Below are 243,793 nucleotides of genomic sequence, written 5' to 3'. Positions count from 1 at the left end.
GGAACATAGGAACATACTGACAAGAAAATTTTCTAAAAAATATGAAGAGAAAAAAAGTTCAAAAGTGAAATTAGAAAAAAAAATATTTTTTAAGATAGAGAAGATGAGAAAAAGATGAGTTTTTCCAGTGCTGATGGGAAGCAGTGTGGCTGCCAATGTCACAGGCGTTCAGGTGCCACACGCCCCAGATAGGATTGTCTTTCCAGGCACCCGTTGTTCATGCTCTGAACCAGCTTCAAAGCAGAGCTCTGCTCTTCCCTCTGCTCCCGGTGGAGAAGGTGCCAGCCCGAGGCAGGAGTGAACCATGTAAAGTGTGAGAAGGGTTTCTGTGGCATAGCACTCAGCATTTTGCTCCCCACATTCCCCATCAATTGTCTGTTTCCCAGTTTCTCTGCTTGGCTACCAGCTCCAGAGCTTTCCTCTCTTCAATCACTCTCCCCGCCTCCAGGAAATCATGGCTGCCCTTTTCTTTGCAAAGTTAAACAGTTTAGCAGGTCTCAGTTTCCTTAAGCCCAGCCACCAGTGGCCCAGGCTTACAGAAGACTCGGTAGAGCACATCACCAAAGCCGGCCACTTGCAGAGGGATGTAACTCTAAGGGTCCTGGGAGAACAGATGGAGCGCTCCACTGGTGTAAGTCGAGAAGAATTTAACTGAGGGACCGTTTACAAAGGCATAGGGAGGGTTTCAGGGAAATCTTTTAATTATACACTTAAAATGCGTGAATTGTTTATGTAAATTATATCTCAATAAAGTTGTTAAAAAGAAATCTTCCATTGTACATAAGGTAAACATCATACCATTTTACCATTTATAGGATATTTTTTAACAGCATGTTACACATACCACAGCCTGCAAAGTGAAAACAAAACAAAACACAAGGTCTAGGACAGCATGTATGCGCTTGTATGTTCATAGAAATTTTTCTGCAAGGTAACATAAGAAATTGGTAATAGAGATTTTCTCTGGGGAGTGGGAATGGTGTGGAGACTTCCCCTGTAAACCCTTTTGTATCTTTAGAATTTAGTGTCATATGTAAACTTTCAAAAGCATGAGTTATTAAACATTAACATTTTTAAGTATCAGTACACCACAAACCAAAATATACACTTAATATCAGAGATGACCTTTCAGAAAATAAAAATTGTGGAATTTTTTCCCTGTGGACAAGACTGTCAATAAGTGATCCTTTCAGGTCTGATATTTGGCCCTTTGCGCTAAGAACAATTTATTCACCTCCACTCGTGAGCTGTTTTTCACAGGGGGCTAAGTTTTAATTACATGGTTAAGTTCAAGATCAGAGATTCACGTCTTTCTGGTCTGTCCTGCCTACTTTATCTGCGCAAAGCGGGAAATAATCTTCCATGCAAAGTGTTCCAGGGAAAGCTACTACATAAACATTAAATCATTGAGATAATAAATGAGATTGGGAGATGGGATGGGGAGGCCTGATTTATATATCTGCACTAGTACTTGCAGGACTATAGTTAAAAGGGAAAATAATACATTACACTATTCTTTTTAACAACGTTGGCTGCTGTGGAGGACACTTATATAACTATTGATCTCTCTTTACTCCCTCTTTGTTGTTGTTCTAAGGGTGTCATGCAAATTGAGAATAAGGTGTTTTTCTAAGTGCAGTAAGATGTCATCATAAAAGAGAGTTGTATAATGAAGCAGTTGGTTTTTTTAGGAAAAAAAAAACCCCAAAACCAAAAGAGATTTAACTGATCATTCTTAGAATACTTTAAAGACCCAAAACACATCAGTCATTAATTCTGTCCCATCCTTTCTGCTGGGCTGTGTGGTCCTGGCTGCTGTAAACTCTGCACAGAATGTGTTTTTTGCAGCCAGACCCCTCCACTGAAATAATATTCTATAATTGCTCAGTCCTTATGGCCTGAGAAAGCTCACCAGCATCACATTTGGGAAACTGTCTCACCATATCCAGCTACTCACAGTATCTGGCCAGTCAGCCAAGCAACAACCAAAAAGCGTCTGGGTCTTTGCACAGAGTCACTGCGGTGCACTATAGAGATCTTTGGGGCTGGCTTGGGAGTGGGGTAGGAGAAGAGGATTATTATTTTCTGAAAAATGTGTTTCTTTAAATCCAGTGCTTTTAAAAGTGAGCTTTTTATTTAAATGAGTTGTAGCCAAAAGAAAGAAAGTACAGAGAAGCATTCATTAATGACAAAGCCTCCTGCTGGTCCCAAGCTAGTCTATTTCTAAAGCAGGAGGCAGAAGAATTGATTCAGACTCGATATGCCCCAGTTACATTTACTAGGACATTATTAATTTGCTTAATGATGTGCTGTCACACAATTCTTACATGCAGTCGCCAGAAAGTGAAGATGCTACAACTTCTAGTCTGCAACTGTGATTTCTACTTCATTTCGGGGGAAGCATGGAAAAAATAGAATAGGTAAGGACATTTAATCAAGTCGGAGCCTCACAATTCCTATTTAAAGCAGCTTTCAACCTCTTTGAATTTACGTTAAAATTAAATGTTTCTCTGAATGAACTGATGTATCTTAATACATAAGTGTATGTGTGTGAACTTAATCATCTCCTTTCCTATAAAACAAAACATATTGGTAGCTCACATTACCTACTGAGGTAACCTGGCAAAATTGTTTACTGTCCTCCCCAAGTTTTTTCTCCTAATACTTTTTGCTCTAAGTACATTTGATCATGGATGTCTACTCCTCATCCCAACAATGGATAACTGTTAGCAGCACCAACGAAGAGGAATGGGGGAAGGAGAGTGCCAGCTAGTCAAAGGTGTAAGTAGACGCACAGCCATGCTTTTCTCGCTCTCAATCTCCAAACCCAAAGTCACATGGCAGATACAGGTGGGAGCTGAGATTCCAACCAGCTGTCTCACACTTGACCCAGCATTTGACCACTGTGCTCTAATGATCAGGTGTGACTCCTCGACACCCTTACTCACTCTGGATATTATTATTTTGCCGAAATTTTGCCAAGCTGTGGTGTGAGATGGCAAAAGAACGGTGCATGATGAGTTTTAAAAGCATTTTCTCTATATCCAACTTCCAGGGGAGACACACTGACTGGTAACTGGTGACTAGGAAAGCTCTATGTCCCCCAAAGGTGCCAAGGATGATAAAGGCTCACGTTGCCTTCTACTGGGGACAGAGGTATAAGGAACAAACTAGCAAAATATTGAGGGACAGAAGTCCTTGTCAAAAGGTTAAACCAGGAAATAATTTCCCAGTTCCAGTGCCCTCATTGGAAAAGGATCACTTAAAAAATTTTTTTTTGCCATATTTCGTGAACATATTTTGTGCTTTGTATATTCTAAATAAGACCTCAAAATCATAACACATTGCAGTTTGGAGAAAGCCTTCTTATACTCTTTGAATTTAAGAAGACAAAGAGAAAAACAGTTATATGAATAACATGTGGTAAAATTCTGAATACAAAATGAGTATTTACTCATTAATGGATTAATGGAACTAATATTTATTCCACAGCTATACACAAACTAACAAAAGGTATTCAGAAAGGGCATCTGAATTTGTGTGGTCAATAGAATGTTATTAGTTGTGAAAGTTAATCTTCTAATAAAAGTTAGTATGCGTTCAGTGAAAGAGAGAAAGAGAGAGAGGCATGGTCACTATAATCAATATAAAAGGAATTGAGTTTAGTGTTTGCAAAGCCAGCATGAAGTGAGGGAGGGAGCCTTGTCGGTCCGCTAGGGGAAGAGCCCAGACAGGGGACAGCACAGCTGTGCACAGGGCCAGGGGCGGAGCCTGTTTGATGGCTTCAAGGGACAGTCAAGAGAGCTGTGTGGCTGGGGCAGAATGAGTTAGCAAGAGGGCAGGATGTTTAGAGGGGAGCTAGAGAGGCCGCCAGGATCATGTGTCACCTGGAAGACTGAGATGAGGATTTTGGAGCGAGCCTACCTCCCAGGAATCCTGCAAGAGTGAAGTGAGGTACCCAGCAGAAGGGTAAGCTCTGTCCCACCCTGCTCTCCTTGCTGTCCCCACTCTCAGACAGCACATTAAGAAATTTCTTGACTGACTCCTCCAACTGAGAAGTTCTTTTCTACTTAAGTAGTCATCTGATAAGGGATCTGACATTTTTCCATTGCTGAAGGGATGGCATTTAAGGGGTTGTATCAGATAAACTCCATCAAAGTAACTTTTCATAAGGAGAATACCTGCTAGACCAGGATGCCGCAGAACAAGGTTATACCTGCAAAACCTGCAGAACAAGGATACCTACTTGGGTTGGAAATAAACCTCTTGTCCTATAGTCTCTCCTCCCCAGTTAGTCATCTCTGAAGACTCTCCTGGACACTGGAGAGGGGCATGGCCAGATTCTAGAAAACTCTCATGTCTTTCATTTCCAAAGTGGCCCTATGACTGATCGAAGTCAATGGACCTCGAATGTACTCTTTGTTTGAAAAACATTTTATTGACTGAAAGGAACATAAAATGATGCTATGTATGAATATATTGCCCGCAGATGAATTCTCATTCTATCCCTAGGACTGTCTATCAAACATCATAAATATTTGCAAATTTCTAATTAATCTGCATCAATTTTATCATTCCCTCATTTGTGTTCAAAATATATATTTTGGAATGATGTTTCAGCTAGTCACTGCTTTCTAGAAGTTCCTATGATCTGTTCGGGAAAATAGGCATGTAACAGTGGTTATTATGAGGCATTCTAGTGCTGCACTCCAGAAACTCTGACCCTGGGAACTCAGGAAAACTTGCTCTCTGTACCCCACCACCCCTAAGACTGTTCATTTGGTTGACACCTCAAGGAGGAAACTGCTATATGTACTGGCTCAAAAATGTCTGCTAACCAGACTGTTTGGGGTGTCATTAATGACCTTGGCTGAGCTTTTCTGAATTCCAAATTAAAACCATTCTTCTAAAAAAAAAAAATGTAAGACCAGAAGAAAAAAAAATACACACATACATTCTTCTAACCATTTGTCCCTCTGATATGTCTGAGATGGTAATGTCTGGAAGGCAGCAATAAGTGACAAAAACAAATGCGAAAACTCAGCAGGGAAGCGTCCATGGCGGGCTTTTGAGAAACTCAGAACTAGACCTTCAGTTGTCTTGCATCTGTTTGGAGGGTGTGGAAGTGTGTAGTGCAATCCCCACTAGAAAGAGGAAATCATCTGTGGAGCCGTTAGGGAACATTTGCTACCAATTATGCTTTCGCCCTGAAGCCAAGCCCTGAATTCGACTCAGCAAAATGAAATCGTGAACTCTTCCACCAAGTTTGCTTTCATCTCAGGATGAGATTCAATGTAACATGTGGTATTTAGAGTGTAGCCTTTGACACGCCCGCAAGGAAAAGCAGCTCCGTTTTGTTAGTTTCCTTGTGCTTCCATCTTGTTCGGGGTGTCAATAACACCACAGCCCGGGGCCGGCAGCTGGTCACCCGGGGAGCGCAGCCAGAAGTAAGAGCCCCGCCAAGCCATGAACTTCAGTTCAAATGCTCATCTCTGACACAGACAATGCCATCCCTTGTGGTGGGAAACAAAACAGGAGCAGGGCTTTGTATGGCACTTATAATGACAATATGCCCTAAGATTCACTTTCTTATTAATGCAGGGTTTGTGTGACTGTGGCATGAAAGACAACTGTGTACTCACTGAAAACAGGGTCACAGTCATTGTGTGGTGTCCTGGAAAAATACAAGATCCTTCCAAAACCCAAAACCCTTTTTTAATTTAAGGCTCATTAAAGGGTGTGAACATAATCCTCAGATTAGAACACCCTCTTTAGAAAATTTTCCTTGTTTATTCTAATGGTGTGGGCCTCTTTGACCCCCTGAGCACTTGACCTTGATCACACCCTCTTCCCCCTTATTGAAACTCCTACTTTCCTTGATTTTCTTGGCTGCTTTTTTAATGGAGTCCCTTTCTCCACTGATACCCTAAATGGAATTTATAAAATGTTTGTCTTCAAGGCCTCTTTTTCCTCAGCACCCTTTCTCCTATAGAGCTAATTCTCTTCCAGTCTAAATAATTACAAAATCTGCTCCAAACCTCCTCTCGCCTCCTGAGCTCCGATCTCTTATTATTTCTGATCACCTGAGTATCTTGCTTCTACTGCAAAATCAAGCAAAACTTGAGTTTAAATCCAACCTATTTCCCCTTTTCCCTCTCTCCAGCAAAATATATGACCCTTCTGATTTTTTAATTTTAATTTTTGTTTTCATCAATGTTATACATAGTGAGTCAAAGAGTTTTACCTTCATAATCTGGCAGCTCCCTGCTCCCCATTTCCTTCTCCCTAAAGGCAAATGCTTTCAATCCTTTTAGCTTTTTTTTTTTTTTTTTTTTTTTGGTATTTCCTCCTTGTCACAAATAACCAGTCTGTGTTGCTGATTCTTGCATTTTTCCAGTTTAGGCATGATCTGTCTTACCATCACCACCACCACCACCACATGCTTGTACACTCTAGTCACACATCCTCCTGACCCCAAATACTTAAAGCACAATTTTGGTTCAATCAATTTTCAACAATTCTTTTGACTTTGTACCTGCATTACTGCTGAGTAATGTATTTTTAAGACAATTTTCCTTTCTTCTAAAACTAAACTGTCTTGGTTTTTCATTCGCTTGATTGACTCATTTAATTACATGAATTAAACCCCAAACTCTTCACTGGAAGAGTAAATATCTTCTGCTTGTGTTGGGAGCCACTGGGCATATTACCAGCTTCATCTTCTGAGGAGCCTTCTGACCTGCTCTGTCCCAGACCTTAGAGTCTCCCTTTACCATCAACCTTCTTCTCTCTTGAATTGGGGTCTGTGCTTTCTGGATCCCCTAACTTCCTATTTATTGGCATATTTCTTCATTTCTCTGCAGCAAATTCTTCAGTCGGCTCCTGAGAAGAAAGTGACAGGTAAAGTTTGTGGGACTTTGCACATCTGAGAAGCATCTTTGTTCTTCCCTAGCTCTTTTTAGTTCTCCTTCTTTAGTTCTTCCTTCCTTCCTCCTTTCTTCCTCCCTTCCTCTTTTCTTTGCTTTCCTCTCTTCTCCTTGCCTTTCCTTCTTACCCTAACTTATAATTAGCTGTTTGACCAAGTACTGAATTCTAAGTTGAGTCATTTCCTTTCAGAGATGTGAAGGTATCATTACTCCATTGTCTGCTATTTTGCTTCTGAGAAGTTGAAGCAATTCTAATTCCTCAGGCTTTTAATATAACTTGTCCCCGCTGTCCCTGGAAAACTTCAGGTTTTTTCTTTGTTCTTAATGTTCTGAAGTTTCATGTAATGTGCTTTAATCTAGATCTTTTTTTAATCTACTGTGTTGGGTACTGAATGGGCCACGGCAATTTAGAAACTTACATTCTTTAATTCTAGGAAAATGAAACTTTATGACTTCTATCTCCTACTACTTGGATATTAACCCTCTCAAATTTTCTTCACTGTTTGTCTCCTATTTCCTCAACTTTTCCTCCAAATTTCCTATTGAGATCTTCATTTTTCTCTTTTAACTTCAAAAAGCTTGTTCTGTTTCTTCTTTATATTCTCTTGTTCTTGTTTCATGCAGGCATTAATCTCTTTTCTGAAGACACCGAGGAGTTCTAAAAAGTTGCCTTTTTCAGCTTACTTCCACTGTGTTGTGAAAGGTCTTCCTCACATTTGATTCTCGGGGGGCTGCTCCTCATTAGGGGTGAAGCTGTGTGCCCGTAGTCCCTCAGCTGTGGGCTTTGCTGCTGAGTAACACAGCCGGGCCCTCGATGGGTGTCAGATATCCCTGAGAAAGATCTTTTATGAAGACTAAGTTGGCGGCCAGTGCCCAGGTGGGACAACTGCAAGTCCATGCCAGGTTTTGTGAGAATTATTAAAAGGTGCCTTTTCTGGGAGGCAGTTGTGCAGGAGCAGGGCTTGGTGATCAGATGGTACCTTATGGAAAAGGAGAAAAAAGTGCCCCTTCCTCTGGGCAGAGCCTGCACCAGGGCCTGAGGCTGGTGAGGGAGCAGGAGCTGGATTATGGGCCCACTCAGCCCTCAGCCAGGTCCCCTAAATGTGTTCAAACTCTCTATTTTATCTGCTTTTCCCAGCAATAAACTCTGAAGGGCAATCAGTCTCAAGGAAGGTGGTTACCGGAGATCTAGGGATATCTTTGCTTCCTAAATAGATCAGCAGCCTCCTCCTTTTAAGTGCCACCTTTATCCTTTCCAGAAGAGCCTGTTGTCACTGTTCCTGTGTCTTTAGGAAGTTCTGCATTGCAGAGGGGGCTTCCTCTCAGCTAACCCACCCTGCTGCCTCAGAATTCTCTTTCTTGGTTCTGCAAACTCAGTTACCGATCCTTCAGGTCTTCAGCTTCAAAAATTTTATTATCATGGTTCTTTGTTCGTTCTTTCTTTCTTTCTTTTCTTTCTTTCTTTCTCTATCTATCTATCTATCTATCTATCTATCTATCTATCTATCTATCAATTGTCTATCATTTTCTAAAGTCTACAACCATTTTTGTGGGATTTCCTGAGAGATCAGAGTTAAATGAGTATCTCAGTCTGCTTTCTTTAGTTAGAAATTGGTCTTATAATTAATAGGCATTGTATATAAGATGATTTTATGACTTTTTTCTCAAAAGTTTCTTTGTTATATTTGTCCTTTACCATTTCTCCTTGGCCTTTCCTGGTCTTTGCCCAGGTTTGGCATGGTGATAAGCAGTTCCTGGGGTAATTGTACACAGGGACTATTGTACTGTTAGACAGTTGTACTGTTCTGCTGAATTGTGCAGCACACATTCAGTGTGGATGACAAGTTTTTCTAGTACATCTGGACTACCTGGCCAGTTTAATGACTTTTGTCCTATTCTTGAGTGACTGGGCCTTCATCATTCTTTAAGATGGGCACTGAACAAATATTGCACTTCTGTGTTAGCAAATTGGAAAGAGAAGACATAAAGACATAATCTTCCTACAAATGGGTAAAAGTGCATAAAAATGCCTTTTATGTTTTTTGCTGGATGAGAAACCACAAGGGGACTGAACTTTATGTTGAACTTATGCGGCCTATATGTTGGCTACAAGCAGGACAATTTCTGACTTTTTATGGGTGCTCTTGGTCACCCAACATGAAAAACAGAGTCAAGGGATCACAGACTTTTCTAGATGAGAGAGTGAAATCCAGAGACGTAAACATCATACAGTAGGTTAGCCATATGCTCTGCCAGGACCCCTTTTCCTTGACATGACTAATTTCTCCTTGCCCTCCACGACCTACCTCAGCATCACCTCTTCTAGGAAGTCTTCCTTCACTGCCAGTCCTCCCTTCTAAGTTGACTTGGGGATCTTTACCAGATGCTTCCAGAACAATGTGTGCTTACCTCCATTATTGAGGAGAACATCTTTTTCCTAGACCATGTGGGTCAATCCTTCTGCTTTGGCTCCCTTCAGATTATAACAGTCCTTCTAAAACATTCTTTTTCAGACAGTTACATTACTACACAGTTGGCAAGGCTGCAGTACACTGAATTCACTTCGACTGAACTTGAATAGTTTCCAGGTCTCTGGAGCAATATATTTACATCTTAGTATGACCTATTTCTACAAATGTATACTTTCAATAATTCTGTCCTTCTGGAGACTTTATTCTCAAACTGTGTGACTGGGAGCACTTAATCAGAACTGCCTATATCCTGCTGATGCTTGTCATTTACCTACCTCCTACGCTTGCTGGGAGAATCGAATGAGGTGATGTAGATGAAAAATGCTTTGTCAACAGGAATGTGCTATAAAGACACAAGGTATTATATTTACAACATATGCTATTCCTTGTTTATAGTCCAACCTGAAAAAATGTTTAGTGGATTAGAAAATAATCTTTAATATGGGGAAAAAATCAATAATTTAATAGACCTTCAGATATAAATTTAATGCAAGCTGTCTTGTTATATATATAAAAGATCACCAGCTAGAAGTTTTTATTAGTTTTTCTTTCCTTCTTTTATTTTCCGTCTGCAGTTTTTTCATTTGAAAGTATGTTCCCCGCGCCCTCATATAAATAAATATATAAAACTTGTTTGTGCTCAGTTCTATATAAAAATTAAGATCATTTTGCAACTATAATTAACTTAAAATAGAACTGAAGTAGATTACAGATACTATAAAATACTATAAGTGAATTAATATTTACTCTAGCAATTCTGTGTAGTTCCCTGCATCTTTCAGTCTTGGATTTTGAATCTCCAACCTGTAAAAAATTTTAAATACATTAACTAAAGCTTGTTTTTTCTCCCTGTGTTTTGGTATCACTATTCATTATAAATCTTATCAATCAACTTTGACTATAATAGTATTTAAATACTTACATGTGAGTAGGGAAAATTATAGATATGAGCTTTCCCACACTATTATCCTTCAGTGCCCTTTGCCTGATTTAAATCTAACATGCATTGATTTCACAATTAAGTTTTTATATTTTTAAGCACCAGAAGCCAGGTAGGTCATAATTCTAGAAAATTTATGTTAATATTAAAGTGTCAACCTTCAGAATACAGAAAAGGTATAATGAGGAAATGTTCATTCTTCACAATATTCTGGGGGAAAAAAAAACAAACCTCTATTGTCACTATTCAACATAGAATTGGAAGTCCTAGCCCTAGCAATCAGGTAAGAAAAAGAAATAAAAAGGGCCCAAATTGAAAAAAATACTTAGGAATAAACCTGACCAAGGAGGTGAAACAGGAACCCTCCTACACTGCTGTTGGGAATGTATTTTGGTGTAGCCATTATGGAAAACAGTATAGAGATTCCTCAAAAAACTAAGAATAGACTTACCATATGATCCAGTAATCCCACTCCTGGGCATAAATCTGGAGGGAATGCTAATTCAAAAAGACACACGCTACCCCAATGTTCATAGCAGCACTATATACAATAGCCAAGACATGGAAACAACCTAAATGCCCATCAACAGATGACTGGGTAAGGAAGTTGTGATATATTTATACAATGACATACTACTAAGCCATAAAAAGGAATAAAATAATGCCATTTGCAGAAACATGGATGGACCTTAGAAGATGGTCATTCTAAGTGAAGTCAGCCAGAAAGAAAAAGAAAAATACCATAGGCTATCATTCATATGTGGAGTTTAAGGAGGAAAAAAGGACACAAATGAACTTATTTACAAAATAAAAACAGACTCACAAACATAGAAAATAAATTTATGGTTACCAGGGGAGGAAGGGGTGGGAAGGGATAAGTTGGGAGTTCGAGATTTGCAGATACTAACTATTATATATAAAATAGATACACAACAAGTTTCTACTGTATATAGCACAGGGAACTACATTCAGTATCTTGTAGTAATCTATAATGGAAAAGCGTATGAAAATGAACATATGTACGTATATGTATGCCTGAAACATTATGCTGTACACCAGAAATTGACACAACATTGGAAACTGACTACACTGCAATTAAAAAAAAAGAAAAGATTGACAAACAAAGTTGCAAAGTGAATGTCATTCTACTTCCTCTTCCAGATTTTGCTGCCAATTTTGGAATTGTCTCCACACATTCACCCCAGCTTTGTCCTTCCCTGGGCCTGCCCATCCTACCAAGCTCTCCCTTGTCTCCTATCTCACATGACCAGAGCCCAGGGTTTTATGTAATGAGTGTGTTAAATAAATCCAATGTTCTTGTGTCTTAAACAAACAAAAAAAGACAAAACCTTTTATTAAAGGATTATGCGTAAAGGACTATGAACTTACACACCCTCAAGCCACAATTCAGAGACAGAAACAGAATATTTATCAGCAGCCCAGAAGCCTCCTCCAGTCACTGCACCAGGCCAAAATGAACTTCTATTCTGATTTCTGTCAGATTAGTTTTGTTTACTCTTTTTTAAAAAAATTGTGTTAAAATGTCCATAACATAAAATTTACTATCTTACTCTTTTTAGGTGTTAAATACATTCACAATGCTGTGCAACCAATCTCTAGAACTCTTTCTATCTTGCAAAACTCAAAACTCTGTACCCATTAAATAACAACTCCCCATTCTTTCCCCCTCCCCCCCCCCCCCGATCTTGGCAACCACCGTTCATTTGTAGTCCCAATTTTGGTGTCAGAAAGCTTGGCTTTCTATCCTTGCTTTGCCCCTTCCTAGCTGTGTGATCTTGGAAAAGATACTGAATCTTTCTGAGCTCTTCTTTACAATGGGAATCATCTATAACTCTTAAAGGGGTCAAAGGGATTAAATTAGAAAATATAGGTGCCAAGCCTTGCAGTGCCTCTGGCATAGGGCTACCAGATAAAATATAAATTCAAATCTCAGATAAACAACAATTTTTTTTCATGATAAGTATGTCCAAATATTTCAGTTACTGGGAGTCCTGTATGTTATTTGCTAAATCTGGCCATCTCACCCTGGCATCTGATAGGCACTTGGTAAATGTTTCCTCATTTCCACTTCCTTACAAACTCATCTAAAAAGGACTTCAGACACTGCCTGATTCAAATGTTATTAAATTATAGTTGAAGGATGGGGAGATAAGGAAAGATGACGGTAGCAAAATCAGCTGTAACCATATTCTTATTTCCACAAGAAGAACAGCACCACAAATAGGATAAAATATCAAAAATAGCATTAAAATACACCAGCATAGCATCCTACCTGATCATTAATTCAGTATGGTGTGCTGAAATAAATCACAGTCCTCCAAAATGATGCGTTTTTACCTATAAATTTAAATTTTGTGTATGGTGAGTTTTTTCATGTTTATAGTAAAGTTTTGAGTGAGAAAAGCAATATAGAAACTTGTAACTACATTATGATCTCTACTACATTGAAATGCACAGAAAAAATCTAGGAGGAAATAAATAAAAATAAGTCTGGGTCACTGGATTTTTTTTGCTTATCCTTGCATCTTCATAGTTTTCAATATTGCTCAAACTTTCTATATGGAACTTGTTATTCTTAGAATAAGTAACGTTTAAAGTTCTCTCTTAAATTACATTAGATTTATAATTTATTGATTGTTTTAAATTACAAATAAAAATTAAAAAAAAATTTTTCCCCTTAATGGAGGCACTGGGGATTGAACCCAGGACCTTGTGCACACACTCTACCACTGAGCTATATGCCCACCCCGCTATAAATAAAATTTTTAGCAAAATTAAACAAGTGGTGGGAAACTTAACATAAATTTAAACTTTTAATTATGGAAAAAATGTAGAAATTCAGATTCTAACAAAACCATAAAGTTGATCTTTAAAAAAAACCTTTGTTCTGAAGGATAACATAAACAAGAAAGAGTATAAAACACAAATGTACAGCTGAACACATTTTTTTAAAAACAGAGACCCAGCTACCCACCTAGGTTAATACACAGAACACTGTCAGTGTCTCAGATGCCCCACCTCCCACCCTATGTACGCTATTCCTGTCACAGCTCACTCCCTTCCACCTAGCTAGTTTGTTATTCACTTCCTTTTCCTTTCATTTCAGTTTTATCACCTAAATTGTATCCATAAAAAAAATACAGATTAGTTTGGCTTGTTCATGAACTTGATACAAATGGAATCACATGGTAAATATTCTGCTGTGTCTGGCTTCTTTCTTTCAGCATGCTTTTATGATTCATTCATATTGCCTAGCATTGTAATAATGTATTCATTGTAGTTGTGTTGGTATTTTAACGTAGGGCTACGCTACCACTTATTTATCTGCTTTGCTATAGATGGACATTTGGGCTGATTCCAGGTTTTGGCATTGTGATCTGTGGCTGCTGTCAACATCCTTGTCTATGGCTCCTGGTGCACATGTGCTCGCTGGCGGACGTTCTAGCTTCTGCGAGCTGAACTTACTTTGTGCTAATGAGATTTCTATCCACCTGTGACCATAAAAGGGAAAATGATAAAGACCCTGGAGTTTGGAAATCTGAAGCTGTGGGTCTTATTGTCATGGATTGGCTCCTATTCATGACAAATTCATATTTCAAAAGGACTGAAAACCCAGCAGTTTTCTTAAATGTCAGAATAAACCTGCTGTTATTTTAAATGCATTAAAAATTCTTTTAAATGGCAAGAATCAACTTTAACAGCCTTTTTATTTCAAATTAATGTCATCTAAATGTGAAGGCCTCTGCTTTGTGACTAACAAAAGCATTTGCCAATATTCCAAATTAGACAATTTTGCTTTCAGTTAAAAATCAGAAAAAAATGTTTGAGCCAGAAGAGATTTTAGAGACACTATCTAGTTCAACTCCTTCATGTCATAAATCAGTAACTGAAACCTCCTTGAAGTGAAATGTCTTCCGAAGGCCATAGTTAACTAGTTGGTATAGAACCAGGACTACAATAATGACTTCTGACTTCCAATCTTGTATATTATTAAACTCCCCCAAATATTACATAGAGTCACCTTTCAAACTATGGAATTGGTAGAAGACTGAGACTGTTATTCTGTCATTGTTACCATCATTATGTCTGACTATTAATACACCTACCTGAGCATCATCCCCTCTGTCTGATTTTCCTGGCATCCCATTTCTACGACAGAGGTATGGTAAGATTATATATATTCTATGGCACTGGTGCAGTGGTTTTTTTATAATGTTTTGATCCATCTGGCAACATATGGTGGTAAATTGTTAAATTCCTGAGAGTCACAGCTCTGTACTTACCATAACACTGGCTACGAAACAGAAGAGAACTAGAGACAGCAACTCTTTGTAAACTCCAGTGCTGTGATTCCCAAATGCCAGAGTGAGATATGGTACTGGTTTGGGATAGTGTTTTTCTTTATCTGCAGTAACATGAGAGAAAAAAAAAAAAAAGAGGGAGAGAGATGATAAGGAGTTTTTCATAAAATTAATTGTTCAATTTAAAAAGACTACCTTTTATGCTAAGATTTTTGTTTCCTACTTTTTTGGTGTTAAATGTATTTCTTTAATAGTATTTTAATGGTATTTATTGTTTAAAAATTTTTTTGAGGCCAATGCTTATAAATGTTTTATTCACTGTCATATACTCAGTTTCAAGCACCTGCATGTAACAGACTCAAAGAACATTTAAGTGAGTGTATAAAAAGTTAATAATCCTAGTTTGGTCACCAATTTGTGGTGGTGGGGGAGTAGGGGTGATATTTTACTAATCCCTGAAATCTCCAAGTCTGATTTCCAATTGCCACTCCAGAGTAGCCATACAAAAGACCCTAGCGTACTGGAGTGTTTCCCCCAAACTGGCATCTACCTGAAACCTCAGAATGTGACCTTATTTGGAAACAGGGTCTTTGCAGATGCAATCAAGATGAGATCATAATTTGGGATTACAGGGGCCCTGATCCAGATACTGGTTATTATTGTAAGAGGGGTATTTGGACACAGACATGGGGGAAGGCTACACAATGACAGACATCAGAGGGAAGAAATTAGCATGATGTAGCTCCAAGATAAGGAATGCTGGCAACTGCCAGAAGTTGGACCAAGGCAAGGAAGGACCCTCCCCTCAACTTCAATCCCCAGCTTTCAGAATGAGCATGGTCCGGCTAATACCTTGATTTTGGACTTCCAGCCTCCAGACTGTGAGACAATAAATTTCTGTTATTTGAGCCATCCAGTTCATGGTACTTTGTTATGGTGGCCCTAAGAAACAAATATATCTAAAAGTCCAGGCCAGTGGATTTGGTGGGAAATAGAGGGGGAAACAGCAAGATTTCTAGGAATTGATTGTGTCTACTGTAATCTATTTTGGGGCAAAAAAGAGAACACCCACATTGATTCTTCAGGGTATAATTAATGACTGTAAGTATAGGGGAATCACCTGGAGGGTACTTTCCTATTTTCAGTCATGTTAGATTCAGAGGGAAATGCTTTGGGATAATGTAGAAAAGATTTTTGTTAGGTATCAATCTTTATGGAAAGAGGTATTAGGCACATGTTAGAATCCAAAATGAGTTTCTAAAAGTGGGACATAAATCAATTTTTAAAATTAATATATTTAAAGTATATTAATATTATAGGAGCCCAGCATTTAGGACAATTGTATGATGAATTCATTTAAGAGAAAGAATAAAGAATACTTTGGGAAGAAATATTTATACCCTAAAATATAATTTATATATCTAGATTTTCATATACCTCATTCCTCAAATAAGAACCGTCTATACAAAAGAAGAAATTTGGTCAATTTTTACTAAAGATTAAAAAAAATGACAATGCCCACGTGTAGACTTCCTTAGAGTGGGTATTTTTGTTTAAACTATTTACTGGTGGTAAATGGTGCCTACATATAAAAGTTTAATAAATACTTGTGGAATGAATGTCCCAGGTAATTTATACTGTTATCAGAAGAGGTGGGATGACATGATCTCTATTTCTTGGTCTAATACTTCATTGATGTGACTTGTAACAGATCTGTTTATTTCTGTGAGGCAGGATGTCAAGAATAAGAAAAAGACAGAATTATGGGATTAAAAAGGGTACACTAAAATTTGAAAGGTTATCAAGTGACTTATATGACTTTATAAGTGGACTACCTAAGATGACAGTGACAATCTAAGCCCCTGATAGAATTCAAATGATAAATTTTGTGAGGGAGGGGTGAGGCTTTAGAGAGCCCAGAAGGTCTCATCCTGCCAGTGAGCACGGAACATATGAATCCAGTTTAGCCACCTGGGGCCCATTTAGCGCACTAGAGCAGTAATTTGCTAAATGGGTCCCTCGTAGTAAAAAAGAATGAGTAAATAGTGAGCAATTCAGGGATGGTAAACCACTAGTAGCTCAAGGGATGTAAAAATGTGAAACTATAATTAGATTCCTTGTTCATAATGCACTAACTAAATTTATTACATTGTATATTGCATCGTTCTGAGTTTATTTCTGGACACAGCTGAGCCCTTAACATTCAGACTGAAACCATCCCTGCTATCAATTCATGCCTCCATTAAAATTCCAACTGCTTATATTAGAAAAAAATTCCAAAGATGGTTTCTTTTATCTTGGATCTAAGGATGCAAACAGGATTAACCTAGATACAAAACACAGCAAGTCGGTTATAAATCACACAGCATAAAATAAACTGTGGTAGTAAATTGAAAATTATGTTCTCTTTTTCTATACTTAGCTGTGAAAATATTTTAACAAGTTGGCATCAGGGTTCGCAACTTTTACATCTGTTGCTTCTTTTGGGGATTATCTTTCAGCATTTGAACATGTGATTCTTTGAAAAGTGTGGCTAGTCAGAAATGTGGTATTAGATTTTACATTTGAAACACTTTAAAGGGTTCAGGGGCATTCGTGAGTTACATGGTTTCAAGACACTGGCCTATTCCCCACTCTACTCTTAAGTGGAAGAAGGTGCTACTACATGGGTGTCTGGAAAACATTTGTCCTTAACCGAAATCCTTTTCTTTCTCAGAGAAACTATATGGTGTGAGATGGCTTGGATAGTTTGGATGATGATCCACGATATCAGCAAACTCTAAGTACCAGGTTCGTTGCCCTTATCATGGTCTATTTTATCAACTATGAGGTATCAGTTTATCTGGTGTTTAGGGGACTGGTTATACTTTAAGAACTCTCATTTCTTTCTCTTTCCTCTCACCCCCACGTTTAGTAACTTTATAGAAGGTTTGGAGGTAGAACAAAGGCTGGATCACGCTGTGGACTCTTGTGCTTCTACTCTCCGCTCAACTCTGATTTTTATTATTTTGGATACAAAGGAATATGATATGATGCCTTTTAGATTATAGATACTACACATGAAATAATTTCTCTATGTAGAAATTATATTCTGCGTTCTCCCCCAACTCAAAAAAACCCCTCCGTTTTTTGAGGCTGGCATGTATTTCTTTTCTCTTCATATTGAGACACTTTGACATTATTCATTATTCCCTTCTTCCTTCCAATTTACTAATCCTTCATACCAAGTCTGGCAGGTGAATATAATGACCCTCCAGCCCCTCTCCCCTCCAACACTTTGGGTACTAAATTCTCTGAGCAATGCTTTTTCTTTTTTTCACCCTTGAAGAAGGTGTTTTGGTTATAAATACCTTCAAAGAGTAAACAAAATCCATAGAGGATAAAAAGACACAATCATGGTGACCATGTAAAGCTAAACTAGAGGACCCAGAGCTAGTTTGAGAACGGTGCTATAGTTACTCAGAGAGGATGGAAGTGGACATTGGGTCAAAGGTGACAATATTTACGATCAGAACAAACTTCCCTTGAATTTGTTACATGAGCTAAATAAATATAACTCTAGAAAGCAGACATGTGGGAGTTAGTATATATTTCTTAATATAGAAAAAATTAGAGAGGTTTATAGGAAATCAACTAAGGAACTAACAAATATAAAGAAATCAACAGTCCATGTTTTAGTACTGAAATTTAACATGTTCTTTGTTTTTTAATCTTATTAAAGGAAGGCTAAAATACTGTTCTTTTCATTTCTAGAATAATTCGTGTTAGGTGCTACTCAAGGTAATGTGAATTAGTGTAGTTGAAATTCATCTTCAATATTATTACCTTTTTCTCTGCCTCTTTACTGTCTTTCAGAGACTGAGCCTTCAGCAAGTACTCAGTTTCATTCATTACAGAAAATTTCATCCAAAATGAGGTCTCTATTGTTGGACTTCCTAGACTAGGTCAGTTCCCCTTGCTTTATTTTTGCTTCTTCGCATGGCAACTGGTATTTTCCCCTCCTCTACATCCTCCTCACTTGTTGAATGTTTTTCTTTCTAATCTATAAGCTCTATGAAGGCAAGGACAGTGTCTAATTTATTCAATTGCTGCAACAGAGTGCCTGGTATACGTTTATAATAATTTATTTAATTAATTAACTTGACTATCTTATCTCTCTTGGGAGAATTTGCATTCTCCCTAATCAAAAATGTAACTCTGCTGTTCATTGAATTCAAAAGGAATAAAAATTAGTTTCATGAGGCCAACATATAATACTTCAAAAGTAAAATATAGAAAAATCATTTTCAGGAATTTCAAGAATCAATAGAAATATATATATGTGTATTTTGTCCTGTAATTTCCTCCATTCCTCTTCAGTGAAACTGTGTAGATAATCTAAGTACAACTTTCCCTGCCCTGATTAATTTCTTTTATTTCAGCTCCCAAGTTCCAGTTTATCTTTCTCCCTTTCTTTCCTTTCCTCTGTTTCTCTCTCCTTCCCTTTCTCTTTCCTCAAACCTCGCACCCCTCAACTCACCCCCAAGTTTAGAAACTTCACTGAAGTTAAGGCAGGTCCTGGATAGGATGCAGTTGAAAAAGTCTCACATGTGAAAATTCAGGTTTATAAAACAATATGGGGGAATGGTAATTCAATTAAAAAAGTTTACTAAATTCTTTTAAACAGTAAGCTACTCTAGGCTAGTCCACAGTATTGCTTTAACTGACAAGAATGTGCAACTTTTCAGACCACAACGAAACACTGTAGCCGTAGAAAATAATTTTTTTCTGAATGTTGAAACAAAAAACACGGGAAGACATTAAGAGAGAACATACGGGACCAGCCCACCTCGTGTCCTACCTTGTCTCCATTCCAACGTTTCCTGTACTTTCCTTTGCCTTCTGTGTCATTAAGGGACTTCAAACTCTATCAGTGAGGAAAAATGAGATCTCAGCTCTTTGCCTTTTTCCTTCTCGGAGGCAGGAATGGGAGAGGACCGGCTCGACTCGGGCTTGCAGGATTTCCACCAAGCATGTTCAACATCGTCCCAGTTAGAGTTTCCAGACACTGTCTTCCCTGGCCTTGGGAAAGTGGGGGGAAAGTGAGGTTGGCTCTGACGGCCAATTATCCTGTGGTGCTGTGGGTATGTATTTGTACCTCATACAACGTGTGATGGAGGTGAAGACCATGGCCTGGGGACCTTTGTGCCGTGGAAAATGCTTCAAAGCCCTCTCTTTCAAACAGCAGGAAAAACGAAAGTCTTCTGGGGAGCAGGAATGGGCCGGTTAGGTACAAGTTAATGAACAAGAACATTCCCGAGCACCGAGTTCGACAGCAGAGGGCACAATATCCACCGTCCAAGGCCAGCCGCCGGCGGCCAAAAGAGGCAAAACTTAAGGATCTCTGGGGCTTGTAGTTCACCACGTTCCCCTAGGGCGTGCCCGTCCGTGCACTAGGACCACAACTCCCAAAGTGCACCGCGCGCCCCCGATTTCTCTGTCGCCCCCTCTCAGAGGCCCGCATACGATCCTCCTGGGAAACTGTCCCCCGCCCCGCCCTCGTACGCACGCGTCACGTTTGTTTACCCTTAAGCCCCGCCTCGTCGCCGTCCTCCTGCTCTCTCCTCTCCTCCCTGGAATGCCGTCATGCGGGTGATGCATATTCATAAGGCCCCCGTGGAGCTCCCGCCCTGCCCGCCTCCTGTCTTCCCGCTCCGGGCGCTTGATTAATATTCAATGAGCCCTGCTTCGCGGCTGGCTCTCCGGGTAGAGGTTGGGGAGCGGGCGGGGCCTGCTCTTGGGAGCCTGCGACCCGGGCGGGGAGGGCGTGTGGAGGGGGGGGCGGTGGCGGCGAGGCGGGCGGGCGCGCGGGATGGAACACCGAGACACCGACGGAATGCTCCGAATTGCCACATAATCCCCTGGAACGGCCGTGCCGAACGCCATTGCCTTCTCCCTTCTCCCCGCGCCGCCGCCGCCGTCTCCCACCTTCGCCTCCCCGCCTCGATCTCCGCCCGCTGCCTCCGGAGCTGGGGGGTAAGCGCGAAGCCCCACTGCAATGGAGCCCGCCGCCGCGGCTACGGCGCAGCGACTCCCAGAGACCAGCAGGGAGGACCGAGCTTCTGCTCCCGCGGCGGCCGCCGCGGAGGCGGCGGCGGCGGCGGCGGCGGCTCTGGCCGCTGCGGCCGGGGGCGGCCGGAGTCCCGAGCCCGCGCTGACCCCGGCGGCCCCGAACGGCGGCGCGCGGGAAGAGGCCCCCGGTGAGATAGCGCCGGGGCCGCTGCCGGGCCGGGCGGGAGGCACGGGTCGCAGGAGGCGGCGTGGCGCGCCCCAGCCCACCGCCAGCGGGGCTGCCCCGGTGCCCGGGGCCGGCGGCGGCGCCAACTCCCTGCTGCTAAGGAGAGGGCGGCTGAAGAGGAATCTGTCCGCGGCCGCCGCCGCCGCCGCCTCGTCGTCCTCGTCCTCGTCGTCGTCGTCCGCGGCTGCCGCCTCGCACTCCCCCGGCGCCGCCGGTCTGTCCGCCTCTTGCTCGGCCTCGGCGTCCCTGTGCACCCGGAGTCTGGACAGGAAGACGCTGCTCCTGAAGCACCGGCAGATGCTGCAGCTGCAGCCGTCGGACCGAGACTGGGTGCGGCACCAGCTCCAGCGGGGCTGTGTGCACGTCTTCGACCGCCACTTGGCCTCGACCTACTTGCGCCCGGTGCTCTGCACGCTGGACACCACGGCCGGCGAGGTGGCCGCCCGCCTGCTCCAGGTGGGCCACAAAGGCGGCGGCGTGGTGAAGGTGCTGGGTAAGGGGGCGCCCGGCGAGCCACGGGACTTGGGGCCACCGCCTGGGAGGAGCGGGCTGACCACCGTCGGGGATCCGCCGCACGCGCCTCCCGCTGACTTGCCGCTGCCCGGTGGCCCGGACAGGTGGGCGCGCCGTGCCAGCCCCGCGCCCTCGGACTCCAGCCCCAGCGAACCAGGAGCCCCGCGTGCCCTGGACGGCGCGGCCGCGGGCCCGGCCTCCGACACCGAGAGCTTCAGCCTGAGCCCCAGCGCTGAGAGTGTGTCCGACCGGCTGGACCCCTACAGCAGCGGCGGCGGCTCCTCGTCGTCGTCCGAGGAGCTCGAGGCCGACTCAGCCCCTGCCTCGACAGGGGCTCCGAGCCAGCCCCGCCTGCCCGGCCGCTGCACGCAGCCCCGGCCCGGAGCGGGCTCCCGGCCGCCTTCCCCGACGGCCTCCCCGCCAGCGCTGCAGCCGAAAGCCTCGAGAGGCGTCGACGGCCTGGGCGGTGCAGCCCGCGATCGGCCTCGGGAGGAGAAAACGTCGACCCCGGGGGGGAACGGGGCGACCACGGAGAAGACGCCTCCAACGCCCACCCTGTATGTGCAGCTCCACGGAGAGACCACCCGGCGCCTGGAGGCGGACGAGAAGCCATTGCAGATCCAAAATGACTACCTCTTCCAACTGGGATTTGGGGAGTTGTGGAGGGTGCAGGAGGAAGGCATGGACTCGGAGATCGGCTGTCTCATCCGCTTCTATGCAGGTAAGGAAACCACCTGCTCTTTGACGTGTGGGAAGTAAGCACTTTCAGGTGCCGAGAGTCAGTGCGGGTCCTTGGGAGTCTGTACTTCTTTACAGCTTTCACGTACAACTTGTATAATACTACATGGGGCAATTTTGAAATCCGGGAGCAATCTTGAGGACTCTGAGGTCGAGAGGTGGCAGAGCCACCGCGAAGTACAGAGAGCAGACCCTCCTGAGAGAGGCAGTAGTACATCTAACAATGAAGGTGCTTCCTTGGGGCCTCTGCCCGTGGGCTTGTCGGGTTTGAGGCAGTTTGGGATTTCAGGTGAACTATCCCGTGCACATGATACCTGCAGAGGGAGATGACTATGAGAAACTCTCTCCCTCCACTTGATTGTTTGCAGCTTGCCATTCTAGCCCCGGAGCTGGTCCCCCGTCAGCCGGTGCCCTCCAGCTTGCTGTCAGCTCCTTTGCCCCTTAGTCTTCAATAGAACCTAACAGATGAGATCCTTTTCAGTGATACTTTTCTTCAGCGCTTTTTCAGTTTCCTCTGTAAGTTTGCTTCTTGCATCAAAAGTGGTTTTGGCTGTTTCTTTCCCTCATTTCTTACTTTTAGCCTTTATAGCAAGAACTGACCATTGCGGTGTGATTTGCATTAGGAATATAGGGATCACAATACGACTTTAAGTGATTACTCTCTCTTGAAATGGGATCTAAAATCCTCCTCATTATTTCTTTATTTCTAGATGAAAAGTCTTTAAATTTTTTTCTATTTATTGCAGCTTTATTGAGATATAAGTGATATATTAGATCGAATTCTTGACCAGGAGTGACTAATGTTTGTTCTTTTGGTTAAAGAGTTGGCTGGTACTTAATTAGAGAGCTCTAGATCCTGGTTATATTTGAGCTTAATAAGTTGTTTCGTATTCTTCCTCCTCTGGTTTGAAGAATCATGTTCTTAGTGATAAAGAATTTTGTTTAAAATAAAGTTAGCATAACAAAATTAAGTTAGGAGAGAGAAGTCTTTCCAAATTTACTATTCTAGGTTGTAGGTAGTGGTGGAAAAAATAATCACACTTGTGATTTCATTAATCTGTAGCCATTTTTTTCTAATTTAATATATTTTTGATCCAATTTGTGTCCTAGCAGGAGTTTAGTAAATTTAAATAAAGAAATCTTAATTCCCACATTGAAATATGCAAGACTGAAATATGCATCTCTGGTGAGATGTTCCTTTGTGTTTAATTGAGGTGTTTCTCAGACGAGTGAATTTCTGATGGATTTTTGCCTCATAAAGAAAACCATATCATAATATAGTAGCATTTGCAGTATCTGAAGATAATGTCCCAGTCTGACGACATGCCTTTAAAAGTTTATGGCCTAGAAAATAGGTGATTTCTCTTTTCATGTAGGAGTAACAACTATATCCTTTTTTCCTGTGGCTCATGTAATTTGTAAAATGCAGATGCATTAAATGGTAATCATACATGTAACGAGAATATTTTGTTAGTATGAGGATGATAAATATCCTTGTAACCAACCAGTTACATTGAAGGGAATATATATAAAGCGAGGGATATATTAAATAAGCAGTATTGGACATATTTTGTGTGGAAAGAGCTCTGCATTCTTTCTTTTCCTCATGAATGAATTGTTGATCATGATACATGTCCATGCGGAGGAGGGTTTTAGGTGTTAGTCATGACATTTAAATATTTGACTCACCTTGATTGTCTCTTCAAGTGTGTCTAAAATATTTTAAGTGGATGATTTTTTTTTTAACTTACCTCAATATAAAGGTAACAAATTATCTGTCTGGTTAAATCTTACATTTCTGGTGTGCTCATTTTAATCTTTTTGTTCTTTATGAAAAGCAGTAATTGTCATAAATGCATATATACATCTGTGTTTATGCTCATAAAAAGAGCTAATAAAATGTGGAAGCCACCACACAGCATCCTGCCTATTCTTGAATGTGAAGCCAGTGTGCAGGTGTCCTAGAAGGAAGATGCTTGATTGTTATAAACATGTCTCATTGCTTATTTTATACGAAGTTGAGCTTATTTTAAGCCTAAATTGATATACCAAACATCTCTGTGTTGATATTCATTTGCCATAGAACAAAATTAAACATATAGTGAGTCCACTTGAACTTTTGCAAGGAAGTTTAGCTATTGATGAACAAAAGGGCCTAGTTATAAGGTGTTCTTAACTTATCATGGGAACATTGTCAGGACTTCACATGTAGCGGAGGTTTGCACCGAGCTGGAGGAGATTCCTGGAAATTACCCTTCTGCTGCAGTGGAATGTAGGACACCCAACAGGGAAGCATCACATTTTGGTAGTAATTCTTTTCCTTAATAATAAGAGAATTAACATTTGTTTTAGATGAAACCCTCTAAGAGGATGTTATGTATCACATTCATGTTTATAATTTTACAAATAAATTTATTGCTGCCTATGTTTTTGTTTATATGTGTAGTTGGAGTAAAGGCCTTTGAAGGCTTTTGAGTATTTACCTCTATTTAAATTGAGCTCATTACCTGCTATCTATCTAGCTTATCTAGTTTGTCAGCTGCTTTTTTTTTTTTCTTCAGAAGTTCTTGTCCAGCAGAGAACTTCATTCTCCTAAAGGTCACCTTTCAATTAAATTTTAGTATTTATGACCAGCTCAAGTTATTCTTAAAAGGTTTTGAAAGCCATTTGTGGTTGCTTTGAATATTTAAATATTTATTTACGAAAAGTAAAATGAAAGTCTTTAATGAGGTAGAAGGCATTGGACAAAAGGTACTATCTAATTACAGAGCTGTTGATGAAAACTTAGTTTGAAAATTGTTACTGCACCTCTCAAGTAACCATTCTCTTAGCTGATTTAAAATATGAAAAGAGTTAATCTGAAGTAACTTGTCTGAAGTGTTAAGTATTTTAGGTATATTAACATTTAATTTCCCTTTAAGAAAAACCATCTTAAATTTTATCTGAAAGAGAGTGATTTTAGGTTAAAAAATTTAAGAATTTAGGTTGCTGGATATAAGTTATGGATTTCAAAACATTAATGAGGTTTTGGACTCCCTGGAAGGTCTGAATCGCTGATCAAGGGCAGTATTAAACTATTTTGTTTAATATTTTTGACTCTCTTCTACTGCCTTTTAGATTTAGTTGTCTAGCTATTTCAGTTTACATGGTAACAGTGGGAAAGGATGTTGACAGAATGGAGAGCACACCCACTGTGCCTGGTGAACCTTGGACGAGATATTTATGTGTGTGACTTCTTGGGATTGCTCAGGAGAACAGACTTCTTCCCCTCTCATGTTTCTTCTCTTTTTCTCTTCTGGGAATGGTCAAACCTTACATAGTTTCCTACACGGAAACCAAGAAGGGGTGGTTCAGCATTAAGCTGTAATATTGACAAGCAGTCTCTTATTACTATAATTACAGCAGTATTGAGTAACGTGGTATGAACATGTGACACCAGTGTATGCTTAAGCAGTCCTTTTAAGAACAAAGGGTTTAACTTTAATTTTGGTTTTTTTTTTAATATTTAAATAGTGTATTTGTTGTTTTTCATGTAAAGTGCATGCTATCTTGTCCTTCATACTGTGGTTTGATAAAGTCTATTAACATGTTGGGTTTATTGTCTTCAAAAATCTTAAAGGGCTTTCACATAAATTATCTCATTTGTCCTTTCAAAAACATTATTAGGGAGGAGTTGGTGTCAATCCTCTTTTCAGATGGAGAAACTGGTGCCTAAGAGTTTTGATTCTTGTGGTTTTTCAGTCCTTGGCAGAGCTGAAAAGAGAGTATGGATGTTCTGTTTTACAATTCATATCGCTTCCCTTGAATCGATGCTGAATTTCATTTACGGTTGAATTTTTCATTTGGTTCAAAGCATTCAGAAAATACGCTGCTTTTGTTGGTAATGAGGTGATATTATCCTCAAGTCCAAAGTGGAATTCTTTGTGAAATGTGGATGGTTCTGTTTTTATCATGCTGCCTTTAAAGACATAAAGAAGTAGGACTGGCAAATAAGTAGACAATACAGAAGGAGTACTGAAACGTGCTAAATATTCTCATTGCAAATAGCCATTTAAGTTGATATGGAACAAAGTTGATGTAACGATTCTTCTCATTATTCTCTTACTCAAACTGACTTCATTTGTTGACTCTTCACTGGGTCTAGAGCATTAACACTTTAGACAACTTTTGGGGGTGAAGGTATGGCATTTCAGTTCCCTTAAAACATAGGCTTACTTGTAAAGTATCAGAAATATTCCCCATAAAAGGTTTGTGGAAACTTTTCACTTTAAAGTAAATTTATTTGTACTTTAGTGATTAATACTGCTTTATTGCTGTTACTATGCTGTTCAGTTTTTATAATGCATATATCATAGAGCTAGAGAGTAAGCTATTCTCCCCAAATTTCATAGTTATTCCTAAAATGGTGTATTTTTTTTTAATGTTCATTGGCTCCTAAAATGGTGTATTTTTTTTTAATGTTCATTGGCATAATTGTAGGGAGAAGGGATGAATAAATGAGTTTGTAAAGTTTCTGGTTGAAAGTTTTATTTTTGTGTTGCTATAAGATTGTTAAATTAAGCAGCTTAAGTTAGATTGATTATCCAAAGATTCTTATTTTTTTTAAAGTATAAGATGTTTCTGTTGTTTTTTAATTCTCTTTCTTTTTAGAATGTTGAATTTGATTTATTGGTAACATAACATTCATTGATGTTGTGTATGATCCAGCTAGTATAATAGTTGGCATTTTAGCTTTAACATTTGTTAAACTGAATTTGTGGAATTTTGTTAAGCAGCTGGTGGTGTGTGCCCTGAATCTCCAGCCTTCCTTCCTCTTTGGGTCCCCAGGGGATGTGTTAAACACACATATGCACAGAAGCATTTCTCCCATGGCAGGAGATTTTAGATGTGCCACACACTATTAATATCTTCTATTTCACGTGAGTGAAACTCTGTGGATTTTGAGAGAGTTGGCTCTCAAAGTTTTCTTAGAGTTAATAGGAGTTTTTTCCCCCTTTTCAAAGGCATCTCTTACCTCAACTTTGAGATGAATTTAATGAGACATCTGTCAAATGAGGCATCTTAGATTTAATGATTTTGTTATGTGCCAGGGTTGAACACGGTTCAGTCTATCTGGACAGAGAAGGGTTTAATTGTTCTACTGGGAAAGTCGAGAGATCCTGAAGCCACTCAATAGAAAAGCTTCTCCTTTAAAGACGCCTGACATTTTGAAAAATAGAAAGAGATGTTATCAAAATGTCCAAAATTGTCTGGGGATAATGAAGCCCTTTTGTAAAAAAGTCCCACCTTCTAAAACCCACTCCACCCCTTTAATCCCAGGCATCTGGTACAGCGCTGGTAATGAAGGGTTTTGAATCTGGCCTCATGTCCCTCTGCTTCTGGGGCAAACTCTTTTTTGTACTTACCTTTGGTTTTCTAAAGATTGTGTAATTAAAACAAAACAAAACAAAATTGACCATATAGATTCCTTAGATACGTTAGTTATCTATAACATATATCTATGTGACTGTGTTTAGATTTGTTATGAAACGTCAACTCTGGGCTTTGGAAATTTTTAATAAATTGAAACTCAAAAATCTGAGGGAAAAAAGATTTTAATGATACTTCAATTAAAGAACATTAGGCTATTTGGTTAACTATGAAACTAGCTGTTTCAAGTGGTGTAATAATTGTACTTAAGAATCAAGAAAAATAAGTTACTGGATTGCTGAAGTGTTACTACATGTTGATTTAGAGGTGGAATGGTTTTGTTATATAAATAATATATATGTCTGATATACTTTTTTCTACATTAAATGAAACAAAGCAGAACCATGCCATAATGCCATATTCATGCTGGAATAATTCCTTGTTGTATTTTTACACTTGAGATTGCTTTAATACATTGTAAAATGTATTTACTGATAGCGTCTTAATTAAGGTACAATTCCAGTGGCCTTTGAGTTGGGAACCTAGAAGTCCTATTGGAAACGGAGTAAAACACTCCTATTTGTAGGTTGTACATATTTTGAGTTTATTAGTATCAATACTGTAGCAAAACCCAAAAAGATCCAGAATTTTTGACATATATTTTCTCAAATGAAGCTTTCTAGAAGTAAATTAGTCTCATTTCCAGCTACGTGACAGCATTCAGTTGAAGACGGAATAGCATTTGAAATAATTTGGTTTTGGACCATTTCAGCAATGAATGAAAACATTTAAATAGAGATTTGAAATTTGAGATGATTGGCTGATTTTATTTTTAGTTTCCTCCCTGCATTCTTTTCAAGCAGGAAGAGTTTTGTATTTGTTGTCAATTTCTACTGACTCCTGTCTGATGAAGAGCAGCCGGAGAGTGAATCTTTTCATGTATCTGCACCTGTTAGTAATATGTTAGAATGTTTGGGCTCTCTTTTCAAATATGAGGCATGTTTTTTAATACAGTGAAAGTGAGTGTGAACTGTACTTGTTTTCATTGCCCATTTAATAATTATCTGGATTTTAACAATCAGTTCACTCCTGACACATGGTCCAAAGAGCAAAATTTTATGCACAGAATCAGTTTTGAACTTTATTGTCATTTACAAGATACACATTCCTGAGGAATTCTTTGTTCCTATCCATATTTTGAGAGCTTTTTGGCTATATACTAGCGCTTGAATGGCTGCTACATCTTATAGTTCTTGAGTTTGGCTGATGTGTCCTGGGGCCAGTTGAAAGTAACTTTCTTCTTTTCAAAAACAACTTTGGGAAAGAATTTGTACCATTTTAATCTTACACTCTGATTGAGAGAAAATGGTCAGTCATTTAAAGAAACTAGTCTGAGAGTTGGGAAACTTGGTATGACTTTGGACATTCATTTTAACCTATCCTGGACTTTGGTATCCTCATCAGTAAAATGATGAGCTTCGAGTAGAATAAGTCCAAGATCTCTTTCAACTCTTAACATTCTGGGGCTCCATTAGAGGGCCTGTTCTTCAAATTAGAAGGACTAGATGTTGTAGTTGTTTTAAGTTCTGTAAGACTTGTCCGTGGGTTTAACAACAGCCAAATCCCCTGCCTTTTGTCATGGAGAAAGGGGCCGGCTTGGACCTAACATACACAAGTCAGCCTGGGGTTGCCAATGGAAGCTGAATACTTTTCCGGAGTAGATTAGGACTAATTGACAGGCTAGATGATGTTTGATTCACCCTCTCCTTACCAGCCCTACTCTTCAAAGTAGAATTCAGTACACTAGAGATGAATTTAAAGAAACCCTAGAGATGAATTTAAAGAAACCCTAGAGATGAATTTAAAGAAATACATCCTTTTAAAAGTTAAAGTAAGATTCTTTTCTTAAGTTGACTTATAAAGCAAGATACTTTCATAATCCAGTTTATAAAGTTTATTGTAGCAGTAACTGTATTTGAGAGGTCCAAATCTTACTGGTTCATTAGCTTTAATTCGTGGTGAGCTGTGTGCCTGTCTACTTGTGCCTAGAGTCAGTAAGAGCAAAAACCCTTAAAGAAAATGAAATTTTTGTGTTATTTTGATTAGGTTGTAGAATTTAGGATCCTGTAGAGATCCCAACATCTGTATTTTTATAGGTGAGGAAAGCAAGCCCTATAGGGGTTAAGTGTCTGGTCCAAGGTCTTATCAAGTCAGTCTTAGAATTAAGGAATGGCACCCAGGATTTTTATCATTGGAACCTCCTTTATTTAGTATTCAAAATGAAAGTTTAAAAAATTGAGTGTGCTTCACACATTTGATGCTTTCTCTATTCAAGGTGTTTCTAGTTAATTTTCTTTCTCATCACTGCTTTTGAGAGATTATATATATATCACTTTGACAGATTATGAGAGGTGGCTTCTAATGGAACAATTGGATATTTTAATTGCATAATGGGAAATTAGATTTCATTAGTGATGTTACCTTTTGGGAGATTTATGACAGAACTTTAAATTAGACAGACAATTGGCTGAAAAGAGTTACAGTGCTAGAAAATCAGAAAATCAGTGGTGATTTCTTCAGTACTTTAAAGTTGAAATTGTTAGAAGAATGGAAATGTTGGAATAAGAAATCATTGAATTTTTAAAAAATATTTGGGAGAAAATTTTAAGAATAGATTTTGAAAAAAAAATTCCCATTCAGACATGTGTTCATTAAATAGATTCAGTATTCATTATATTCTTTTATCAATTTTTTTTTTAAGAAAAATGGTATCGTCTCACAATTAAATGCAGTTGCCCTATTTGGGTACACATACACAGTCCTATTTTTATGTGATGTAAAAAACTGAAACAACTTGTAATCTTTGGGCTTTTGCTGTTTGCTAGTTTTGGAAGTCTTTATCACGAAATCTGGTACTGCTCTGAATATCTCTTTCTCTCAAAGAGAAACAGAAATATCTTGCTCCTGTTAGAAGTAAAACAGCTTGCGAATATTTGTAGGGGTGAGAGAGATTCCCTTTTATATTAGGTTCCATTTTAATATAATCATTTAACTTAAGCAAAAGTTTTATGTGGAAACTAATCTGTGGAGTCAGTTAATTCCTCAAAGATGACTGTTCATTTTTACTATGAGGAAGGGAACTTTTTAAAGTGCAGAAGTACAGAGGAGTAAAAATAAATTGCATCTGGCATATGGAATATGTATTTGAGATGCTGAAGCAGAGAAGAAATTTCTCTTGGCCGTCTCTGAGAGGTGGTATGGCTGGAGGTAGTAGAGGCGCAGGTCTGTGTACTAAATTGAATCTTCCCCTGTGGGAGGAAGTAAACACTACTTTCATTGGCAGAGGGGCATTCTTTCTCCTCCTTACGTACATCCCATGCATGCTTACATGATACATGCACACGTGTTCTCCATCGATTGTTGAGGTGGTAGTTGTATTTATGGATGGAAGGGGATGGGTGGGGCAAATAATCTTGGGAAAGATCTTGATTTAAAAGAAAATTGCAGTTCTTAATTATATAGAGCATTTTTTTTTCACATTTTAATTGGTAACATTTCTTTTGTGACTGGCCTGTTTGTATCTCTAGCCCATTTTTTTTTTGTATGATATTTGTCTTTTTCCTACTGGCTTATAGATTTGTTTTGGGGGGTATGTTTAGGGAACCTAGCTTTGTTTTTCTAAGTCACTTTTTTCTTTATCTGTTCACGCTTCTTTCTGTGTCAGTCCTTTCCTCTAGGTATTCAGGTTTCTGTGTGAGGCTTCAGAAGACCTCCCCACCCCAAGGTTAAAAAGAAATACCCCATATTTTCCTGTGTTGTCTCATAGTTTTACTTGTAGGCTACAAAATTATAATCTATCGTTTGTTTAAGAAAGATAGGAAGTAGGAAAGAACAAATTGTCCCCATACTTTTTATTGGATAATTGAGTATTTCTTTAGTGATTTAAAGCTGTCACTTTTCCTTAGTTTATCTTTTTTTCCTTAACTGATTGGCATTTGTATCATCCTTACTATGTGCTAGGCACTGTTTTAAGTGTTTTGTAAGTATTAGCTCATTTAATTCTCATAACAACCCTATGAGGTAGATAATGTTGCCCCTGCAGCAGATGGAGAAACTGAGTTACAGAGCAGTTTAGTACCTTGTGTGGGTTTGTCCAGTGAGCAAGGCACAGGCAGAATGCAAGTCCAAGCATTTGAAGCCAGAGTTAACTAGTTAACTCATGTGTAATAGCTTGATTTGCTGAATGTGAAAAACTTATCCTTAACAACCTTCTGGGGCCGGTTTGGGCATATCAGCATTTGGGAAGCATGGACTTTGAAGTAATTGAGGCTTGGACTTGCTTTCTGGCTGTGCCCCTGACCTCAGAGCTCCACTTCCCTCTTTCCTTCTCTGTAGGAAGAGGTGATACCTACCTGCCACACAGGGCTGTTGAGAAGATCAAATGAAATGAGGGGAACTGCCCAGGACAGCAGGACTCAGTATAAGCCAGGCCCTGGTCTTCGGATGGAATGTGCTCTGATGCAGGAACTGGGACCTAGATCTGACTGTGGGCTTCCTCTCTACTTGATGTGAGACCTGTGATGAACCCCCAAGTCTCCTTAAGCCTCATTTATTAGAGAAAAAAGGCGATAAAAAAAATCTGTCTCAGAGAACTTTGTGAGGTTCAGATTTGATGATATATGTGGAAGTGCTTTGTAAACTGTGAGATGTTATACAAATGTAGTGTGGTGTGTTATTTTTAGTACTAGTAAATTGCCACAAATGTTAATTAGAGGTAATTAGGGCTCATTAAGGAAGATGGGATATGCTGTTGCTTGGTGACACTGGCAAACTATACACTTTCACTCTTTCATCTATTCATTCTATCCAGTAATTACTATGAATACCTAGTATGTCAAAGGTGCTTTTGATTCAAAGATGACTGATTTGAATTGTCGATGATCCGTTGAAATACTTGCAGATCTGAGGGCATGTTTGTGGAAACAAGCAAGCCAGCACTTAGAATACAGCGGTGGGAAGTGTTCTGATAGAGGCGTGGGGTTCACAGACGCCTGTAGCAACCATAGAGGAGAGACTCCTGACTGCACCGTGTGACTCCCCAGAAGGCCCCTGAGCCACCCTGAAGGACCAGAGGGCGTAGCCTCTCACCATAGCTCCGGGATGCTGAATTGTTTGAGGGGCAGACATACATTACTAGTAGCTCAGAGTCCAGTCAGGCTAGTTTAGGGTTGGTAATTCCAGCCTAATCCTTTAAGACTTACCAACCCTTTCTGTCTAGCCCTTCTCATCCACTTGAATCATTTGGGCTTCATTTGGTATCATAGTTTGTGAGGATCTAAGTTCTGGGTTAAGGAAATATTAATTTTGCTTTCTTGAAAAGAAAACGCAAATGTGCACATGCCCAAGGCTGCCCCGAAGCCTGGCAGTGGGCCTCCAATGTACTTGAAAGACCTTTTCTTATTCTTTTCTGCAAGGCCTGTGAGAGTTTTGCTTTCCTTGGGTTTATGAGATTTATGGGAAATGCTGTGTTTATCTTCCAGAGGCAGGTACTTTCTTTTAGTTTAATGTCATGTAGCCCACATTCATGTAAAATTTGGAAGATGATGAATTGGTCATACCCTGGGGGTATTAATTTTGACTTTGCCCGTGTACTGTCTGGATCTTCATTCGTGAAGGAATTTTTTTTTTACTCTCTTGTGTGGACTAGGAGGATACACAACTCTTAAGTGTTCATATAAGCAAAAGCAACTCTTTTATCCGTGGCTGTAAATCCGTACTACACTCATGGCAAGTTAAGTCTTTGCTAATGGCCTGTTAGGAGTTTCTTTTAAGAGGAGGGCAAACGTCTCTGTGAAATATTGTCTCATGTAGTAACGTGAATGACAACACTGGAAAAGATCTTTATTTTGCTTTTTATGTTTTAAAATTATGATAAATATCCTGGTTAAAAATTATGCAGATCCTGTCTGATTAAATTAAGTCGTACTTATAATGATTCACATGAAAATACTTCTAACTCAAACTCGTTAACAGTCAGGTTAATTACCTGCCAGTGTGTATTTTCCACTGTCATTTGTACCTTTCTGCCCCCTGTGACAAATTTCTACAGAAACCTCACTTAACTCATTAGAGCAAAATCAACACCTGACAAGCTGATTTTCATGGGGGAATATTAACAGAAATGTTAGCATCATAAGGAGACTAATTACTGGCCCTTGTGATTATGACGTGGATGCTAAAAATCCCTTGCGACTAAGTCGTAAGAGGGGCTTGGTGTTTTTAACCAAAATCTGAATAGTATTGTCTCATTGATAAATACACAATGAGAAAAGTTCTATAAACAAGTATCATGGAACTGCTAAAAAAGTGTCACTGTGACGATGCCATACAGAAGTCCATTTCTGAGAGTAGGGATCGTCTTGGTTGGGGGGGTGGAATGCTTGTTTTGTATCTCAGATTGGCTTGCAGCTGCTGATAGAGTTGGGAGTTGTCATTGCTTCTTGCTTCTGTAGATGTGCATAAGGTCCCCCATTCCACCCCCCCAACCAAACAACAAAATGGTGACAGCCTCTTGGTTCTAAGAAGCTGATAGATTAACCCAAGTGGTGTTAACCTCCAGATAATGCTGATACATAAAGAGAAGTAGTGGTGTTCATTTATCTTCAAGGTACTGTCATAAGCACAAGTATATATACCCCTTGCACAGTATCTTCTTTAGCTTTTACAAACATTTGTAATATTAGAGTAGATTAAACCAGAGTTGTCTGTAGATAGTTACTAATTCAGAACCAGGTGAATGCAATCATTGAAGTAATACCTGCCAGGGTATAGCTTTGCCAAGCTTCACAGGTGAAAAATGGGTGACAACATCATGGATATCCTACGGAGAGCACAGAATGTGAGCACTGGGAGGGACCAGGGGACATTTAGTCCAGTTTCTTACCTCGCATAGACATCTGTGCTTATCCTCTTCTGGCTGATGGCCATCTGGCTTCTGCTTGTTGACTGCTTGCTAGGTACTTTATTCTAGGACAGCACTGAGTGGAGATCATGCTTCTTGAAATGTGGTCTGTGGATCAGCATCTCCTGAGAATGGGTTAGGAATGCAGAATCTATGCTGGAGAGGGTGTGAAGAAAAGGGAACCCTCCTCCACCATTGGTAGGAAGGTAGTTTTGTTCAGCCGTCATGGAAAACAGTATGGAGATTCCTTAAAAAACTGAAAATAGACTTACCCTATGATCCAGCAATCCCACTCCTAGGGCATATATCCAGAGGAAATTCTCATTTGAAAATAAACATGCATCCAAATGTTCATAGCAGCGCTACTTACAGTAGCCAAGACATGGAAGCAACATAAAGGTCCATCAACAGATGACTAGATGAAGAAGTTGTGGTGTATATACAGTGGAATACTACTCAGCCATTAAAAGGAATAAAATAATGCCATTTTCAGCAACATGGATGGACCTGGAGATCATCATTCTAAGTGAAGTAAGCCAGAAACAGAAAGGAGAATACCATATGATAGTACTTGTATGTGGCATCTTGAAAAAAAAAAAAAGGACACAAATGAACTTATTTACAGACCAGAGATAGACACACAGACATAGAAAACAAACTTGTGGTTACCAGGGGAAAAAAGGGGCAGGGAGGGATAAATTGGGAGTTTGGGATTTTGTAGATCCTAACTACTATATATAAAATAGATACAAGGTCCTACTGTATAGCACAGGAACTCTATTTAATACCTTGTAATGGGTTATAATGAAAAAGAATATAAAAAGGAATATGTGTTGTGTGTATGTTGTATGTATAAATGAACCACTATGCTGTACACCAGAAATTAACACAACATTGTAAATCAACTATATACTTCAATTAAAAAAAAAGAAATACAGAATTTCAGGCCCAACCTCAGACTTACTGAATAATTGTCATTTTGACAAGATTCCTAGGCAATTGCTTTGCATAATTCAGTTTAAGAATTGCTAGTGTTGGATGAATCAGGAGTGGGATAGATTAGAACTGGAGGAGGGAAACCATTAGGAGCTTGCCTGGTTCAGTAAGATACTGAGAGCTTTAACCAGAGCAGTGGAGAGAGAAAAGGAGACAGATATAGACGTTATCCTAGGACTTAGTAGTTATTATAGAAGCTCGAAGATGACAAGTTTGCACTTGGAGTAATGGAAGAATTGTGGGTCAGAAAGTAGGAAGCAAGAGGTTGTGTGGAGGGTATTGTTAATTCAGTCAAGCTTGAGGACCAGACGCTCTGCTTAGGAGCTGGTGATATGAATGAACGAAGGCCTGTCTCCTGCCCTTGATATTTATGAATATTTTGCAGTTGAGGGTAGATTTTGCTGAGGATGAGTTTGAAATGGTAATGCATGTTAGGCTGACAATAATTATTTGTTTAGCTGGCGAATGGACCTGGCTCACCACCGAGCTTCCAGATCTCAGTGGGTCCTATTATGATATATGCAGTAACTGTCAGGAAGGTGATATAAACCTTTATTTACTTGAGCCCCCCCCCCCTTTTTTTTCACATTCGGAATGGGATTATGGCCATGGACAGAAGTGATGAGGTCTAAAAAGAATGTTTATATTAAATTTTTGCAGCTCTCAGGATGAATGCCTTTTGAATCTCCAGGCTTTCCTATCTGGTGTGTGTGTGTGTGTGTGGGGGGAATCTGCATAAACAATTACAGTAAAACTGGAAATGCCTTAAGGGATTTACAAAATGCCTAGGGAACCCAAAAGCCTGACAAATCAGCTCTCCCTGGAGGTGGAATGCTCTGAAAGGCTTCCTGAGAAGGACTCCCTGTGTGAATGGGGGACTAGCATTGTGTGAAAAGGGCATGTCAGGAACTAAAGCGTGATAAAAGGGCACGGTGTGTGCAGGGAATGGGGAGTAGCTGGAGCGGCAAGGTGTTAGGTGATGAGATTAGAAGAGGTAGGAGATGAGACGAGAAAGGACAATTGGGGCCAGTTGATGAAAGGCCTCACATGCTTAAGGACTTGATTTGATAAGCAGTGGGAGCTACTGAGCATTTTAAAGTGGGGAGTTTCATGATTAGATTTCTATTATAGGGCATTAACTGACAGCCAGCTGGAGGGTGGATTGGAGAGGGACTGGAGACTTGGAGACTGCCTTGGTGGGGCATATAGTAACAGAGCACTCTGTTAGGAGCTGGAGATACAAAAAGACAGAATGGCCTTGCCTCAGGGAGTTCAGCCTAGTAGGAGACAAAGAAATCACTGCAGTATAGATTATGCTCCTTTTGAGGTTTGTACAATGTGGAGGTTTTACCCAGTACAGAATTAATCAATTCTGCTGCAGGTGAGTTAGGTGGGAGATCGTTTTGAATTTTAGAAAGAGTAGACCAGGAGTAGGAGTAGATGGGATGGACATGCCTGCCAAGGGGACTGAGGGGCCACCTAGGAGCTAGATGAGGAAGAGCTAGACTAGGTCAGTGCAGATGAAGAACTGTAGACATGGGAACTGTTTAGAATGTAGAATTCTTGGACCTGATCAAATGATTGTATGTTGGAGGAGAAGGAATAGTTCAGGATTTATTATTCATTTGTGAAGTAATTTGAGTATATCTTCCACATTGGCAAGTGTGCCACTATCTTCCGTGTCAGGGATGTAGTGTGAACAAGACCAACAGGATTCTGTGTCTCAGGACCACTTGAAGGTTTCCAGTTTGGTTGACTAATCCCATCAACCAACAGGGAGAATGTAGGAGCAAGGTGAGGGGGAGAGAGAGTGAATTAGATTCTGGATGTGTTCTATTTAAGGTGCCTAAAGACATCCAGGTAGTCTGAGAGCTCAGGGGTTACCTGTGTTTAGGTAGGTGTTACAGCGTTTGGATTGAATGAAATTGCTAGATCATATAGGTGGGGTGAGGAGAGGGCTGAGGAGGCAACTCTGAGGAATGCCTATATATAAAAGTGCTGGTAGTGGATTATGTTGAGTGAAAGAATTCAGATATAAAAGACGCACTTATGACAGAAGAAGGTCAATTAATAGGCAAAACTAATTTTTGATTAAAGGTCATGATAGTTGTACCTTTCAGGGGGATATTGAGGGATAAGGGCTTGAGCCATCTGCTGTTGATAATGTTCTTTGTATCTTTCTGGGTTTTATTTTCCTGGGTATGTGCATATAAAAAAATTTACTGACTGTACCCTTATGGTTTGTGTACCCTGCTAGATGTAAGTTGTACTTCAGTAGAAAGAAGGGAAGTGGTACTGAAGGAAGAAATTTGAACATTGTTTCTTGTATCCTGAAGGGAAAGAGAGAGGGGGGAGGCTAAGGATAATGGATGAATGGAGAGGGCAACATAAACAAAGGAAAGTTCTGGAAGAAATAAGACACGCAGAATCATGAACATGCGATGGAGTTAACCATGGGCGGGAAGAGGGCCACCTGTTTCTTTGAGACTGTTGGGAAGAACCTGTAAATACAAAGATTCATTTAAGTAATATTCAAGATGTTGGGCCTCAGTTTTCTTAGCGAAGAAATAAGGAGAAACCAAGTCTCAAGATTTACTGAAATGTTTTTTCTTGAGTGAATCAATCAGCTAATTGTGGTTTATACCCCCCTTTGGGAATCTGTGACTGTGATTTCAGTCTACGCTGAATTTCCTGTAGGGTGATCCTTTTTTAATTATCCTAACGCATCTTACTACACGGGAAGGGGAGGGTGGATAGTAAACTAGAGGTGGAGGAGATGATTGCCAACTCTGTTTTACAGGTTTGACTGTGCTTGCGTTGGGCAAGTTTGTTTTGATAGCACAGTTTTGGTTCCATCCTAATCTCAAATGTGTGCTTGGGTGTGGGGTGTGTAGGTGTGGAGACATGATGGTCAAAAACCTTCAGAAAGTTTATACCTTTGACAAAGTTGGGAATCATATTTTCTATTGTCCTATTTCCTTTCTGTTTAAAAATCACTTATGGAGTAATAAAACTTCTGAGATAGTTTTATTTTTTTCTCATGACCTACTGATGATACTTGCAGATATAAGAGCTGGTTCTGAAGAATGTGTTTTCCATTCCTAGATAGTCAAAGTGACTTGGCTTGAATCTGTTTATAAAGTGAACATGAAGATGTGATCAATTATAGGTTTAGAAAGATAAAAATCAGATTGTATAGAGGACAATTATTAAATAATAAATACTGTTAAGATGCCATGTTAAACCTATCATTTTTCCTCTTGTTAATTGTAATAAGCGTTCAATTTCTGTTCTGCACTCAGTTCTGGGCTAGATGCTGAGATTTCAAATTGTCCTTATTAAAACAAAGGAAAAGCTAGTGGTTAGGTTGTTCTTAAGAATATAATTGCCCAAATATTTACTGAAGTATCTAGGTCTTTTGCTTATGTTATATTCCAGGTGCATAGTTGGTTTCTGTAAATTTTTAATAATGATGTTTTGGAGAATAGGATAGAAACTCTTGAGAAAGAAATGTAATTATTAATTCTTCGTATCGAACATGATGAATTGCCAAATAGCAGCAATATTGCAGACTGGAAAAAAAAGACTTGTTTTTTGATTTTGGAGAGCCTGGTGGAATGGCAGTAGAGTTGCTTTCTGTGTTGTTGTTGTTGTTATTTACTTAGCGTCATATTTATTGAACTGGCAGTTGTTGGCCCCCAATTTTGTTTATGTTCAAAAGTCACTGATCATTGTGACAGAAACTTTTCACATGGGATACTGTCTTTTTTTCTCATCTACTTAGTCCATTCAAACAGTTATTGAATGCTTCACTCCTGAGGCATAAGGTGCTTTGAAGGTTGGGTGGAAAGATGAGTCAGATAGATTGTCCACCTTTTCAGAAGCTTTAGGCAGATTGTACAAGGACACAGGTGATCATAGAACAGGGCAGAGTGAGCTGGTACAGGGAGAGTTCTCCTTCCTTCTTTTCTTACAAATAGCTCTTGAACCTTGTGCCTATTACATGCCAGTCATTGGTAAGACAGAAATAGTCCCTGCCCTTGTGACTTCACAGCAAGGAGGAGACTTGTCAAACACATATAAATAATCTCTTAATTATATTGTGTGCCACTAAGGAAAAATCACAGTGTATTTTATAGCAATGAATCCTTGTCATTTAAGCTGAGACCTGAGGGATGAATAGTGGTTTGGGGGATTGGAGTACATGGAAGAGCATTCCAAAATGGGGGACACTGTGCATGAAGGCTCTAAGACAGGGAGCCCAGCATGTTTAAGAACCTAGAGGAAGGACCCTTGTGAGTATCATGTAGTGAGTGAGGGTGAGAGTGTCGTGAGGCCAGGCTGGAGAAATAGTCAGGGCTGGATTGTGGGTGGGAGGTGTGGTCTGGGGCCAAGTTCTGCCAGGTTCAGGTCATCATAGTTCCTCCTCTACCCCCTTAAATCAAATACAAGATAGGTAGGCATGCACTCTTGGTTGTATCTGGCTATAAGGGCCTTATAGGTCACAGTGTTTGGGAATTGATTTTAAGAATAATAGGAAACCATTCCATTGAGTTATCAAACATCATTTAGATTTGTCTTTTTCAAGGACAGGTGCCATGACTATCATTTTATAACTTCCTTTCATCTTACCAGTAAGAAGGATAAAGGGAGGATGAAAGTAACCCCATCTTTTCTGTTTCTATTTGCTAAGCCTTCTGTTCTGGACACCTAAGAATAGCCACCTGTCTATCTTCTGATACACTCCCTGCGTGTGTTTTCATCTCTCTAGCTTTCCCTGGCCAACGAGGGCTACACTGGCTGCACTGGAAACCCTGGATACTCCCAAATTACATGGGGCAATGATCTGATAACAAAGGCATAGCCTTTTTTTTTTTTTTAAATAATGACTTCACATTATTTTTTTTTACAGAAAATTTTATTTTACCCTCTTTTGATCCCACCCCAGCTCCCTTTTTGTCCCCTTTCTTAGAAAAGAAAAATTAGTGCCTCTCACTGAATGAGTATATAAACATTCCCTGTTGTATATTCCAACTTCCCCAACTCACCCCCAGCAATTAAGCTGTGCTGAACAGCAAGCATGTTTGACTGAGAAAATTAAAAAACACCAATTCAGTGTGTTCTCTTGGCACTGTAGCAATGACTTTCGTTTTAATGAAGTTGGGATATAGTGTTACAATTTTTATGTCCTGTTAGGGAGACGTTCACTGAGCGAATATCTGCTTAGGATTTCTTTTTTTACACTTTTTGTCCATAAAAGAGAGAGGTCCTCAGGTCATTTGTGCACAAAATCAATTATTTTTCAATTAAGGACAGGTTAATTAGTTTTTTAATAGTGTTGAAGCTGTTATTCTCTGTTCTCCCTTTCCCCTCTCTTGTTCGTAATCTTTTGAATCGTTTTCCTTTTGATGAGATCAGGTGATAGTACACAGGAAAGAGGTAAAAACAATTCTTTATTTTAGGATTTTGCTGTTGTTTTCATGGAAAGTGTAAAAACATTTTGAAAAGTAGGCGGAAGAGTGTCATGAACTCCTCCTCCTGTGTGCTCATCGCCCAGCGTCAACAGTCACCTGCTCGTGGCCAGTCTTGCTTTACCTTGAGCCTCTGCTTCTGCCTAGATTACTTTGAAACAAATCCTAGATCTATCATTTCATCTATAAATTCTCTAAATTTAAGTATCTCTAAAACGTAAGTACTCTTCTTTAAAAACAACCGTAAACACCATTTTGTTTTGAAAAATTAATACTAATTGCTGTTTTTCAATGAGGTCAGTGTTCAGATTTCCAGTTGTCTTAAGTTTTTAGTTTGAATTATGATGCCGATATGGTCCATACCTTGTGATTGTCTTTCCTTGTCTTTTAGATGTCTTTTAATTTTAGGTTTCCCTTCTCTCCCTCCCTCTCTTTCTCTAGTAGTTTACTTCTTGAAAAAACCAGGTTATTTATTTTGTGATTTCCCGTAGTCTGGATTTTTGTAACATCCTTGTGATGTTAACAGGAGTACATTGAAAGTTTGGGTGTATACTTTTTTTTTCTTTTGAGTTTTGCTTAACTTTTTTTTTTTTTTTGAGTTTTGCTTAACTTTTATGATCTTGATCAAGAGAGTTAAGTTGGATCATCTTTTGGAAGACTCAGAAAAAGAGGTCCAAAACCAGTGCCCTGTGCCATGTATGGCCCACAGACCTGTTGTGTTTGGGAGACACAGTTTGAAATATTTCCAAATTAATTGTCATCAGTTCAACACTGTAAAGTTTCCCATAAAAATCAAGATTTTTCTTCTTCTTTTTTTTTAAATCAGAAGATCTGGGCACCCTGGCTTCTGTGGCGATGCCCACAGGTGTAGCTAACTGGTAGGGGCAGCTCCTCTTGGAAGATGCCTGTCCTCTCCAAGGTCCCTGGAGCACTTCACTTGTGTAGGTTTCCTGCCTGGTCCCCAAGGGCTGGTAGGATTTGTGAACCCTGACTTAGAGCAACAGGAATTACTCTTACCTGCATGGTCTTGCTTAAGTTCTATGCATGGTAGTTTACTTGTAATTTTTGCTACATGTGTGACTCCAAGCTGGTGTTGGGGCTATTTTATCTCCTAACAATCGATGTTTATTCAGATAAAGATCAGAGTACCAACTGATGTTCTCGTATATCTGTCATAAGACACATTCAGTGCATTGTATGAGTTTATTCTCATGCCCTGTGGGAGTTGGTGTTTATAGTTTTAGAACCTAACAGAATGCTTGGCACATAGTAGGTACTCAATAAATTCTTGTTAAATGAGTGAAGGCAGAAAGGAACCGGTAAATAAGCTACAAGATGAAACAAAGGGAGAGAAAAGAACTCATGTAATGCATATCCGAGTTGGAATTTCAATGATGTTCATACCTCTACTTCTTTCATTCGCATGTAGTATCAGAAAGTGGCTGTAATCATGGTGTATTATACCACGCTATACAGTGTTAGAAATAACTTCTGGGTTTTTCTTCTCAAATGTTTATCTCATACATTAATAACATGTAAGTTAGGGATAGATTTTCTAATAAGAGATTTCAGTTTATTTGTGGTTTGGAGAACACGCTAGCTGGGCTTTTGTGTTTTGCCCTAAGAACTTGGAGTGTAATTTCTCATTTGGTTTGTGTCTTATGTTAACAAAGGCTTGTAGCAAGTGTGAGAGAGGAAAGGACTTCAGCATGGACAGAGCTCTCAGACTTGAGGATATAGGAGTATCTGGCATGATTTGGTAAGGTTTTTAAACCTGGCATATGAGTATTACTGAAAATAATAATTAAGAATACTGTTTTTACGGTTTAATAATCTTATGTTATACTAATAAATACTTTACAAATTATAATTGAGGTTTTTTTTTGTCTCTGTTTTGGTATGTCGTAAAGCTGCCTGAACATTTTTTTGCTTACTGACACACCTTTTATAAAGAGTGTGGGTGTGTCAGGTTCTGTATACTTTGACTCCAGGAGGATATTTAATTTATCAAGAGTAGCAGAACAAGGAAAATAAATACATGTTACCAGTAGCATGCTCTAGCACAGTCTGAATTCTTAGTACTTGGTGATAATGTATGAGAATGTAGTTTGGATGAACCTAAGCCTTCAATAAACTGACATTTCTTTAAGAAGTCTAGCTCATTTTGCACATCTTTAATTGTGAACTGAAAAGAACAAGTGATACTATTAAAAGTAAGGAGTTTCGATTTTAAAGAGTCTTTCAGTGGCGTTTGTGGGTGGTGAGAAATGATAAACTCCTATTGAAAGTGTGTAGTATCCTCACATAATGAGGTGGAGTATTATAGGGAAGTGTAATGCTGAAAGAAATTAGAGGGTTTTTTTATGTTGATGATTTTAATAATGTTAACACCCTGTATGTACAAAATGCTTTACAGTTTTCAAAGCCCTTTCAGTACTGAAATGATAATCACTGGACCAACTCTTGGAGACATTCCTGATTAAAAGAAAAATTCTTGATGTTACTGTTGCCCATTTAATTCCTGTTTTTTTTTTTTTTAAATTGGTTACTGGTGATAAATGCTAGCCAATATTTCTGTTTTACATAAAGATAAAAGGAAAACTATGAAAAGAGTCTTTATAGTTTGGAGGAAAACTATGGTTTAAATGAAAGATTTGAAACTGAAATATTATACTAATTTCAAATGAATTGAGCCCCAGAGACAGACTGTGCCAGAGGTGTTAAATCTAGATAACTGACCACTGGGTTTATTTTCAGCCCGTCTAGGGGAAGACTATAATCTTGCCTAATGCACTGCTTTATTGTATTAATAATTGGAGGTGTGGGTAGTTGGAAGAAAAACTAAAATTTTTATAGTGAGGTTTCCTCAGATTTTAGCACTTTCCTGCTCTTGTTAGTTATATTTTATTTTTGCAATTTGATTTTCTTCCATTTCTACATATAGCCTGTAAAAGCCTTTGAAAATTATAAGGGGAACACTATTTGGATGATGTGCTTAAATAACAATTAATTTAGTTTGCTTTTGCCCAAGTAGTTTTATCTTTGCAGTATTTTTTTTCTTTAAAAGAATTTCTTTTATTTTTTATTTTTTTTTTAACATTTTTTATTGATTCATAATCATTTTACAGTGTTGTGTCAAATTCCAGTGTTCAGCACAATTTTTCAGTCGTTCATGGACATATACACACTCATTGTCACATTTTTTTCTCTGTGATTTATCATAACATTTTGTGTATATTTCCCTGTGCTATACAGTGTAATTAAAAGAATTTCTTGTGAGCGATTTCGAACCTGAAGTTGAGAGCAGTATAAAGAACACCTGTGTACCCATCGCTCAGCCTTGTTGGATCTAACATTTTGCTTTATTTACTTTACATGTGATTTTTTTTTTAAAGAAGCAAACCTGTGTGCACCTCAGTGTCAGGAATCTGGCACATGCTTTGTGAGAGCCATTCCTATATATTGTAGGTTTTTAAAAATTATTATTTATTACTATTTTAAAAATTATTATAAGCGGTACATTCAAATTTTAAAAAACTGTTTGGTGATACATTGCAGTGCAGTTTATTTTTGCATTTTGATCTTCATCTAGCAACCTTGCTGAGATTTTGTTAGTCTTAGGAGTTTGTGTATTCTTATGAGTTATTTTGTGTAGTCACCCCATATCCCTTGCAAATTGTGGTGGTTTTATTTTGGGTCTTAAAATTTCTTTCTCTTGTCACACTGGTGAGGACTTAGAAAAATACAGTGAGTGGTGATAGGAAACTTTTTTGAATTTTTCCCTTACTTTAAAGGAAATTCATTTTGCCATTTAAAGTCTCTAGTTGATAAACTTTCTAAGTTGTTAAGAATGGCATAAGAAGTTTGTTTTTAAAATTATGAAAGGAGTATTGATTTTATTGATTACTTTTCTATACCTAGAGATGAAATGGTGGTGTTTTTTTCCTCTCTTTAATCTGTGGAATGTGATAAATTATATGTTTAGATTTTTCTGATGTTAAGTTATTCATGCATTTTTAAAATTAAAAAAAATTACTTTGCTGAATTCAATGAGCTAATATTTTATTTAGTACTGTTTTATTTATGTTATACAGGTGGAATTGGCATAAACATTCTTTCTTGAACTATTCTTCCCTTTTTTGGTTTCAAAGTTAAACTGCCTCAGAAGGTGAACTGGGGAGTGTTCCAGAGGGAGCAGCTTGTGTAAGATCGGAGTTATCTGTTTGTTGCTCTACTGTAAGGTAGAACTTGCTTAAACTTTCTGGGCCTGGTAGCTTCTTTACTGGTATTTCGATGTATCTAATGATTCTAGCTATATTCAGGTTTTCTAATTCTTCTGGAGTCAGTGTTGGGAAGGTACATTTTTCTGAAAAACATTTGACGTCTGCTTTTCAGCCTTGTTGAAATCTCTATTACATTTAGCAGTGTGCCTGCTTACTATTGTTGCTGTGTCTTCTGAACAGTGACTATGATGTTGCCCTTCTAAACAGCATGTAGCAGGCTTAAAATGTTATCTGAGTCTAAAAATTCAGTCTGTTTATCTACATTTTGATCTATTTATTTACTTTTAATTTTGTGCTCCCCCCATCTTTTTAGGTTTTGATTTTCTCTTTTCTTTTCATTTTACTGCTTTTTTTTTTTGCGGGGGGGGGGGGTACTTGGGTTTATTTATCTATTTCTTTACTTATTTTAATGGAGATACTGGGATTGAACCCAGGACCTTATGCATGCTAAGTGCCACACTACCACTGAGCTATACCCTCCCCCAATTTTCTCTTTTCTTGATAGAGTTTTCTTTAGCTCTCATTTCACTTTTTTTTTTAAATCTGGAAATTTTATAATCTGCTTTATTATTTTAGTGTTTACCTTAAAATACTTAACTTGAATATGTGACTTAAAGTCTATAGTTGCCATTTTTTTCAGCATCCTCTCCTTAAGAACAAACGGTTAAAAAAAAAAAAGACCACCCTTCTCTTGTCGTAGGGGAAATTTCTGACTAATGTTTTTGTTTTTACTTTTTGCCCCTGAAATTAGATACTACTACTTATATTTAATGTCAGCACATGTTTAGATTTATCCATAGGCTTAGGAGTACTTTGAATATATAAATACATAAGGCGAATTTCTTTTTAAGAATTCGAGTTTTACAGCCTCATATTGTCAAAGTCCAAGCCTCTTGGGGTTTGGAAGAAAAGGACAGATTCCCCTTCTCCCTGGGAATCTATAATGGAATAAAATTTGAAGGTACCCTAGAATTTGACCTCTAGGTGGGAAAGAATTTGTACTTGTTAAGGGTGGATTAAATTATTATATCCAGCCAACTTCCTCGTGAAATGTTTGTGTAAGAGTAAGAACAACATCAACTCAAGGGGAGAAATGGGGAGCCGGTAAGGGAGAATCATCTGGCCTGGTTAGTGCAGTCCTTGGGAAAGGCTTTCATTTGTATGCTGCCTAATTATACTGAAAAATAAAAGACTGAATCCATTAAATAGTCAGCCCCTTTGTGTAGCTCCTGAATTCCTTTAATTTAGTGGCTGCATAGAAGCTTTATTCAGAGCATTCATAGTCCTGTACTATCTTTCCTGTCTAGATGCCAGGTCCTATTCATGGTGTTCTCACTGCAGGAAGTTCTCACATTCATTGAGGGGTGGATGAGGGGGGAGAGGGAAAAGATGGGGAGGAGGCAAAGGACTGTGTGGATCTTTTTCCCCCCTCCATTTCCTGCTCTGCTTCTTAAAAGCAAAACAAAACAAAACTCCAGACAAAAGGCAAACCCAAGAAGATAGCTATAAAGGAAATTCTCAAGTGACTCAATGGATTGATAACTCCTGGTAAATCACAGAAAAGTTGTGTCTGCTCCTGGCATCTATTTACAAATAGTACTAGAACACCCAGAAAAAGCATTTCAGGTCAGCTGAGGGTAGGAGGCGTTGAAAGAATAGATGGCAGTGTGTTCCAAAGGATTTATTTCCTTCAACTGAATGTATTTTTAAAGACTTTTTTTTGAGGAGGGGTGGGTAAAGAATAACTCTAAGGTTGTAGTCAAGTTGGGAGCTGACACATTTAAGCAAGAGAGGAGTTCAAATGAACATCTGAAAATCTAAACAGGGGAATATAAAGAGGCCAAGGAATGCTTTTTATTCCTTCTGCAGATGTTTAAAAAATAGATATGATTTTAGATTTGGTTTTGAATATGTGACCTTTGATTAATGGATGCTGAATTGTTGCTTGTTTCCAATTTTTTAAAATAGATATCACTTAGGGAAGAGAACTGGAATGATCTGAGTTTTGTTTTGTTTTGAGGCTGGTGGTAGTGGAAAATAAATAAAGGAATGATGAGTGTAGATGGGCTCTTGAGAGTAAATAAATAGTGCACCAGTTTTGAATTGCCAGGATATTATCTTGGTTAATGGGTACTTCTGTAAACCAAGGGAAGTTCAAGCTTACTGAGTTTTGTTTGCCTAGATATCTTGACAAATGAAATGGAGAAGTTATCAGAGAGTGGTCTATGATAAATTCTTTTCTTGTTACATATTTAGTATCTTTTTTGAGGACTTTTGGGTATGTGGTATCATTTCAATTTTCTGATTTCCTGTTTGTTTTAGTAGATCCTTATTGTAGTTGATCATGCAATTAAAAAACAAAACAAAATCAAACAACCTCTCATCTTTGTAAAATCTTTAGTGGAAAACAGGAGTGAATAATTAGATAAAAACTAAAGGAAAGTGCAGAATGTAGTTGTTTGTTGTCCTGTATTTTGTACTGTGAAATATTTTAAAAAATTACAAACACAGAAAACATAGCTATTTAAGAGATATGGTTGGAAGAATTCCTGACATGTGGAGTCCTTGACTGGATGAGTAGGGATCCAAGTAATAGGATGTAATCAGGGCAAATAATTGACTGTTACGTAGTTTTCATTGAGAGAAATAATGGAGATTTGTGTGTGTGTGTGTGGTGGGAATGATAATGTGTAGCAATATTTTATTATGTTTAAGTATATAGTTAAAGTTATCTTTTCTACTATGGGAAGCTGATAGGAAAAATGTTCCTAGTTAAATTTGAAATAAATGTTGCATCAGAGATTGTCCCTGTTTACTAGTGAATAGGTATTAATTTACAAAAGAGAAATAGGTAACATTTTTATGTGATATTCCCAAGTGTTTTTGTTTCCATGCCTTGGGAAAATAATTCCTGAGGTAAAACTGTAATGTTTAAATTAGTTTCTGTCCTTTTTGCATTTCCTTTTTCTTTATCATTAATCATATTGGCTAATGAGTGTTGTAATTACTGAGAAACTAGATCTCAGGTACTATGTGTGTCCTTTATAGCTATTCATGGTGTGATGTTTTTCTTTTAGGATATGTGCTTGTATGAATGACAGTGCTTATTATGTCTTAGATAAGTAGACATCAGGGATGGTGCTAAACATCCTATAAAGCACAGACCAGCCCCCACAACAAAGAATTATGTGGCTCTATATGTCAGTAATGTTGAAGTTCAAAAGCCTTGATCTAGAAATTGCCTGCGTAGAGAAAATGAAGGTCTTTGATTTAATCCCATAGAATATGCCTGCCTACCAAGAACTTTAAAGGAAGGGGCTCTTATGGGAAGAACACAAGGTTCCCAAGACTAAAAAAACCCACCAGTCAAACAGACAAACCAATAATTGGAAAAATAATGCCATGTGAGGCATTTATCTTACACTGAAACAACCTGCAGTGTTGGAGCCTGATTTTGTTTCTCATACATGTATGTACCTTCTGTTATGTTCCAGGCATTGTAGGCACTGGGGAGAGAATAGAAACATGTGAAAGACTGGGCCCCTGCGGCTCAGAACCCCACACTGGCAATACCTTGTACAGCTCCTCTAATAAGTGTTGAGTACCAGATGTTGTGGGAGCACAGAGAAGGCAGGAATAACTCAGCCTGGGGAGGCAGAGAAGCCATCTTCATAGAAGACATGAAATTAAACAAGGGAAGGATATCAAATGAAACTCATAGAGGATGTCTAGAAGATGCTGGGGTTTTGCCAGATGAAGAAAGTTGGGATACCAGCATCTCTTCTGGTGGGGTGGGAAACTTGTACAGAGGCATTGAGAGTGTGCAGAGTTTGGGGAAGTGGTTAATTTTATGTGGCTAGAATGAAGACTGCCTTGGAGCGGATGGAGGGAGACGAGGTTGGAGTCGGTTTGGTAGAATCACTATGTGAAGGACCCTGTCTAATGTGTTATATAAGTAGAGTGTGGACTTTATTTTGTAGATACGGGCTTTATCTTGTAGGTGAGTGACAGGGTATTCATTTCAGGAAGATTACTTTAGGGGAGAATAAGAGGGGCAGAAGCAAGGAGACCGATTAGAAGTTTGGCTGTTTAAGTTAATTTGAGAGAGAGTGAGGCAGTGAGAAGAAAAGGGAATAAAGGAGGTCAAGTTCAGAGCTGTTGAGAAAGAGCTGATGAAGGTAGGGTGGAGGACTTCAGCAAGAAGAAAAAAATTGAGACTGGATTCTAACTCCAGTGGAAATGAAGAACAAAAAAGGGCTTGAAGGGGAGCGAGGGGAGTGCCTGGTTAAGGTACTCTGTTTTCACTTCCTGCTGAGGCCCAGATATTTAAGTTCATGTAGGTAGGTTTATGGTAGGGTGGGGATGCAACAGAATCCGCCGTGGAATATGGCTTTATGGGCTGTGCTCTGCACAGCTTCAGGGGTACTGCTTATAGAGATGAGGATGTAAATTCTGGAGGTGGACTACCCCCCCAGTACTTCCTCCTTATGAACCGAAGAGGCATAGGCGCTTTCAATAACATGTCAATAAAATGCACTTGTATTTAAGCCTTATAATAGCATGTTTAGATGGATATAATTATTTTAAAGAACCTGAGATGTTGGGAAGTCAGTGCATTTTATTTTGGATATGTTGAGCTTGTTGACCACAATAGTATATTTAAAGTCAATCTCTTACTGAAGAGGAGAGAAAATACATTGTTAGGGACTAGGCTACATATTTTATCATTGTGATTGGTCCAGATAAGTATTGTTTGAGGATTAAGAAGGTACCACTTAGCACATTTATTCTCAGGTGAAGCAGGGTTTGCTTTATGGTGAGCTCTCTTAGTTGACCTCACTGTCCACCTCTGTAACATTGTCTCAGGAAAGCTGGGAGGCTATTTTCTGGTATGCCTGTGTGTTCTTTTCTGCCAGTTGAGTATCATATTAACTCCATCTTTGAAATATGTACAAGATTTGACTTATCTCCACTGCCAGCTCCTCAGTTCAAGTCCTATTGTCCCTCTGTTGGATTTATTATAATAGCCTCTTAATATCCTGTCTCCCTGCTTCCCAACCAAATGAACCTGAAAGAATTAAAGTCAGATCACATCACTCTTCTCAAAACTCTCTAATGGGTTCTGTCTCAGAGTAAAGGCCAAAGTCCTTATTAATTCCTAGAATAGTGTTGGCTTGAGCTGGGCACTCAACGTTTGTTGAACAAATCCATGGCTCCTACTTAAAGAAACAGGAACAATGTTTCAGATAATGCATTGTGAGTTTATACTTGATTGTGTCAAAAGACTGATAACTGAATATGTTTATGTTTTATGTTAAAATGTAGCTGTTGAAGGTATTTATGTTCACATTATTCTAAATATGTTATCATTTTAAAACATTTCATCTCTTAAAACAAAAAAGACTCTTTTTTGTTTATTAATCAACTAGGTCTATGTAAGTCATACAAGACTTACAATATATGTGGAGAATTTGATTAGAGGGAAATAACTGAGGACTTGTTCTGGTAATAATTTTTATGATAACTATCATGTATTGAGTCTGTACAGTGTCCCAAAGGCTGTATATGGACGCTTTGCAAGTGTTCTTGGCATCTGGTCCTGATCCCTGACAGTTGTCTGAATCCTCTGTTCACTTCCTCTAAGAATTTGATCAGTTCCATGTCAGGAAATATGTGTAGACGCATTCAGGTACCCCGCTAAGTAGTGGTGCTTTCGAAGTTCATTAGTTACTGATTGCAGCCTAAACACTGACACAGGACACGCCACTCTACCCGTGTCCCTGACTCTCAGGATGAACTTCACCTTACTAAGGGTATGACGTGGTGTGGCTGCTGTTTATGTACCTTCCAGACAATCAGGTTAATAAAAGAGTAGTTTCCTCAAGATAATGATTTTAAAAGTTTGGCCTTTTTTCTCTAAGCAAATCTGACCATTTTGTAAAATTTCTTAGCATGGGCCAAAGAAAAAGACACCACAATGATTTGTGATCCTCTGGCACTGAGACTTTTGGTTTTTCTTGAAATTAGTTGTTTTGGAGTCGGGTTGATTTCCTTGAGCTGCTCCCTATTTCTGATTCCTGATGAGGGCTGTGGGATAAAAGGTTTCTGTAACAGTGGTGTCACCGGCCTTCAGCTTGCCCGCCCGGCCCGCCTGTCCCGACCGCTGCAGCTGTTCTGAGCTGCCCTCCCGTCTCACCTGCTCTGGGGGGCAGCCCGTTGTGCTCTGTCGCAGATACGGGCCTCTTGCTGGGCCTGAGCTGCTTGCTCAGCTGTCCCTGTTCTGCCTTGGAATTCCTTTCATCCTTGTGCAACAGGCATTCCCTGTCACCTGTCCTGTCACTCCGGCAGACTGTGCTTGGGGCCAGGGCCAGGAGGTTGTGCGTAAATGTTGGGGAGCAGCAGGGTGTGTCCGTGCACACAGAAATGTGTGCGGGGTCTTGCCTGCAAGTTTGGTCCCTCCTATAGTTGTGGAGGCTGCTGCCTTCATACTCTTCTGAGCTGTTCCGCTACCAGGTGTCTGTGTAATAAAATGTATTTGCCTGTCAAAGAAGGCTTTCTGGTCAGAGGGATGAGTTTTAGTTATGCTCAGAGAGGGGCGGGTGCTTTGAGGTGTGTGGCGGAGTAGATTTAAAGGTGTCTGAGAAACATTAGCGTACTTTGGGTTGTATCAAAAGGAGGGCCCTTCTGACAGAAACATCGGAAAGCAGGGCTGCTCAGCTATTCCATCAAAGGCTGATGGAAGTTGTTGTTTCTCCTCTAACTTTACTGTAAGAAGAGCTAATGACATACTCAGTATGCCAAATTCCATGTGCAAACTAAGAGAGGAAAAATGCAAGCTGAAGTTGTGATTTTTGTAATGTGTGATAGAAAGCATCCCATTTTCCATAGTCCCTAATGTGTGTCTCGAGGACCAAAATAGGCTTCTTGAAATTAACAGCTGACAGATTCTTGTTTTTGTGTTACCCAGGTAGCACTTTGAAATAACTGATGTAGTCAAATGAGTTAATAATTATTTTTTGTAGGCTATTAAGGTTTAGACATTTTGTATTCCTTTCTTTTTTGTCCTCTGCATAAATGATCATTATAAGCCTTTCATTCTGTGTAGATATGGAAAAGTTGAAAAGCACTTTACTTTTTTAATTGTCCGGAACATCCAAAATCTGAGCCTGTCATGGTCTGTCAGCCCGTTGGCCAATCTTTTCCTTTCTTTGGGTTCTTACTTAGACTGGTCTTTTCCATATGTAACCCCTTTTCTTGCAATGAAGAGGGAGGAGTTTAGATAGAAAATTGCTTTAATATTGTACTGGTAAGATAGTTTGTAACTACTTTTGTTTTATTGAACCAGGCATTTACTGCTGGGTTTCTTAGAAGGTAGTTTTTCTCTTCAAGTGCATTCTCTCTCATTTTCCCTTAGCCAACTCTTTTTGCCATGTCTTGACGTGTGGGTAGGGCAAACAGAAACATGATTTCTGAGAATCTTTTGTTTTTTCCTTTTTCTTTGTGCTAACTTGGAACTCAGGTTAATGTTTCTTTCATTTGTTTTTATTTTTACTTTAAAATAAAATGTATTAGATTAGCTTATGTTACACTAAAAATTCCCAAATGATTTTAGCGACTTAAAATAATAAAAGTTTGATTCCTGCTCATGTTATGTATATTCACTGTGGATTGCCAGCGGGTGGGGGTGAGAGGGGATTTCACGATATTCCTCAGAGTTCCAGGCTGATAGAGCAGGTGCTGTCTTGAACATTATGAGTTGCCCTGCAAAGGGAAACGAGAGAGTTCCAGAGGGCTTCAGCTCACATGGCTTTAGTGACATGGTTCCACCCAACCACATGGAGCCAAGAAGGGTAATCCTACCAAGTGCCCAGAAGAGGATGCTGACACCATGGTGTGGGTCATTTAGGATGCCTCTGGCTGCAAGTAACAGGCAGCCTGAACCAAGTAAGCTTAAATCATAAGGGGATTTAGTATTTCACAACACTGAGAATCTGGAAGTTGGTGGGGTCCAGACAATACGTAGTATGATCAGGAAGTCACTGAGCCATCAAGGGCTTGAGCCCTTTCTGTCTCTCAGTGCCACCATCCTTGATCTGGAGTCTTGCTGTCATGTAGGCTTCGCTCTTGGTCAGAAATTACTTCAGCAGTTCCGTTTAGCACTTCCAGAAAAGGTTATGGCTATAGAAGAAGAGCGCGCAGGGAGAAACATATTTTTCTTAGGAGCTCTTTCCCAGAAGCCCCCAATTAGATTTCTCGTGTTTCATTGGGAAGAACTATTGTCACATGTCCATTCTAAACCAGTTACCATGATTGGTTTAGAAATCACAGTCTACTTCCTGCAAATTAAAATAGGGTTGACCTTTCCCTGAAGCACATGGCTGTAGGCAGGAGAGGTGGGTACTTAAACAGAAGTGGGGTTCAGTCAAGAAAGGGGATGTAGGATGAACCACCAACAGTGTCTGCTACACTCTGGACAGCATGGGTACATATGGCTGAGACTTTCCTCTCTAGAGATGATAAGAGATACTCCTTTTTTTAGTGGGTGTAAGATGGTCCATAGAAGGGAGATTCTAGTGGACAAGAGGTAACCTTAACTTTAAAACCTTTTTCTCAGATAGTTCAGCAGATACAGAATAAGACTGTTATTACAAAAGTCAACATTGTATACATAGGACCGCAGTAGGTGCCGGGTCATGCATTACAGAAAAGACACGATGGCAGTTGCATAATCCGTCATCAGTTTATAGAACTCCTACCTGATCAGACACCAACATGAAACAACTCAGAAATGGGCCATTGCTTCTAGTATCTCCGGAACAGTCCAGTTTTTGCTCGGATGAGATAAAGCTGTAGTGTGAGGTTAATTAGTTTTTATTTCATTTCTTGCTCTCTCTAGAGATGTACCAGTAATGTTGTAGTGATTTTTCCTGCTGTGTTTCAGATAAGACTTGATGTTTCTTTGAGGTTTTGAAAAAGATGTGTTCCAATTTCTCCTTATCTTCCAAGTACAGGCTAGGCTGGCAACACTGCGACCCATTTGTGTGGCGTGGCTGCGTTTTAACTTCTGAAAACTTTGTTTCTTTTCTGTTCTCATGGAGTTGAGCTTCGCTCTTCTACCTAGCATCTGAGACACCCGGAAAGGGTGCCAATCCCTAAAATAGGCAATGTGCTGGTGGGGGTGTGTGTTATCTCTTTATAGCTTTGTGTTTGTTGTTTTTCTTTCTAATTCTTAGCAGGGCTCCAGGGCCCAGCCCCGCAGTTCCTCTGCTGGCAGAGAGCGTCTCCTTGCCTTGGTGCTTGCTCTGGGCCACCCCGTGCTTTTGTCCAGCTTTGCCTTTTAGCTTTCCGCCCTCCTTCCGGGCGCTTGCTCTGTCACCTGCTTACAGACCTGTACCAACAGGTCAACCTCTGAGCAGTACTTCCTGCAAATACCTTTTCGTCTTGCCTGTTTGGCTCTGGACGCCTAAGGTATTTGTTTTTGCGAGTAAGGCCTTTTTCACTTGTGTGTTTAGGGTTTGAAAGAAATGTGTTCAGTTAGTGTTCATCTTTGGAAAGCTCCAGATTATGGACACTTCTAAATAAATCCTCATAGATTATTAGAATGTGGAAAGAGCTTGCATTTTGACCCAATAAACTGGTTTTCACAGGTATAAAAATGCCTTTTTCCTCCAGGTACTTGAAAAATATTATGAAAATGCAAAGTCCATTATCAGAAAGCTGTTATCTTTTTCCACATTCTAAGAAAATATATTATGCTTTGGTTGGTAAAATTACTTGATTATAGTAGTAAACTTTTTATTATTATTATTTTAAACATTTTAGGGTATGTTTTACCAAAGTAAATCATACCTTTGTCATCTAGTGACTAATAATAGAGCTTTAAAAGGAAAAAAAGACAAAATGGAACAGCTCCTTCAGGGCCAGTAAAATGACATTTCCAAGATGAGAAGATGGGTGAGAAGCTAAGTAACTTGATATAGATTATGCAGCCAGTAAATGGGCTGCTTTCTGTTCTTGTTCATGCTGTCATGCCTTCATCTTTTCCCTTAGCTTTTTTTTTCTTTTTCTTTTCTTTTGGTATAGCTCGTATCTTGCTTAGAAAAAGTGAGAGGAAGGTGAGGAGTACACATTTCTTTCACGTTTTTATTCTTTTACGCTGATGACCATTAGAACTTCTTTTTTTTTTAAAGGGGAAAAAAACCAGATAAAAGCAAAACCTTTATTCCTCAGTGCATTTTTGAGTAGTTATATAGAAACCCATAATTACCACACAAAGGAAGCAATCTAGTTTCTTTTTGCTGAGGTGTCCTTAACTTTCCAAGTATTGTTCAGTGAATTGATGTGAGGCAGAGATGAAATATCTTATTAAGTTTATTACTTTTTTCAGTAAACCCATGGCAGAAAAGAAAATTTCAGTTAATGTCCACACTTGCATTTTGCGCCTTTGCAGTTGGAATTTGTCTATTCCCTTAAGAGTTGTGTTTTTTTTTAAAATAAGATCTTTCCCTTCGAAGGATGATGAATGCAAATTAGCTTCTTTTCATATGGTGATTTCAGTGATGGGAGGGTTATAAGGTTAAATCTCTATAGAGAATGGAGACTCTTGTTGAATCCACATCTTTCTAAACCAAGAAAAAAGGGAAATTTTGTGTCTGATACCTATGGAATGTTTATAGAACTGACTGTGATGTTTGTGAGTCAAAATAGGATTTATATGGGAATGTTTATTGGTTGAATTTTTGAGTCTACTTTGTGGGAAATATAGAGCGTGGAGAGAAAAGTCCTTAGGATAACTTAGAATTACTTTTTAAAAATCACCTAAATATAATGACGGAGTAAGTGTTCCAGTTGACATGGTAGGAGCCACACCGAGGGTCTGGGTGCTTGGGGTGTGGAGTGTATCAGATGGACATGACGTTTCACCGTTGCTTTGAGGAAATGTAGGTAAAAAGACTCATCTTGAGGTCTCTGTAAAACTTGGGAAAATATTTTCTTTGCAAGTTTTAAAAAATTGCCATTTACCTGTCAAAGGAAAACATCTTTTTACTTTAAGGCTGCTTTTCTACTTCATGAAATTGTGTTACGTTTGCATCTAAAATGTTTTGAATTTATTCACAAATATGCTTCTTTGAAAATGCAGCAGATTGGGAATGCATTGAGCGATGGGAAGAGTTAGCTGTACTGGCTATGTTCTCATTTGTATTTTTGGCTCTAATAATATTTGTTAAAATCTCTTGACCATACGAAACATTTCTGTTTTAATTTCAAGATCTTAACTTACAGTGTAACACACTGATATATTTCCTTACCCTTGGCTATGCTTTGCTGGCTAAGATCAAGGAATAATCAAAAATGACTAAGTATATACTTGATTGACAAACCTACAATGTACCATATTGGTTTTGGAGATCAGTTTCTTTCACCTTTATATGTGGACCCCACTGATATTTGTTGGTTCCTGAGTCTATGTCTTACCTCATTTATTTGTTTTCAAACCCTAGACTAATTTCCTTTTCAGATCTGCGGGAAGGATGGGTTGAACTAGTGATCTTCTCATTTTGGCTTAAAAAAAAAGAACCACTTTGGGTACACATGTTCGCAGTGAACAGCCTTCGAAATCCTGAAATAAGTGGGGAAAACATAAATTGAATTGTTTAAAATTTTCTCTCACGTTTTTACCCTGCCTGGTAATTAGATTTTTAGGCTGTTAACATCGGAGCATCCCAAATCGAAATGTAAATTACAAAACAAAATTATTTTTCACGTATTGGAAATTTCAGCTTTATCTTCTTGTTTAATTATATTTTTTGATGTTGCTTCAGAACTTCTTGTTTAATTACATTTTTGATGTTGTATGTATCTTTTTAGGAATATCAGTGTATTTCTGAAACATATTAGGAGTTTATTGAGATGGTGGTATGAGCCTGGGACTGCCCACACTACCCAAACAGACATTAACTGCTTCAGAATTAGTGATATTACAGTTTCTGTAACTGGTGGCTTAACTGACTCATCTGCGAGTTGATTTTGCCTGGGCATTCAAATCATTACTATATAGTTTGTCTGTCCTCCTTTCCTCTTTCTCTTTTCCACTTTCTTTCTGTAACTTTAGGAAATTCAAAAATCAAAAAATTGAGAGTATATTATATTAATATAATTTCCAGTAACTCATTTCAGCCTCGATTAAACAGACACGGTGATTCGACTGACTTTAGAGTCTTCCAGCTGTTCTCAGACCTGAGCCTCATTGCCTTTTGGGTTCCATTCTTGTCTGTTTTTGTTTCTGTCAGAGACGATAGTAGTGCCTCCAGATGGTAGTTTCAAGGGCTGGATGCTAGTGGTCCACAGGTTTATATTGTTTGAACAGGACACATTTAATTTTTAAAAACTAGTTGGCAGTATTTTTTTTTAAATGAGTTTATTTCCAGTGTCTCTTGAAAAGAGACAGAAAGCCTGGCAATATCAGACCCACATTTGTGCGTGAATTTAAGCATCGCTGTCTTCTTCGGATGATGTACATGGTCTCCTGTTCCCCAGTTCCGCTGAGTGCCCTTCGTTTTCTGTTACTTGCCTGGCCCCTCGTGGGCATTTCGGCCTTGCAGTCCTGCTCTGGAAGAATTCTTACTGCAAGTGCTTCCCCGTTTTTGTGCCAGTAGATTTTTCTACTTTTTTCGCTGCTGATCCTGTGCTTGCCATGGCATGTGAACTGGTGAAAACAATGAATGATTTGGGAAGCAGGTATACTTGATTTTGAATCCTAGTTTTACCATTTTATTAGCTGGGCATTCTTCGGACAAGTTTTACATCACATACCAGGTTCCTCGTGTGAATGTGTGTAGTCACCACCTCACCGAGTGGCTGTCATACTCAGTGTAATGTTCTTCCTGTCACCCTCCTCTGTTTTTCTTCCTCCACTTCCACTCTCCCCAAACAATATGTTTTGTATTATTTTTGTTTGTTATTAGCGGCCTGCAAAGCTTAATGAAATTTGCACAGTGATACCCTTGGAATGGATGTCCCTCTGGTGTTTTTAATGAGGATGTATGTGTAGATTCTCCGGAGATGAATAAATCTTAAGTTAAAATGTAAAAGCAATACACTGTGTCTTTTAATATTCTAGGAAGTATGTGATTGTTAAATAGTGCAATTTCCTAATCAAGGTGCTAAAAGAATATGGGCTACATGATGTTACATGATTTTCACATTGATTTAATGCTTTGAAATGCTTTGAAATTAAATGTTAGGCATTAGAACAGTTCTTTAATTTTATGACGGGGCTTTATGGTTGATCCAAATAGGATATAAGTTGTTCAAAGGAAATACCTATATTGCATATCTATAATCTGTTTTAAAATATTGACTCCCTTTCTAACTTTGCCATAATGGTTGTGGTAGAGGTGTCTGTGGGAAACAGTTTTCATTCTGGAAATATTAATATAAAATTAGATAATACAAAGCATAGTTGTTACTTTAAAGCATCCTTTAATACTGCTTTGCAGCTAAATCCACAAAACATAGCAGCCTAGGGTTCCACCTACCCAATTAGACTTTCCATCCAGAAATGTTCCCAGTGTGACTCAGTTACATCTTTTTTGTTCTCTAACAGTGGAGTCTGCATGAGCTCCCAGCCACTTAGGGGACTGCTGACCCCTGTAGCCAAACTGCTGCATTGAAGTGGCTGTGGTAGCTTGTCTGCCACCCTCCTCCACTGCTCCCTGAGCATCTTTTCTCTCTCTGACTCTAACTGCTTCTGAAATATAATGTGATGGCCTTTAACCATGCTATCTCAACTCTTTTGGAATTCAGGACGAAGCAGGGTACCAGCAAGAAGAGGAGGAAGATCATGAGTGATTTCTGCATAGGTTATAATGGGACCCTGACCACCTCACCTCGGTCTCGGTCTTTTGGTCTGGTCCACGCATCCCGCCTACAGGAAAGCATGAGCATGCCTTATTCAGCCTCCTGCGGTCTATACTGAACCAGCGCTACCCACCTCACCACAGGGCTGGGGCAGACAGGAGACTGAGACTGCTGCACATCTGTCATTCGTGTCCCATCCCCCTGGCATCTTACTCTTTCTCTGTCCCTTCTTTTGGGCTTCTCTGTTGGCAGAGTCAGTCAGTCCATGGCACCATGACCCTGTTGTTTGGAAGTGCTGTACCAGTCTCCCCATGTGTCCTTCCTCACCTGCTCCCCAAACTCTTAGTAGCCTGCTTCTGTCCTCTCTAAATGTGACTTTTCCCAGTGACCTAGGATATTTTTCCTATTGGGCAGACCTAGATTCTGTCACTTCAGTTGATGAACACTTAAAGGTTCAAATAGCCTCCATCTTAAAAACAAAACAAACACAAAACAAAACCCCTTTCACCACCAACTACTGCTCTATCTTCTATCCTTTGATCTTTTACAGGCAAAACTTTTTAAACTCTTCTTTCTCTCATTTGTTCTCAACCCCATCCAATCTGGGCTCGCCTTTTATTGTGGAAGTAATTTTCTTAACGGGGATAGTAATAATACTTAACCTCATTGGGTTCTTGGGAGAACTAAATGAGTTAATACTTGTAAAACTCTTGGAACAATGTGGTTGGCACATGGTGAACACTCAGTAGATGCTAGGTTTCATGATTATTAATTATTTGCCACATCCACTAATGTCCTTTGTCTCCTTTGATTATTGACAGTATTTGACACAGAAGATCATCTCATTCTTTTAAAATGCTTTTCCCTTGGCTGCTGTGACACTTTACTGTCCTGGTTCTTTTCCAGTGTCATATTGACCATTTTCAGTTCCCTCATAGTTTCTGTTCCACTTGTCCTTTAAATATAAATATTTCTCAAGGATCTCTCCAAGTGTCCTGCCCTCAAATTGCTGTTTGTGCATTTTTCTTTTTGGTTAATGCTGTTACATTCTCTGAGTCATTCAGGGTTCTTACCTTGAAATCATCCAAAATTCTGTCTTCTCCTTCACTTCTTCTCCAAACCAGCCCCAAATCTAACCTTTTCCCAAATCCTGTTGATTGCACCTTTGTCATTGCATACATAGCTTTGTCATGTTCATTGCCACCATCCTGTTTTGGGTTTCAGGTCTCTTCTGTCTCCACATTGCTGCCAGAGTTATCTTTCTTAAATCTCAGCTGTGATATCACTCCCCATTGCTTGAAGTGGTGGTCTACAAAGAGGGGTGCTTGCATTATAGGGAGGAGGCAAATAGATACATTTGGATATGGAAAGAAAATGTTAAAAACACCTTGTGTTTGTGCTTAAATGAAGCTTTACTAATATTTGATGTGCATTGACATCAGTACCTTCATTGGATCTGTAAGTCATTTGGTCATGTGTCTTGAAATATCCCAAGGGAAGAATGCAGATGGGTTAAGAGCCCTCCATTGTTGCTTTTCAGCATATTGCAACCTATTATGGATTATATGTGTAACTGGATTTATGGAGTATGTCACTTAGTTTTTAGTAAGTAAATGTTCTCAAAATGGAAAGTGACTTGTAAAAATCCTACCAAAAAAAGAGGATTGAAAATAATATTAACAATGCACAATGAATAGTGCGTTGCTAGTATTATCTTAGATGGGGGAGAGGAAGTGTTTCAGTTAGAGAGAACGGTGTGGGGAAACTTGGGAATGTCATGCTGGACTTGAAGACATGGTCCCTTTAGTGCTGCATGCTGGATGAGAACCTCTTTTCTTCTGGTTCTGTGATTGCTTGTGTGGGGTGGACCTTCATTAGAGTAATACTCCAGGCCTCACTCGGACCCTCACTTACTCTTCCCTAGGCTAGGAGAAGTGACTTATCTTTCTGGAGTTTAGAAAAAGGAATGGGGCCTGTCTCGTGGAGCTCATCATTTTCTGCAGCTTTACAGGGCAGGCCTCTGCAGGCAGGCCTGTGGCTGTCAAAGTCACTGGGATGGTGACTGGGTAGATAAGTTGGCCTAATTCTGTGCTGAACTAGGAGCAAGACCCCTTGGCTCACTGACCTTAGCTATCTTGTCCAACCAAGGCTTTATTAGTAGTAAAGCTGATATTTTTATCTCTAGCTGTCTGACTTCCCTGTCTGTTTCTCACGGGTTGCAAACTTTGCTGGAGAGGAGGGGGAACAGGAGTGGTAAGAACCGAATCTGTTTCACCGCAACACCAAAGTCTGCACCTCGAAATCAAGTCACTACTAACTTTGAGGGTTGCTTCATGAGAGTAAAAGAAGTTTTGAAAACTTAACTATCTACAAATGTAGAGACATAAATATTCTTGGGAGTGGAAAGTAAAAACAAGCTAGGACCTGTTACCTTTTCTAATTAACTGCCATCCACTGATTAAATCCTAGCTCCTGCAGCCACCCCCTGCCAAATTCCTGGATTACTGGAAGTGACGGTGGTAGTGATGGAGGGGGGCAGATGAGTGGAAATAGCGAATGAAAAAGATCTCACTTTGAGTATAACCTAGGTATCAGGCTCTAAATTATAGTGTTATGATATCTCAATATTAGAATGAGGCAATATCAGATCACGAAAATGAATTTTCCAGTAGGAACAGGGAAAGTTAAAATTAAAATAATTTCAAAGGGAAAGACTAAAGCATAATTTGCTTCAGCTTTTCAAAAGTACCACAATGTTATTTGACTCTCTCTCACAGTGGGAAATGTGCTTGCATTGGATTATGGGAGCAAGACCACAATTCTTACTTACACTTGAAAAAGTCCTAGAATTTGAGCGAATACACCTAGTAATATAGAAGGTTGGAAAGAAGATCTTCTGCAGTTTTCTGTTGGATTTGATCCTTTCCTTATACAGGAAAAGGTACAGCCCATACATGGCAAAACCCAGTTCGGTTTTTGAAAGTTTCAAAAGTTTTAAATGAAGTGATTTAATGGTTTGGAACATGACTCACTTGTGCCATAGGCATGAAATCCTAAATAATGACTCATGAGAATTCCTGCTGCCACAGAGTTTTAGAACATAGGGAGTGAACTCCCTCTCTGAAAATACTTATATTTAATTGCATTTCTGTGTAGGTCAATATGTAACAGCTGTTTGAATCTGGTGGTTGTGTGTATTTGGGGACAGAGAGGAGACGACAGAGTGTATGCTTTTATGTTAGAGAAGTTGTCCCCCCTCCCCCAAGTCTGGTTTGATGGAGTACAATAGCAAAACACTACTCAGTTCAAAGGGTGGCCCATTTAAATCTGACACCTTTATCCATGAAGTGGTTTGGAACAAAAGATGCTAAGATGCAGTATTTGGCTGGCGCTAATTAACCACGTAGAATGTAGAAAAGAGGGTTGATGTGAGAGGCTCAAGGTGTCTTAGGGCTCCTAAGAGAGGGATGAGAACCCATTAGTACCTCTGTATCTGGGAAAAGGGTTGTTGCCAAGAAGCCTTGTTTTGTAAATTCGTTTAATGTCTATTTTAGAAAGAAACTACCCAGAGAAGCCTAAAGTTAATAGTTTGAGAACTGCAGTGTAGTAGTCAAAGAAGCCACAGCTTGGATGAAATATTTCAGCTGCTTTGATGAAGGAAAAGCAGAAATGAAAAAAAATTGCAAAGACAACATTCTCCCCGTTTCCTCAAGCCCCAAATCGGTGAGTAGGCACCTTGAAAACCAGAGATTGAATACAATGGAGAAGATCCAAAAACGGAATCAGACCTGACCTGTAAGGCAGGAAGTGCAGCCTTATTGAGCCTCTGTTGAAAACAAGTCAACAATGATATCATTGCTGGGGCCTGAGGAGGCTATTTTGTAACTCTGAAATACAAATTTAAAAATTATATTACTCTGTAAACAGCAGGAAAAACCACAACAAAAGACTCTGTAACAACCTCACTCACATATCTGGAATATAGGCAAAACCAGGAAAATAGGCAGAAAAAAATTCTCTGAATATCCCAAACTAATGTCAGTAAACCTTATTGAGATCAGATTTCATTATCTTTAAATATAATTCTGCTAAGCTGGCTGTGTGGTTATATTAGAAATATGCAGTTGGGAAAGAGGCAGCTATAGGCTTTTGCAATGACAGTATCAAGCAAGTATGTGGGTAGGAATGGAAAATTATATGATTACCTAATAATGAGAAAGGACATGGTAAAACAAAACAAAACAAAACAAAACAACGTAGAAGCACATACAGGGATTTAAAGTTTCCAAAGCTTGTTCTGTAAGAATAAAACAGTTTACACCTTAGTAAGCCTTTAACTATCAGAACTACATTTCAGTTATTCCGTAGACATTAGGACAATGGTTTATGTGCTGTGTTCTCTAGGGGGTGGTATGGGTGGGGAGGGCATTCCATTTGTTAAGTCCGCTACACTCGTTGATCATCATGGCTGAATAGGAGATAAACTCTTGGAAGTTTAATACATCATGTAAAAGGAGTGCTAATATAAGGATAATGATAAAGATTGAGTCCTTAAAAGGATAACTCTGATGTTTAGAAAACCATTAGGAACTGTGCATTCACTTAGTATTCTATGTACAAAGTTTCAGAAATGATTTTTTAGTCAGAAGAAGCGAAGTAGTCAAGTGTGATTTGAAGTTGTAGAAATACACTTGAATTTTAATGGACTGTTGGATGTAAATCTTGACTAAAATTTTCAGTATTATGCAATCAGAAGTCTGGAATAGGAAGTGTCTTTAAAAAGATTTCATGTAATCCCTGGTTTCTACCAGGCTGTTTCACAGAGTTTTGAAGGTAAAAATTGACCAGTTGAAAAAAATTGGTTACTGGTTTTGAAATGAGTAGCTGTGATTGCAATGGGGAGGGAAGATAAGCAACCATAATTTTCAACAAACTTGTTTAATTATGCTAGGATTCAAAAGTATATATTCTGTCTTTCCAAAAGACATCTTTTAAATTTTCACAGAACTGACTCAAAGCTGCCTTGTCTGTATATCAGGCAGAAATAATCCATTGCCATTTACTGTCTGGGTTCACCGGCTCCTTAAAATTATTTTTGGCTTTTTAAGTCATTTTACAAATAATTTACAGAACAATAAAAGGATAGTGAGAAACAGGGTTTTTAGGGCTTTTTAATAAGAATTTAAGCATAGCAAACCAAATTCTTACTCTGTATGGTCTAGGTTTTGAAGATATGTATATCCAAAGGGGGTAACATTCTCTGAATACAGCTGACTGCTCACCATCTGTTACCCGTGAATCTAGAAATACTCATCTTGTGAATAGAGATTCCATATTTCAGATGTCTCCAATGCCTTATCATTTCTTCTTATTCTTGTACTCGTATCATCAAAGGCCATGCTTGAGGAATTACTTGAAATCCTAGACAACTCATAGTTCTGTTGAAGAGAAGGCGGCAATCATCTTCGCTCCATAATTGCAAAAAATTTGTATTCCTACGTTGTAAATGCCAATTAGCACTGGTCAATCTAATGAATATTCTTCATTTCCAAATACATATCATGTATATCCTTTCAGTCCCCTGTCTTCAGCATGCCAGCCTGCAATCTACTAGTGAACCATATGAAGTAAATTTTGACATATAAATATCGTAATACATGAATGAATACTGTCACAGACCCTTTTAGCAAAATGGTGTGGTCAAGTTCTTGTTGCAGAGTATTACATGATGTAGTCTTTCCTGTTGAATGACTTACTAGGGGTGAATACTGTACTTTTTTTTTTTCCTCTTTATGTTTATGTCCTTATTTCCAAAAGGAGTATTTTCACTTGCAATATCAGGTTATACTTTCTTGTACTTAGAAATACATTGTTCAGGCATCACCTCTTGAATTTAAGAAAAATCCTTCTAGGCCACTTCATTTGAAGACTCGTAGTTTGGGATTTTGCTTATATGATTAATTTATCATCATCATTAGAGTCCAGAGTGCTGACAACTCTCTCTTTGCATTAACCTTCTGATTTGTCTAGTTGAGACATAACTTCTTTTGTCAGTTTTCTTTTCCATTATGGGCAGAAAATGAAAAGTTCTGAATTCTCAATTGTGTTTAATGAAAAGTAAAAGCAGATGACAAAGTGTCTTTAGTCTAAAACTTTTTTGAAAAATCTTGCAATGCTTTGTACAGTGCAATAAAAAAACTGAAGGATGGTGCAATGGTAACAGTTTGTTGCATTATTATATCATCCTTCTCTAGGCAATTCCACTATTGTTCTGTTTTGCTCGTCTTTCTGTTTTTAAAAAAGCATAGTTGGGAATAATTAATTAGTAATAATGAAGTAACCGTGGGATGATTTGTAAGCATGAAACACCTTGCAAAAAGCAAAGTGTTTCAAGACACAGGAAGGATAAGATCACCAAGATTCCATTGTATCTTAGATTTATAAAAAGGTCCATTGGACCCATCTGGTAATTTCAAGATACACTGAATATCATTCTGTTTTTTAAAATAATTAGTTTGTTCTTTGGAAGACCTCTAAGAAACAATGAGTCATGAAATACAGTCTTACGAATAGAACTGCTCAAAAAAGAAACTCAAAAGCTAAAATTGGGTACAGTGAACTTTCTTGGTATGACAAAGGCCAGTCGAGGTGGTAGGCAGTATGTGATGGATGGATGCCAGGAACAGTATGAGTAAAGAAGTTCTGGATTGGTCACACTGGGACTTTTAGGCTGTTCGGGTTTAGAGAGTATCCTTTCAGCTTTAGTTTCTGTGGTACTGCTGAATTGGACCTACTCTAAGATGACTTACCCCATCTTCTAATTAAAAAATTTTTTTTGATATTTTATAGGTTTTAGCAGCTGCAAAACTTTAAGAAATATAATGGGACATTTGTGTGAGCTAGTCCAAGTATCAGAGCCCTTCAAGCCCTGCAGTGCAGTTTGGAGCTTTGTACATCAGCAGATTATTTTTTCAGTTCTTCCTTGATTCCTTTTGCCTTCAGTCTCTCTGTGGTAAAGTAGTAAATTCCAGAGATGGTGTTGGTAAGGACTTTGGCTATGTGTAGTGTTTCCTTATTTATACTTCTTTGTCACCACTAGGTGCCAGATTTTGGGGAAAGACTATTAAAATACTTTTCAGTAGGGGAAGGGAGGTGAGTATTCTATTGGTTTGTTCTTAGCCAAAATTTGGAGTATTTTAACCTTGAGGAAGCTCACAGAAATGAAAAACTGTTCCTGATGCTGCTGTGAATTTGGTAGAAAACAACACAACCATCTTGTGACATAAGTGTTAGTTCATTGGTTCATTCTGCCCATTGTCCAAAATCGTTTCAGCTGGGCTAGATTCAAGGCCATGTAAGATGTCGTCCGAGCCAGTCTGTTTTCTCTTCCCACACATTACTCACTGCAGCTAAATTAAACCTGTCTTGCTTTCCTAAGATACTCCACACTGCTGAGCACATAGCATGGCATGGGGATTGGAGTCAGACCAACTTCGTTTTGAGCCTTACTCTGCTGCCAACTGGATTTTTGACCTTAGAAAAGTTATTTAATTTCTCTGAGCCTCTCATTCTTCATCTCCAAGTGAATTGCAAAGTTGTAATGTTTAATGTGATGATGAATGTGAAAGCCCTTGACATAGAGGTCACTTAGTAAATTGTCTCTTCCCTTACCCTTAACTGAGCTACCATCATGATGATCCCTACCTCTTTTTTGAGGGGGAGAGGTGGGGGGCAGAGAGGTAATTAGTTTTACTTAAATATTTTAATTTTTTTTGATGGAGGTACTGAGGATTGAACCCAGGACCTTGTACATCCTAAGCACACACTACCAATGAGCCATACCCTCCCCCTCACCTCTTCTTTTAAAAGAAGCGTCACACACACACACACTTAAAATTGTAGTAAATTTGAAAGTTGTCTTGAGAATTTGTAGTACTTGAGATAATTATTTAAGGTAACAATTGCCAATTGTGTTCTTAATCTCCTATTTAGAAACCTTGTTCTCTTTTGTATGACCAATCTATTTACCTTGTGGGCTAATTCTCTTAGGCTATAAAAGCATTCACTTTTTTTCTATGTAAAAATCAAACGAAATAATATGTCAGATCAAATGAATGGCAGAAGCAAAATTCAGGCAAACAAATACCTCCTCAAAAAACAAGAACAAAAACCCTTCTTAGTTCTCATTTCTATTTATCAACCTCTTTTAGTCTTCCTGTTATAAGTAGCTTCTTCACAAAGAACCCATAACACTACTGTCACTTTTAAAAAGTTTCCTTTCCTTGGTAAAACTGACTCCAGTGCAACTTGCAGCCCTACTACTATACTGAAATTGTTTTCCATACAGTCACGAAAGACCCACTGGTATGATCCATGGGACACCATGAGGCATTCTTTTCTTGCTGTCTTGGGCTCATTCAGTCCATCCCTGGCCGTTTTTATTGTTTCTGTGCATACAACTCCCAGAGCTGCATTCAGCTCAGATTTATCTTTGGAAACCTAGTCTCATTTTCATTGGCTTTCTTGGCATTACCACAGGACGTCCCAAAAGACCCTTAACTTAATGTGATTAAAACTAAATCCACTCACATGTCCCTCGTCTTATAATCTTGATCTCAGCTAATGGGACTGTCATTTACTCAGTTGCCAGACTTAGGTATAGGTTATTGAGGTGTGATTTATGTGCAGTGAAATATACCCTTTTAAAGTATATAATCTGATCAGTTGTGACATACATACACTTGTGAAACTGCCAGCGTAGTCAAGATGCAAACTATTTCCATCACCCTGAAAAGTCTTCTCCTGCCACTTTGCAACCAGTTCACCCTTTCTCTCATGTTGGCCCTGGGGAATCACTCATCTACTTTCAGTCACTATAGATTAGTTTACATTTTCTATAATTTTGTGTAAACGGACTCATATACTGTATTAGTCAGGGTTCTCCAGAGACAGAGAACTAGTAGAATGGAGATATAGATATATAAAGATTTATTTTAAGGAATCGGCTCACATGGTTTTAGGGGCTCCACGTCCAGAATGTTCAGGGCAGGCTAGAAACTCACGGAAGAGTCGATGTTGCAGTCTTGAGTCTGAAGTCTACAGGGAGCCGGGAGGCTGGAAACTCAGACAGGAGGTAATATTACAGTCTTGAGTCTAATATTTGTAGGGCAGGCTGAAGATTCAGACAGGGCTTCTGTATTGTGTTAAGGCAGAATTCCTTCTTTGGGACACCTCAGTTTTTGCTCTGAGGGCCTCAACTTCCCATAATTGATATCATGTGTTATAAATTTCTTCTTCAGAAAGGGCTCTCTCTTTCTCTCTCTCTTTTTTGATTCTTCTGGAGTTAAGGACTCTTTTTTTTTAAACTTTTGTCTGTGTTCAAGCCTTCATTGTCTTTGACCTTCACATTAAAAAAAAATCCTTCTTATTGATACCCTGTGTATGGTGTCTTCCTTCTTCAATCTGTTTCTATAATGCCACAGACTATTACCTAAACCTCAATCTGTTTATGATATTCCCTGCTGAAAAATCGTCAGTAACTGTCCATTTCCCCCAGATTGCCTAGGTCTAGGTGGTGTCTCCTGATGGAATTTCCGTGTGACAGAATATGGCCCGGGGAGACAGTGATCAGTCAGTTTTCTGCATAGAGGAATAACCCCAAGCACAGAGGACTCGGCGTATTTATCACGTTCTGTTGTCATTATCTTTTATTAGCCTGAGCTCTTTTTTTTTTTTTTAACATATTGCCTTTGATATTCTCCCCAGCTCCTAGCAGACCATTATGACACAGGAGGCTTTCATACCTATTTTTTTTGAGAGAATAATCAGAGAACCTTTAGGAATTAAAACACCAGTGGTGGAAATCATTGAATTGAAGAAAAGACTAGGCGGCCAGTAATTTTTGGATGCTGTATCATTTTTTAAAATCTTGTAGTTTTATATTTAGAGGTCCTGATTTAAAGAGAACAATCTGGAAGAGTAAATATAGTCTTCAGTTTAATTAGGAAGTAACTTGTTGAACTAGCAGTGAAAGATGTGTTGAAAAAAATGATGAGTATCGTTGACTGATTATTCTGATTTTGTTTTTTTGGCATGTGTACTGTGGCTGTTCTATTAGAGCCTTGTTGTCTGGGTTTGAGACATAGCAATATTACATATTTTTAGAAAGTAGAAGCATGTGTTCAAATTGAGTTTGTTCTTTGAGGTATTTTTTTAATGGAGGTAGCATTAGAGTTCTATCAGGCATCTCACAGAACTGTTTCATGACTGCTATTCCAGGCCAAGCAATCAGGAGATAGAATAATTTAGCCTGTAGAGTAAACATGTGCTAATGTATTGATTTGATGTTTATAGCTTCATGATATGATGTAGATTTTAAGTCATTCCTTGGTATGTCTGCTCAGACAAGGCTGTGTGAATATTTGAAATTAAAGCTTCAGACTCCGTGGTCCTATGAGATTGGGTGTGGACCTGTTCATCTTTAGCTGAGGGAATGAGAGTTGCTCTGGGTGGTAAACTCAAAGGTGTGTTTAGAATTTGTAATGATTCTATTGTATTCATAAGTAATCCGATCCTGTTGTGCTCCTATTAAAGACCTTCTGGGGGTTTCCCATTGCACTTAGCATGAAATCCAAACACCCTGCCATGCCTGCAAGCTCCTGCCTGCCTCGTCTCCTATTCCTCTTCCCCTCATTAGCCTGGCTTCAGCTACCCTGCCCTGAGCCCACAAGATCGTTCCCTCCTTCGGCCTTTGTCCTTGCTGTCACCTCTGCCTGTAATTCTCTTCCTTCAGACCTTCAAATGCCTTTTCCAGGTCTCAGATCAAATGTCACCTCCTCAGAGAGGTCTTTATGGTGTCTCCTCCTCCCCAGTCACCCTGCTCGATTACACTATTTACATTGTCCCCACAGTACTCGTCACTGTCCCTCTCAGTGGTCAGAAGTCCTCAGGAGAGCCTGACCTTGCTGATGGTCACTGCATTACCGGCCGTGTCCCTGTGTGTGGAGATACCTAGTGGGTGCTTTGTAGTTGCTCAGAGAGGAATGTGATCCCTGTTGTTACCTTCACTGAATCAAAATGATGAGTTGAAAACAACATGTATCTAAACAGGTACTAATCATACAGTTGTCTGTTTAAATTACTCAATAATTGATTCATCTTTTCATTACATAGTACAGAATTCAATTATGGTAGAAACAGATACTGTCTCTTGTGGCTGGAGCTGGTATGCAGATACAAGAATCTTATTTAATCTGTCAGGTCATGATTTCCGTCAGTTCTTTGAGAGAGAGCTGAATAACATTTTTAAAGTTTTGAGTGTATATTAATTTTAGAGGCTTTTTGGGAAAGAGTGAAATGTCATTAGAGCATATGTTGGTTTTTTATTATGTTAAATCATGACTGAGGCAGGGTGGTAGACGGAGAGCATTCTGGACTGGAGGTCAGGAGGCCCAGGCTCTGGTTTTAGTTCTACCAGTAGCCAACTCTCCATATGAATCTTTTGGCCCTCAGTTCCGTAATTTATAAAATAATAGGGTTGAATGAAATGGTCTTAAATGTCTGTTCTCTTTTAATAGTGTATAATTATGTCATTCCAATCATGAACCAGTCATTTTTTTTCACTTTTGGGAATTTTTATAGGTTGGATGGATATGTGATAGTTGTTTAGATATCATTAAGCTTTTGCAAGAATGGAAGTTCAGATTTGTTAAATTTACTGGAACATTAAAACATCTGAAAGATTCAAAAGTGGTTTGGTTTGTTTTACTTGCTTTTTTTTTTTCCTCCTTTTTCTTTTTGGCCCCTGTGGTAAGAAATACTATACATGATTTTTTGGAGGTATTGATTTTAAAATTGACAGTATTATTTAAGAGGATTATAAAGGTTTATCTTTAGGCTGCGAATTTTGGCCTTATTACTCTTTCGAATACCCCAGTTTTTTTCTTCTTTGGAAATCATTTAAGAGTTTTGTAATTGACTAGGCCTAGTGTGTCCTGCTTTAGCATATTGATTTTACTTAACGTTCATATAATTCTTCATTGGCATTAGATACATATGAATTTTAAGAAATTCTATAGTCTACTATGTGTCATTCTATATTCTGTAGTTGACTGGTCCTCAGACCTCAGCAAGGGCATCAAAACTGCCTCGGGGATTTGTTAAAAAACTGATTGCTGCCCCATCCTGAGTTTCTGACTTAGTAGGTATGGGATGGGGCCCAAGAACTTGTATTTCTAACAAGTTCCCAGGTGATGCCAGTGCTGCTGATCTGAGACCAACTACTGCTAGAGTTGGTGAAGTTCTTTATTTGCACTTGCTGCCAACATCTTGATCCAGAGGAGTCTAGATCCCTCCATGTTGTGTAGTGATGCATCTCTACAGCACCGACCCCCTTTCCCACTTTCTTTTGTGATCATTGGATTCCCAGTATTATATCTCAAATCCTTTCCAGTCTCCTGGTAAGTGTGATACATAACAAATGGTTAAACGCAGCTGGAACCCTTAATGACAACATACTGTCATTAAATACATAAACGGGAAGAACATGCATTTAGAGGTGATAAGCAATTCTTCTCAGTTAGACAATGCTGGCTTTAGAATCAGAAGTACTTTGGTTTAGGGGTTAGCTCTACCGCCCATTGGCTATTTGAGTTTGGGAAAATTATATAACTTTCCTGAATCTTAAGTTTCCTTCTTTCTAAAATGGATTGATAACATCTGCCTTATAGGACTTTTGTGAGGACTTAAATAAGGTATATAAAGTACTTCATAGGTACTCAGTAGCTAGTGGTTTTATAAAAGGTCATATGTCTGTCTGCATGGTCATAACTTCCGTGTAGTTTTCTATCTGAGCGCCATTCCTGTCTTGCCTGAATGTAGGTTGCTCACCCAAGCTGCTTGCAGGAGCCTGGCCGTGGGCAGTGGACAGATAGCTGGCTACTGTGTTTGCACAGATCCCACTTCTCTTACTGGTTTGGAAACGCTGTGTCTTGCTCCTGTCTAACCTGGCTCTATACCTGTGGGCACTTAGCTCCTGCTTCTGGTGCCCGGATCAGGCCCTTTCTGTTCTGAGGACGTGTTGCGGCCTGTTTTTCTGACTCTGATCCTTACTGTGTTCCAAGGTGATTTTATGCTCCTGTTTTTGGCTCCACATGAAAACCAATGTATTTAGAGGTATGTAGCTCCACCCCTACCTGGGATGGGATAATTTCTTTTGGTCACAAAATTAACCATTCTCATCTTTAAGTATGTCTTTCAAAATGTGTATGATTTTAATTTTACTGGATTCACAAGTTTTTCTTGTACACTTTAAGCTCCAATTTTCATACTGGATGTTCAGTAGACATACAGCCCAATGAAAAGAACTTTGATTTGCTGTGTATCCTCTTAAAAAGTATCTACGTTCACTAGATTTTAGTTAGCTTGGTGTATGCATTGGGGTAATTTTCAGCTGTGAACTCTGTTGATTGGATGGAGATCCCCTAAGAAACTCTTTTGGCCTCTCACAAATGTTTTATGAGAAAGTACCAGTTGCTCCCATCACAGATTACACTTGGTGGCAGTTGTTAGGGGTTCAATGGCTTCTCATTGTTGTTTTACATTCTTTTTTTTTTTTTGGATATGACCATGAATTCTCTGTTGTCCTAAGGCCTATTGTGATGATGTATTTTCAGCCGTATTTATGACTTCATGCTTTTCAGAAATAGAAGAGGTTTGTCTTTGCTACATATTTACACAAACACGTTGCTTCCTATTTCCTTTTCAATGTATGGATGCTCATCTTGTTTACTGGGGGCTGGGGACATCTCTGCAAACATATGTGACTCTGAGCAACTGTCTCCTAAGCATGATTTTTGCTTCCATTTGCAAGTATGTGGTGAGACTTATGGAGAGAGAGTAGAAGCATCAGATTTAGACTACCATTTATTTACAGAATTATAAAAAATGTCTATTATAGATATAAGGAACAAGATATAGTAGTTTTGCTTGATTGAAATGGGGATATTTGAATATTGGTAGAATAATTCAGGATTGGGACACAATATTATTGCCTAAAAAGATACCACTTTTTATAGTCATATCTATATGGTACTAAAAGATGCGACTTCATAGTATGGATTGAGTAATATGTAATGGCGCTTTCCCTGCCATTTTTGAGTTCTTGCTTCAGACTTACAGTGCAGGAATATCATATACAAATTTAATTGACATGAATTGAGCTGTTTGTGCACTCCATATGTTTTGTTATAAACTATAAATGTTTTGTATATCAAAGAATTTACAAATAAAGGAACTTCCAAGGATAATTTCAATAATGTGATTTTTATTCTATTCTTCATTGACTTTAATATCTGACCCTGAGTAAGATACAACCAAGAGTAGGAAAAGTAACCAGGATAATGATTTTCAGTGCTGAAGACTATATAGCAAAGAGCAGTATAGTGATAATTTTCAACTGATTAAAATCAGATGTTTCTGGAGGAAAGTGCTATTTATTTTTCGACTTCTAGTCTGCTTTTTGGCATCTTTTTGTGCTGGAGTAAAATTAATTTATTTGCTTTATAACGTTTTGGACACTTACCGTGGTTTGGGTTGATTTCAGCTCTCACAAGCAAATAGCTTCAGTGAAAGTTTATGAGAATCTCTTAAATAGTTTAGGGACCAGTAAAACATCTTTATTGCCAGAAGATGCAAATGGTATGGAAATGGTATTTATAAATAGTACTCATGCTAAATAAAACTTGAGGAGTTAGAATATTTGTTTTTGGAGTTCAAAGAAATTAGAGGTAAGATGAGTTACACGTGTAGTTACTAGATCTTGATCGTGCTCCCCACAAGTCTTTATAGAAATGCTGTATTGTGATGGTTATTGCAACAAGAAGCTGTTGTGCTGCACTCCAGAAATGAGTATCTTTTCTGCTTCATGAATACCACCATTATCAAGGGGACACTTGAAGCCTTGAAGAAAAGCTTTTCTTTTTGACCTTTCTTCTTGACATGTATATATTTTTTCCTTTAGAGCAGCTACTGATTTGTATTTTGGAACCCAGCCTAATAATTTGTGTCTTAATCTAATTAAATTTTCTTTTATAAAGGGTGAAATGTGTGACTGTGGACATGACCATTCCCGTAATGAAAAGAAAAGGGGAATATTTATACTTGTCTTTTAGGAAACTCATACTTCTCAAAATTTAGATCTGGTCTCTCATTCAAGGGCCTGAGAATGAGAAAAAGTTGGCCATAGGGAGGAGGGGGCTCCTGTCTGCAACCTAGCTAGTCAGAGTCTAAGCAGCTGGGTGCTCTTGGAACTCCAGAGTCGGGCTCATGGTCTTCCAGGTTTTTAATCTTTAGAATCTGAGGCAATGGGAAGACTCTTGAAGATATTCTTTGATCACATTTTCCTCACCCTAGACTTTATATAGAAGCAGATAGACAGTAGGATGTCTCTAAAGTAGTGGTCCTCACTAGGGGCAGTTTTTCCTCCCAGGAGACAGTTTTGGTTGTCACACTAGGGGGCTTGCTCCTGGCCTCTCCTTTCATTGGATAGCTAAATGCCCTGTAATGCACACAGTAGCACCTCAGGAAAGAATTACCTAGCTCCAAATGTCAGTAGTTCTGTGGTTGAGAAACCTGCTGCTAAAGCATCATCTCAAAGAGAGAACAAAAATTTCTAGTGTAATATTCTCACCCTGAAGGGTAGTTCTCGGAGAAAAAGCAGGAACAGAATTCTGGTTTTAGTCCCTGCCTTAGAATGATGGAAGAGGAATTGGTGAAGGGTGGTGAGTCATGGCATAGGTCTGTGGCCTCATCCACAAGTCTTTATCTTTAGCGGGAAAAAAAGTTTACAGTCTAAGTTCCACCCCTTGCCACCTTGCATTTGAGTGAGTGATGTGTATTCAGAGACTGCTAAAGCCACAAATTTGTCCGTGTGCTGAAGAAATGAGGGAATCATCACCAAAAAACTCTCACTTGGCTTGCAAAATGGGATATAGTCTGCTTCAGTGTGTGGTTCATCGTTGCATCTGCATTTTCCTGTCATTTCATTCAGTCTTAATTTGACTTTTTCAGAGTGAATTGAAACAGAGCACAAATCTACTTTTCACTGACACTTAAATCAACAGGCGCTTATAGGGCTCTCTTTTTGGAATTCAGTAATTGTGGATTCTTTTTCGATGTAGCTGCCATAATCAAGAAATTGAAGCATGGCCTGCTCAGGGCAAAATGAGTCATGAAGTCAGGAAATATATAGATATTTGTGGAAAAAAATTAATATGACATAAGTGCTAGAGGAGGGGAGAATAATTTGAAAATTCATTACTTATAACTTGAGGCAAATAAATCATAGTTCCAAAATTGTGTTGTTATAAAACATGGAAAACCAGATAATTGGTATGTTTTTCTGTTTGACTCTCAATTTTAAAAGACTCTAATTGATGTATTGTTTATATTGTTCACTAAATACAGTGTTTGGATGATGGGGAGGGAGTGGAGAATGCATGTGATAGCAGCTCAGAGATGTGCAGTGCTTCTCCCTCGAAACAATTACAGTGCAGCGGCTGCCAATGGTGATGTCACAGTCAGTAGATAAAGAGCCGTTTAAGACTTTTTATAACCACCATTAGAAGGACAGAGAGAATTTGTGCAAAATCTGAAGCAGTGTCCAGATTCCTACTGTGTTCCTCTGTTTTGTTGCCTTAAATGATAATGTTCTCAACATTTAATTACTTATATAATTTACAAATTATATTTAACATCATCCAGGAAAAGAGAGAGTACTGTTCATAGGAGGCAAAGCTGTTGCACTCTGTTAGAGCAGAAGCAGAAGCTCAGAGCAGTGCTCTGGGACTCAGGTAGAGAAAATAATGCCGGTTTCTAACTCAGTAGTGTGACTATTAGAGGTGGCATTGGGCAAGGCTGACCCACCTAGATTGTAAACTGTTAACACAGTTTATAGATATGTAACATCCCTTTGGGGAGAGAAAAATGACATTAACGTAGACGTAACTGGTGTGTGAGGCGAGAAAAAGCTTCCTTAGAGGCTGGAAGAGCTTAGCTTTCAACCCATTTTCTGAGTGCCGAAAGGCCTTCGCCATCAGCTGTTCACTGTGCTTTTTCACCAGTGTCTTTTTCCTGGATCGTTACCTGCCCTTCATGCTGAATTTGGAGCTTAAGTGAGAACGGAGTTTGCTGTCTAACATCTCTGTCTTAGGAGTGAGGAAACCAGGCCTTCACCTGGCGTGGCGGGAGCAGGAGGTGCAGGGGAAGAGCGGGGAGGGGGGAGTCTGGACAACTAGGTAAGTTAGTCCTCCAGTTGAATTTTATCTCAATATTTTCAGTCCATAGCTTAGTATCTGACCTGAAATAAGTCCGTGCTTAGTAACTATAATCATTTGTAGGTAGTGATAGGCAAATACTTACAGGGACGTTACTACTTCCTCAGTGTATCTTTTATTACCCTCTTTCAGCTTTCTGCCTCTGCTTTATTTAGACTATCAGTTTGAGGAGGACAGGCAAAAAGAGAAAGACAGTGAGTTCCAACACAGCAGGAAGGAAAGTTCAGCACCTTGGATTGGGCTTCACCCACTTAATTTCACTTCATCCGTTTAAATAGTATTCACGTTTAATGGATAAGAAAACTAGGGTTCAGAGAAGCTACTCAGTTTATAGTAAATAACAGAGCTGGCATTTGCTCCTAAATCTGGAGGATTCCAAAACAGGCCTTTCTTTTTTACAGCGTTCCGTATTTTGTGGTACTTAGGAGTTGTACTAAGGACAAGGACTGTTACTCATCTCTGCATCTCCATAACTTAGCAGGTTTAGTTATAGAGAAGTGCCAAAAAAAAGCGTTTGTTAAATGATTTGTTTCAATCTAGAAACTTGAATTTTCTTTGGAAGAATAGATGAAAAACGGGAAGAGTTAGGGCCAGACTGAGATAGAAGATGAAAGCAGAGAGAAGTTAGCACTTGTGGTACATACAGTGCGTGCCTGGCAGTGGCATAAATAGAAGACTCAGCCCCGAGTGATGAAAACAGATGTGTCAGCCCTGCTCCATACACAGTACAGTAGGGTCTTCAGTAGGGTCCCCTGAGTTGTGCAGGGTGTGGCTGGATGCGCTGGCTTGCATGGTGAGCATCTAGGTATGCGCCGTGAGGGGAGGAGCAAGCACTTGCTGCAGGCGCAGTTGTCTCTTTCTGGAAAAAGAAAGAGAAGTACTTGGAAGCTTAGAAGTCAGAATTACTAAACAAAAACAAAAACAAAAATACACCAGCTCAATTAAACAGGAGCAAAGGACTCGAATTGACATTTCTCCAAAGAAGATATACAAATGGCCAGTAAACACATGAAAAAATGCTCTACATCACCAATTATTGGGGAAATGCAAATCAAAGCATAGTGAGATACCACTTCACCCTCATTTGTATGGCTACTATATAAAAATAGTGTTGACAAGGATGTGGAGGAATTGGAACCCATGTGCACTGTTGATGAGAATGTAAAATGGTGCAGTTGCTATGGAAAACAATATGGTTGTTATTAAAAAAAATTAAAAATAAAATTAACATATTATACAGCAGTTCTACTTCTGGATTATATATGTACCCTGGAGAATTGAAAGCAGAGGAGTCTGGAAGAGATATTTGTATACCTATGTTCATAGCAGCATTATTCTTAACAGCCAAAAGGTAGGAAGCAACCCAGTTGTCTACTGCCAGATGAATGGGTAAACAAATGTATTCCAGCCTTAAAAAGGAAGGAAATTCAGACACATGCAACAACGTGGATGAGCCTTGAGGACATTATGCCGAGTGACATGAGCCAGTTACAAAAGGACAAGTACTGTATCATTCCGTCTATGTGAGGTACCTAAACTTGTCAAATTCATAGATACAGAAAGTAGAGTGGTGGTTCCCAGGGGCTGGTGGGGAGGGGAGGAGAGAGGGATAGTGTTTAATGGATACAGGGTTTTAGTTTGAGATGAGAAAGTTCTGCAGATGAATGGTGGTGATTGTTGCACAGTGTAAATGTGCTCAATGCCACAGAACTGTGCACTTAAAAATGGCTAAGATGGTAAAATTTTTCTCTGTTTTTTTAACTGAAGTGTAGTTGATTTACAATGTTGTGTTAATTTCTAGTGTACAGCATAGTGGTTCATTTATACTTATATTCCTTTTCATATACTTTTTCATTATAGATTATTACAAGCTGTTGAATATAGTTCTCTGTGCTACACAGATAAACATAGTTATTTATCTATTAAAGAGGAACTGCTCCCATGAGCTTTATTGTCATCTTCCCTTCTTGCCATAGACTTTTTATTTAAACATATAATTCTCTTGATCAATATTAAGGAGAAAAACAGTTATCTATAATTTAAGAATGCAGCTTACAAAGCAGAGGAGTAAAATGTTGACTTTCCCCACATCCACACTTGAAGAATGTCTGAAGCTTTTGCCCTTAATAGCAGCTGCCTTTGGTAGAATTACTTTGGGAAAATGGTGCTGACAGCCTTCCCATTCACAGTCTGCTCTGACCTCTCCTACTCAGCGGCCCCCTGTGAAAGTTGCACAGCCGCCAGTTGTGTCAAACACGTGATGACATTTGTCTGTGTGCTTTTGAATAGTTCGTGTCAAGTTTACTTAATACGATTGGGACTGGCATTTGGTCCATAATTGAAAAAGTTGATCACAACAGAACATGAAATTCTTTAAGGTAATGTTTTATACTTCCCTCTTCCTAGACTTAGTGTGGAGTAGGGTGCTGCTAAAGCATTATTTTGAAGAAAGGATCTGAGAGGAGCAGAGAGCAACAATTTCTAGGGCAGTACTCCTAGACTGACCGGTAGTTCCCAGAACTAAATCAGGAACAGAACTGTTGTTTTAGTTCTTGCCTCAGAACCAGGAGACTGTATTTTCATTAGTGCCCCTTGCCCGCCCATTTACAGTTTCTCCACAGATGTATTTTAACATTACTTTGTTCATTGATTCGCTTTATTGAATTTCTCCAAAGCATTCAGTTTAGTTTTTATAGAAATGACTTTTCCTTTTACATTCATATTTCCCTGTTTATATAAAAATTAATATAATTACAAATACAATTAGCATTACAGGTTTGGTCTGAACCTGTTACTCAGCAGGTGCAGGTAGAAATGCGCTGTGATGCTGTGGGGGCCTCCGAGTGCCATGGGCGTCACTGGTGTGTTTACAGAAGGAATGGAGACGTGGTTCATCTGGTGTGTTGGTTAATAGGAGACTGGTTAAGAGTGTTTTCTCTGTTCAGAGTCTGTCAAGTCTCTTGCCTTTGGGAGAATGTTTCTAGTTCTATTAGACCTCATTGGCATCGTATTCATTTAGTACCCTCCTATCATAGACATTTCATGTCTGTTTTATGTTATTTGCTATTTTCTAATAATCTGTTAATGAAGACGTGATGCCAGTAGCATTTTCTCTCTAAGGCTGTGGTCTTCTGAGCTCAGCTGAGAGGGCCTTTTATGTTTGTTTTCTTTAAATTCCTTTGAATCAGTTGTTACAGAGAACTCTGGGCGGTATCTCTGGGAGATAGATTGTCTTCCATTGCCTGGATATTGTGTAGTTTGGCACGCTTGTATTTTTCCTGTGTGAGCTGGATACTGGGGGTGCCGAAAGTCAAGGTAGTAAAGCAGGAACTGAAACAGTGGGAAGAGGGAGGGATGGCTATTGTCAGAGACGGCCAGGGCCAGGCAGGACCTGCAGTGGGTGTGTGATCTCACCGTAACCACCATGGGATGAGCCTAACATGCAATCAGTGCCCCCTCCACCCCCGTTTATATTGGAATTGTGCCTTCTGGCAAAAGGTAAAAGCTTTTTCCTTTTGTATGCTACTTATAATGGAATATCGTTTTATGTGGTTCAAGTGAGCCTTCAAAATAGATGGATAGTGAGAGATGTTGTATTTTTGAACCCAGGGGCTGTTCTTATTCAGCTACTGTAGCGTGTCACTATAAATTGTAGTTAAAACTCGTTACATCTTATGTGTTTAAAAACACTGATCTTGAGTTTAAAATAACCATACCAAACCGTTGATAAGACACAGCTTCTGTTTTTGATACTGGATGGGTAAACCTAAAATAGACAGATTTATGTGAAAAGACATTCTGGATTCCTGAGAAAAGATGGTTTACTTAGGCTGCCTGTTTTTTTCTTTCTTCTTCTTTCCTTTCTTTCCTTCCCTTCCCTCCCTCCTTCCCTCCCTCCCTCTCCCTTTCTTTCTTAGCAAATTTCTCTTGATTTTTGAAATACAACCAACCTCAATTATGTTTATATGAACTGTAGGCAAGTAAGAACTTCAGGAATATCTTGGGCACTCCCATGCATTCTTTCCTTACTGTCTGTCCTCTTGCAGCCATTGGTTATTATATATGATCACAGAATGCAAACTAATATTAATTTTGGCCTAAGCTTCAGAAAAATCACAGTGCACTGAAGAATGATTTTTTTAGAGCATCCAAAAATTAACATACCATTCTTTCCTTCTGCTAGCATATATATATATATATATATATATATATATATATATATATATATATATTTAAAAACATTCCTTTTTCTATTTGTATTCTTATGTCTATTTCTGTATTGTGCAAAGGGAACCAATTCTTTCAGGCCCTTCTACATTGGTGTTAGCAGATAAGGAGAGAGTAAAAACCCAGCTTTAACCTGCTATTGAGGTGGCTGGCTTTATTTCCCGTCACTAGAGATGTTGACATTGTGGCAAGAAAGCCCATAAAACTAAATTAAACAAAGCCACATCAAGGCTGTGTCAAGGCAGTAAGCCAGACAGGGAGGGCAGCTCTGATACCATGCCAGGTGAACACATGTGGGGATGTGGGAGAGGAAGATTGACTGATAATACTTTAGGAGTCTGAACTGCCCTGTGTAATTTCTTTCCTCGAGCGTTAGTGAATATACGTAAGAGTTTTGTTTATCTTCACAGGAACAAACATTAGTAGTGAACCTTTCCATATTAACAGGAAGCATTGCTGTCCTGAGAGAGTCATTGCTTGAAAAATCTGAGATGTTATTGTGTGTGTGTGTGTGTGTGTCTCTACATATCAATCAAATAATAAATTTAGTTGTTTTTGAGTAAAAGCAAAACAGTGCTCTTGTTTTTGAAGAGACTAACATACAAGCATATCTCAGATTGTGTACAATCCTGAATTTTTACCAGACTTTCCTAGGCTGTTTTCCAGGCTGGAATGGTTTTGCGCAGAGGTGGATACCGGTCCTGCTCCCTGCTGTGGGGGTTGTAGTTGCAGTGGGAAGCCCAGTGGCAGGTGGGGCCCACACCCTCCGCTTTTTATCAGTGTCTCCTTACTCAGCAGCACACCTTCTGCAGCTTTGATGTCTAGTCTCTCGGTACCATGGTCCTGCTGTCTGGCTTGTTTCTTCACGCTGCAGTTCCCGGATGCCCATTTGGAGCATAGCTTTTATCTGTAGCTGCGGATATTCTGACTCATGAAAGTGAATAGTTCCAGGTTGCACTTGAGGCCAGTTATATTTGTATATAACGCATGTTGGACATATATGAAAACTAAACATTACAATCCTTTAATGCTTTCATAGCACCAACTTAAATTCTCTAGCTTTTTCTCTTCTTTAGCACACTCTGTATGTCATTTACTGTGGTTGTAGCCCTATGTGTAAGTTCACTTATTTCCCAGCTAATTTTTTAAATAAGTTCTGTGTGAGGCTACCAATTTGATGAGCTATAAGACGGTAAAACAGCAGATAGGAATAATAGGAAACAGATTGCATACAGAGTCACTGCCTTCACAGTTTTTCTAAGAAATTGGAAAGGCGGCATTTTATAAATAAGTAAAATACAGGTATACTTCACCTGTTTGGTTATCAGGCAGTGTTGCCAACTGAGAACACAACCTTAAGCCAGGAGGCTAGTAAAAAGTCCTCTAAGTTTCCAAAATAGACACGAGAGAATTTAAGTGTAAGCGCTAGGGTTATATCAGGAGTCGCAGTCATAAAGTGGGAGCCAGCCAGCCTGGGACCTCAGTACTCCCTGAGGACATTTTAGGAATGTCATTTACTACACTCTTATATATCCCTTAATGGTGATGACTCAAGGCAATCAAGAAAAAGTATTCACCATTTATTTGATTTCTTACAAGGCAGGACAAGTTATGGTATATTCAAGAGTGTTGGAATAAAACTTATTGTTCAAAGAATACATTCTTGAACATCTATAAAGCTTGATAATCTAGCACATGGTCCCCAGGCTTAGGAAAGATGAAAATTTAAAATGTTCCAGAGAAAGCTGCAAGTTTTAAGTGGGACAGGAAAGGGATCCCACAGTAACTCCTGGTGGTAGAGTGTATGCTGGAGTGTGCAGTGGGGAGGAACTGGGGGCAGGAAAAGGAGCTGGGTGGCTGTTGCCATAGTGGAGGCTAAGTGAGGAGTTAAGGTCAAGAACTTGAACCTGGGTGGTAACATGGGGGAGGGAGAGGAAGGAAGGATCCAAGAGATACTGGGTGCAGGGTGCAGGGTGCAGGGTGAAGTGATTAAGTGGATGTGTATGACAAGAGGAAGGGAGCTTTTGCAGCTCTTGAGTCCGGGAGCATGTTGTTTGCTGCTGCAGAAGCGGGGCAGGCAGCCCATTCTGCAGTGAGGGAGACTGCTTTGCTTCGGATGGTGAGTTGAGGAGCTGGCCAGAGACCTGGCAGGCCTTCGGACTGGAGGTCCTGGAGCTCTGAGAGGCTCTTTTCAGCCGTTCCCAAGACAAACGAAGACAGGCATGCTTTCATTGTTGCCTTGGTAAGTACCTAGTAATTATTGGTTGGTTTCTAGTTCTTTTGAGTTTTGTGGGATGATTGGATTTGCTTGAAAACAAATTTTGTTCAGTAACATAGTTTTTACTTGCAAGTAAAATGTCAGTAATTAGGCCTGCTCACACACTAGGAGAGTGGGAACAGAAGCTGAGGCAGGATGCTAGCCTGACTTCGCTGTAAAGTCTCAAGTTTTCTCTTGAAATGTTATGCAAAATCTCCATCCTACTCTCTGATGTTTATATTATATAACTTTTTAAGATATAAAAATATTCATAATTGCCATCAGTCCAAAATGAAGTTTCCTATCATCTTTCTCTGTGGTTTCGCTTGGTTCTTCCTGGTTCTGCGTAGGTATGCTTTATTTGAGCTGCGAAGGGAAATGTAATTTCCTGTCAGCAGTATGACAGCTCTTTTGGTATATCATTGAACGTTCTTGCTGTGTTATTTCCATGGTCTTTGGACAAATATCCTGAATTAGCAGAGCAGCATGAAATTGTGTTAGGAAAGCAAGAGAGTACAGCTCACATTATTGAAACTTTTTTTGTGGGTGGATTTATAATAGGGTAATAGGGAATGACTATTAACTGAAGTGACTAGTTAAGACTTTTGTCTTTATTGAAAATGGTGCTTTTTGTTGAAATGGCTAATTAGTGATTGCAGAGACTGTCACTTAAAGCTTAAGAATCCAAGCAGATAAATAAGTGGATGTGAGGGAAGTCAGACCTTAGGTGACTTGAAATAATACCTTCTCAAAAAATCATTACCCTGCAAATTAATGAGCACACTACTTTTTCTTGGAGTGAGACACTCTCTCTTTATGAATAAAGAAATTATAAAAATAACCTTTTTTTTTTTCAGTCTGGATGTAATCAGCTTGGATTCCTGTAGCCAAGGGGAAGATTTTTGAGTATAAGCTTCAACACACGTTTTTCCTAATCAGGGTGATTAAATCAAACCCATCTTTCCATGCTATAACATTATTTCAAATGAACACTACAGAAATAGGAAACCAGACTCAAAGGGAGTATACAATACTGGCTGAGCTTTACTTCCAGACTTGGGGAGTTTCCCATCTTTCAAAGTGCTGGGCCTAAAGGCAGTTTAGAAAAGAAGTATTTCTCAGGCATAGATTATTGAATCTCTAATGATTATTTTTCACTGTTGGAGTAAAACTGTAATTTGCTGTCACATTTGTGCTCCATGCACATTGATGTGAAACAGTTGATTTTATTGCTGATGTCCTTTTAGTATAAATGATTTTTCACAATTTTTTCAAATGGCATCACTTTTTCTTTAGGAAAATAAATTCTGATTTTCTTCCCCCTTCTGACTAAAAGACTGCTTTTGCTCTCTTCCCACTTTCTTCTAACCTACCCTTCACCTCTTTTTATCAGTGCATTCTGATGACTTCTCTGAATACGGGCTTCCCCAAATCTAATGCAAAGGAGCATCCATTGATAAATAAGTTTGCTAAAATGTCTTCGCTTTTATTATCAAGCTCTGAGTTAGAATTTCATACTTCAACAATCCAATAAGGGTTTTCTTTTTAAATTCCCCTTTCTTACCTCTCTTTTGAAAGTGTGGGTTTTCCCCTAAATTTGATGCTTTATAGGTATCACACAAAGAAATTCCCTTGCAGTTAAGAATAAAATTTCCCTATTGAAATAAGAGATAATCATATGATTCCATTAGAAAAGCTGTATAAGGTTTATTCAGTGACGGTAGATTATAAGGGGATACTTGTCATGAGCTGCAAGTCACCTAGACATTTGCATAGAAAAATCAGTTTTGAAAAATGATTTAATAACAAATTAACTGGGTGAGATTTTAGGTACTAAGAAATACGACTTTCACATACTTTGAAGGGACTTTTTAACAGTGATCAGTATGTATAAGGAACTAGAAGCACTTTAAAATTTTTCCTCTTTGACACGGAGATACTAACATCTGCTTGCGGTAGAGGGTTGACAGCAAACCACATTCATTCATTAAGCACTGTGGTGCGGAGAAGCCAGATGAGCCCTGTCCTGGAGAGCATTCTCCAGCAGGTGTCTCGGCTGAGTTTTGTAAAATGAGAAGCGTAGTTAACCTGATGAAGGAGATAAGGAGGAACATTGCAAGCAGAGGGACATGAGTGAGACATGGGAGCATATTGTGGTGTTTGGGGTACTGCTGGTGGTCTAGTGTGACTTGAAGGATGGAGGTTAAAACAGAACGTCCAGACAGAGGGATGAGTTTGCAAAGGTCAGCAGGGATAGGGTCCAGAAGAACTTCCTTTTTTTTTTTTGAGGAACTTCCTTTGCCATGATAGGGGTTTACGTGAGGCAGTATTGTCCAGTGGTTAAAAACGTGTCTCTGGGCTGGATCCTGGTTCTGCCTAGTCCTAACCTGCTCTGTGACCTGGGACAACTCCTTTGGTCTCTGTTGCCGTCTCAGTACGTTGGTGCTGATAATCATATGCACCTCATAGGAATGTTGTGATGAAAGTAAGTGCTCAGTGTCCATTTCTCTTGTTGTTGTTGGTGGTGATGTAATTATTGTTACTGTCGTCTAAAGGCTGTGGACGAATCATTAAAGGATATTTCACTGGAGAGTAATTGATGATATTAGCATTTTAGAAAACCCTTCCTGGCAAGCAGGGTGGGAGGTTGAGGTATATTGAATTAAGTAAGATGGATAAGGCCCATTATTGCAGTAGTCATCTGGGTAAGACAGAATGAGGGCCTGAACTGAAGTGGTTGCAGGGGCAGTGGAGGAAGGAAAGGATGGATTAGAGAGATGGAGAATGGAGATTTGGCCGGGGATACATTTGATACGAAGGGAGAAAAACGCAGTGTGTCTAGGATAACTAGCAGGCCTTGAATTTGTATAACCAATGAGGAAGCCAGAGTGAAAATCTATGAGGAGGAGAAGTTCTTCTCAGATAGTGAGTTTAACTTGGATTTGGATTTTATGTATTTGTGGGTCTTCTTGGAAGAGAGATCCAGCAGCCAGCTGGATACCAGTATATAGTTCAAGAGAGAGATCTGGGCTGATCTTGAGAGGCTTGAGTTAAGTGTGAAGTCATGGGAGTAAGTGGAGGCGAGGAGCCTGAGAAGCCAGAACTGAAAACCACCCACTTTTCTAGAAACCTCCTGTTTTTGAAGAACTTGCTGGGGGCATCCCAAGAAGGGGTCCCATGAAAAAGATTAAAAAGAATTTGGAGAAGTAGAAGAAAACTGGAGAATAGGAATGTTACAGAAGTCGGGATGAGATCGGGGGTGGGAGGGCAGTTCAAGAGTAAGCGTGTTATGGGATAGGGGGGACCAGTACATGGGAGGTACAGGTTGGCGTCAGGTGCTTTCCAGAGAAACTTGGTTCTGGAGGGAAAGAGAGACTCCTCTATATCAACAGAGTTCCCTGTGTCAGTAGCCTGCTGCTCTGTGGCTGAGGCTCTTAACAGTCCTTTCCTACCAAAGCCTCCCAGTAGTTTCAGCTCCACTTGGTATTTTGGGACCGAGCTTGCCCAAGATCAAGCCAACATGGCTACTGGGTCCCAGCCGTGTCCTTGTTCCTTCTTTCTGGGAACTAAAAGCAAGCAAGCCTTTGCCTTGCTTTTAGGGCCCTTTTTCTCCCCTTCAAACTCAGCTCCCTCCCTCCCACCTCCCTCCCTTCTTTCCCTCCTCCCCCTCCCATGTAGAACTCCCTTCTCTGGTTTCCAGCCCAGCACTGCAGTTGCTTGGAGACTGAGGTTCCACCTTTCCTTCTCAGTTCTCTAACTCTTATGACTAACTCTTCAAAGCTGGGTTTTTTACCACTTACTGCTGATTCACCCTCATGTCAGCTTGCCTACTGTCATACCATGTTGGCAGTTCCCTGCTCTCCCTGCTTTTCTTTGGACTAAATGTTTCTCAAACTGGGGTCCATTGGCCTATTGCTTGGGTGTTGATTTGCATTGTGTTCAATCCTACATCAAACCTAAGTTCTACAAGTTTGGTTTCCTAATACGGATGGGTCTCTTGTTGCTACCCACGTGTACAGTGACTTTTGTGATAACTAACTAATTTGCTTTCCTGAAAGGTAAGTTTTGTTAAAGAAATTTCAAATCAGCATTTTTATTCTGGGGTTGAGTGGCTCTCTGCAAGATTGCGTTAAGCCTTTTTTAAAAACTTAAGTAGAAATGTCATAAATATACACATATACACATAGATTTGATGTACATTTGGAGTGATTGTTTTTGGGGTGGGGAGGAAACTTAAAATTCTTGCCTGGAACCTTTTATAAGTCAGTATACTAGTTTGATTTTGGAGATGGGAGTGACTTTTCATTCCACAAGCATATATTTTTGTGGATAGTTTAATTATTACTGTTTTAATCTACATTTCACAATTTAAACTACTAGTTTTTTTTTTTAACACAAATCACTTGGATTTTATTTGTAGATTTATTCTTGATGACAAAAAAGGATGGACTGAAAACTGACCCTTATTTATATATTCAGTGAACTCGCTTAGGGTTTGCAGTGCTGGGAAGGATGAGTTTTTAGTGAGTATCAATAGTTTTACTTTTATAATCACATTGAGGATTATTAAGTAAATGGAGCAGAAAACAAAAGTCTTTTCTTGAGGCAACAGAGTAAGGAGTAGAGAAAATGGATATCACGGGCCTTACACTGTGCAGCCCCTGGCCTCTTCATTATTTATCATTTCCAGCTTACTTTGGAATCTGCCTTAATATTGCTTTAGGGCCAGAATTGGCAAACTTTTTCTGTAAAGGGACAGATAGGAAACATCTTAGGCGTTGCAGATCATATAGGTCTCTTGCATGTTCTTAGTTGCTTTGTTTCTGTTTGTTTATAACCCATTTAAATTTTACTTTAAAAATCTAAGCATCATTCTTAGCTCACTGGCCATATAGAAACAAGCTCCAGGCTGGGCTTGGTCCCTGGGCAGTCGTTTGCTGACCCTTGCTCTAACGGAGCCTTTTCAGTTGAGACCTATGATAACCGGAAATTAATGTAAGCTCATCTTCCATTCCATCCTCCAGAAAGTATAGAGTCCCTTTCCTCCCCCAGTGTGCTTTTGCTCCTCTGACTCTCAGACTTTTTGTATGGCCTGTCTACCCCTTCCTTTGCAGGTTCACCCTATAATCTAACCCCCTGTTGCCCTGTTGCCTAGATTATTATAGCAGTTGCGTATTGCTCAGGTTTCTCTGCTTTCAGTCTTCTGCCTCTTAAACTGTCCTGTACACAGCTCTTAAAGTAATGTTCTGGAAACATGGTGATGCTATGTGAACTTTTTTTTTAAATTGAAGTGTAGTTGATTTACAGTGTTGTGTTAGTTTCTAGTGTACAGCTTACTGATTCAGTTATACATATATATATATATATACACACACATATATATTTTCTTTTTATTCAAAGTACATTAATTTCTTACTGTATGACATTGAAATTTTTCCTTCTCATCTTTCTTTGAAAGATTACCGAACTTCCCATACACAGAACATATTTCTGATGTGTTTCCTATGTGAGCCCACAATTTATAAAGTAGATTATATCTTGTGATTACTTTCTAGACATATCTGAAATTTTTGGTCGTAATGAATTTTGTTGAAGTATGTTGTTAAAAATAAATTCCAGGTTTGTAAGCCTTAGAGGTAGTATTCAGAGGCTTAATAATCATGGTAAGTGGAAGTGTCAGTCACTGTGCTTCGCAGATACATTGTCCTCTTTAGCTGGAAAGCAGGCTAATGAGGGAAGGTACTGCTGCTTTCAGCGTTTTATAGGGAGGGCGCTAAGATGTGGAGTGAATGGCAGCATAAGGATTCAGACCTAGGCTCTCTGGCGCCAGAATCCATGTTTTTGAACCACTGTGCTATATTGCTTCCACAATGAATTAATAGTTAAAAGAAAGACTTTGAACCTAGTAGAGGAAAGGAAGGAATCGTTCAAACATAGCTTTAACCTTCATCCCTTTCCCTGCCAAGGTCCCAGGCCTCTTTGTATTTTGTTGTTTTGCCAGATAGTTTGTGAACTTGGCTGAACTTCATAGATGGAAGTATTTGAATGTTTGAAATGGGGAAGAGTTGAAGGTTATCAAACAGAAAAAATACATCTCTTTTCCTGGAGCATAATCAGGTACATTTAGATAGAATGTACTAGAGAGTCTATCCATAGGCAAAGAGAAGAGAAAGCATTTGAACATAATTATTCATTGTGGAAATTTGTCAAAAATGTCAACAAAGCACTGTTTTGGTCAGCCATCTGCTGGTAGATAGAAATGAACTTGTTAAGAATTTGCAGTTATTTCAGAAAAATGTTGATTAGTGTCTTGTTTGTGGATTGCATATTGTCATCTGTATTGTTAATTGCTTGGGGAAAGAAATTCTATTTTTTGTTTCTTTTGCAATCTAAACCTAAATTTCTTAGGATTCTGTATATAGGCTGGTGTTCTGTGAATGCTGACCAAGTGAGATACAGATACTTGTCTTACTGGACAATAACTTTTGATCTTTACCCATTTGTTTCAGTTGAATCCTCAGATACTTAAAGACAGCTGATAAATAAAATTCTTTCTTTCAAACCTGTTTGGCTGAGAATAGATTAGTCTTTTGTAACTGAAACACTTGTATCATAAGAAAACGTATCTTAAGTACGTTTAAATATTAGCCAGCCATTTATCGTATGACTTTTTATTGAGGTCTTTGTGTGTCAGGCATTGAAAGACTTCTCTGCTGTAGGCACTGTGGTAGGTGCTCAGGATACAGCCAAGAAGTAAAACAAAGGCTGATGTCCCCATAAACTTATATTCTAGTGGAGGGAGGAGATCATAAGCATAATACAGAAGTAAATTATATATTAAGTAATAGATACTATGGAGAAAAGAAAAAGTAGGGCAGGTTAAGGGGTACCAGCCAGAAGGAGGCAGGCTGTGATGTTTATAAGCAGGGTGGTCAGAGCAGCCTCTTTGTGATTTGAGCAAAGAGAAATGCAGGAATAAGCTAAGTGGCTAATTACCCATAATGCTTGTCACTTCCTCGTATTTTATTACCACTTTTCAGCTTGTTGTAGATTGACCATGATTAATTTGATCCCTATTTTAATCTACCGGTATAATTTCTGTTGGCTTTTTAGCATACATTGTGGAACCCTTTGCCACCATATCTGAGCAAAGTAAGGCTTTAGTTTGTGTTGTGTAAGTGTAATTTATTTGGGCTAACTCTGTAGTTTTTGTGGTTTCATTGTTTTTAGCAAGCGCAGTCTTCATCTTCTGGAACTGCTTTAAAGTTATTAATATTAGACAACAATGTACAGTGGTGGTCTCAACTTTTTTTGTCTCTAGATTGATCATGTGTAGTACATACAAACTTTCGCTTACAGCAGCTTTCATTATACTCAGTTAAAATTATTCTCGTAGGGGAGGGGACGTGAGGGTAGCTCAAGAAGGGAGCATTCTTTCCGGGGAACATGTAAAAAGAGGGAATTTTGATATTTGTCTTGTTTCCAATTATTCGTTTTGTTGTTTAGCTTGTCTTACCTGTTTAGGATCCTGAGCATAACTTACTGGCCTTGTTTTCTAGAGAGCCTAGAAGGTGTTGGGTACTGAGCTAGCTTCTCTAGATGTCTGCAGTCTCTGCCTTGGTAGTGAGTCTTTGTCAACCCTGATAACATTAATCCTCAGGAGAAAGGATCTCTTGTCACTGCTGGTAGGAGATGTGCCAACAGAGATATTCAGCGGAAGTTTATTTTATGGAGTCTTTTTACTGTCTACTTTCACTTAACCCGAAATTTCCCTTCTTGACATTTGTGCGCCTTGAGAGTTGAATGAAAACTAATTTCAAATATAATTATCCAGAACAGTTAATTCTTAGCTGTAGGTTTGCCCAGGTGACATATTTTACGTGGTAGGTTTAGTTGGCACTGAAGTGCTGCATCAAACAGAAACTGTTTTTATAAAACAGATGGTTTCACTACCAAAATTATTCATTTGGACAAGTGAGAATAATGTGTCAAAAAGTAACTATAAAGTACCTGGATAATTTAGTATTTGGGATGAGCTACTTGGGTAAGTGTGCCAACGTTTATCTTAAAAATGGGATCCTGGGTCTCGAGTTAACTGATTTGTGCAGTCTCTTGTAAAACTGCTGAATGAGCCTAAGGATTATGCTTTAGTCCTCATTTGCCTGAAACAGTGAAATAAAGTACTGCTGTTTATGTCAATGGTTAGTGTATTTACTAAGCATATGACCTGATTAGTAAATTTCAAAATATTTATGTTAAGTTTTATACCCAAATCAAAAAATTGTCAGCACTATACCTTATAAAATAAATTATTAAAAATTATCATATTGCTAATTTTGCTTAATATAGCTCACTGGTGGGTGGAGTACTCTTCTGTAGGTGTGCTTAGATTTCTTTAGTTATTACACCTGCCATCTGATGAAAAGCTCACTTTATTGAATGCTTTCTGTGAGGCGTGACATTGTTCGAAGTGCTTTATATGTGTCTTATTTCACCCTCACAACAATCTGGACAATTGTATTTCCTTTTTTTTTTTTTTCGTAATTACAATTAATGGCTGCCATGAACATTCTTGTGCATCTTTCAGTGCACTTCCGCATGAATTTTTGTTGGGTAAATCTCTGTGAATGGAATGGATGAGTCCTAGGGTATTCATGTTTTAACGTTCATAGATCCTGCCAGCAGTTCCAAAGGGGTTGTACCTGTTTATATTTCTGCCAGAACAGTGTGATAGTTCATATTGCTGCACATCCTTGTCAACACTTAGTATTATTGGTCTTAAGTTCATCTGTTCTGATTGGTGTATAGCGATTTCACTATGATTTTAATTTGCATTTCCTAGTAACTAAGGCTGAGCACTTTTCATATGTTTATTGGCTCTGTAACTTATGTGTAAGAGAGAGAAAGGTGGGTGGGGGTCTAGTTTTTTTAATAGGTTGTCTTTTTTTAAAAACTTGAAAAAATAATATGTAGAGGTTGTTTTTATGTATTCTAAATTTGAGCCTTTAGCTAGTTATATATGTTGCACATATATGTGTATATATTTTCCATTCTGTGGCTTGCTTTTTTCACTCTTTTAATGGTGTCTTTGGATGACAGACATCCTTAATTTTAATGTATCCTAACATGTCCATCTGTTCCTTATGATGATTTCTTTTTGAGTCCTATTTAAGAAATAATTGCTTGTGTTAATAACATCATATAAATGTTCTCTTATGTTAATGTCTACTTATGATGTAAGGTAGAGGTCAATATTCTTCTTTTTTTCCCTTTATCCATATGGATAGCCAGGAATGAATTTTTTGTTTGTTTGTTTTAAATCATAGGGAAGAAAATATTTCAAAATGTTTTATCTAATTCAGTCTCCTCTACAAGTAATTTTAAATGACTTAAAATGTGCTCTTACTTGAAATAATGGTTGTTTTGTTTCTGCTATAGTATCAGAAATTGCAAGCAAACTGGTTTTTCTTCCTGCTCATCCACTTCTCTTCATCTGTCTATAGAGAACAAAACAGAAACTCCAGCTCAAAAGTTTTATATAGTATCTTTCCCCCAGAAGTCATGTCTTTTTGTTGGACACAAGAAATATCCTCAGGGGGAGAGTATAGCTCAGTGGTAGAGTGCATAAGCATGCATGAGGTCCTGGGTTCAATTATCAGTCAGTCAGTCAATCAATCAATCAATCAATGAATAGCCCCCCCCAAAACACCAAAAATAAATTATATTAAAAAAAAGAAATTTACTCTAACTTTTCAGGTCATCATTGGGGGTGTGTATGCGTACATAGACAAATGGAGAATTGGTAGATAAAATTTTAGGTTAAGTCTCAGGAAAATTGATGATTTCTGTTACTTGACTCCCTTTTATTTCATGCTTCTAGACTGATTTATTGTGGTTCCAAAAAGGATTTATTGATAGATTCAGAAGGAAAGAAAACCTTATATGTTATTCTTCCTAGTATTTATTGTTTATACTTTTTCATTTCTCCAACTGTCCTCATTTTTAGGCATAAGGCATAAAAATGGTTATAGCAGTGGGACTAGTGAGCAAGTATATTACCCTTTCATATTATTGGTTAGTTACTTCTTTTTTTGTTGTTGTTATTTGTATTAGTCCTAAGATTTTGAGAAAACCTTTTTCTTCCAAAGGGTAGATAATATTCACTTCCAAGGCAAATCTTTTGTAGGGAAATAAAAAGATTGTAAATAATAATTTCGTAGTGTATTGTATATAGTATGTGTACACTACTTCTCTCAGTAATTGGACTATCTCAACATTTCAAAATTGCAAACAGTATTATCTTTGAGGATCAGTTTAACATCTGTTTTGAAATCCATAATTTCCTATTTATCTAAACAGAACTTTGCACTCAGATCTTAGTATGTAATTATGTTCTTGAACTCTAAAGCTCTTAAGTATGGTTTTATTTTTACTACAAATTTGTTTGGAATTATATGAGCTGAAGTCTTGTCTAAAGAAGATACGATAGAGTCAGAAGCTGTTTGGGGAACGTCTAGGAAAGAAAAATCTTGAGGTGAATACTCAGTTCATTAGGAATTAGTTTAAATCAGTACGTTATTTATCCAAAAGTTGTCAGCTTTTAGTTTAAAATTCTTTTTATGAATAAAGTTACTTTTACTCTGATAATAAAATTTTCTGGTTTAGTGTAAGATAAATATATTATGTTTTCTCTTTTCAAGTTAATCATTAGGGATTATTGTAGTATGCAGCCACAAAACTTTCTTCTTTATCATATGAAAAGGAAACTCTCACATCTTTATAACATAGTTATTGATAAAATGTGGAGACTGAATTAGATAAGTTATTGATAAGATAGTGGTGATGAAAGGGAGTTCTTATTAAACATAGTCAATCTTAGTTTGTCTACGAAATTCCGTTTTCCATTAATTGTGTTTACTTTAAGATCCAAGGACATAAAATTAAGAGACTCGGTTAAAATTCTAAGTAAATTTTAATGATATGTATTGAGCACTTATTCTAAGGCTTATGATTTGGTGTGTAGGAGCATAAACAAGAAGGTACCATTGTTGTACTCATATAGTTCGTAAACTAAAGGAGAACTAAGACATTTGTAAGTGTGGGTTATTCTGAGGTGAGCATTTGGGAATGACTGATTCAGTGGTGTATTCCAGAGTTCTCCTTCTGCTGTGTGGGAGGAAGGGAGTGGGTGAGCCCAGTGGGGTGAAGAGAGAGTCCAGTGGGTAGGATTACACACTGGGCTGACTCCAGCATGCATTCGCTTTCAGAGGTGAGCAACACTTTGTCCATTTTGTCCATTTGTTGCTTTTTATTTTTGAAGTATAGTTCTTCAAAAATTTCAGTTAAAAAAACCGTCTTTCGTGGCACAGATGAATTCACTCTTCTGCTTCCTGATCCTAGGTTTCTGTCCTCATGTCAGGACTGGAGAAGTTTCCTCTCCAGTTTAGCCTGCAAGCTGAATGGCTCAAGTGAAAATGGAGATGCAGATAAGCAGAGACTGATAAACAAGAACTGAGTGAATGAAACATTCACTCTCCTAATCTTGGTGTGAAAAAGCTAGTCATATCACGATAAAGTTAATAATGCTACCCTAAATGAGTTTGTCACTGTTAACAACGATAAATGTGGGAAATAAAGGGTTTTGGCTTTTTTTTTTTTTTTTTGGATTTAGTATGAGAAATGGAGGGATTTTGTCATATTCATAGTCTCTTAGAAAGTTTTATGCTTGGTTGTCTTTGATCACTGTAGTATATAATTTTGTATCCTAACTCGTAATTAGTTTTTATTTGCTCCTAAAGATGCGAAAGTTTTAAATTTAATATTTTATGTGTATGAAAGACAAGTTTTATAATAGACTTGATTGGTTGTAAATCCACACTTTTTTCTGAATAGTGTGTTAGCTAAATTGTTCTTTTTCAGCTTATATTGTCTTTATATCTGAGGTAATTGAGGCAGTTTGTTTTATATCTGGTTTATTATTTAAAAATACCATATACAAATTTTTCTCATCACTAGAAGTGGTTTCGTGTTTTCTTATCTCCAGTTATTTTAGTTAATTTGTTTAGACTTTTATTGAATGCTTCCTGTGTGTTTGTCAGTGGTCTAGGTCATCGGAGAAGAGAAAGGTGAATGGCGTGATTCTTGCTCCTGAGCCAACAGAAAATAGAAAGGTGAATAGTTTTAACATTATATCAATCATGCTTTAAGTATGAAGTATATGTAAGTGTTGTGGGAAGACAGGCGCAGTACAGCCATTTTGAGCTTCTCTCAAATTAATGATCAGGTGACCTTTAAAAAGTTACATGGTTTTGACTTAATATCCATTGTGATACCACATAGGCCTTGTCTCCCCCAAGATAATCCCTATAGGGAGAAAAGAATGTAAACAAAATCCAATTATTACAATTTTTTTTGTTTGTGGCAACAAAGTTTTGTGTAAAAATGGTGGTTTCTAGCTTTCCTTATTCTTAAAAATTCAAATTTAGTATTTAACATTTGGTTTTCCAGTCCTCACAAATTAATTTGAATTCTGTATGATCTACATGAGCATTTTCTACACCTGGAACCTACAAGGAGGTTCCAATCCTTAAAAACCTTACAGTCTAGTATGATAATCAGGCACTTATGGTATAATTTAGTAGAAACTATGATAGAAAAAGTACAGTGTGCTAGGGAATCACATTAGATACTGATTCCAAACGAAAGTGATTGCTTTAGACAAGTACTTAACATAAGAGAACTATTAACGAGTACCTGTTTGCATTTAAAGTGTGATAATTACATGATTACATGCATGAATGGAATCCAAAGTATGGATTCATTACATCAGACTTTTCAGCTTCCCAAATTTGTATCTGCAGCCTCTTGCTGTTGGGCCAGGTCCTGGTGAAAGCATGACCTCGTCTCTCTCTCTCTTAAAAGAGCTGCATGATGTGCTGACTTTGCAGATTTATCTTATGAAGGCACATGGTATTGATGGGAACTCAAGGGATTTCCACGATTTGCAGAATCCAACTAGAATCCCTTTTTTGCTTTTTCTTAGCTATAGTGTTGAAGTTGACAGAAGTTTCCACTATTTCTACTGGTAATTTTTAAAGCTTTGTTTCCTTTCATTACATGAGATAACTATGTGAAACAGTAGCTGAATAAATGTTAGCTTTATTTCTATTCTTGTCACATACCATGCCAGTTACTAAGCTTGAAAGATAAGCAAGACATAGCTGCTGCCTTCAGGGAGTTTGTAGTCATAGAAATTGGCGGGGAGGGTAAGCTGGGAGGATTAGGATAAAGGTGTGACTACAGTGGTAAGGGACAAGGAAGCACTTCTGGGAGGTGGGGACTGGGGAGAGCTTTGCAGGAGTCATCACTTGAATTGGGCCTTGAAAGGAGAGGTAGGACCTCACCTGGTAGAGATACTGCCACAGGGGAAGTGGTTCATAACACACAGTTCCCTCTCACCTCCCCTCATTTCTTCAGTCCTCTTCCCTCGCCATTTCCCCCTCACTCGCCTTTTTAACAAAGGTATAGTCACTTGCTTGGCACGTTCATGAGTTTCCTAGGACTCTGCCTTGTATGGATAGGGTGGTAGTGACTCCCAAAGACCTGTCCACATCCTAGTACCCAGACATGTAAATGTTCCCTTATTTAGCTTTGCCTATGTGATTGAGCTAAGGATCTTGAGAGGGGATGATTATCCTGGATTGTCCAGGAGGACCCTAATTGCGATCCACAAAAGTTCTGGTAAGGGAGAGCAAAGGGAGATTTGAGAGACACACAATAGGAGATGTGAAGACAGAGACAGAAACTGGAGTAATGGGGCTTACACGCCAAGGAATACTGACAGCCTCCGGAATCTAAAAGAGGCAAGGAACAAATTCTCCCCCAGCCTCTGGAGGGAGCACAGTTCTGCCAACACCTGCTTCCTGGGGCTGTTGTAACAAGTTACCACAAACTCAGTGACTTAAAACAACAGAAATTTGTTTTCCAAAGGCTATCCATGCTCCATCTGAAGGCTCTGACGGAGGATTCTTCCTTGGCTTTCCCGGCTTCTGGTGGTTTCTGGCACTCCTTGGAGTTTCTTGGCTTTGCAGCTGTGTCACTCCTGTCTCTACCTGTCTTGTCACGTGGCCATTTTCCCTCTGTGTGACTGTGTCCAAATTTCTCTCTTACAAGGACACTAGTCACTGGATTGGGGCATGACCTTATCTTAACTTGATAGCATCTGCAAAGCCGCTATTTCCGTATCAGGTTGCATTCGCAGGTACCAGGGGTTAGGTCTTAAACATAAAATGCAATTCAGCCCACAGCAGGGGATGTGGATGGCTGCCACAGTGACAGAGTGGAAGCAAGGGAATTAATTGGGAGTTTGTTGCTCTATCGGCAAAAGATGACAGCTGTTAGACTCAGGCTGCATTGTGGGGTTAGAAGTGATAAGATTTGCTCAAGATAATGGGGGAAGAGAAGGAAATTGAGAATGACTTTTCTACTCTCATGTATATACAGCTGCTGATCTAAGGTAGTGAGAATGTTAGATTTATAGTGATGACCTTGAATACATTTAAGTGATACAATTTTTATTGGAATTTCTCAGTACATCTTACAACGAATTGAATGTTGGATACTATTTTTAGTGATTTTTTTTTTACCCTGGATGTTGGTTAAATGAGTGTGTATGCTAAATAAGTATGTTCTATTCAGTGTTTTACAACTAATGTGCACATCATTTGTACCTGTGTTGGCATTTTAGTTCACCCTCCAGTTGGTTTATTTAGTTGATGCATGCCAGCTTTATTTGGACTTGTGAGTAGGTAGCAAAAATATGTAAAATTGTTGAAAAAATATATAAGACTGTGATAGTCTGCAGAGTTAATCTTTGTGGTTTTAAAGTCCTCTTTGAGTGCTAAGAGCTTCTCTTGAAGACAGTTAAATAAACAATGAGATTTGTTTAACTTAGAGGGAAGTGAAGTGCTCACACTGGCAGCCTACTAATGTACTGATTATTGGACTTGAGCCAAGGCATTGCCCGACTAGAGACAAAAATTGCAGAATGCTTCATGTATCTTTAGGAGTTTGAATTTGCAGATACAATGCTTAGAGACAGGATACTTTTGTTTGCTGCGGCATTTGCCTTTCACATTTTAAAGTCCAAGTGCTGTATTGTGTCTAGGAATGTTTTGGACCTCTGCTAGCAAGAATTGCTTGATCTTAGATGATACTTCATGATTAAGTGAGTTTTATATGTGAACTTAATACATTGAAAATACGTGCTAACCCATGTGACCCAGGGACCTGGGCTCCTTCCATCCTTTGGTTCACCATCCCCTTGAGCCTCCTCAGAGTTCTCCTGGACTGTGTTCATCCAGCTGCTCAGTGGGTGAGGAGCCTGTGAAAGAACACGGGTGGTATAGGCCGTATTTTGTTGGCCAGAACCAGTTGCATGGCTCTAGCTGAATTCCAAGAGAGGCTGAGAAATGCCGTTATTGTGTGTATCCAGGAAGATGAAATGAGATTGTTGAACACGCTGCCAGTCTCTACCAAAATAGCACATGTAATATATGCTGGTATATGCAAAATAGCATTTTGATACGTTCATATAAAGAATTGTTTCAATATGTTTTGTAGCCATGAAGATTTTATTTTGTTTTCTTGTTTTGGATGTGTGATTTAGGTTTTCTGATGTATGTTCTAAGTCATTCCTCTCAAACCTCCCTGTGTGTTTTGAGTCATGACATTTTCTGATTTGTTGCCCTGCTAAAATTAAAACTTCTCTGTGATAATCTAGGATTGAAAAGTATGATCTGGAATTACAATATAATTATAGATAAATCCATTACAACAATATATTGCTCCTATAAATCATGATGAAAATGAAGAGCTGACTTTGAAATTCCTGATATAAGATTCCCTAGTACCTGGGAATTCATGTTCCTCAAAAGTTTTTGTTCTTCTGGCCACTTTATTTATAGTCTGAAGACTGAGCTAGCACATAGTTCTTTCCTATTGTCAGCAAGTTTTGGAGACGGATTTGGCTCTGATTTCCGGGGACACTAAAAATGATAAATGGACATTATTCCTGCTGTAAGCACAAGCCTCTCGTTTATTCTGCTTCCTCATTCTTCCTGGTGTGATCTCTGCGGCTCATCCTTTTGTCACACCCGCTTTGTTTGAATGTTTGTATATGTATTTGTTTGTTATCATACTCATAATGAACTTTCTGATGAAAATAAAGACAAGCTATTTTTTCAAAACTGTGTATATACTGTAACTAATTCAGCTGAATGGCTTTCATTTGCTCATTGATAGCACCCCTTTCCCTTTAAAGAAAAAATTCCCTTCTAGAGAAGAAGCTTGAAATCATTGGCTAATAATTCCAGGCAAATGTTTTCCTCTATAACATAAACTAAAGATTCTTAGAGGCTAGGAATTTGTTTTGAGCCACCTATTTTCTCTCCTGTTCTTTCTTTTTTCTAAATGTAGTTTCAGATTGTGTAGTTTTTGTAATTTGCTGTGTATGCTGAGAAGTGGCTGTTTTCTTTGGCCTAAACGTAGGAGTGGTCTCATTCATGTGGCAGGGAGCTTGTTGAGCACTTTGGCTGTTCCACACATTCCAGATACTGTGCTAGGCTTTGGTTCTGCACGTCTGGGAAGAGTCATACCTACTAGACTGTGTGTATATCTTACTCTGGAATCCACAAGCCAAGGGATGCAGCTAATTAGAGGAACTCTAAAGCCCAGGGAAAAGTTCTAGGGTTCTCAGCCTCTTTAAAAATCAAGACTTGCTTGTGAATAAATTATTGGGTTACCAAGGAATTAAATCAGTCTTAGATCTGAAAGACTTAATAAATAGCTTTTATCATAGCAAGCACTGCAGAATCCATGTGAGTCAATTACAGCTATTTCCTTTTCATCATAGTTGTTTGGAAATGCTTTTTTATCCCTTGCTAAGTGTTTTGCTGCTCCTTATAGTGACAATCAGATAGTGATTTATGGCAGAGTAACCTCTCCCTCTAACTTTTCCCTTTTGGTGAAAAGCTGTTCTTTTTGGGGTTGGGAACAGAAAGGAAAGACAGTGTGGAGTGCTAGATAGAATTAGAATACTATTTGTCTGTGTACAAATACAAAAGTTTTCACCTGAAAAATTGTATGTTTTTTTCCTTTCATGTTTTAAATGTTTTCTTTTAATCATTCTTTAAAAAGTAGTGACTTCACATGTCTTATTCAAACATAACTACTTATCATGCGAAACCTATTTCCATTGTGGGGAGTGGATGTGGGTTCACTTTTGCTAATAATATGGCTTATGTGCTGTTTTTTTCTTTCACACGTTCTTAGGATGTCTAGAAAGGCTTCTCATTCCTCTAGGGAAAATATTCAGTAGTGGAAGCTTGCTTATTTTTGCTCATTTGGATTTATAGCTGACTTAGAATTGCTGGCTGGGAAGAACTGAAGAGGAATCAGGAGTCATAAAAAAAAAGTCATGCATTTTTTGATTTAGCAGAATGAAAATGCAGAAACAGTCATCAATAATGAAAAAATGGGTAAATAAATGATAGTTATGGAGTATCTTGCAAGTCTTTTAGGTAGAAAGGCTGAGAACCTCAGAAAGTGTATGATACAATTTGAGGAGGCTAAAGCAGAATATAAAATGGTGTGCATGTTATGATTATAAGTATGTGATTCACACATTTTTAAAAAAACTAAAAAGAAAACCCAGAGTGTTTATAGTACTACCAAGAAAGTAGGATTATGTTTATTTTGTTGTTTTTTAAACTCCTATTTTTCTTTTAAAATTTTGATGATACAACTGTATTTAAAATAATAATTGGAAATAATTTAAGTGGAAACATAGTGAATTTTGTGTGTGGTTCTGAGAAGCTTAAAGTAAAGATCTTGAAGTTTTCTATACGTAAATCATAGGAATGAGATAACTGTGGGAGGTTTTGTATTTTTTTTTGAGATTTCTTATAAGTTAAGGGATAGTGATCTGTTTGGAGTGGGTGAGTTTTAGACATTTGTACAAAATACTTTAAGGCTAGTTTTAAAATGTCTGAATCTAGACTCAACATCTTTGATGTAATCAACCTTGTAGGGGAAAGGGTTGGTCAACTGAATGTTATCTACTTTGATAGAGGGGAGTGGAAGACAAGGTTTTTAGGAAATTGTTTTGCTCGTGAAATCTTTTTGTTTATAGAGGTCAAATTATACATTATCAATATGTATTATAAAGTGGAAAGTGAACTCTAACCCCGCCTCTGAGAGAGAATCACTATGGGAAAGAATTTTGAATCACATTGCATTTTACATGATTGAGTAGATACTGTTCTTTGTTACCTCGTCAAATCGTCTTGCCTGAAGTCTGTTGTTCGCAGCAAAGGAAACTGAAGTGTAGATTTTTTTTTTTTTTGGAGGGGTGGTGCTTTTTTGTCTTTTGTTTTACTGTGTCTTCGGAGAGAGGAACAGTGGTGTGGGTTATCCAAAAATTATTCATGCTTGATTTAAGATTTTTATTTTAGTATTTGCTTGTGTGTGTGTGCCTGGCTAGAACATCCCAGCACTCTTAATACACTGCATCTCCCAGTGGAAACTTGACTCAGCCAGAGCCGGAGCTGGAGCTGGAGCTGTCCGGCCCCGTCATCCTGATTCCCACCCCCACAGCAGTATGTGTCACCTCCAACACAGGTCGCAGTTTGTATCTGCAGGAGGTAGCAAGTATGTTGTTTATTCTTTTGAGAGCAGTTGGAGTGAGTGGGGGTGTACTGGACCGTAGGCATTCTGAGATTCAAGATTTAGTCATTCCTGAGTCCTCCGAAGCCTCATGATATATAGGAATTTGTGACTTTTCTGAGGCCCAAATTTGAATCAAGCCTGCCCTGAGGCGTGCTGCCCAGCTCTGTCATTTCAGCGAAGCTCAGCTGTTCTCCTAACAAATGGTGTTTCACGCTTTCAAGCTTGTGTCTTACCACACTGTTCTTTGCGGAGAAATGCCACAGAAATAAAGTCAGCCAGGAAAGCCGGTGATGAGAATTCGAAAGTCCACCAAAGTGAGGGGTTTTAGCCAGAAAATAGAAGTTGTAGGTAATTTAAGAATGTTGTATGTGAAGGGGGAGGGTATAGCTCAAGTGGTAGAGTGCATGCTTAGCATGCATGAGGTCCTGGGTTCAATCCCCAGTATCTCCTCCAAAAATAAATAAACCTACCACCCCCCCCCCCCAAAAAAAGAAGATCTACCTCTCTAAATCTGAAATAAAATTTATTTAAAAAAAAAAAGAATGTTGCATGTGGCAGAAGCTTAACCAATCTATGGACCTGAACAAATCTGCCATCCATTATAGTGGAAATGACAACAAAAAGTTAGTGAAGCTGTTTCAGTGATTGTTCTAGCCAAGGGGAAAAAAATTCTCATCAAATGAGAAAAAGAAAACTCAGAGAATGTTGGAAGGACTCTTAAGGTCTGGTCTGGTTGTAAGATGAGACTGCTGTTTCTGGGAAGTAACAGATGGTGAAGACATTGAACTGACAGGTGCAGGTTGATTTGATGAAATTTTTCAAATGTGACTTTTTGCCAGATATGAGGTTAATAAGGGAAGGCCACACCAGCTAGCCATATATTACTCCTAGAACTGAGCAGAAGCAGCTCATGGAGCGGGGGGGGGGGGGGTTATAGCCTCTCTGAATACAAAATTATAATGAAACCCACATTTGAAGAAAGTACTTTATCTAGATACATGTCCCAAGAAGAGACATGAGCATCAGATATTCAGACAACTAAGGAATAGTGGGTCTCAAATTGTGGTCCTCAGAACTGCAGCATCAACAAAATCGTGGGTCCCCACCCAGAGTAATTCTGGGTCCAGCTCCTGCAGTCTGTTTATAGCAAGGTCTTCCCAGTGATTCTGGGGGCATGCTGAAATTTGAGGCCCTCCACTGTAACTTGTCTTCATGTAGCATTTCCTTTCACTATTTTAATTTAATATCATTTTCTGTGTATTACATACAATGTATAGTCATCTTTATTGCTTTGATTTTTCAGATTTTTAAAATTCATGGCTAATGTTACTATAGAGTTTGCTTTGTGAATTTTTTACAGAATTATTTTCACCCTGTGTTTACAGAACCTGAAAAGAGTGTGAAGGGGTAGCTCACATTTTCCAAGCACTATTTTAATGAATATTATAGTGGGAATTACAAGCGCTAGAGGTATTCAAGGGTTTAGAGATTAGAGAAGTGTTCAGGGCATGGCATTTCTCAGGGGAAAGGATCTACACTAATTTGGGAGATATAAATAAACCTAATCAAATTGAGTAGCTGTCAATAAGAAGCAAGATTTACTGGGCAGTTGACTTTATATCTTTTGATCTGATGCATAAATTAACCCTGAATCTTTTTAGCAGTTGTCATTTTCATTAGCTAAAAGCAACTAGCCTTCAGTCGTTTCAGAGCTCCTGCCAGCGCACCTTGCTAGGCTTACTTAGCCTTTCAGCTCTGAGATGAAGTTCCCAGGTGCCAATTCAGTGATCTGGTCTCTAGACCTTGTAATGGAGTCATCTAAATCCTTCTGCCAGCTCTTGAAATGAGCCTAGGCAGGTAATTCAATTCAGTCTTTGTCCCTGCAGGTAGTCAAGAGGGATTTAAGGATTTATATGCAATAAGAAACATGCTTTAGAGTTTTATCAGCCTAAGCTCTAAAGGCAGAGAAGGTGAGGTGAGAATTGAATGTTTTCACTCATTGCTGACCATTTTCAGCTCCAGGGACGTGGTAAATTCTTCCATTGACTTTTATGTAGTGATCAAGCTTTCTCAGTTTTTGGTGCCGTATTATCATGAATACTTTCATTCTCTAAGGTTTTGAAAACTGTGATTGCCTAATGGGCTGTTCTTACTCCTTTTTCACTATTTTTTCACTATTTTATTTTGGACCTGCACTAGGTTATATAAAGTCTTGTAAATATTTTTGTAGATTATTTTAGTGAAATGTAGGTTATTAATGTTTCACTATGTTCAGGTAAATAGAATTAAGTGAACATAGTAAAGTTGTATTAATTACTGCCCCAAAACTTAGTGGCTTAAAACACCACACATTTATGATCTCATAATTTCCCTGAGTCAGGAATTCTAGAATGGCTTAGCTGGGTAGTTCTGGCTGGAGATTGTTGTATAGTTTGCAGCCAAGATGTCCTAGAGGTGCAGTTCTCTGGGCTTGACAGGGCCTGGAGGATCTGTTTCCAACATGGCTCAGTCACGTGGCTGCTGAAAAGAAGCCTCAGTTCCTTAATGGGTGTTGGCACGAAGTTTGTCCCTCACCTTGTGGGCCTTTTCATGGGGTTCCTAGAGTGTCCTCCTGACATGGCCACTGGCTTCCCCAGAGGAAGTGATCCTAGACAGAGTAAGGTGGAAGCTACTTGCCTTTTTTGACCTGGTTTCAGAAGTCACAAGCAGCTGTCGAGTCAGCCACATTCTATTTGTTAGAAGTGAGTCACTAAGTATAGTCCAAAGCAGAGGGAGTGCCATTAAGCTCCACCTGTGAAGGGAAGAATTTTTAAAAATTTATGGACTAACTTTTAACTACCATAGTGATAGACACTAGAACACATGTAGCAGACATGTAATTGGCATTAACCAAATTTGTACTTATTTCTATGTTGTTCAGTAGTTTTCTAGTTAAAACAGGTGTTTCTGCTGCTGTATATGTTCCTGAAAATTCTCACGTTCTCCAAAACTGTAGATTAAAAATAAAAGTGTTCATGGGAAAACAGAGTTGGGGAGGGGCAGAACTCCAAGTCCAAGCATCCTTATAATCAAAATACTAACGAAAATAATAATGGATACCTCAGGAGATAACCTGGACAGCCTGGGCAGGTAGCTTTTTGTGGCTGGAAGTTGTTCACCTCTTAGGGAATATTAAAAATGCACAATAACAGAAGAGGAGAAATGCTGGCTTGTGGGCATTGAGACAGTGCATTTACTGTGGGCTTTTCCCTTTGCTTTAGAAAATTATAATTCCAGTCCCAGTGTTCTGGCTCCCCTTGACTAGAGTAAGTCCTTATGGACCAATACTCTGCATAGTATACTGTCTTCATTTCCCTATTTATGATCGTGTGTGATATTGGTATTAATGAAACATATATCGAAGCAGAGCAGACTGTAGTTAGTTTTCCTTAAATAAATACTTCTCTTCTAATCATGTTTATTTAGTAAAATTCCCTGCTGGTAGGTAAAACTGAAGTAGACTTCAGTTTCAAAAGTTCCTGGTCAAAATGCTAAGTTAGTGAGATCCAAAGCAGTGATATTTAACGGTATTCTTCCCTTCCACCCAGAAGTTGAACTTTTCTCATCTTGAGGAATAACATTTAAGTGTAGGCTTTAAACTACAGAAGAAAAGAGAAGTAGAAAAAGAAAAGAAATGAGCAAAAACTCAGACTCTTTTTTTTTTAATGAAGGGATTTGTCTGATCATCAAAATAATCTCTGTTCTTTGATCCAAACTGCTGTTTATACAGGGTTTTTGTTAACGCAGTTTACTGGGTTTCATCCCCAGAGACGCCAATTCTCTAGTTCTAGCGTGGGGCCTGAGAATTTGCATTTCTAATAAGTTTCCAGGTGATTCTGGTACTACTGGGACCATACTTTTAAAGCCACTGTGTCTGAAGCAGTTGTTAACAATAATCTGTCCTCCTCCCACCTGAGTCAACAAAGAAGTCTGTTTTAGAAATCTCAGCCAGGACTTTTCTATTACAGTAGCTCCATCCATTTATCTTAGTTAGATCTGTTGGGGTGGGAGTTCTAATATTTGTGACAGAATAGAGAGATTAATGAACTATGCATTATTCTACTTACATTTGTTTTTGAATGTAGGTAGAATAGTGCTTAACCAGCAGTGAATCATTCAGAAGCCAGAACGTCTTAGACTAATGCTTATGGATGTGGAAGTCAAGAGGGACCTCTGAGTGGAGGAGAAGACTTGCCACAAAGTTCAGTCCTTTACTTTGAAAAAGGGTAGAGAGCAAGCTTTAAGCCTGTTGTTCTAGGATTGAATGTAAAATAAGGAAGTAAAGTAGAAGTTGCTCATAAACTCATTACTGTCAATAATTGGAAAAGAACTGCTATGTTAATACTGAAGTTTGGAGCCATTTTTTGGTCCAGGGCAGATAGCTCTTCCAGTCTACTGGCCCCACAGAGCTTCTCTGAATTTCTGAATAAAGTAAAATATTGATAACCCACTCTTTAAAGAGAACCTGTAATTATGTTAAACATACTTGTATAATCTATAACAATGAACAGTAGGTATTAGAAAGAGTTAAATTAAAATATATGGCACTTTGTTCCAAACAAGACGGAGTAACAGAGACTGTATTTACTCTTTAAAGAAGAAACGTTTGAAAATTAGATAAACTTCCTGAAACAGCCTTCAGACATTGCACATCAGGCAGCATAGGACACAAGGCTCCACAACAAATGCGCTCCCTGAGAGAGGGAAAGCAAGTTAAAACAGCCCTACGAATGTACCACTTTCCTGATGGCGGGGAAGAGTTCTGGGAAGAGGAACCCAGGCAGGGTCCAGTGTTGACCCTGAATTCAAGAGACAGAGCTGGCAGTCCATTGAGGCTAAGCCGCTTGAGTGTACAGAGTAGAGCGCTGGAGAGAAAAGAGCCGCTCAGAGAGTCCTGGAGATGGATGTGCACAGTCATCACGGAGCCTTCATCTGCGTGCTGATCAGCACATGTATATGTGAAGAAACTATCCAAGTCTGGGGTTTAAAAAAAAAAACACTGAAAAGGAGCAAAGGGAACAAACCTTGAAGCTCACCATGTTCCTATTAGCCAGAGTGGAAAATCTTACCATTTAAAGGGTATCAGTTAAAGTATTGCTTGCTAACATCACTATTATAGCTCTAGACTTAAGGCCTCTCTGGTCTTACATGACAAATCTTAGAAAACAAGCCTTGTAGAACTGAACTGTTTCCACCTAACTTAACTATGTCCTAGAACAAAATTCCATAGTATTCAGAGAAATCCTGTAACATCCAGCACTCAAGAAGATGCAATGCATAATGACTAGCATCTAAACAAAAACTACCAGGTGTGCAAAGAAACAGGAAAATGTGACCCGTAAAGAGGAGAAAGCAAATAAAATTGACCCAGAAATGATATAGATGACAGAATTAATTGACAAAGACATTTAAGCAGCAATTATAATTATGTTCCATATATTCATGAAGGTAAAAGAAAGCGTAAGAATGTTAAGGAGTGACATGGAAGATATGTACATATGTATGGATGTATATATGTATGTGTGTGTGTACCTAGATTGAATTTATAGAGGTGAAAAGTGTTCTAGATGGAATTAACAGTAAGTTAAACACTGCAGAAGAAAAGATTAATGAACCTATAACCACAATATACCTGAATTTGTGTAATGCAGCTAAAGCAGCGCATAGAAGGAAATTTATAGCACTTAAATGTAATGTCTGTATTATGAAAAAAGCCTCAAATCAATGACCTCAGTTTCCATGTTAAGAAAATAAAAAAACAAAGTATAAATTAATCCCTACATTAGTAAGAGGAACAAGAATGGTAAGAACAGAAATAGATGGAACCAAAAACAGGAAAAGTACAGAATGAACCCAAAAGCTGGTTCTTTGAGATGTTTAATAAAGTTGATAATCTTCTAACCAGACTGATCAAGAAAAGATGGAAGAGTCAAGTTACCAATATCAGGAAGGAAAGAGGTGACATCATTACAAATTTTGTAGATATGTAAAATGATAATAAGGAAATACTGTGAACAACTTTATGCCACCTGTATGACAATTTAAATGAAATAGATGAACTTCTTAAATGTCAAATTACCAAAGCTTAACCAAGAAGAACTAGATAATGGAATAGCATAGCCCTAACTCTAGTAAAGAAATTGAAATGATAGTTAATCCCCCCTTCACCCTCACACATGCACACCCCAAAAAACAAACAGAAAAAACAAAACTTCAGGTCTAGAAGGCCTCACTGGAGAATTTGACCAAATGTTTAAGAATGAAATAATACCAGTTCCACCTAAAGTCTTCCAGAAAAATAAAAAAGAAAGATTACTTCAACTCAGTCTATGATGCCAGCATTACCCTAACACCGAAGCCAGAAAAAAGACATTATGAAAAAAAGAAAAGATTAATCCAAAATCCCTCATGAACATAAATGTAACAATTATTAACAAAGTTTTAGCAAATTGAATCCAACAATGTGTAATATTGATAATATATCATGACCAAGTGCAGTTTATCCTGGGAATGTAAGATTAGTTCAGCATTTAAGTAATTAGATTTATCATGATCATCTCAATAGATGGCAGAAGAAGCATTTGATTAATTCTAACATCCCTTTCTTATTAAAAAAATTTAGCAAGTTAGAAATAGAAGGGAACTTACTCAACTTGATAAAATGCATCTATGAAAAGCATATATTTAGTATTATTTTTAATGGTGAAAAACTGAATGTTCCCCCCACTCCAAGATTAGGAAAAAAGAAAGGATGTCTGCTTTCACTAGTTATATTCAATATTGTATGGAATATTCCAGCTAGTGCAGCGAGGCAAGAAAAAGAAATAAGAGGTACCAGATTGCAGTGGAAGAAGTAAAACTGTCGTTCTTCGGAGAGGAGGACTCATGCTCCCTGATTTCGAGACTAATCAGAAAGATTCAGCAATCAAGACAGTGTGACATTGGTTGAAGACAGACAAACAGATGAGTGGAGCAGGAATAACCAAGAAACGGACCCACCCAACTGTGGTCAAAAGAGTTTTGATACATATGGTAAAGCACTTCAGTAGAAATGGATGGTCTTTTTAACAAATGGTCCTGGAATAATTTACATAGCCATTTGTCGAAAAACAAAAACAAAAAACCCCTGAACCTCTACTTATTTCTTGCTGTGAACAAAAATTAACTTGAAATTAATAATGGACCTAAATGTAAAAATGTAAAGTATAAAACTTCTAGAAGAAAACATGGGAGAAAAAACTTAGTGACATTGAGTTTGTCAAAAAGTTCTTAAATACAACATAAAAAGCACTGATTACAAAAGATAAGTCAAATAATTGGACCTCAATAAAATAGAATCTTTTGCTTTCCCAAAGTACTGTCAAGAAAATGGAAAAGCCAGCCAGACTGGGAGAAGATATTTGCAAGTTAAACATCTGACAAAGGACCAGTATTCAGAATATATAAGGAACTCAATCCAATTAAAATTGCACAAAAGATTTAAATTAGTCACCTCAGCAGAGAAGGTATGTGAAATGCAGATAAGCTCTTGAGAAGATGATCAGCATCATTAGTTATTAGGGGAATGCAAATTTAATCTATAATGAGGTGTTACTGTATATGTACCAGGACAGCTAAAAGTGTTGTCAAGGAGGTAGAGTAACTGGAACTCCCCTCCACTGATGCTGGGCATCTGAAATGGCACAGCCCAGCCATTCCAGTCCTAGGGGTTTATCCAAGATAAATAAAAACATATATCCACACAAGAACATGTATACCAATGTTTTCAAAGTAGGCAAAAAAATTGGCAACAATCCAAATGTCCCTCAGCAGATGAATCGTTTAACAAAATGTGGTATATTCACACAACAGAATACTAGTCAGCAATGAAAAATGAAGAACTCTTGACACACTCAACAAATAGACAAAAAGTGACAAAAAGCAGACCAGTAGTTGGCTGAGCATGGGAGGCCATGGGTGGGGGTGGGAGGGAGAGGGAGAGATCACAATGGGGACAAGGAAACTGTTGGCGATGATCAGTGTGCTCCTTTTCTAGCGATGGTTTTGCGGGTGTCTATGTGTCAAATTTGACCAAATTGCTATGTGTCAAATGAGGAAGAGAGAGAAAGTGTGTTTTAAATCACTTTCTATTGTGGTTTCTATCTCAGTTGGAAATACTTGCTTTTGCTGTCCATCTTTCCTCTTAGGTAACATAAGAAATGCCTTAAACCTGTAGGAAATTAGAGTAACATTTCTAAAATAAAAGTTATAACAATGGCTCCAACATTAAACTGGCAGGTGTCGGTTCCTTGTGTGATGTTAATGTTTATTAGAGCATAGGACAATTGGAATGCCTCTGAATTGAGAAGTTTCAGAATCAGCAGAGAGAGCTAAAATAATTCCTTATCTCATAGAATAAATCTGACACAAAGGAGTGTGCACTGGGGTGACTGCCCAGGTGTGGATCACTTACTCATCTCGATACTCCCCAGAGCTGAGTCCTGAGGGTGCGTCTGATCTGGAACACACAGGGCACCTAGGGACGGCGCAGACAACAGGATATTTTAATTCACTCAGAACAAGGCAAGAGGGATTTTATTCAGACCGGGATGTTTAGGGCTTTCCAAGGACAGACTGATTTTTATCATTGGGTTCCAGGACTATTCAGGCCCCCTGAGAAGTTTTCTAACTAGGGAGTAAAAAGCCAGTCTCTGTTGATGTCTTCACACTCTTCTCATTTATATCCCTAAATAAATCTCAGCCTTAGTCCTCTCTGTCTGGTGATGTGCTCTGGGGCTTCTCTAGGATTTTTGTGGAGTTGGAGAATTGAAGGACTATTCTTTTGTACCCCTGTTGTCTTTTTCGTCAGTCTCTAATTACTCACAGATCTACATAAATGTGACAGATTAACAAGCATCCTTGAAGCCACTCTCTGATGTGGCTGAATAAAATGCCTGCTTTGCATTCATTTTGTACGTGTGTGTATGTGTTTAAGTAGCTCAGATTCCTTGTTAGAGAATGGTAGTGTATTAAAGTCATGGAAATTGGATTTTGGAAATCCACGTGCCTGCTGTTCCTAATTTTTATTCTTGTACTTACCTTTCAGTTTTCTTCTGAATCTCCTCTTCCTCCCTACAGGAAGAGTCTCTAATGTAGGAAGGAGCTCTTAGACTGGGAGCCTGGGCATCTTTCTCTCTGGGTGTACATGAATTTGTGCAGAATGGGACAAGTGAATGACTGTGGTCTAATCCATCACTGGCAGCCTTTGACAAGTCACATCTATTGTGAAGTCTTCTGGGCTTCCTACCCCACTGTGGGAGTGTTAGCACTTGGTGGACAAACAGTTCAGCGGAGTTCTTCACCGAGAGTGCTAGCCGTGTAGTTGTCTGCTAGGCCCAAGTTCAAACAGCTGAACCACTATTACACTTCATTCTGGCCCAGCCCCAGCAAATGTATGTAGTGTGCAGTATTTATTTTATAAAATGTTCTGATATACTGGGAGAAAGAGGAAGTGAAATTCAAACCTGCTGGTTTTGTTATTTGCAAACATTTCTGCCCTAAACTATGTATTGGGAGGGTTCAGTCTTTGGATCTTCTTAAGACCTATTTTTGGTGCCGCTGCTCTTCCTGCTTCCTTCTTCAATAGGTAATTGACATCTACCAAAGCTATTTGGCACTTACGTTAATTTTTAATATTCATAAGAATATAATTTCTCTTGAGTCTGTTTCTTCTGTTAGCCCTTGGCAGCTAGACAAACTTCCAAATAAGTATAACACATCTGGCTTGGGACCTATTTGAGGGCATGTGTCCCTCATTAATTTATTTCTGAGCATGGACGTCAGTTCTCTTTGATAAATATTCAGTGTGTGGAACTGGGAAGTCTTTTCCTTTTTGTGTGTACAACTCCATCACATGTGGACCACAGTAGTTCTCCCATTCAGTTAATGGGAACTTGTCTGAATGTCATTCTGTCAAATTCAATTTCCAACAGGGAAATGAGGACTTGTCAGATCTTTCTCCTCTCTCTGAGCCCTTAGTGCATCTTTCTCTGTTTCTGTGTTCCTTCTGCGAGTTACAAGCATTACATCCTTCATAGATTGATGTCAAGTTTATCTTTGAGGACTTAGCCTATCTTGGTAGAGTAGTATTTTCTTACTAAAAAAGTCATTCATTTTTAATTGCCCCCTTAATAGTAAATGTATAGTGAATATCTGTAAGAGGAAGTATATTAGCAGCTAATTCCATTAAAACTGGTTAGGTTCATTAAATATTAGATCTTGAATGTTATCTTCCTATCTGTCTGTATTTTCTTAGTATACTGAAATTAATTCTAGCATTTATGAAAATCTTGAAGTCATCTCTTTTTTAAATGTAAAATTAAATCATGAAGGATGTAACAGAAAATAAAACTTGGATTTTTAACAGAGGAGTTAAAAATGGCTTTTCCCTAGGGTTTTAAGGAAAACGCTCTTCTTAATATTAAAAGGTACAAATGGAGTAGATGTGGTAGTTCTGATAATAATTGCATTACTGAATGTTTCGGATTCTCTCAATTATAAATTAGACTGTTTGCCTATAATTATTCTCTTTTGTGTAAGTAATTTATCTGGTAGGCTGGTGAGTAGCAAAAAGCTCATTTCTTTTAGACTAAAATGTTTACTTGTGTTTGTTGCAGGAAAACCTCACAGCACCGGTAGCTCTGAACGGATTCAGCTCTCAGGAATGTATAATGTCCGTAAAGGCAAAATGCAGTTGCCAGTGAGCCGATGGACCAGACGCCAAGTCATCCTGTGTGGGACCTGCCTAATAGTCTCGTCTGTGAAAGACAGCTTGGCCGGAAAGATGCATGTCCTGCCACTGATTGGTGGGAAAGTAAGTTTAACACAAACCAAAGATTGAAAGATTTTCTGGGGTCTTTAAGGAGCTGACTTCGAGCCATTTCTGTAGTAAGGGGTGGATGGTTTTTGACTCGTCTGAGGCCTTACTCGGTTCCTGTTGTGCCTCCGCCTGTGGGGCATTTTTGGTTGGTAGAGTTTTGGAAAATAACAGTGCCATTGGATCATGTGAGGCCCTGGTTATATTCACTTCATTAGCACGTGCATCTTACCTATGGGACTGAAAATAGAGCAGCTATAACGTCACTGTTGTATTTCAGACTGGAGATGATAAATTATTATTTATGAGAAGACGTATTTTGGTATCATGAGCATGTGTTTTGTAGTGTAGTAGCATGATCCCCAAGTCCATGACTTTAGGATCATTCAGGCATGCTTATCAAAGGTTGGACTCTCTGGCAGGAGCCTCTGATCCCACTTTGCCTTACCTCTCTGTTTATTTGTGTTTAGTGACCAGTGGGTTTAGCACTTTCAGTCTATCACTACGACTAGTCATGAGTTTTGAACCTGAAATGCTACTCATTTCGGAGAAAACACTGGCTGCTTTCTTTTGGGCATGTTAACTGTTTTATTCCTGTCATTTATAAGGTAGAAACAAATTGCTTAGGAAAATATTACATTCTTTCCTTTGCCAGATTTACTTATAAACTCCAAGCATTGGTAGGGATATCATTACCATAATTATATGCCAGTATTCCCTGATTTTTAAATGATAGGATAATCTGTTAATAATGGAGAAGGCAGTTTTGGATGAAGAAATGGATTTATGGAAATCAGGGACATATTAAAAATGTTTTTGTTTATCATTTTTCCACCTGAATAGGCGAGGGAAAGGAGACAAAGCATGGAAAACAGAGAGAGAGGAAAAATAAGAAACCTACTTTTGTTAAAATGAACTTTTTGTTTTTAGTCATTTCTTTTTTTGTCCCTTTTAATCTGAAACAGTTCTCAGCTTTTTTTTTTTTTCATTCATGACCTTGACATTTTGAAGCGTTTAGACCAGTTGTTTGGTGATTGTCCCTCAATTTGCATTTATTTGTCTGAGGAATCTGTATTTTTAACATCTGCCTCCACCTTGAGCCCTTTAAGAGGATTGGGCAGCCCTAAGATGCAAATACACGGAACTCTGACGTCTCAGTAATGCTGATGCTCAAAGGACTTTTTAAAAAAAAGCTTCGTGGGATACCAGATTTAGCTCCTCAGTGGGTTTTAGAGTTTGGGACTTTTTTTTCAACCTTTTTTATTGAGTTATATTCATTTTACAATGTTGTGTCAAATTCCAGTGTACAGCACAATTTTTCAGTTATACATGAACTTACGTATATTCATTGTCACATTTTTTTTTTTTTTGGCTGTGAGCTACCACAAGATTTTGTATATATTTCCCTGTGCTATACAGTATACTGTACTATGCAGTATACTGGCAAATATTTGATCTGTTGGTTCTAGGGATTAGAAATGAAAGAGTTAAGAAAGACCAGATGTGTACAGCAATAAATGGTTTTGTTGTTCACCTGCTATGTAGCAAGTTCATTCTTTATTCATAAAATAAAGTTTAAATTAGTCCTTCCTTATGAGTAAACAGCCCATGTCAGTTTTTTGCCTTCTACTATTATATATTCTAGTTTTAAGACTACTACTTCAGTGTTTAAGAAAACAGATTTTGGCTAGTCTGCAAAGTGTCTTTAGATCTATTTCAGTCATTCATTTTGAAACTGTGGCTTCTTAACTTTTATCTAAGCATTGAAAAATTAATGATAGTTTATTACTGAAGATCTTGTCCTTTGGATGGATTACTGAAAACTTAGTCATCATTATTACTGCCAAAGTCATCATTAAAAATGTGCATTTAATATCTGATGCCCTGTTAGACCAACAGTCTGTTTCTTCTCTATGATGTTGGGCATTTGCATAGGCAAATTTAATATTTCTATTAAATATTAATATTTAATTAATATTTCTTCCCTCTGTGGGGAAGCCACCTTGCTTGACGATTCAGAAATACCAGGATGGGTAAGTCACCATCCCTGCATTTGAATAGCTTGTAATTTACTGTCTGGAGGTGAAGGATGGACACAGTAGTATCTGCTCTATGAGAGGTGTAGAAAGCAGTGTGGGAGATAAGTGCAAGGGCAGATTACATTTTGTTGGGGGGAATCAGGGTTTTGTGATGAAGCATGGAAGAACTTGAAGGGTGAAAATTCTCTTGACATATGAAGGAGATGGTTGGAAAGATTATTGTGCTCAGAGAAGCAGAGGCAGGAAAGCAGTGGAATGTTCAGATCAGGTCAGGAGATCCAGTTGTAATTAGCATTTTCATTCAGTGCTGGAGATTTGTTCTGTTTCCCAGGCCTATTATTGGATGTACTTCTACCATTGAGTGCACTGAAAGTTAATAGCTTCCTTTTCTCACAGATAAACCTTGTAAAACCTGTTCTGTGCTACGCCTTTAAAAATAACTGAGTATGTGGAAAAATCGAGTCTTTTAAAATCTGTTAAAAATCAGGAAAACATAATTCACTCTTTGCAATCTGAGTTTTCATTAATGTTTGTTTCTTTTCTTTCTGAGTTTTCATTAACGTTTGTTTCTTTTCTTACTCAGTTCTGTTGTTAAAGGAAAAATGGAGAGTAAATGGAAGAGGGTTTTTTTTTTCCAATTTATATTAAAAAAGAGCTAAATATGAAGTGTGAGATAGATGGGTCATGACTTGCTGTAATTACTGTGATAATCAAATTTAACACACTACTTGAGCATGATCATTAGTTTATATTTTCAAATGTAGAATTCCAAATGTGAAGTTAAGTAAAGCTTTATTAAAGTTTAATTGCTGAAAAAATCTAATAAATAAGTTTTCATTCATTGTGCAATTATTATATTTAATTTGTTCTTTCAAATATAGCATAAAATTTTAGATAACTTTATTTTACTTTATATAATATTTTACTTACTATTAGATAACTTATATTTTACTTTATATAATATTTTACTTACTATTAAGTTACAAAGTGTAATAATTTGAGTAACTGTTTACTTACTACTCAATTTAGGAATCACAGCTATGTCAGTATCAGTGTTTCTGCCTGAGTTCTCTTCACATCTGTCCCATTGCCTCCTCCTGTCCCAGAGGGATCCACTGTCCCAGCATATGTATTCATCATTTTCTTACTTTTTTGAAATAAATTTTATCATATAACTATGTTTTGCTTGTTTTTGATCTGAATAAAAGTAATAATGCCCAGTGTGTGGTTTTCTGTGACAGAATTTTTCCACTCAGTATTATGTTTTGTAATAAGATTTTGTTACTTGCTATATGTGGTTTTCATATTTGTACACTGTTCCACTCTGGAAATGTTCCACATCTCCATAATTTCTTAAGTAATCTTCTTGTTGATGGACATTTGGGTTGTTTGTAGGTTTTTGTTGTAAGTGATGCTGCTGAAATAGTCTTATTTTGATACGCTTCCTGGTATACAAGTGGTTTTTCTAGAGCAGGATTTCTCAACTTTTGTTGCTGTGTCTGAAGGGGACATTTGCTAATATTAGCAAATGTTTTGATTGTCAAGTGATTGGATAGTCAGTTGATGTAAGCTAAGTTATGTTGTGGTAACAAAACCCCCCACATCTCAGTGACTTATGAGAACAATGTATTTCTCACTCACACTGTTTGTCCAGTATGGGTTTGTGGAGATTTCTTTTTTCAAGTAATTATGTGGGGACCCAGCCTGATGGAGGTTCTGCTCTCTTAAATAATTATAGTATTTGTAACATGTGGCTTCCTTGGCTGCATAGGCAGGGGAAGAGGTAACTGGAGGGTCATTAACTGGCTTTTGTGTATTTGATTGTAGAAGTGACACACTCCTCTTCTGCCTGTTGCTCCTTGGCCAGAATTAGTCACGACTCCACCTTAACTGCAAAGGTTCTAGATAGTGTGTTTGGTTAATACTAATATCTTTTACTGCAAGGGGACACTGTTGACATTTATAGGGCTGGGGCTCAGAGAGTAAAATGTCATGCAGAGTATCAGTCCTGCACAATGTACACAAAGAACTATTCAATCTAAAATTTCTATAATGACCTCCTTGAGAAGTACTGCTCTTAGGGACATACTCAAGAGTGCAGTCACTGGGCTGTAGGGCATATGTGCACCTTGACTTTTACAAGATGATGTCAAACTGTTATCTAAGGTTGTTGCACCATTTCATAGTCACGTCAGTGTACAAGTATGCCCATTTCTCTGCATCTTAACCAAACTTTTCTGAGGCATAATAGATATACAACAAACTGCACATTTTGATAACAATTTGATGGCTGTATTATATTCCCACGAATACAGTTTGATAGATATATACACCTGTGAACATCCATCACCACACTCAAGGTAGTGATCATATCATCACCAAAAGTTCCCTTGTGCTCCTTTGTTTCCTTTCTGTTCCTGCTTTTCCACTCCCTCCTTCCCATTCCCAAAAAACACTGCCTGATTTCTGTCAATATAGATTAAATAGCATTTTAAAAAAAATCATGTTTTCTCTTTGGTGTATAGAAATGTGGTTGATTTTTGAGTGTTGATCTTATGTCTGGCCATCTTGCTAAATTTTCTTATGCATTCTAATATAATGTCTAGATTTTTTGGAGTTTGCTGTGTAGCTAATCATCTCATATTCAAATAATGACAACTTCTTTTCTTTCTTAATACATTTCTTTGTCTTATGGTAATGGCCAGGATTCTGGTACAGTATTGAACAGGAAAAGTAGATACTTGTCTTATCAGTGATCTTAAAGAGAGTGGTATCATTAACATTGACACTTGCCTTAGATGTTCAATAAATATCCTTTGTTGGTTTAAGTGAGTTATTTGTGTTCTTAGTTTGCTAAAGAGGTTTGTTTTTGTTTTTGTTTTTGTTTTATCATGAATGGATGGTGAATATTATCAAATGCTTTTTCTGCCACTGTGGGGAAGATCATATGGTTTTCTTTAATCTGTTAATGTGTGTGTTCATGACTAAGGTTGGCCTGTAGATTCCTTTCTCTTAGTGTTCTGATCTGTTTTTGGTTATAGTATCCTCATAGAATAGGTTGGGGTGTTTTTCTTCTTTTTTACTTTGGTGGATGAGTTTGCACAAGTTTGGAATGATCTATTTCTTAGAATTGGTAAAACTCATCTATAAAATGATATGGGCCTGATATTTTCTTGATAATTAAAAAAAATTCATTCAACTTTTTAAACGGTAATAGGACTACTTAGGCCTTCTTTTTTTTTTTTCCCTTGTTTGGGTGTTGGTAAAATATATTTTTCTAAAAATTTACCACAAATTGTTTATAACAATCTTTTTAAAATCCTGCTTAATCTATGGTATCTCCCTTCTCATTGTTAATATTATTTATATCTTCTATGTTATTTATACCTTATATCAACTGTATCTTCAGCTGATATCATTGATCAATATCATTTGATACTCAGTTTTGTTAGCCTTTTCAAAGAATCAGTGTTTTGCTTTGTTAATGTTTTCTGTTGTGTATTTGGTTTTCATGTCATTAGTTTCTGCTTTTTATTATCACCTTCATTTTACTTTTTCACTCAGTTTTTGTTTTTAATATTTCTTTCCCTAAGTTCTTGAGATACATGCCAATCAAATTAATTTTCTGCCTTTTCTGAGTACTTAAAATCATAAATTTCCCTCTATGTACCTGTCTTTGTTGCATTCCATACATTTCAATATGTAGTATTTTTTAGTGGTTTAGTTCCAAGAATTTCTAAATTTTGATTACAATTTATTTTTTTATCTGTGAGTTGTTTAGAAGTGTATTATTAACTTTCTAAACATATGCAGATTTTTAATTGATTTACTTATTATGGTTTTTTTTAACATTGAATTTTTTATTCTTTGTCTTATTATCCAAACTATTCATCTGGGATTAAAAAGTTCTAGTCTTTTTTAATGAAATTTGATATTTTTCTCTAAACTCTTTTCTACAGGGTATCCCATATTTTCTTTCTTTCTTTCTTTTTTTAATTATTGATTTTTAACTTAATTTTATTTTGATCCCAGAACGTAGTTTGTGTGATACTGATTTTTTGAAGTTTTTTACACTTTCTTTGTGAAGTGGGCGTTTTTGTAAATGAAATACAGGAAACATTCAGCCTATGAAACATGTGAGTTTGTGTAATGTCATGTTGCTTTATTGTTTGGACTTTTTCTCCTTCTGAAGAATTTACTAGGAGTGGAAATTTAATTTGACTATATCACTGCATTACTAGGACTTGAAATTTCTCATGGTGGGGTTTTATTTCAGGTTAATCTCAATTTTACAAGAAAATTTTTAAAAAACTTATTTTACATGCTTGAAGTCCTCTTTTTAAAAAAAGACTGTAATTCAGAGTAATACAAAAGTCCCCTAAGTAAAAATTCACCTAAAGTAGAATTCTTAAGTAAAATGTTAAGTAAAAAAAAGACTCCTACAGGAAAGTAAAAACCCCAGCACCCTATCAGGAGGGTACAGAAGGATAAGAAACGGAGTCTGTTCCCATTTTAAACAGGAAAAAGATAATTTCACTATTATGGGGAAATCTGATGAGGGTAAAACGCCCCCCATTTTGGTTCCTTGTAATTCACATCGGTTGGTCAGACTCAGGAACTTACATGTTTTAAGTCATAAGAGGAACACATGCAGGGATAGATGCAAATCTGAGCAGACTCACTGATCTAAGGTAAAGCTAACGAGCTATGCAAATGTTCTGCTTTCTGACTTGTTTTTGTCGCTCCTTGTTTATTTTTATAGGTAGAAGAAGTGAAAAAGCACCAGCACTGTTTAGCATTTAGCTCCTCTGGACCCCAAAGCCAGACTTACTACATTTGTTTTGATACGTTCACAGAGTATTTAAGATGGCTTCGACAAGTCTCCAAGGTAAGCACTTAACAAGAATTCTGTTTAGCTTCTGGCTGGCTGAAGAGTTGCTTTCTGCTTTACAAAATATAGTTATACACTCAATTTTTTTTTTTCAGATGCTGCCAGTAGCTAGCAACTTTTAGTTTTTTAAAAGCTCATTTTGGTGGAAAGTAGCTTTTTTAAAATTGTATTTTATTTGCCAGTTTTGTTTGTACTTAAAAAATTCAGTGTGTAGACTGGCATTATTGTCTTAATATTATAGGGAAGGAACATAAGACTGAGGATATCTAAGGGACTGGCCCAGGGCAGGACAATTACAAAACCACAAAATACCTAGAGAATTGTTAGAAATTTCCCCTTTTCCTCTGACCATTTTTTCTTATAAACAGTCTAGTATATCATCTCTTTTTTCACCTTTTCAAATTCTGCCTCTTGAATTATTTAATTTTTTTTATCTCAGTTATTTTTACCATTTTATAGACCTCTGATTAAATAAGATTACCATGACCAAAGAAACAAAATACCTCTGTGTGTGTGTGTGTGTGTGTGTGTGTGTGTGTGTGTACTGGAAACCAGGATAATGTGATAAATAAGATAAAGAAATGCTGGTATTTTAAGTGTTGTGTGTGAGGATGTTTCTGCATCACATTTGTGGAATTACGTACAGTGGGTTGGATGGCAGTATACTTTGTGCCTTGCTTTTGGGTGTGTTTATGTAATGATGAAACCTCTCTGGGGTGCAGAAGCCTTACAGTTGAATTTGCTTTCATATTTTTGAATTTATAATCCAGTTTGTTGTCCAAGTTCAGTGTGAATCAGACTACTGCATGATGTAATTATTTGTCAAGTGAGTGAAAAGGAATGACTCTGTTAAACAGTTAACAAAAAATTAGAGAATAACGTCTAGAAAGTCTTTTTGAAATACTGATCACATTTGAATTATCAGGGAAAAACTGCGTTCTCTGATGATTTTAGGAACACTTAGGAACGTTAGTTTCTCTTTTGAGAGAAGAAGCAATGGACAGAGTTTCGGTTAATAAGACTAACCTAGCAGGCAAATGGAAGTTCTAAATCTATAGGCCAGTACCCCTACTAGGGAAAGTGGGAAGGATGACACTTGTCCTTCAGACTTGCACGTAGAATTAACATGATATTGGAGGCAACAAGTACGTCTGCCTAGTTTTCAAATTACATTGTGGTTGCAAATGTGAGGAAACAAATATTAAATAAAAATAATATTGTGCTTTTACCATTAAGTGGTTGTATGAGTTCAAAGCAATAAGTCAATGGCCCACACTCTGTTCAGAATAAAATGCCAAACTATGGTCAAAGTGCATTTTAAATTTCTTTCTATATGGAGATGTTGGGTTTTTTTTAAGTAAATTTTTTGTTTTGGAGTAATCTTCTATTTATAGAAAAATTGCAAAGACAATGTGGATTGTTTCCATATACCTCTCACCTGACTTCCCAATCATCTTATATTACCATGGTACCTTTGTCAAAATGAGAAACCAACGTTAGTACATTACTCTGACCAAACTCCATAATTTATTTGGGTTTCACCAGTTTTTCCATTAATGTCCTCTTTCTGTCCCAGGGTCTTAATACAGGGTAGCACAGTGTATTTGGTTTTTCATTTTTCTCCCCTGATCTGTGATGGCGTTTTAGTCTTTCCTTTCATAGCCTTGACAGTTGAGGGGAAGTACTGGTCAGGTGTTTTATACTATGTCCTACATGGAGATGTTTTGATCTTTTATGCCAAATGCAGTGTAATAGCTGCTTTATATTCCTTTTGGAACTAGTCAGAGTTATAAATTCTTAGACAAACATGGATAAAGATGTAAATAAAAATATATATAACTTATCAGGTGTACCAATGACAGGTTATTTTGATTGAAACAATAACAAAAAGATTAATAGGGATTGACTTTAACAGTCTTGTATATTAAACAGCCACACAATTGATAAGTCACTGTTCTAAAGCCGGCAAGCATTTATTAAGTACCGTTTGGGTGTCAGGTGCATGTTTTATGCACTGGGATACAGCAGAGAAGAAGTCCAGTTTTCCTCTCTGAGTGGGGCTTACACTGGGGATGATAAGTAAACAGGGAAGAAAGAAAATACCCGATCATCATGCTATGATACAGAAGTGAAATGACACAGAATGATGGGGAGGGCTGACTCTGAGGAGGAGAACTTTAAACGGATACTTCAGTAAAAGAAGTATTTGATTATTTGAGGATCTGGTGGGAGGAGCTTTCCAGATAGTGGGAGAAGGGAATATGAGAGCCTAAGACTGGAATGAGGGGTGTGGAGTCAGAGAAGACAGGGGTCTTATGTTATAGAATAGGATAAGGAGTCTGGATTTTGTTATTGGCATAATGGCGAGGCATTAAAGAATTCTCTTCCAGAAAGTTGCGTGATCTCACATTGGCTGTTGTGTAGAGAATGGATTGTAAGTGGGGGAGGGTTTAGCTCAGCGGTAAAGCACATGCTTAGCATGCATGAAGTCCTGGGTTCAATCTCCAACACCTCTAATTAAACAAACAAACAAACATATAAATAAATAAGAGGGAAAGAGAATGAATGGACTGTGGAGGGCAAGAATGGAAGCAGAGGGGGCCTGTCAAGAGGCTCTCGTAGTATATTGGCGGCAAGAGGTGAAGGTGGAAATGGAGAGAAGTGAATAGATGTGTTTTGGGACGTGTTTTGGAAGTCGAGTGATAGGTTTACTGTTAAATCACATATACAGCGTGAGAAAAGGGGAGAAGTAAAGAATGGCTTCTAGGTTCTTTGAATTACTGGGTAGATTGTAGCCTCAGTCAGAAACCATAGCATGAATTAGACTCTTTATATTTGTGCCTTTAAAACTATGGCAAGATACAGTTCTTAACTTCAAAGAGCTTCTGTTCCAAGAGAGACAGAAGAGAGAGAAAGTGCAAGAGGAAGATTATAAAATACCTCTTGTGTGATATTGTGTAAAAAATGTTGATTTCTGACTTGTTGCAGGTGATTATAAATGTCAAGTGCTCTTTCCTGTTGCTGGTTGGTTAGCTAATATGCCGTGTCTGTGGTCTAATAGGAAGCTGTATCTGTAAGAAGACTCTCATTCTGATTATCCAAACTGAGCTGATTCAGACATCAGACCTCTCAAAAGGAGAAGGTGAAGATGCGGGAAGAATTGTGACACAGGAGCACATGGTGGTGGCAGGATGAGGGAGAGGAATGCTGGTGCGAGTTTTCCTTTTCCCTAATTATTGTATCACCATTAGGAACCATTTGATGTGTATGTGTTGACGTGTAATGTAACTGCAGAAGAGAGTGATCTACACACATGTGCATGCACAAGGTTGCAGCTTATATTTCACACTTACAGGTAGGTGTAGGGGAGTGTTTCCAAGAGGGAGGAAGGACTTTGCGTTAATTACCTTAGATTACTAGCATTAACAAGCACTCAACTAGTAGTTAAGTGATAATAACTGAATGAATTTGAATTAGAACCTTAACAACCCTTTTCCCTTCAGAAAGGATCTGGATGTTTGGAGAAGCCAAATGGTGTGGGAGTAGAGTTTGAGCTTTCAAGTGAGGCATACATGGCTTCTGCCATTCACTGGTCGAACGGCTGTTATCTAAGTTTCTAAATTTTAAGCTTTTTAGTTAGATAAAGGGAACAAAAATAGTACTTACGTCTTAGCGCTTATATGAAATACGCGTATGTAACAGACATACACTAGCACGTAGCGTGTGTGTGTGTGTGTGTACATGAGACTAACTAAATAAATACATAAATAAAAAAAATAATTTTATGACCACATCCCTGCCATCATCATTGATTGGCCAGACAATATTTTTTAAAAAGTATTATCTGTTGTTATGTTTATTTTAAGTATAAGACACACATATACTTAGTTTGTCTAAACAAGGAAACTTCTGCTGCTCTTAGCAACAGCAGGAACTTTTTGGGCTGAAGTATTTAAAAATGGCAGACATAGGGGAGAAAGAAGACTTCTTTCTGACAAATCAGGGGTAGGAAACAGAGGGCAAATATTTTAGTAAGTGCAGATTTTAGATACAGTGTCTTCCCTTTCTCCAACTTTTTAAGAACCAGATACACATTTTAAAATTTTTTAGCAGTTGGTCTGGTAGTGAATGAAGGGGGAATGAGTTGTAAGGGACTGATTAAAGAGGTGCGTGTTATAGAAGGAGTAAGTGCTAGAACTCCCTATTTGGGTGTGAAACCCACATAAAGTGTGACCACACTTTTTAAACTTTGTATGTTGAGGATAATTCTGTGATAGTGTCTTTTCCTTTAACCAAGCATCCTGGGAGAGCAGGGTGGAGATGCTGGAAAGAGGATGAGAACCTCAGTCCATTTGGGATAATGTGTGTGTGGGAAACTCAGAGAGGTAAAGGCTGACGGTCACAAGTCACTTCTTCCAGCTTCTCCTTTCCGTTGTCTATTCTTGCGCATATGTAAGTCTTAGGAAGTTGTACAGTTTAGTCACACTCAGGGTTACTATGGAAACGGTTTCTTTTTCTTTTCTTCTTACTGAGAAACAAAACATTCACAGAATGGATTGTCTACATCCTGATGTTTAAATGAGGATTCATTTTAATAAGTATCTGAAGAAAGACAAACCAACAACAGAAAGAAGTATCTGAGTTCGTGATTTTTAATGACCACCCCTGCTCCAGTCAGGGTAGGAGGACCAAAAAAAAAAAAATTCCAATGATTTTTAAATTAAAATGAATTAGATAATGAATTAAAAATGAAGATTCATTATTTTCAGTTTGTGCTTCTGGATCTTAGCTACAAGAAAAAGATTAATCTTTGTTCTAATCTGTTTTCTTTGATTTTGTGAAAATTTATAACAGGTTATTAATTAGCTGTGTTCTACCTAGATAGTCTCTTACAAACGTATTATTTTTTAAACTTAATCTTAGCACTTAGTATTGCTTGCCAAGATAATACCCAAGGCAGTCCCTTTAGAGTTTTTAATTTTGGGCGGGTGTTAGTGGTAGATACTGTGGAGGAAATAGCTCCTTTGGGAGGATTACAATATTGATTGTAAAGTCATCCCTAAAATATTAATGTGCGGCATGCTTTAAAAATTCAGTAAACATCCTATTGTATGCAGTGCAGAAGAGGGCTCTGTTTGTTCAACATGGGTGCATGGATCCAGCATGTTTTCAGAGTGGTTGGAGGGGCAGCGATGTCAGGCTGAGTGTGGTGGCTGAGGAAGAACTGGACCCGCAGAAGGGCCTCGGGGATATAGACGAGCAACATGATGGAAATGCTGACTCGGCTGGCCGTCCCTGTGGCCCAGTTTTTGGAGTGCATTAGTTTCAGACATGTTGATTGGTCCTGCGAATGCTTTTCAAAGTTAGTCTTTTATGTGAATCTAATAGCCTAAGTCGTACTTATTTTTAAAGTCTTAGTCACTTCTACAACACTATATTGTCCCACTTTAAAGTCTGTTTCTTTATTTCAAGGAGAGTTAAAAGGGGATTCAGATCACTGATTTGGTGTTGTGCATGAATGTGTTTTTAATTTTTCATCTTGGAAAATGTCTAATATTCAGAAGTAGAGATAATAATGTAGTAATAACCACAAGCCTATGACCCAGCTTCCACAGTTATCGCTGTGGCCAGCTGTGTTCCGTGTGTGTGTTTTATGGCCCAGCAGCGTAAATCCACGCCTCATACAGCCGCGTAGCCTGTCCACGTCTCTCTCCTTGTTGATCGGTGCTTAACACACTGGCAGTGTCCAGTGACTGTGGCTATCACAATGTTTATCTGTCCAGCTAGCTTTCTTTCAGTATTAACCAGAGTACTTTAATTCCAAGCCATCTTTTTTTTTTTCTAAGTGAAAAAAGTCACTGCGTTGAAGTTTTGGTTGCAATGACTTTGGGTTCACCGTTAATATGCATAGTGGTGTAGGCAAGTCAGGGCCACATCTCACGCTGAATTAAAGATCACGTGAAATAATGAGTAAACATCACCCTTTAAATAAGTATAAGATATATGGTGAATCACAGTTGAACTTTTTCCTTTCCCGTGCTTAAAAGGGTGTTTTATAGTCCAGATTTTACTCAAAGAGTACTTCACTAACCACAGTCAAATCATTCACATGTAATAGGATTGTTTCCAGCATATAGATTGGTGTCATTTAATGCCGTTGCAAGAACCCTTTAAGATCACTTAGTCATTATTTACTCATATTTTGCTTCTTAATTGGAAGTGTAATTTAAGGCGTGTGTTGCTTCTTGTCAGCATGGTTGGTCACTTGTCTTTTTGGGACTGTGCTGTAGTTGGTTACATTGGGGTTATAAGGGTAAGAAGCTTTGCCCACAGTACCATTCTGCTAAGGAGTCCAGGGCTTAAAATTAGGGCTTTTTGGGGAAACCTTCCCTTCACATTTTATACCCATTCTTTAGATAAAGAATCAAGGGCTATTTGACCATGACAGGCTAGCAAGTCTATGGTAGAATCTGAAGTAGAATTGAGGGTCTGAGTGACATGGATTTTAGTTTATAAAATGTCACCCCTACTCTGAGAAAATTGCTCTTGTGCCAATTCCGTAGTTAAGATATGAGAAAAATTTGGAAATTGAGTTTATGAAACATTTAGGTACAGGAAGCTTCAAGGAGGTAGTGGGCAAACTGAGTCTTGCAGGATGAATAAGAGTTCACAAAGACAAGAGGCCAAAGGACATTTCAAACAGAGGTAAGATATCTACAAAGTACAGCTGTATAAAGTGTAAAAATGTAGTTTTATCACAGGTGTGTGGGCAGTGTGAAAAGGAAAAATAGAAGTTAGATGAAGTAAAGAAATGCTGTGCATCTCAGTTGTTTCCAGCTAGGTCCATTTTATTTTCTTAGAGAAATTCAGCTATAAGTTACCAAATATTGTAACTAACTTTCCAGTATAGTAATGGATTTGTTGTTATCATTAATAAAATACATTTTAGGTTTTAAGCAAGGAACTTGCAGCTTTGTTTTAAAGTTAACACGTTTTTCTATGATTGGGAAGGACCCTTGTAAAGTAGTCACCAAAAAGGTAGTATTACTTGTCGTTTTCTGGAATAATTGCCTTAGCAGTTATTTGGCGTTTTCTTTAAAAGTATTCTTTAACCTTAAATTCTAGTCATCATCAAGTGGCTGTTAGTTGAGGGACGTAGAATTTGAGATTTGAAAAGAACCTTGTGGACTCCCAGACTTACTTAAAGGTCTGTAGGTTTTCAGGTACCTGCAGTGTCTGACTTGACAATTGTTCCTTAGAAGTGAGCTGAAGTCTTTACCCCCATAGCTTTGCTCGCTGGCGCTAGTTTTGCTCTCTGGTGTAACACAAGATGCTGCTGCTCCTTCTCCTATTTGGTAACTTCTAACTCTTGAATTTTCTGTGATTTCCATGCCCTCCCCCACCCCCGTAGCAGTCTGTTTTGGGGAGAAGGCTCTCTTATAATTCCAGCAATTTCCTCATCACTTGATTCCCAGATCCCTTCTGTAGCTTTTCTGTGGGGTGCTCTGCAGTTTCATGATGTACTTGAAGATACCAGATGATGAGCACAGAGTATGTGACCATTGTTTTCCTTGCTTTAGACATTATGTCCCAAGTGAATTAGTTATTCACTGATGAGGTCAACACTGAAATAAAAAGACTCTTTGTTTTGTTTAGCCCCTCAAATTGTTGATAGATATATTTTGTTAATAGTGAAGTCATTTGGCGTACTGAACTGATGCAGTAGTGACAATAGTAATAACATTTCGGTAACTTTTCTACGTGCCAAGCCCTGTTCTAGATGCTTTGTAGTGTCCCTGTGAGGTAGGTGCTCGTAACATTCTGCAAGGCCAGTCCCCACAACAGAAGGTAATAACTCTTAAGTAGATGTTATCATCTCCATTTTGCAGATGAGGAAACTGAGGTATTAAGTATATGGCACTGCAGGAAGTTCTGCTCCCTTGCTGTTTTTCTTTCATTGTATTTCCAATGTTTTAGAGTGGCCTGAAGGGGCAAAAATACCAAGATTCATATAACAACTGAGATTTACTGAAAATATCAATGGGGGGTACTTCATGTGCACAGTTGTCAGCAGAATCCAGGCAGCTCAGTAGGACAGTAAATAGTGATTTACTAAGCGGTCTATTGAATGGGATGTGCTGTGAAGGACACTTGCCCATAGCCGCTACACTGATCATTGATCTTAAGTGATGACCGAGGGGTATTTAGAAAGTCTGATATGCCTTCTGAGTGACCCACGGCAGATTAAAGTGGTTTCAGTGTTGGAGGAACTGCTGTTGTCTGATTCTTCAAAAACTGGCCAAGTATTGCTATGTCAGGAACTTAGCATGTATGACAAACCAGATCCCTACATCTGGCCCTATTGTATTTTGAAGTTAAATCATTTTCATCTGAGTGTGTAGACCAGCATATAAATATGTAGTATCTTTGAGAGTTTAGTTTCCATGATATATTTACTTACCTTGGAAGACCCCGGTATTTTTAAGAGTATTGAATTATCGACAACTACTCTGAAAAGTTAAATTCTTCTACCTGATTATACCCGTATATAATTTTAGAAAGCAAAAAATAGTGGAATAATTGAAAAAATACCAGTGAGCTCTCTATGTTACACATATCAGGCCTCGTATGTTAGACTGGAACTTAAACGTTGAAATATTCCTAGCGTTTGTATTTTAAATAGAAGACTGGGAGTTTGCTTGCTTGCTTGCTTGCTTGCTTGCTTTTTTCTTTCTTTCTTTCTTTCTCCTCTCTGAGGAGCTTGTTTCTAATAGAGAATCATTTAAGTGTGTGTTTATATAATTTATTTCAGTAGAAAGTTACAATGTAGGTTTCTTGTGGGTAGCGGTTTTTCCCTTCTCCTTGTCCGGGAGATGCCCCTTTGGGGGAGTACTACTGGGATGGGTCTCAGAGACTCTCTCAGGTTCTAACGAGGTTGTTTACACATATTTTGCCAATAAGGAAATGAGGAAGGAACTCTGAGTTCAGATTTGATCTCCACCCAAGATGAGTTCTATTTTTCTGTTGTCACTGAGAAACACAATGGGGTTTATGTGTGTGGAAGGGAGATAACTGTCCGAGTGACACAGTTAGTGAGGTTGGTGATTCAGGAAGGCCATTGGTACCATCTTCTCCAAGTCTCTCCCAGTTGCTTGTGACTCAGGGAGAGCGAGGCGCCAGGTCTTCATGTCTCGTTTAGGCTGTGCGGTGAGCTTGCTGGGCAAATCCTGCAGCCCTGCCTGCGCTGGGCAGTGGTGTGCACGTCTCTGCTCGAGTGCCTGGGAGTACCTGCCCGTCCTGTCCTGGGAGGGGCCGTGGGTGCTGGAGTGGCTTGGGCGACTCTGCCCTGTGGGCTCTCACTGCACGTACATTCTTGAATCACAGTTGTTTGGGTTCTTGAATCACAGTTGTTTGGGTGTCTGTGGCCTCAAGGGACTAGTTTTTTGAAGACAAAGTGTGCCTCTCTCCAGTACTGAGTACAGTGCTGCTTTTATAAAGGCAAATGTTAAACATATGTTGAAGGATTCACTCATCCCTTGCAGTCACCTGGCAAAGAGAGGTCTGGGTGCTTCGGAGGAACTCTCATTCTAACTTTTTTAATATTGTTCTTCTTTATGGTTGTGGCCTGGTGCTGCTACAGTGAGCCAGGTGTTTTATTTATTTTTTCTGTTTATCTGTCGATCTGTCTAACCCTCCTCTTTTCTTCTGTCTCTTTCTCTCTCTCTCCCTCCCCCTGTTCCTCTTTTCTTTTCCAGGCTGCAACTCTCCCTGTACTCTTATTCTTGGATCCCTTAACTGTATTTTAAGTGGCTCCTGATAGTCTTAATAGGCCTAATTTTAAAATCATAGTCCCCTCCCTTCCCCAAATACTTTTGCCTTCAGAAAGTGCCATCTTATTTTTACCTATTAATGATAGCCCCTCCAGGTCTTCTTGTTGTTTGTCTTTGTTGCTTTGATCACCTTTAGTGATTTAGTCTGGTGTATACATTTGAATATTTTATTCCATGTGTGTGTGTTTTTTTAATATTATTTCCTCATTTAAGGCAAGGAAATAATAAGATACCAGCATTCCAAGTAGAATTTAGTAAGTCCAAAATTGGCAGTTTGATATGCCCCAATTAAGACATAATTAATGTATATATTATAGTTAATTATATAGGAAAGTTTTCTGCTTCTGCTATTAAACAGATTTTATAAAATGATAATTAGTACAGGATCAAGAAATGAGATACTGTGAAAAGGTCTGGAGTCAAGTTAAGGCATTTCTTAAATTTGTTGAATTTTTTCAAAATAAATGATTGCATGTTGTGGAGCAGTGAGAATTTAAATTTTATTTGAATTGGAAAATGTTTGATTATAAGTATTATAAAACTTTACTGACGAGGATGAAGGTGAAAATAAGTAAGGTTGTTAGAATGCTTAGCTGATAAAGATGAATAAACTCTATTCTAAATTTATGTTCTTCTACTTCATGCCTTCCCAAAGTATTTTTGAGGGTGAGAATTAAAACTAAGTCAGTTGAGGTTAAGAATTTTTTTTTTACAGAAGTTTTGTAAACTCCTCAAAGACTATCCCTGTAGCCAGGACATAATTTCCCAAGCCACTAAAGGCTGGGCCAAAGCAATTAATGACTCACAATGCCGGTTTACAGCACTTTTTTTCTTTACACAAGCGAAATTATTTGTGCTATTTCAGCTGCTTTGACCAAGCCTTTCAGAGTCACTTTGTTTAATTTTGAGTCTGCTTTGCACATAATAAGGATAAATACCACTTCACTAAAGTATAGTGGGGACAAAAAAAATCACATGAATGTTTCTCTGAACTTTCCCTTGCTTATAAAAGACGATTGTCCACTAAGGGAACACCAGGAATAATGTGGGTAATGTAGTACAGTCCTCTCGCAAGGGAAGGTGATAATTCCTAAAGCATGGAGAGGATGGGTCAGGCATAGGATAGATACATTAGTTTGGAAATGGAACCCAGCTAGACCCAGCGCAGAGGCATATTTGACCTGTGTCTTAAAGGTTGGTAGAGAAACAACTTAAAGTGTCAAGCTGAGTAGAATGTTAGAAAAGCGTGAGAGCCCACTAGGTAATCTGGAGAGTTTGTTGTTCATATTATCATTTTTATGGTTAATCTGCACTGTTCTTTGGGGAAAATATTTTGAGGGCCAGATGAGCTTTTTGTTCGTACGTGTTTACAAGTCATTTGGAAAAGAAGACAAACCAAGCCAGTCGCTGCGATTCATGCTCGCTTTACTGTATCTCCCGGAGTATGTCGATCCGTGAGGGGAAAATCCCATTTGATTTACTAACTGTAAATTATTAGCCTTAGAGTTGTTGTTGTTGTTGTTGTTGTTAATACAGATTAGCATGGATTTCCCAAGCCACCATTACTGGAACTGATCTTCTGAACCTTGAATCCATTCACACACAGTTCATTGACGGTCTGTAAATTGCATAACCAGCATCACATTCTGTCTTTGCCTGAACTTTGTGCGACTGCTCAAGACAGGAGGAGCAGTGGCCCGCACTCTGGTCCTTTTCTTGTCTTATAGGTTTGTCTTGCTTGTAGCTGTGGATGCTGGTTCTCGGCATTCTTGGTGTGTAGAGCCTCCTGGTCTCTTTCAGTGAGAAAAGCTTTTTTTATAGCAGTAGAAGCACAGTAGGTTTTGCGAAAAGAATTTTACATCCTAATTGTGAGGACTTTAAGCAGTCCCTGTTTCTAACAAAGATTTGAGGCAGTTTCCGCTTGTGCATGTGTCTCTTTTGTTTTCTTTCCAATTTCTGTAACCTTTTAAATGTTTCCTGTAACCTTTTAAAATTGGGTTCGGTGCTCACCAGGCAGCATCACTGCTATGCAGGTGGACAAGCTGTGTGAGGTCGGAGTGGGCAGAGCCCGTGATGGGGGGGCACGGTGCCCCGAGGGATCTCACCCCTTCTCTGAGGTCTGCATGTGGTCAGCAGATGGTCTCCTCTGTGTCTCTCCAGGATGACTCCCACCTGTCACTGCCCTGTCTTCATTCCTGAGACTTAAGCTTATCCTCAGGATAACATCGCATCACCTTTGCTCTGGGCTAAGGGGTTATGTTACTATTTGATCCTGGCGGTTAGAGCCCCCCTTTCAAACTTGGGCTCTGCTGCTGCCTTCCCTGTGTGACCCTGGGCACACTCTGTGACTCAGTTTAACCTTCATCTTTGAAATGGAGAGAAGTCCTTAACTGCACTGAGTTGGGAGGATTGAGTGTCCTGTCTAAAGAAGAGTGCCTGTCACAAGCAAAGCGCCCCCTAAATGTTAGCTGCCATTATTGTTGTTACGACTAGGGGAAAAAAAGCTAGAGTAATAAAAGGCTTCTTGCTTTGAGGTATGTACAGGTGGCTTTCTGATTTATTTTTATTTCTTATTTTGAGAAAGATTGTAATTGTAATGGGCACCTGCAGGTGAGTCACAGCCTCTTTGGGTAGCCCCATCGGTAGTTTTTCGTTTGGGAGTCAAGCAAAACCTCTTTGTGGTAGGTCCTTACGTGCCCAGGCTGATCTGGCTGGAAGCACTGAAATCTCCCCTTTGTTGCAGGGCCCGGACCGGGCAGAGGTGAGCTCACGGTAGCTCTCGTGGTCACCTTGGCCGCTTGCTGCCCCACTACCATCGTGACAGGGTTAACTTCCGTTCTCGCGGTCCGTGTTCCCAGTTCTGCCACGACCCCCACAGGCTGCGCTTGCTTGTTGTAGCTTCTTTACTGTGGTTTCCTCCCCCTTGTTTCCAGCAGGAACAGCTTGTGGTCCAGAACGAGGAAAGGAATCAAATACGACTTGACATTTAATCATTATCTTTTAGTTGTCCAACGAGAGTATTTAGTGTGATGCTTCAGTTGAAATGGAATTTGTTCTCTACAGAGTCGCCTGCACGTGGAGGAACACGCCAGATGGGTCAGATGCAGACTGGCGAGAGGGAAGGGGTGTAAAGTGGTCCGGTGGTCGTTCTTCTGGCAAATGCTTCTTGAGAGCTGTGCCAAGTGCTGAGCGCAGGCTACACTGGGAGGAAAATGGGCACGAATCCCTTCCTTTTTGAGCTTACAGTCAGAGACGGAGACCTTTCTTGGAACCTTTCCGCGCTGCCCACTTTGCTCATGTGAAAAGCCAGAGTCTTTACAGTGATCTCCACGGATGGGCAGGACGTGCCGCCCGCCCCGCCCCTCACCTTGCTGATCTCTGCGCAGGTCACTCCCCTTGTCTTACTGGTCTCCCTGCGGAACGTACGAAGCATCTTCCCCTTGCAGGGCCTTTACGCTGGCTGCTTCCTCTGCCAGGACTGTTGCTGTAGATAAATCCTTTCAGCCAGCTTCCTCATGTTCTGTATATATAAATGCCACCTTTTCAGTGAGGCCCATCCTGACCAACCTGTTTACATTACCACCTACAGCCTTCCCAACAGTCCTCATCAACTTTTCCTTGCTCTTTTTTTCCCCATGGTAGTTGCCAGTTTTTAACATAAAACTTACTTATTTGTGAGGAAAGTTTAATGAGAGCAGGGGTCTTATTGTTCACTGAAGCACACTAAGTACTTAACTAGATCAGTAATAGGCACATAGTAGGTATTCCATAAACATGTTGAATAAATGAAAATGAAAAGTGCTATGGAAAAAATAAGAAGGACATATTACTTTTCTGTGGCTGTTGTAACAAATTAACAAAACCTTGGTGGCTTAAGACAGCAGAAGTGTATTCTCTCACAGTGCTGGAGGCCAGAAGTGCAAAATCAAGGTGTCAGCAGGACCGTGCTCCTTTTGAAAGCTCGAGGGGAGAATCTGTTCCTTGCCTCTTTCAGCTCTGGTGGCTCCAAGCATTTTTTAGCTTGGGCCGGTTGTTGGGGTGTTTTATAAAGTTGGGTTACCAAGTGTCTGATCGGCTTGTGCACACGTCTCTGATTGGTTGCAGGTGACGTAAGAGGTTTAGGGTCCATGAAGGGCTGTGGGGTTTGACTCTGAGAAGGCAGGCGTGACCTGGGCTGTTGGTCTGTTAGGGGAAACACGCCCAGTAGAGAATGTACTTTATCTGTTGAGGGATCACAGGCAGACATCTGAGAGCCCAGAAGTGGGGTCATTGGACTTTGAAGGACGCCAGCTGGCCCAACAGTATCTCAGTTGCCCTCTCCTTCTCTTGAGATGTACTCATTCAGGACAGAGAGTATATCTGTCTTGTTTTACGGCCTTATCTTAGGAAATGGAAAGTCTGACGCACCATTAACATGCTCACCACGTATTTTTGAATGAATGATTCCACCAAGTACAACTTTCAGCCTCACTTCCCCTGAATGAGTTCCTGCCATGGAATCCTGTGGGGCTGTGGCCTGTTGGCACGTGACTTTCAGGTCCATTAAATTCTGACTTTTTTCACATCCTTTGGTTTGTGTGCGTAATTTGGCCCTGTTTGGGATTTTCTTATTTAATAGTGACAAGTCAAGGGAAGATGAAGTTGCTAAAATGCAAAGTCACAGTTCCTTTGTAAAATCTTTTAGTTGAGCCCCTCCAGGCCTCTTTCACCCCACTGTCCTCTTATCTTTCGTGTGTGCACAGCGCTTTCTCTCTGTCCTCAGATATGCCATCAGCAGAATGTGTTTTATGCAGATCTACTCCTGAATACATCAGGAGAATGTGGCTTCCCTTGGGTGCCAGATGTGAATCATTCTATTTGTAAGTAGTGGTAGCAGTCATGGTGGTGGTGGCAGTCGTCACTTACTGAGGGTTTTTTCTGAGCCAGGCATGTGCAGGCAGGGTCAGGTGTGCCTGTTGCATAGGTGAGGACGTGGGAGCTGCAGAGCCCAGGGATCCACTCCAGTGCTCTCAGCTCCTGAGTGGTGGAGCTGGGGTGCGAGTTCGCACTTTGACACCAGAGCCACACTCCTCAGGACCATGTTCTGCTGCCTTTCGTAATCGCAAAAGATAGCTGGGGTTTGGTAATAGAAAAGGATATCAGATTGATCACAGATGTGGCATGGTGTTTGTGCCATAAAACTTGGGTAAAGATAAAGAAGAACATGAGGAGGGATCAGCCCAGCTCTTAGAGCAGTAACCCCAGAGCCCCTGTGAGGGGAGAAGGAGCCACGGTCTGTGTCAGTGGGGCTGGAGCCACGTGCCGTGGTGTAAACTGACACCACATTCCCCAGAATGTGGTAGAGAGACACACTGCCCAGTGCTTTTTCTGCCTCCAGCATGCTTGTGGGTGTGTAGCCCTGGGACTCTGGCCATTGTAGGAGTTATTAATTTAAGCTAGGAAAGCTTTGAGAATGTGGATAAACATTTAGACATAAAATTAATTTCTCTTAGAATATCTTCATGAAGCAAAACTGAAACTTTGTGAAACCCAAGAAGCTTACAGCAGGCAGTTAGGGGATTCTGATTATATGCTACAAGTATTATTTGTGCTGTTTTAAATCAGTATATACAATGGCTTTTCATGGGTTCAGTCTGGATCTTAGTGTCTATCACCCAACCCTGTATTTACTCTAAAGTCTTGTATTTAGCTCTGATTTCTCTTACCATGGGTGTTTTCAGGAACATACCCCTACAGTTGAGGAGATTACTGATATCACTAAACTTGATAGAATAATCTGTGTCTCCTATACTAGGTTTCTGTAAGTACCTTCCAGGAAGGGACACTGTTTCCTGCCTTTGTAATGCTTGACTCAGTTCAATCCTAAGTAAATGGTCTTGGTTTATATTTAAGCAGTGATGCTAATTGCATAGTGTGTCTGTGTTCCCAGTGGGGTTATCTTATATCTATCCGTGGAAAGCAGCTATAGGATAAAGGATGACATTAAAATTGAGTTGTGTTTCTCTCCCCCTCTAGGTTGCATCACAGCGTATTAGCTCAGTGGACCTCTCATGTTGTAGCCTGGAGCATCTGCCTGCCAACCTTTTCTACAGCCAAGACCTCACTCATCTCAATTTAAAACAAAACTTCCTAAGGCAGAATCCCAGTCTGCCAACTGCCAGGGGGCTCAATGAACTGCAGAGGTGAGCATGCAGTGGGTGGTTAGGAAGGGGAAGAGTTTCTGGTTGTTTCTTGAATACTCCGACTTAAAAAGCTACAGTGGGTAACTTTTCCCTTTCAGAAGGCAGGGTAATAGGACTTTATTAGTGAGGACATTATTAATTCTCATTCTGAAAAAAACTTTTAAGTTCCCTTCCTTTGAAGTGAATGATTTATGATATTCATTAACTGGATAGTTTTGTATAAGAAAAACACGTCACTTTAAATCACTCTTGTTTCTTAACTTGTCTACAAATGGTTCTGTGAAAAGTTAATGATATTTGGTGTGTTAGTTTTGAACTACAGAGGTCTGGTCATATTAAATTACTTCTCTCAAAATTTACGGAAGGTCAGTCTTTTTCCATGAAACGATATTTCCTTAGAAATTTAAGACCTAGGGTTTAAATCTATCAATACCACATCACCTGGGTGATTAGTGTATAAGTTTCAAGAGTCACATGTTAAATGAAAAAGATCTGCTTCTTTATAACTAGAGGGAAGGGACTTTATTTGCATCTGTATAAAACAGATTTACCATATTCATTTCCTTTTTTTTTTTTTTTGGAGCAATGATCAGTTTTGATTCTGTGGTAAATGAAGCCTCTGGTACTTAAATATTTGTTGCAAATATCTGAGACTGTAACTACAGAAGGATGTAACTTTTAAATAAATAATGAATTGTTCATTTGCTGTGAAATGACTGATAACGGCAGAGATTAAACTGTGGTAATTAACTCTTACGGTTATATGTTTATAGTTTTTAACATCTGGAAAGAATAATCCAATAAGTGTTTATTATAAGGTTTGTTCAGATATGTAGGAAAAGGGAAGAGTATTTTAATTGTCTTTTCAGATAATTGTGAATATTCTTCTTTGATACTGTATCAAAATTTGACAGGGGATATTTTCTTAAATGTTGGTTCCAATGTGTAATGTAAAACCCTAACAGTGAGCTTTCAAAAGTTTTTCGCATTAGGATCCATTAGTCTTTCTTGTACTTTGAGTCTTTGCCCATATGTGATTTTACTGCATAAAGTCATTTGGAAAATACTGTTTTGTTGGGTAATACAGATATTCCAAATATTAACATATTTCATTTTGCAACTTGAAGAAATGGCAGTATCACAACTGATCTCATCAGAAAAAAGCTTTAGGTATTGGAAAGTTGTCAAGCTCACTGTGAAAATAAGTTATACAAAATTTAAATTTTCCATTGGAAGCTTGAAGGCTATCCTTGGCAACAGGTACTGTTAGGGTTTTTCCTGAAGTGACCTGTTCACTTCATTATAGAGAAAACATCTGCCATGAACCCAAGTCTGAAGTAATGAGCTTGTAAGTTGATCTTTCAAGTATCTATTCCGTGAACACTGGGACTAGTTTGGCTCACAGCTCAAATAATTCTAAGTGTCTTCCTTGAGAACTTCACATACAGCAAAAGTGCTTTATGTGTACTTCCCATTTATCACCCAGAAAATTAAAAAAACAAAAGATATGTATTCAAGTGTTGAGATGTAATACCAATGACTGTCTTGCATCCTCAAGGGCATTTTTAAGTAAAACTGGCATTGTGCATTTTTAAAGTGTATTTTTGCTGTGATTTCCTGGCAGAGAAGAATACGGTGACCACGGGGACAGTTTGGTGCTGTGCTGAATCAGCTCCGTAGGCAGTACAAACTCCAGTGCGGATATTGTGCCCAACTCTTTCTTATTGTTCCCTGGAGCTGATGGGGACAATGGAAGGAAGCCACAGCGAAATTCTTCAGCTTAGGTTTTTATGTGCCCTCTGCAGTGATAACATGGTTTTTACTCACACTGCTGTAGTAAAGATACTATGCTTTTTTGCTAAAGGGTTATATCGTGATTCTGTCTGTTTTTGAGCTTTGAAATATTCTTGTGTATTTCACAGCACTGAACGATAGGCTTCTGCACTTCCGTTACAGAGCATGGAGAACTTTGTGTCATGGTATTGCATCCTGATGTCTCACTCAGAACAGCAAGGGCATTAGCATTTATCCAAACCGATGCTCTGGTTTTAGAGATGAGGTAGTGGGAGATGCTAAATGTCGAATCAGATTAACAGTTACTTTCTGGGGAGGCGGTTGGGGGATGGGATTGGGAAATGATTTGAAGATGGTTTCAACTAGATGCATAATGTTTATATCTTAAAAAAAAAGATTAGAGGCAAGTGGACAATGTTAATATTTGAAAAAGCTAAATTATAGCTACTTGGATGATCATTATTTTCTGTGGTTTCTAAATAGTCTAAAAATTAAAACTTAAACCAAAAGAAAAGCAAAATACTTCTCATTACGTGGGGGAATATGGTGCTTCCAAAGAGTCCGCATTTATGGACTAAATAAATACCCAGATGGAAGGGTATCTGGGGCATTGCCTTTCCTGCTGGGGCTTTCAGAATCCCCTGATTGGTTCCCCATATCTATTGATTCTAAATTTATAAATATCTTTTCAACCCATTTGCTTTTCTCCTCTGTTTCCCATCTCTCAACACACACCATCTCTGCCCATCTGTCGGAGGAAGCCCCTCCAGCTCTCACCTGGACTCTTGTAAGAGCTTTAGAGTACTGCTCGTCTTCCTGTCATTTGCCCACTGCAGTTCTTCCTCTCTAGTTTTCTTGTCTATTATTTCGTACGTTTTTTGGTTTTATTTAGTATCTTTTTAAAATTTAAACTTTTCACCCATCAAAGTAATATTGTATATAGAAAATCTTAATAAGCAATAAGACATAAGAAATAAGTGCTTTAAACTCCTTGTACCCAAGTCCTGATTTCTAGGCAACCACTTTGGAGTCTTTAGGCTCTTTTTGCTGCTTTCTTGCTTATTGCTATAGAAGATGAGGATTTAACTCTTCTCCATCGTCTCACACCCCCTTGGCACCATGCCACGTGCACAGACCGCCGCTTCTCCCATCCTCTTGATGTCCAGGTGTCCATTTTTGGTTAAGTCGGTGTTGAGGGTTGACATTATTTTGAGCATGGAGCTCTGATTCATCTCTAAGGCACTTAAACACAGCGATTCCATGGCCTTTCTTGTGCTGGCTGGACAGGAGCCTCTCTTGTTCATTTGTGTACTCTTTTTCTCATATATTGTTGAGCTTTCTGACAAAACTTTACTCTCTTCTCAGCACCTTCTTCTTGGAGACACCCTCGTTTCTGGGGCCGGCATGGGTCCCTGCTGGGTGGGTCTGCCACACAGCCGCTGTCCTGAGGTTACCTTGTGTCGTTTTCCTGGTAACTCCCTTTTCATCTCTCCTCAGTTTTCCATGTTTTCCTGTGTCTAGCGACTCCTTTCTTGCTTTACTCCCACTTTTTGATGGAATGTCTTCCAATATCTTCCTGAGAAAGAGGATACGGGAGACAGATCTATTAAACACTTCACATATCTAAAAATATTTTTCTCTCATACTTGATTGAATATTTGGCTGGCTTCTAGACGGGAAAACGTGTGTCTCAGAATTTCAAAGCAAGTGCATCATTGTCTTCTAGCTTCGGCAGTTGCTATCGTAGTCTGATTCCTGTCTTCAGAGACCCTTTTTCCTCAATTTTTTTTTAAACAACCCCAGAAAAGATTTTAGCAATTTCTCTGTATGGAGCTCTTTATTCATTTTAGCCACTATGGTGAACACTTGATCTGAGAAAATTATGTCCTTCAGTTCTAGAAAGCTGTCTCATTACATTTTTTGATACTCTCTTCCCCCATCTTGGTTTTCTCTTTTCTTCCTCTGTTTCCTTCTGTTTTTTTTTTTAGGCAGGACCTCCTTGTTTACCCTCTGATTGTCTAATTTTCCTATCTGTCTGTCTTAATGCCCTATTTCTTGACAGGTTTTCTTCATCTTCTGAATTTCTGTTGTCTTTTTTTCAATAGTTCTTCCTTATTTGTTTGTTTGTTTAATTTGTGTGCATTTTAATAGCATTCTGTGCCCCCGCCATGGATGTATTTCTTCTATTTCTGAGGACATTTAATTCATTCGTTCATTCATTTCCTTCTTGCGATGTCTTGATTTCTTTTTTCCTGTTTGTATAGGCATCTGATTTTTATGTTAGAAACTTGCCTTTTAACTGGTGATCCTTTGCTGTCTGCTCCTATTTAATGGTGTGCCACTGAGAAGTGAATTGGGTGCCGTGGGCAGGCTTTCTCCTTCGTACAGCTTCACTGCAAGGGCTGTCAGGGGTGAGCCTTGTGGTTTCGTTGGGGAACTTCCAGAGACAGTATCTCTGGATCTCCTCCCCAGGGTGTGTCAGTTGTACTTGAGAGGAATCCTCTGGTCTTTTGTGTGGGCAGTGCATGCCAAGATTCAGGGAGTGGAGTAGGGAAGAGAGCTGGAATCGCAAGGTTTAGTGTGTGGACTTTCATTTGACCCACTGTCTTCAGGACAGCTTTCCTGCTATGCCTGATGTCTATGAGCCAGCGACTTGGGTTCAGTTTCTTCCAGGGTATAAACTGTCTCCTACTGGAACTGGGGAGAGGATCTGAGGTCTAACTCTTCCTTACATAACCTTATGAAAGTCTTTTTGTAGAAGTATAGCAAAACCATAGAAAAGGCACAACTATGAGTGTACAGTTAGATGGGTTTCCAGAAAGTGAGCACATCCATGTGATCGGTGCTCATAGTGAGAAATAGAAAATTGCTGGCACCCAGAAGCCCTCCCTGTGCCCCTCCTCTTAGGACCCTAAAGATAGTCGCTGTCCCCACTTCTAACACCATAAATTAGTTTTGCCTGTTTTTGTACATAAGAATCATAACATATGCACTTGTGTGCAGCTTCTTTCATTTACAGTGTTTAGAAGCAAAACAAAGCATATCAAGTTACGTGTTATCAACTTGCACTGTATAGTTTGTAGTATAAAGTGTGACTTTGATTCCTTTAAGGCAGAAGACTTTTCACTTTTGCGCTGCCACTATGTTTCTGTTTTGTTTCTGCTGCTTTAAGCACAGGAGAGAGAGGCCGAGGGGACTTGGTAGGTAGCGTCTGAGCTACTGGTGAAGCTGATGTTGGGAAAAATTAAGCTTTAGACCAATTTCTTTTTCACTGTGCACTAGTATGAGATTTGTACCCTCACCCCCATTATGCAAGAAAGATTTTATTGCTCAGTTTTCAAAGTAGTAAGTTTGTAAGTGTAGGCACATGCATGTTTAATGCTAGGAATTGAAATTATATATTTTTAAAACTTATTTATACTTCAAAAAGCACTCATGTAGCTTATTTAGGGTCCTACAGTTAGTATGGTATTTTTGACATATGCCATGTATTTCTTATTTTTAGTTATATGTTTAGGGAATTTGTGCTAATCTCTAATGTATGTTTCACAGGGAATATGTTAGGGAGGTACCAAAAGGTAATTTATTTTTATGTTTTAACCAAAGTCTCCAGGGATGAATTTTTAGTTACAGTGTTAGGGCAAATATCCAGGGAGAAACTTTAAGTACAGTGCATTTACAACAGATAGGGGTTCTGAGAATTTCTCTTAACCACATATCCCCCTAATTTTTCTTTCTGTTGCAACTTCTCACCTTAAACAAATGAGCCACTTTAGATGGAACATTTAAAATGCTATTTGCAGCAGCATTCTAATTCTGGAAAGATGGCATGCTGATGTACACACACAGGCCAGCAGTTTCAGAGGGAAAACATTGTTCTTGGAACTACCAGTGTTTGTTTTTCCTTTATTGGCATTGGAAACTCTTCACGTTAATTTTCAAAAATAGAGGAAAGGCAAAATCAGAGTAACTGTTGGTAGTTTTAGTGAGTTCTTTTCTGATTCTATATGTCACAATAATTACAATGTAGTGTTTGCCTCTGTTTTATTGATAGTATTTCACTTATGTTAATTGTATCTCCATTTAGATGACCCAGATGGTATTAATGCTAAGATTGTTATTATTTACCATGAAGAACTGTTTTTAAAAAAAATATAGTAAATTTCTTTGTAAAGGCAATGAAGAGGACAACTTTTTGCTGGTTAGATTCAAGGGACATAATTTTCCTTCCCATGTCTTAATTTTATTGTTTTTAATCCTGTATCAGAGCAGTGTGAACTTATTTGTATTAAGTTATATTGGTGTTCAAACATTTTAAATGTAACTTTTACATTTAAATGAGCTAAAAATCCAGGAGGGAGGACATAGCTCAGTGGTAGAGAGTGTGTTTAGCACGCACAAGATCCAGGGTTCAATCCTGGTACCTCCGTTAAAATAAATATGTACATACATATGAACATAAATAAAATAAACCTAATTACCCCCCCAAAAACAAAAAAGATGTAAAAGAGCTAAAGCTATTATTTATTAAAATTTCATGAGTAGTAATATTGCACTGACAGATCTAGAGTTTGTAAGGGATGATAGTTCACAGAGTTCTTTTATGGTGATAATCCAGTGCAGTGTTTACAAAGAGCAATGTCAAGACCAAAGTCAAAAGCAAAGTTTGATAGTAATGATTTGTATGTGTATGTTTCTGGTAGCTTTGTCCATGATACTTGGAAAGTTATCTGATTAGATGTGAAATTTCTTTCAGATGAAAAAATAAGAGAGATGGGAGAGGCAGGGGTTTTTCAAACAGAGAGAAGGAATGAAGTTGAGTTGGGTGTGTAAGTACGTGGGTGTAGCAGAATGAAAGTTATGAAGCGTTGAGAAACTCATAATTATGCGTGGTATTTATCAAGTACCTTTTTTCTTAGCTCAATTTTCTGCATGTTTAGTCTCCATGAAATGGAAAACAAATAACCTTATTTCCTACTGTCTTCTTTTGGGGATCTTGGTATTCCAGAGCTACAGAGTTATTTGTTTTAATTACTTGTTCTTACCAAAAGCTCACACTTCCAGGTTTTTTATAGAAAGATTTTAGTTTTTGTTTTTATCAGTAATTCCTGGAAACTCACTTTTGATGGAAATAGTGATGGTTCATTATCATAGTGGGATCAGGAGTGGCATGCTAACATATGTTTGCAGCTCACTTGCCAGACATAGACTGCAGTCCTTAGGACACTTTGAGCATCTCGGAAGATGCTGTGTCATATAAAAAAGTATCACAAGCAAACAAGAGCCACTCACTGCTGAAGGAAGGGTACAGCCGATGCATTAAAGAAAAAACACTTGGCACAAGCGCTGCTCAGGAAGAGGGAACCTTGGGAAGGAATTCCCACTGCTGGCTTTTGGCGAGGCTTGCCAAATGTTTAAGGAATTTCGTAGACTGTATGGAATGTCCCCAACACTGGGAGTCCTTTTCTTACACAGCTCTGCATTTCAGATGGAATTTTCATCCTCTTGGGAAGCTGTCCATCTCACAGGATTCCCATTTTCCTTCGCTAAGCATTTGATCAAAGGAAAGCCTTCGCCTGTTGCTCGGGGCACTGGCATTGGGTAGCATCTGGTGCTCTCCTAGGCCTCGGCTCCCAGCCTCGGTGCTGGTAATAATGGCCTGTTTTCTCCTTCCCTCACATAGCGCATTTAGAAGAGGGAGCTCGGAAAGAAACAAAAGATTGATTGATCAACCAGACTGTATTAAATTGCAGTTTTCCCTATTGACTTCTTAGGATCCTTTAAGATGTTCTTTAACTGTTTCCCCCCGACTTAAATAAAAAGGGGAGAGGGAGCTTCAGAAGCCTTGGCTTGAATCCAGCGAGGCTGTTATGTTCTGGCCAGCTCTCTTCTTCCGTTTATTTTAGTTGGGCTCTTTGCTCTACTCTCTGGGTTTTAACTTAACTGTAAGAGTTTAACGTTAAACATACTGTTTGTAGATATTTGCTGTTCTGTGTAGTAACCAACTTTTCACTCTGTGCAGCTCTTAGGGGACAATGATAAGCATGCAGGAAGGGGGCCAAAAGTTGTTGATGGTTAAATATCATGACATAACATGGGACTTGGGAACGCGATTAATATCATTTTGATGACTTCTGAAATAACGTTTTGGTTGCTATTGTGAGAATGCTGATGGGAACCAGTAACATTTTTCTCTCTCCCTCACATCAGACGCAGCTAACTCTGGATCTCCTTCTGACAACGTACACGTGTAACTTTGGAAAACTAAAGACCCATGAGGGTTTCTGTTTGTCCTAAGAGTGCCTGTGATTTTGGTGTTACTCACCATGTTCTCCGTGGTAATAGGACTTTGGATGGGAGGAGACGCGCTCCTGTTGTCATCGGGCTTGGGCGGATTAGGATGATGATGCTAGAGCTGGCGGGGGCATTTGACAGCGGCCTCTAGAAAGCAGGGCACACCCATGCCTCCCTGAGGATGTCTCTGGGACTCATAATTAACAAGAAACCTTAGGGAAAGTCTGACTTTCGAAATAGTTGTTCTTTCCTCCAATTTTAAAATTTCTGTCAGAAGGCTCACTTTGACCCCACATGAAGGGGTGTGTGTGTAGGGGAAGCACAATAAGGGAAAAGGAGATGTTATCTGATTTATGTAATACAAAAACCCACACATCCTAGGATAGGCTATTTCACTCCTCTATTCAAAACTTTCCATAGATCAATAGCAGCGTCTTCATCTGGAATTAGAGGCACTCTGTGAATAGTCTTTAATCGTCCTTTGCAACCACAGGCGTGCTTTCTGCTTATCAGTGTATAGTTTGCTTAACGTAAGAACACCTGGAGTTTTTGCCCTCCAGATCAGTGTTTCTCAAAATGTGGTTTGTGAAATGCCTGTGTCAGAATCACCTGGGTGTTTACTGGAGACAGATACCTGGTTTTCATCCCAGACCTGCTCATTCAGAACTTCTGGTGATAGGGCCCAGGAATCTGCATTTGAACAACGCTTACTCAAGTTTGAGAAACAGTTGCACCGACCTATTCTTCTTGAATGTTCTCTTTTCTGTTCTCCATCTGCCTTTTGAACTCTTGTTCATGTCCCTGAGATAAAAGTGAGTTTTCTCTTCTGGAAGCACTCATAATTTTTTTGAAGTACGTTTTCATCTGTTATTTTATATTATAGCAGCTTTGCTTCCAAACTGTTTCAAGTTCCTGGAGGGGGAAAACCATGCCTAATTCACATTTGTATGCGTCACACACCTTTGGGCCAAATAAGAACTCCGAATGTGTTTAGCGAATGAATGGTTTAGTCTCATGATCGGACGTTTATTATACCTCATAAACGGTGGGTGTTGGACGTTTTTCTGTTTAACTACCAGATATGCCTGGTCTGTTTGTGATGTGAGCTTACGCTTTTCATGTCTGAGCACATTGTCATGACATAATTATTCTCTCTGGCTTTAGCTCATGCTCACCTTCTCCTTTGGTAATCCAGTTTCCTTGATAGAGACGTTATCTGGTTTTCATTTTTATAAATCCTTGTATGACTCAACTGGGATTTTATCCAAGTATACTGTGTATGTCTTCTCTTTTTTGAGAAGAGGAAACAGTAATCTGTTTTCTGCCTGTTGCAGAAATGTTCTTTTTACATTTTATTATTTGCTCTTCTAGTGTGGTGGTTAATATTAAACATCTCTTGAATAGTACCGTGATTAAATTGGCTAACTATAGGCAGATCTGTTGGTAAGAAAATGAAAAAAAAATGTAACCATGGATAAATTGAGAAGGCATTTCATAAGAGACAGATTTAACTGTAACATAACGTATGTCTTGTCTTTTTGATTATTATGTTGCAAATTTATAAAAGAATCAGAAAATGACAGATTTATGCTGCTTATAACTCATTGTTTTCATGAATCTAGTGCAGAGTTACTGTAGATCTGGTGACTGCTGTTTCCACATAATTACCATCTTATGGTTTGGAGTGGTTTTCTATATAATGTGATTACTTGATTCATGGGAGCCTGCCCCTGCACGCACCCCACCTCCTCCCATCCCTTCCTGTGGGCAGGGGCTTTGTCTTGTTGGCTGTTGTATTCATAGGGTTAATTTAGTCTAGGATCTGGCACAAAGTAAGTAACCAAGAAATGCCTTCTGTTTGAATTATTTTAAAAGGCAGGATTAAAATAAAACTTTCTCTCTTTAGAGTATGCTTTAATTTGCCCTTACGCAACATGTCCGCTATAATTATTGCCAACACTTGGGTGTTCTCCATTTCCTTGATTATTATTTTGGAAAAATTATGTCTTTGAGTTGTAGCTCTGGTGTACTTATTCTGCTTTTTAAAATTTGTAGCAGTTCTTAAGAAAATTTTGCTTAAACCCTCCTGTGGTTGTAAATTTTAAATTTTATCCAAGTAAAATATGCGTGTGTTTATGTTTTCTAGTCATTTAAGAAGGTGATATGCTTGTTTTACTTACACTGAGAGTCATTTATGGTGATTAGGACTAAACTAAGATGGGGTGGTTTCTGTTTATTTTGGCTCGGGTGTTAAGAAGCTGGTCGTGTGCCCTAGTAGCTTTTGGGTATGCTGAACCTTCCAGAAGACCCTGGCAGGTGCTAACTGAGAACAAGGCTGGTGGGCTGCTCGGGTCTTGGAAACGAATGGCATGCGTAAGTTCACATGGATTCATTTCAAAAGTTATAAAAGGACAGCAGGAGAAAACACTGCACCAAGAAACAGAGAAGTCACCGATGAGTGTTCAGTTCCAGGGCAGTACAGTTTGGGGGTGTGGAGAGCAATGTAAGAGCTAAAAGGAGTTGAGTCATGCTTTCTGAAGGGTAGGTGTTCCCAGCAATTCTGAAGCAGGCCCAAAGATTCAAATGTTTCTCATGCCACTGCAACCACAGACAAGTCCAAGAGGAATGTGCGGCAAAGGAATTTCTCCATACAAGAGAGAGACTCTTAAGTCTTCTGCAAATTATTTTGTTTTCTTACATAATTATTATAGCATGTAAAGGTTGCCCTATATCATTCCTGGATTGGGGCAAAACTATTAAAACATGGTATAGGACTAAGTTTGCAAGCCAGTAAGGTTCCACACCAAAGGAGTTGGAATTTGAAGAGCACATGGAAATGAATCAGAAGTTACTGACTGGTGTCTTTCATTCATTGATGTAACTGATGTTTCTTGAGAGAAAGTACATTTCATTACACATTTTTAAAATGTACTTTAATAACTTTCCCAAGATTTGTCCCTCTAAATACAAAACAGTTACTCTGTAAAACTAATAATTTTATTAAAGCATTTTAGTGACTCCAAACCACAAGGTGAGCTCTTAGGAAGAACGAAAATATAGACACTTGGTTTTATAAATTCTCTCGGAAAAAAAGAAGAGAGAAACAGTAAGTGTCACCTGTTTTTACCCAAGCCTTTCTCTTTGTCTGTTGTATTGGAATGGCACTAAATTTTCTCTTTTTGTTCTCTCTTCCCCTAGTATATGAAACGTATTTAAATTGAACAGAAATTGAAATGGATGGTTTATTTAATAAATGGTATTGGCAAAATTAGCTACCAGAAAAAAATAGACCTCTATGTAACATAAAATAAATGTCACATGAAATAAAGATCTAAATGTAAAAATCAAAATATATAAATATTAAAAGGAAATACAGAAGAACATTTGTGCCACTTTGGGGTAAGGTAAGGGGACCTCCTCAAGCAAGGTGAAAAACAGAGACTCCATAAAGGAAAAAAATGCCAAATTTGAGCAAATAAAAATTAACATTAGTGTGTGGCTAAAGTCAGCATTAACAGAGTGGGAAAAACTAAACCTTAGACTGAAGTGTCATGTGCCACTCATGCAGCGTATGATACCAGGTGGCACAGAGTATTCAGGGAGCTCTTACAAATTGGTAAGTAAAAGACAAACAACCCAGTAGAAAAATGGGCAGAGGATATGAATGTGTATTTCCAAGAAGATGAATTTCACAAAAAGATGAACTTCACTGTGAAATAACCTTGAAATGACCTGATACCACTTTTTGCCCATCAGATTAGCAACAATGGAAAGGATGCTAACATTAAATCCTAGAGAAGGTAGTGTGGAAAGAAACCCTCTCCTGCAGTGGCTGATTGGGAATATGAATTTCTACAACATTTTGGTAATTTTGCCGTATGTATTAGAATTTAAATTGTACGTACTCTTAGACTCATCAGTTATTCTTGTAGAAATACAGGTTCACAGTCCCTTAACCAAAACTCTTAAGGCCATTTGTATTTCAGATTTCAGAGATTTTCAGGTTATTAAAGATAATATGGTACATATACTGTATATTATGTAACACTTTCCTCAAGGTAGAGACAGCACTCCACAAGCAAACATATTCATATTTCTCAAGAGAACAGATGAATATTCACATCAGTTTAGATCAGTTTGCCACCACATGAATCAAAGAAAAGTCTCTGAATTCGTAGAGCTTGTTGGGTTTCAGAATTATGGGCACTCATAAATACTGCAAAATAAAATCATTGATGCACAAACAAATAAGCTGAATTATTTCTAACAGCAAAAAAACTGGAAGTACCCAATGTGGAGGGATGGATAAATTGTGGTACATTTGTACTCAGTGCATTATGCAGCTGTCAAGAGAGTATGTTAGATTTTAATGCACTGACTCAGAAAGATGATTTGTTTTTATCAGGTGAGAAAACAAGTTGTAGAAGAGAAATGTGTGGTATAATCCCACTCAAAAAATAGGGAGGGAGGTTATTTCCTATTTATGCATGTGTATGTTTCATCAGGAGGAAAAGATTTGGAAGGATATATACCAAACTCTCTGGACACTGGTTCTCTCAGGAAGATGAGATTTGGAAGGAAGTAGGAAAGATTGTTAACATTTTCTTTATATGCTTCTAGAGTTTGACTTGTTAAAATGAGCGTGTATTATTTTGGTAATCAAATAAAGGCAATCTTTCTCTTAAAAGCTGATGAGTGTTACAGAGCGGCACCCTGACAACTCTCCACTAGGGTGCAGCCTCCGGACTGTGAGGGAGCCTGCTTTTCATAATTAATGATTAATGGAAAGCTGGGGGCTAAGCCCAGAGCTAGGTTTACAGCTCCAGCCGTCGAGCAAGTCCTTCATTACTTAATACTGAAGCCTAATAATTTCCAAAATGCATCAGCATGTACCCCCACAGGGAAAAAAGGAAGTTAAACTCAGACTGTTACTATGAAATGGAAATCCAGTCACCAAGGGAATCTTTTTTTAGTTGACCCACTTGTGGGGAATAATAACTCGAGAAAGTAATATTGATTTTTCTTTGTTAGGCTCGTTGAGTAAGACAAATGTGATTTCCTCTTCATGAGTGTAAAGTGTGACACTCATTTTAAGCACGTTTGGAATATGTTTAAAAATAGAACTACTTCCACCATACTGTTTTTTAAATCTTATTTATTTGTTTGCTTGTTTATTTCGGTGGGGAAGTAATTAGGTTTATTTATTTATATAAATGGAGGTACTAGGGATTGAATCCAGGACCTTGTGCACTCTGCCACTGACCTATACACCCCCCCACCATACTGTTATTTTATTTTACAGTCAAGGTTTTCTGGTACTGTACCCTTAGTTCCTGGAAAGAAAATTACTAAAGATTTCAATAGATCTAAAGCTAATTAGTAGTATGTCTCTAGACAGTCATCATGCTATTTATTTGGCTTTATTTACTAACAATATGTAAGCTATATATATCCATTACCTTTAACTCAGATGCAGAAAGAACCTTGTACATAAATTTTTGAGTGTGGATAGACTGAATAGATGAATGTTGAGAAAGGAGCAAAAATTAAGCACATCTATGATCATGATGAAACAAGCCCAGGGCAGGGAGGTATATGAGAATTGACAGCATTTGTGTGTTTATTTTTCTCAACTGTAATATCTTAGAACATTTGGTTATTCTTTCCTGCCCTTGGAAAACGTGACTTCTCTTTATTTTCTAGCAAGGAGCTCTTGCTTTTTTAGAGGCTGGAATGAAGTAAGCTGGTCCATCTGTTTTAGGGAAATAGAGATAGGGAAACTGGATGCGTGAATGTGATGAATTTTAACCTTTTGGTTTAATATAACAAATTAAGTGTTCTTCCCTTTTGTAGAGTTAAATGATTTGTTCAGGAGAGTAGCTTGGAAGATAATTCCTGGGAATTTAGTGACTGAGGGAAAAAATCCATTTAAAGTTAAGTGTAGACTATACTATGTTAGCATGGTATAGTGCTATCTGGATTCAAAGGGAAGCCAGCAAATGCAAGGACAAAACTAATGACTGCTGTTCGCTCAACAGCAGCTTGAAAGTGTGTGCTATGCCTGTCCTGCTGTTAATTAGTTATGGCTGTGAAGTTGGAGAAAGAAAAGAAAAAGTAAGAACATTAACAGATCGAACTCCTGGAGATTTGAGTACATTTTGTGTCTATGTTTAGTATCATAGTTACTGTACTTTTGTTGTATACTGTAAATACGGTGGGAGAAGCAAATAGAATAAATGTCTTTCATTTGGCAGAGCAGTGATACCCCAGCTCCATCCCACCACCTTTCTCTGTCCCCACTTTTGAGCTTCTCTCATCTCGAGATCTCATCCCTGTCCCCACGCTTTGCAAATAATCATGCACTTTGTTATATGGCTCTCAGCATGCCTAGTTTGTAAGGGACTTCAGTGTTTCTCTGTGAACAAACACAGTTAGAGGCTTTTATCTCTGTAGATTATCAAGTGTATTTAGTTGATTGTACTCTTCTGTGACACTCGGTATGAAGAAAACAGAGGTGTGCCTTGAAACTTTGGATTAAGTCAGACCTGAGTTCTAAACAATGCCCATTGCCATTTGCTAAATGTAATGCTGTACCGTGTAACTTCATTTTGAGAACTAAGATTACTGTTAGTCTGAATAAACATTAGCTTGATTTCTTTTTCCTACTCCCAGCTCTATGATAGAACAAATGATGAACATGAGTTATTTCTCTTTCCTTAAAGCATTTACTTGCTCTAGAAAGTGAAGTCCGTCTTTTCAGGTTGTTGGGTAGTTTGGGAGCATTGGGCTGTGCCTGAATTTGTTTGAAGGTAAAGGTACATCTTGTCCAAAATGTTCATCGTCCCCCAGAGCCGATAATGCCATCCTTTATGGGGGAAATGAAGATGAAAAAGGAATGCTTTCCATGCACTACTCTGAGACCATTCTTTGACTAGTGACTTAGAATTATTAGTGATTGATATCTACTTACATTTTAGCTCTTAAGATGTAGGAAAAGAAGAGCAGGAGAGATGAGAAGTTGTACTGATATCAAAAGGCAAGATTCAAGGTGTGTATGACAGTCACACAATTTCTCTGAGCCTGGTTTCTTTGTCTGTGAGCCTGGGAAATCGAAGTCCCCTTCTGCTCTCACTTTTGCTAGCTCTGAGAAATAAGGAAGATAGAGTCACTCTAACTTTCTTTAGCTTTGACAGTCTGGGTGTGTGTACACGTGTAGCAGGTGTTTTTTGGTTTTTGGTTTTTTTTAAACCACACAGTTTCTTGTCCTTTTAGTGTCTAAAACATCAAAAAGAAGCATTTCTTGCTATTGCTAAGCTGACAACTGTAATGATTACAATCATTAAAATAATTTTTATTAATCTTAAATTTTGTGATGCTCTGATCATCCCCTGTTTACCTGTATCGAACAGCTATGAAGGAGTAACTGTAGCCTCAGTGAATATAATGTACTTCCATTTCAAGGATTTAATTTTAAGGTTTAAGAACTGTAATACTCGTTTTAAAAGTAGAATTATTTAAAATATTTCACCAAATTTGTATTCTTCCAAAGCCCTCAAGTTTTACTCTAGAATCTGGGTCTGGGCACATTTGATAACTTATTTGTCTCACTTGTTAGTGTGAAAGAGCTAAGTCTTCTATTTTGTAGGAGACAGATTTCTAGTTTTTCCCTCCATAACAGTGTGTTGTCACCTTGCTCCCTCCTCTGCCTTCTTTTCCGATGAAGGTAAAGGGAGGAAAGGTCATCCACTCCCCTCTTTGATCTCTTACCTCTTTCTTAGCTTAAACATTGCCTCCAGGTATCTCTTTCACTCATTTTAAGACCAGAGGGAAGTGGATTCTAGGCAAACTTCCCTCTTATTTTTCTAGGAAGGGGTTTTTAATTGGCAGATGCCTGTAATCTGACTGCTTTCCATATACGTAAAGAAAAAGTGGACCTCTAAGAAGGCTAAGGGTTAGAATTTCCAAAACAGATGAGTTTTAATGTGTTCTGATCAAGGCCTTGAGTTCTCAGAAACAATCCATGCTTTGTTTGCTAAACAACTCTGCTGAACACTGTGTTCTTTTCTGGGAAGAATTTGGGGGATGGGCCGTGCAGGGAGGACTATGAAGGAAGTGGAGAAAGGAGCGAGAGAAACTTTAAATACTTAAATCAGAATCAGCCCTTGAACCAGGGCAAGAGTATAAATAGAGGCCACATACTACATATCTAAATATTTAAGTTATAATTAAGCTAACAAACTGTTAAATAAAATACCTACTCTCCTCCTGTCTTGACAAATACACTTTTATAATGACCCCCAAGTGTTGACTCAAATTTAGAATCCTCAGACCCCTTGGGGTTCTGCACTGGGTGTGGCATTGTGGGGAGAGCAGGCTCTCTTCCCGCTCCAGCTCCATCCCTCACCCTGCAGAGATGTGAACACAGCACCCGTGTCCAAGCTCTGCCCACCCTTAGGGCCTATGGGTGCACACATTGTGGGAGGATGTGCCCAGGGGAGAGCCCCACACAAGCACTGAAAAGAGGTTTGGTGTCATTGGGTAGGGAACTCCAGGGTCCTGCCTGCTCTCAGTGTGGAGAGAGTGCTTCTCTCATGGAAATATAACACAAGCCACATAAGTAATCTTGTATTTTCTAGTAGCCACATTAGAAAAAATAAGAAACAGGTGAAATTAATTTTAATATAATAGCTTATTTAATTCAATATATCAAATATATATCAAAATTATCAGCTCTAAAAATTGTTAATAGAGTTTACATGCTTTTTTGTACTAAGTCTTTGAAATCCAGTGTGTATTTTATAATTAGAGAACATCTCACTGTGGACTAGCCCCGTTTCATATGCTCAGTAGCCACCTGGGTCCGGTGGTGGTGTACCAGGTGGCTCAGCTTTAGGGAACGAGAGCCCAGACTCCTTGTTCTGTAGGGGTGCTTGGCCTCTGGGGCTGAGGACAGTTCTCTTTACTGTAAAGTCTGATGGTGGTTGTTTTTGTCATTAAATTGATGCAAAGAATAATTGCACTTCTTTATATTTAGACCTGGTGGCCATTTAAAATACAAAAGGTGTAATACATAAAACTAATGAGGGGCACTTAGTAAGTTATTTTTCCTCTTCCATTTAAGTTTGTGAATTGCCTCTTTTACTCATTCAACGCACTACTGCTTTCCTTTCTTCTCAGGAGTGATGTGGTCCTAGTAAATTTATGTGCATGGATGAATGTACCTTTTCTCCCCCTATTATTGATGGAAGCCAATGCTTCCACTTTCCATTTTGAGTAATCACTGAAATTATAATCCTTCCATTTTCCACTTTCTGAAGTCTTTGTGCTATATTGTGTTGTATGTCTAGGGTCTTTTTCCTTCCTAGAGGAATTTTTTTTTAAGTTCAGTTTAATTGCATGCATATTTTAAAATTGTCGCCATTTCTACCAAATGAGGAAACAAATCCAGAAAGTAGGATACTGTTTTTGTTTGGACTGGAACAGCAATTTTGTCTATTTCAGAATACAATTACCATATTTAGAAGGGGAAAAAAATGTAGTTAAATTTGAATCTCAGAAAAACAAAGAAAATATATATATATGTATTTTTTTTAGCGTAAGTATGTACCATGCAATATTTGAGACATACTTATACTAAAAAATTATTTGTTGTTTATCTGAAATACAAATTTAACTGGATGTCCTGTATTTTATCAGGCAATCCTTTTACCCTCTCAAAAATTGAGGACCCTAAGCAGCTTTTATTTGTGTGAATTAAACTATTGATATTTACTGTATTAGAAATTTAAACTGAGAAGTATTTTAATGCATAATAATTCATTTAGAAAAATAATAAACCCCCTTCTTGTTAACAAATGTATTTTTTATGAAAAATAACTACCTTCTAAAACAAAACAAAGGGAAAAGAATGTTACTGTTTTCAGTTTTTTGCAAATCTTTTAATGCCTGGCTTCATAGAAGATAGTTGGATTCTCATGTCCGTTTTTGCTTCCCATCAGATGTGCTATCACAATGACATATACCATCTGGAAATCTCTACTTGGGAGAAAATGAGAGTAGCAAAAGGCAAATGTATTGTAGTTTTGTTATAAAAATAGTCTTGACCTTGAGAATCTCCTGAAAAGTTCTCAGGGACCTCTTCCAGGGTCCCCCAACCATGCTTTGAGAACCCCTGAGCTAGGAATAATAGACCCTATGATTCCAGCTTGTGTTGGATAGATCATAGATGATCAGAAGAGAGGATAAGCATTCTTTATTTTAAGAAGGACTAATGAATCAAATGGTAAAGTATGAAATAAATTTTAAAATGATTATTCAGGTTTCATAGTAATTCTTAAATTTTGCTCTGCTTCTAACTTAAAATTCTATTAAGTCTATACTCCGTCACCCAAGAAAACAGCAATCAACCTGTCAAAAAGGCACGTTGTCAGCTTTCTATTTGGAATAAAATCTATATAGCTATTTAGAACAAAGCTTTACATTTTTTATTATAGAATTCCACAAAGAAGTCACATGACAGTTTCTTTAAAATACTGATTGGATAGAATTGAGTTCATTTTTAAGATGCGTGTGTGTCTGTTGTAGGGATAGTGCACATTGCCTAGTTTTTAGGCTTGGGCAGTTTTAAAAATAATTAGCGTAATGCAACAACCAATCTGATTCTCATCTCACATAGAAGTGTAGAGGCTGGCAGTGGGCCAAATGTAAGAGCATACAGAGAAGTGCATTCAGACTTAAAGATGAGTTCTTGAATTGCTTTAATTGCTTAGACAACTGAGAAAATGAAAGAGCCATTAACAAAAATAGAACAAGAGGAAGTGCTGGTCTGGAATAAAGATGGTAAGTTCAGTTTCGGACTAGAAATGTTGTAGGATAGGTCAAGAGAGAGGAAATGGTGTGTGATGACTTGGAGAGAGTTGTTCACAGAGCAGGGAAATGATTTCTGAGGAAGGCGATGTGAAGAGAGAAAAGAAACTGACAAGTAACTAGTCTGTGAGGAACACCTAACTAGGGGAGGGAGGAGGGGAGGGCAGGAGGAGACCAACAAGGAAAAAGAAGGAAACATGGGAGAAAGGGTTTGGAGAGAGCTAGGAGGAGGCCTGGTGAGGAAAATGGCCTTAGGGTGGGTTTGAAAAGAGCTTCTCAAAGAAGGGAGTGTAATGAGCAAGATCAAGTGTTGGATTGAGATTGAGGAATGATAACTGGTTCTTAAATTTGGAACTCTGAAACTGGTTACCTTAGAGAATATGGTTTTGATAAATTGAAGTTTTTAAAATCATTTCAGGTTTGGGTTTGAGGGAAGTGAAATAGAAACATTTTGACTTGTCTGGGATAAAACAAATCCAGAGGAGTTACACCTGTCCTTTTCTGCCCTCTCTGTTTCCGCTCACACGTGTGTTCATTAAGCTGGCGAGGCAGGGCTAAGAAACGCACTCTGGCAAACTCACCTCCTTACGTATTCGACTTTATTTTAGAGTAACATTCGTTTTTAAATATAATGTTTGTATTTTAGGTAAAACACTGGCCTTAGAGTCTGAAGATGTGCACCCAGCTCTGCTGCTCACTTAGCCTCTGAGGGCTCCGTTTCCTGCCCAGCTGACTGAGAGCTGGGCTAGATTATCTCTAAGGCTGTGCCAAAAGCCAAAAGCATGTGATGTTATACATCTATGACATTTGTCTTTTCTTTCCTTTTGTTTTGTTTTACTGGAATAGGTTCACCAAGTTGAAGAGTCTTAACCTTTCCAATAATCATTTAGGGGACTTCCCATTAGCAGTCTGCAATATTCCAACCCTGGCCGAGCTGAATGTGTCCTGCAATGCCCTCCGAGCAGTCCCAGCAGCCGTCGGAGTTATGCACAAGTACGTACTGCCAACCCCACTGCAGAGTATCCCTCAGAAACCCCCAGGAAGCTATGCTGGGGTCGTAGCACGTGAGATTAGTTACCTTATTATTTGGTCAGGCAAGGCCCCAAATCAAGAGATCAGGTTCCTGTGTAGAGCTCATTTGTTAGCTTCTGTGCTTTTTAGAATCTTGTTAAGGAAAAAAAAAAAAAAAGAAAGAAAATATCCTTGTTTAGAACTGAAGATCCCTACATGAGAGTGCCTAAATGTGGGAGGAGGGGTTGCTTTCTTATTTTCTAAGTTGTTGCTGAATTCTAAGACTTACAGGTTAATTTTTTAAAATAACAATGAGAGATGAGTGTTTTGGCGGATTCACATAGCAGTCAGCTCATGGTGTTCCTATTTATGCCTATCCAAGTTGGGAAGATTGGTCATAATTTTTGTTTTCAATAAAAGATTAAGATGCTTATCTCTGATCTTTTCTCTCTGGTGTATTATTGCCTCAGGCCCTGCCCTTAGCATTTCACGAAGAATAGTATATTTTCTTTTTTTTTTTTTTAGTGATACAGTCTATACTTATGAAACTTGTATGTTAATAATAAAGATGTAAAATTTACACATTCTCTTTATAATTCTTATGTTTTCTTCCATAGCTTACAGACATTCTTGTTGGATGGAAACTTTCTCCAGACCCTTCCTGCTGAGTTGGAGAACATGCATCAGCTTAGTTATCTTGGTCTTTCTTTCAATGAGTTCACTGACATTCCAGAAGTGTTGGAGAAATTGACTGCTGTGGATAAGCTTTGTATGTCTGGAAACTGTATGGAGACTCTTAGGCTACAGGCTTTAAGAAAAATGCCTCACATGAAACATGTGGACCTAAGGTAACCATTTTAAAGAAATATATCCCATTTGAGTGGTTGGGTTATATTTGGCGGTAGGTTATAGTTCTTTTGGCGGCATTCTTATGTCAAGGCAAGCAGGCTGGTTAGTTGCAGTTAGGGCCCACTTTTGTGTTTTTGCCCAGCAGGAATAATGATCAACAGTAGGGTATGCTCATACCAGAAACTTATTTTAAAAAACAAAAACAAAAAACTTCTCATTGATAAATGACCATGTATCTTGAAGGTCTTACTTGATTTTGCAAGCCTGAGCCCAGTTTTAATTAGCATGAATCAATAGGGCCATTGAGTCAGAGAGAGCTGTTCATGGTGAATGAAAACCGTATCATTGAGAGCAAAGTGGATCTTTTTCTCTCTTCGTCATCCTTTTCCGTGGCTTGATGCAGTTGACATTGATCATCTCTCCTTCCTTAATGTTTTTTTTCCTTCCTTGGCTTCCCTAGCTTAATGTAATGTATTCATTAAACTAATAATTATTTATTTAACTTATTTATTTTAATTTCATTTCCTCGCTCTCCATCCAGATGCCTTGGCTCTTAGTTTACTGGTCTTTACAAAAATATAAAAACACATAATCTCTTGTTAGGCCCAAGTTTGAGTGGCATCTCTGCTCTCACTCCTTGCAAGTTTGAATCCTGATCATACCAAATCTCAACTGAAAACCGTTAACACAATCTTTGCTACATCACAGGTGTCTAGTAATCATCCATTAGTGTGTAAAGTTCAGTTTTAATTTCAATGCGGAAAGAACCAGTACACAAGGAAGAAGCCATTCTAAATTTCTCTTTTTTATGGAAAAAAAAAAAGAGTTCCTGCAAAGCAACGTATCAGGCTTAGGCCTTAATATTAACTTGCCCAATTTGATACTTTTTCAACCAAACCAACTCCACGTTAGCCAGGGAATGATGACCACATTAAATCTTGGGTGAGATATTTAATGTTTGTCAAAGATGCTTTCTTTCCTTGCTTTACTACCCAATTTCCTTTCTGACGATAACCCCAGACCCTCACTCCAGCCTGTCAACTTCATCAGTATAAAGTAGCATCTCCTTTTGCTCCCCTTTCTTCTCCATTCTTGTGGTTTGGCCCAGGAAACCCGTTCATTCCAGTCCCACAGAGAATTGGTTGGCTTTACCTTTCCTGAGACTAACGGGATCAGGCACCTGGGGAAGTATTAGCAATTTGCAGACTTAGGATCCTTAACTCAGGGAGTATAAATGGTAATAATTTATCTGACTTTGAGAACTTTTTGGAATGTTACAGGATAGGGAACTGAACACTTTGTCTTGTTAACCTTCTTTCTAAATTGTTAACATTATTTGCCTCTGAGTCACTGGATTTAAAAAAACTTCATATTCAAGAATTTAAGCCCTTTTTAATTCAGCCACCCAGAGGTGTAACGATGGTCGTATTGACCTCACGTAACAAGCCCGAGAGGCGTTCTGGGTTACCAGGTACGTATGACAGGCATCGTTTTTCTTGGTCTGAATTAGCTTGCAAGCGAGATCAATCTAAGATGTCTGGAAGTAACTGTTCTTATTAAGAGCTTTATAAATTCTTCAGATTTCTAGTTCTAACTGGGTCTTTTTAGATGAGATCAGTTACAGCATAGACTTTGGATTCTGTAAATGTTAAATGACCAAGAGTAAATAGCTGCTTTCCTCCAGACCGCTGAGCTGAGCTGAGGAGCGGTGGGGTCGCTGGGAGAGGGGATCTGGTCAGGTTTGCGTATAATTCTGCCTTAATATTTTAAATTGAAGCCAGTGGAATGATTTAAGGGGAGTTTCACTTAGATTCTGTAAGCAGAGGGCTAATTTTATTGATTAAATTTATTGTTCCTTCAGATGGAAATACTACCTCATATTAAAAATAATAATTTTTCTTTTAATCTTATTCTTTTTCTTATATTGATGTTCTTTGAGGCTGATGCTATTTATTCTATGCATCATTATTAATCCCTCCTCCTCTTCTCTGTCTAAAATACAGACATTACCCACGTCTGTCTCCTGGAGCACTTCTCTTTTCTGTTTTCTGCTGTGGTGGTTGGCTGCCTGTACTCACCGGTCTCCATCATTTACCGTTCACGTTACCATGTTAAATACTCCTCGGTATTTCTCTAACCCTTATTTCTCTTCTAGGGATTAATTCCACTTCGGCTGCCAGCGGGATAATTCCACCTTGCTTTCCCCTACTGACACTCAATCAAATTGCATGTGGAACAGAGTTCAGCTTCTTTCTTTATTCAGCCAGTTCTTTCCCCTGGATTCCTGTTTTTACTGATAGCAACTCCACTTCATTGGTTATCCAGACACAAAACTTTTGGCTCTGTTTCTCATCCACCAGCAGATTCTATCAGTTCTTCTGTCACAGCAGGTGCACTTTGTCCGTCCCTTTTCTGTCTCACTGCTGCGGTTGTCCCCTCACTGAGCTGGCTCCTTCCATGGTACACAGTCTTGCTTAGAGCCTTCAGTCCTCTAGTTCAGGATATTCAAGCTCTCATATCTGGTTTCAACCCACTAACCTATGAGTCCCTTGAGGATGAGACTCCAGCTCAGAGCTGCTCAAAGTGTGGTGGTCCTCCGACCTGTGCCGGCAAGCCAAGTATTTGCTACTTTTCCACAATGCGATATGCACAGAAATTGAAACTTAATTTCATAGAAACATATCACTATATTGACATTGCCCCAATGTCCAAGTAGACTCATGTAAACAGACTGGTTGTACAGGGAATAACTGATTTAGGTGTTGGTGAACTCACAGTGGTGAGCCACCTGTGCACTGACTTGTGTCCTGGTCGTGTGCATGTGACTACATATCAGTCTCTAATGGATGAGAAGTTTAGAAAATAGGTCCTTCTCCCTAGATAATTTGAAAAGCACTGGTCTTATTTATTCTTGAGCCCCCCAGTGTTAGCACTTAGTAGGCACAGTTTTTGGTAAGTATTAGCTGACCAACCCACCTTCGTAGCCGTATTCTCACTCTCCTCGCACACCCTGCACTCATGTGTGAAACTCACCCTGTGCTCTCTCTTCAGTCCAAAGGCCATTCTGCTCTTCGCTATGGACTGCTTTCTTCTCCCATTTACATCTGTGGAATTCTGCCTCCCCTTGGGATTCAGATGAGATGCTTCCTCTTCCATAGCATCTTTTTTGACCACCCTCTGTAATTTTATATATCATTTATCACGTACTTGCATCTTCATTCTTCATATGTCAAAGCACATGTGGTTTTCCTCACTAAATCACTACATCTGTTGACAAACACCTTGTTTTATTTGTCTCTTACTGACACAAGGCCATAGGTCACCATCATCCGCATCACTGTGGCCCTTTCTTGTTTGCAAAGCATGAGCATGTACTTCCATTTTATTTTCTCAGCTGCCTCGTAGGACAGGGAAGGTGCCATCTCCATTTTACAGGTTAAGGTTAGACTTAACAGAGACTTAGGTGACTTGCTCAAGGTCATGAATGCAAAATGTTGAGTAGCAAACTGGAACTAGAACATTGTCACGCTATCTAGCTACACATAGTAAATGCTCAATGAGTGTTTATAAAATAAATAAAATGCCTGTGTTGACTGAGGAGATTATTGGAAGGAAATTTTAACCACATTTTGCCTCTTTAAAAGTTTATCCCAAATAGTTGTATTATCAGTGAGCCTGAAAACTTTTGGTATTTGCATCCTGATAAGACTTGGCAATTTAAAGTGAACAGTGGGAATAACCTTCCTCTCCTTACAGATTTTATTTTGTCTCCTCATAAGACTTGAATTATGCTAGTGTTAGTACAATGGGGGAGATGATAGTGCCACATGAAGACAACTTAATGTGTAGATCAGGGGAGACATGAAACATCTTTTCAAATCCTGTGGTCTCTTGTATCCAAAGTGAAATTTTTTAAAAATTCTGTGTACATATTCTAATATTCTGTGAACATTTGGAAATAGGCAAATTGTAGGTTTGTGTCCAGTTTTCTAATACAACCTGGAATAAAAAAAGAGCTGACAAAAAAATCCTCTTGGGGACATTTGAAGAGGCCATATGCCATTCTTGCAGATTGACAAATCCTAGCTCTTGGCTGTCACTCGCCCTTGTGTTTCAGTGACTTTATGATATTGCTATTGCAAATTTAGTTAGCCTCATTTTATTTTATTTTTTCAAAGCGCAGAAAAATCACTACAGAGAACAGTGGGCTTTTTTCTAAGCTCCAGCCTTCATAGTCATGCTCTTCTACCAAGTGCATGATCTCAGCACTTTCTTGGCTTTGTAAAGTGAAGTAGAAGGTTCTTGTTGGTTGGTGGTTTGTTTGCAAAGGAGTTGGGCGTAGCCTAGCTAACTTTAAGGAATTGAGATTTTCAGCTGTTTTTCTCCTCTTGGAAGTGAGATGTGTTTTTGTTACATTGATTCCTCGTCCTCATTACTACTTACTTATCTTCTTGGCAGCTCATTCGCGGCAACTTCAGTCCATTAGCTAACCAGTTCTCGTGTCTGAGGTTCTGCCAGTTTTTCCCTGAGTCCTGCTCTGCCCTGAACTTGTTGATCCCTATTGTTGTTCTTTGTTTTATGATTTCTCAGTAAATCCTGGATGCCAAATTTCAGTATTTTCTGCATTTTACTCTTCATACACACACACACACACACACACACACACACACTATATAAAGACAATATATACACATACTTTTATATGTATAAAATATGTTTTTATAAGTATATATTTGTGTGCATATTATATATATATATTTTAATGTGTATATATTTATAGATATATATATTTTTTTTAATGAAAATACTGAGGATTGAAACCCAGACCTGGTGCATGTTAAGCATGTGCTCTACCACTGAGCTGTACCCTCTTCTCTCAGGCAATATTTTAAAGGTGGAGATAGTTTTGGTAATTACTCCCTGAGCCAGCTGAAAATCCAGATATATTTGCATACCTAACTCTGATGCATATGTGGCTCCCATTCATTTTTTTTTCCCCGAGTTCACCCATTAATTCTGTCTTTAGGGCTGCTCATCTGCCTGCTCACTCATCTTCTCTCTTCCCTTAAGTATTCAGTGTAGTTGTAATGTGCTTAATGGTTATTCTGGGTTTTGTTTCTTGTGTTCTTTCAACCAGACCTTGGAAATAAGTGTTTAAGTGAAATTTTTTTTTCCCCTTAAAATGAACTAAGGTAAATCAATATGCATGCTTCTCTTCTAGCCTTAATGATCTAAATTGTGTTTCAGGAAATATTGTCAAGGGTAAGACCTTATGGAATTGTAGCTAGAAATAGCCAGAGAATCTGAACAGTTTCAAGGAAGGCCAGACACTGAGATTAAAGAAATCATGGAGAACTGTGATATAGTGAGACTCGTGAGTCACCATATTAGGGTGTGGCTTTTTATTTATAGCATTGCGGTTAATTATAGTCTCTACTTGTGTCCTTTTCCTCTCAAGACTGAACACAATTAGGAAGCTAATAGCAGATGAAGTGGACTTTCTTCCTCACGTCACTCAGCTTGATCTGCGCGACAATAAGCTTGGTGATCTAGATGCGATGGTTTTCAACAACATTGAGGTTTTACACTGTGAAAGGAATCAACTGGTGACGTTAAACATCTGTGGCTATTTCCTAAAAGCACTCTATGCCTCTTCTAATGGTATGTAACACAGACCACATCAGAGTTTCTCTTTTGGTTCTAAGAATTTACTCAGTGCCATCATCTCTGCTACACTTTGATTTTTCTTTCCTCAATTAGTAAAATAAGTGTCAAATTTTGCTAAGATAAAAATCATCAAAGAAGAATGCTGGTTTGATATTTAAAGGAGTCAAAATGGAAGGTTTTTTAAGTTCCTAACTTGTTTTCTCATATCGGGATGTTTAGATAAGTTACTCCCACTTGTGATTTGGCTCTTCTGCTTGAAGGGCAGATGAGGGATGGGCAGGGGCTGAACTATTTATTGGGCTACTTTGTTAAGACAGTAAATCTGGAGAGCGAAAGTGAAAAGACGGTCTGTTATGGACTCCATCCAGGGTCTCAGGTTTCATGCTCCACCAACAAAGAAACTCCACCTTAAGAGAAACATAAATTACATACCCACAGGGACACCACAGAGCAAGAATCTTGCTCGTTTAATAAGCTCTCCTCCTTAAAATTTGGAAATTTGAGCATGTGCTTGCTGAAGTGAAGATTTCAATTCCCTGCCATTAGACAACAAATGGAAACAACTCTTTACAAGCTGAACAAATGCTTATCAAGCACCTGTTTTATGCATAGTGTAGTGCATGAGTTCTAAAGGATAGGGATTTTTCTTTTTTTCTTCTTTTTTAATGAGTTTACATTCTCTCACTGGAGAAATAAACCAAACCTCAGATAGCTATAGGTCATTGAAGGGTTGTAGGATTTGGATAGCCAGGAGGCATAAAGTGAGTGCTGAAGAGGAACGAATCTGAATGTGGTTTGTTCAGCAGACTGGGAGAAGACAGGGAATTCCGAACTCATAGGTGCTGCTGGGAAGTGGTAAAGAAGTGCTTACGGAATGCAAGGCTTGGAGTCAGACGGCAAAGCTTTGAAGCTCGTACAGTAAGCTGTAGAGAACCAGTGGAGATTCTTATGTGGAGGAGGTGTGTGATGGAAGTGATGCTATCAGACTGTTAACATCAGAGTAGTGTGCAGAGTGCATTGATGGGAGAAGAGTAGAGTAATCCACTCCTGCACTAATCCAGGTTATTGCAGTGGTGTCCGTGTGAGCTAGTAGGAGTTTACAGTCAGGACTCCAGATGTTGATGTAAGACGTTTTGCCCAGAGGTGGTACCCGAAACTGTGGCAGTAAGATAACTGGAAAAGAGAAGAGACGTGGTGCCAAAACTAGACTTCTAAAACCCTCACGGTTAGCTGGGGCAACCAGGTAGAGGGTGAACCTGTGAATTACTTGGTAAGTGTTTTGAGAAGCAGAGGGATATTTCGAAACTACTCTATCTGAAAAGCAAAGCCCTAGGTGGACATTGGTGTTTCATACTGATATTTCATACAGTTTTGAGGAAGGGCTTTCAGATTTGAGTAGAGGAAGTCATTGGTAACCCTCAGGAGTGGTGTTGCAGTAGAGTGAAAAAGGCAGGAGCCAGGGTGCACTTGGTTTTATGGAAGCAATCCTGAATGTTAAGAAACCAAAAAACAGTATTCACACAGTTAATCTTCCAGGTAAAATGTAGCACACATAGCAAGAGGAGTGCCACAGGAAGTGGATGGGAAAGAGGCAGGAAATTAGAATCAGTGATTTATTTCAGTCTCTGAATAAGGATCTTGTGATTAAATTAGAAGTTCTCTGTTCTTTCCTGTAGTTTCAATGCTGAACAAATGGATGTATTGTACTTACTAACCTAAACAAACAATGGAGAATAAAGCACAGTAATGATATTCTACATACAAAAAGAGTCTCTGTTTCACTTGAATGGTAATGTTTTTGTTTTTTCTGCCTCCCAGAACTTGTTCAACTTGATGTTTACCCAGTTCCAAATTATCTGTCCTACATGGACGTTTCAAGGTAAGAAGCCAAGTCCTAGAGCGCTCTAGGGTCTGCTTGAAAATTATTTAGATAATTCTGTCTGAACTTAGGCATAAGAACTTTTTATATATCTTGAAGGTAAATAATACAAATTAAATCCGATGCTGTTTACTTACCCTCTGAAAATGTATGTAAATATCCGTCAGTTAAAATATGTACTACATTTGTATACTGTACAACACCAGAAGATGCGGACACCAGTTTGATCCAGGTTTGGGCTTGAAAGACTGGTCAGTTGAGGGAACATATGGCTGGAAAGTCCAGTACTTCTTTAATTTTTAGGGGGGGTAAGGAGGAGGTAATTAGGTTTGTTAGTTTAAATGGAGGTTCTGGGGATTGAACCCATGACCTCATGCATGCTAGGTATGCACTCTACCACCGAGCTATACCCTCCCCCACTTACTTAATTATATTAACTGTATCTTCATGTCTTTCCCTGAAGTGATGTTAATTTCTTTTTTTTTAATGTTGTGCTACATCTCTTTGATGTTTCCCCCCCTTTTTGTACATATATCTCCTTGCTAAGAACCCTTAAAACTTGGTGACCAAGGTGGCCAAAGTAGAATTTCCGTACAGCCTGCTCACTCTTAGCGCACTTGTGAATAGGCTGACCATCTCACCTTTTATACCCATTCGCTACTGCAGCGTGTCATATGTATTCTAGTTCCCACAGAAATTATGATAGACTTTCTCATCTCAACACACTTAAATTGAAACTCAGTTTTAACATAATTCCATTGTCATTGGGTATTTCATTTGAAGTTTTACTTATTCTGTCATTATTTTAACTTTTGAACCACATTTTAGGCCAAATTCCAATCAAAGAAAAAATTGTATATTCTTACATTTAGGAACCGCTTAGAAAACGTGCCTGAGTGGGTATGTGAAAGCCGAAAGCTAGAAGTTTTGGATATTGGTCATAATCAAATATGTGAACTTCCTGCATGGTGAGTATGACCGATCAAGTTAGAGAATCTCAGATGAGCAATGGAAAAAATTGCTGATTCAGTGTTTAACTTTTTATTATGAACCCCTAAAAGAATTTGTTTTAGTATCTTTTACCTCTCGTGGTGTCTTTGGAGTCGCACCCTTTCCTCAGGCAGTAACAAGCTAGTGGAGCTTTGACTCCCAGCCAGATTCACAAAGCCATGCGGGGGTGACGCTTGGTGGAAATTTTCAAATAAGACAAATGAAATATTCAGAGATTCAGCAAACAATATGATCGGTTCACCTCTATTATCTTAATTCTTTTGGAATCTTTGCCTTCTGTCCATTGTCTTAACATGTCTACCTTACGCACATGTAATTTTTGGTTTTCTTTGAACATAACTTTGGAAGAGAAAAAAGGTTATTAGATCAGAAAAGGCAGAAACTGGAAAAAGCAAACTAGATTCTCTTTTTCTTGGGATAGGAGGTCCAAGAACTTCTCTTTCTTTCTCTTCTCTCAATGTGTTATTATTTTTATTTCATAATCTTCACTTCAATGGCAAAATTTGTAAAATAGCCATGTGATGATGTGTAGTGTCCGTAGACACAAATATCTCCAAGTTGACTAACTGTGGCATAAAATGTTATTGAGTTATTAGTGACTAGCCATGCAATTGTTAGCCAAAAGAATAATCTATTCCACTGCTGTCCTATAGAATTTTCTGTGATGGTTGATCCACTAGCCACATGTGACTATTGAGTGAGCACATGAAATGTGGACACTGTGACTGAGGAACTGAATTTTAAATACTATTTAATTTTAATTGATTTTAACAGCTACTTGTGCCTAGTGACTGCCACAGCTTAGATCTAGGTGTTTCCACCATTCTCAACCAGTCCCTGAACATAGGAAGTCATTTGTTTTTAACCGTATGTAGTCAAAAACATCGATGAAAATATTATAGAAATATATCACTATTTTGCAGTAAACTTTTACTTTAGGTGCATGATCTTTAAAGTTTTACGATCGTATTTCTCTGCTTTGTTGAAAAGGACAAGGATCATGAAATTTACACATTACATTACACATGCTAGGTAAGCTTAGTAAATATGTCAAAGCTCAGCTGTCCAGTATGGCAGCCATTAGCCAAAGGGCTGTTGGGCACTTAAAATGTCCCTAGTCCTAAATGAGAAGTGCTAAAGTATAAAATACACACTGAATATGAAATATCTCAGTAATATCGTATATAAATGACATGCTAAAAATTACAATTTTGTCTATATTGGGCCAAATAAAAAGTACTGTAAGAATTAATTTGCCTGTCCTTTTTTTTCACTTTTTTAAATGTGGCTACTAAAATTTTCTAAATTACATATGTGGCTTGTATGATATTTCTGTTGGATAATAGGGTGTTAGAATATAGCTCTCACAAAAGAAATCTGAGTTACATTTTCAGTCCCTGAAACGCTCAGTTGATTTTACTTTGTTCCTCAGCCATGTGTTATACCTGCAAATTCAGTCCATTTGAAAATGCTTTCAGCTTTAGAGATTGCTGTTCAGTGAGCATTTAGGTGACCCAGTGCAGCCCATCCCCATTTTCAAAAGGACTTCGCTGATGTGCCCTGTGGATAGCATGGGGGAGTGGGGAGAGACCCTTTTAGAAGACAAAGAGCAAAAATGAAAACAGGCTACTACTAACGGGGAGAATATAATTTTTGAAAAATCTTTTTCTTTTCCTCACTCTGATCTCCCTAGTTTAACAGATACAGCATGTTGGAGCTAAAGCGTCTGTTTCACTGGTAATATGTACTTAAATCAACAATTAAATAAACGCAAGATAACTGATATTTTATCCAGTTTTCCCCAAAGTTAATTAATCTTTGATTGGCTCTGCATTAGTACAGGCTTTTTTTGAGATCTAAACAAATGCTTATTCAAAGCAAATCCAAATGCTCTGTTGTCAAAGAATTTGAACAGTGTTTGTTTTTGTACGTGTGTTTTTAACACATGGGACAAAAACAGTGTGTGTTGTTTTCTCATTCACAGTGTTGTTTAGTTGTGAACTGTGTATCAGCCCCATCACGGATCTAATACCCAGGCCAAGACAGTGATTCATTAGAAGTTAATTTCACATTCAGGCTTTGTTAGTCTAAGTCATGTGTGTAAAGGGTTTGACAAAACAGAAATTAATATTTAGAAGTAGAAATGTATTGAAAGGAAAAGAAGCTATTTTAATTATTTTCATGCTTAACATGTAAAAGAATTGAACAAATCCAGTCATTAATATTTAATACTCATCCTATAGTTATCAAATCTACTTTCTTATAGAAAAATGAAGATAAAGATTTTGTTACCTGTCTTTCAGTTATCCATCTATTTAAATGTAAAGCGTGTGAGTGTGTGTGTGTGAGTGTGTGTGTGTGTGTACAGAAAAGGAGTAAATAACCCCATTTTACTCTCTGAGAATCCTAAATTGTGCCCCATGCCCAGCAGGAGAGTAAAATTGGTGAACCTGAATTACTGGGTTGAAGGAAGCAGTACAGAGAATGCCCCTTGTGGTAATTGTGACTGAATGACAATCCTGGGTGATCTGTCTTACCGCACTGATACCTAAACTTGCGAAGTTAGGCATGTCAAGTATCTTTAACGGTGGCCCATGGTGTCACAGTGTTGAGACAGGTTGCTAGCATCTTTGTGAGCAAAGAATCTAGTTTTGATACTTACAGTGAATAAAGTTACCACTGTAGTACAGAGTGACAGTAACAACTTTGGACATCAGTGAGTGAGGTCAGAGTGGTGGGAAACAGGAGGTGAGTGAGGAAGCCTCATTGTTTGACAGCCATGTAAATGAATTCTCATTCCAACATGATCTGGATGCAAATTATAACCTCACTTTCCCGCAGTCCCCAGTATCTGTGTTTAATGTAGGATTTGCTTTATTCTCTGCAAATGTTGAGGTCTCAAGTGATCATAAGGCAGATTTACATTAGATTAACAAATATTCATCATTTGTTGCAGTTTTGATAACCCATAGAAGAAACAGAGCCAAGCTTCCAAATAGCTCTTTTAAGGCTCAAAAGAAAATACTGCCTTAAGTACATTCTGTTCTCTTTATAAGAGGCTCTCTACTTTGGTACAGGATTAAACCAAAGAGAAAACAAAAACATACAGACTTAGGGAAGTAAGGAAAGGGAGAAATAATTATTGTGAAATGCAACTGAGGAAGAATGAATATTTTCTCAGTTGGCATTTGTAACAGTTTAATTGGATGGAAGACTCCTTATTTAGTGTAGGTAAAAATTGCTCAACTGGATTTATTCAGAATCCACTGTGGGTAAAACACCCTGCGTTCCAGGGCGATACAGACCATAAGCCCTGCCCTGAGGAGCCCACAGCCTTTCACAGTTTGCCTTGTGAGTCTAACAAGACCAGGCTGCTTTCTTCTATGAAACTCGTTCTTCTTCGCTAAGTAGACCTTCTCATTAAATATTCCTTTTCATGGCTTTTCCCACTCTCCTTTTTTTTTTAAGTATGGAAAGTATTGAAATATAAACAGCTGCGACTTTTAGCTTAAAATGAATTTGCAGTTTCTCTGAATGAATTTAGGTCTCTTGGCAAGATAATTTTAAGTCTTCTCCCACTCCTGTTTATTTTTAAATCTTCATCCCAAATGCACCCTAAGTAAGTTTCCTTCTGTCTTTGTACCTGTTTACACAGCTTATTTTGTAACAGTAGTCTCCGGAAACTGCTGGCAGGACACAACCAGCTGACAAGGCTTCCTGAAAGGCTGGAAAGAACGTCAGTGGAGGTGTTGGATGTGCAGCACAACCAGCTCCTGGAGCTGCCGCCCAACCTTCTGATGAAGGCCGACAGGTAAGGCCACTTGTTTGTTTTGGTTATTCATCGACTTGTAAAAGCTTCCAAGTTAGCCTTCTCATCTTACATGACCTGCAACCATCTGCACGGACTTTGGGATCATCAGTCTGTCCCAGATTTATGAAGAAAATGCTATGGCTAGCCACTTCTCCCAGCATCGTGTAGGGGTGTCCTATAGACTCTTCCTTGATTTCGATTCCTTAAGTGGGTGGAGTTGCTCATTCGCATGTGCTGTGAGGGTGTAGGTATAAGCCCAGGATGAGAAGCTTGCTACTTGGTCAAAACTTGCACAGGCTGCTGCAGGCTTAGCTTGATTATCGTAAGATTCTCTGTTCTTGCTTTCACATATTTATGACTTTGGGTGAAGAGGTAGATTTTCCTTGAGTTTGCTTTCGCTTTTTTGTTTGTTTTGTTCTGTTTTGTTTTATTTTGTTTTTTACCAGTTGCTCTTATCTTTACCACGGTTTTGCCTTTGCGTTTAAATAAACTATGTTCTTACTGAACAGAACAGAACTTTTTGAACAGAACTATGTTGTTTTTTAACAGGACTTTTCTAAATAATTTGTTCAGTAAGTATTTAAAGAAATTGTTTTGATTTAAGGGGGAGGTTGGCTTAAACATTAAGTAAAATCTCTTTTCCGTGAAGAGTTACCATGTGCAGAACTTTCTTTAAAGAAAGCTTTACATAAAGTAACTGTGAGTGTTAAATTACTTTGGAGCATCTTGCTTGCTTCAGAGCCCTTGTGCATGATATTAAAATGCTTCATAGCCTACGGCCTGAATCACGTTGATGTCTGCACATGTTTGTTTTTAGTGAGTGACCATAGCTTTAGAGACAAGCTGAAGGACCTGACTTACACTGTCCCTCATGATAAAGACAGAAGTTTAATGCTGTGCTTCTCTAAGAGAAAGAAATCATGATGGATCTTTTTGCCTTAAGAAATAAATCTGAGGTATATTTCAGCATGTGTGCTTTTTCATGGGTGAAGTAGCATCTGGGAACTCTCTCTCCTACACTGACTTGGGTACGGGGCCACGTGTCCCCAGCTCCCAGTGCTTACTGGCGCCATCATACTCATCACACTCTGCATTATTTATAATTTCTCGCTTACTTACCTAGCCCCACTCATAGATTATAAACTCTGGGAATCCAGTGACTGTGTCTTAGTTGTAATGCTATCCTCAGCATCTGGCACCATGTCTGGAATAGAGCAAGATGTTTAATAAATCTTTGTTTAATGAAAGTTGGAAAATTTAAGGAATTATAAATACTACCTTTGATCTGGGATTTGCATTTTTTCTTCCTCTCCTTTTCCTTTTTGAAAAATATCTTTTTATCAAGATGTAACTTACAGTCAAAAAAAGTGTGCAGATCCTAATAAGCATGCTGTTCAGTGTATACTCCATAACCATCACCCAGATCGAGATAGCATTTCCAGAACTCCTTTCCTTTTTCTTTTCTTATGTTTTTCTCTTTTTAAAAAACACTTATTCTCTGTCCTTAATGTAAGTTACAGTGAATTCCTACAGGAATAATTATTGAGAAATAATGGAATTGTGAGAAAGTGGGATTATCACGTTGTAATTGACTGGTGGTGCTATGTCATTCCCCTGACTAAAGCAATGATGTTTCACGATCATTTAAAGAATTGTTCTTGCTTTTTGCATTCATATCCAAGGACAGTGCACAGCCTGTGGGTAGCTCTTCTTGCTGTTACAGATTCTGTAGGATTTGGGTGCAGTTTTATAATGTGAATCCACTTGTTTTCCTGGGGGGTCGACACAGAACCTGTAGAAACCAATAGGTTGATGGATTTAGGCTTTAGGAGTCTTTGAGTGAGGTTAAACCACTTCTGCATCCGGCCACGTCTGGTAAGGTCCTGGCTAGCAGAGTAGGTGAGTAGCACTGGAGCTCTCCAGTAGACAACAGTCATTCTTTACTCATTGCTGAGGGTTTGATTTTAAAGGGACGCTTGTATGTGTTTTTCATTCTCCGGAGGCACTGAGCAGTCACTGCGTCTCCCTGGTGTCAGGCAGATCTGAAAACATGTCCCCGAGGACACTGGTAGCACCGAAGAGGAGAGCATGTTCGCGTTCGGGCGTGCTCAGGCGAGGAGTTGCGTGGGGCAGCTGTGATAGGATTGTCCCACAGGCGGTTCTGCTGACGCTCGGGGTCAAGACCTGCTGTGTGACTGCTGACTTTGTGACCCTGGCGTGTTTTCCAGTGCTGTCTATTTTGTATAGTTCCTAAATGGAATCCATATGTTGGAAAGAGGATGAATTATGAACTGGAATATTTCTAGTCATGCAAGATGGAAACTTTAGGACCTGAATTGAGCCACTGAAAGAGGGCATTGCTATCGTGCAGAGCAGAATAAGCTGAGCCTACAGTGTGAGCTAAAGGCATTTAGACAGAAGCCCCATAGTATCTAAATGCGGGCCTATTCAGAGCCAACTGCATTCTGGAAAATAGGGGTTGTTGTGGGGGAATTAGCCAGCCTCTGTAGGTTTTGGGAGGAGGGAAGGCCATGCTGAATGCATTTCTGGCACAGGAGGGTTCTGGAGTAAGGGGTTGGGAGAATTAGAAAGAACAGGTATCCTGCTCTTATTTTAGGAGAGAAAAGCAAATGACCAAAAGAGGCTAAATGAAGTAAGAAACTTTTCCAAGAAGGCATGTTCCAGTGCCTTTGTTTTCCAGGCAATGCAATAGCCACATCTCCAGCATAGTGTAGCAGCTGACCTTATTATTGTCATGACACTGAGTCAGAAAGATTCAGAGGTTCGATTTTCTCAGGCAGATAGGGTTATAAAGAGGGTGGGGTAAAGTCGATGAGATCTTTTTTGAACAACATTCTTATATTATTTCACTTTTTGGAAGACAAGAAAACCAGTTTTTTTCATTGAAATATAATTGCCTTACGATATTATAATAGTTTAAATTGCTCAACCTAGTGCTTCGATATTTTTATAGATTACACACCAAAAAGTTATGATAAAAATACTGACTCTCTTCCTTATGCTATACCAGACTATTTACTGCTTCTTATAAGGGTTAATACTTTTTCTACTTATCCCCTTTCTAAAACCTAAATAACTGAGGTTTTATCTACTTAAATTTAAAAACAATTTTAACTGAGGCATAATTTACATTCAGGAAAATGTAGAGATATTATGTTTCATTAGTTTAGGGGGAAGGCATAAGCTGCTACTGACCATTGTGGGAGCAGGTCAACCAAGAAAACATGAAGTTTGAAATATTAGAAGAGTCTTCGTGACAAGTTTCTTGCAGGTAGTCGCAGCTGTGATTTGTTTCCGTTTACGTAGTTCAGGATGGCCAGTGTCTTTCTGACCTTCTAAGTTTAAGTCACTGTGCTGGGTGCTGCAGGGGACTGAAAAATGACTGATCCTCAGGATCACCCTCAGGGAGCTTACAGCCTAATGCTAGAGTTTAAAATAACTGCACAATAAACTGTAATAAAAGGTGGAGCTGAGAGGGTCAAGGAGAAGGAAAATGATATGGATGGTATTAATTTAGGCTCCGGGTGTGAAGAACAGCACTTTGTTGTGTAACACAGAGCTGTGTGTTTGGCAAATAACTTCAGGCAGTAATGAAACTTTGCTTCAATTCTCTGTCCGTTCAGTTTGCACCATAATACAAATCTTAAAAAAATATTTAGGTACTCCTTTTTTCTTTTTTCTTTTCTTTTCTTTTCTTTTTTTTTTTTTTTTTGTGGGGTGGTGATGGTGGTAATAAATTGTTGTTACCAGTTCTAGGTTTGGTTATATAACTGAGGAAAGGGTCTGGATACAAATCTTCATAAGTTAAAAATGGTTTCGTTTTTGCTGTAATTAGAACTTGTGCTTGGAAGCTTCACGAGAACTGTCAGAAAACATGTGTTAGTGGGCACAGTGAATGGCTGAACTTAAACTCTCTTTCTTGGGAGATTTCATTAGCTCTGAATCTTGCTGCTGAAACAGTGTCATGGTTTTGGTTGCACAGTATTGCCTGTGAGATATTACAGCTTTAGAATGGTGTATTTTAATCGGCTTTACCTTGTAGCAGGAAGATATTTGGTAACCAGAAAAGAGACAGGAATCTACTTTAAATTAGATGACTTTTAGTGATATCCTTATCTTCCTCTGAGAACTTTAGACCAATTTTAGGAAAATTCTTACACAGTTTCAGTTTGACTTTACTTTCCATATTCTTGGCGTTTTCTTCCTTTTGATTTGCTTTTCACTGGCAGCTCAGAAACTATAGACACGTGAAATACGTTGAATCGTATTTGCTGAGAAGTTGACTGTGATTTTGTATCTTATGATCAGGGCGGGGCTTGGTTCTGTGAGGTGCAATGGCACATATTCTAATCTGGGTATTATCAGTATAGATCTCTCATCTTACCCCTTTTTGCTTAGAGTTGCGGATTTTCTCGATGGAAATCCCCAAAAGAGTTTCAGATAATCAGTTTTCGTCAACAGATGGGCAAGAGTGGGAGTAGCTATTCCCTGTGGGTCAGCAGAGTGGATGGATGAGACACTGCCGTCCTTCTGTTCCTTCTGAAGTCTTGGCGATGGCTGACTGCCCGTCCATCTCGCATAAGCACTCTTATAGCATGGTCAGAGAGCTGCTCCTGATGAGGTCAGTCTAGCAAAGCCACGATGGACCCTTTAAAAGAGAGTTACAGGTTCCTGTTGTGGGTGGAGCCTAGGGTTTTCTTGGTTGGAGCAGAACAAGGTGTATTCAGGGGGTGGGAACAGGGAGAGTGTATGTGCAAATGAAGTACGTGGTAATTATTAAATATCTCCAGAGTATTAGTCACATCCCAGACCATAAGTTTTGGTGACTCAGACAGAACATGTGTAAATATCAAGGGGACTAAAAGGGAATAGAAAAATTTGGGAGAGCATGACTGATTGACCATGACAACTGGTGCCTTTTGGCAAAGACAAATATTTCTAGCACTTTGAAGACCTAAGTTGCCTACACTATTTTTCCTATGTGAAGAGAGCAATCTTGCAAAGTTCTGATGTTTTGAGAGTCATAGTGGAATAAAACAGTGTTTCTCAAAGTGTGTCTTCAGAATCCACTAGATAACTTATTAAACATGCAGGTTCCTGGCTTGTATCTCAGTTCTCTTTTGACTCAGCTTGGCCAATCATCAGAATTCTTAATTCTATAGATTTTTTTAAGCCTTTCCCTGACCTACTTAATAAGAATATCTGGGAGCTGAAGTTGATAATCATCTCCTCTCTGGAACGAGCTCACAACACTGGAAGGGCACGACATCATTTCTGTGTATTTTTGCCAAAAGTGCATCACATTATTCTAATGATGATAAAACATCAAACAAATCTAAATTGAGAGACATTCTACAAAACAATTATCTAGTAGTCTTCCCCAGAGTATCAAGGTCATTTGAGACAAATAGGAATGATTAGAGGAGACAAATGAGGCACAATAAGGAAATACAATATGGGATCCTAAATTGGATCCTGGGCCAGACAGAGGACATCAGTGGGATAATTGCTGAAATTGGGATAAAGTCTCTAATTTTATGGTGTTGCATCAATGTTAATTAATTCTTAATTAATTAATTATATTAATTGTTACAATTATTTCTTTTCAAGTTTTTGTTCAATAATTCTTACATCTTATAGCTTTTGTTCCTTTGCTCTGTAGGCTTATAAGATCAGTATTGCCCAAGTCAGGCAGATTTTCAGACCTTCCAAAATAACAGTGTGTTAGTTCTGTTAGACTGTATGCACTTTTTGTTCACTTTGCAATTCATTATCTAGCAATACTACCTAAAATTAGGTAATATTGCTAGATAATGAATAATTGTGGTCCTTTTTGCAAAGTGATTAGTGATATATTAATTTAATGAGTTTCTACCAGCATTAAAAAAAAATGGGATAGAAAATATCCATGTAAGATAAGTAAGGTTAAGTATAGTTTCGTGAAACTCTTTCATTTATATATATTGCACCTGTATTGGATAATCATTTAAAATGTATTTTGTACTCTTGGTTGCCATCAGTGAAAAGTTTGTAAGCCCCTGCTTTGGGAGCTGTTGGTCTTGTGAAGACAGACGAAATTGTTAAAAGTATTGTGTCGTACAGACAAATGGTAAGGATTTAGAATGTTTTGTTTGATACCCCTGGTGCATTTGGGGGCCAGAGATCAGGGGTTGTCTAAAAGTCGAAGAGTTTTGTTGGCCTTAGGGTCTTTACCTTTTGCATTTTTAACAGACTACAACTTCCAGTACTGAGCTGCAGAAAAAAATATTTAAATGCAGAATGCCTGATATGCCTGCAAATAGGTAGATCTGTTGAGCTACCAAAGCCTGTGCTTTGTTTCAAGGACAGAAATTGGCTGTGAAATTCAAGGGAGTTACTAAAGAACAAACAAAAACAAAACGAAACAAAACCAAACCTGGATGAGCCAGAGCAGACAGAATGTGCCAAGGAAGAACAGAGCAATTGCTCCTGGAGGAGGAAGTAGATTTGTCTCACTGCTGTTGTAGGCAACGTTCCAAATGCTTTAGGGCAGGAGTCATGTATGAGTGTCTTTTCTCTATGACTTTTGCACTTTCTGCTAAGAAAAGTTTTTGAATGCTCTATTTATTAGGTTATTTCAAGAAGGGAATTTGAAATGCTGTGCACATGTGGTCTCCACACTACCCGGCAGGTGCCCTGCTTGACCTCCAGCGTTTTTGGAGAAGAGGGCCTATGGAGAATGTCCTCAGGAAAATGCTTTATTATTACCTGCTTTTTAACATTTGAATTTTGGAGAATTATGTTAGGAAATAGTACACTCTTTTAAGATTGATGCCATCTGGGTTTTCTGTCTGGCTCTGCCGCTAATTACTATTAAACAACAGCCAAGTAATTAGACTTTTCTCAGCTTTAGTTTCTGTCATCTGTGAAATATGAGGGGAGCATCTCTAGGATGTTAGGAGAATCAAGTGAAATGGAAAATAGGAGAGAGCTGTGGTCTCTACAGAGCACTTTGCACATGAAAAGAAAGCAGGGATACGTGACTGCTTCTCTAATCATTATAGGAGGGTTGCGTAGGGAAGAGAGTTATATGGACACAACTTCCATGGCACTTTAAACAAGTCTTTCATACAGTTGTTAGAAAAATCTATAATGGAAAAGCTTGAGGAAGATATCACATCATATTGAGTTGACACCAAACTCAGTGCTTTAGGAACTTAGCTTTTGGGGAAGTTCTGAAAGCAGAGGGGATAGGGTTATACACTCTTATTTATTGAGTAAAACTGTTATCCATACTGGAGGAAATATTGCTAAATTAAAGTAGTTGCTCTTTCTGGTGGAAGTGCAACACCAAGACTGTAAAACCAGCTTAATCTGTCTCCAGCTGAAACACTGTGAGGTCGTAGGCAAGGGTTTCATTTTTAAGAGGACAGGTACTGAATTTGATTTTCCCGTGACCATTATCACCAAAACTGTTTTCAGCCCAATTGCTTGCTCTTTGACCATTAATTAACGAGGTGATTCAGTCGAACTTTATTCAGTTCAAATTAAATCCTTTGGAACCCAGCCCATATAGTCTCAACTTAGTTTCATTTCCTGGAGGGATGGGATGTGGGGTTCCCCCTTCCCCGCCTCACCCCCCAGTGTCCCATGAAGAGTTTGTAGCTACTTCAATACAGGCGAATTTCAACAAGATGAGAGGACGAGTCTTTTTAGAAATCACTTTCTCCCCTTCATTCACATGTTGGGAGGGTGTTTTTAAGTCCCATGTGCAGTTTTCTATCTGCGCATTCACTAGTCAGTCTTTTTTCCTTTCAAAACAACCTTCCCTCTTTTTGGCCTAAAAACATGCAAATATTCATGAATTAATTTCTCTTTTCTTTTCACATGTTTGTAACTGCATATTTCCTAGAGAACTGTATTTTAATGAGATTGTCAGTTTCCCATTCAACCTCATTCCAAGATGTTTTAGAGCAGTACGTTTTAATCTTTTCTAATTCTACTCAGAAGAAATTCTTAGCAGGGTATTTAAGTCAGATGATACAAATGGGGCCAAAAGAAGTAGACTCATAAGAATACTTTAAAAAATTGTGGTGCTGAAACTTATTTCCTTCCTGGTTCAAAACCATTTCAGAAACTGCGTGAATGACCTTTATTTTCTTCTCTGTAGCACACACGACTGTAATTTCCCATGACTATTTATGGACTGTACGGCCCTTTTCTAACTTCCTTTTTTTTTTTTTTAAAATGTCAACGGAATACGTATTTCTTTAATGGAAAATGTTCTATTTTGAGGAAGCTGCTTTTCCTTAGATAAGTAGTGGAGTTGGTGTGTGTGTGTAAGTGTGTGGGGGTTGCAGGATTGGAGAGTATTAAATTAGTGGATTGAGAGCTTGGAATGACAAGCCTGGTGATGACTCCTAAATACAAAGCCTTCTTTTAATCCAAGGTTAAAAACAGCTGCACCTGGTGTTCCAGAGTCTTCCTTTGGAAGAATATATGGTAAAATGGTTGCGAATTGAATGCTGAAAGGTTGAAACTGGTGATTTTGAAATGAGAGAAAGGCTGTTCATTAACAGGGTAGTTCCAGGTTGAGGGGTGGGGCCAATACGGCTTTGACCTTGGTCGCCATAGCAGGTGAGTCCTCTGGGCCGAATCCTTTCCATGCTCAGGTCACTGCAGCTTCACAGTGGAGCACACACAGTGGAGACCCAGTGCGAAGCGGGAGGGTCGTCTGTCTGTCTGCCCATGAGCCACGCAGGGTACCTGCTCTGTCCTTCCCTTTGCTTTCCAATGATTTGGACCCTGATCTCAGCAAGGATTCTTTTTCAGTTCTCCAGCTTTGTATTTTGCATTTCCCTGTGTTTCACAATAACTATGGAAAGACTACGTTGCTTTTGACAGTTTTAGTTATCACAGGTGTAAAAACATTCTTCATATTTTAGCCATTGTTCACTCTATCACTTGGATAACTGGTAGCATAGACATCTTGTTTTAATATAAATTGGACTGAAGTATAATATAAATGCAGAGAAGGGGCCAAATCATAAGTGTAGCACTTGATAAATTTTTCCCAGAGTGAACACACTCATGAGACCAGTACACATGTCAAGAACCAGAACATTATTGTATTAGAAAAATTAGAAGCTGTCTCCTAGACACTGCTTCCCTTCCCTGACTTCTAATACCATAGATTAGTTTTGCCTGATGTTTGAACTGTACAATTACAGAATTATGCAATGTATCCTCTGGGATATGCCTTCTTTCACTCAATATTAACTCTGTGAGATTCATTCTGTTGATACATGTACTTGTGGCTCATGTTCGCTGCTACATAGTATTATATTAGTTTACTACAGAACAACTATCTCCTGCAGTTGTGAATATACCTCAGTGAAATGTAGTTTGGCCATCGTACTGAAAAAGACTTAGGTACTATGTGATTTAGTTGTATTGTGATCTAATATCTAGTTATTTTATTATCATAAGAGCTCTTTTATTTAAAAATAGGCGGTTGTTTTTCATAAGACAGAATATTAACTTTACCTTATCATTCTCCCTTTCACTCCCCACCAGCTATAAAATTAATCTCTTCCTCTCACCTTTGTACTGCCATAAAAATTGATTTCTGTCTCTTTGTAATTAACACACATAGATGGCTATTGTGTTCATTGTAGATAGTGGAGTCACATATCCATCTGCCTGCCAAAGCCAGGACCTGTCTTCAAATTCATGTTTCTAAACCGTCTCCAATATGCCTGATATCAATCAGAAAGCTTCTAGGTGTGCTGAGGATTCTGGACTAGAGCTCTCTGGCTTATCAGCGGGATTTTGTTGCATTTTGTCATTATAGCCTGAGATTCCTGAATGCATCTGCAAACAAACTGGAAACCCTTCCTCCTGCCACACTTTCTGAAGAGACAAACAGCATCTTACAGGAATTGTATTTGACAAATAACAACCTCACAGATAAGTGCGTGCCGTTGTTAACAGGACACCCCCATCTGAAGATTCTTCACATGGCCTATAACCGACTTCAGAGTTTTCCAGCAAGGTAAAAGATCACAAAGTGACATTCTTCACTGCATTTCTGAAAACGGATTCATAGACGGAAAGGAAAAGCTAAAATACTTATTTTTCAGATACTGTAATGCTTGTTCCTCCTGCTTCTTGTTCACCGTTATCTTTTATTTAAGCCATTATCAGCATTCCTCAGAAATGTGTTAGTTTTTCTAATATGAATATACCCAGAGACCCAATCACTAGAATATTCTTAGGATTTGAAAATAAGGTATGTAATTTAGTGGGTGTATATTTTCTTTTGCTTCTTTTTACCCAGTCAAATTAAAAATTTTTTAATTAAACTAATATGGTATGTGGGAAATAGAACATAAACTGGAACCTGAAGGTGTTCGTTTCAGTTTTAATGCTTATGATGTAAAGAGCAGTGGTGACCTATGCGATCATAGAAACTGTGTAACATTACAGGTAATTTAATTTATGGCTCTCAGGAGATTCCACTTTTAATTCTATTTTAATTTTTAATTCCTAATATTGGGGGGCAGTGGCATTGTGTCTTGCTTTGAGTGAATCTATACACTGAGCCTGCGATAAACGATTTACTTGGCTTCCGTGTCATTGGCACGTATTCATCTAACAAGTTAGGTCTTGGAACTCACACATCAAAGATGCAAACGCTAACCCCTCTGCTTCCAATCCGCTTCCAACTGCAACTTAGCGTCGGGCCAAAGTGAAATATTCCCTTTGCTGCCATGAAGGGTACCACTCTGTTGAAACCCTTCTCAAGGAGGGAAGCCCAAATATGCATTGACTTCAAGTATTGTTCTGTATTTTTGTATACATTTGTTTCTTTATTTTCTCCCCTCACTTGATGTTAATGATTAAACTTTTCTTTCTTTTTTCTTTTTATGTATTTTTCTTTTATTGCGAAATGAGATAATATTTTTGGAAGAAAACATGGTAGTCACATAACAATAATATCTCTGAAAGGGCTCATTGTTCTAATTGGGATGGTGAATCACTAAGGCCAGCAAAATGATCATCAACTCTAATTCTGAGGGTACCCCCCACACAGTGACCCATACCTGTGGTAATCACCCAAAAGACAGAGAATTTTTTTTTTTGACCACCTTCTGTGTTGAGGGATGAAAACTTCTTTAACATTTTCTTTCTTGGACCTGATTTCTATACTTCAAATTCTTTTTCATGCTCATTACCCATTAATTTCTCCATATTTCTTTTCAAAATATGATGACAACATATTCAAATAATAATCTTACATATTCAGGCTATTGTAGATGGATTAGCATACAACATTGTGTAGCATATTCTAATACCATGCTGATTTCACAAGATAAAAAACAGTTCTTGTGTGTTTGGCATATATTTATTTTCAAGATAAGCAAATAAGGTAACTTTTATATTTGAGAGATGACAGAAAGAAAAGTAGTAAAGGTTTTCTCGCTAAATTTTTTAGAAGGTTTATTGTGACAAATGAAAGCCCAGCAAGCAGAGAAGATACCAATAACTGTAAACTAGAGGATTCAGAGTGTAAGTCTGGATCACACTCACTGGAAATCCTGTGCTTGTTAGACTCCAGTGGTGGCGAAAGGGCCAGAGGAGTGGTAGATGCATTATAGCACTGTAGAAATGGATGCTTTTCCCCTCCAGATTTATGGGCAATATGAGAAACCCTAACTCTGGAATTTTTCCTTAGTTGGTTACTGTAATTATTGGTTAATGTTACTAATATTGGTTATAATTCATAGGTTAGTATTGAACAATAAAAGACATTCTTTAACAAAAGTGTTAAATTATATTAGGACATGTTATTATGGGAAGGTCAGAAAGATTCCTTCTTTGTAGAAATTTAGCAGGAGTTGTGAGAAACTTCTTTTGGGTCTAGGTTGAGTTTGGGCACTGCCAGGGGTGGAGAGGTGAGCCAGGTCACCTCCAGCATGCTGATGCTCACCGTTACCGTGTTCCCACAAATGGGGTCAGAGGAATCTGGGGAGAGGGCTTTTAGGAGAAAGTACATCTTCATGCAAACTCTACCCTTTTTCACTCTGTATCCCCTTGAGGTCTCAGTGCCAGTACAAAGGAATCATACTCCCACATTAAGCTCTTTTAAAAGCACACATATTGGTTTAACACTACTGACCTAGTTGAGTGGGATTTCTCTTTGGAGTTCAGAGTAAGCTACATAGCAAAGTGACTGTTGTCAGGATAACTTAATTCACACACAGAGTTTTAATAGGAAAAGGAATCTATTTTTCTTCTTGCTGCCAATTTGAAGAGTTAAAGTTAATAGTTTTTGTTTTGTAGTAGGAAAGGTGTTAAAATACTTCAGTACTCAAAAACAATAGTGGGAAAAAGGTCTGATTTGTTAAAATGACTATTACAAGTGAATCTTTAAAGAATCTTTAGAATCATAGTAAATTACCCTTTAATTCTCATTATCTATATTTTTCCCTAAATTTCCTTATAAGTATTCTGTAACCTGCCCCTCCCCCTTTGATTTTTCTCTTTTTTTTAGTAAAATGGCAAAGCTGGAGGAACTTGAAGAAGTTGACATCAGTGGGAATAAACTGAAATCCATCCCCACAACCATCATTAATTGCAGGCGCATGCACACTGTGATCGCTCACTCCAACTGCATCGAAGTCTTCCCTGAAGTGATGCAGCTCCCAGAAATCAAGGTACGTGGTTTGATTCCATAAACTCCAACCTTCAGGTCAGCAGAGATTTGTTTTCTCTAACTCCTCAGTTCAGGATGTTTGCACCCTTGTGGAATTTCCTCAGAATGAAGACTTACCAGTTGCCCTTGCTCCGTCCTTCCTAACCACTGGGCTACACTGCTGAGTCAGCAGAGGAGAAGAACCAGTAAGCAGCAAACAGTGTGCTGGGAGTGGGGAAAACTGTATTCTGGGCGCTGTCCCTAACTAGCTGTGGGAACTTGAGGCTAACCTCATAGCCACTGACCCCTTTCCCATCTGTCTAACAGTACTTGTCCTGCTTACTTCCAGGGTGGTCATGAGGCTCAAGGACTGAGTCAGGTTCGACAGCAGTTTGAGGTAGCCAGCAGTATCACTGCACACCCCTACTCCCACTCCCCTAAATAAATGGCATCCACCCCACAGCACCCACTTCGTAGTAACTCCCTGCGTAGATGTGGTGTCGTTACTGTTACCATCACCAAACATTCACTTGAATTTAATGACGCTGGCAGGACAGACATTATTCCCATTTGATGGGTGAGGAAGCAGGTGCTGCAAAAACGGAGTGGTTTGTGTAAATGAAGGCAGCAAACTGGCAACAGAGACATTCTACAACTCCTGGCTCCCAACTCAGGGCAGTCTTGTGGGACGAAACCAGTTCACTAGAATGAAAGCCATCTAACAATGTTTTTTAAATGTATTTGTTTTTGGAGCAAAAAGAAAGAAGTTTTTGATCTATAATGTAGTTTTTCACTTGCATCTTAGCCTTCCCGTTTATCAGTTTTGTGCTTAGTAAAAAATAACTCTGGTTATAGACTTGGAGCGTATTCTAATCTCCTAAAAAGGAACAAAAGTCATCCTATTTGAAGGTACTTTAAACAGCATGAGTAATTTTCACCACAGCCATTTTTTTAACATCCATGGTTGAGGAGTGTACAAGCCATTTTATAAGTGTGTGCATGTGTGTGTGCACTTTAAGGCCGTGAAATATTTTGCCTTGAGTGCACTGTCATCTCATACATGACCGTGGCATTTTAGAACGCTTATGATAAACTAGCAAAAATATTTTACTTTTACTTTGTAATACATTTTACAGCAGTTAAGAGGTGGGGCTCTGAAGGGAGACAGATCTAGTGTTGGCAGATTCAGTGAGATCTGTTAAACTGATCATCAGGCATCAATTTCTATACCTGGGCATGAAGGTCATATAAGTTGTTAGTAGGGAAAAAGTGTATTTTTCAGTTTTCTGATGAACTAAGTGGACCCAGAATCATAGTGCTTATGTCCCTTAGTATTAATATCTTCAGCTTTGTTTAGCACTTTCAAATTAACTTTCCAAGCCCCACCTCCAGTCTTATGTTCCTGGAGCAGGTTGTGTTCTGTTTTGATCCTAAGGTAGACCTCCCTCTGGATACAGATAGGCTCTCAATCAGCTAGAGAGGAAGACTTGATCCCAGAGTCACCACATAAGCCAGGCTTGGCTTGGCTGGTCCCAGGCTGAAGCCCACACTGAGGCCGCTGGTGAACCTGAGAAGCAGAGGTGGCCATGGATGTGGCACTCACTTTCTCTTGCTCAGGAGCCCTTCACCTAACCACGTAGCAGCCACGTTGATAATGCAGGAGTTTGCAGTGAAACACAATCTTGCAGTTGAGTAACTTCAATTAGTGGGTTTTTTCCTAACCTTTTTTGAAGTGTTGTTTAAAAGCAGATGAAATAAATGTGTGATACATGGTGATGAAATTTGAGATTCAAGCACCGTATATCAGCAACTTTTGTCAAATTTTCCGTGTTCCTGTGGTGTCCTGATTCTAATTACTGGGTGAACAGCATCTTTTAAAATGTTTTAAATTCTCTCCAGAAGATTATTTTTATGTTTGCGCTGTACAGTAATAAACTACTCGGTCACTACCTTGAGTGACCTCATCTCTAGATCTGTGTTATGTTCATGGGAAATGGAGTATGAAGTATTTTTAATATGCCGCACTCTTGAGAACAATGGCTACAGGAAGTTGAATATCCCTTGGAATCAAGCCATGTTTGTTGTTGTTTCCAAAGTGAGTGATGAATGAGAGAGAGAGAACCTGCTTAGTCATAAAACACAAAGAACATGGGGAAATGGCTGGGTCAGAATGGATGAAAGAAAAAGGATTAATTCTTTGGAAAGTATGATAATGGAAATAAAGACAGATCAGGAACCAACTAGAAGTCAGTTGGGTGGAGCGGTTGACCTGCTTGACTTAAAAGGGCATCTAGCAACTGCAATATCCAAAAACCAGGAACTCGGGGCACTTGTCATTAAGGCCCTGGGATCTGGGTGAGTAATAGTTACTTAGAAATTTTTCTAACAGTTGGGGATTCTGAGATATCTGGGACAGAGCTAAGGAAAAAGGAATGAAGCAGTGTCTACCAGGAAGTGGCCATTTAAGCCACTTGTCTCCCTGTCTCACCAGCAGCAGACCAGCAGGGAGCCAGAACTGCAGTCTCTCTCTTTCATAGTTGATGTAATATATTAACTCAGACTAATTTGTTTGGTTTTTTAACTCTAGTTTAAAAAATTATTTCAGCAGATCTTTTTAACTTCAGAACTGTGCCCTTTCCAACAACATACTGCATGCATCTTATGAGGTGGGTTATGTATACATACGGATAAACAGTGGTCCTCTGTGAGCTCAGGCATATTAAAAGAATCCCTCTAGAGGATACTCCTGGAGAATGGAGCACTTGTGACCATGAGTCCTCAAAGAAGTTGACTATGAAGTGGTCACCCATTGTGTTCTTCAAACTCTTCCATCCCTAAGGGTAAAGAGAAGTGAGTTTATACTCTCAAAAATCTGGAATACAGCCTGGAATCGCCTATAAATTTCTCTGAAGTCTCCTTTTTGATCTGAAATTACATGCTAGTTTTGTGTTCTACTTTTTACCATTTCTTTTAGTTTTAATGTGAAAATAAAGGCTCTTCTCTCCATAATCTTTGAGTAACCCTGAAGCCCCCAGAAGCATGGGCCAGGTGTCCTGTAACTTTGTGATCTATCATTCAGTGCCCCCAAGGGCACATCCACAACCACTGCTCAGAAGCAATAATGTAAACGAGTTGCTTGGTTTATGTAGGATGCATTTTCTTAAGTTAAATTTTGCAAATAATTTAGTTTTGGTGTTTAAAGGAATTCACTGTTTGGAGGAATGGTATACTGTTTGGTGTATTAAAGATTTTTTTAAACAAATTTTTTTATCTTGATTGTCATTTTAATCAAATTATTGCCAATAAGTTTTCCTAAATCTAAAACCCAGTTGAGAAAAATCACAGATAGTGTATGTAAATTTAAAAGGAAGGGTTTATACAAATTAAAGTTCTTCTTTTGCAACTCCCTGAGAGGTGGGGAGGTGTAGATAATATACATTTATGAATCATTATAGACGAATATACTAATACGTAGAAAAACAGAACTTCCACCTTGGCTTTGGGGTCTATGTTTGAAGTAAAAGGTTCAGACTGGCTCACTTAGTTAATAGTTTTACTTAGATGTGTGAACATCCTACAGTAATGACTTAGCCTTTTACAGCATCAAGAATATATAGCAGTTTAACTGTTAAAAAGAGAATTTGACTAGAAGTTATATAATGAGAAATAATACACATATGTATTTTACTATTAAGCTAAAATGTCCGAGTTCCCATGTGACAATGAGAGAGGGAAGTAGTACCACTTCGACATGAGGCACCGTCTGTAGTTCACCATTTGGCCCCTACCTGCCTCTCCAGGCCCGTCTGCTCTCAGGCCCGGCCATCTCCAGCCACACCGCCCGCTCATGGTTCGTGTCCTGGTGCACTGTGCGTTGCTCTGGCTCCTGCGTGGCACATGTGCTGTTAGCTCTCACCAGGTGCCCTCCTGTTCTCATTTGCCTCATTAACTTTGATTCTTCATAAAAATGCCCCCGGGAAACCCTGTCTGAGGCCTCAGCAGCTACCCCTCCACTCTCACACCACACACACCAGTACATGTGGTCGAGGTCGATCGTAGGTCAGAGTGTTCCTTTCCCTTTGGCCTGGGACTTCCTCAGGGTGGGGACTGCATCTGCCATCCCTGTAGACCCTTGATGTCTCACTTATTGTCTGCCACGTTGTAGATGCTAAATAAATGTTCTTGTGATTGAATACTTGGATTTATTTGCTTCTTACGAATGCAGAATGGAAGTTAGGGAGCTTATTCAGCAGGGGAACATCATCCATCAGCAGCTTTTACTTTGTGAGGGCAAGGGAATGCGAAAGGTGATTGAGAGCCCCTTTTTTGGAACTATCAGAACTGTCGGGCAGCACAGATGAGGTGGTGGACCAGCTGTGGTCTGGAGATGGAAGAAGCAAGGGGTTGCAGAACCTCTCGATTCACTAGCTCTGTTAGGTTACTGTTTGAGGGCAGCACAAGCAGTTATTTGGCAGGAAATGTGTAATACACTGCTATGAAGATTGATATGCCTGTTTCTTTAGTAGTGTTTTCTGAGGAATCCTGGTAAAGATATTGGGGCTTTCATGATAATTACACTTAAACTGTACATCAGATTGTATTCCCTTTTCCTTAAGGTACAACGATTCTTTTTCTACACTGTTATCTAACTGTATTGGTGATTATTTTCCTCTAAATCATGGGTTCCTTCTCAACTATGAGTTACCTCACTTTTTTGAGGGTTGTATAATTCTGAGTATCCTTACCAGAATTTTGTATTATAGCAAAGTAACTTTTGTTCGCTGTATCCTAGAATGAGCCTGAAAGAGGGAAAGATAATATTTTAGACAGTCAGTATTCTGTTTAACAATGTATTTCCAAAGTAATTATAGTGTATTAAATATAAATATGTACAGTAAACAACGTAGAATATGTTGGTACTATTTTTTCTCAGGTCTCACCCCCAAATTTTGTTTCTTTGTGTTCAGCCAACAATTGTTTGGTGAGGACTATTAAAAGCATAGGACATAGTACTTATAGGTAAAATGCTTACTATCTGGGTTAACACCAGTAGGTTGGCACCAGGCACCAAGGTCCTGTAATTTTTAGGAACAAACCTCCTTCAATGTGCAGAACTATGTAAGGGTGTTTCTCTGCTTATCTGCCACTAAAGAAAAGTTGCCTTCTCATGCAGCAATAATCACATTTAAAAATGTATCAGAATTGCATTGCAATGCTACTTACTCTAGACTGAATTTAACTTAAACATGTGTGTCTCCATTCCCAGCCTAACAGATTTAATTACTGACGGACCTTCTTATAAGATCCACTCATTGATTTATTCAACAAATAATTGTCTACCAAGTGCCAGGCAGTCATTTGTTTGTTCCTGCTTTCAATGGAAGCTGCTGTTCTTTGCAGCTCACTGCACTTGGGACATAGGACAAGGCGCAGTGCCTGCTCTCTCGGAGGTCATAATCCAGTGGAAGAAACCAGTGAGCAGATACTTATAACAAGTTCAGACGGGGGCTGTGGTGGAATTGGCGTTGCATCTTAAAAGAATAAGACAGATTACCAGACAAAAGGCCAGGATAGCTTGAAGAGTTCCAGTCACAGAGAGAAGCATGTGCCCAGACAGTTGAGAACATGACATGTGCAAGAGTTAACTTTGACACAGCCGAATACATAATGTGGGAAAGCAGGTGGTGAAAGGTGGGTGCTGGGGACTTTGGTGGCAGATTGAAAGACAGTAGGCAGCAATGGAAAGACGGAAGCTGGAGTGTGATCGGATGGAATGCATCACATCAGAGAATCACTCTGACAGCACAGTGGGAAGTGGATCCGAGGGAAGTGAGACTGAAAGCAAGGTTAAGATGCTGTCGCAGTCCTCCAGGGGAAACATGATGTGGGTCAGAACAGGACTGTGGGTTACACATTCTCTTACCAGAAAAATTGCCAATTGCTCCCGCCTGTGCAAGTGGTCCTTCTGCCCTGGTCCCTGCTCCCTTAATGGAAATGCAGCGTCTCATTTTAGGACTCACCTCACTTAAGCCTTACGTTTTGTGAGAAAGGAAGTGTTATTCCTAGTCACAGATGACACATAATGTTTGTTCTAATCAGTATGCTGACCCTTTTTGTGGAAGTCTCCCAAGTGAGATGAGGCAGGAGCTGTTGGAGAGTCCAGGTATTGGATGCCTGGAAGGCAGGGTCCATGTTTGAATCTGGCCATTTACCTTTGCATGTAGTAGGCAAGCCCACTTGCTAGTCTTTTGCCAATTTCTTATTTTGCTTCTTTTGAATTATCTTCTCATTTTGAATACTTGTTCCCTGCCTTGTCCTTATTTTACATTTTTTTTGTTTGTTTTAAGGAAATCCTTCAAAGTTCCATTTTGATGTAAATACAGCCCTCATGGCCACGACAGGTGCAGAGATACTGTGAGCAATATGAGAGACTATCTTCAGGATTTTTCAGTTAATGTTTAATTTTTAAATATAGAGATCAACTCAATAGGCTAAAGCTGCAGAGAACAAGGAACATAGATCTTCCACGTCATTCAAAGAAAGTAAAAATTTTAACTGCATTTAGCAAAGCCTGTTTTAAACGTTTATGGCAGAGTAGCTGACAAACTTAGCCTCTGCGTTTGGCCAGCGTAGTATAGTGAGTGGTCAGACTGATTCTCCTGCAGCGAGCAGGGTCACAGAACCACCTAACAGCCTCTCCAGCCCCTGTCTTCTTGTGTCCCCTTGTCCTTCCAGTGCGTGGACCTGAGCTGCAACGAGCTGAGTGAAGTCACTTTACCAGAAAACCTGCCTCCAAAACTCCAAGAACTAGACCTGACGGGGAATCCCCGACTTGCCCTCGATCACAAAACCCTGGAGCTGCTCAAGTAAGTACTTTGTGAAGCGCTGCAGCCCAGTCACTCATCACTGAAAGTGGCCTTTACCACTTAGTAAAAAACACTAACTGGAATATGAAGTGTTTCGTGAGTCTGTACTTCACCAAAATGGATGGACAGCCAAGAAAAATGTCAGAAGAGTTGGATACTAATGTATCCTTTCAGAAAGTTTTTGAGAAAGAATCCAGACAAAAGAGATGAGAATAATACAAAGAGGAAAACAGGATTTAGAGACATAGGAGAGAGCAGTGAACAACCAGGACATACACTTACATGTCAGTTACTGATAACCCGGTGTGATGCTTAAGGCAGATGTTACACAAGGACTTTGAAAGAGATTCCTAATGTGGGGGAAGCTGATAATTGGAGCCAAAATTAAGATTATTTAAACAAAACTGGGGATGTGCGAGAGTTAGATACTGCTAAGTTCTCTTCCTGTTTTGGGAAACTGATACTGTCTCATGACTGATGTTGATGGAGACTAACAAGTTAGAGTTCATTATGTAAAATGTTACATAAAATGTTAAAGGAACCCTCAGTAGGAAGGATGTCTTTATAAGAATGTTCATCACAGAATTCTAAATGTCTATCAATAGAATTCAGTTATACTCCACAGTTGAATATTATACAGCCATTAAAAACAATGATGGAGAATTATATTGCTAACTTGAAAGATCTCTGCATATGACATTAGGTGAAAAGAAAATTTACAAGGAAATTTGTATAGTATAATTACACGTTTTCCAAAATAAATTTGTGTGCATATGGTATGTGTGCATGTGTGTGTGTACATGTGCACACTTAGAAAATGCCAGAAAGGATATAAAGCAAAACGTTAAAATAGTGCTATTCTCTGGATAGTAGGATTATGAGTGATCTTTGTTTTCTTCTTGAAACTTTTCTGAATTTTCCAAATTTTTGCAGTGTGTCTTAAAGTAACAGTTTTAGACGTTGACACACATTAGACATTGTGGTGCCATCTGTGCTTAAACCCTGTTGTGATTTCTGTTACTGACAGTCATCTTTCATTATCTTAGGAAAAAAAACTGAAAAGGAATGGAATTTAAAAAGAATGGTATTAATGGTCTGTTAATACTCTCCTAAACTTCAGTGCAAACTAAAATTTGCAAATCACTAAGGTGGTTCCTGGATGGAGTTGGCCTACTTTTAGTGCCTGTTTGTTGCCATTTTAAGTACTTAATAAGAAGACTGACTTCGACAGATGATGGAAGAATCCTGGCTAAGTACAGTGTTCTAGGGAAGCCACAGGGGCCCGAGGCTCTCTCCACTGCTTTTCAGTATGTGAAGCCTTGGTCCAGATCCCTCAGTGTGTTCAGATCTCAGTTTTCTCTTCGATTAGGGAGGATGGTCTGCACACTACTCAAATAGAGAATGAGCAAAGGACATTAATATTTAACAAGTGCAGTACAGATAGTTACATGAAAAGATCATGCTCAGCCTGATCAGTGCATCAAGGAAATAGTAGATAAAATATTTAAATGGTAACTTTTTTCCCCCTCAAATTGGTGCTGCTAGAGGATTATAAATTGATACAACTTTTCTTAAAAACTATTGGCCAACAATGTAAGTCAACTTATGCGTCAATGCAAAAATAAAATGTTTTTAAAAAGACCTGTGTATCAAGCTTTTAAAAATATTCACATACTTAGACCAGGGTTTTATGTGGCAAAAAAAATGTATTCTAAAAATTAATCAGAAATATGATAATGTTTATTTTAGGTATGGAGATAGTCATCAAGATATTTCTAATTATATTTAGGATGAATGTAAAATGACCTGGGGAAATGTTCATGATGTAATTAGAAAAAAGGTGCAAAACCATGCATATAATAGAATGGCCCCACTATTATATAGACATGAGACATTATCTGTTAAATATCTACCAAAGGGTACGTGTTCCTGGAGTAACTGGAGCTACTGCAGTGAAGCAGCTGTGTGCTCTGTTCAGTATCTAGCAGGTTGTGGCTTCTTAGTAACCCTGGGGAGTTTCCATATCTAATGTACTATTTACGCTCAGAGGGTTGGCCTGTTTGTTCTGCATGAGCCAGGGTCAGTCCACATGGTGACTCTCCTGTGTGGCTGAGCTCCGGCTCCCAAATTCTCTCAGACTCATTTCAAGATGAGAGTCAACATTCAGATCACTTCAGACAGCTGCTCAGTCACCCTGTATTCAACTAGGCAGAGAATGAGAAATTGCTGCTTTGCCAGAAAGGATTATGGGGGAGTTTAAGGATTGTTTTTTTCTTTAATAATAAGGCTAGGAAGTGGAATTATTTCTTTGAAGACGCTATGTTCTGTAAAAAGTATAAATGCCTCCAGAAATGAGCCTTCCATTTTCCTCTAGAATTCAGAAAGTTAGCAAAAATGTAGTGAGAGCCGTAAGATATGCCGTAAGAAGCCCATTGCATTGCTTACCATTGCACATGGATAGAATCTGGTACCAGGTCGTATGGGAAGCAGATAACAGCAGCGTGTCTTTTTTAATGCCCCTTTTATTCGTAGGTTTGAAAAGAGGATATATGTAGCCCTGATGCAAAATGAGGTATTTGATTTTGGGATTTCCTATTGGCACCATCTATGATTTTTATTTTTTTCGGCTTTTTAGGATAAAGGAGAAAATGAATGTTTGCTGGTAATTGAGAGTAGAAACTTTTCTTAAGCAAAATATATTTAAATTTCAAAGAAATTGCCGTCAGCTATTTCTGGAATCAAAGCGAATACTATTGGACATTGATTTACTTCTGAATTGAATGGCTCTTAGGAAGGGTCTTGAGTGTTTATTATATTTTGGAGTTAATGAACAAATAACAGATTCTTGGGGTCATGAAAGAAGTGTTCAGGTGTTGTTTAAGTTAAGAGATTGTACATATGTTGTTTCTCTTCTTGAAGTAATAAGGGGGAAAAACTAGTGGCCGTTTACAAGTAAGCAGGGTTTATCTCACCATGTGGTAGGCACCTCTTAAAACTCTGCTTCACATCTGTATGACTTCCTGTGTGCGGGCTCTGGGTGCTTTCTAGCAGGCTGGTTTTTCATGAACGCCATTTGAGAGTTCACACTTTTGAGTATTTCTACCCTGGGTCCTGTTGGACCAAATATGGCCTATGAGAGCTTAGGTGAGAGAATTTGCCCCTTGGTTTCTATATATGTAGGTAATGTGTAATTTATTGATTGCCCCTCATTTGCTTCATAATTTTATGATATTGGTCTCAGCATGTTTGGCTGTGCAAGTGAGGGAAGAATTGGAAGCTTCAGAATATGGCAAGTCCCCAGTAATATTTGTGGAGTATTTGAAGGGGTGATGTGGGCAGAAATTGGATTTGAGAATGAACTTCTCACATCATCCAAATACAGTACAGTTGTGGCTTAGGTTTTGTTCTTTTCAAATCTAGGTTTTATGTTGTCAAAATATGTGTAACTTAACAATTAAACTTTCTTTTCTCATGGCAAGATTGAGAACTGTCCCTTTCATTCCCAGGAGAGAGCAGCCGTCTAGGGCAGTGAGTGTGAAAGTCTCTAATAACCGCCATTCAATGCTGATAAAGACCAATTTTTCATTCTCTGTATATATGCCCCTTTGCTTTCATGATGATGAGTAGCTAGTTCTTGTTGCTGCTAAGTATTTCAGACTCATTAAGCCCAGTAAGAAATGGTAAGTACAGAGTGCTTAGGTGTTTTTCATTTCTCAGATAGAGGTAGCAGTTTACACATGTTCCGTTTTAATGATTCCTGTCCCCTCCGTTTCTCTGGTTAGTAACATCCGCTGTTTCAAGATTGATCAGCCTTCGGCAGGAGACGCGTCTGGAGCCCCAGCTGTATGGAGCCATGGCTACACCGAAGCTTCAGGGGTGAAAAACAAGTAAGTGGGTGAAACTTTGGAGTGAGATCTGCCTCCCACCCGCCTCCCTGCTTTAGCTGTGCAGAAGGAAGCCCAGTGCTAGCACACACTTTCCCCGAGTCACATTTGTTTGAACATGTTTCCCCAGAGTGAGGCCACCTCATGACTTACTTTGGAACGTTAAGCTAAGCCCTGCTTGGCATCACATACTCTCTCTTTGTGAGAGATGTTGCTAGGAGACGGTGTAACTGACACATTATGTCTATGTGAGACTCCAGTGTTTAGAGAAGGCGTAAGTATTGAAATGCATCCCTGCTCTTTTGAAAAGCCCCTTTATCTTTCTCTGAAGCCTGTTTACCAAGCAAAACAGGGATAGTACTAAAGGAATAGAAGTCGCCTCGATTATCCATATTCAAGATCCCTTACGTTATTGGCCAGTTGGTGTTTCTGTGGAGCTGTTTTTTATAGTCTAAATTAGCTTGTCAGGAGTTTGATGTCCATCTCCTGTAATGTCAGCTACTTGTCTTGCCACCAGGTCTTGTCCCTCTTAATTTCTTTTTCTTCTCTGTTTTCACCAGCCTTCCCTGTCTTAGATGTAGATGTTCATTTCCTGAGAACTATAATCAAGCTCTTCAGACTTGCTTGCTTTTTATGAAGGGGTGCTAAGAATCAGTACTAGAAAAGGAAAGGGTCCTATGAATTAGAATAGTCATAGTTCAATTAGCTAAGATATAAGAACATAAAATATTGAGAGCAGGGGAAGAAAAAGAAAGTGGAGGATGATCCCATAATAGCTAACATGATCATTCAAGCCTGAGTGCCCGTTAGACTCAGTCAAGTGAGGAACTTTAAAGAACGTTCTCCAGCCTGAGCCCTGAAATCAGAATGCTTTGAAGTCCCCAGGTGATTCTGATGTGCATCCAGGACTGAGAACCACTGACGAGCTTGAACACTTTCCATGGAAAATAGAAGGTGGAATTGTGCTTGCCAGGCTGACTGCTTTTCCCCGGGACGGAAAGCAGAATCAGCTCACGCTGTGGGTCTGGCACAGTGGTCCTCTCCTCTTCTCCTAAGAGTGTGATCTGACGTTGTACTGTCCAGAGAGGACATAGCCCTCGTTTCAACACCTCTATTCCATTTGCCCCAGAAAAGGGCAGAATAACCATTTGTGCCTGGGCTTTAACGGCTGCACTATTTCTGTGTACTTTGCATTGTTCATCATCGTATGTGGGGGAGACGGGAAGAAACTATATATTCTTTGGAGCACTCAGAGTTCCTTCCTAGAGAGCTTTCTTTTTAGATTAAAAGATCTTGTGTCATACTTACAAACACCAGTACATGAAACTACTTTCTAATTCCAGAATGCTGATACGAAATACAAGATTGGTTTCTAAAACATCCGTGGATATTAAAATGTATTATCTACTCATATATGTTAATGAAGCAATCATCAATTCTATTTTTTTACATAATTCCCCCTTTCACAATTCCTTTTTTTAAACTTTTTGTTATATTGAAGCATAAGATAATCAATAAGCATACAACTCTATGAACCACCACCTAGATCGAAAAACAGATCATTACCAGCACCTCAGAAGTCCGAAGCCATCTCTGGTCTTCACTTTATTTCTCTTGCTTTTTCACCCTTTGGTTTTGCCAGCAGAAATTTCGCAAGAGTTTTCTTTTTAAACTGTATGTAAAGTAGAAACATAAACAAGAAGCTTGCTGCTTTGAAGGAAGGAGAACTGCTGTGGTCCCTGCCCCCAAATCTCGATAAACACCTCTTCTCTTCTCCCCACCCCCGACTTTCTCCTGTGGGTACCAGCGCTATGTTGCCTCCCTGTCAGGTCATTTCAGATCTTTTGGGAAACCCAAGCAGGGAGCTGCAATTGGATAATTTAGGTTCTTCCTCAGACTAAAAAAACCAACAGAAAGCTCCAGTGGAAATGAAGAATCACTACTGTACTTTCAAAATACATTTTTTTTTCATACCCTCCCACTCTGACTAGCAAGGGGAGCTTAAAGAAGGACGGCAGAATTATAAGATGATTAAATATTATATTATTAAATTTTACTTTGCTACTACTTGTCATGTAACTTTGGATGACTTCGTTTTCTTAATAAATGGAGGCTAGAATTTCAAAGTACTTAGGTAAGAGCCAGACTGCCTGGCTTTGACTCTGGGCTCTGTACTTTTTTGCTGTGTGACCTTGGGCAGCTACTCATCCTGTCTTTGGCTTAATTTCCTCGTCTGTAAAATGGAACTAAAAATACTACTGTCCTCATGGGATTGTTTTAAGGATCCCCTGATTACAGATGCGAAGAACTTAGACTAACATGTACTATATAGTTATCTCTGTTTAAGTGTTAGCTACTATTATTATTAGTGATAATGATTATTTATATTGTTATTTATCCCCAAACTCCTTAAGGTCAGGAATTATGTTTTCAGGTTCATATCTCTGTTACCTAGCCATGATACATGTCAGGTGCTTAGTAACTTTTTTCTTTTCATTAATGTATATACAGTAAGAAGAGACAATTTATTTTCAGCAAAATTCACCTTTCTTAGTGTACAGCTCTGCAAGTTTTGCTGAAAGAGTGTCTCTGTGTGACCACCACCGTAATCAAGTTATAGAAAATTCCCCCACGCCCCTCTGTCGTCAGTCCTTTTCCTCACTCCAAGCCTCTGGCAACTCCTGATCTGTTCTTTGTTTCAGTAGTTTTGCCTTTCCTAGAATGTCATATAAATGGAATTATACAGTATATAGCCTTCTCAGTCTAGCTTCTTTCGCTTAGCATAATGCATTTTAGATTCATTTGTGATGTTGCCTATGTGAGTAATTTGTTCCTTTTTGTTGCCGAGTATTATTGCATTGCATGAATATACTGTTTATCCATTTACTTTTTGAAGGACCAATGATTTAGATTGTTCCTAATTTTAAGCAAATACAAACAGAAGTTCTATAAACATATAAACCTGCATATGGGTTTTTGTGTGAACATAGTTTTCATTTCTCTTAGATAAATACCTGCAAGGAGGATTGCTGAGTCATATGATATAAGTGTGTATTTAATTTTGTAAAGAAACTGCCAAACTGTTTCCCAAAGTGGCTGTACCATTTTGTATTCCCAGCAGCAGTGAATGAGAGTTCTGGTTGCTCCCCATCCCCACCAATACTTGTAAGGTCAGTGGTGGTTCTGGCCATTCTAACAGCAGTATTTCATTGTGGTTTCAATTTTTATTTCCCTAATGACTGATGATTGTTGATCATCTGTTCACATGCCTCCCACCCATCCTTCTATCTTCCTTGGTGAGAATGTATTCTTTCACAATTAAGCGTGATGTTAGTTGAAGGTATTTTTGTAGACTTCCTTTATCAAGTTAAGAAAATTCCCTTCTGTTCCTAGTTTGCTAAAAATTTTTATAACACGTGGTCACATTTTGTCATAGGCTTTTTCTGCATTAGTTAAGATGATTGTATTTTTCCTGTCTTAGTCTGTTGATGTAGTGAATTACCTTAGTTTCAAAATGTTGAATCAGCTTTGCATTTTCAGGGTAAATTCCACATGATCATGATACATTATCATTTTTATATGCTGCTGGTTTTGGTTTGCTGGTAATCTGTTGAGCATGTCTATATTCACAGATATTAGCCTGTGGTTTTCTTTTCTTGTGGTGTTTGTCTGGTTTTGGTATCAGGGTAATGATGGCCTCATAAAATGAGATGAGGAGTGTTTCCTCTTCTTCAGTTTTCTAGAAAAGTTTATATAGAATTGATATTATTTTTTCCTTCAATGTTTGTTAGGATTCACCAATAAAGCCGTCTGGGCCTGGAACTTTCTTTGGCTTTCAACTAAACGTAAAATTTCTTTAATTATCTATTCTTGAATGAATTTTGGTTATTTGTGTCTTTCAAGGAATTTATCCATTTTCATCTAGTTTTCAAATTTATTGGCATAAACTTGTATGTAATGTTCCATTCTCCTTCTACTGTCTGTAAGATCTGTAGTGGTATCTCTCCCTTTTCTTATTCCTGATTCAAGTCATTTGTCTTGTCTTTTTACCCTGATCCATTTAGTTTGAGGTTTATCAATTTTATTGATATTGTCAAAGAACCAGGTTTTAGTTTCATTGATTTTCCTGTTTTTTAGTTTTTTCTGTTTATATTTCATTGATTTCTGCTCTTAATATTTCCTTTCAGCTTACTTTGGGTTTGTTCTTGCTCTTACTTTTCTAGGTTCTTAAGTAAAAGCTCAGGTCATTGATTTGTGCTTAAGACATTAATATTCTAAGAATTTAAAGAATTTCTGTAAATTTCCTTCTAAGCAACTTGGTTGGAGAACATAACTTGAATCACTTGAATCTTTTAAACTTACTGAGACACTTTCTGGCCCAGAATATGGTCTATCTTAGTAAATATTCATTGTACATTTGGAAAAAGTGTTGGGTAGGGTGTCAGATCAAGTTGATTGATAATGTTGTTCAAGTCGTAAATACCCTTACTGATTTTCTGTCTACAAAAAAATGTCAATGACTGAGAGACTATAATTATGGGTTTATCTGTGTCTCCTTGTATTTCCATCAGGTTTTGCTTCATGTATTTCAAAGTTCTGTTATTAAGTGCATAAACATTTAGAATGTTACAGCTTTGTGATGAATTTACTTCTTCATCATTATGAAATGACTCTTTGTTTTTGTAATGCTCTTTGTACTGAAATAAACTTTGTTTGGTACTAGTGTAGCTACTCCAGCTTTTTTTTGATGAGTGTTGGCATAGTACAGTTGACCCCTGAACACGAGGGTTAGGAGCACCAAGCCACTGCACAGCCAGAAATCCATGTACAACTTTACAATATCTGACTTTCTTTCTTTCTGAGCAATGTTTTGACTATTTTCATATTCAATAAAATTATTGATATGGTTAGGTTTAAACCTGTCAGTTTACTAGTATTTGTTTTCTGTTTGTCTCATCTGTTCTTGATTCCTTTTTTCTCTTTTTCTTCATTCTTTTAGATTGAGTATTTCTTATTCCATTTTGTCTCCTTTATTTGTTATCCATTCTACCTTGTGTGTGTACATGTGTGGTTTGTTTAGGGTTTAGAGTATAACCTTTAACTTGTCGATTACAGTTGCCTTCAGGGAGTGTTCTACCATGTCACAGATGTTGTAAGAACCTTACCATCTGTACTTCCATTTCCCCTCTTCCTAGTCTTGCTATTGTTGTCATATGTTTTACTTCTACTTTTGTTATAAACCCCAGAATACACTGTTATAATTTTTACTTGAAACAGTTATTTTCTAAAGTAGTGTTTCTCAACTTCAGTACTATTGACATTTTGAGCTAGACAATTCTTTGTTGTTGGGGGACAGGGGAAGGAGGAAGGTTTCTTGTGCATTGTAAGATGTTTAGCAACACCCCTGGCCCCTACCCACTAGACGCTGATATCATCACCACCTGAGTTGTGACAATCAGTGTCTCCTGGGGGTCAGATATCCCCATTGTGCTCTAAAGTGATTTTAAAAATGAGAAAAATAAAATGTTTCTGTTTACTCGCCTATTTGTCATTTCTAAAACACTTCATTCTTTTATATAGATCCAGACTTCCGTCTGGTAGTATCATTTCTCCTCTTTCATGTATTTCCTTTCACATTTCTTATAGTTCCTGTCTTTGGCGGTAAAGTTGTATTTTTGTGTCTGAAAATGTCTTTTTTGCACCTTAACTTTTGAAAGCTGTCTTCACTGGCTTAGAAATCCAGGTTGACAGGTTTTTTCCTATCAGTACTGTGAGAATGTTGCTCTGCTGTCTTCTGCATCATTTCTGATGAGAACTCTGCTGTCATTCGTGCCTTTGTTCCTCTGCAGGATGTGTTGTTCCTATTCCCACCCCCCCTGCCTTTATCCCTGGATTTCAACAGTTTGATTTTGATGTGCCTCAGTTAAGTTTTTTCATTTGCTTTTGCTTACTGTTTGCTGAGCTTCTTGTATCTGTAGGTTTATAGTTTTCATCAGATTTGAAATATTTTCAGCCATTAATTTTTCAAAACTGTTTCTGTCTGCCTCTCTTCTCTTTTGAAGACTCCAGCTCCCTGTGTGTTAGGGTTTTTAAAGTCATCTCACCCCTTACTCCTGCCTTAGCTTTTTATTTTTCCCTCAGTCTTTTATTCATTTTAGACAGTTTATGGGACACAGTTATGTAACTTGGAAGTGGTTTGAGTAAGTGGAGAGGCTCTGCGGGCCCCCAGAGTGCCCTGTGCAACTGTCCTGCCACCAGTCTTCTGCCTGTGGCCTCTGCCTGCCTCATCCTGCCTCATCCTGCCTCATCCTGCCTCAACTGAGGGAGACCTCCAGGCTGCACCTGGGTTTCTCCTCCCGGTGCTGCAGCCCAGAACTTTTCCCAGCAGTAAGCTGAGCAGGAATCGGGCCCACTCTCTGACCTGCACTCTTTATTGTCTTCTGCTGCAGTAGTGTTGTTTATACTTTGTGCTGCCTTTTTTAAAGTTGTTTGAGACTTTTCATCTGTTTTTATATACTTACATATTTTGCAGTGTTTTAGCTGTTACTTCATTTTTGCTCCATGTGGAATTTCTCCTTAATAAATGTTTTGTGAATGAATGTGGACATATGTGTTCATAATCTGGCATTATTTCCCATGCCTCTTATTGTCTTTCCTGCCATTTAAAAATAAAATCATCAGAGGAGAAGGGTGGGGGAAGCCTTGCAGCATCAATATGTGCTTATCATTTTTCTCCACTTTACAGAAATTAGTTGGTATAAATTAGCTGGGGTTAGTTTACCTGTTCTTAATCTGTCTAGAGTCACAAAGGAAAAGACAAGCCTGGATTAAGCAAATCTGAAAAAAACACAGTTGTGTCGGGCATGGAGAAGGAGAGATGAAGAGGCTTAGCACAGAAGCATTCTTGCTTTGCAGGTTGTGTGTTGCAGCCCTGTCAGTGAATAACTTCTGTGACAACCGGGAGGCCCTGTATGGTGTATTTGATGGAGACCGGAACGTGGAGGTGCCCTACCTTCTCCAGTGTACCATGAGTGACATTTTGGCGGAAGAGCTGCAGAAAACAAAAAACGAAGAAGAGTACATGGTCAATACATTCATTGTTATGCAAAGGTAAGACTCAGAGCACCTCCTGTGTGTTATAGCACCTACTGTGTGTTTTCTTCCTCTTCTTTGAGTTTGCCCTCTAGTTAGAAAAACAGGTGCCCTGTAATCTCAAAGCCTGTTGCTAAATACGGGTTATTCAAGATGCATCCAGGCAATTTGGTTTTGCCCAGTATTAGGGCTGGACTGTGTTCCGTTGCAGACAAAGTGATGTTCAGACAACTTTGCAGGAAACTGAGTCACTGACAGGAATTCAGTTTCTCCTAGAACTGGATCTCACAGGCCTGTCGTGATTCCAGATTTTAACCAGATTGTTTATGACACATTCCTTCCCCTCCACCCCAAAATCACGTGAGCTCCAGACACTCTTTAGACTTTATGGTGTGTGGACTTCTCTTTGAAATGGACTGTTTCCATCTCAGCTTATGGAATACTGCCACTGATTTGAGATAGTGCCAAACTTTATGAACTTGAGATGATCAAATTTTAGGCTGGGAGTTAAATAATTCTTCATATGTTGTTTTTCCCCCTCATTAAATATTCAAGACAGTGTTGCTAGTAGAATCCTGGGCCGTTCCCTAGAGTTTTTGATCACTGTGGAAGTTGTGGAATGTTGTTTGTAACTCTGGGGGCTGAGTGTTATAAGCATTCCCTCATTCAAAGTATTGCTTGCTCTTTTATCACTTTAAAGGCTTTGTAGGCTATGAAGGAGTTGCCTGTTAATATTGTACTGTAGACACTTGCTCTTGTGGGACCAGGAAGTGGAGAGGCTCTAAAGGTCATGGGAACAATGACAAGCTTTTCTCTTTCTCTCCTTTTTCTCTCCCTTGATAATCTGCCAAAGGAAGTATCTCTCCAAGGAGGGTGGAAAGTGTCTGCTAGAGAAATGCTGGTTCAGAGGAGCCTTTAAAATTCCCCTAAGTCATGAACACTCTTGAAGAGCTCAGTAGAGGCAGGCCCAGTGAGGTTCTTTGCTGCTCGACTCACCTGTCTTTTGGATTCTCAATGGGTGTGTACAGTTAATAATTGATACCAATAATAGCTGGTATTTAGTGAGTCCTTAATATTATTTATCAGTCATTGTTCTAAATACCTTGATGCCATACATTTTACCCAGTGAGATAGTTAATGTTACAGTCCTTGCTGTACTGATGAGAAACCAAGGTATAGAGAGGTGAAGCAGATCACTTTAAGAGCTAGAAGGTGGTGCAGCCAGAACTGGACCTCAGGCAGTAGGACTCCGGACAGTGTCCGCCCTACTATGCACATCTGTCTACACATCTGTGTGCTTTTCTGTTTTGATCACCATCTTGTTTTGGGGAAAAAGGCAAACACATTTTATACATACAGACACATACACCCCCCCGCACACCCTTCACACACCCCTAAGAGGTCTGCTTTTTATAGACCCTCAAGAACCAGATACGAATTAAGAACTTAAGAACCTCAAACTCTGATTGCTAGCTGTACTCCTCACAAATGCCGCCCTATTTCTAGCTTTGCTGAGAGGAATCATTGCGCCTTTGACATGGAGAAAGTAGTGCTTCCTTGGCAGGGCGTAAAGCCGGGTCCGGTCATCGGTGTGCAGAAGTTGGAGTTTAGAGACCCGAATTGTCAGCCCATCTCCAGGTCATTTGTATACCTCTTATTTTCCCTATTTGGTTAATGGGATACGGGATGTGAGAAGATCTTTTCAGTCCTTGAGAGAACTGTATGTTCTCTGAGCACCACATCCTAATGCGATAGGCAGCCCCGATTTCCATCACTAGTGTTGCCCCTTGTGTAACCTAGACAGGTGATGTGAGCTGACCGGACCTGAGGGTTTGCCCTGTTAACAGAGGAGTCTGTCTGTCTGAACCTTCTTGGCTCCTGTACCACTCAGGATGAGTCTGAGAGGCACTGCCCTCTGTGGGGCTTGTGACAGGAGATCTTAGGTCCTTCTGATGGTCACAACTTGCAGATGCATTGTGTATTCAGTAGGTGTGTGGACTACTGGTCAGGAGTAAAAGCACTTGGGAACTTGATGGCTGGAATATCCTTTCTGTGGATATTCTGAAACAGGCATTATTGGTCCAGAAAGCCTTCACTGTGTAGGACAAGAACATGAATGGTCCAATACTTGAACGCTCATACCAGCAAATATCCTTATGAAGGGGAGTGGTCGGTGGGGGTAGCGTATGGCCCCTGTTATGTGGTCCCTGCAGTTGTCCGCTCCCGGGAGCAGAGGAGGCTTAGTGGATGAGGAAAGGAGTGGTCATTCTCACTGTGTCTGGAGGACGCCGGTACGGGAGTAGCAGGGCAGATGCAGCGGGATCAGGGCTCCTTTATTCCACATCCACTCCTGGGCTTTTAGTGGTCAAGTGGCACTCGCCCCAGGCCTGAGCAGACATCTCTCTGTGTGGACGTGTGTGTCAGATTCCTCAGGCCCTTTTCCCGAGTTGAGCAGTGCCTGTTTTGGTGAAAGAGGCCGAGTGGAGCCCCAGGTTCTGTTTTCCCTCCTGTCCCTGCCCCGTAGTGCAGCCTTCCTGTCACATGAGCAAAACTACATGTGACGGCTTGGGTTTGGGTTTCTACCCCTCTCTTCGGATTCCAGGAAGCTTGGAACTGCTGGGCAGAAACTTGGAGGTGCTGCTGTCCTTTGTCACATCAAGCACGACCCTGTGGACCCTGGAGGGCCCTTCATCTTGACCTCTGCTAACGTGGGCAAGTGCCAAACAGTCCTCTGTCGGAATGGGAAGCCGCTGCCTCTGTCCAGATCGTACGTCATGAGCTGTGAAGAAGAACTGAAGAGAATTAAACAGCACAAGGCCATCATCACTGAGGTAAGGAAGAGCGATTTTCCTCTGGATGGGGGAGGACAGGCTCGTGGCAGAACCAGCTGTTGGGGAGCATTTCTCTCCAAAGGGCATTCTTTGAAGTTGGTTTAAAATTAAAATTCCAAATCCACAGTGTCACAAAGCAACGTCCATGTATGCTATATCTGAACGCATTATAATGCTCGGAATAATAAAACATTTGTCAGTGGCCTCTCCGTGCCAGGGGCTGTGCCAAGTACTTCGTGTTGTTACCCTGTCTGACCCTCACAGCCGCTCTGCGCAGGCCTGGTGTGGTGGGCGAGGGCCCCACCCCTGAAGTCACGCCGATGGAATGCCTACCCTAGCTGTGCCGCTTCCGGGCTATGACCTCTAAACCTCTAAGCCTCAGTTTTCCTCATCTGTAACGTAGGAATAGTAAGGTATCTGTCCTGTCTTATAAGGTTAGTGTGCCTATCCGTGTAAATGTAACTAGTTATTGTGGTTCATGCCTCCTGCTCCATTTGAGTAAGGCGGTGAGTGGTTCTCAACCAGGGGCCATTTCCCCCCACAAGACATTAGGTAACATCCGGAGACAGTTTTGTTGTCACAGCTGGGGCAGAGAGAGCTTTTGGCTTGTAGTAGGCAGAGGCCAGAGATGCCACTAAACATCCTACAGTGTGCAAGGCAACCCCACAGCAAAGAATTATTTGGCCCAAAATGTCACGCATGCCACTGGTGAAAAACCCTGGAGTCCATCTGTATTACACAGGATTCGTTACAGCGCAGCTTCCAAAGTGGGCTCGGGGAGCTTCACTGCGTTAACTAGTTCATCCTGCAGTGTGGATCACCTGCAGAGTGCCGGGGCAGCAATGTGAGTACGGAAGTCATCCCCACACACACATCTGCCCATGGAAGGTGTCCAGTCTTGTCTTGTTGGTAAAACCCATGTACCACTTGCAGCTCAGACAGACAGTGGTAACATTTGCAGTTCAGTAGAGAAAAAGGCTGACTCCGGGTAGGCCTTGTAAGGGCCTAAAAGATAGTCTGGGGGAAGGAGTATGTCTTGTCAATTTTAGGTCCCTGTCTGTTCTAAGAGCAGAGAGCATTAAAATGGATGCTAAGCACTATGCAGAGAGCAAAGACAGTCTAAGATAGGACTGAATTAAATTAGTAAATGTATTGAATTCAGTGTTCAACATTACACGATGCTAAGATTAACCATTTCTGCTACATAAATGCATCACAGTTTGTGCTTCAGACCTTTCCTCTGCCTCCTCCTTCCTCACTTTGTCTGCATTGCTGCATTGGTTTTTTAAATTTCTCTGCCTTGAGGTTATGCCCCCAAAACACACACCATACATGAAACCATTGATTCGATGGGGTGAGATCAAAAGGGTAGAGCAGAACAGCGAGGATAATTTTTGCCAAATTCCACACTTTGGGGGAGAACAAATTATATTAGGAGAATTGAGGGAGTTGAAAATCATGTTTGAAGCCCATTTTAATAATTTTCCCTCTAAGCTTGCTGCCTGCGTGTACATGTGGCATGGCAGGGTTGTGTGTGGAGTTGGGGCAGGCATCCCAAATGAAGGAAGAGGGTAACGTTGGAAGGAAATTGATATTCTCTGAAAGAAACACTTGCTTCAAGGGAGATGATGACACCATCTCTATTACCTTATCCCAGACATACGTAAAAGTTGCATTTGTCCTAATGGAGTCCCCTCTGGAAAAGGTGTTAAAATTAGGGGCATGTGGCGGTACATGGTGGACCTGAGCGCCTCCAACTTGAAGAGAAAAGACCCGGGCAGCCCCACGGGCCATCTCCCCTCCTCTCCTCCAGCTTCAGCGTAAAGGCCTTTCTACTGGCCAGGGGTCTGAAACTTTGGTCCATAGCTTCAGTGGTGTGAGCTGGACTGCAGGGAGGCTTCATCTTGTCCATTTGCCACCAGGGAAGCAAGTTCAGGGAAGTGAGAGGAGCGGGCACGGCACCTTTAGCATCAGCCTCTCCGATGTGTCCCTTTGTACTCAGCTAGTCGCACCAAGATTTTCTCCACCATTTTTTTTTAACCTTCTTCAGTTTAAAATAATGTCTCTCTCCTCATTTCTGGACCTTCAGACACTCCTTCCCTGGTGCTTTGGAGAGTGAGCGACGGTTTAGGGGCGTCATCCTGAACCAGCCCTACCTCTGGTGTCTGCCTGGCACTGGCTTGTCCAGCAGGGCTCTTCCTCCCTGGACGGCTGTGGGTCGCAGGAGAAGCCATGTTGCTTGTCCCACTGGATGATGGCTTGCTTTGTAGATAGATGGTCCCAGTAAAGGGAGTAACTGAAATACTTTCCATTTGTCCCTCCGGCTCCTTACCTGCCTGGGTTTCTGGCCCAGTTTCTGATGACAGGTGGACATTAACCACTCACCAGAGGGTGAGCAGTCCCTCCCTCTGTGGACCCCACATACTCTCCCTGGGGTCCCCTGGACAGGAGGCCCCAAGGAAACTGCAAATTACCACATGTGTTCCCCATTAATGGCTGTTTGGAAACTCGTCTTTTTCCAGGATGGCAAAGTGAATGGAGTGACCGAGTCCACGCGCATCCTGGGCTACACCTTCCTCCACCCCAGCGTGGTGCCTCGCCCCCACGTGCAGTCCGTGCCCCTGACCCCGCAGGACGAGTTCTTCATCCTGGGTAGTAAAGGCTTGTGGGACAGCCTGTCCATCGAGGAGGCGGTGGGGGCCGTGCGCAACGTGCCCGACGCCCTGGCTGCCGCCAAGAAGCTGTGCACCCTGGCACAGAGCTACGGCTGCCACGACAGCATCAGCGCCGTGGTGGTGCAGCTCAGCGTCACGGAGGACAGCTTCTGCTGCTGCGAGCTCGGCGCCGGCGGGGCCGTGCCGCCGCCCAGCCCCGGCATCTTCCCTCCGTCCGTCAGCATGGTGATCAAGGACCGGCCATCCGACGGGCTGGGCGTGCCGTCCTCCAGCAGCGGCATGGCCTCGGAGATCAGCAGCGAGCTCTCCACGTCGGAGATGAGCAGCGAGGTGGGGTCCACGGCCTCGGACGAGCCGGCGCCGGGAGCCCTGAGCGAGAGCAGCCCCGCCTACCCCAGCGAGCCGCGCTGCACGCTCCACCCCGTCTGCCTGTCCAACTCCTTCCAGCGCCAGCTGTCCAGCGCCACTTTCTCCAGCGCCTTCTCCGACAACGGCCTCGACAGCGACGACGAAGAGCCGATCGAGGGCGTCTTCAGCAACGGCAGCCGGGTGGAGGTGGAGGTGGACATCCACTGCAGCCGGGCCAAGGAAAAGGAGAGACAGCAGCACCTGCTCCAGGTGCCGGCCGAGGCCAGCGACGAGGGCATCGTCATCAGCGCCAACGAGGACGAGCCGGGTCTGCCCAGAAAGGCGGACTTCGCCACCGTGGGGACCATGGGGCGCCGGAGGCCTAACGGCTCGGTGGCGCCGCAGGAAAGGAGCCACAACGTGATAGAGGTGGCCACGGACGCGCCTCTCCGCAAGCCGGGCGGCTATTTCGCAGCCCCGGCTCAGCCGGACCCTGATGACCAGTTCATCATTCCGCCAGAGCTGGAGGAGGAGGTCAAGGAGATCATGAAACACCACCAGCAGCAGCAGCCGCCGCCGCCGCCGCCGCCGCCCCAGCTACACCTGCAGCAGCCGCAGCGGCAGTGCCCGGCCGAGCAGCTGCCAGACTGCTGTGACACACCGCTCTGACCCACCCGAGCGCAGTTCACAAATAAACTAACCAAGAAAGACTGAGTTGCAAGAGTCTCCCAGGCTCACATTAAACCAGGGGTTTACTCCGCGCCCTTCCCCCAGACGCTTTGCCCACCTGTCTTTGCAGCTAGTCGCTAGGTTCCCCTTCTGTTGGTCACTTTTTAAATAATTACCACTTTCTTCTAGTGATGCTTTCCAATACGATTTAAATTTGTTAACTTCTTCCCCTAACATATCAGATGTGTAAAGACAAAGAACAAAAGGTTTAATATATTACAGAGAAACAGTTAATGATAATGTAATATTTTTTAAAATGGCTTTTTGTTGTTTTGTTTGTTTGGAAGGCAGGGCAGGTTGCCAGTGCTAAATGATTTAATAATATTGTAATTCTGTATTTCTTTGGCAGGGGGGAAGGCCTTTTTTTTTTTTTTTTTTTGTCTTGAAAATGATAGACATTTGTAGAATATGGAGACTAACTCCTAGGAGTTGCTTTACTCTGTCAAGTGACTTAAGTCACTGGGATTCACTAATTTTCTCTGAGAGAACAGTTGATTGAGAAATTTCTCCTGTATATAGCTCAGTGTTGTATAGTGACGCTTCAAATGTTTTGTAGTTTTGGCGTAAGGGACACAGCCTGAACAACTGACCCCCCCGCCCCCTCTGATGTGCCTTCCTGCCCACGCCCACCTCCCCCCCTCACCTTTTTCATGCATTACACGATGAGCCTAAGCAGCTAAGAGCATCGCTGTTCAAACACGGTGGATCTTAGGCCAGTGGAAATGACCCTGCACCCGAGGGGCCTCTGAACTTCTTCCTCTCCTGTTTCCACTCAGCCCTTGACTTTTGCAGACACTTTTTAATTGTGTTCCTTACTGCTGCCACAATCAGCATGATTGTATAGAGTTCAGTTAGATCATTTACATACCAAGAGTTATATTAAAGCAGAATGCACAAATGAACATGTCATAATTTTTGTTATAATAAATATAAAATTTACAAGCATTGCACCCATCTGCTTTTGTCTCAGGAGCCAGATGTGTCTTGCAGACGATCACACTTAGCTTGAGTTTGGAATAAATGCATGTAACTTTGGGGTTATTAGGTATTTCTGACTTTGATTTTTTTTTAAAAGGAAAATACCCAACAGGTTAATTTACATTGAACGAAGGTAGTGAAATCAACCCTATGGTTAACAATATACATAGCTGACCTTACAGCCTTTCTATTTCGTGTTGTTATTATGAAGGATAGATAAAAGGGGACTAGTTAGAGGAGATCCCTGGAAGACTCCTCCCACAAAGCCAGGTTTGTTTCCAGTCCTCTCAGTGCCCCCTCAGTCATGTGAACAGGTTAATAGACCTCTGTTTGAACAGTGAAAATCAGGAGCTGATTGTCTCACTCTACCACTAGCAGAAAGAATGTCAGTGCAGTGGGACCCACTAGGAAATCCCATCTCCTGGCTGACTTACTGGCCCATTACAGACTGCGGGGCCCCTGCATCCTGTGAGCCATGTGTTGAAGATGCTGTTAGTCTTCCATCTCAGGTGGACCAATTTCCCAGGTAGAATGGTCTCCTTCCAGTCTGCCCCCAAGTGGGACCTGGCTGGTTCAGTGACAAGACATGGTAATTAGTCTTTCTTGTAGAATCGGCAATGGGCTGTCCGTCCCTTCACTGGGCCGCCAGATTGGTGGGCCCACCTTGTGTTGGTAATGTCCTCTCTTCATTCCATGTCGGGCTACTCAACACTGTGCTCCTTAAAAGCCACTAAGGCTGCGGAAGAAGACTGAGCTCAGGCAGAGCTCTCTGCTCTAGACCAGAAGCAAAACCATCTCAGGATTCCTGCGCCCAGCCCCACTCACCAGCACCTTGCCCTCCTCAGTCTTCGCTCTGCTCCAGGTGGATCGGAGCAGACTTGGGAGGTTCTGGGTTTGCACACCAGTGCCTTAGTCACTACAGAAGATCTGGGATGGACCTGCGACTTCCTCAGTTCTTGAATCCCCATGGGCAGGGCTCACCTGTTGCCTTGTGTGGGACCTACCCAGACTGTCAGAGTGGGTCTGGTTCACTTCCAGAGGACTCAGCACTTCTGCCCTGAGTGTGGCCAACTAAGGCAGCGATGATGTGAGGCGCTCACCATGGGCCCCACAGCAGCTGCTTGTGCCAGGGCCCACCACAGGGACCAGCAAGACTCATGTGGGGACCTCCCTCCTGTCCTGACTTGTGCGGCTGTTTGGGAGAAGGGGCACGGGCTCGTTGTTTTCTTAAGTCCGCCAGTCCAGCCAGTGCTTGCTCCTCAGTTTATCAGATCGTGAATTCACAATGAGCACATGCCTAATATAATGTACTGTGGAGTCAAAGGATAAAACTTTACCCCTGGGGAGCTTGGGATAAATGGGCATGTGGATGAGAAGTAGCAGGTGAGCACGTATTAAGCAGCTAAAGAGGTGGAAACGTACTAGGAGGCCTCCTTACTCTTGCATAGGGGCCTTCCAGCAGTTTCTTTTCACTTCTGCTCATCAAGATAGCATCTGCTACTGTATGTAGGACAGCTTATAAGACTGTAAAGTGCTTAATATTTGAAGATCCCTGAAGCTGGAATCTCCAGAGTGAGTATGAGGGAGAAGGACATCCTCCATCTAAATTTCCTCCTTCCTGCTGGGAAAGCCAGCCACCTGGGAAGGGGTTGGCGGGGTGGATGGGGAAGAGGTTGGAGCAGAAGCTTCGAAGCTCTGACAAGGCTTGCAGCCTTGCCGATAAACTCAAAGCTCCCTACTGAGGACCCTGGAAGTTGTTTGGTGTTGGATCAGCCACATGCTGCCATGTGTGTGCCCAAATCTGGCTTTCCAGAGGGCACCACGGCCAGTCTCCTGAGCCCAGACACCCAACCTGACTGACCTGGTTTCTCTTGATTGCTTTTGTCACAGCACCACCTGCTGGTGAGATTAGATTTTGGGCAGAAATGGGCAGAATTTGTTCTTTATCTTTCTTCCACTCTTCCAGAAGAAACAAGATTTCAGTTACTTATTATTTTCCTAGACACATGACAGGGAGCAATCTCAAGCACTATGAAGTAGGGAGAGAATCTGCATTAAACTGTATTATTATTGCACTCGTGGAAGTCTGCTTTGTAAGATGGTACAACTGATGACTTATTCCTGAGATGGGCACTGTTCTTCCATGGGAGACTGACATGCAGACATGTCAAGGTGTAACCAGAATGATAGCATCGACCTGGGAGAGAGGAAGTCAATCTCCATAGCCATCTAATTCTCCATTCCCCATGATGAAAAATAAATACATAAAAATCTATAATATGCTTTGTATCTACAGGACAACATCTGAGTCAGCTCATTGCTGGCACCGCCCAGTGGAGAGAAAAAGAACAATCCCCCACTTAATCCTGTTAACGCCTGTGTGAACACTCATCAGAAGGCATTCTGAATTCACCTCAACACATCAGGTGATAGAATTTCTGTAAAGTGTGGGTGTTGGGGTATCTGCCCTCCCTACCTCCCCAGGTAATGTAACCGAAGTAATTTGTAGATAGTAAAACCTTATGTAAGTGGAAGTATTGTCATTATTGTAAATGAAGAACTAAGGATGGTCGGATGGAAAATACTTGGGAACACAGAGAAAGTACCTTTTTAAATTAAAAACTAGAGAAACATCTGTTGGAACTGTTAACAGGAGAGATGAGGTAATGGCAGAGAAAATAGGCTTGTCTCACTTCTGGCCATTGAATTTCATTTTCTTTCCATTCACCCCCCCAAAATGCATTTTGTGCAAAGGAATTGGTGCAAACTCTGTTTCACTGTTTTGTTCGCCTGTTGTTAACTGGGCCTTATTGCTGTGTATTTGAAAGATAGCTCTAAGGGTTGTCCCCCCACCCCGACCCTTAGCAGAATTGCAACCAGGTTCTGACTTAGTTGGCAAACTCACTGCCCTGATTGGAAGTAGGAGCTACATCTAGTTAGCAGACAAAGCTTTGGGCTAATGATAGGAAGCAAGCTCTGTGACCACCTCACACCCACCCGAGTCACCACGTCCATTCACTCTACACATTCGGGAGACAGCAGTGCAAAGCCGTCACTGTGTCCGGTTTTGGGTCATCTGCACGGGACTGCAAATGCAGTGGGTCTTGGTGCAATGGTGGCTGCATTGACCTCATGAGGTCATGGTCTAAGCCAGTTAAGGGCAGACTATAGTCTCTCTGTGTTGTTCCCTCCCTTCTAGAAGTCTAACGTTGAATCCTTGACAGGAGGAAAGGGGCCAAGGGGTCCCCAAGGCTGCCTTGCGTTCTCCAGGCCACGTGGTAAAGTAGAAAGCCACACTCTCCCCTGCCCTGAATTTAAGGACGCATAAACAAGCACTGCTTTTGTTGGGCTCTGGTTCATTAGTCCCTTCCTTTTCTTCTAAATCAGACAGAAACAGAATGTTCTATCCTGTTCAAATGTGGAACAGCAGAACACTTGGAGAATTTTCTCTCATGTGCTTATGACTAGAATTGCTCCCATTGTCATTCCTTTCTTTTTCTAAAGCTGTGGCAGTAAAACTGGCTTCAGACTGAAGTTTCAAGTGCTTTCTAGTCATTCCTATTTCTTAGGTCTTACTCCAATAAACTGTACTTCCCCATAATTCCTAATCTTATCTACTGGAAGAGAGTTGAAATGGCAACTCAGATCATTTTCCCAAATGGTGCACCTCCAGATGTTGTCTTTCTGTGAACGCAGTTACAGGTCATTTGCTTTTCTGAGTCTTTAAGAAAACTGCTTTGCAGTTAACATTTGGAGGGTCTTAAATCAGTTTTCCACTTAATTGGAATTGCCCTGTAAGCCAGGAATAAATCTTGAACACAAAATAAAGTCACCACGGTCACAGCGGCGTGGGCAGGGGAGGGGCACTTCCAGTGACAGTGATGCCTCGTTTGCCACAGCCGATGACTTCTTTGTTCAGACTCTCCGTTTTAAACCCCATCCCTCTTTGCCTTTAAGCTGGCTTCATAAGGCGGCCTTTGGCCACATTTTGCAGACTTTTCTGCTGGACCCTAAGAGTTGGACCTCGTGCTCCTCCCTCCGCCTCTCGCTCTCACTCAAGGCTCATCTTGGGGGCCCTCATCGTCCCCCTTTGTCCACACCGCCTTCTGGACACCTCCCTCCCACAGGACTCAGGCACCACAAACCTGCACCGCATGCAAGCCCGACGCTGGTAGAACCTGTCGTTGGCCACCAAGTCCAGTCAGTTCTACTTCCTAAACCCTCCTGATGGAGAAGCTGGACAATGAATAAACAACTCTTTAAAAATGAACATGATTATTTCAGATGTGAACAAAAAGTATGAAGAAAACAGAAGAGGGAAATGGAATCAAGACTATTTGACCTAAAACCTAATTGAAAAGAAGGCAAGTTAGGATCTGGAGGAAAAGAATTTTTCAAGCAGAGGAAAGTGCAAGGACCAAGCCCTGGGAGGAGGGCGAGTGTTGGTATGTTGGGGGAGTGGCCCGTAATAGCATCCCTCTTCCTTGCCCTGGTTCCGAACCAAAGGCGAAATAAGAAATAAGGAGAAGGGGCAAAGAGGTCACCTTTACTAAAAGCTGACAGCAGAGAATGTGGTTTGTGTCACTGAGTGAGTGGGCTTCCGACTCTTTTAACCCCATCCTCTGCCAGACGTACCCCCAGCCCTGCTGGGCGGAGGTAGACCTCCTCCTTGCTCTGAGCAGAGCGCCCCCTGGCAATGCAGCTGAGAACGCGGCTCCGGAGAGGGCGTGGCGAGGGCAGGGCTGCGCATGCTCAGTGTGTCTTCCCAAACTCCCGCGAGAGACCGCAGGGACCGCCCTGCGGAACGGTCCCGCGCTGCCAGTCTGGCGCCCTCCGGGGGCCGGTGTGATTAGCGCTCCGCGACTGGGGCCGGAGGGAGTGAGACGAGGCCGCAGACGTCGGCCAAGGCCAGGGGATGCGAGACAAGGTCATGTCTTCCAGGAGGCTGGCACAAGGCAGGTCCTCACTAAATCGTTTCCTCAACCTCTCCGCCCGCCTCGGCCGTTCAGCCCCCTAACACAGCTCTGCGGCTTCACCGCGGCCTCTGGGCCCCATCCACGCATTTCCCTCGAGTCGCAGCCACGCAACAGACACACCTGGAATGTCCACCCGATGAGGGACGGAAATTCCCATCCGCCTGATTTCAAACATTTGGAAGCAGTGTCTCCGCAAGTCGTCTCCCACGGGTCACACGCGGAGCCCAGGGTTTTGATTCAGAGTCTGTGCCTGTGACTGAGGTTCGAGGAGCCCAGCGCCGTCTGTCCCTGAGTCGGGGCGGGCCAGGGTGGCTTTTGAGCAGCACGGGGACTCGGTCTTCACTGGACAGCAAGTCGCTCTTCTCCAGGCCCCTCGGGCTGAGGGGTGTGGGCGGCGGCGGGAGGAGGAAAATCACCAGAAGTGTAGGACCGTCACCCACACTCCCCGGGATGTCAGCTCTGCCCTGGCCGGTGTGAGCCTCCGCTTCCTGCCTGGGCCCAGGAGACTGAGAGGACAGAGACATGCTTCTTAAGACAGGACTGGAATCCAGGCTTCCTTGGGGTGGCTTTGGACATGTGAATTCATTTATTTCCTCCTCTGTTTCTATTTTACAGTGGGTTATGACAAATAAATTCCAGTGTGCCACGTGCTACTGCTGTGGCCGTCTCTCTGACACTCAAAACCAGAACTAACTATGAATTTTGAAATGTCTGATGGTCAACAAAGTATTAATTTCCTCCCTGGATTGGTTAACATGACTTGTAAAATTCAGTTATTGGCAAGAACTAGCAGGCTGCATGGGGCACTGCGGTTTCGCTGGTCTGCAGAGACTCCTTTCTGCGTAGACAGACTCCTTTGCTGCTTGAGCCCTGGCATTGTACAGGTAAGAGGTGGAATTGTTTTCAGCTGTTTGGGTAGACTAAACAGTGGGTGCATAGCCACAGCTTCCTCTGGTTCAACTTACTAGGTAGAGTTCCTTGGACCTGGAAGAAGCGCCTGGTGAGCCGGCCACCTACCCACAGATTCCAGGCTTCACTTTCTGTTCCAGGGTGTGTTTGTGAATTGCCAAGGAACGGAAATTTTGGCCGTGGTCAGGCATTTGCTGTCTCTCTTTTTTTGAACGTTTTTTATTGAAATGTAGTTGAGTTACAGTGTTGGTGTCAGGTGTACAGAAAATTGATTTGGTTATACATATATAATTTCTTTTCCGTTTCTTTTCCGTTGTGTGTTATTAATAGAAATTGACTCTAGTTCCCTATGTGTATCTCTCTTTTGAATTGCTTATTTGGCCCAGGACAGGCCATTGCCCATCCTCCAGGATCAATAAATATCAAGAAAATTACCCAAAACCAAGTGGAGACTACTGTCTGGATAATGAGCTGACTTATGCCTTTAATGAATCTCTGCCATTGTCACCGCAGTGGGCAGCCCTGGGGAGCCTACTACTTTCATGTCACTCTTCACGAGCAAAGACAAATTGGAACAGGCACCCTTTGGGGGTTTTCTCAGGGAGCAGGACTCTTCTCAGCAGATGAAATAGATGTGGCCTGATTGAATAAGCTTCCACGAGGAGCCGTTGCAGGGCCCCGGGGGAAGGTGTGGGGGCAAAGCTGGCGCCAGAGGGACACCAGCGCCACCCGCACAAAGCCTCGTGAAGAGAGGCGATTCTGGCTTCTGCCGGCTGAGGAGGGAGAGTGGAGGACACTGTGGTCTCCCCAGGGGGTCGCGTTTAGCTCTCGGATGCGCCAGAGGAACCGGCGGGTGTGGGAAGAAAATATCAGAACTTCTCTTTTTGTTTGTTTGCATTCCTGAAAGTTGTAAGAGTTAACGTTCGTGCGCTGTTTTAAATAAGTGTCAGACACTGCTTCACCTGCGTGGTGGTCTTCATCTTGACAAGAGCACTAGGAGGTGAAGACTTAGAATTTACCCAAGATGCGGAGGCTCAGTGGATTCCAAAGATCAGCCTGAGGTCAGGTCACTGCCAGGAGGTGTCAGAGCAGGCTGGCTGGCTCCTGAATGGTCTTTTATCACCATTGTTTAACCACAGTTGTGGCTGAGACCATCTTCACCATGTGGTTCATGTACACACACACACACACACACACACACACACACACACACGCCCCAATTTTATTTCTCACCGAGAGGTAAAAGTTCGCAGCCCTTGGGACAGAGCCCTCCGTGAATAAGAGCCCCCGCCCCGCTGCCTCTGACCCAACAGTGGGAATTTGAGCAAGTCCCTCTGGCTCTGGCCCTCCGTTTTGTAACAGGAAGGCTGTGGACACGGCGACCTTGGGTCCTTTCCAGCTCTGTCATTCACTGCTCCCAGGACAGCACTATAGTAGGAGATAATCCCCCCTGATTAATCCTTTAATCAAACAACAGCTTGAGTTTTCCACTGCGTTTAACTGCCTGTTTCCCTGGGAGTGCTTCAGGGATTGTCAGCACTTCGGGTAGTTTGGGACCATTTCATACTAGATGGATCTGATTTTGCAAAATTTAGCTTAAAAAGAAAAGGAAGAGGACTTTGGGTTTTGGGGTTTTTTGTTTTGTTTTGGTGTCTGTGGATCGCAGAATTGTGGCCTTGCTGCCTCTGGGGAGTGGGGCTGCCCTGGAGAGCATTATCTTCCTGTGGAGTGCCCTGGAGAGGGAAAGGAGGGGTTATAGCCAGACTTCCAGGAGGTGGTCGGCAGGTTTGCAGAATATATTTGAAACACTCTCTCATTTAGGTGTTCACTCTTTTACATTTGGTTGATTGTTTAAATCACTAGATAGGTTTAAAAATGATGATAAAAGGAAAGTATTCATTTTTAAGGAGTTGGTTCCACCTTTGCCTACACATTCTTTTCTCATTCTAAGATTTTAAATGGACACCTCTCATCAAATGGGTAAGCTCCTTGAAGGAGAGACCTTGCCTTACTCACATCTGTACCTCAGGGTTTGCCCTGCACCTGGCACATTATACGCTTTCAACATATTTTTATGCATAAAAGAACATGCCGACTTTGCAAAGACCTTGTGGGTTTTTTAATTGGTACCCTTCCTTTGCCGCATTGGAAATGACTAACTGTCTTTATAAAAGTGCCAGGAATGGAACAAAGCCTTCTCTCACCCCAGAAGCCACAGACCCATTTTAAAATATAACCAATAATGTCTTTTTTTCTAACTATAAAATAATGCACACACAAAAGGTAGAAAAGTTAGGAACCTTAATGAGGAAAAAAAAGATGACCTATGATTTCATTAACATGTTGCCATTGTTTGGTTGGTTTCTACCAGGTTTGGTGTCTAAGCACCACATTTTAACAATGCACATTGTGATTATGTTATATTCAATATCCTTTTTTCCCCTTATGTTTTGAGCATCTTCCATTGTTAATAAAAATTCTTAGTAAACATTTTTAAAAGCTGGTAGTATTTTGTCAGGTGAATGTAGCATCATATGAGCAAATATATCAATAATGGTCGTCATTTGGATGGTTTCTAGCTTTTTGCCATTGTAAAGAACACTGCAGTGAACATCTTTGCCATTATCCCAATTAAAATTTATGAACAGTTGGAGCAAGAGATGGGGAACTAAGCTGTTAGTCTCTGCAGTGTAAGAGGATGTGCCTTGCTTTCCAGAGGTGGAGTAAATTCAGCCCCAGGGGTGAAGGTCGGTGAAGATTGGTGGGTTGGGGCAGTGTTGCCTGAGGGAGGACAGTGACGAGGTCAGAGCACCTGCTACAAAAGGAAAAAGTGATGTGTTTTTTTCCTTCCTGGAAAAAGAAAGGAAATTCAGTAAAGAGAAAATTCTGATACACATTTGGGCGGATTTTTTAAAGACTTAAACATCTCAGCTTTGAGAGGAGAAATCAAGATTTTACTTTTTCTCTCTATGAAGTGTTCCTTTAGTGGCTGGTGTTTGACAGCAGATTTCAGTGGCCTGGGTTGTGAATACCTAGAGACTGACATTTGTAGCTGTGATTCCATGGCAGGATTTCTAATGTCAAGACTACTTCCAGATATATGGCACTTTGCAAACCTAGGACACGTGGTGTTTGCAGTGAACCCGGTTTGGCTTATTTTTGTCCTTCAAGGACTTGACAGTCTAGTGGAGGAGAAAATCATTGAAGAAACAATAGGAGCAGGAGTTCTGGAGTGGACAGCCCTGAGTTCAAATCCTAGCTCTGCCTCTGACTAGCTGGGTGACGTAGGCAATTTAACCTCTCAGCACTTTAGCTACTTGGTCTGCAAACTGGGGTTCATAGTCCACAGTCATAGGACTCGGGGAGAGGGTGCAGCATCAGCACAGGCCTGGCTCATGGGAACGACTTGATTTCAAGTGTCTCAGATGCACAGAAAAGATCAGCCACTTAGGTCAGGAGCAGAGGCAGCTTCACAGAGGGACATCTACCTCACTGGTCCTTGGGGATGTTTGGGAGGTGACTTGTGGAGAAGTGGGGTAACAGCATCCCCACCAGGGGAACTGTTGTTTCAGGAATGTGACGCTGGAGCACCAGCCAGAAGTCCAAGTTTTCTGAGCCCTGATTCTTTACTTTTGCTGAATCATTCTGCATTTGTCAGTATCTTCTTAGGTTACATTTGCCCTGCCTCTTTAAAAAAAATTATTCATCTAAGAATCATATACCATTGGAGCTTAACTAACTTTTTCTATGCAAACTGCAAAAGGAAATAATTTTCCTCTTTTTTCCTTTGATATTAGGTTGACTATTATTGTTTAAGTAGTCTAAAATAAACTGGCACACTGTTGGCAGATTGTAGTGTATTTTATCTACTTTAAATACCATCTGTATGATGATTGCCCACTGTCTGCTGTATCCCTGCATGTGGATGTTTAATAATTGTCACAAATTCATCCCATCCAAAAACAGAGCTTCTGGGCTTCTACGCCAAACGAATCCTCCCTTAGTCTTTCTCATTACAAAAATGTTACAAGTAACCATCCAGTTGCTCCAGCCGAAATCAGGAACCATGCTTGATTCACCTTTCCCTCACCACTCCACGCAAGCTAGTTCACCGACTGAACTGTCTGTTTCATCTTGAGAATGCATCCCAAACCACCCACGTCAGTGCGTCTTCCATGCTTGTCCAAGCCACGCTCGCCTCTCATTCGGGCTTCTGTATGAGGTTCTATTGTGGTACCGCCTCAATCAATTTCCACCAGGATCATCAGTTCAAAATATAAAAGACCAAGCCAGGCCCCAGAGGAGAAGCCTCCAGTGGACTCCATCATTCTAGAGTGACCCCAGCTCCTTGTGAGGCTGCACAGCCCGATATGGCCCAACAGCCTCCCTGCCCAGCTTTGCCACTCTCACCTTCGTGTTTACCCTCTAACCTCAGCACCAGTGACATTTTGATCCAGATAATTCTTCATCATGGGCAGTTGTCCTGTGTATTGTTGGATGTTTTGAGTCATGTCCACCCCTCCCCACTAGTTGCCAGGAGCACCCTCCCACACCGTGGCAACAAAAATGTCTCCAGACATTGTCTAGTATCCCCTGGGGCACAGAGTCATCCATTGAGAGTCACCAGTCATGTCACCCTGGCTTCCTTCCCATTGCACAAGATGAACATTCTCCTGGTTATATCCATCAGGGTAGCTCGCCCTGCTCCTGACACTCTTCCTTAGCTGGTCTCATGTCTGCCTCCTTCTCTGTTCTGATCTCCACTTAGATGTCACCTCTTTGACCACCCCAAACTAAGGTGACCCCTTCAAAGTCACCCTACACTACATCACTGCATTTTAATTTCTTCATATCATTTGTCAGTATCTGAAACGAGTTTGTTTATATCTTGGTTCGTTGTTCTTTCATTAGGTTGTAAGCTTCATGAGAGTAGAAACTTGTCCATCTTCATGAGGTGTCCCAAACGTGACCAAGAGTACCAAGCCCGCAGCAGGCATGTGACAGTAACTAACGTCGAGTGGACGTGAAATGACTTCCTCCTCCTTCACGGAGGTATTTGTTTGAAGGTCTGGAGTGGTGGCCTGAGGGTTTGGGGCAATTCTAGGACATGACTGTTGGAGAAGCCTAGGGAGATTTTGTTTTGACAGTATCTTCTAGCCTCAGCTTTCTTAGTCTGATGAACTAAGTGCCAGGGGCCCCATGTCGGTGACCCATGGGTCCTGTCCTCTTACTGAGAAGGTTCTAACAGAAAGGTCACTTCTCACAGGGAAATATACACAAAATGTTATGGTAACTCACAGAGAAAAAAAATGTGACAATGAGTATGTATATGTCCATGAATGACTGAAAAATTGTGCTGAACACTGGAATTTGACACAACATTGTAAAGTGATTATAAATCAATAAAAAATGTTAAAAAAAAAAAAAGAAAAGTCACTTCTGGGACAACCCAAGCACAAGGGTAGCAGGTGGAGAATATCAAGGTCTTGGAAGGGTTTTTGACACAAAGAGAATATTGATTTCTAGGAAAGGAAAGGGGCCCTTCCCTTTGGAGCCAGCGGGGGTCACGTCCTAGGAGACTGGGAGAGCGCCTCCCTCCACAGGAGCATGGCGCCCAACCCCAGCCTCCTGACCACCCCGTGGTCACACACACTCCTCTCTGCGTCTCACAGGATACGTTTCCGGGGGCCTCCAGCCAACCTCTTGACTCTCTTCTCTTTGCCAAATACAAGGGCCAGTTCTGCCTCCTTCTGACCTCTCTGAAGCTGCTGATTCAGTGAATCACTTTCTATCCTCATTGTCTTCCCCACTCTTGGCAGGCTTCCTTACAGAAAAAAAAAAAAAGAAAAAAAAACTCTGAAAGATTAATATTGACCACAAAGGATATGTTTTTCCACTTTTTTTTAACATCTCATTTTTCAATCTTAATTGATTCAACTTGCTGCAACTATAATACATTACAATTAAATATTAGAGTCAAGAGCTGGGGACAAAAGGCAATATTGATAGGATGTATGTTAAATACTGAAGTTTTAAAGATAAAAATTAATTGCCTTATTGTTCCCTATAGATGTGGAACCTCTCAGAACAGCACACTCCCAGGGGGCAAAAGCATTGATCAGCATATAGCATGTGCCCACAGGATGGAGCCAAGTGTCCAGCACTCTTTGTGGCTTTTGTACCCTAGAGGGAGAAACTCAAGCAAGAGCCTGTGGTTCTCCCTCTAACAGCACCCAGGTGTGCAGGGCTGGGATATCCGGTGTCTGGACTCATGAGAATTTGTCATTTTTACGGCTCTGCCGTGAGTTCATGTTGAGCAATGCTCTGCCTCCAGCTGCTGCTCCACCTGGATAGATGTCGGTGACGATGTTAGAGAAATAATCAGTTACTGTTTGAAGGCAAATTCCAGACTCTTACACACACACACACACACACACACACACAGTGCTGCCCAGGCTACAACTCAGCTCTAAGAGTTTTGAGGTCTTGGTAGAATGGCCAGGAGACTTTTTTGTCTAAAGAGGCTAAACCTGGTCATTTTTGAGGCTGACTCCAGTACACAAATGTAAAGAACGGTTTTGTTTTAGGGAAACCATGAAGTAAGCTGAATTCACGTTTAGGGGAAAGAGTCTGCTGTCTGAGACCATGAACCCATACCCCGCCCCCAAGCCCAGCAGTACACGTGCCCCCCCTGTCATTCCCTGAGCTCCTAGCCTCGTCTGATGGTTCCTGTCAGTGTGCATCTCTCTTTTTTATCAAGCAGCTTGAGATTTAGAATAAATGCTCTTTGTTGTTTAACCCAATTAGATTGGGTTTTGGTTATTTACACCTGCAAGCAGCCCAACCTGTAGAAACTCACTCGGAGGAGAAACGATGAAAAAGCCAGGCCTGAGTTCACCTCTTGTCTTCATTTCTAGTATTGCCGTGATAAAGTACCACAAGCCAGGTGGCTTAAAACAGCAGAAACTCCTCTGGAGTCTAGAAATCTGAAATGAGGTGTATCAGACTAAGGGCCCACAGCATGACCCCATCTTAACTAACTACATCTGCACTAGCCCTATTTCTAAGAAAGGGCACGTTCTGAAGTGCTGAGGGTTAGGACTTGGCCATAGGAATTTGTGGGGGACACAATTCAACCCATAAGAGGGCCTCTCCAAGGCCCTCCTGTGACAATAGTTTGACTGCTGTCAGCAACAGCGGGAGGAAACTCTGTGGGAGCCAGGAGGCCCAGCCATCGGAGTGCTCTCATGGGTACTTGGATCTGTAATTCCCGAATTGCCCGTGTCCGAGCTCACTTGGCTGAGTCTGCACCACTTGGATGACTGTTGCTCCTAGAACTTGTGCTGGTTGGTGTGGGTGTCACTGGCAGTGGTGCACTGGAGCCATGGAGCCCAGGGATGGACAGGACGGGAGGGTGAAACCCAGGGTCCGAGGCTTTGTGCAGGAGACTGGAAACATCCTCATAGCATCTCTCCCCCCCTCGACAGCTCGCGCACACGCCCCTTCCAGGGATGGGTCAGGAGCAGCCAGTGGGCAACAGGAACGAGGCCAGGGCCCCACCCTGGAGGTGCTGAGTGTTCTTCCCACCATCCCGGCTCCAGCCTGTGTTCCTGCTGACATTGGGGGTGACGAGAACCCTGGGCTGGGCATGCCCACGTTGTCAGAGACGCAGGGGTAAAGTGTGCGTCTGTGTTTTGGCTGGAGAGGGGAGGGAAAGGGCCTGACGACGAGAGCTGTGGGGTTGGCTGTGTGCGGAGCCCACACGGTGCTTCTGATGCTCCAGGAACCAGAGCACAGGCTGGGACAGGAGGTGGGGCGGGGTCAGCTGGGGTTCTGGAGAGGGACTAGGTGCACTGGGGGCTGGGCCTTGTGCAGGGAGAGTCAGGGGTCAGTCAGACTAGGGAGCCTGAGAATAGCTACTCCCGGGAGTGAAGGGCAGTTGAGACGAGTCCTAAACAAGCATTAGAAGCGCACATCTGATGGGCTCTGCGTGTGTTTTCCCCGCAGTGGTTCTCGACCCCTGCTACGTGTGAGACCATTTGGGGAGTATTAAAAAATGCTGATGCCGTGGTCGCACCCCGAGGAATTCTGATTTAACTGGCCTGGGGCAGGACCTACATTAGTATTTTTTAAAGCACCCCAGGTGATTAAATTGTGCAGCCAAGGTGGAAAATCATAGTTGTTGAAAGACCAGAGGAGGAAATGGAGAGTTCTTTTTCCAACTCCAGGTGAGGCAAGGACTCAAGTACCACATTTAACTCCACTGGCAGCCAGAGCACTAATTGTTCACAGAAGAGCAAGTTCTGACAGAGTCCTTCACCTCGGGGGCCTCCTTTTGGGCAGGGAGCACAGATCCTGGCAGGGCTGCCAGGGCAGAGCCAGCTGGTCTGGGCGGCGAGGCCTCTTCCCTGGTAAATGGGCACTTCCTCTCGGAATTCCCGTGTCTGCAAGGGAGGGTGGCAACCCTGACAGACCATAGCCAGAAAATAACACCAGCCCTAGGGTGGAACCAACTCACGTCCCCAGGTCCCCAGCCAGAGGGAAGACAGGTAGGCCCCCAAGCAGGCCCCAGAAGGCACCGTGGCAGAAGACCATAGGGACACCTTTGGGTGGACCCTGGGAGTGATGTGGGGGATGAGGGCAGAGGGTAGGTTGAGCTCTGTCCCTGTGGGTGGCTGACCCCCACGGAGAAAGCACCCTCCCATCTGACTCCTGCTCAGAAGGGGGAGCATGGGGCATCCAGCCAGTGCTTCTAAATTTTAGGCCTAGCTCTTCCTTGCAGGGCAAATTAATTAACCTTTCAGCCTTGGCGGGGTGGGAAAATACCAAGTCACCTCACAGCCTTTCCAGAGGTTAATTATTTCCCATTTCAGCGCCTCCGGGAAAGCACTGAGGTCCCTCATTGTGATCTCTTCCCCCGCCCTGTTTCCTCTCTCTCTGCACCCTTCCTTCAGGCATGATTTCATATTCCCTTGAATTAAATTCCAGCTATCTAAAATGGCAGAGCTGGCTTGAACTTAGAGGCTGACATTAGGAAAGCTCCAGTGTTTTTATTCATGCTAGTCTCACCGAGTTAAAAGTCCAAGGCATCTTATAGCAGATGTGCCAATATTTGTACAGTGTCCTGTAGTTTACGAAGCACTTATTTGTCATCTCACCAAGTCATTAAATTCTGAGGACAGACATAAATAGATCTGGACCTCATACCATCTCTGCATTATTGAATACCCAAAGCTTCTCATCGCTAGACCGCCTTACAATGCGAGATTTTGGGGGCTTGAGGAACTAACTCCTCTTGATGGAATTCAAGTCAGAGCCGCCATACGGTGAACCTCAACTCTAAGGAACAGTGGTGGAGGGAGACTTCCTTGTGTTGCGCACAGGGATAGCCTTGCTCCTTTGCAGCCATCAGCATCACCTGGAGGGCGTGTGACCTGGAGGCCCACAGGGCCCCACACGCAGAAGGACTCTGCAGTTAGGAGAATCACCCCCTGGTCTAATGCTCTGCTGTTGAAATTCTTAATAATTTTTAAACAAGTGGCCTTGCATTTTCATCTTGCACAGGGCCCTGCAAATATTGTAGCCTGTCTTGCCTGGTAACTTCTTTAAAACGCAGAATCTCAGCCCCTGCGCTGTACCTGCTGATTCAGAATCCGCATTTTAACAAGATCCCTAGGTGATTCACATACATGTGGACATTTGAGAAGCACTGCTCATACTGCTTTGGAGTTGTTTTCCTAGAAGTTAGTACAAAAAGATGTTATTAAGAGGAGATTTTTTTTAAATTGGAAAGAGCATGTAGGACAATGACAGTTTTGACACCCTAAAGATCTCTCTCTCTCTTTTTTAATAGTCTTAAACTTTATATCTTGGAATGTACACTATCTCAAGTCGTTTCAGAAGATTCAGACAAGCAGAGATCTTGTTACAGAATGCTAGCAGGGAGCGGGGCCAAGCGCTGTTTTAACACAGTTCCTTCATTTTGGAGTCACAGCCAAATATTCCACACCCTGTTTCCTGGCCAGGACAACAGGGGAATTCCTTAGAGGGGGATCCATCCTTGGCTTCAGTTTCACTCGATGCCACTAGAAGGCTTACTGGCATTCTAATTCCCCTGGAGCCCTGGGTAAGCCTCGAGCCTATACATTTTGGAGGTTGATGGGATTACCCACGTGGGCCCAGCACACCTGAAGGGCACGGCTCTCCCATCAGGCACTGTGGGACCCTAAGATGGCTCCTGAATCTTGGGGGTCGGGGAGAGAGGAGAAGGATACACATGCAGTCAGAATAGCTCCAACCCACCTGCCACACCAGCACTCAGCCAGCTGGGAATCACTGATAGAAACATCTGGGGTCAGGATCTTCCAGGCTTGAGATCTTTAAGTGGGTGGTGACATCTCGTGGTGGAACAGGTCCAGGCAGTGAAGGGCCACATTAAAGCAATGCCCTGGCATCTCTAGCAGGACACCACTGTGCCCCGCCATGCACCTTCCATCAGCTCAGAAGGACTCACCCCCTCATCCTAAATCTCTGTAATCTGCAGTGTGACGCACAGCCTCTTGGACCACTCACCCTGAGCCATTGTCTGTCCGTGGAAACAAAGGAGCAACCATGCCGTTCAGGACAGCTGCCCTCTCCACACCTTCAAGGGGATTTACTACAGGTTTGCTCCCCTGAGGAACTCCCATATGAAATGATAAATATTCCTGTAATAAGGAACACTGGTTCATAAAAATAGATACCAAAAAGGTTAATTCACCAATATTCACTTTGTTTTAAATCTTAAGTAGAATAGTGGTTGCCAGGGGCTAGGGAAGCGGGAGGGGGAGTTAGTGTTCAACAGGGACAGAGCTTCACTTGGGGAAGACAAAAAGTTCTGAAGATGGATGGAGTAATGGTTGCACAACAGTGTGGATATGCTTAATGGCACTGAAGTGAACACATAAAAATGGTTTAAATGGTGAGCTTTACATGATTTATAGTGCTGATTAATAATTCTCCAGCCGTCACCCTCAGATGACACCAAGTGCTAGCTGTCCCCTTTTCTTTGTGGGGACAGTGATGGTGGGGCCCAGTCACACCTTCTCCACGGAAGGCACACATGGCGGTAAAATTGTGTGATCACCAATGGTGTTCCTGTAGCCTCGTCCTCCTCTCTGAAGCAGTCACCCACCCTGCTTACCACCCCTTCGTTCTCTGCTGTGATGCTTTGCTCACCTGTCTTCCGGGTCCATCCCAAGCAGACACAGTCCTTGGTGGGCATTTTCTTATACTAGGAGCAGCCCTGCTCCCTTGATTCTGTCTTCTCCAGCCTGTACACTTAGCCGCTGGGGACACATGGGGCAAGAGTGCACCCTCTGTCACGGCTTGCGGACACCTGGTTCAATCCCCACAGGCCCTGGAGAGCCACTTTGGTCAACCAGCGCCTGGCGGCCCCAGCTGGCCTCCCTTCTCACCCTCCTTTGTCCGGCGCCCTCTGGGGTCCATCTGTCTGGGATTTTCCTCTCCACGGGGCCTGCATGTGGTGCTAGCTCCTGGTGAAGCAGACTTTGTAATAAAATCCTGCAAAAATGTATCTGCTGTGAGCATTAACCATTTGTATCGGGGACCCATCCTCCTGCTGTAGAGCCTTGAGATTCAGCACGTGGTCTGTGCAGCCAGGGCCATGATGGGGGGAGCTGTACTGAGGAGCAAGGTGGAGCTTTCTGAGCAGAGCCCACCCTCTGTGCTCTGGGGACTTCCGCCTCTTCCTGCGCACAGAGACATAGAGCTTTGCACTTTGGGACTGCCCCATCCAAGTCCACCACACACACCCCTGCCCCACCAGTAACGTGCTCGCCCAGCATTGTCCTTTTCCGTGCTTGTCTCTGTGCGCACACTCCGCAGGCCTGCGTGTGCACACAGACCACACGCCCAAGTCCCGGGGTAGCTAACATTGACAGTGGGTTCAGAGAGTGTCAGTCTGCTCACTCCACGCTGGGGTTCTCCATCAGCCTTCTACCCAGTGGTCTGAGCATGGGCTAATGATGCAGCCTAGAGCCAGCATGCCGTCGGGTGTCGCAGATGGTGATTTTCTAGCTCTGTCATTCCTTCTGAAGTGATTGGCTGGAATTTGTCTATAAAAACAAACTTTCTCTCATCAACTTTTTTGGCTTTCCCGAGTACAGTTCGTACAGGAAAGACAGCATAAATGACATTCTCATACTCTCAATGGTGACCGATTCTTTTTAGTGTAATTATTAATTCATGGATTTTATATATTTTATGAGTTTAATCCATTGCATTCATTATTCTTTTCAAAATGTGGTCTATACATACAATATTATTCAGTCTTGATTTTCGCCACTTTTGATTCTTGGCCCTGGGATGTCCCATCACTCTTTGCTGTCAGGAAGTTCTCTCCTCTGTGGTCAGAATCCTTCAGGTTGGAATTTCCCTTTATGGTCAGATTATGATCCAGCCTCCTGGCGAAAAACAGGAATGAAATAAAGTTCCAATGATAATGTTGAAAAAAGAAACCACTGCTGTGATAACAGAATGAGAGGGGGCTGGCTTGGCCACTGTAGATACGAGGATGATCTAAACTTAGGAGAGTTGGGCAGATGCTGTGTTTGATAAGGGAATGAATGCAGGCTTGTGGTATGAATAACGACATGGTTTGTGTGGCCCGTCCTTCCCCAGAAGTGACTGTGGTTGGTGTTGGTCAGTCCACACTGTGAACATCATTTTCAGTCTAAGATCCAGTTCTCCCGGGGCTCCACCATACTGATGATACGCCAGAGCACAGGCAGGAGGTGAGGGCTGGGAGTCAAGGCAAATGAGGGAAGGGGGTGTTCTTGGTCTGGACGGGAGGCCGGGCTGGCAGTGGGATAACCACATCACATGAAGGCAGGCTTGAGTCTGGTGAGGGAGGTTCTGGGCCACACAGTGCAGCTGGGGAAGAGGTGAATTTTCATGCTGGATCAGATGGAGCTGTCAAGCAAGGGGTCCCAGAGTGGCAAACAACTGTCCCGGGAAGTGTTTACACCACAGGTGTATGGCCACGGATGGAACCTGCAGGAGAATGAGAGGACATCACTTCCTACAGTCTAGGTTCTGTGTGTCTAGAACAAAGCCTCTGACTGAACACATACTTTATAGTAAAAGTGCACTTTATTCATTTCATTTTTAGAATAGGAAACTTTGAGGTTGTAGCAAGTTTAAGAACATCCTTTTTCGTGAACAATAATAAAAACAGTAGGAATAGATTGAGAAGAAACATGGAGGTTCTTACAATTTGTCATGAAGCCACTAGGGGGCAGAGGAAGACAGCTCTTTGGAGCCACTAAAACCCACTGCAGTCCCGATCCTTTTTCACCACTGCAAAATGCTTGAGTGAAAAAAAAATATATATATATATGTATATATATATATATAGCACAAACCAAAAATGGCTTTACCGTTATCAAGAGTTTCTGGTATTCTGAGGTAGTTTATATTTTATAGATAGAGTGTTGAGTCTCAAATGCAACACTACCTTTAACAGAATTCAGCGAGTGAAAATTCAGGCACAACCGCTCTTCAGCACCATGCTTCCGGCTTGCGTACAAGTACATACGTGTGGTGGTCACTGCCCTCAAAGAATGTTAGACCGAGCTGGGCAAATGAGAGCTGCGTGTTTGGCTGCTGTCGTTTGATTTTGTAGGCTCGTAAGCCCAAGGTAGGCCCAAGGGAATCAGTCTCAAGTACAGCCTTTGTCTCAGAAGAGTTTTAAATTGTTACTACACGATGGAGCTTTTCCGCTGAAGCGACTCTTGACTCGCAGAGCACAAGGAAGGCAAACTCGTTGCCAGACACAGTGGAGAAGCACAGCGATGTGCCTCTGTTGGTGCTTCGCGCCTTGTGAGGGCCTTCTGCTTAATTATCTTACTCAGGGAATCAGGCATTTGACGCGGTGGTCTTATGGGTTGGATTAAAGCGCCTTTTGATCCTGAGGGTCTGTGATCTCCCCCAAGCCCCTGTGAGATGAGGACGAAAGGTAACATCCAATTCGCATAAGCTGAGGCTCTGAGGACTTATTTCGCTCGGTTCATTCATTCAACAAATACTTGTGGGCTGTGTGCCAGACCCGGTGAATGTGGTTCATAGATAAATTGAGGAAACAGACACATGGCCTGAAAACAGGGTGCTGTCTGAGGTGCCATGGGGATGTGTACAGGGAGCTATGCAAGTGGAAGGGAGAGGTTCCAAGGCTCAGCTGAGGGAAAGGGACCCGAGGAGGCTGTATAGAGGTGGTCATTTTTTTAGCTGCCTTGACTCTCGTCAAGACTCTTGGCAATAGCAAAACCAAAACCACTATGGAGGGACACTTCTGTGTAATAGACTGCACAGGATTCCCACAGAAAACAAAACAGCAAAACAAGATCATACCTGTGGAAGACAAGCTTACAATAAACATTAAAAATTACAAAATGCTTAAGGACACAGTCGCCAAGAGTAAAAAATAAGTGTCCACACCAAACATTGTAGCTTTCAGGTAATACAATGTTCAGATGGAGAGTATAAAGTAATACATTGAAAATCAAACCCACAGAAGAGAGACTAAGTGATGAGGATAAATAGGACTAGATGGACTTGAAGCAGAGCCAGATAGAACTTGTAGAAATGAAAAATAGGATTATTACAATGAAACAATCAGTGGTTCAGGTTAAGCAGCAACTTAGACACAGCGAAAGAAAGAGTTTTCAAATTGGAAGAGGGAGCCAAGGGGAGATGGAGAATATTAAAGAAAGCTGAAGAGGCATGGAGGATAGAATAACAAGAGTTGTCATATCCTTGATAGGAATTTCAGTCAAGAATAGAAAGAATAAGAGACTGGCAATCCTCAAAGAGATACTTGCTCCTATATGTATATAAATAAATATATATATTTTTAAGAATTAATAGAAGACATGATTTTTCAGATTCAAGTGGTAGGGAGTTCTGAGCAAAATAAATAAAAATAAAGTCATACCTAGCAGATGAAAGTGAAACTGCAGAACCCTAGAAAGGGAAAAGGGATTCAATCTCCCTGGATTAAGAAACCAAAGATTAAAAAACAAACAGACTTGGTGGGAGAAGGGTATAGCTCAGTGGTAAAGCACATGCTTAGCACGCGTGAGGTCCTGGGTTCAATCCCCAGTACCTCCACTTTTTAAAAAAAGTAATAAATAAACCTAATTAACTACCCCCCCCAGACAAAACAAAACTAAACTTAATAAATAAATAAAACAAAGCAAACAGCAGCAATAGTACTATTTAAAACAGCCTTCTCAATATCAACAAGAGAAGTCAGAAGACAAGGCACATAGGCACATGCTGACAGAAAATTACTGCCAAGGTTGACTTCAAAATCTAGCTAAACTGTTATTCAAGAGCAAGGATAAAACAAAGACACCTTTAATTAAATAAAAATGGAAATTTTACCTTTAGTAGATCCTCCTTAGACCAAACACTGAAAAACATACTTCAGAGGGAAAACACAGTAAGTTGCATCTAAAGGGAATGAGTCGGATGCAGAAAGGCTTCTGCTTTTCCCCTGGCATTCTCCTCCCTCCATCCTCGTCTCTCTCCCGTCATCCCTCCGCCCCCGACCTCACAGTTAGGAGGGCCTGCTGAGGAGGGTGCCCACGGGTGGTGATGGTGGCAGGTCCTCCTACTGTACAATTGTTCCAACGTTATGTCATCTCTGTCCACCTACACGTGTGTTCTGAACACCTCTGGCTGGGGTTCCCTATCAACTCATCACTCCTGGGACAAGAGATGGCAGCCAGAGGAACCCCAAACTGTGTTCTATAGCTCAGGCTATAGAAGGAGCTACACTTTTTGATTTTGTGAGGGACTCTCCCAGCTGTCCAGTAACTGTTCCTCCATCCTCCACAACAGTATCCCGTTGGCAGAGGTGGGTACCTGCCCTTGTTTGAGTTCTCTCTGAATCTGACCCTAAGACGAAGATTCTAGATGGAGCAGTTTATTTGGGAGATGATCCTAAGAGATGCTGGCAGTGGCATGGAGAAGCAAAACAGGGAAGGGAGGGCAGCCAAGAAAGCATAAAGCATGTGGAATCAAGCTGGCTACCACTGGAGGTGACTGAAGCTTAACTCTGCTCAGAAAGCTCTGGAAGCCCATGCAGAACACACGCCTCAGCGCTGTCCCACCTGAGGGGCAAGGGAGCCGGTGTGTATATATACCAACTCCTGCCCACCGTTGTTGGGAGGCTGCTCCAGGGGCATCAGTTCCCTGGCACTTTGTCGTGCTGCACAGGTGGCAAAGGGGGCTCCAGGTCCACAGAAAGTCCTCAGGCCATGAAATGAGGTGCTGGCAGTTGGAATTCAAGTTTCTGTGGGGGAAGGGGAAAGACAACTGTGTGGACGGGGCTCAGGCAGCAGGTGCTATGGTTCCTTAATTCAGTGCCTTTAGGAGAATGCACATCTTTCACAGGTGAAAAGAGAAAGACCCTGACGAACTCAGGGCCATGGCCAGCTGTCTTCCTCGTAGGTAGAGGGCACTTTGGAACTTCCTGCTGCTCACTGGCCTTTTCTGAACGAACCCTGCCTCCAGCTCCTAGTTCTCTCACAGACTTCGGGAGAGGTTTGCAGGAAGCCTGGAGCTTTTCACTCTCATTAAAGTGGCAGACTAAAAACAAAAAAAAAGTGTGTGTTTTGTCCACTGGCTTGGCTAATGACCTGGCAGGCAGTCTGGCAGGTAGACGTGTGCTCGGAAAACCACGCAGGTGCACCTGGCACTGCAAACAGCAGGTGACGAATTCCAAAGGAGCAGGAAATTCAGGATACTTAAACTTCTGCTGACTTAAAATACAAAAAAAAAAAAAAAAGAGGACATACTTTTATAGTACTGATATTTGCCCGAATTTGAGTGCTATAAAAAGAACCAGGGAGGAATAAAATTAGAAACACACCTTTTGCACTCCTAAAATACAGTGGAATAAAAAGCTTTGGGGAGGGACAGGAAGAACACCAGGGCAGATGGCATTACACACTGCAATTTAGCCTTGGCGGAGCCACAGCGGGGTGACCTGTCCCATTCCACTGAATGATTTTAATGACACTGTTCTTTTCTTCTTTTGTTCATTTCTGTGGTCTACAATTTTATTTTAAATGCCTGGTATTTTATAAGGTCTGTATTAGCTTGGACATTCATTATTTGCAAGGAGAGTGGGTTCAGTTAGTTATCTCACCTGTAACATAAAGATGCTAACCCCTGCACCTCCTCATTTCAGCCTCTTCTTACTCTCTCTGCCATTTTATGGTTGTGAAGAGAAAGGATAGCACTTGAGAGCCCTGCATCTGTCTTGGCAGCTGTTAATGAGACTAGTACATAATACCATGAGGTTTCCATCCTTCCTAAAAGAGAAGAGATGTCAGCAACTCCCCATCCCTAAGCTACAACAGGTCACAGTACTCGAATGAGAGTCTTGTTATACTTTAATATCAACTTCAGCTTTATCTACCTATTCCCTTTATCCATCCGTCAATCTAGCCTTTCATCCACACTCATGATTCCATCACATCCAGCCAGCCAGGCCGCCAACCATCCTTTCTTCCTTCCCAACCATTCTTCTGTCCATCCATCCATCTGTTTATCACAACCATCCAAGATTGATTGAATGCCTCTGGGCTAACTAAGCATTGAAATCCAGAGGTAAAAATAGTTTACCCTTAACACATTTACCCTTTAATAACATCTTTTAAAAAATCTATTAACTGGAGATAATTTCTTTCTTTAAATTTTTTCTTTTATGGCAATCATTTTCTCTAGAAATACTTGTGAATCTGCCCACATTTAGTGGTAAGCATATTCAGGGAAAAGTGGGAAGAGAATTTTTGAGAATTTCATTGCAACTTAACATGGGCCTTGAAGTATGTCTCCTGAGGGACGCTTCCTTGTGTGGGTGAGCCCCTCCCTTTGTGGGTTTTTACTGGGTATTGTAGATGACCTTGTCCACTTTTCTAGTGGAGCAGGAATTGAGACCAAGCTTTCCAGATGTCTGGAAGGATTCTGGGAATGTGCACAGCAGGCAGAATAAGCTTCCCTGGGCCATGTGTTAGAAAGCGTGGTCCAGACGCAGCTTCACTGTAATGGCTCAGAAACTCCTAGCAAACCTCCCAACCTCGCGAGTCTCTGTTTCTCCATGTAGAGCTATCATGGCTCTGCCCACTTGTGCTAAATCATGTGCAGGTAGTCCAAGAAAGAGCTTTGAAGACCACCAACAATTAAACAAATTTATTTCTTTTAAAAACTGTTCATTATTTCTTAATTACATAAATGCCATATGTTGACAGTAGAAAAATCAGAAGATCCAAATGAGAAAAAAACTAAAACAAACAGACATAAAAACCTTTTAGTCCCACCACTCAATTTCCCCAAATGTGTTTAGCAACAGGAAAATGTATTGATAATGAATGCTCAAGCTGAAAAAGGAGAGTCTGTAACAGGACATATGCTAATGAGCCCATCATTTAATATACACATATATCTGAATATTATTTTTAATTAACTTTAATTACAACATTAATACATAATATCAAAAAAGTCAGATAAGTAAAAGATACAAATTTAAGTTGATCATGACCTACTATGTAGCTGTAACCACTGATGACATTTTGGTGTTTTGTCATTACAGAGTTATTTATACCTATATCTACATTTTTACAAATATTGTACCAGACCATACATACAAATATGTAACCTGCTTTTCCATTCTGTGATATAATATGATCAACTTTCAGTATCAGTGAGTATACAGTTGACCCTTGAACAACAATGGGTTTAAACTGCATGGATTTTTTTCAATAAATATATACCACAGTACTACAAGATCTACAGTTGGTTGAGTCCCTGGATGCAGAACCATGAATATGGAGGGCTAACTGTAAAGTTATACGCAGATTTTTCAGCTCAGGATGTGGGGGGTTATTCAAGGCTCAACTGTGCTTTATATTTTAATTAGCTTCCAGTATTCTGTCCTGTGAATGCATCACAGTTTATTCAAAGCATCCCCTGCTGTTGGATACTTAACATGTCCACCTTTCAAAAATTTGGAATTTTTCCCTATAAACAACATGCAATCAGGACCCTTGCAATTAAATTTATGTGCACATATATATTGCTGAATTGTATTTCAGAAATGTTGGACTACTTATTCTCCTGTTGTGGCATGTGTACCCCCCACAACTTCTGAATAAGAATATATTTATTTAAGTCTGAATTGGTAATACCTTCTTCCTTTCAACAGCCAGTGCAGAAAGGAGAGGATGGAAAGTCTGCCTCCATGCTTTATTCCCTGTCCGTCCAGGTGCCCTACCTGGCAAGTAACCTTTTTAGGTAGTTTTTTTTTCCTGTATCCATTGGGATTTGTCTTGCAAAACCAAGAAAATATAAACATAAATTCTTGTCTTCCACCTTTTTGACACAAAAGGTAGCAAATTATATGCACTGTCCTGAACTTCGCTTATTTTTCTCAACAAGACACAGTAGGGCACTTTCCACGTCAGTACTTAGAGCACTCCCTCCTTTCTGTTTCAGCAGCATAGTGGTCCATCCCAGGGAGGCAGCAAATCCAGTAGGAGCCACCTGCTTTCTATCACAAACTATGTTGCAATGAGTAATCTCCTACATATGTCCTCTTCTATGCATTCCTGCAGCCACAGCATACGTTCTCGGAAGTGGAATCATGCATCTGTAATTTTTCATAGATAGGCCATATTCCCCTCCATAATGGAAATACCAATTTACATCTCCACCAGCAATGTTCCACAGTGCCTGTCTCTCCACAGACTAGCGAACAGAGTGTGGTATTCAGCATTAGGATTTTTGCCAATTCAGTGGGTGGAAATGGTATTTCAGAGATGCTTTCCATAAATGTTCCCACATTTTCTATTAGGTTCCTTCTTTCTTCCTATTTCTAGGTGCCCTGTGTATTAGGAACCTTAGACCTTTTATGTCGTATGAGGTGCAAGAATTTTTATTTACATTTGTCATTTTAAAAAATTAGCCGAAAGTGGTTGTTTTTTCCTTTCCATGCAAAAGGTTTAAGCAGTGTAGTAGAACATATTAGTCTCATCTTCCCTGCCTCTGGATTTTGGAAAAGGGTGGGAATAGGGGTGTTCTAAGGAGAGAGCACTCCCCAGGTTTCCAGGGGCCCACCAGCTCTGTGAGAGCCCTGGTCCGCCCCCAAATCGCAGATGGCGCTGCGCTCCTTGGCTTCTCAGAGGCTGGCTGCCTTTTTCTTTTCTTTTTGTTAAGCCTCATTTCATGGGAACAGGAGCGCTGTAAGTATCTCACAAATCCATTTAGAGAGAACAGAGGGAACAGAGTCAGGAGTGGGCTTATGTCCGGGAAACATAATACTGTTGGGCCTCCGCGTGCCCCTCCCACACGCCCTCCTAAACGATTGACTTGGGCTGGGTTCGCAGACTGCCTAGAGGGGGCAGCACTGATAAAGGGAAGGAGACGCGCTTAGATGGGGGGGGGGCGGGGAACGTTCCTGCACACTTCACGTGATTTTAAACTCATCCTACATTACAGTAATTTATAAACCGCGTCCTACAGAAACCCGGAGATCATTTGACATCCCTGAGTAAGTAAGGATGTGTGTGCATCAGCAACGTGTTTCACGTGCATCTTTGCCATTCCTCCTGCCTCTGATGCAACATTCTAGAAGAGTCCCCGGGCTTTAATAATCATTCAAAAGGACTGTTAAGAGTCCAGCAAGCTTGAATGCTGGCCAGAGAGCCTCGTCTGCAGCTATCCCAGCCCTGTAGCGTTAACATTGCAAACACCCACATAGCACTTGGGGGCCAGGTCCTTTACAGCCATCCTGTGAGGCAGACACTGCCATTACCCACTTCTCACCAGTGGGACAATGGAAGGACAGATAGCTTAAGAAACTTGTCCCAAACTTAAACCCCCCCCACACACACCCCCGCCCAGTAAATGGCAGAGCTGGGATTTGAACCGAGGCAGCCTGACTCCAGAGCACAGGCTCCTAGTCAGCACACACAGTGGCCTCAGTTAATTACTACTGAGGGCAAATCATTTTATTTTTATTTATTTCTCTTGCTTTTATTATGGTAAAATATACATAACATAAAAATTACCATTATTTTCCTATTTTAAGTGTACATTCAGCGGCTTTCAGTGCATTCACAATATTGTGCAACCGTCACTATAATCCATTTCCAGAATATTTTCACCATCCAGAACAGAAACTCCATTCCTATTAAATGGTAACTTTCCATTCCTCCCTCCCCCAGATCCTGGGAACCACTATCTCCTTGGTCTCCATGAATTTGACCACTCTGGGTGCCTCATGTAAGTGAAATCCCACGGTATTTGTCCTTCTGTGTCTAGCTGTTTTCAGGGTTCATCCATGTTTAACATGTTTCAGAATTTCATTCGTTGTGAAGGTTCAATAATGTTCCACTGTACGCATAAACCACCTTTTGTTTATCCATTCATCTGTTGATGGACATTTGGGTTGTTTCCACCTCTGGCTGTTGTGGATAATGCTGCTATGAACATTCTGCTTGAGCCCCTGTTTTCAGTTCTTTGGAGTGTATACCTCAGAGTGGAATTGCTGGGTCATACAGCAATCCTGTGTTTAACATTTTGAAGAACCGCCAGACTCATTTTGTTTTCAAACCGGATTTTTTCCTCACTCAAGACCCTGGGTATACACAAACTTCCTAATCATTTCCCTGGGCCAACCAGCAGGATTTTGCCCGCCCCTTCTCCCTGAAGCATCAGCCCTGCGAGAGCCTAGTTTGTGAGGGACTCACAGAGCCCTAAGGCCACTAAGTGCACAGCACCTGCGGGAGGATTGTTTCTTCTCCTTACCTGGACTTTGCAGCCAGTGGTTTCCACTTTTGTTTCCTCCGCAGTTTCTCCTTTTCCACAGTGTAAGTTCTTTGCGGGTGAGGACATTTTTTCTCTTGTATTCTGTCATATACTCACATCTTATGCCTGGCACATGGTAGGTACTCAAGAAATAAGAGAAAGTGCCAACCCTTTGTATACATTGTCTCCTTTAATCCTTATAACAGCTCTGTGAAGGGACGCTTATCCCTGCTTCACACCCCAAAAACAGGACCAGAGAGTTTAAGTAACTTCCATAGGGTAACACAGCTACTAAAATAAATCTAGGTATAATCCAAATGCTAATGGAACAAGCAGGCACCATTGAAGGAACCTAGTACTCCAACTACACACAAACGATTCTTGAGTCCCTGAGGATGCTGCCTCTGCCAATGGGGGCGCTCCTGCTCCTTCCTGGGTCTGGACTTGAAGACCCTCACCCTGGGGCATACCTGTCTTTGGGCCATGGGGAAGCTCACCACCCCCGGCTCCTCTCTTCTCAGCAAGGATTCTGTCTTTAATGTCCTATGCAAAGCAGAGGCCAGTGATGACATTTACTAGAACGTTACTGACAGTGTAAGGATAGTGAAAGTACAAACAGAAAATAAATGACAAAGTCCTCAGGTTCAGACCCATACTCAGTGCTCCTTATTGCACCACCCGGCCTCACTACCATCCTGGCCTCTGGTTCCCCACCGAGCCAGGACGTTCACACCACCAGTACACTCCAGGCATCCCCCCACCCCACCCCCGTTTGCTAGGGCTGTTAGAATAAAGCGTCACAGACTGGGTGGCTTAGAACACAGAGCTGTATTATCTCACAGTCCTGGAGGCTGAATGTCCGAGATCAAGGTGTGGCACAGTTGGGTTCTTCTGAGGCCCCTCTCCTTGGCCTGCAGATGGCTGTCTTCTCCCTGTGTCTCCACAGGGTCTTCCCTCTGTGTGTGTCTGTGTCCTCATCTCTTCTTATGAGGACACTAGTCAGATCAGATCAGGGTCCACCCTCATCACCTTATTTGAATTTAAGTACCTCTTTCCAAACACAGTGTCATTCTGAGATCCTGGGGGTTAGGATATCAACATCTGAATTTGGGAGGGGACATAATTCAGCCCATAACAGCTCAGCCAGAGAAACATATGTCTCCTCTTCCTAGGAGTGTAAGATTTTGCTCCAAGTCACAGCCATCTCCTTGGCCTCTTACGAGGATGACTGCTAACAGCGTCACTGCATTTCAGTTTCTCCTATCAAGTGGAGAAGTTCTCCAGTCACGTGGTTATGTATCAAAGAAAGTGTCTACCAGGGATGATGGGCTAACAGGGCCCACCACGCTATAAAGCTGTAAAATTCTGTATTTCAAAAATATTTCTGGAGAATGTGACTTATGAGATGATGTGGGATGTAGGGTCTAGAGATGCGATGCTGTAAACGGAAGCTGTCCTCAGTCCAGAATTCTGCTTTTCTTGAAGTCTAAGCCCCTCATTTTAATGCCGTGAATGAAGCTGTTCCCTTCTGTAAGAGCAGACGATCTTGCTTCACACGCATCGATATGGGCCACAAAGCATGGCTTTCTTCTTCTCCTGGAACCATAAATTAAGGTCTGTTCTGCACTCATCTGCTCGCCAGGTCTTGGCAGCTTCCTCTGGACCTCGGGGCTCTTTGAGTGCTTATAGTCTTTGTTCAAATAAGCAACCTCCCGATGGCTGGGCCAGATGTGAGGCCCACATCTGGAAACTATCCCTGGTCTTGGCCCAGGCATTCAGGCTTAGGAGATTGTTTGTGTCAGGTACAACCACACCCGGCCTAGTGATCCTCACACAATGCCCTGAGCAAGGCAGAGGTCTTGGGGGCTGGCGGCTGAGGTTGGAGACAGTGTGTTGGGTTGAATTCTAAAGGGCTACCTGCCAACAGCACCACGTTCATGCTCCCATCCCACCGTTCTTCCTTGATTCTCTGGCAGGGACCACGGTGCCAGGCCTGCCACAGACAGCCAGCCTGCAGCCCAGCTACCTCGAGGCATCTCAGTGATGCTCCCACTGTGGCTTGGCCCTCGGAAGTGGTGGTCTGAGCCTGGGACCAGATCTCCTAGTTTGGGAATTTAGACCTGAGATTTATGGTGCAGGCATGAAGGGAAATTTTTTGTACATCACAAAATGCTTGGTTTAAGAGGGGCCTCGTATTCTTAAAGAAAACACTGTGCTATAAAGCCAACAATACAGCATGACCCACTCTGGACCAGTGGTGCCTGTCCAAGGAAGAAAATGCCCTGCCCGCCATCCTTAGGAAACAGTGAGCATCAAAGAGCACTTTACATGCAGGAAGGAGGTGGCATTTCTGGTAGGACCAGAGTTTGAACAAATGCTTATATCAAGTACTTGTGTCAAGCAGCCAGACACTATTGACAGATGTGAGATCTTACTGATCCTCTGAGCCAAGAAGGATCCTCACCGATGTGTCTGCCTGGCCTGACCTATTGTTTTGTTTTGATTTTTTTTTCCTTGAATGCATTTTACAATTTCCCAAGTAGAAAATTTTAAAAATACAGGTAAAACAAAAGAAAAAAATTAGTCCTTAAATCCCAACATCTGAGATAACCATTGTTAATGCTTTGGTTTATATATGCTGAACATTTTCTCATATGTACGTAAAATACTTTCTAAAATAATGACAGTCATTCTATAACACCATTCTGGAACCTACTTTTCATTCAGTATCTCATAATATTTCCATGTCGAAAATATACAACTCTATCAGTGGTCTTAAGAGGAACAGTACTGCCACTCAGGAGAGCACTGAAAATCTGTGGAGGCATTTTCAGTTGTCACAGTCATGGTGGGCGGGGTAGGGGCGGGGGTGGGAGATGTGCAACTGGCACCAAGAAAGCAAGGCACCGGGAATTAGGTGTTCTGCAAAAGTTAGTCCAGCTCAGATTGTGAATGTCTTGATGGATATTTATAACAGTGGGGAAAAAAGTCTAGAATGATTTCAGCCCAAGACCTAACACCTTTTTACATATAAACACAAAGCCTTTTGGCAATGCAACTAATGAGTTTTGTTTTGTTTACACTTTTTGCTATAAATTGTCAGCTCAGCCATTTGGAAAATCTTATCAGCAATGGTAAAGCCACTCAGAGCATCTGAGTCAAGGTTATAGCCACATGGATCTATCTCTACTGTAGTCCTTGCATTTATAGGGACTGTACGTATATGGGAATACACTTAATTCAGACTTTTAGTTCCCAACGTCAGATGCATAAAGTATCTACAAACATTTAGTGGTACATTGCCTTACTTCTGTTAAGTCCCAGCTTATTTAAAAGCACATCCAAGCATCTGGTTTCTTCATTATACCTTCAAATGTAGTTGTGCCTAAAAATTTGCAAATTGCAACTCTTATCTGTCAGCTCTATACCCCCTTCTAAGCTCTGCTCTCTATCTCTGGGGTTGGAAACCTTCAAGTTACATCTTCCAGATTCCTCCCCATCTGGCTTCTTTGAGTGTCTGCCAGTGGGAGACACTGGGAGAGGTTGGAAGAGGAGATCAGGGAGACACTGTTTTCCCCTGGCTTTTGGTCATGTGGTATACACGGGGGCAGCTGTTGCAGCCCGGCCACCCAAGGTTCTGGGTAACACTGTTTTCCCTGTTGCTTCCCCAGTTCTAAGGGATAGTGACTACTTGTAGTTCCTAATCCTGAACAACCCTACCTTCCTCTCTACACTCTTCCAGACCTCCCCAAACCTTTATAACCAGTTCCTTAATTTACCTCTACTTGAAGTACCTAGAGTGGTTTGTTTTCCTGACTGGATGTGAATGGATAAAAAATGCTTAGGATTTTATTCTGTTTGACTTGTTTAATATTATAGTCAGGCCATATATCCCTTTTTAAAAAATTATGCACTTGGATAGATATATTACCTATGAATTTAATTTCAGGATAACAAAGGGGGTATTACAAAATGTTTATTACTATAAAAAGAGGTTTTGAGCTTAATAGAGTTGAAAGCAACTCATTGTGTCCTCGTTTGTAGTGACTTCCTTCATCTTTTCCACATCCCCCTATTGTTTGACATTAAGAATTATTTCTGACTTTTCATTGTAACAATGGTGCTTCCATGAATATCCTGGTATTTGGCATTTCCAAAGCATTTCAAAACTTCTAAGGGCAACTGTTTCTAATAGAACTCAGTTCTGTTGCAATCTCGTCTCCTTCCTGGATGTTAGTTTTGTAAAGAAAGACCAACAAAAATTGCACTTGTAGGATACGCTCTGGCAGCCTGAGGGCGAGGGCACAAGTGGCAGCTGGGCATGGGAGGGGCATAGGATGGAGCGCAGGATCCACAGCCAGCTCAGCCCGACGACCTCCAAGACTCAGAGGCCCCACCAGGCACTGGGCAGACGCAGCACACAGCAGCGCCAGCAGGATGAAGGCCACCCCTACCTCCTCTGTTAGAAGAGCCCATGATCACAGACAAAGGTGCAGTGGTCAGGAGTGTGCAGAACTGAGGCAGGGAGCAAACAGAAACCAGACCGGCCTTGAAGCCAAGGATGCGTCTGAGCAAGGAGCCACAGGTTTGCTGTCAGGCTACGATTCTGAACAGAAAGCCTTCTGAAGGGAGCTAATGTTTTTGAAAGGGCTCCATTCAATTTCTACAAAGAAACATGAATTTTCCATCTTTTATATCCAGTCTAAGGAGATACGTGTCTTAGTTCACTCCTCATATTCCTGCCATAGTTCCAGATTGCCACCTGAATAAGAAACCTGGTGTAACCCTTGGCTTTCCCTTCTCATTCACCCACCAGGTACGCCCACTCATCAAATCCAGTTTATTAGGCAGCCGGGGTTTCTGGGAGCTGCCACTTCTCTCCATCCTGATGTCACCATTGTAATTCTAACTCACACAGGATTACTATAACCCCTATTGGTTTTCTTCCTTCAAGTCTAAATTTTCTGTTCTTCATATTCCAGAGTTAATTAAGTTTTCTCAAAGTCAAGTGTGACCATGTGGATGACAACGAACCTTCAGGGCTTCCTGGTTTTAAGATTAAGTCCAAAGTCCTTAACAAGTCTCCACGGGCATTCATCCCTAATTTCTATCGAGCGTCTTCACTTGCTCCTCTTCCCTTACCCACTCTCTACCCATCTACAGACAAATGATTTCACCTGATTGCTAATAACAGTGCTAATTAGTGAGGAATAGGTTAGGAGGAAAGGCAGTAATAACATGCAAGTAAGTTGGAGTGTGACTGGGGTTTAAGCTTTCTAAGACTTTTATCAGGAGCATAAAGTTATTAAGTTTTATTAAACATGTGTGCTAACGCTAGAGTAACCACAAACAAAGAGGCATGGTACATGTAATTTCCAAATACAGGGAGAGTGGGGAAATGAAATGACAAAAAGTGGAAACATTTTACAGAAAAAGAACAAAATAATAAAATATAATAAATAAGAAGCACATAATAAGATGACAGATGGGGGAAGTGGTAGAGTGCATGCTTAGCATGCACAAAGTCCTAGGTACAGTCCCCAGTACCTCCTCTAAAAATAAATAAATAGGTAAACCCAATCACCTCCTCCATGGCCCCCGCAAAACCCCAAACAAAAACAAAAACAAACAAAAAAAGATAACAGATAAAGGCCCAAATATATCAGTAATCACTATAAATGTAAAAGGACTAAACTTTCCAATGAAAAGACAAAGATTGTCGGACTAGACGAAAAATAGAGTCCAGATGTATGCTACTTTAAAGAGGTACTTCTTTTTTTCCCCCCCAGTTTTATTATGTAGAATTATTACAGTTTGACTGCACATACACGTTATATTGCATGTAAATACATATATAAAAGAGGTACTTCTTAAACATAAGAGTACAGGCGCATTAAAAGTCAGGGTGCAAAAATCATATACTAAGAAAACACTAGCCAAAATAGAAATTAAGTAGTAATAGTAACATCTGATTAAGTAAACTTTGAGATAAAAAGCATTACTAGAGACATTATGACATAATGAATGATAAGAAGTCCAATTTTCTAGAAATATATAACAGTTCCAAATTTGAATGCAACAAATAACAGAACCTCAAATATGCATAAAACAGAAATTGACAGCTCTACAGGAGAAACTACCAAATTCACCGTGTCTCTGGAAATTTTTAACATACCTAGTTTGGTAACTATTTCGAAGGATTGATAGTCCATAATCTTTAATCACGATTCATTTAAATCAGAAATAAAAAGATAATTTTTTATTGAAACCCCATGTATTTAGAAACATACATGAGCACTTGAAATTTAATCATTTATTAAAAACAAAATCACAATAGAAATGAAAACATTCAGGACTAAACAGTAACTAAAAATTATGTACCAAAATGTGCCAGACGCAGCTAAAGTGGTATTTAGAGAACAGTTTACAACTTTAGATGTTTATGTTAGAAAGTAAGAGAATCTAAAACTTTCAAAGAGCCACCTTAAGAATTGGGGAAAAAAAGCAGCAGAATAAGCCCAAAGAAAGAAGAAAGATGATAAAGGTGTCGACTGAAATAAATGCACAACCTGAAAGTTGAGAGTTCCGTTTCGCCCGGCTGCAGAGATCTGGCTGCCTGCTTGTCTGCACCCTGAGTTGGCTGATGGCTTGATGGCCACAGCATTCTCTGTTTGCTGATACGGCTTGCAGTATTTTTCATTCACAAAGCAGAAATTAATGAAATAGAAAATATATATTAAAAAGAATCAACAAAGACAAAGTTGTTTTGGTGGGGGGACAAAATGAATATCTAGCAATATTAATCAAGAAAAAAAAGGAAAACATACACAAACAGCAATAGGAATTTAAAAGGGGATTGTAACTATAGGTGCTGCAGAGGGTGAACAGATGACCAGAGGATATATAATAAGCAACAGTGAGTGGTCATGCTACTAGTCAGTGACTTGGATAAGGCCATTCCTTCTTTGATAAAATGTTTGAATTTACTCATCTCAAGCATAAAGTAGTGCTTCACATTAATTAATGACTATTTCATGAAAATGCAGATTCTGACTCAATAGGTCTGTGTGACCTGAGAACTCGCATTTCTTTTTTTCCATTCCTAATGTTTGATTTTGTTTTGTTTATCTACTTTATTGAAGAATAGTTGGTTTACAGTACTATGATATTTTATGTGTGTGTATATATACACACACACACACCCCCACATCTTCTTTACCCACTCATCTGTTGATGAGCACTTAGGTTGCTTCCGTATCTTGGCTTTTGTAAATAATGCTGTTGTGAAGATTAGGGTGCATGTATCTTTCTGCATAAGTATTTTTGTTTTCTTTGGATATATCCACAGGAGTGGAACTGCTAGGTCTTACGGTATTGCTACTGTTAGTTTTTCGAGAAACCTCCATGCTGTTTTCTGCAGTGGCTACCAATCTATATTTCCAGCAACAGTGCACTAGCGATCCCTTTTCTCCATATTCTTACCAACATTTGTTATTTGTGGTCTTTTTGATGGTAGCCATTCTGACAGGTGTGAGGTGATATCTCATTGTGGTTTTGATTTGCATTTCTCAGATGATTAATGATGTGGTGCATCTTTTCATGTACCTGTTAGCCAGAGAATCTACATTTCTGACAAGACTCCCCAAGTGATACAGATGTGCTGGTCCATATTTGAGTAGCAGGGCCTTAGGCAGTATCATCCTGTGCACCAGCATTACTGTCTTATTAGGCAGATTCTATCCTGCGTTCTGTGCTGCCTTTTTTCCATTACTCCCAAATTCCCAAATCCTTGCCATTCCACCCAGATACAGTAAAGCTAAGATTCATCAGAACTGAAACCTGAAATAACATTTTAAAAATCAGAAAAAACCCATAAAACAGGACGAGTACCCTCTAATTTTACTACAATTTGCAACTAAAAGGACATCATTCCTAAAAGAAGACATCTACAATTAAGCCCTTTTTTCTTTCTTTTGTTTTTTGTTTTGTTCTGTTTAGATGAACCAGGTTTTTTCTATATTATGGGAAATGGATGAATTGAAAAGTGCTGTATAGACATAATGACTGCCAAAATTATAATGATGTACAATTGTATAATGTGTTCGTTGACAATAAACACTATGAAAATTTCTCTTTTAATTATGTAAGTGAAATTTCTGTTTGTCTTCATACAATGTTTTAGAGGCTTATCTTAATTATCCCCATATCATTCATGGTTGAATAAAAAGTCAGTTTGATGTGCAATGTGGGATTACAAAAAAGTCTCTTACATAAAGCCTTCTAAAGCATGAACTTTAACTTCAAATTCCCTTTGTGTAAGTCAAGGAGAAATTGATGAAGTCATTTTGCTTGAGTGCACAAAATGAGAATTTTCTTTTACTTATGGTTTCTAACAATAATAAGGTTGTCATCTTTAATATTTAAGCCTCAAGGCTGGAGGGGAAAAGATATTTATGTACATATATGTACAGCCTGACAAATAGTAGTCATTTGTCTCTAAATACCTGGAACTAAGTAGAAAAATGAAAAAAGGGTGCTCTGGCTATCCCGGAAAATGTCATGCTTTAAAATAAAATCCCAACACTTGAGATGTCCCTCTTGTTCCTGCTGGCACCCTCCACAATGTCTTCACTCCAGCCTTGGGCCAGGGCCGAGTGAGCAGGAGGAGATAGTTGATATAACTCAGGCCTATCATTGGAGCATTACAAGGAACAGGCCTGAAGGAGTGAGTGTCCAGTTATTCATGCCATCAGCTCAATTCTAATTAGCTGCACTTCAACATAAAACTTGATCTAGAACCAAGGAGACCATTTACAAATTCCAAAACACAGGGACCTAAGGTAAGCAAGTTATGCATGATTCTAGGACACCAAGTACCAGCAAATCTGAGTGGAACACCCAGGGCCTAGACCACAAAGCCCAGCCACTGAAAGCACAGTTCTGTGGGCTTCCTCCTTGGCCCTGGAATCCCAGCAGAGACATCTGTGATGAAGGCCTGGCTAGGCACAGGGTGAGTGGGCAACTTACCCTCCATGGGAACAGGGAATCGGGCACATCGTTTCTCAAGGCTGTGTTTTCAAAAACTACACAGGTTTCAGACCTTTTAGTAGGCTTTCCCAGGGAAATGTAATATAATATCAGGGGCTTTTTCCATATCTGGTTTAAGAATTGTGGCCCCCAAAATGGCCATGCATAAGTGCTCCC

General features: G+C 40.1%; 1 protein-coding gene and 2 long non-coding RNA genes across 5 annotated transcripts; 2 read left to right on the top strand and 1 right to left on the bottom strand.

Annotated features, from left to right (window-relative positions):
• Positions 1–9,944: 9,944 nt before the first annotated feature.
• Positions 9,945–20,419, bottom strand: LOC140690308 (uncharacterized). 3 transcript variants are annotated; one of them, XR_012065517.1, is made up of 5 exons: positions 20,225–20,419; positions 19,500–19,720; positions 14,642–14,763; positions 12,631–12,695; positions 9,945–10,201 (listed from the first exon to the last, which is right to left on the bottom strand). It is a non-coding gene; the product is annotated as an uncharacterized lncRNA (long non-coding RNA). The 3 variants fall into 3 exon arrangements; XR_012065518.1 differs by lacking the exon at positions 20,225–20,419 and adding an exon at positions 19,797–20,182; XR_012065516.1 differs by lacking the exon at positions 20,225–20,419 and having other exon boundaries at positions 19,500–20,182.
• Positions 20,420–20,485: 66 nt separating this feature from the next.
• Positions 20,486–206,806, top strand: PHLPP1 (PH domain and leucine rich repeat protein phosphatase 1). Its single transcript, XM_015240478.3, has 17 exons — positions 20,486–22,170; positions 112,405–112,601; positions 119,406–119,531; positions 135,380–135,546; positions 155,347–155,493; positions 156,129–156,359; positions 161,819–162,021; positions 163,846–163,906; positions 164,779–164,874; positions 168,573–168,728; positions 178,582–178,782; positions 181,285–181,447; positions 188,161–188,291; positions 192,074–192,178; positions 199,091–199,285; positions 201,870–202,098; positions 204,621–206,806. Exons 1-17 carry the CDS (start codon positions 20,697–20,699, stop codon positions 205,788–205,790), a joined length of 5,052 nt encoding a protein of 1,683 aa, XP_015095964.2. The 5' UTR covers positions 20,486–20,696; the 3' UTR covers positions 205,791–206,806.
• Positions 206,807–211,643: 4,837 nt separating this feature from the next.
• Positions 211,644–224,288, top strand: LOC140690379 (uncharacterized). Its single transcript, XR_012065646.1, has 2 exons — positions 211,644–212,688; positions 223,257–224,288. It is a non-coding gene; the product is annotated as an uncharacterized lncRNA (long non-coding RNA).
• Positions 224,289–243,793: the final 19,505 nt, after the last annotated feature.

The sequence above is a fragment of the Vicugna pacos genome, chromosome 30 (genome assembly GCF_048564905.1).
Source record: "Vicugna pacos chromosome 30, VicPac4, whole genome shotgun sequence".
Taxonomy (NCBI): domain Eukaryota; kingdom Metazoa; phylum Chordata; class Mammalia; order Artiodactyla; family Camelidae; genus Vicugna; species Vicugna pacos.
The sequence above is the reverse complement of the archived record's forward strand: the minus strand, read 5'-3'. Positions and strand labels throughout refer to the sequence as shown.

Excerpts from the sequence above, each read along its gene's own strand:
- PHLPP1 (XM_015240478.3), top strand. The coding sequence starts at position 20,697 with ATGGAGCCCGCCGCCGCGGCTACGGCGCAGCGACTCCCAGAGACCAGC. Across the intron at positions 135,547-155,346 it reads GGGCTCAATGAACTGCAGAG|GTTCACCAAGTTGAAGAGTC; the intron begins GTGAGCATGCAG and ends TTACTGGAATAG. Across the intron at positions 155,494-156,128 it reads GCCGTCGGAGTTATGCACAA|CTTACAGACATTCTTGTTGG; the intron begins GTACGTACTGCC and ends TTTCTTCCATAG.